Genomic DNA, 243793 nt, shown 5'->3' on the forward strand with positions numbered 1-243793 from the left:
ATCAATTGTCTCTTCCTGCAACACAGACAAAGTAGAAACAACAGAAAGGGCCTAAACCAAACCATTTGCATGAATGGAAAACCATTTGACAAAAAGAACTTTGAAAAACAAAACTATCTGCCCTGTTAATGTGTAGGTTGTGAAGAGACAACCAGGGATATCTCAATTAAACAGACAGAACACCAGATCCTCTCGGTGATTGCCAAAGGGCGATCAAACTCACTGGGCCAGAAACGTGAGTGATGGTAGTCTTCAAGTGTTCTGCGCTCATCAACTCGGAGTGGAAAACTTGTTTTATTGATGAGGGTCTTTAGAGGGGTCTTCCCATTCATCTCCTCTCTCCTCCTCTTTCTGTTTATTCTCTTGACGAGCACCGGTTAATGACAGAATTCCCCATTCAACTGGTGAGCTCTTGATTTTACTGGACATGATACAGCAAGATGTCCTTGACCACCACAATACATAACATTTAGACAATCGTCATTGACATAAATCTCATCCTTAACATCCTCCACAAGACCATCCAAGAAGCATGTTTTCAGGGTGTGGAATTCAATGGCATAGTCCATTACAGTTCTTTTGCCTTGCTGGAGAGCCTCAAGAAGTCTGAAAGCCTCTTTGCCAAAAACAGACCGGTCAAAACCTTGATCATTTCAGTTTTAAAAAGGTGAACATCAGCAACACAGAGATTGAGCATCTCCAGTTGGCGGACCCCCAGTTGCAAGTTCTTCCGGTCAGTAAGGAGATGACAAATGCCACTTTAGATCTTTCCAATGCATAGGTCTGCGCATTGACTTAGACAACAAATGACACTGAGTGGGATCACCAGCAAAAACTGGAGGATTATCCACTTGTGCCTCAAGAAGACTGAGAGGATGGTCATCAGTCTGATACAGTGAAGACACCAGTTCATGGTCAGAAAGCTAGAGATGCCTGAGTTGGCCGGAAAGTTCGGTGACCCGTTACACCAAGGCATCCACAGACGAGCATAGCCTAGTTCCTCTTCTTGTCGGCCAAGCAAAACTCCTTGACGTTGACGTTCCACAGAACTGCACAAAGATGACTCTTCCTGTGGGTCCATGTTTGGCCAGAGTGTTCTGTCATGATAATAATAATAAAATTGATCACAAAAGAAAAGGCCCAAAAGCAGAAGAATACTTAACAGTTTTATTTACAAATGCTGGAATAGTCTCTTGAACAAAAACCAGCTGGCTCCAGACCAACACAAGTCGTCGATCAGGTCTCAGATATGCTTACAGATGTAGGAATGGAGGATTCAATGACTGAGATGATCAAGAAGGTCAAGACCAGACAGGCCATAAAACTGGAATTACTAATCAAAGTGGGAAAAGATATCGAACAAAATCCGAATGAACTGACCAAGCAGCTCATGTGAGCAAACAAAAACACTGGCAAAAAAAGAGAGAAAAGACAAGAGAATAAATAGCAAAGAAAACAAGGAAAGAATGAGAAAGAAGCGCAATCAGCTAAGCACAGTGGCCACGAAAAAGAAAGAAAATAAGGAAGGGGAGAGAACGATCAAACCCGAATGACAAAAACTGTCATTGTGAAATACTGTGATCTCATGATGAAACATTCAAACTACTAAACTTTTTTTTCAATTTTAATCAATCTTAAAATGTACACTTTGATTGTTTTTATATTTTGTGCCCATAGCAAACACCATTAGTCTGATAAAAACATGATCTCACATATATCACTTGTTATTGATTGAAGGAATCAGATATTAATACTTACAGAAAATTATATAGAAGAGTTCGAACAGAAGCGCCACTACAAAGTAGAGTATAATCATGACACCTTCAAATCCCACGTAATTCATACTTTTGTTCAAGGCAGATTTAAACAGAACTGGAAGAAATCAAGAAATGAAAAAACAAATATTACTAATTTAAAGCCAACCAAAACATATCACAAGAATTAAAGACACCCTTTTCATCTCACATATGTTGTTTATGTACAGTATTACAGTACATTAGCTGAACTGACAGTCTGATTCTGAGCCTATGACCTTTTTTTCTGCTTATATGACCTCTGACATCATCACAAAACATACTGAGAACATTGTAAAAAATGTGCATGCGCCAGAAAACACCACTACTTCACCCATGTTTGAAACTCCACCATTTTGAGTATTTCAGTATTTGCGATGAGAGACAACTTTACTGTTTTTTTACTGAATTTGCTTACTTGTTTTAATTTACTCTGTCAAGAACAAGTTATCTTATAATTTACAGAGATTTTTTTTAATTATGTTTAATTATGAAAATAATTATGTTTCTTCCTAATTTTTGTTATAAGTTATGTACATTTGGGTTTTATGTTACATTTTATGTTGTTTAATTAATGCTTATTGCATTATTTTAATCATGTATGTCACCATGATTGTGTTTTGTATTTGTGTGTATGACATGGTGCGCCTTATTCATATTTATACTGTATACCTCTGCTTGTGGAAAACTAATTGCGGTGAACTTTTAATTATCATGTGGTTTTCTGTTTTACCACCTGTATTATTATGGTGGATATCAACATATTATAAAGGTACACAGCATATTTTAGCACTTTAATGGGATGGAAAATTAACATTATCAGTTAATGAACTTTATCCGTTTTTTTTTATTACCGTAAATTTGAGTCCTATAAAACCTAAAATATACTGGTGACCACAGCCGCCATTTTTTTTTACCGTAAATTTCACCGTTTTTTTTTTTTTTTTTAGTGTACAAATATTGAATGCCTAGTAATTGATATTGGAATTTCGCCCAATTTACTGCAAGTTATTATAGCAACTTGTACTGTAAGTTGAATTTACTTCACACTAAACTGCTAAACGTAACTGGGTTAATGCAACAAATTGAATAGACTTGTCAAGTTGGGTCAACAATTTATTTTTACAGTGAAGGAATTTAGAGGCACTTCAAGCATGTTATAGTGTCTAAGTGACTATAAATGACATTTGTAGTGTAATAACTGTAACACATGTAATATATATATTTTTTCATGATCAGCTGGTGTAGTTAAGAGTGATCATAAATTGTCTTAAGTTCCTTAAACACGGAGATTCAGCACTGAACATATGCAGAACCTGTTATACTAAAACTGTCACACACTGTTAATTTACTTTTGGATTTGTTTACCTGAATAAAAAACAGCTGAGAAAACTATATATTCTGTTTCACAACTGTAATTTTGAATAAATGTTTTGATTTTGCCTGTAAAACAGAAAAAGATTAAATAATTAAACACAAATTTCAATAAAACACTGAACACTTTTTAATGGATTTTTTTTTTTAATATAAATTACATTTATCTGGGATAAATCTGGGACTCCAGGATGAGCTTTGAAGAACCTAACAATCCTGGATCATGTCAAATCGTCAACAATGAAATCCAGCTGACTGAGTAATCCACGTACTAGGAACGGACAGGTGGTTATTAAATGTGTTTGTATCGGTCATCTGCGTCAAGCCTCTTGAGTTTATCTAGTCAAGCCAGCGTATGACAGATGCATGCCAGTTAGAAGTTTTCTTTACAGTACATTTTACATTACTATTTTTAGATTTTACATTGGACTCCAGGTGGTTACAAATACAGTAAAATTGTTCATTGTATCTGCTAAATTGCGAATTATAGCAGATAAGAACACTGCCATGGCATTCACATAGACCTACCTTTACTTTGTGATCTGCAGTAGATTATAAAGCAGAGCAGAAGTGCAGACACGGATGCAGAAATACAGAGAATCAACACCATTATGTGTGAAACAGAGAAACCTGTGAAACACAGACATCAGTTACTGAAAAGAGTTACATTATTGTGAAGGATAGCCTGTATATTGACCTACAAATGTCATTACTGTGATCTTGTAAGCATGAATGTGAATCATGAATAATGGCTCTTTTTTCAAATTTAATACAAGTATGAAAATGAAGTACAACAAAAGGAAATGACAGGAAAACACTCCAGACACGTAGATGCGGCCGCCATCTTGCAACGGTCAGCGTGTCGTCACTCACAGTAAGAATCAATAATGCCACAACATGCACAGCTTCTGGTTGTGAAACCGCCAATATTTAAATTCCAGAAGAATTTATAATTAATATTACATGTTTTTACCATGGTACTTTTAATGTTTTTACTTTTACTATGGTAACTTTTTAATGTCATGTCAGCTGACGCCTTCGTATTGTGTTAGTTTAGCAAAATCATCTGCAGAAATCTATTTCATAGATATTCATACATGCGTCTAACTGCGGAAGCTTAGTCAACTTGTTCTCGAATGTTCACAGACCGCTCCAATATGGCGGACAGCTTACGTATCGATCGCTGCCCATTAAAACGGCCGCTAATGAGGCATCTATGTAAGGAATAATTGACGACAGGCCATTGAATTAATAAAAAAATTTGGCACACCGGAGGGGGATATCGTAGCCACGACGCAAAGCAGTTATTTTTCTAATAATTCAACGGCCTTGAGTCAATTCTTCCACTTATACTATGGTTACCACCACACCTCAAAACATAGTTCAGATTATGTATTTCAAGACATTTGTCAGGCTTTTGTCCATCAGTGGCCAAAATCACCATCAGTGGCCAATTTTTCACAAATCGACAAGCACATCTTAACAGCTAACACATACATTCCCCTCCTCTCCACTCTCGGAGACAGAATCCTCCAAAATTCATCCTTTCCAATCACCCTACTCAACAGACACTCAACTCTCAGTTATTGAAACTCTGAGGCTGACAAAAGCAGTTTCCAAATCCTCAGTACTCATCTTGCTAAATTTGTCTGCTGCTTTTGACACAGTTAACCCCCAGATCCTTCTGTCAACCCTCAAGACGAAGGGCATCTCAGGAACTGCACTCCAATGGTTCAAGTCTTACCTCTAAGGTAGGTCCTTCAAACTAAAAACTAAAAACACATCTCTTTGACCTAGTTTACACATAACACATTATAGACTTTTATAATTCAATGTTAGGCTGCATAGATTAAGTAAGTCGGAACCGGGAACACTTCCCATAAATCCTGATGTACTCGTTACATCATAAGAAGAATGGCGCTAATATTAGTCTCTCTGTTTATCCCGAGGTTTACCACAGTCCGCAGGATCCAGGCTGTATCCAGATCTGATGAGGGACCTGCGCCTGGACACGACGACACCACAGACCTGAAGTGACCACTAGGCTCTTCCCTGTGAAGGCCTCCCTCCCCTTCCCTCCCCTTCCCTCCCCTTCCCCTTCCCCTTCCCCTTCCTCCTGACTCATGGACGGGTGAGGTGTCTACGTCACGTCGTCTCGCTACTGGGGTGCCTCAGGGCTCAGTGCTTGGACCACTTCTCTTCTCCATCTACATGTCATCACTAGGATCTGTCATTCAGAAACATGTTTTTCCCTATCACTGCTATGCTGATGACACACAACTGTAGATGCTCGCATCTTGGCTTACCTGAAAGACATTTCCTACTGGATGAAGGACCACCACCACCTTCAACTCAACTTTACAAAGACTTGTGGTCTCGACCAACCAAGCACTTCATCACAACTTCTATATTCAGCTAGGTTCGTCAACCATAACTCCATCCAGGACAGCCAGGAACCTTTGAGTTGTGATTGACGATCTGTTAAACTTCACAGACCACATTGCTAGAACTGCCTGGTCCTGCAGATTTACCTTATACAACATTAGGCCCATCCTATCGGAGCATGCTACACAACTCCTTGTCCAAGCTCTTGTTCTATCCAGACTCGGGCTATTGCTCTCTTGCCTTCCAGCATCAACTGTCAAAACTCTGCAACTGATCCAGAATGCTATTGCAAGAGTGATCTTTAACGAGCAGAATAGTTTAATTTTTACATTTTAATATTTGTCCTTCGTACCTGATGCACTTTTGTCTCTGTTCACAAGAATGAGAGGTACTGTACACTCTTAAATAATAAGCTTCCCAAGAGAGGGGTTTCAGAGCGATGCCATAGAAATAACCATTTTTGGTTCACCAAAGAAGATTATAGTGAACAGTTCTTAAAAGAACAATTTGTTTGTCTTAGCGTGAAGAACATGTTAAAAATTCAAAGAACCCTTTTCCACTACAACACTTTGTGCAATGGAAAGATTCCATGGATGTTAAAAATTATTTATGGAACCATAGATACCTTTTTTGTGTGACATTTTTTGAGTGTAGATTACACATAAATAATATCATTAAAATTCTGAATGACAATAAAGTACTTTACTTCTGTCATACAGAAGTGTAGTCTTTGGTGATGTGGACAAGCGGTCAGTCTGTGGAAACGGCGAGAGCGTGCAAGTGTTTTTTTCTTAATATCCAGTTCTCCTGTTGTTCAGTTTACTATTTGAGTCAAGGTAAGGCTATTTTCGATTCTCTGCTTATTTTAAATTTTTACCTTCACATAAATCTGTATTCTATTTATACGCGTTCCTACTTTAAATAACAGCCGCGTCTGAAAAGAATTGCAGTTTGAATTTTATTACACTTAAGTCCAACAGCTAGTTTCGATTCCTCCCATTTTCGGATTATTTGCGTTTGCTGTGCTAATTGCTGGGCCGAGACAGCTGTCCTCACTCAGCGGTGAAAGCATTATATCTATGTAGTTTGCGCGATGTCGCGGAAGCGTCAGCAGAAGCGTTCAGCTCTCGTGTTCAGCCTGACTCGGGTAAAGCCTGACTCGGGTAAAGACCAACTCGGGTAAAGACCATCGACTCTACCTGTGCGACTCCACTGAGCAAGGACACCAGGAAGGCACTTAAGTATCTTCTTCTCCCTTTCCTTTCATACTTTTATCTTATTTACCCTTACTCAACATGTGCTTTCAATACATTCCTGTTGTCTCTCGACAACGCTCTTTCATCACGTGCAGGAGGCAGCGCAATACTGCTAATCTGCATCCCATTCTCTCATCCTCACACACACCTCTCTCTCTTTCTGTGGGTCTATGGAATTGTCAGTCAGCAGTTAATAAAGCTGACTTTATCCCAGCCTTTGCATCTCAATCTACTCTTAATATCTTGGGCTTGACTGAGACCTGGATTCGTCCAGGAGACCTGGATTCGTCCAGAAGACTCAGCAACACCTGCTGCTCTTTCTAACAACTTCTCTTTCTCTCACACCGCTCGCCAGTCTGGGAGTCTGACTCGCCAGTCTGGGGGTACAGGGCTTCTCATTTCTAACAATTGGATATACTCAGCGCTCTCTTCTCTAAGCAATAACAACTCATTTGAATATCATGCTATTACACTTACAACTCCCAAAAAGATCTGTATTGTAGTAATAAATCGCTCCCCAGGTCAACTGGGAAGCTTTGTAGAGGAGCTGGATGTGCTGCTGTCCTCTTTCCCTGAGGACGGCATCCCACTTGTAGTCTTTGGTGATTTCAACATTCATCTCGAGAAGCCGCATGCAACAGACTTCAACTCTCTACTAGCCTCTTTCGATCTCAAATGACTCATCACCACAGGTACTCACAAATCAGGCAACCAACTGGACCTGGTTTACACAAGAAACTGCATCACAGACAACATTCTGGCGAGACCTCTCCATGTTTCAGAACTTCCTACCCGTGCACCACCAACCCCCCTACCAGTCACTTTCAGACAAAACCTGCGCTCACTTTCTCCCTCCCATCTCTCCTCTGCTGTGTCATCTTCTCTTCCCTCACCCTCACAATTCTCATCTCTGGATGTGAATACTGCAACGGATACCTTATGCTCCATTCTAACTTCTTCTCTAGACAATATCTGCCCTCTCTCCTCCAGGCCTGCACGCGCTACTCACTCTAACCCCTGGTTTTCTGAGGTTCTTCGTGAACACCGGACCGAACTCAGGGTAGCGGAGAGGAAATGGCGCAAATCAAAAGACACATCTGACCTGAGTATGTATCAGTCTCTCCTCTCTTCCTTTTCTGTTGATGTTCATGCTGCAAAATCTTCATATTTCCACAACAAGATCAACAGCTCCTCCAACACACGATCACTCTTCAAGACATTCAACTCTCTCCTCTGTCCACCTCCACCACCACCCGCCTCCTCTTTAACGGCTGATGATTTTGCTAACTTCTTCACCAACAAAACAACAACTATCAGCAGTCAGTCCTCAGCGCCACACACACAAGTTCAAGTTCAAGGCATTGACACTTACATATCTATCACAGGCTCAGCTCCCTCCTACTTTCACTCACTCTTACGAGCCTACATACCTACCAGAAGCCTACGATCGGTCAACGAGCGACGTCTCGTGGTTCCATCACAGAGAGCCACAAAATCACTTTCCAGAACATTCTCATTCACAGTTCCATGCTGGTGGAATGCTCTCCCCACCCTCATCCGGAATGCAGAATCCCTGACAACATTCAAAAGACAACTGAAAACTCATCTCTTCCGTGAGCACCTAACCTAAAAAAAAAAAAAAAAAAAAAAAAAAAAAAAATTCCTTTTCCTTTTATCCTCCCTTATCGGGCTTATGCTACTCTGAACAATGCCTGAAGTTCGTATTTTGAGCACTTCTTGCGTTGTTTTTGCCTCTTCGCAATGACTCGCTTAATTTAGTCCTAATTTGTAAGTCGCAAGCGTCTGCTAAATGACTAAATGTAAATACAAAACCGTTCCTTAATTCCCAGTTATGTTCAGGTAGCCCAGTGGAAAATAACACTATATGGAAATAATATTTGTAACTTAATGAAACTCACTCTAAATCTGGATATGGATATTTATTATTTAACAAAATTGGTCTAGAATATATCTCTTAGTTACCCAGTCTCTCCAATATCACCGTTGCATTGGCTGAATGTCTCCCAGCAAACACTTGACACATGTAAACTCCTTTGTCCTCAGTTCTGACACTCTTCAGTCTGAGAGAGAAGTTTCCTTTGGGGATTTCATCAGTGAAGAACTCAAGTCTCCTGAAGAAATCACTTTATGACATATTTAATTAAGGCTTTTATTATAAACATTGCTCAATTGCCATTGGAAATCTCACCTTAATGTTTGCTCACTCAGTGTATTTGTGTTTTTTATTGGGATACTTTTTATAATTGCACAAGATAGCTTGTTTTTTATATATTTTATAATGTAATAATCAGTTAATCTCCAAATTAAAGTAGAAACAACATACAGACAGTATATTATAAATAATTGTTTAATGGCGGCCAGTATCATTGATACCAATACTGCTACTGATGTTGTCATGGGCTGCATTCCAGTCCAAAATTGTCATGCCCCTCATTCACTCGGGTGTACGTCATTGCTTACGTTGCATGAGTGCCCACTACTGGCGGAAACTGCAATGGGCTGAACTGGAATGTCCTAAGCCCTTGATCACTTGGAATCTGCTATGGAGTTGATTTAATATTTACATTATTTTTTCCCTTTAATAATTTGTTTAATGCAGCATCCAAATGTATATGTGTGTTTGGGTTGTTTTAAATAAATAAAAAATATATAAAATATATATAATTAATATATCATAGAGTTGTTTGTTGTGCCGGATGATTTGACAAGATATGTGGTGACGTCACAATCGTACTGCATTGTGGGACATATAGGTGCCTGAAGTGTAGGCTACATATGAAGTAGACTCGCTCCCTCTGTCAAAATCGAGGGAACGAGGGTCTGTCCATATAAACTTCCCTCGTCCACTTCACGAAGTGGAATGCACTTCAAAATGGCGGCAGGGATTCCCTCGAGGGGAAGTGCTTAGGGAAGTTCGCAAGGGCGTGTCTAAAAGTGGACTGGAACGCAGCCCTGATTCCTGTCTTGTGTTCCCCTTATCTTGTGTGGACTTATGTTATTTCCTGTTCTGTGCCATATTTTGTAGTTCTTTGTAGTTTTACTTGATTAGGCTAGTTCATGATTGATCCCAGGTGTGTCATGATTGTTCCCAGGTGTGTCTCTCAAGACAAGGGGAACACAAGACAGGAATCATGACAGATGTCTTTTTTTTATTTAAAACATTAACTATCGGCATTCAACACTAATTGAAAGCTACCAATTCTAACATTTATTAGACTCCAAAAAATATAACAACTTTTAATTTAAGTGAACTTGAACAATCTTCATATAAGCCCATAATAAATGTCATATTTACCTGTGCCCTTCCTATCTGTCTAACATGGGAAATACACAGAAATCGAATAAAGTTATTAAACACTTTACAGTCTTCACTGCATAAATTATAAATTAAATAGCCTAGATTAATCCTTATTAAAGCTACATGCGTTCTGTAGTCAAGAGCAGTGAGTCGTTTTCTGTTACGTTCTTTGATTCTGCTGTCATTCCTCTTACCCAGTGTGCATTCCTGTTACTGTTTATTCCTGTTAGTAAATTGTATTTTTCCTCAAATACCATAATAACGTAGTAAACACATGCACACACATATTGACACACATTCATGTTACCCAGTGTTCATTCCTGTTATTAAATTGTATTTTTCTTTTAAAAAATAAAAGTTAAACCACTGTTTTTATCAGTTTTGTTTGGTCCATCATTTATGCTAGATCACATTAATATATAGACATTCACAATTCAATACAGTAATTCTACAGCAGCCTAAATTACTGTAATGCGATAGACACTAACTGTAATTTCACAGTTAAATACAGTAATTCTACAGCAGCTTAAAGGTGCCATGTGTAAGAATTGAGGTAAAAATATCCAAAAAATGAGCTACACGCATCAAAAGAATGAGAAGAAATAAGGGCGATGATGTCATTAAAACAAGTAATAAAAACTTAGTGAGTGTTTTAGCGCAATTTTCTCACATCATGGGATCACAACACTAAGAGATAGTAAATCTTTTCCTGGATTTTTTTTGTGCGTTCCCGAGATTAGACCTTCCTTAACATAATGCCGAAAACCCGAAGTCTCTAGGTGGTCTGGTTGAGGAGTAGATAGAAGTGCAAGATTGGTGCGCACAGACGCACAGAACAGAAATCATGAGTTAACAATCGCAATTTTGTCCGGTGGAAAATTGCGCTAAAAATGACAAGTTATAGTGCTGCAGAGATATCAACCTGAATTAGCATTAGCATTACTAGCCACGGCCCGACAGGTGTCGTAATACCAGTTTCGGCCATGTGAGGCGGTATGCGGGCAACATAACCACCAGTCAAACATGCAATACACGAATAACTCGCACGGCTTGTGGGCGTACTTGAACCTGATGTCAATCGTGTGGAAAGTACTGCCCACTACTACATTCAAATAAAATCTGATAAAAAAAGGAACAGAACCAGAGTAAACATTGGCACTGCTTTCCATCGCTGGAGACAACTAATGGACATGAAAGAAATGAGGTTCGACTCCGAACTTGCAACATTTCTTTTTGATTAGTAAGATGCTGTTAGTATTTCGTTAGAAGTTTGTTTTATATGTTTGTGTAGTTTTTTATTTATGTATGATTTATGTATGAGGAATACTTTTTGGTAAGTTGTAGCCTACTGTATCTTTCAACAGTGTTCGTGTTTTTTTACTATTAGTAGAGATGATCGGTTCACGTGCGCTAGGGATCTGTCGTGTAACATTTACAAGCGCCAAAACGGTATTTATTGTTTGAATTGCGTAATAAAATTGGCAGAATCTGAGAGCTGAGATTTTTTTATATCATAAGTAACCTGCTCTGTCTAGTCTGTCGGTATCCGTGTCCTCTTTGCTTCGCGATTTTTCTGTACGTGACAAAATGTGTGGCGTGAGAGCGTGTGAAAAGTGTCAATTGCGTGTCTCACGGTGAATGCGTGAGAGTTGGCAGCTCTGGTTACGTTGGCGCTAGCTTGGTCAACATCAGCGAATGCTGTCTGCCAAATTAATGTAATTCAAACTAACAATAAAAATGTAATATGAACAAAACGAATATGAACATATTTACTGGTAAAGGTGAAGGAGAGTAGCTTGAAGATGTCATATTCATACTCTAGAGTAGACCAACTCACTTTCTGGAGGTATACTGCCCCCATCTGGTATGGAATGTGGAGTATGAATGTTTTTTTTTTTTACACAAGGCACCTTTAATGCTAAATCACAGTAATATGACGGCATAACTACTGTGAAGTCACAGTATACAGCTGTCATTTCACAATTATTTACTGTAAAAATTATACAGTAACTTACTGTGAAAGTCATGCAACTGGTAGCCAGTAATTTACTGTAAATTTAGTCAAATAATTAATAGTTCTAATAGAGAAATATTTAGTAATAATGTGCAATAAAGAACATTCATTCTGTTTTCTGTTATACACTTTATAATGAGTATATGCTGTAAATACTGTGTAAAGAAAATAAATAGTTTGCACAAAAAGTAAAAACATTCATTTGCAAGATAGCTCCTGCCTTATTTATTTGCCATGTTTTGTTGACTCACCCAGTTGCTCCAGTACTACAGTTGCATTGGCTGAAAGTACTCCAGCAAACACTTGACACATGTAAACTCCTGAGTTCACTCTTCAGTCTGAGAGAGAAGTTTCCTTTGGGGATTTCATCAGTGAAGAACTCAACTCTGTCTCTGTATTGTTCATCTGATGAATCTGGTAAAGCCTCATTGTTTTGATAGAGCAGAACCAGAATCTCTACATCTTCATCTGTTTTCTTCCATGAAACCTCTTCAATGTGTTCAGGTTTGATGTGAGAGTCTACAGAGCAGTTCAGAGTGATGTCCTCACCATCATATGGAATTCTGATACTAGCAAACACTCTGAAAGAACAGTAAAATATTACAGTATAAATCTCTGTGTATTATTTAGATTTTTTTTTTTTTAATTGAGTTAACACTCACCAACATCTTTTATTTGAACCTCAGTCTCTCCAGAATCCTGCTGACTGTAAATTTTACATGTGAAATTTCCTTCATCTTCTGCTGTCAGCTTGTCCAGACGGAGGGAGAAGTTTCCATGTTGAATCTGATCAGTAAAGAAATGAGCTCTATCATGATAATCCTGCTGCTGTTCCTCTGCTCGACTCTCACCATCTAGATACAGAAAGAGAGAGAGAGAGATTAAAAACCAGACACTGCCGACATCACACATGTATATGTGACGAGTAAAACAGGAGAGATTCATCTAAAGTTGCTTGTATTTACTGATGATAATACATGATCACACATGTATTGATTTATTTTATTTATTTTCACATGTATCACATGTATTGATTTTATTGAAGGAGGAACATGTGGCTGGACACATGATACTTTTCCTTCACTATCATTCAAATACATTTAAAACAAAACATAAATTAAAAGTCCATAAAGACAAACTCATGTCAAGCATTTAAGCAGAAACTTTTAGAGAAAGATTTTAAGGTCATGAAGATCAACATTCAGTCAATTGTGTCCAAACCTTTGACTGATATTGTACATTTAAAATGGACATAAATGATTTTGTGCTTTTTCTTTCAGCTTAAAGAGAGAAAAACAATGTACATACCGTCAGATAAAACTGCAATAACAGCCACAAAAAATGAACATAAGCAGGTCCATATTCATATGAAATTATGATCAAATCTCGGGATGGTCAGAGTGCTGGTCGAGCATATGATCAGATGTGTGAAGACAAGCTGCTGAAACATGTTTCAATTTCTTCCATATTTGTGGAACTGCATCTAATCCAGATAAACCAGAGGGTTGTTCCATAAAAGACGCTTAGAAAAGCGGGGATTAAACTCCAAAACCGGACTTGAATGAGCCTAACAAATGAGTTGGGGCTAAAGTGGTTCCATAAAAGGTAATTGAAGCTCACGCAATCTCACTAATTTGATCCAGGTTTATCTAGTCTAGATAATTGCGTGTGCACGCGTTTCTTAAGCAGCCCTAGAGGTCGATCGTGGATCAAATCGATCCACCATCAAACAGCGTACATATTTTGTGCTGTTTTATGCGTTTGTGACATGTTTTTTCCCCCCCTCAGTTCAAAACTTACATTTTACAGTTATATTCTCCATCTGTAAATGTTCGAAAGCCATGCAAATGTATCCATTTTGCTGCTAATTTTCATATTGAACGAGCGCTGCTGCGCGCATGCGCGCCAAATAGGAGCGCAATAATTCTTAAAATCGGAAAATTCGGAAAATTAATATGCGATATTTTATAACACTAGAAATATCTTCTAATTATAATAATTTATCTTTAGGATGTTGGATAAGTTGCACTGAACTTCAAGCAAACAGAAGTACTTCAGTGAAGTAGCCTATAATTCAGGGAAGTTTATTTTAAGAAACTAAATGCCTATATAAATATACAAAATATAGTTTTGGGTATAGGACCTATGCTACTTAATAAAGATGATGTATACTTATTTAGAATGCTGAGAATTACAGCTTTTAATGCAATATTTTTTTGGAAAGCAAGAATCCCCAGTTTTAAATGAGTAGATTTAGTTTCTAAAGTACATTATGGAGAGGATAACATTAAATTAAGAGCAAATGTATACATTTTGAAAAGATATGTGCAACTCTAAAATCAAAGAATATTCCATAAAATAAAGGAATATATATTATTAACTACATTTTTATATAACACTCCCTCCCTTTTATTTCTAGTAATTTGTTCTTTTATTTATTTTACTTATTTAATATTGCATATTTTATATTCAAATAATATTACTTGAATAACTATTAGGAATTATGTGTCATTATAAGAGTTTGATATAAATATGTTAATGTTAAATTTTTATTACTATTTATTTATTGTTTTTTGTCTTATCCCCCTTAAATCATATGTAAAAGTGTCTATGAACTTTTTGGTTATTTTTCTATTCATGTGTGTTTTTAGGCTATGTGTTGGTGGGTATTATCACAAAAGAAAAAAAGTAGAATTAAAAATAAGGAATATTTATTGGGGGAAAATATGATGTCTTTAAAGGAACTGTAAATTTGTATAATTGTGTTAAATGTGTTTGAATTGAAAGACATAATAAAGTACATATATATATATATATATATATATATATATATATATATATATATACACTAAAATATTTGTTATTTGGACATTAGATGTGCCTTATTTAGAATTTTAAACCTGTGTGTATATTTTTATGATAGCAATAACTGTAAAGGGACTATTGTAATGGGGTAAATCAAATGTAGGCTAATATACTGTCAATTACTAAGCTCAGATTCATCTTACCAGTTAAAATTTAAAATTTAAAATTTGCTTTTGTAATTATTTATTTTTAATTTTGTGATTTTAACTTATGCTTTACAAAGCTTTTTTCAGATTGTGTTCTAATGTTCTTCTAATCATAAACATGTACTACAGCTGCCAAACAAAACCAGAGAGAAATGTATTCATAAATCTTTAAAACAATCTAATTAAATCTTGGGCACAAAACATTCAGCCAGTAAAAAAAGAAAACCTGTAGTATATATATATACAGTGCTATGCATAAGTTTAGGCACCCATGCTAAAGTTGACTAAAAAGAGGAATAAAAAATCATCTTTTGGAAATTGAACTTAATGCCTTAATTTAAAAAAATAGGAAAAATCCAACCTTTAAGAACACCAATTTTCTTTGTGAATGAATAATGTATCGTAAATAAATAAATGTTCTTCCTTAAAATACAGGGTGCATAAGTTTGGACACCCCTATGTTAAATTCCCATAGAGGCAGGCAGATTTTTATTTTTAAGTATTTAAAAAAAATTTTTTTTTAGGATACTATGCATCCTGATAAAGTTCCCTTGGCCTTTGGAATTAAAATAGCCCCACATCATCACATAGCCTTCACCATACCTTGAGATTGGCATGGTTTTATTTCAGTTAGCCTAATAGCTAGTTTGATTTGCATTGCTTTATCAGGATGCATAATATCCTAAAAAAAATTTTTTTTAAATACTTAAAAATAAAAATCTGCCTGCCTCTATGGGAATTTAACATAGGGGTGTCCAAACTTATGCACCCTGTATTTTAAGGAAGAACATTTATTTATTTACGATACATTATTCATTCACAAAGAAAATTGGTGTTCTTAAAGGTTGGATTTTTCCTCATTTTTTAAATTAAGGCATTAAGTTCAATTTCCAAAAGATGATTTTTTATTCCTCTTTTTAGTCAACTTTAGCATGGGTGCCTAAACTTATGCATAGCACTGTATATATATATATATATATATATATATATATATATATATATATATATATATATATATATATATATTGTATTTAGGCCTATCTATCTATCTATATATATATATATAGGTCTATATTGACTAATTTATCATTGTAGCCTTATTTAAGTTGATTTTCTGTATACTGTGTATTTATTTTTGGACTAATAGTGGTTAATAAAGTCCAATAATGGTATGAGAGAGTGTCAGTGGTAATATTATTGTGTTCTTGTTGGTCAGTGTTAGAGGATCTGTGTAACAACTGAGGCTTAGCCTGACAGTTAGCCTGCCCTGGACCAGGCTAGTTTCCCAGCATAAGTTGCCGGGGTAACTGAGTTTGAACTTTTTTAAGTTTGATTTATGAAACCGAATCTACCAAAAATAAGCCTGACTAACCGAAATAAGCCTGGCTTATACTCTAATCTTGGTTTATGGAACAGCCCCCAGTTCTTAATAAACGGGAAAACATCACTATATAAATTTAACAATTGAAAAGCATCTGTAAAGGGAGTGATCCGAAAACTACACCCCATTATTAACAGATCAAGACATTAACTTCTGCCTTAATGTTAGATGGATTATAATGACACAATGTCACATCATTGATTTGTATACTTTATGTTTTAATAAGTTTATCTTCAACACAGTAAATATTTTGAAGTTCAGATCTCTTTTTTTTTTACATTTATCATTCATAATCAACTCAAAGTCAGCTTTGTTGATTATTGTGCTCAAGAAACAATTTTGTTTTAAACAGCAATTGCACTAAATCATTAAGGAGAAGAAATATCTCAATGATAGAATAAATACTTAAATGTGTATTTTTAATATCCATGTAACATTTTGCGTGATGGTCTTTATTTTTAGATTAATTTTGCTTATAGTACAGAGAGCAAAGAGCAATCGGAAAAGTAATGTAAAGAACAGAGAATATATACAAATTAAATGAATGAAATATACTTTATTGTCCCCAAAGGGGAAATTTGTGTTGGACTCAAGGTGTTTACATTGACAAAATCATTGGAAACATAAACAAAAAATTCTACACAACAAAGAAATAAATAAAAAATAAATGCTCAATCGTTATACCTACACATCGGAAATCTGTATCGTCTTCCAGAAGGTAACAATTCATATTCTGTGTACAGAACATGCAATGGGTCAGCCACAATTTTATGTGCTTCTCTCAGAACCGATTGTTCATACAATGACTCAAGTGAAAAAAGCTATTTTCTCCCAATGGTCTTCATCGCTATTTTAACCAAGCGTGCAAGCTTCGACTTTACCTGAATTGTAAGGTTACCAAACCAAAACGGAATGCCATATCTGATTATGCTCTCTATAACTGCCTGATAAAACAACCACATAATTTTATGATCCACACCATAAAATCTAAGTCTACGTAAAAAATACAGTCTTTGCTCCACACGAGAACAAATTGTATCCACATGAATCCCCCAACTAAGTGTATTATCCATATGGATACCAAGGTACTTGTAGGAACGTACTTGCTTAATTGATTTATCATGCAAGAGCACTGTGATCACCTATTGATCTAAGGTCAAAAATCATCTCCTCAGTCTTTTCTGTATTAAAAATAAGATGATTTAGATCACAACACTCTACAAACCTTGATACCGCTGAGAAATAAACTGATAAATCAGTATTCTCATACAACAGACTAAGTATCGCTGTGTCATCCGAGAATTTCACTATAAAATTGTTATAATCACAACTTGAACACTGGTTGGTATACAATGTAAAAAGGATAGGGGAACTGACACATCCCTGTGGAACACCTGTGCTGGTATTTTTCAGCTCCGATAAAGTGTGATACTACGGCCCGGCCTGTATGCGAATTGTAATGGGTCAAGTACAGAGTTAACTTCAGTCTTTAAAATGGACACCATATACTTCTCAAAACTTTTCATTACACAGGATGTCAAGGCTACTGGCCTAAAATCCTTGTTTTCACTTGAACCTGTTTTTTTTGGTAATGGAATAATTCTAGATTTTTTCCATAGATCAGGTATAATATGAGAATCCACAGATTGCTGAAAAATTGGACACCATGCCACAGTAAGTTCTTCAGCACAAGATTTTAACAATAATGCAGAGATACCATCAGGACCTGTGGACTTGGTACACAGTCGACTGAAGATTAAACAAACTTTCTGCTGGTCCACAATGACCCTATCAGATGTGTTCTCAATTACAAGTGACTCCAAAGCTTCTCTACATTCCAGTGCACAGTCCTGTGTGTCAAACCTGAGGTAAAAGTCATTTAATTCATTTGCTTTCCTTAGGTCATCATTAGTAATAAGACGGTTACCCTTTGTGTTCATATTAGTCATAATTTTAATGGTGTCCCATAATTTCAATATATATACTGTATGTATATACATAAGAAAAACGATAAAATAAGAATGGAAACAACATAAAGCAAGAGCAACACATATGTAGCTATGTTTGCTCTCTTGCAGTTATACATTCTGCCTGCTATTATACACTCAAATTAGATCCAGTATATCATATACATTCCGCTTGTCACATGATTGATTTGTTCCAAATCTAATGTGACTGTCAATGGCTTGTTCAGGTCCCGTAGAGTCGTGCTGGCGAAGGCCAGGCTGTTAAGGATCCTGAGTGCTCATGGCCGGCTTTGACAGTTTGTCCTTCTCTTCTCCTCCAGCTCCTTCTGGATCTTGTAGATCTTCTCAGCAAGGAAGTGGTAATACTCATCCTGAACACAAGACATTATGTTCCAAGACTGTTCAAGATGGCAGTTATTAAGCCTCTCATAAAGAAATCACAATTAGATCCAAATGATTTGGCAAACTACAGACCCATTTCAAATCTTCCATTTATGTTTAAAATACTAGAAAAGTCGTGTCCAGTCAATTGTATTCTTTTTTGAAAATAATGATATGTATGAAAAATTTCAGTCTGGATTCAGCCTCCATCATAGCACAGAAACTGCACTCGTTAAAATTACTAATGACTTACTTCTAGCTTCTGACCAAGGCTGTATCTCAATATTAGTTTTACTTGATCTAAGTGCTGTGTTCGACACTATAGATACAGATAAAATACTCTTAGATCGACTACAATAATCACACTGGTATTCAGGGACAGGCATTAAGATGGTTTAGATCGTACCAATCAGATGACTACCCCTATCATTTAAATGGGGGGGGGGGGGTTAAGATAATATCAGTAAATTATGGAGTGCCAGAAGGATCTATGTTAGGCCCTTTGCTATTTTCAATAAATATGCTACCACGTGGTAATATTATAAGACATGTTGATGATCCTCAGTTATATATTACATCACAAACTGATGAATTCTCTAAAATATCTAAGGTGACAGGGTGTGTTAAAGATACAAAATATTGGATGACCTGTGATTTTCTTCTATTAAATTCAGCTAAGACTGAGGTATTACTTATTAGACCAAAAACCTGTACACAGAATCTCTTAGAATTTAATTTGCATTTGGAAGGATGTACTGTAATTTCATCCTCTACAGTAAAAGACCTGGGTGTTATATTAGACAATGTGTCTTTTGAAAATCATATTTTTATATGTTCCAAAAACAGCCTTCTTGCACCTTAGCAACATTGCTAAGCTCCGGAACATGCTAACTTATCTGTTTCTGATGCAGAAAAGTTAATTCATGCATTCATGACCTCTAGACTAGATTACTGTAATGTATTACTAGCCGGTTGTCCTGCATTCTCAATAAACAAACTACAATTAGTCCAAAATGCAGCTGGTCAATCTAAACTTACTAGGTCAATCATAGAACACCAATCTTATCATCTCCACACTGGTTACCTATTAAGTTCCATATAAGTTACTAAGTATTGTTACTGACCTATTAGGCCCTAAATAGTTTTTAGTTCATAATTTATGTCAATTTTAGGGTTTTATAGATGTCACCAACCAGGGAGGAATGTCGTGTAGTCCCTACCAGCCGTTTGTTGTAGTCCTTAAAAAGCAATTTCTTTAAAAGCAAATATCTCCCTTTGCTTTGAACTTTGAGCGTTGTAACTTTGCAGATGTTGTTTATGCTCAAACAGCAACATTACACACTAACTAAAGTTAGAAAAGTGAAATCATAATCAACCACCCCTTTAATACATTTTTAGCTAGCAGTGATTTGTATATGTACATTTCTGAAATACATGACTCAGATCACTCTAAAATGTAATGTGCATTTTCTGTAAAGCTGCTTTTAACGATGTGTATTGTGAAAAGCGCTATACAAATACATGTGAATTGAATTTAAAGTTTATATCCTTACCCTGCTGTTGGTAGACTCATAGAAGTTCCCTTCCACTTCACATGCGTAAATGACCAAGTTCACCAAGCGTCTGTCCAGCAGCACTGCTGGGTCTGGGGCCGGGATTATGGCTTGAACACTGCAGGAGAAGCATTCATTACAGGGGCTAAAAATAGCTCAAAAACAACCAAAGACACCCATTATGATGACAGCATGATGAGAGATGGTTCCTTTTGGACTCACAGTTTGTGCACTAGGTGATTCCTCAGGTCCAGAGTGATGTGCTCATGCCAGGGTTTCTTCATGCTGGGCATTAACAGCGGCACAGATGCAGAGAGATTCCCTGTGATGGTTCAACATTTTGAAGGATTAAAAGCTGTATCATCTCCAAGTCAATATTAATCTTTCTTATGCTCACTGAAATGATCAGACAATTGAAAACCCTGATGTGCTTGTGTGCAGTGAAATGCAAGATGAGGTTAGTAATTGATAAGATTAATGATGAATATTGTACATGCCGTTGCTGATGGCGGCCACAGCTGGTTGAGGAGCCTGAATGTCAGTGTCAGGAGAGTTCAGTGTCACTGTTAACAGCAGGAGAAAAAAAAATACATTAAAATAAATAATTAAAGTCGGCCAATTGATTCACAAGCGACTATAAAAATGAATTCCAAGGTTTCCAATTTTTTCTGTCAAGCAGATTTTAATGTTGTCCATGTGCAGTGCGGTTCTAGTGATCTGTTAAGTATTTTCAGATGTTTTTAAAAATTGTCTTAAGTTACTAGAAAATGATTTCTGTGGGGTTTAAAAAGACTGCTAATGTTACTACAAGCCTGAACCTAATGGGTATTTAAAACAAGAAATGCAAAGAGTCCAGTAAAAACTGTTGTATCCTGGTGCTCTTAGGCATATTTCAAATAACAGTGGCGGATGTCATGAATTTCTTTTTACTTCTAAAGCCTACTTTCCTATCACATTAAACTCGAAACTTCGCCATATTAAGGAAGTAAACATGGAATCGACATTTCATCTCTCCTAACAAAACCATGTAAAATAACGGCATAAACTCTTTCAAATCCTTTTCAGTGTGTACTTGCAGTTTTTCAACAATTCTTCGTCAAATGGAATATCCATTTCGCTGAGAGTGACCGTCGTGAGCAGCAGGAGAACCGAGAGAGCTTCTGTTCTATGGTGGGAGTTGTCCAGTAGTATGTTCCTGCACAACCGGAGGAGGCTGCAGTTTCAGGACCCCAGTTCCAGGACCCTAGTTTTTTGTGATAGCGCCACTCTACCGAACTGGATGATATGGCGGCTGCAGTTTCAGGACCGCAGTTCCCAGGTGGTTATGTTATCAAGATATTTAATCTCAGGAGTATTTTTTTTTTATAAATGTTTGAATTTTTTATTCAAAATGCATCAGAGGTTAAAGGGATAGTTCACCCAAAAATGAAAATTCTGTCATCTTTTACTCTCCCTCAAGGTGTTCCAAACCTGTATGATTTCCTTTCTTCTGCTAAACACAAAAGAAGATATTTTAAAGAAGGTTGGTAATTAAACAGTTGCTGGTCCCCATTGACATCCATAGTAATTTTTTTTCCTACTATGGAAGTCAATGGGGTCCATCAGTCGTTTGGTTACCGACTTTCTTCAAAATATCTTCTTTTGTGTTCAGCAGAAGAAAGAAAGTCGTACAGGTTTGGAACGACTTGAGGGAGAGTAAATGATGACAGAATTTTCATTTTTTGGGTGAACTATCCCTTTAATTACAAAGTGTGTACACAAAGTGAGTCACACTTTTAAATTTAAACAAATGAATTTACACAAAATAGAAATGAAAAATGTATATCAATCTTTAAACAACTGAAAAAGTGGAGTAAGTCTTAGTTTCTTGAATTATACTATATATTGATTAACCTCCTTAAGTTTATCTAGCTCATTATCAAGTAAAATAAAGATGGAATCAGCATATGCAGTCACTAAATTACAGCCAGATTTTTAAAGGTTGTAGAGAGGCAAGACAAGACTCAAGAATGATTCAATAATGTATATTATATATATATATATATATATATATATATATATATATATATATATGTCATTTTTGCAACAACAACAGCACCAAAAATACCTCCTTTTTCATCCGTTGTAATATATATAAAAACTTGACTTTGGCCATTTTTTCACACATTTAATAATAAAAAAAAAAAGATATATATATATATAAATACACCAAACCATTGATTCGAAACAAAATATCCATAAAGGTTTTTTTTTTTTTGTTGTTGTTTACAGTATATGATTCATGTATTCACAGATTGTCGCCTCCCATTTCAGTGATGATTCAGTGATTCGAACAGTGTTTCATTTTTACAAATTACTACACCTATAATTGAAACAAAAACTAAAATGTTTGATCTGTTTTTAAAGTCCCTGTAAAGTCAAAATTAAGTATGTTTTCTGAGTATGTCACACCACAGAAAAATGTGTTATTAGCCCCCCAGCCAAATTTAAATGATAAAAAAGCCACCAAGTATATAAAATAAGCTATCAAAATCTTGAAAAAATGAGCAGTATTCTCTGCTCTCAAACGTTGGGGGCGTGTCCGCTGGCTGTGCTGAAACCACGCCCACTCACGGGAAAGTTGACTCGCGGGCACGCACTGCCGATCATGGCACCAGTTGTCGGCGAGACGGGAGGATGAAGACCGAGGCGGGAGATAGTCGGCTCGGTCCCATTCACCAGTAACAGTGGATTATCAGTGAATCCCAGGTCCGTGCACTTTTTGATAGTTTGTTTTTCAATTTGAAATGAAATAAGCAAAAACGAGAAAATTTGCCTTTATTTGTTTTTTTTCGTTTTTTCAAAAGAGGTTTTGAAGAGTTCTCACGAGAACACAAGTTGAATTTGCTCAGCGAGTTTACTCTGGCGTCGAGTAATGATGCTCATTAAATATGCCCTTGTATCCGAGCTGTACCAATCACATTGGGTTATCTGATATATGCGGGCCAGAGGCGAGCTAAACAGAAGACGACAGCGCTGTGACGTCCAAGTCATTAGTAAACATTGCAAGATGGCTATGGATGAACACCAGTTGTTTGAAACGGCTTTGGCCGCTACAATGAACGAGTTAGACTTGGCTTATTATCTAAAAGAGGAACAGAAGACGGCGCTCAAATCGTTCCTTTGCAAGAAGGGCGTTTTTGCCGTTTTGCCGACCGGGTACGGCAAGAGTCAAATCTACCAGTTAGCTCCGCTGGTAGCTACTAGCTAAGCATATAGAGCTTGTTGTGATTGGTCGTAGTGTTATCCAATTGCGTGCAGTGAGATTTTCAAATGCATGCTTGGTGCCTTGAGCTGGACGATTTCCATTAGTCGATGCCAGGCCATTAATCTTTCAGATTTAGGTCTGGATTTCCAGGCTACAAAAACGGATAATGACTTCAAAATCCGTTTTGCAAATATGGGCTGTCATGAGGCGCCCCTCTCAGCCGATTGGTCAAGCTAATCTGAGCCTGTGACGTCATCAGTAGTTCCCCAGGTCTGTTCAACAAAATAGTAGTCCTATGGCTCTGCGTACCACTTCTTAAACTGTACAGGGCAGGTCCTAGATTGGGCTTTCTTCTGTGCAACTTGACGAATGTATTACGCAAAATGTACAACAGTCTAAAAGAGGATGTTGGCAAGCGTATAGCCCAGGGAAAATGGTATGTATGCAGCAACTACTGACCTATGGACCAGCAGTGGAGGAAGTGGTCATCCATACATCAGCTTCACCATCCACTACCTCACAGATTGGAAACTTGCAAACTTGCCAGGAAACGCAGTTCTCAGAAGACCACACTGCTGACAATATCAGGGAATTTTTTTGATAACATGTTGCAGGAGTGGGGCATCAACAAAGAGTGTCTTGTCAGTGTTACAACTGATAATGCTACAAACATGAAAAAGGCATTCAAGAGTGACACCACCTTTCCCGGCCAGTGCTTTGGATGTTTTGGCCACAACTTGAATCTGGCCATTTCTGAAGCCCTGAAAAATCAGAGGGTGGACACAGCTGTCCGAAGCTGTCGTCATTTGGTGCAGGGATTTTCAAGAAGCTGGAAGAGAAGAAGAGAGCTCAGAAATAAACTAGAGGCCTTAAATATCCCTCAGAGGTCGCTCATCCATGATGTAGTCACTAGATTGGGATCAACACAGAAAATGCTGCAGAGGTTTATTGAACAACAGCAGGTAGTCTTTGCTGTACTGGCAACTGAGAGAGGGGCATGGCATTTGATGCCAAAGGATCCAGATATTGCAGTCATTGAGCAACCCACATAGCAACATTGTTTCGGCCCAGATTCGGCCCACATCTGGCACATGTGGAAAGATGATCTGGCCCACATGCAGTGTGGAATTACGGCACTTGGGCGGACCGCTCCTGTTTGCCAGATCTGGGCCACAAGCAGGCCATAGCAATGCCACATGTCAGCCAAGAGCAAAGAAATAAACCACAACTGGACCTTATCTGAGCCACAAAATCTGTGTATATTAAATGTGGAGTCATATCAGCCTTAATAAGCCTGTTAATAAGCAGAATCACTGAAAGAAAGAAGAGAACAGAAAAAGAGACGCGCAGAAACACAAGAACTACAACTGACTTCAGCCACAGCCTCAGATGAAATCAACTGAAGAGAAAAGAAGACATTAACCCTTTAAAGCCTGACATATTAAAAAAATGGCAGAAAATTATATATTTTTGGAAATTAGATGTTTATTAAGCCTTGAATCAAAATATAAAATTTTTTTTTTTGCCAACTCATTTTTTTTATGATATATTTTTTGTATCACATTTGATACATCAGGCTTTTGTGGAACGTTTTGCTTACAACAGTGTAGATTTTAGAAACAAAAAATCTATTATGCCTTTAACAGTTTGAAAACATAGCAGTTTCTGTCTTTGTTCAGGCAAAGATGCACCTTACACTTCTCACAGTACACATGTGAGAAGTGATTGTTGGTGCAATGCTTGCATCTTTGCACCAACAAATTGCAAAGATGCACTTTGGCGGCCTATAGCTTTAGGCGGCCTATAGCTTTTTTATTTATTTATTTGATTTATTCCCATTTGGAAAGATTTTTTTAAATTACTAAGCAACCACTGAATGGAACAACACAAATTATATATCATTTTAAAGCTTAGGATCTCAGCTTTTAATGCATCTAATTACATTTATTAATTCCAAACGAGTGCTGAGTAATCCCTCTAAAACCAAGTGTACCGCCAGCAGGCGCCACCTAGCTGCGAAAATATTCATTACCATATTTTTCAAAAATCTTGCCTTGATTAACACAAAGTTGATGTCATTTGAAAGCTTAGAGTCTGAACTTTACAGCGAATGTATCCACTTTGAAAAACTCTTAAGTATTGCTGAGTTATTTGCTGATAAATAGAATTTCTTTTTTTTTTCATAATCTATAAAATAATGTACTGCAATGTGTCAAAACCATCATACAGCTCATGAAACATTCTCAGATAATTGAAAATGGCACTTCATTTTTTACAGCATATTATTACAATTAAAATGAGCCCAAAATTAACATAATCTATTGCTTTTATAAGATAAGATAAGATAAGATAAGATAAGATAAGATAAGATAAGATAAGATAAGATAATCCTTTATTCGTCCCACAGTGGGGAAATTTCAGTGTTACAGCAGCAAAAATTTAGAAATAAAAATAAATAAATACAAATAAATAAAAAGAGAATATACACATACTATAATAATAACAGTATATACAGTATATACACAGTATAATGTATAAATACAAAAAGGGGGTGGGTCTACTGGGAACAGCTTTGGTTGTAGAATCTAACAGCAGCAGGGAGAAAAGACTTTCTGTACCGCTCCTTCAGACACTTAGGATGTATCAGTCTGTGACTGAAGGAGCTGCTCAGTGATGTAACGGTTACATACAGGGGGTGAGAGGCATTCTGCAGCAATGACGATAGTTTTGCTACCATCCTCCTTTCTCCCACCTCCTGTACAGTATCCAGGGGAATCCCCAGGACTGAGCTGGCCTTCCTGATCAACTTGTCTAGTCTCTTCCTGTCTGCAGTAGAGATGCTGCTGCCCCAGCAGACCACTCCATAGAATATGGCTGAGGCCACTACAGAGTCAAAAAAAGTCTTCAGTAGCTCTCCTTGCACTCCAAAAGACCTTAATCTCCTCAACAGAAAGAGTCTGCTCTGCCCTTTTTTATAAATTGCCTCAGTGTTGTTTGTCCAGTCCAATTTGTTGTTTAGGTGAACACCCATGTATTTATAAGAGTCCACTCTCCCAATGTCCTTTCCCTGAATGTTCACTGGTGATAAAGTTTGTTTGTGCCTACGGAAATCCACTACCAGTTCTTTCGTTTTCCCCGCATTTATCTGGAGGCAGCTCCGTTGGCACCAGTCCACAAAGCTCTGAACAAGTCCTCTGTACTCCCTGTCATCATCATCCGTAATCAGACCGACGATGGCAGAGTCATCAGAGAACTTCTGTAGATGACAGGTTGCTGAGCTGAACATGAAGTCTGCCGTGTAGATGGTGAAGAGAAACGGGGCAAGAACCGTACCCTGCGGGGCTCCAGTGTTACAGACAATCATGTCAGACTCACAGCCACGAGTCCTCACATACTGTGGTCGGTCTGTGAGGTAGTCCAGAATCCAGGCAGACAGATGATGGTCCACTCCCATGCACACCATCTTATCCCTCAGGAGCGCAGGTTGGATAGTGTTAAAAGCACTAGAGAAGTCAAAGAACATGACTCTCACAGTGCTCCCAGCCTTTTCCAGGTGTGAAATAGCCCGATTTAGGAGGAAGATAATTGCATCTTCCACTCCAATGCCAGGCTGATAGGCAAACTGAAGTGGATCCATTGATGGACTCACCAGAGGTCGGAGATGAGTAAGCACCAGCCTCTCCAATGTTTTCATCAGATGCGAGGTCAGTGCTACTGGTCGATAGTCTCCGAAGTCTTTTGGGCGCGACGTCTTCGGAACAGGCACCACACAGGATGTTTTCCATATCTGTGGCACTTTTCCCAGCTTCAGGCTAAGGTCAAATATGTACAGCAATATGCCGCACAGCTGGTCTGCACAGGTCTTAAGGAGCCTGGAGCTGATACCGTCTGGGCCTGCAGCCTTCCTCGCCTTAATCTTCCTGAGCTCCATTCTCACCTGAGCTTCTGTAAGGGGCAGTGTGTATTGGATGGAGTGTTGACTGGAGGGAATCGACAGGGGGGAGAAGTTAGGTGTATTGTGTATTGTCTGCGAGCTGATGGCTGTGCAGAGAGAAGTGGGGCTGGAGCTGCCTGCTGTGTAGGCAGAGAGTGGTGATTGCAGCAGGGGGGACTGGATGGGGGCAGGGGAGGGTAGCTGATCGAATCTGTTAAAAAATAGATTGAGATCATTCACCCACTTCTGGTCACCCTCAGCCTGGAAACTGGACTCCTTATGACCCGTGATGGTTTTGAGCCCCTTCCACACACCGATGACATTGTTCTGCTGTAGCTGATCCTCCATCCTCCTCTTGTAGCATGCTTTTCCCTCCCTTATCTTCTTTCTCAGTTCTCTCTGGACAGTTTTCAGCTCTTCTTTGTTTCCTGATCCAAACACCCTCTTCTTCTCTTTAAGTAGAGTCTTTATATCACGGTTAATCCACGGTTTATTGTTGGGAAAACACCGTACAATCCTGGTGGGTACAGTATTCTCCACACAGAAGTTAATGTAGTCCGTAATACAGTCTGTTAGACTATCAATATCCTCCCCATGTGGACTACACAATTCCTCCCACACAGTTGTTTCAAAACAGTCTTTCAGAGCCTCACTGGTCTCATCCGACCATGTCGTCACTGTGCGGATGGAAGCTGGTTGCCTGCATACAAGGGGTTTGTACACAGGTAGGAGATGAACCAGGTTGTGATCCGATCTTCCCAAGGGGGGAAGGGGTGCTGATGTATAAGCCTCCTTTGAGTTGGCATAAAATAAATCCAGTATTTTATTGTCTCTGGTATGGCATGAAACATACTGAGTAAATGTGGGCAAAGTGGAGGATGTAGGGGCATGATTAAAATCTCCAGAGATAATGAGAAGTGCATTTGAGCTCTGTGTTAACAGTCTGTTAACAACAGAATGCAGGACATCACACGCCGATTCACCATCAGCAGAGGGGGGAATATACGCAGCTATGGCTATAACATGCGAAAATTCCCTGGGCAGATAGTACGGCCTCATGCTAGCAGCTAACAGCTCAATGTCCTTACAACAAATCTGTTCTTTAATAGTGATGTGTCCAGTTTTACACCATTTATTATTCACAAACACTGCCAGTCCTCCTCCCTTTCTCTTACCGCTCTCCATCGTTCTGTCCGCGCGCAGTAAATCAAATCCATCCAGAGCCACGGCCGTATCCGGTGTTAGCTTGGTTAGCCATGACTCCGTGAACAGCATGATGCTACATTCCCGGAATTCCCTCTGATGTCGTGTAAGAGCCGTTAGCTCGTCCATCTTGTTGGGTAAAGATCTTACATTTCCCATAACGATGGACGGAAAAGTTGGTCTGTAACGTCTCCTTTTATTCCGACACAAAGCTCCAGCACGGTTCCCCCGTCTTCTCCTTCTTAGCTTGCGGGGAATATCCTTTTTTCCTTCTAGTAGCATCGGCATGTTGCGGAATGCTAACAGCTGATCCCTGGTGTAAACAATAGGACCGCAGCTGTGAACAGAATTTCCATACGCGACTGTAAACAAAGTCCAAAGGAGTAGAAAAAGCAGAGCAAACTCTGTGACTTTGTTGGTATCCATTTTGCAGTTTAAACACTATAACACTATTAAAATAAATACATTAAAAACACAAATTTAACGGGAGCTGCTGCAACAGGCTGCCACTCGGGCGGCGCCACAGAAATATGTCAAGACATATTTATATATGTCTTGTCTAATATGTCTTTTATGACAAGATATTCTTCATGGAGAAAAAATTGCCCATGAGGGGGTGTCAAAGACTGTACAAAAAGGCTATCTCTTTTCAAAATGCTGTAATTTTTGATTGCTTTATCTAAAAAAAAAAATTTTTTTATCCAGATGCAGCTAACATAGGGGGACTTCACTAAAAAAGAATTTTCCTCCTACCTTATTTCCTTCCTGAGTTATTACATGACAAATAAGAAATATATGCAAAATCATAATAAAAATTATATATATATATTGTCTTTTATCCGCCGTTTCTTGGCAGGACAATGTCCAAATGTAATGTAATTTATATTTTCAAAAAATGTAAAAAGAGTTCTTTCAAACGATACCTACCTTTTGACTCTCCTTGCTATAGTTTTGGAGTTATTACACTTTTTTTCAGCACAGTGGCTGATCTGTAGCTTGTACCACCAAAAGTTTCTCTGAGTTTTCCTATTTTTTCATATTTCCCATTCGTCGCCCGTTTTCGGGCGGGAGGAAGCTAAGTGTGACTTTTTTTTACGACCCTTTACCATATCAGAATCATCTCCTTGATTTTTTTTGTGTGTTCATATAGGTAATAAAACAAAAGTCACCAAATTTCACCCCCATCCAATGAAGCAAAAAAAATTTAACAATTCGAAACGTTCAAGTATTCGCCCGTTTTCGGGCGAAGAATCCCAGAGGGTTATGTCATTTCAGTCATTAATTGCCATTAATTGAATCATCCCAATATTGTGTGTTTGCATTGTGGTAGTCATAAAATAACATTACTACATTTGACATTACTGTTTAGACTGCTTTATGTTCCATTAATACCTGTTGTATCAAATTTGATACACAATTTCCAACACGATTTACTAGTAATTTAACGATTAAATTATTAAGTAATTATGCATTATTTCAATTCAGAAAGTGTTAAATTAATTATATCAGGCGAAATCCAATATTATTTTTTACCTTAACAACTTGAAATTAGCCTTTATTTTCCTGCCGAAAGCGTCTAGCTTGATTCAACTCGCAGCCGCCAATTTGAAAAGCTAAAAAATCACCCCTCTACTGCCTGCAGTACAGTGAAATTCCACAAGATGGCAGAATACACGTATCAAAATAGATACAACAGGTTTTCAAAGAAAGTATTGCTCTCACTGATTCAGTATATGTCTTAGAAACTCGTGTATCAAATATGATACATGCGGCTTTAAAGGGTTAAATCTGTGAAGATCTCAGCAGAGGATTAAACAACTCCACAAACAGCATTACCAGCTTCACTTATTACTAACCAGACTGACTTTATTTCTGTCAGACGTCTACAAAAGTTTTATTGAGAATTAACAGAGGTTTAACTCTAATGTGTTTCATTTGAAGTCACCATAATAGTGAATAGTGTTTCCATTAGTTGGGCTCTTAACTCTTATTAAATATTTTTGTCTTCTTTGGCTGCCCTGACAGAGTGTTTGTTAAACACATTTGCAGCAGCAAAGAAAGCTAAATTGAAATGAGATCAGGTGATGATGGTTACCTAAACCACAGATGTGGGCGGGATCTGGGCCGAAACAATGTTGCTATGTGGGAAGTCTTGCAAATCCTTCAACCACTCAGTGCTTTTACTGATAGTCTGTCAGCACTGAGGTCGGTGCTAAGTCACATCATCTCAGACATTCTTGAGGTAAAAAATTAAGACAGTGCCCTCCCAAACCATAGACCTGAAGAGGGTAATGAAGTCAGATCTTGAGTCCAGGCACACTGCTGATGCAAAGAAGGTGATGGACTTGACAAGCTTTGTTGATCCTCAGTTTAAGGGAAGCTTTTCTGATGACCTTGATGCCACAGTCAACTGCTGTATTGAGGAAAACTCAAAACTGGCAGAGATGACAACACTGAGTGAGGGAGCTGACAGAGACAGAGCAAAGCAGCACAACCAGAGGCAGATCCATTTTGCATGCTGAAGAACTAGCTCATCTTGCTACCGTGGCTGAGAAGTTTCTCTGCATTCCTTCAACAAGTGTTCCTCCAGAGAGGGTATTTAGTAGGGCTGGGCGATTTAAATCGCGATATTGTTATGCGCATCTCATCAGTAAAGCCGGTTCCTTGATTAGTAGTAAATCACCATCACCTGCTTTCAGATGGAGCGGCATTTACTACAAAGAGCCGTAGTTAACTGACAAGCTGAGCCAAATCACATGAATATCGCGGACGTATCGCCAGCGATATTTAATGCGATATGGCTCAGCTTGTCAGTTAACTACGGCTCTTTGTACACAGCAAAACCTCCAGTAAATTAGCGGTGTTAAATTAACACTCCTGGGAGTGTATGAGTCCACACTCAAGAGTGTTTAAGTTAATGAGATAACTAAGTGATTAATTTAGTGATGATTGAACATTATTGAAGACACCTGATGTTAACAAGTAGAATCGCTGAAGGAGAAAATCGCAAATTGTAAGTTACCATTATTGTGATGGGTAGTTGCTTTAGTTGGGCTCTGACCCTTTTTTTATGTACTTTAGATTTTGATTGGTGGTTGTATCTGAGTTAAAACTACCCGTTGAACAAAGAATAAAAAGTGATCTGATGGTGTTGGTTATATTATGACAATCATCATTTGAACTTGATCACTGAACTCATTAAAATCCTTCTTTCTGACTTCGATTTATGTTGTTGGTTACTGCATAACTGTGAATCTGAATAAATGGCCAGAATTTTTGTTATAATATAAAGGATTTCTTAAAAGTTTAAAAAAAAAATCATTCCTTTAGGCACACACAGATGTCAAGATTCAGTCTATGCATCTCAACAATGGTGAGGAGCAGAATATTCAATGAGGAAAAGTAAATTACATAGACAATTCAGATCATAATGTATTCATACCGCAATGCATGATGGGAGCCATTAATGAGTTGTGATTGGTGGCAGCCACTGCAACATGCTTTATTATTGTCACCATAGTTGAGATTCACAGGCTGACTATTGATATCTGTGTTTTAAATGAATATGTCTGAATGTCTTTTTGATCAGAACAATGTTTATTAAATATTTTGAATTATAAGTAAAGTACTGATAATCATAGGCTGAAGAATCACTTAACTGCAGCTAATAAGTTAAACCAAACTATTTTAATATGTTTCATTTTTCAGATCACAGCATGATTATGTCAAAACATAACCAACAGTATATGATAACACTTTACTTTGTTCAGTTAATTGTTATAAAACATTAACAGCAGACAAACAACAGTAAGTATTTAAGTAATCATATAATGGTCTAGAGCCCAACTAAAGCAAACACCCATCACCACAATGGTAACTTACAATTTGTGATTTTCTTCTTCAGTGATTCTGCTTGTTAACATCAGGTGTCTTCAATAATGCTCAATCATCACTAAATTAATCACTTAATTATCTCCTCAGCCCTAAATGCCGCTTCATCTGAAAGCAGGTGATGGTGATTTACTACTAATCAAGGAACCGGCTTTACTGACGAGATGCGCATAACAATATCGCGATTTAAATCGCCCAGCCCTAGTATTTAGTGCCAGTGGACACATTCTCTCACCTCAGCGTTCAAAGCTCAAGCCAGAAAAAGCTGAGCTGAACATGCTCACATTTTTGCACTTTAATCTTGACTAAAACATGCCAGCCCAGAAAAGATACCAGGAATTGGTTGAAAATGTTTATTGCTGATTCTTTATAGTTGTGTTTTTTTGCTCTTAAATCTATTTAAAAACATATATAACAAATGTTGTTCTTTTGCAGTTTGCACATTATTCACTTTGATATAATTGCTCAGTTTACTTTTATATTGTGTAGTTTTATTTATATTTATTTGTATTTAAATGTTTGAGGTACAACACTTTTTGTTATTTAAAAAGTTATTAAAGTTATATAATTATTGTTGATTCTTTACAGTTGTTCTTTTGCTCTTAAATCTATTTAAAATCAAAAGTAATTATTTTGCAGTTTGTACTTTCTGTTTGATACAATTACTCACTTTATACATTTGTATTGTGTACACAGCAAAATCCCCAGTGTTAAATTAACACTGCTCCATGTTTATATAATCTACACTCAGAGTGTTATAAGTAACACTGAATCAGTGTTGAAGTTAATGAGATAATTAAGTGATTAATTGAGTGATGATTGAGCATTATTGAAGACACCTGATGTTAACAAGCAGAATCACTGTAGGTGCATGCACTAGATTTATTTCACTCGTCTTACTTGTCCACTATCTAGCAGGGATAATTTAGATGCAGCCTTGGCTTTTCACCAGGCGAGGTCGCTGTTACTACAGCTTCATGTAATGAACCCATTTTCAAAACAATTCTTCTAAGTGGTTTAGTGCTTCACCAAAGCTTAGTTTGCCCATCACTACTTTATTGATTACAGCAGAACTGTCCTTGAACAACATAATTTAACATTTCCTATGTCACCCAAATGATTTTTAAAATTTGTTCTTATACAATAAAACAAGTTTTATTTTATAGACAGACATCAAGAATCAGCTTGTGAATCTCAACAATGGTGACAATTATAAAGCATGTTGCAGTGCATTATGGGTGCCACCAATCAAAACTCATTCATGGCTCCCGTCATGCATTGCTGCATGAATAAATGATGAGCTTATGTTTAGAGTTGATCTCTTTATCTGAATATACGGTTTGTCACCATTGCTGAGATTATTATGCTAATTATTGATGTCTGTGTGTGCCTACATGAAATGTTTTTTAAAAGTTTTTTTTTTTTTTAGTATCAGAACAACTATTAAGAAGAAATCATTTGGATTTCTTTGAAAAGGCTAAAATTGTACACGGACAGTGCTGCTATAATCAAAACAGTAAACCTAACTCAGAAATTAGGCTCTAAAGGAGTTCAGTGTTTCAGGTCAAATAATGATTATGTTAAAACCCAACCAACATCATCAGATCACACTTTCTCTTTGTTCATCTGGCTGTTATAACTCAGATACAGCAGCCAAACAAAATCTAAAATAAAAAAAAATTTAAGGGTCAAGAGCTCAACTAAAGCAAACACTGATCACCACATTGGTTACTTACAAATTAAAATTTTCTCCTTTAGTGATTCTGCTTGTTAACATCAGGCGTCTTCAATAATGCTCAATCATCACTAAATTATCTCATTAACTTTAACACTGCTTCAGTGTTACTTATAACACTCTATGAGTGTGGATTATATAAACACTGAGCAGTGTTAATTTAACACTGTGGATTTTGCTTTGTATTGTTTTATTTATATGTATTTGTATTTAAATGTTTGAGGTCCTTTTTGTTATTTAAAAAGTTATTAAAGTTACTAAGTGGACAACACTGTTTCTCTTTCCTTCAGTGATTCTGCTTGTTACCAGCTGGTGTTCATCACTAATGCTCAATCATCACTTAATTATCTCATTAACTTCAACACTTTTAACAATATAGATTGGGACAATATGTACTCTGAGCAGTGTTGATTTAACACTGAGGTGGGATTTTGTTGTGTACCTGTAACGTTGCAGTAATCATGAAGACCTTGGTTATTCTCATTTGTTAAAGGGGCAGTAAGTAGGAATTACTCCCATCTAGTGGTGAATTTGTATTTTGCAATCAAACTAATTTTGCTCTCCAGCGCCTCGCGTTTTCAAATGCGCGTTGCATCTACGGTAAGCGATATGTACCAAAAAGCTTTGACAGGATGTCTTCTAATAGCGCCTCGTCGAGTTTTCCTTCTGGTGAACTGGTTTGTTATTTCAAACAAACTACAACTTGACACAACAAACAAACGAATGTTACAGTTTTGAACAAACAAAACTTACAACCTTGTTTATAGGACCTTCTCTACTTTACTCAATAGCTGCTATTCATCAAAGAGCCTGTTTAACTTTAACTATGTTCTACTGTCTATATCAGTGTTTCCCAACCTTTTTTCAGTCAAGGCACCCTTTGAAATTTAAAAAAAAAAATGTGTGGCACCCTACACTAGTGTTTTCACGATACTACTTTGATACTATACTTTGAAATGTGCTAGGTTTTTTATATTTTTATTTTTGATGTGCACAAATAAATGACAGGTAGGCTACCAGTACCATAAGATTTTCTTCTTCCTGTTCCTTTTTTTTTCTTCGTTCATGCATGTTACAAATGAATGAATGAATTAAACATTTTTAGTTTTATATAATATATAATTTTGTTATAATTGCACAAGATAGCTTGTTTTTACTATATTTTATGTAGCCTAATAATTTCACAGTAAATCTCCAAATTAATGTAGAAACATCATAAAGACAGTATATTTCAAATAATTGTTTAATGGCATCTTTTTATGAATGAAGTGTTATTTGATTCTGATGTCACTGCTGCACTGTCACATGTGGATCCCACACGCGTCCCATTTTCTCACAACTCTTAACGTTCATTTAAGACTTTATTTAACTAATTTAAGACTGCTCTCATGAGGATACTCAAAGCGAAAGCGCGAAAGAGAAGTCGAGTCTGGCGCGCGTCTTGTCAGCATCACAGGACAGCGCAACCGGATTCTCTTTTGTATTTTCTCGCTTGCATGGTTAGAAGCATTTGCATGAAGAAGAACGTGATTATATAATGTAACGCTAGCCAAAGGATGACAGAAAAAAAATGCTGCTTTAATTGCGTTAAATATTTTTAACGTGTTAAACTGAAAAATAGTTGACAGCAGCACGGACATAACCAATGTGTTTATGTGAATACGCAGCAAGACGGACGTTGTGACAATGTTTTCGTGTGTATTTGACTGTAAGCGCATCAATCAAAAATAGGCAGCTTTATGTGGACGCACTGGGAATAAGGCACGGGAATATATCACATGCAAGCGCAACCTCCGCAATTCAACGCCGGGAACTTATGATTTGCATTTGTATAATAAATTTGTGCACATTATTTGTTGTTATTAGAGACTTCCGACGATCCGAGATTGATGGTAAAAATTTGTTTTTTTTTACACAGCACCCCTGCTCTCGCCAGAAGCACCCCAGGGTGTCGCGTCACCCCGCTGGGAAACGCTGGTCTATATAGGCTAATAAAAAAATAAAAATAAAAAGCCTGTAATTAAGACCTTAACATTGACTTACCTGTCGAGAAGAAAGCAGGCAACTTCAGCGTCTCTTTTGAAAGCTTTCTCCTGCATTACACTGTTAACCCTTGCTGTAAAAAAAGGCCAAATTCTGACAATATTATACCATTTTCCATTAAAACAGTAATATACCGTAGAAAATAAAACTAGCCTACAGGAATATCCTGTGAATTAACAATGCTCAAAGTCGACACTCAGAGGCTGTTTTCACAATCACACCCTATACCCTCATTCACTATTCCCTACATTAGTTCATTAATATAGTCCACTTGAATGAAAAGAAGTGAGTGAATTGAGAAACTGATGAACACCTGATTAGCAGAATCACTGAACGACAGAGAATCAGAAAAAAGAGAAACACAGAAACTACAACTGACTTCCAGCTACACTGAGTGTGAAACCAGTTTACAAACCAGTTTACGATTATTTCTTTCATACATGTACAAACGTTGTTGTTGCGAATTAACTGAGATTGAGTTAATAATAAAGTTTGTTGTCACCATGATGGAGATCAGTATTTGCTTTAGTTGGTCTCTTGTCCCTTGACTTCTAACCATTCATCTCTCTCTGACTGCTTTAACTGAGTGTTAATAAAGCACATCTGTAATGGCTAGAAAAAGTCAAGAGGAATATGATCAGTTGTTTTTGGCTTTTGTGATGATTTAACATTCATCCTGGACATGTCTGATTTTCAGATCTTTCCTCTATATATTCTTTGAAATAATGGGTACTTCATATTTAGCATATTTATCTGTGAATCTACAACATAAAATCAACATTTCTGTAATCTGGTCTTCTGAAGAATATTGTAATTATAGAGTGCATTAATACATTTTTAACTTCTGCTTGATACAGACACACACATACATCAACAATCGGCACATGAATCTCAACAATGGTGACAATCAAAAGTTTCATGTCGCAATGCATGCTGGGTTCCAGGATAATATAAAACTCCCAGCATGCACTGCTGCATGAATAATAAAAAAATATTGCCACCATTATTGAGATTCATGTGCTAAATTGTGATATCTCTGTGTTTCTAAAAGGCAGCATAGCTTTGTTTTGTTTTTTTGGTTTATGATGTGTTAAAAAAATAAGTCATAATGTAATTTATTGCTGTGGTTTCACAGTGGTGCTAATGTAACACTTTTGATTGAGGATTAAACTCTGAATGAGTGATAATAATTTCCTTAGTGAATGAACAGGCTATATGATGATTTTTATCATCACACTTTAAACTGTGTGTTTGCACAAGTGCAACTTGCAAAAGCACAGCTCAAGCAGCAAAAGAAAAACTAATGATTTAGCATCAGCAACCCAACTAAAGCAAGCACTGATCTCTATAATGGTAACTTCAATAACCAAACATTTTCAATTAAACATCTTAATAACATCTTCTATAGATGTATGACAGAAATAAAGTCATACTGGTTAATTTTAAGTGTAATAATGTGTAATGGCTGGAAGTCAGTTGTAGTTTCTATTTTCTGTTCTAACAGCAGGTGTTCATCACTAATGCTCAACAATCACTTACATATTCCCTTAATTATCTCTCACTGTAACACTGCGTCAATGTTACTTTTTACTCTTTGTAGTGTGGATTTCCCTGTGGGGTTGAAAGGGTTAACAGTGTAAGATAAAAAGACACACCCACAAAATGTATTTTAACAGTAATAAACTGTAAGTTATAAAACAGGTATATACTGGCAACACTGTTGCCAGTATTTTACTGTAAAATCTTGTTTTTTGGGTCACCATTGTGCTGAAGAGTAGAGCCTGTGCTTCAGTCCAGGAGAAGATCTACAAACATTGATGATACGCTGCATGTTGCTTTATTTCAAAGGCGGTGATTGTGTAGTTGCTGATCCAGTGGAAATCTCTTTATTTACTAACATTTTTTTGTGGATTCAAATGAAAAAAGTTCACAGTAATACTTTGCTCACTTTATTAATGCATTATACATTTTAGTTAATACATTTAAATGACAGTTGGTTCATTTAAGACAGTAAATGAACTTCTGCAAGGGAAAATAGTTAACTCGAGTTTTAGTGCATTTTTACAGTAACATACTGTAGATTGCAGTAAAGAACTGGCAACAGTGTTGCCAGTATTTTACTGTAAAAAAACCCGGTAAGGTCTAACAGTGTAGCTATCCCGACATTATAGCTAATAACCCTTGTTTTTGTAATCTCCGATCACGTTTCCCTTTATGGTCTTATTGTGGAGTTTTTCGACTAAGAGGACTCGTTATCCTGTGACTTAACCGTGCAGTGCAGCCTTTTAAACTTGCCGGGGCAGTGACAAAAGCGCCTCTCACTGCTCTGCTCCGTTTCTGCTGGTTTCAGTCACTTGACGCGGGCTCTGAACGAAAACGCGTTGTGGAAACGCGTTGGCCTAGTACTTTTTGTCCCTCTCTGCTATTATAGTTTTTCAAGATGGCGGAACTACATGGAAGCCTCCGTGGACCTACCCGTCCCATGTATAAAAGATAATAAATTCTTCGTTTACGAGGATAAGTCAGATCATTGGCAGAGGTATTTGGACACCATTGAGGACATATTTATGAATAAAAATATTGATTTTAGATAATAAAATACCTAAAAAGTTACTTATTGTCCCTTTAACAAACAAGTATTCATTACTTCAATGAGCTCATTGTGTCTGCATTAAATTATTACATTGTTTATTTATTTATTTATTTTTTTTAGCTAACTGTGACTTTGTATATGTACATTTCTGAAGTACCTAACTTAGACAGTTACCTCTGATAACATAACACTCTAAATTGTAATATGGACTCATGCACTTTCTATAAAGTTGCTTTGAAACGATGTGTATTGTGAAAAGCGATATACAAATAAACGTGAATTGAATTGAATTGATTAGCTTGTTCAGGTGTGTTTGATTAGGGTTGGAGCTAAACTCTGTAGGAAAGTTGATCTCGCGGTCCAAAGATGTGGACCGCGGCTGTCCTAGTCTGAGAGTCTCACCAATTCACTACTGTATTTTAGGTGAGTCAGGAGGTGGCAGCAACTGATATCCTTGAGTCAATGTCCTTTAGGTGTTGACCGCTAGATGATCTTTCCGTGTTTGGCTACATGTTTAGAATGTTATGGTCTACCAGACCAGTTCTCTTGTGGTGAGGCAACAGGTTTTAATGATACGTTTTTACATCATATTCAAAGGAAAGAGGTGTGTATCCATCATCAGTCCTGTCAACACTCAAACACATAAAATGATTGATTTACTTGTAGTGTCAAGTAGTTCCCACAGCTAGTGCACATTCAATGCTGACCCACAAAACAGACAATACAGAAACCCTTTAAAACCCAACAAACTTTAAACATTTAAAATGACCAGAATTAAAATTTAAACTTCACTTATTACAAACCAGATTGACTTTATTTCAGTTATACATCTACAGAAGTTATTTTATGTATAACTCTCTTGAGTTTCCTTATTAAAAGTCAAACAAAGCTTAGATCAGAAGATTCATTTCAGTCATGTTCTTTACATTCAATACATTCCCAGTTACCTCACAAATCTAACATGATTTCCTTGAATGACTCTTCAGCTAATGAAAATATTTGATGAAAACATCCTTCTAAGTAAGTTTGGATCATTTCCATTTGGCTTAAAGGGAAAACAGATCTATGAGGAATGCTGTGTCTTTTGGCTTTCACTTCATGTGCCTTCATTCCCTGCTTCATGTGTTACTAAAAAAAAAAAAAAAAAAAAAAAAAAAAACCCTTTCCTAAGTCAAAAAGTTATTTATAAATAAATGTATTTATTTAGAAAATGAGAAAGATCTAAAACCCTATAAAACTGTGTATTTGAGCTCAGTATTGGAATTTAACAGAGAAAAAAAAAAAAAGAATACAATTTATCTTCTCTACTTAACACACATTGGCATGCACAACTTTTGTTTCAGTCGGACTGAATTCATTCCGATTGATGAATCTGAATGTGGCGTTTACATGGACACTAAACATGTGATCGGGTTGATCTGCACTTTTATATGTCACAAGCTTCATATCGGAATATACAGAAAGGGGAAATGAAACTAGACAGTCTGTTAGAATCTTGTGATTAACAAATGAAGTAATCACAAACTCAGAGTTTGCTTGTGCCAGTGACAGAGGAAAAAGGTTGGGGCTTTTGAACCAATTGAACCAATCATATTGAAGGTGACATGTTGGTCTTATTTGTTTTCTTGATTCTATAAAAACTGTTGTATCTGTGTTTTACGGTGGGATTCTCAATGGAATTTGTCTGAGATCCTCCGGCCTTGCTTCTTGGGAGAGATTCCCTGAGAACTGCTCGGGAAGATCTCCTGGCCGTGATTAAAGCATTTAAAGGACATTTGTAGGTATTTTTGTCGATTTATTCCCGCGCAGGAATCTTAGGGAAGCAAGTTAGAAACTTGGCCAGTTGTCCTCTGAAGACGCAAGAGCTACACTGTTAGACCTTACCGGGTTTTTTTACAGTAAAATACTGGCAACACTGTTGCCAGTAATTTACTGTTAATTGTGCAGTTCTTTACTGTAATCTACAGTATGTTACTGTAAAATGCACTAAAACTCGAGTTAACTAATTTCACTTGCAGAAACCTTAAATTGACCAACTGTCATTTAAATATATTAAACTAAAATGTATAATGCATTAATAATGTGAGCAAAGTATTACTGTGAACTTCTTGCATTTGAAACCACAACAAAACTTTTGTAAATAAAGAGATTTCCACTGGACCAGCAACTACACAATCACCGCCTGTTAAATAAAGGAACATGCAGCAAATCATCAATGTATGCAGATCTTCTCCTGGACTGAAGCACAGGCTCTACTCTTCAGCACAATGGTGACCCAAAAAACGAAATTTTACAGTAAACTACTGGCAACAGTGTTGCCAGTATAAACCTGTTTTATAACTTACAGTTTATTACTGTTAAAATACATTTTGTGGGTGTGTCTTTTTATCTTACACTGTTAACCCTTTCAACCCCACAGGGAAATCCACTCTACAAAAAGTAAAAAGTAACATTGAGAGACAGTGTTGCAGTGAGATAATTAAGTGAATATAAGTGATTGTTGAGCATTAGCGATGAACACCTGCTGTTAACAAGCAGAATCACTGAAGAAAAGAGAAACACAAGAACAGAAAATAGAGAAACAAAATACCTACGACTGACTTCCAGCCATTACACATTATTACACTTATTATTAACCAATATGACTTTATTTCTGTCATACAGAAATTGTTATTGAAAATGTTTATTTGAAGTTACCATTATAGAGATTAGTGCTTGCTTTAGTTGGGATGCTGATGCTAAAACATTTGGCTTTCTTTTGCTGCTTCAACTGTGTTTTTGCAAGTCACACTTGTGCGCACACACAGTTTATGAATGATTGCGGTTGTAATGCATATGATGCCAAAATCATCATATTGCCTGTTCATTCACTAAGGAATTAATTCTTATTCTTTCAGAGTTTAATCCTTGATCAAAAGTGTTACATTAGCACCACTGTGAAACTACAGCAATAAATTACTACAACTCATTTTTTTTAACACTTCATGCATAAACCAAAAAAAAAAAAAACAGAGCTACACTATGTTTTAGAAACATAGAGATATCACAATTTAGCACATTAATCGCAACAATGGTGGCAATATTTCTTTTTTTATTATTATTCATGCAGCAGTGCATGCTGGGAGTTTTATATTATCCTGGAACCCAGCATGCATTGCGACATGAATAATAATAAAAAAAAAAATATTGCCACCATTGTTGAGATTCATATGCTGATTGTTGATATCTGTGTGTGTCTGAACCAAGCAGGAGTAAAATAAAATTGAATGCGCTATATGATTGTTATTTTTCAGAAGACCTGATTACAGAAATATTGATTTCATTTTGTAGATACACAGATTTATGCTAAATATGACATACCCATAATTTCAATTAATATATACAGGAAAAATCAGAAAATCAGATAGTCCAAGACAACTGTGACATCCTCACAAAAGAACATAAACACCTGATCATCTTCCTCTTGACTTTTTCTTGCCATATCAAATGTGTTTTATAAACTCACTGTTACAGCAGTCAGAGAGAGATAAAAGGTAAGAAGTCAAGGGACAAGAGACCAACTAAAGCAAATACTGATCTCAATCATGGTGACAACAAATTTTATTATTAAGTAAATCTCTGTTAATTCTCAACAAGAACTTTTGTACATGTATGAAATAAATAATCGTAAACTGGTTTGTAAACTGGTTTCACACTCAGTGTTACTGGAAGTCAGTTGTAGTTCTTGTGTTTCTCTTTTTTCTGTTCTTGTTTCCAGAGTTGTATAGTCCAGGGGTCAGAAAGTAGAAGTCCTGCCATATGTTTATTCCACCCATGAACTCAGTCAGCTGATTTCTATCTTCTGGCTGAAAAACTGATAATTAGCAAATTCAGGTGATTGGAACAAAATTCTGAGCAGGACTTTTACTTTCTGAACCTGGACTTTACACCTCTAAAGAGAACAAAAGAAGAGCCGAGCAGAAACACAAGAACTACAACTGACTTCAGACACAGCCTTAGATTGACATCAACTGAAGAGAAAAGAAGACATTAAATCTGTGAAGATCTCAGCAGAGGAGGATTAAACAACTCCACAAACAGCATTACCAGCTTCACTTATTACTAACCAGACTGACTTTATTTCTGTTAGAAATCCTTATTCAGATGTTTAATTTGAAGTTACCATAACAGTGATTAGCGTTTCCATTAGTTGGAAACTTAACTCTTATTACATTTGTTGTCTTTTTTAGCTTGCTGTTACAGTGTGTTTGTCAAATACATTTGCCGCAGCAAAGAAAGTTAAATTTAATCATGGCAGGTGATGATGGTTACTTGTTGATGGCTTTGTAGTCATGATGCTATTGCATGAATCACTGATGTAAATTGTGTAATAAAATTGTTTTGTTCAATTAATACCATAAAACTTGTGTTACTGCAGCATGAGATGAAGCAGTATTATAGCTATCGGGTAAAATATTTTAACAAACATGAGAACAAAAGCTTTATCTGTAGAGTGACACACACACTTATCAACAATCAGCGTATGTGTCTCAACAATGGTGACAATCAAAAATATTCAGATAAACTGATCAATTCTGAACATTACAAAAAAGCTACTAAATGTCACTACAAAAACAACAGCAAAAAATAAAAGCAAATATTTAAAATTAAACAAAATAATAGGACAATTCAGCTGCATAATTTATTCATGTTGCAATGTATGCTGGGAGTTTTGTACTATGCTGGTACCCAGCATGCATTGCAGCAAGGTACTTTTGATTGTCACCATTGTTGAGATTCATATGCTGATTATTGATGTTTGTCTTAGAATATTAACATTTAGTGCTCAAGTTTATAAAATTCTTCTAACTGATTCTTATAGTACTGCTGTATCTCATACTGCAATAACTCAGAGTTTGTGATGTGAAAATATTAACGTAACACAATTGTTAGATTTGAAAAGCATCAGTGGAGCAGGATACTTCATGATGATTATAAAACCATTAACAGATAACCATCATCACCTGATCTCGTTTCACTTTAACTTTCTTTGCTGCTGCAAATGTGTTTAACAAACACACTGTCACAACTGCCAGAAAAGACAAAAGATATAATCAGAGTTAAGAGCCCAACTAATGGAAGCACTAATCACTGTTATGGTGACTTCAAATGAAACACATTAGAGTTAAACCTCTGTTAATTCTCAATAAAAACTTGTGTAGACGTCTGACAGAAATAAAGTCAGTCTGGTTAGTAATAAGTGAAGCTGGTAATGCTGTTTGTGGAGTTGCTTAATCCTCCTCTGCTGAGATCTTCACAGATTTAATGTCTTCTTTTCTCTTCAGTTGATTTCATCTTCGACTGTGGCTGAAGTCAGTTGTAGTTCTTGTGTTTCTGCTCTTCTCTTTTTCTGTTCTCTTCTTCCCTTCAGTGATTCTGCTTGTTTACTTATTAAGGCTGAGATGACTCCATATTTAATATACACAGGTTTTGTGGCTCAGATAAGGTCCAGTTCTGGTTTATTTCTTTACTCTTGGCTGACATGTGGCATTGCTATGCAGAGGTGTAAAGTCCAGGTTCAGAAAGTAAAAGTCCTCCTCAGTATTTTGTTCCAATCACCTGGATTTGCTCATTCAGACAGGAGAGAGAACTAATTAGTGAAATCAGCTGACTGAGTTCATGGGTGGAATAAACATATGGCAGGACTTCTACTTTCTGACCCCTGGACTATACAACTCTGCTTGTTTCTCTCTCCTTCAGTGATTCTGCTTATCAGGTGTTCATCAGTGTCTCAATTCACTCACTTCTTTTCATTCACTCTGTCTGATCCAAGATGGCGCACTGATCCAAGATGGCGCCGTGCATGTGGCAGCCTGTTGCAGCAGCTCTGAATATTTTTGACCTATTTTATCTTTTTTATCTTTTTAAAATTTTTTTTATCTTTTTAAAAAAAATTTTATCGATGTCTGAGGAATGTGTTTAAGTGTGGACCCAAGCTTGAGAGTATCAAGAAGCATTGGATTGTGATTATTTATATCTTGGCATTCTTAATTGGAACTCTGGGGACAGTTTCTGGAGCACCAAACTTTAGCTCCATCATCTATTCAAAAGAACAACTATTGGCACTTCAACATACAACGATGTCATCTGTACCTAGAATGGAGATTCCTACGGAACTAAGAAGAAGGAGAAGAGGGTGTAGAGCTGGAGTAAAGCACCGAATGAAGAAAAGGAGACATAAACCATCTTTACCTGTGATTATTATGGGAAATGTCCGGTCGCTCGGGAACAAAATGGAGGAGCTTACGGCACTAACAAAGATGCAACGGGAGTATCGTGAGTGCAGTTTTATGTGTTTCACGGAGACTTGGTTGAACGAGAGAACGCCGGATTCTGTTGCAAAACTGGATTGTTTTCATCTTGTGCGAGCGGACAGGTGTGCTTCGGAGACGGGTAAGAGGAAAGGAGGAGGGCTGGCACTGTTTGTTAATGAACGCTGGTGCAATCCGGGTCATATCACGGTCAAAGAAAAACTGTGCAATAAGGATATTGAACTACTTGTGGTGGGTCTGAGGCCGTATTACTTGCCAAGAGAATTTTCTTACGTGATAGCGATAACAGTGTACATCCCTCCTTCGGCCAATGTGACTAATGCTTGTGAACATATTAATACTGTTACAGCCAGGATGCAGCTAAAATATCCTCAATCACTGATTATTATCTCTGGTGATTTTAACCAAGCATCTCTACAAAATACTCTTCCCACATTTACTCAGTATGTGGACTGTGATACTAGAGACAATAAAATATTGGACTTGTTTTATGCAAATGTGAAAGAAGCCTATAGATCCTCACCGCTTCCTCCATTGGGACGATCGGATCATAACCTTGTTTACATTAGGTCTGTTTATGTGCCGGTTGTGAGGAAGCAACCGCCAGTAATGAGAACAATTCAGATATGGTCCGATTCAGCCTATGAAGCATTAATGGACTGTTTTGAAACAACCGATTGGGAGGTTCTGTGCAAATCACATGAAGAGGACATTGATAGTTTAACTGAATGTATTACAGATTATATTAACTTCTGTGTTGAAAACACGGTACCTACCAAAAAGATCAAATGTTATTCAAACAACAAGCCTTGGGTCACCTCTGAGTTAAAAGTATTATTAAACGAGAAAAAGAGGGCCTTTCTAGTGGGTGATAAGGATGAGCAAAAGAGAGTACAGAGGTTACTAAAAGTTAAAGTTAGAGAGGGGAAAGAGAGTTATAAGTTAAAAACGGAACAGAAACTACAACAAAAGAATGTGAGAGGGGTTTGGAAAGATCTAAACATGATGTCTGGACATGAAAATAAAGTAAGGAGGTATATTGCCCCTGGTGGTCAGACATGGATAGATGGATTAAATTTATTTTTTAATAGATTTGATGCTGGGTCTAATGATGATCTTAAACATCTCCCGCTAAGTAGTTTACCACAGAGCTCTCCACTATATCTACCCCCAGCTATTAGCTCATCCTTTTCTCACATTTCTCCCATTTGTGAGTATATTCCTGGTTTTTCTATGTCAGTTGAACAAGTAAGAAATGGGTTAAGGAGAATTAATTAAGATAAATAAATCTCAAGGTCCGGATGGCATTAATCCTAGAGTCCTTAAGGCCTGTGCTGATCAGATTTGTAGGGTGGTTCACTATATTTTTAATTTGAGTCTGCGCTTGGAGAAATTACCTGTTTTATGGAAGACATCATGCATAGTACCCGTACCCAAGTTAACAAATCCCAAGGAGTTCTCACATTATAGACCAATAGCTTTAACGTCACAACTAATGAAGGTGTTTGAGAGACTTGTACTAGATTATTTAAAGTCAGTATTGCTTAGTGCTGTGGATAAACTTCAGTTTGCTTATAAAACCGGTGTTGGGGTTGACGATGCACTTATATACCTCTTGCATAAATCTTTAAGTCATTTAGAGACCTCGGGCAGTACTGTCAGAATCACTTTCTTTGACTTCTCTAGTGCGTTTAATACTATTCAGCCCTCACTACTGCAAAGTAAGATGGAAAATGCTGGAGTACACCATGGTATGGTAAATTGGATAATTGACTATCTTTCAAATAGACCACAGTATGTGAGGATGCAGGACTGTGTCTCTCAAGTAGTGAAGTGCAGCACTGGAGTCCCTCAAGGAACGGTTTTAGCTCCATTTTTGTTTACTTTTTATACTCAGATTTCCAGTATAATTCTAAATCCTGTCACCTTCAGAAATTTTCTGACGACTCTGCAATTGTTGGCTGTATAAAGGACCATGATGAGAGTGAATATAGGGAGTTATTAAAGAGTTTTGTGGATTGGTGTGAGAAAAATGGTCTCAGGCTAAATGCTAGTAAGACAAAGGAAGTTGTAGTTGATTTTAGTAGATTTCCCAGGGCCGGCCCTGACCAATTTGCTGCCCTAGGCAAGATTTTACCTGGTGCCCCATGCATCACAGCCCACTTCACCCCGTCATTGTGTTCATGATTATTTAGCCTATATATATATATATATATATATATATATATATATATATATATATATATATATATATATATATATATATATATATATATATATATATACATACACACACACACACACACACACACACACACACATTACACCCTAAACACTAATAGCAAGAGCATTACATCTAGCAAGTAAGTCAAGTCTCCTTTATAGCGCTTTTTATAATACAGATTATTTCAAGGCAGCTTTACAGTGATAACAGGAAAATAACGCAAAAAAGTTTGCTTCTCCTGTACAGCAGATCTAGAAGAAAATAGTGTCATAGTCCAGCTTAAGTAAGTTCAGTGATGGTTTAATTTTGTTGTAAATAAGTTATTAATTTAGTTCATTTATACCACTCTGGATAAAACAGTGATGTCATCGTCCAAATGACATTCATGTACAAACTATTCATGGAGCACCAGCAAAAGTGTTTGTTTTCCAGTTGATTGTAGCAATCTTCCACTAAACTATGGCACGTTTCATGTTTTCACCATGAATGAAACTGAGAAATGTCTTCTTTAATGTGAATTTTGCATAAAACATTGCTATTTTAATAAACCTGAAAATAAATATCATTACTAATTTTGGCAAAAAAAAAAACAACAACAACAAAAAAGCCATATATCCCCCCAAAACTGCACAAGATTAAAACATTAATTAAAAAGTGATAGTAGGCCTAAATGCGTCTAAAAAACATGATTTGATTGTTACAAAATCACACTGTCTGCGGCCTCTGGAGAACCCAGAACAACTGCTAGCATAAAGTTTAAGGTAAAAATAACTGCCATTAAATTATAATAATAATAATAATAATAATAATAACTTTATTGCAGACTCACAGGTCCAAATAAAAAACAAGACAGTACACACAATACAATAAAAACTTCAGAGGAGACAACTATACCAATGCTTCCATAACTTAGACTTATACCGTGTAGTGCTAAACTTGATGCTGGTCAATGCCATAATTATGTAATTCTCGGAGTTATTTAGCCGACATATAAATTTGTACATAACATTTCTCAATGTGGCTTGCAGTGTATTAACACCTGCAGCCACAAACATCTCACTGGCACTACACCAGCGTGGTCTTCTCAGCAGAATTCTCAGTGCATCATTGTAAGCTACCTGGAGTTTATGCAAGCTAGCTTTGCTGAAACTAGACCACAAGTGTGCAGTGTAGAGAGGAGTGCAGTATGCTCTGAACAAAGCAACTTTCACTCTATCTGTGCACCCACCAAACTTGCGAGACAAACTATTCGCCTGAGCATATAAAAAACGGCATTGCCTGTAAACGTCAAGGTCATCCTTCAACTGGTCTGTAATGAGATGCCCAAGATACTTGTATTTGCTCAAAACTCTCAAGATATTACCTGCCAATTTAAAAGGAGGAAACATTAGACATTTATCTTCCTTTGTTCTGCAAATCATCACCGCACTCTTGTCTGTATTAAATTTCATATCATGAACAGTTCCATAGTCAGAGCAAACATTAAGAAGCTGTTGAAGACCAGCACTGCTAGGACTGAAGACCACAAGGTCATCTGCATACATAATATGATTCACTATAGTGTTGCCTATCATACACCCAGTGTTACACAAATTCAGGCAGACAGAGAGCTCATCAACATACATGTTAAAAAGAATAGGGGAGAGGATTCCACCTTGTCTGACCCCGTTCCTGACCCCAAAAGGGGCAGAAACACAGTGGCCCCATTTTATAAACATAGACTGGTTGGCATACCAGTAGGACAGAATTCTCACAATACATTTAGATACACCTCTCTTACTCATTTTGTCAAATAACTTGTAGTGATTGACACGGTCAAAAGCTTTTGAGGCATCAATAAAACTCATTAAAACTGAGGAGTTCTTATCTCTATACGTATTAACAATTTCCTTTAAGGAATATATGGCCATATCTGTGCCATGTTTAGGTTTAAAACCAAATTGGTTGTCAGTAGAGGGGATAATGTCCACAATTCTGCTCAACAGGATGCTTTCAAAAACTTTAGACAATACACTGGCAAGGGCTATTGGTCTGTAGTTATCAGAGCAACCAACCTTACCAGACTTATCCTTGATCACCGGCACAAGCAAGACAGATATCATTGTATCCGGCAGAAAACCATGAATTAAAAAGGAATTAAAACAGATACCAAGAAGGGGGGCTAACCTCATGCTGGCATATTTAATGTGCTCAGCAGTGATGTGATCCAACCCGCTTGCTTTATTATTTGCTAACTTATTTATAGTGCCTGATACCTCATTTGAAAAAATTGCCTTAAAATCAACACACTTAACATTGTCAGACATATAAATATCACTTTTAACACAATTAAACAAGGTCCTGTAGTGCTGTCTCCACATCTCAGCAATATTCTCAACACCTGAGATACCATCTACAGTGCACGGGGGTGGTATACTACATTTGTTAAGACCCTTTACCTCCTTCCAAAATTCAGTAGTGTTGTTATCCATTACCTTCTCGGCCATAGATTCTGCCCTCATAGCTTGCTCATTTTTACAGATAAATCTGACAGCATATTTATACGCTGCATTAGCATTTTTCTTTTGTTCAAACAGCGGCCCTTGCCTTGGTCTACCAGCCAACACCCAGGATTTAAACGCTAACTTAGCTTCCTCATGATATCCGGCCACATACTTATTCCAGCCAGGCCTCATTTTACCCCTTTTGTTTTTCCGTTTAAAATAGGGTCTACTGCTTTCATAAAGGGTTCTCACAACATGATCATATAGAGAGGAGATTTCCTCCCTGTGCTTCCAGTCATTACAGGTAGGATCACTACACCTGATTGCATCACTAGGAAGACTGATTTTACTCAATAGTCTATCTGTATTAGCATAGTAACCAGCAATATCCTCCCTTGAAAGGGTAGACCAGTCCAAAAATTCAGTATTACAATCATAACTATCACAAGAGAGCATTGGAATATCCTCAACATTTATCAAAGTACAGGCATGTGATCAGAGTATAGTATCTTAATACTATGCAATTAGATAAACTGTTCATTCATTCCATCACTTTACCTCTGTCTTTATCCCCTTTTATCCTCTTCTCTTCTTTTTGACACTGTATCTATTGCAGACTATAATGCTCATTTATAATGTGTCATGTAAATTCGGCCATCCGTCACAATCAGGAAACTTTCACCGTGTCTAGAGCTGGCAGGCCCGTTTTTACAGGGGTGCTCGAGTGTGTTAAGCCCCCTTAAACAAAAGCAATGCTGTCTACATTGGATGCGGCGAGAGGCGACGCTACACAACAAATTACCAACAACTGATCGTGCGCGCTCTGTTTCTGACGCACTTCAAGCGCTCGCGGGGTGGGGGGAGATTGATGCGCCAGAGCGGAGTCGGAGGACTTAGTTAAGTTTTTGAGTTTTTTTTGCTTTATTTGGTAGTATTTCGAATTAATGGTTTTAAAATAGTATTAGTAAAAAAAAAAAAAAAAAAAAAAAATCACTCGTTCACGCATTTTGGCGCCCCTATGGATGAGTGGCGCCCCTAGCATTTGCCTATTCCGCCTATGCCTAGGGCCGGCCCTGAGATTTCCTCAGCAAGTGGTACCAGTAAAAATAAGAGAGTCAGAAGTAGAGATTGTAAAATTTTTTTTTTTTTGTTTCGGGTTGTATTTAATCTTCTAAAACCCGTCAGATCGTCGGTTTAAGCCAGTTCTATGGTGCAGATTTGCGCATGCAAGAGAGCCCTGCGCATCTGGGCGGGAGCTGTAAGCGCAAGCAAGGCAGGCAGAGAGAGTTAGCGCCGCGTCGCGTCGCGTCTATGACAACTCGAGGTATCACACACCGGACTAGAAGCGCCGCGTCGCGTCCATGACTATTCGAGGTATCGTACACCGGACGAGAAGCGCGCGTCGCGTCCATGACAACTCGTAGAAGCAATATTAATTAATTAGAAGGAATATTAATTTATTTTTTATCAATCAGTAAATTCCACTAGAAACAAACTTTGTTGTATTATTTTAATTTAATACCGTGAAGCTGCTTTAATACAATTTGTATTGTGAAAAGCGCTATACAAATATACTTGACTTGACTTAAACTGACTGGTAAAACACCATCTTTAAAATGTTCCCAAAGTCCAACCATTATAAAGGATATTGAATAAATATCAACCTTGTAGACATATTGATGCATTTGCTGTCATCTCTTTGAAACCCCTATGGCTAACGCAGGCTCGTGGTCATTTTCGGCAGGTCGTGTGGTTGCGAATTGCTCACAGTACTGAAATGTGCGCTCAGAAAAAAAAAAATTTGCTCAGTGCTGAAAAAAATTAGAGGGAACATTGCTCATCGGTGATCTTGTACTCTGTCACAAGTTGCGGAGGCGGACTGCTAGAAAAGGAGAAGAATAAGTTAAATAAACTGATAAAGAAGGCAGGTTCTGTTGTAGGGAGTGTGTTACCCAACTAAGAGGTGATAATACAGGATAGAATGATCGGGAAACTCTCTTCTATGATGAAGTATAATTGTCATCCCCTAAATGAAATAGTTCGGGATTTTATGAGTACTCACAGTTTAAGATTAATCCATCCACGCTGTTACAGGGAGCGTTATAGGAAGTCTTTTTTTCCGACTGCAATTAAGTTGTATAATCAGTGTTATTCAAGATGACTTACTTTTTATGATTTATGTTTTGGTATATGATCACAATGCTTTGCGACTCGATACTGGAGAATGAGTCTTGTATTGTTTGTGAATGTTGTTTTAAAGTTGTTTTAATTTATTCATTGTTGTGCTGCTGCGACACCTAAATTTCCCTCTGGGGATTAATAAAGTTAATCATCATCGTCAAGGGGACTATATTAGTGAACTAATGTAGGGAATAGTGAATAAGGGTATAGGGTGTGATTGGGAAAACAGCCTCTGAGTGTCGATTGTGAGCACTGTTCATTTACAGTATATTCCTGTAGGCTATTTTTGTTTTCTACGGTATATTACTGTTTTAATGGAAAATGGCATGATACTGTCTGAATTACGCCTTTTTTTACAGCAAGGGTTAACAGTGTAGAGTATAAAGGTATTGGGTGTCGATTAGTAGACGCCCCAGTTTAAGGAATTGGGTGTCGATTTGTAGAGACGCCACAGATATTAAGATCAGTTGGGTGTCAATTTGGAGATGCCCCAGATAGTTAGGTTTAGGAGAAAATCTACCACACATGTAAATGTAGCTATTGTGTTCCATTTAACAGTGGACAAATCCGCACCTAAAACAGATGAGGGGCATCTTTTGACACACTGTCCTATAGCTCTATAGTCCTATAGAGGTTTTACTATGGCTCAGGCTTCATTTTTAACTAGATTCTGTTAAAATGGCATTATAATGACTGTTTATTAAATATAATAATCCACATGCAAACTTTTTTTTTTAATGTTCCCAATAAAAAAAAGGACCAGACACAGACAGCGTGTAGTCTGAGGTTCTCAGCAATTCACTATTGTATTTTAGGTGAGTCAGGAGGTGGCAGAAGCTGATTCCCACGTGTCAATGTGCTTTAGGTGTGTTGACTGCCAGATGATGTTTCCGTGTTTGGCTACATTTTTAGGATGTTATAGTCTACCACACCAGGTCTCTTGTGGTGAGGCAGCAGGTTTTAATGATACTTTGCATCTTATTCAAAGGAAAGAGGTGTGTATCCATCATCAGTCCTTTCAAGACTCAAGCACATAGAATGTTTGGTTTACTTGTCGTGTCAAGTGGCTCCACACAATAGTGATGGGACATTCATGTTCATTGCATCTGTCACGTAACAAATGAACGAAAGACTCGGAAGGTTAAGTAATTATGCTTGTTCACATTATTTTTGACTGTATTATAATGATTTCTTAATTCAGAATGTGATCAACATCAGCGGATGGATGTGTTTGGGGAATTTGAATTTGGACTTTAATGAACGAAATGACTAAAATAAAGATTTGTATATTTTGATGAACAAGATCGAACAAGAGAGTCAGTAAAATGATCCGAACTTCCCTTCACTACCACACAACTGAATTAAACGGTTCCTACAGTCCACATTTAATTAAAATTAAATAAAACAACAAACAGTTATTGCTACTTCAAAGACATACAAAAGAGTGCTGGGACAGCAATAGACCCTTAGGGTTTACATTAATTGGGCTTTCTTAAACATTAACTCTTTGCCTACCAAATGGGTTGTCCTTTAGACACACAGACATCAAGAATCAGTATATGAAACTCAATAATGGTGACATGCTTCATGCCGCTATGCATGCTGGGAGCTGCCATAGTACAAAACTCATAGCTTCCGGCATGCATTGCGGCATGAAGCATGTCACCATTGTTGAGATTCATATGCTGATTCTAATTTAAAAAAAAAAGTTTTATTGGGGTTGTTAAGACAACTTCTTGTCAAGACAACTAAAAACAACAAGGCAACACCTCAACCTTTTAAGTTATTTCAACTTAAAAACTTTTGTTCATTAAATGAGTTGCAGGTAGGGCTGGGCGATTTAAATCGCGATATTGTTATGCGCATCTCGTCAGTAAAGCCGGTTCCTTGATTAGTAGTAAATCACCATCACCTGCTTTCAGATGAAGCGGCATTTAGGGCTGAGGAGATAATTAAGTGATTAATTTAGTGATGATTGAGCATTATTGAAGACACCTGATGTTAACAAGCAGAATCACTGAAGAAGAAAATCACAAATTGTAAGTTACCATTGTGGTGATGGGTGTTTGCTTTAGTTGGGCTCTAGACCATTATATGATTACTTAAATACTTACTGTTGTTTGTCTGCTGTTAATGTTTTATAACAATTAACTGAACAAAGTAAAGTGTTATCATATACTGTTGGTTATGTTTTGACATAATCATGCTGTGATCTGAAAAATGAAACATATTAAAATAGTTTGGTTTAACTTATTAGCTGCAGTTAAGTGATTCTTCAGCCTATGATTATCAGTACTTTACTTATAATTCAAAATATTTAATAAACATTGTTCTGATCAAAAAGACATTCAGACATATTCATTTAAAACACAGATATCAATAGTCAGCCTGTGAATCTCAACTATGGTGACAATAATAAAGCATGTTGCAGTGGCTGCCACCAATCACAACTCATTAATGGCTCCCATCATGCATTGCGGTATGAATACATTATGATCTGAATTGTCTATGTAATTTACTTTTCCTCATTGAATATTCTGCTCCTCACCATTGTTGAGATGCATAGACTGAATCTTGACATCTGTGTGTGCCTAAAGGAATGATTTTTTTTTTAAACTTTTAAGAAATCCTTTATATTATAACAAAAATTCTGGCCATTTATTCAGATTCACAGTTATGCAGTAACCAACAACATAAATCGAAGTCAGAAAGAAGGATTTTAATGAGTTCAGTGATCAAGTTCAAATGATGATTGTCATAATATAACCAACACCATCAGATCACTTTTTATTCTTTGTTCAACGGGTAGTTTTAACTCAGATACAACCACCAATCAAAATCTAAAGTACATAAAAAAAGGGTCAGAGCCCAACTAAAGCAACTACCCATCACAATAATGGTAACTTACAATTTGCGATTTTCTCCTTCAGCGATTCTACTTGTTAACATCAGGTGTCTTCAATAATGTTCAATCATCACTAAATTAATCACTTAGTTATCTCATTAACTTAAACACTCTTGAGTGTGGACTCATACACTCCCAGGAGTGTTAATTTAACACCGCTAATTTACTGGAGGTTTTGCTGTGTACAAAGAGCCGTAGTTAACTGACAAGCTGAGCCATATCGCATTAAATATCGCTGGCGATACGTCCGCGATATTCATGTGATTTGGCTCAGCTTGTCAGTTAACTACGGCTCTTTGTAGTAAATGCCGCTCCATCTGAAAGCAGGTGATGGTGATTTACTACTAATCAAGGAACCGGCTTTACTGATGAGATGCGCATAACAATATCGCGATTTAAATCGCCCAGCCCTAGTTGCAGGTAATCTTTTGAACTTAAAACTTCTTGTCAAGACAAGACATACTGATAAACATTCTCCCTTTCAGGTATACATAATGCACATTTGCACACAAATGTATAATATGCTTTCTAAACTCATTCAGCTTATTATTGTGTGTTTTATAAACGTGCAATGTGGGTTGCATACAGCATAAAGCTACCAGCTAAAAAACCATGCGGTTGGTGCGCAAACCGTACATCAAATGAGTGTGAGATCATTAAATATTAATGTTATTCTGTTATTATGTGAGTCATTCTATTTAGTTCAAAGGTAAATGTGGGATTATATTGCTATGTGTGTTTTAAATGAGATCCAAACTTGTGAATAGTACATACTCAGGTTTATTCACTCTGTGAAGCTTGAAGTGCATTGATTTGAGAAAACGTGTTTAAATAAGACAGCTGATGCATTTTTTTGTGTGTAATAAATGTTGATTTATTGCCACAGTGTCAGTCTCAGTAAAGCTATGATTGTGAATCATCACATTTGTACTGATAGACATACTCCCTTTCAGGGGTACTACACACACAGTTCACCCTTTTCACCCGGGCAAATAAGTTGCAAAACAACTGGTATCTGTTGGGTATTTAGCAGAGGCAGTCAAGCAACAGAAATGGACAGCATCCTGTAAGTGTATTTTTTTCTTTTTTCATTTGATATTAGGGCATTTGTCGTTGCTAGAAAACATTTCGTTTATTGTGTTTACCGTGGTGAAGTGGCATTGGTTCTCATGCCATGTCGCGTGTTTTTTTTGGTTATTTAAATTAGGATATCTTAGTTTTTTTTTTTTTTGGCAGCAAGTCATTTAACTTTTTTTTTTTTTTTTTTTTTTTTTTTACACATTGAAGGTGTTTGATTGTAATAATTCAGGAAATACCTATAGAATAACTGGTTTTGAAATTTTAATCACTGTAATGTGTCATTAATGTCATAATACTTAATATAACCAGCTTAGTTGTTAACTTACAGATAGTTTTGAGTACAATTTAAAAGAAAAGACTGTACAATTAGGATTTTCTTTTTTTTTACAAAGTATTTTGGGCTTGGAAAATATATTCTGGTGGTATTTTTATGCATAGTCAGAATGTTACAAGAGACATGATTTTACATTACATCAGATATTTTTTTTATTATTATTATTATCATAGAACACATACACATTGTATGATTGAGTTTCCTCTCTGCTTTTAGCTTATATTTTCACTGCATGTGGGCACTTTTAAAAGGTACTGATAAGAAATATTACACTATAAAGGATGAGAAGATGTTTATCTTGAAAAATATAATAATTCAGTTAAAAAAAAGAGAAAGTCACTGTGCACTTCTTTCAATAATAAAGTCAGATCGGTGTAATGGACTTTTTGTTAGGCACACCAGATTTGGCCCATTCAAAGATCTCCGCTGGAATATCACTGTGCCTGATGAAAGAGAGAGATGAACATTAGCTGCTATTAGATGTTAAATTAATACTTAATTTTTACAACTTAACAAAGAAAGCTGTATGACATCTAATAGAGACTGCCACTGATATTACTGCTAGTTGCTGATGCATATTTAGCAATCAGTCAGAATGTCACTTTTAACTCTGTTGTATCTATACCCAGGAAACTTATTACGTTGTTTTAATTTAAGTAACAAATTACGTTGGCTAATGCTTTGGCAAGGTTTTCTCAAAGTTATGAACAAACATTCTTCCAGTTATGTTAATGAAACGTTTGTTCAATGTTATCTGGTATTCAATGTCCTCAAAAGGTTAGCACAAAAACATTATTTATACATTGCTTGCAGAAGGTTTTTTTTTATTATTATTATTTTTTAAATGTCCTCAATGTTGGGAGGAAACGTTCTTAGGACAACATCCTTTAAACATTCAGAATGACAACTAACTTCAAATGAATAAGGTTGTGTGTGCCGTTTTAAAATAACATCCTTGGAACTTGGGACCGTTTTGTCGCCTGTCCTATATAGATATTGTTCCTAACATTTCTCTTAAATATATGTAAAGGTTATGCAAGTGTTTTGTTTTAAAAGTGTTTAATTCTGTTCATGAAATCACTATATATTGTCATTAGTATTTGGTGAATGTTGGCAGAAAAAACAACAACAACATACAGTAACCTTAACATACAGTATCCCCCACACAGGAACTTCTCTCTCTCCCACTCATATCATTTGTGGAAAGCAGGAATGAGGACTTCCGTATTCCATTGATCATAGACTGATCCAATCACCACTTGCCCTTTTTGCTCATCAAAGTCCTTCATTCTTAAGTGTGAACAACCACTGACTCACCCAGACTCACCAAACCAGTTCTGCCATGTGGTTTGAAGCCACAAACAAGGGGTGGATTGTCACACAAAATGTACACACAGTGGATAAAAGCTTCTCCATATCAATTTAAAGAACTGTATGAGTGCTGTTTGTGAGACTACAATGTAGGCAACCTTACCTATTAGGGTATAAACTGTATACACAGCAAAAACCCTGGTGACAAATGAACTGTCTTCAGAGTTTATTTGAGTCCACACTCAAGAGTGGTAAAATTAACACTGAAGCTTTGTTAAAGTTAATAAGATACACTGAAAAAAATGTTATGTTGAATTTACTTAATTTTATTACGTCAAGGGGTTGCACGAAATAAATTTATCTAAATCCAGATATATTTTTTAAGTTGAGTGTACTTATATTTTGTAAATTGGTTGTACTTATATTTTATAAGTAATTTCAGATTAATAATATTCATAATTTTAGCTAAACTATTTTAAGTTGAATTTACTCAATTTTTTCAAGAACCAGCCTGTGAATCTCAACAATGGTGACAACTATAGGCATGTTGCCATGCATTATGGCTCCCACTTTGCATTGCTTATGTTCGAAGGTGATCTGTTTCAGGTCAGATAATTGTGAATTAATGATTATGTTAAACACAACCAATATCATCAGATCTCCTTACACATTAGTTCAACTGACTGTTACAATTCAAGAGCAGTCGCCAAACAAAGTGTTAAGTTAAAGGGTTCAGGGTAAAGAGCCCAACTTAAACACCCACTGATCCCCATGATGGTAACTTAAAATTATGGTTGTAACTTAAAGCTGCCGTCGGCAACATTTTTTTTATCATATTCAGTGTAATCAACACTATAATCCGACAGAACAACATTAATAAGGTGGTTTTAGAAAAAAACCCGAGCTTCTAACTCCACCTGGAGCGTGTTATTTGTTTTGCAAAAATCCACCGCTCCCGCTTCATCAGGTCCAATCAGCGCAGGGGGGTGTGAGATCTGACTGTCAATCACAGGTCGTGCACACGCCACAGATCCCGTTACCCCCTCGCGCACGTTACAATCACATGCACACGCCTGAAGTTCGCGCAGTAAGGAAGAGTGATGGCGGAAAAGATTCCAATTCCTCGGTTAACCTCAAGAGCTAGGAGGTCAGAGCTTGCAACATTTCTTTACGACAGGTAATTGTGCTTTATCAACCATTTACTTTATAAGTACTCCATGGTGTTGATCGATGCTGAACAGAAGGGCGCGTTCACCGAAAATCTGGTGCACGCACTGACCAGCACAAACTCGATGGGAGGGTATTAGTTGATAGTGGGGGAGGGGCATGAGAGTTGTAAACATTAAAAATTTGGCTAAGTCCACTCAATCTTCCAGGGTTGCCGACGGCAGCTTTAAAATTACGGTTGTAACATTACAGTTTTCTCCTTCAGTGATTCTGCTTGTTACCATCAGGTTTCTCAAATGTTGGCAATAAAAAATAAAGAGTTCTTAATTCATCTTTGACGTCTGTCTGTTATTCAGATATTTTTGTTTAAAAATTGTAAAATGGTTAACTTTTAAGGAATTAATTTGATTAATTATTACTCAATTCTAATGTGTTAAATTTAATTAATAATATTGCTTGTAATCTGCACAATTTTATTGAGTAGATATAGCGTATTCATTTTACAGTGAATATGGAAATTAAATTAAACTTATTTTTTTCTAATTACTTTTAATTGAATGAAATTAACTTGTTTTAAACAAGAGCAGTGAATTTGAAAATTAATAATAAAAAATAAGTAGGATTAAATAACACATTATATTCAGTGAAATTAACCAGATAAAAACATGTAACATTTACAAGGGGTCAGAATCATTTTTTTCAGTGTAATGAAGTGATTATTTGAGTGATGATTGACCATTAGTGATAAACACCTGATGTCAACAAGAAGAATCACTGAAGGAAATAGTCACCATTTAGGTCCCCGTTATGGTGATCTGTGTTTGTGTGAGTTGGGATCTTGATCCTTGACTTTTTAACATTAGTTTTCCTCTGTCTGTTGTAACTGTGTGTTTAAAAAACACATTTGCTATGACAAAAAAGGGGGAAAACAGAGAAAATGTCTTTAGATATTAATTGCTTAGTAATCATTCTGAGCTCATCCTCTGATTATATGGTAGATGTGTTAATTTTACATTATTGATTACAACAGCCTGGTGATATCACAGCATCAAATTATGCGTAACAAACTTTTTATCTCTTCTATTTATAGACACACACATCAATAATCAGCTTATGAATCTCAACAATGGTGACAAACAGCATATTCAGATAAATCAAATCTGAACATAACAAAACAAGTTACTAAAAAGTCACATAAAAACAGCAAAAATTAGAAAATAGTAAGAATTAAAAGAAAAAGTACTTTTTTTCTGTAAAATAAATAACTCATAATTTATTTATGCCACAATGCAGGCTGGGAGCCATTGTTGTGTTTTGATTGGTGGCACCCAGAATGCACTGCAAAAAAAGCATTTTGATGGACACAGTTGTTGAGATTCATATGCTGATTCTTGATTTGTCTAAATGATAGTTTAAATGTTTTTGATCAGACCAACTTTTAAAACTCAGGAGAATTTAGGTTCTAAATGGGATCTGTAATTCAAGTCACATCATGATTATTGTGTCAACATATACCCAACAACACCTGATCACATTTTCCGTTGGCTTGTCTGGCTGCCATAACTTTATAACAGTTGCTAGACAAAATCTAATATTAAAAATCAAGGGTTAATACAGCACATGACCATTAACTTGGTGAAAGTGTCATTAACTAAAACTGAAAACCAGATATCCAGTCAATACTCACAGAAAGTGAATATTTCCACAGTCATGCCAATAAAGATAAAGAGACATTCAGAAAGGAAGATGACCATCATCAGATCATTCACTGTATGTTCACCGTTCACTGAGAATGGAAATATAAATAATACAGTGAAAACCATCATATTTCCATCAGTTTAATTGTTATGGTGGAAAACATTCAAATTTCAAACAGCTTTCTGATTTTCACATTTCATTAGGTCTTCAATAAAATAATCTGTACTACATTTACAACTAAGAAATGCTTGTATGAGCATATAATTCTGTGAAATACTAACTGAATTTGTTTGGGAGTAATGTATTAGATTTAAATCACAGCAGATGAATAGAGCGCACTGAATTTGGGTCACAGCTATGGTGTTGATGGCTGACACTATGGGTTGTATTTGCGAGCCCCAAACACCTCTGATACTTTGAGGCCAATGAAAACTGGCGAGTGGAATTTGCATGCGCCACTCCCCCGGAAATACTTCCTCAACTAATTTCACAGCTAGCATTTTATGTATCCTAAATAATTTAACAAAATTAGAAACAACAGATCATGTGTCACATCACGTGTCATCTCAAGCTCTTCACTGGCACTTGTCTCCTTGATAAACAAGCACAATAACTTTTGATAAAACTTCACTAGGGGTCAAATTATTGGTTGTGGTAAAAATGACACCACCAACCATGTCACTCTTTGTTTAGAGGATCACAGGTTTAAATGTAAATCTGTTGAAATCTCAATAAAAATCAACCCCCGACATGAAAGTGCCTGTTGTTGAAGAACGTCTCGGTTACGGATGTAACCCTCGTTCCCTGAGTAGGGAACGGAGACGTTACGTCGGATGACGACGATTGGGGTTTCGCTTAGAAAGCCTCTCACCTTCGAGTATATAAAACGAGCCAATGGCAATGAAATGCCATGGGTCTGCGGAATTTGCATAGCGTATCTCTGCCCACCGCAGGGGGTATATAAGGAAGTACGCTGCAATATGGAGATATGTCTTCACTGAGGAGCCGAGACTGAACTCAGGCGTTTTTCAGCGATACAGCGGAAGTGGCAGGAAGACGTAACGTCTCCGTTCCCTACTCAGGGAACGAGGGTTACATCCGTAACCGAGACGTTCCCTTTCGTGGTCACTCCGAGTTACGTCAGATGACGACGATTGGGGTTCCAGTCTAATCACGCCACCTCGGCTGTCATCCAGTGCCCTGCGTAAGTCTGAGCTCCCTGTTGTGAGAATAGCACGAACGAAGGAGTCCTACTTAACACAGGAATACCAAGGTACACTGGGAAGCATATCTCAGGAGAAATATGCAATTATGCCGAACCATTAAGGGGGGGACTTGAGAGACACATATGACCCAGAGGGATGCATATGGGGTATCACTGAGGTGTCCAGCCGCAGGTGGAATATTTAAACCCCAGGGGTGGCAAGGTGGCTTGCCAAGGGAAAGACACACGCTCAAAAGAGACTTACAGTGGAATACACATGTGGGGGTCGCCCAAAGGGGGGACCATGCACATGGAGGCACCTAGTCAAGCGTGGCGACCGAGTCGATCTCCATACCGAGAAAAGAGATCCTCTGCACGGGGCAGAGTTTGCTCTTCTCCCAGTTGACCCGAAGGCCCAGACGAGCTAGGTGCCGGAGCACTAGGTCCCTGTGTTCGCAAACCTGGCCTCGGGAGTGAGCTAGGATTAGCCAGTCGTCGAGATAGTTCAGGATGCGAACCCCGTGTTCCCGGAGGGGAACAAGGGCTGCCTCGACGACCTTCGTAAAGACGCGAGGAGACAGGGCTAGCCCGAAAGGGAGAACCGCGTACTGGTATGCCTGCCCCTCGAAAGCAAACCGTAGAAACGGTCTGTGTCGAGGTAAAATGGAGACATGGAAGTAGGCGTCCTTCAGGTCGATCGCTGCAAACCAATCCTGCGGCCGTACACAATGGAGGATGTGTTTGGCCGTTAGCATCTTGAACGGCAGCCTGTGAAGGGAGCGGTTCAAGACGCGCAGGTCGAGGATTGGCCGTAACCCACCGGACTTCTTGGGTACAATGAAGTAAGGGCTGTAGAAGCCGGACTTCATCTCGGCTGGAGGGACAATCTCAATCGCACCCTTCGCCAGTAGGGTGGCGACCTCGGCTCTCATGACAGGGGCATTGCCCCCGACCATAGTGAAGCGGACTCCCCTGAAGTGGGGAGGAGATATCGCGAACTGAATCGCGTAGCCGAATCTAATGGTTCTCGCGACCCAGCGGGACAGTCTGGGAAGCTCTAGCCAGGCCTCCAGAAAGTGCACCAGCGGGGTCATACGAACCACAGACGTACCGTCGGTGGGGCAGCGAGGCGGAATGACCGGCACTGGCGAGGGTGGCATAGCGGCCCTGTGCGGGGGCACGGTCAGAAACCGCATCCTGCCAGAGGAGGCCAGGGGAGGGCGCGCGTCCCACGGGGGCGTGCTCTGGCAGGGGTCTGGCGACAGAGGGGGGATGAGAGGAGCGTGGCCCGTGGGCGGCGCGTGCTGTCATCCACTGCCTCTTAAAGCTCAGAGAAAGAGCATCAGTTCTTTTAGAACAAGATTCTCCCCCAGCCCTCCACTGGGGGAAGGAGTGGTCCTGCTCCCAACTCCCCGAAGAACTGAGCCCTAACTCCAAGCTGCCCATCTCAGGAGTGCTGCTTAGCCAGGTGTTAGCCGGCTAAGGGGCAGAGACAGGCGGTGCCAGCCTCCAGCGACCTCCTCGTGCTCGGACCGGTGAAGGCTCGAGGGAAGGAGCCGCATGGAGGTGGCGTCGGCGGGAAGCGGACTAAGCAGACCACACCAACGGATGACCGTCAGTGCAGAGCCTCAGTCCGCTTCTGGAGTGATCGAAGACTGTTGGGCGCAGTCCTCAACCACACCGCCGACCAGGCTGCCCGCCTCAAGGGTGCTGCTTAGGCTGACGTGGCAGTCTAAGGGGCGGAGACGGGCAGCGCCACCCTCCTGCGACTTCCTCCTATTCAGAGCTGGTGAAGGCCAGAGGGGAGCAGCCGCATGGAGGGGGCCTTGGCGGGAAGGAGACTAAGGAGACCGCACGGATGGATGACCATCGGTACAGAACCTGAGTCTGCTTCAGATGGCCGAAGCCACACCGCCAAAGAGCTCAGCCTGGGACATGGGGGAGCTGAGAAAATTAATTCTCAGACCCTCCCACATCAACCTGGCTAAGCTCATGTCTGGACCACATAGTGGACATCACCTGACCCAGGATCACGCAGGTACCGATGTCGCCCGAGAGCGAGGTCAGTAGTGTGCGCGGCGGAACAACCAGGCCGGGCATGGGAGGCATAGCGTCCCAGCATAGGGGCGTGGTTAAACTTTTCCGCGTTCTGCCAGGGTTGGCCAGGGAAGGACTAGCGTTCCACTGCGGCCGGTTCGACAGAACTCCCGGGACAGCACTGCATCGAAGGCGCAGGTGACACACAGTACTGCATGACCGTGCCACGATAGTGACAGGGAACATACAGACCATGATCACCGTGCGATCGAAAGCAGGGAAGGCGGAGGACACCCGCGAGCCGCGAAAGTCACGTGGAGTCTCGCGCAGCGCAGGCGTCCTGATGCACGTCCGGGAGAAGCTTACAGCGCTCGAAGGGAGGGCGGGGCCACTCCAGCCGATGCTTTCAGCTGCCCGGGAAAGCATGGCTGACAGCTCTGGATCGGTCCCGGCAACGATGGCACTCCCGTGGGAGGCAACGCAGTCGAAACTTCATTTCCAGAGGAATCAAGCCCGCCTTGTGATGCTGTGAGTGCATGGTCTGCGATGTGGAGGGGGGTGTGTCCCGAGGAATTGACTCGTCGGTTGTTGTGCCACACCAAACCCTCAGATCACCCTGGCCACCAGCCAAAGTATCCCTTCTCGAGGAAGAGATAAATTGGGGTGTGGCAGAGGGGACTCTACTCACATGGAGATCATTGAGTCTTGATCTATAAACATCGCGATGGTCATGTTCCCGCAATGAAAACATGACTCATCAACGAGCGCTGCCAAGCGTGATTAAGCCCAACACGCAAAACAGCGCTCGCGACCGTTAGGCAGATGACCGCACAGTGCGCACACACATCCAGAAAATACACGGGCGAACCGTCTTGAAAAAGACGTGCCGCGTGCAGCTCTTTTAGAGAGTGGAAAAGCTCAGCAGAGTGCAGAAGCGCCCAGGGAGAAACACACTCACTGTCGGCAGATTACTGCACAAATCAGCAGCAGGAAATGCGATCTCGCTGGAAAGCGCCGTCACACAAACACACTGAAGAGCCGCTCGTCTCGAAGAGATTTGAGATGACACTCAAAAGGCTTGTGGAGTGAAGTACTGAACTTGCCTCCGAAGCGAAAACATATCTGCATATTGCAGCGTACTTCCTTATAAACCCCCTGCGGTGGGCGGAGATACGCTATGCAAATTCCACAGACCCATGGCATTTCATTGCCATTGGCTCGTTTTATATACTCGAAGGTGAGAGGCTTTCTAAGCGAAACCCCAATCGTCGTCATCCGACGTAACTCGGAGTGACCAGGAAAGGGAACATATTTAATGTGATGTCATGTGACACTTCATGCTCTCTATATGTAAATTGTTTCCTCACCTGTTTGCAGGATCAGCTCTGTCATCAGTGCAATAGAGTCCACTAGAACAAGACCAACTGCTCCAAATATGTACAAGATGTTGGTACATGGAAAATCTGTAATGCAAGATAAACATTTTAGTTACATAGGGATAAATTGATTAATTTGTTAATTATAAGTTGTTAATAAAGTTCTAAGAATCTATAAGATTTATCTCTTTAATGTGACAGGGAACGGAGAACTTATAAAAAGTAACTTATCACATTACTGTTACCACTGATAAAAATGAACCATTGCATCATATCATTACTTGTGAGGGAAAGCAAAACTTTAGATACTTTTGGAGCCAAGGCTTATTGCTTCTTGCATGTATTGCGACAGTTTCAAAGTGAAATGTCCAGTGAGTGGCGCTAAAAACGTGTTTAGTTTTTTCCAGAACAGATTAAAGTAAATGTGGCAACGTTTTATTACACTGGAGTTTGTTCGTATCACCGCAGTTCTGACTTGAAAGTCCGGTGAGTGGTGCTAAAAGCGTAATGCTCTGTTTTAAAATAACATACACCTACACTAAACCCTTAACCTACCCCGATAGAGTTAAAAACATTTTTTAAATGTGACATAAAAACGCAATCATAGCATTTTAGCTTCTTTATCGTGTTTTGTTTTGACGGGATCAAAGCGAGCTCCTCACATCACAAGTACAATTATGTACTTAATGATGCAAACTCCAAAATATATTTTACAAATCATGCACTAAGTGTTTTGAGGTCATAACAAAATTATGCAAGGAGCCGAGTGAAATACAAGTCTTTGTTAACAAACCTCCAATCATAATTGTGTGTGATTAAACATGTTTGCTGTTTTACTGCCTCTAGTGTTCATTTCTGTTACTGTCACTCCAGTGATATGTACGTCTTGGCCTCTTTCCCTTCCGTTCACCTCTGTACAGCTAAAACGTTGTCTAGAAAATTCCGGTTCACGTGGCTACGCAGAAGTGATAAAAAATTCTGTATTATAAATTTTTAAGGCCAGACAAGTAGTTTGTTGAGGGTTGGTTTGTAAAGAAGAACTACACGCCTGCGGACATATATATATTCAAACGCGCATACCTATAGACTAAACATGTAATACGCATGTGCACGCCATCAGCATTCTCACAGGTTCGCGTTTTTGAAGTTTGCTCAGAGATAAAAGTTTATTTTTTTATTTATTTTTCAAGGCTTGTACCTTGGAACCTATTTCATGGTTTGCGTTCTCGAGCCACCAGGCTCTGTTTTGTGCAAATGAGCGGACGGATCGCATTAAGGGTTTCTGTTAGAACGGCCCCTATTATGGATTTTTGAAAATGACCTTTCATGTAGTGTGTAACATTCCTCTAAGTGAATGAAAACATCCTGCAAAGTTTTAAATCTGAAAGTGCACCATATATAAAGTTTTTGTCTTTCAAAAGTAAGAGTCGACTCTTGAGTCAATGAAATTAATTTGTTTTTCAAACGAGTCATAAGCCATTTCGTTGTGACGTCAAGACGAAACATTAGTATATTGCCTGCCCACTTATTGCGAGCGCAGACACCAGGGAAAACTTGAACCTCAAACCAACAGCTGATTCCTGTGAACACTGGATAGCATCATGTCGAGAAGACGCTGTGCTCTACAATGTGAAGGTTAAGCCAGTTTGTTTTTCACTGCCCAAGGACGAGCATGTGAAGAATCAGTGGTTAAAGTTAATCTTAACCATGATATCACAGCAGTATAATCCTAAACTTTTGCTGTGTTCCCTTTATTTCACTGACGACTGCTTCTCAAATTGGCTCGGCTAATGTATACATTGCATACATGCACTGTTATTGATACAGTTTCTACGTGTTCACCACAATATATTGCAAAAATACTCAGGAAATAAATTAGTACAAGTAAAATAATCCGTTTGTTGATGGACATACACTTGTTAATGCTGATGGTGAGGAATTACAGTTACAACATCTCATAATGTACCTCAAACTGAGTAGTGTAACACTGAGAAACATCCTGCTCGAGTCGTCCTTGCAATGGAGGTTCGGGTTGAATAACAGTTCTTCCAGTGTTTCATCATCGGACTCGCGCTCGCATTGATATGGTAAAATCGACGTCATTGTTCGTTACTGTCTTTAGTTTACGGTGTAGGAAGCCTCAGGACAGCTGACGTTGTTATGGCAATGGGCGTTTTTGTTTTCGATGTGCCAATAAGAGCAGAGTAGCTCTCTCAGAATAGTATTTTGCGTTTTGCAAAAATGTTGCCAAAGGTAAGTTTTTCCAATGAGCCTGTGTTGCACTTTTGCATTAAAAACTATTTATCTTTAGACCATTTCAATGTCTTTTGTTTAATAATGATCATAATAATGAAAATAAAAAGATTTTTATGATCAATTAATTATTAAATAATCTAATTGTAAGAGAATTTAACTGGATGTCTTTTCTCACACCTTAAAATAAACTTATGAACCCTTACAAATTAAAGAAGCATTTGAGAGATTTTAGATAATGATGACAAGCATCAGGAAACAAACAGCCACAGATCATGAGTCTCAATGAGTTGAAATCAGTGAGTTTCCACAAACTGAAGTAAAGCTTTTAGATTTCAGACAAGACCAAATAAACAAAGAGATCCTCAAGCTATCTTAAAGTCAATAACATGAGATCATCAAAAATTCATACAGAGATGATGAAGAAACACTGGTACTCTAGCCAGCAGATAATCAAATGAAAACCGTATCATCCACAGCAATTGGATAAATCCTGCCATGCAGACCAATGCAAAGTGATCTGTAAATAAAAAAAAGGGAAAAATCTTTATTATAAACATTTAGAAAATCATAAAGTTTATTTACAAAAGATTTTTTTATTATTTTAGATTTAATTATTATTATTTATTATTATTATTATTATTATTATTATAAATAAATATTATTATTATTAATAATAATAAAGTATCACTCTAAAAAAAAAACAGTTCTGTAAATTAACAGTTAAATACTGGCAAAAAAGTTACCAGTAATTCACTGTTAATTTTACAGTTCTTTACTGTACAGTACTACTGAAAGACAGTATTTTACTGTCAAAATAAATACACTAAATTAAAACTTGAATTAACTAATTTCATTTGCAGAAACCGGCTGCCTTAAATTAGCTAACTGTGATGTTTAATTTAACTGCCATTATTACTGCAGACCTATTTAAGTCCACTAAAAAAAAAAAAAAAAAAATAACTAAATTAAACAAAAATCATCAAACCTAGAAACATTAAGTTAACTTAAATCTCTTGCATATAACTGCTAGCTAAAAACAGCACGTTTAATTGGAATAGCTATGTGATTTTTTTGCTGCATCAGCAAATACATAGTTACTTCCTTTTGAATAAATCAACATGTAGCATAATGATGTATATCCAAATGATCAATGTTTATTACAATGTCTTTATTCATATTATTTCTTTACATCATGCATTATTTATTTGATTATTTATCATCACATGATTTATTACTTATCAATATTATCAATATTTATATTCCTCTTTTATGTATTCCTACTACATATAATTTTATATTCAGGTTTATAGTCATTATTGTTACTCACTTATACTTCTTCTGTCACATCTTATCAATGTAATAGTGTTTGAGGATATGACTGTTATATTCAAATGTTCTGCACATGTTCTTGTGTTGTTAGATTTTGGACGTCTGCCAAGTACTGCATGAGTAATGATATTCTCAGTTGTGATTTAAGGTAGTAGCTGTACTTTTCCTGCAATAATATTTTGCATGATGCATGATATGATATTTGAAAATGTGCAAGATTGCTCTATTTGTTCCAAAAGTCAAAACCACACATTTTTCTTTCCTATTTCCATCCCTCATGTTGCTGCAAGTCACAACAACCTTTTATGACTTACTCATGCAGCTACAAAGGTCACAACCTTTGGGCGTGCCTTCTTTGTAATTTTTCAGCCAAAGATTATTATACTCAGAATTTCAGAATTGATTGTTTGACCTCTGTACTTTTATTTTCAGTATTGTATTCAGTTTTATTAAATGTTGATTATCATTTATTTGTTATTGATTATTAATTGTTCTTCAATAAAATAAATAATTTTCATTAAACTCCTCAACTGCCTGGATTTTTACTTTATCACATAACATCAGTGTTTCTCTGCATATCCTCGACTGAAGTACAGGCTCTACTCTCCAGCACAATGCTGATCCACAAAACTCAACAGAAACCCTTTAAATCCCAACAGAAAATTAAACACTTACATATCTCCAACAGTTTGAGCAGATTTCACTTAAAGGGATACTTCAGGATTTAGCATTAAGCTTTGTATTAGTAGAAAACCTGTAGTATTTTCGAATTACCATGCTTTCCACCCTCATATCCCCCTGAGACAAGATATTTATGTATTCTTTGTCTGGAAAAAATCCTCCGATGACGCAAAAATCGTCATTTTGCGTCATCGGAGGATTTTTTGGCCAGAGATTAAAGACTACAGCCAGTAGATGGCGTTGTTCCGCATGTTTTCAGCCCGCCCATAGAGGGTGGGATCTCACTCACAGAATGTACTCATAGTTTCAGCCGTCTTTCTTTGGAAGCTAAGCTAGCAGGCTCTTGTTCTGTGGAGAAAGCTGAGTAAGTAACCATCCTCCTTTTCCCCGACTTGTCCGGCGGGCGAGATCGTTCAAAATGTCCGGGATTCAGCTTTTGCTTTATGCAGTCGCCATTCATTGTTTACATGCACACCTTTTGTTTCAATCTAACTGAATTCATTCCGATTGGTGAATCTGAATGTAGTGTTTACATGAACGCTAAACAAGTGATCGGTTGATGTGCGTTTTACCCTTGCTAAGAAAATTCCCGCTCCTCCGTGAGAGATGGGAGACCCGGCGCGTCTCAGTAATGACACCACCGGCCTCGCGCTGTTCTCCCGCGCCCAACAGCCTCGTCCTGCTCGCCACAGTAAACATGATGAATGAATGGCGACTGTAGAACGCAAAAGCCAAATCCCGGACATTTTGGGCGATCTCTAGAGATCCCTGGCAAACTCATCACGTAGGCTAAGTTAGCCTTGTTGTTTCCAACTGCGCACTCTTACCGGTAGGCGTGGCCTCCTAAGGCAGCGAAGCAAGTGCATTCTGGGAGTTGTCTTTCATCCACATAAGCCAAAAATACATTTTCTGGCTTTTCTCAGTCTAGAAAGCTCCAAATTCAAAAATTTCTTCACATTTCTTCTACTTAAATGACCTATTTTAAATACACATTCATCTTCCCAGAGGTGAAGTATCCCTTTAATCTCCACCAACATGCACTGTTTTCATTTGATTTGTTTGTAAACATGAATTTACCATTTATATATTTTACTTCTCATAAATTAAACCATAGAGCTGACAGAATGTTTTTTTTACCTCTTTTACCAGCTCCAAAACTGTAGAATAGAAAAGTAAACTGCAGTAAAGGCAGTACATGAGAGCTTACACGCTCCCAACTTCGTAATACACAATTTATCTGTTCACGGTTCTTCACACAGCTTGACTTTTTCTCCACAACAATGTTATTTAATCCTATAACACAAAATAAAACAAAATTCATCATAAAAACACATACAAATGCTTATGTGTATAGAATAATAAGAAACAAAGAATAAAGAATAATAAGAAAAGTGACTAAACTATACACAGCAAATCCCCAGTGTTAAATTAACACCCCTCAGGGCACATAATGTTTTTTTTACCATACATTTTCACAGATTTATTTATTTTTTACAGTGCAGATACTGTATGGTTCCTTCCTCAGTGTTCCTTACCAATCAGTGTGAAAAATCTTCTTGTCATTACAAATACTAATTGATGATCTATAGGACAAAAGTGTCTCTCCATAGATAATCAAACATTCCTACCTTTAATGACTTTAATGAGACACATCAGAAGCATTAACACAAAGATGACTGTTATCGTTGCTTTATCAGCTTCTGTATACTGTGCAGTAGTTGTCCAGATGTGTCTGAAAAGATCTGTGATGCATATAAATTACTAATCATCACACGTCAAATATACTCCACTGCTCAAAAGCAAGATACTTAGAAATATTTTAAATGTACATTATAATACAGTGAATCAGAAAATCTTATAACACAGAACATCATATGTATTATACATGGGACCAGCAGTTCATATTATGGTGCATTAATGTCACAATGGATTTTTTTATTTTTTATTATTGTGGTAGGATATTTAGATTTACTTACTTGAATTAAACAATACTGTTAACACAGCAAGTTGTACATCAATACTTGAAGACTCAATCCATCCTCTAATAATGCCTGGGAACATAAATCAGCTGTAATAAAATGCTAAATCAATTTAAAATTCCCATATAGTGTATGTGTATGTGTATCTCATTAGACTAATCACTGACACAGATTTTGGGATATCTGCATATTATAATTCAGTTTTATGGTAAACAAAAAATCCTCACAAACAGAATAAACCTGGAAAGTCCTTTAAATACGGTGCAGCCCAAAACAGCATCAGAGGCCTCGTAATATATAGCGTACAGCAGGAGACAGCCTCATACAGAGATCCTGAAATACAGTCAGATTCTAATGAGAAACAGCTGACCAATTATATAAATACATAAGTGGAAGAAATAAAAATGATTTTTAACTTCCATGATTCTATTCATGTTATAAAATCAACACATTTAACACTGAAACACACTTTCTTTATCAGAGCAATGTGAATATGACCTGCGCAGTTAAAATTTCATGCAGAATATTAGAAAATAAGAATTTTTGTATATTATTGGCATTGTGATCTTGATCCATTAAAAGATTTGCTTCACTGAAACACTCACCTTCAGCAGTACCCCAGACGAAGAAAGCAAATACCAAAATAACGTTTGGACAAAACACTAGAAAAATCTGAAGATGCAAAACTAGAGTGGTGATACAAAAAACACTGAGCATCAGTAAGGAATGAAACAAATCAAACTGGATGAATAAAACTGTTTTGAACATATATGGATTTTGATTAAGAGAAATGACAACATCTTCAATCCAAACATACCTGTATTTCGTGATCTGCAGTAGATCAGACAGCAGAGCAGAAGTGCAGATCCAGATGCAATAATACAGAAAATTAACACCATTATGTGTGCAACAGAGAAACCTGTGAGACACAGACATCAGTTGCTGTACACTGGAGTTATTTACTCAACTTTGGCTGAGTGGGTCTCAGTCCTGGTAGACCCCCAACACTGTATTCCTGAACTATATGTCTCTTATCAACTTGAATTGCCTGCATTTACTACAGTCTTCTTTTATCTAAGGTGAAAAAAAAAAACCTGAAAACACTGGAAATTTCTCTTCATTTTATCATGGACAACTCTCCCTTGCCAACGGATCTATTCAAATGTAAGATTTAATTTTGCTGGAGCCATTATACTGATTTGTAATTTTCGTTCCAGACACCAAAGTGCATAAGTATAATGAACAACATTATAAATGCAACACTTTTGTTTTTGCCCCCATTTTCATGAGCTGAACTCAAAGATCTAAGACTTTTTCTATGTACAAAAAATGCCTATTTCTCTCAAATATTGTTCACAAATGTGTCTAAATCTGTGTTAGTGAGCACTTCTCCTTTGCCGAGATAATCCATCCACCTCACAAGTGTGGCATATCAAGATGCTGATTAGACAGCATGATTATTGCACATGTGTGCCTTAGGCTGGATCAGAGTTGGATCAGGTTGTTGATTGTGGCCTGTGGAATGTTGGTCCACTCCTCTTCAATGGCTGAGCAAAGTTGCTGGATATTGTCAGGACCTGGCATATATCGTATATACATGATCGTATATGCCGATCCAGAGCATCCCAAACATGCTCAGTGGTGACATGTCCAGTGAGTATGCTGGCCATGCAAGAATTGGAATGTCTTCAGCTTCCAGGAATTGTCCTGACACTGGATATTGTCAGGACCTGGCATATATCGTATATACATGATGGTATATGCCGATCCAGAGCATCCCAAACATGCTCAATGGGTGACATGTCCAGCGAGTATGCTGGCCATGCAAGAACTGGAATGTCTTCAGCTTCCAGGAATTGTGTACAGATCCTTGGAACATGGGGCTGTGCATTATCATGCTGTAACATGAGGTGATGGTCGTCAATGAATGGCACAACAATGGGCCTCAGGATCTCGTCACGGTATCTCTGTACATTCAAAATGCCATCAATAAAATGCACCTGTGTTCATTGTCCAGAACTTACGCCTGCCCATACCATAACCCGACCACCACCATGGGCCACTCGATCCACAACGTTGACATCAGCAAACTGCTCACCCACACAACGCCACACACGCTGTCTGCCATCTGCCCTGTACAGTGAAAACTGGGATTCATCCGTGAAGAGAACACCTCTCCAAAGTGCCAGACACCATCGAATGTGAGCATTTACCCACTTAAGTCGGTTACAACGATGAACAGCAGTCAGTTCAAGACCCCAATCAGGATGACGAGCATGCAGATGAGCTTCCCTGAGATGGTTTCTGACAGTTTGTGCAGAAATGATTTGGTATTGCAAACTGATTGTTGCAGCAGCTGTCCGGGTGGCTGGTCTCAGGCGATCTTGGAAGTGAAGATGCTGGATATGGAGGTCCTGGGCTGGTGTGGTTACACGTGGTCTGCGGTTGTGAGGCTGGTTGGATGTACTGCCAAATTCTCTGAAACGCCTTTGGAGACGGCTTATGGTAGAGAAATGAACATTCAATTCACGGGCGACAGCTCTGGTGGACATTCCTTCAGTCAGCATGCCAATTGCACGCTCCCTCAAAACTTGCGACATCTTTGCAATAATCATCCTGTCTAATCAGCATCTTGATATGCCACACTTGTGAGGTGGATGGATTATCTCAGAAAAGGAGAAGTGCTCACTAACACAGATTTAGACACATTTGTGAACAATATTTGAGAGAAATAGGCCTTTTGTGTACATAGAAAAGGTCTTAGATCTTTGAGTTCAGCTCATGAAAAATGGGGGCAAAAACAAAAGTGTTGTGTTTATAATTTTGTTCAGTGTATTTGATGATCTGGTAAAGCCTCATTGTTTTGATAGAGCAGAACCAGAATATCTTCATCTTTATCCTTTTTCTTCCATGAAACCTCCTCAATGTGTTCAGGTTTGATGTGAGAGTCTACAGAGCAGTTCAGAGTGACGAGCAGTTCAGAGTGACGTTTCAATTTCATAACAGAAAATATATAAAATGTAATTTGATTTCAATTTTCACCACAATTCAAATGGTTCTCCCTCACTAACAAATTTCAACCACAGTTTCACCAGAATCTTCTCATCTTCAGCTCTCAGGTTGTCCAGATGGGAGAATTTTCCATGTTGAATCTGATCAGTATAGAAATTAGCTCTATCATAATTATCCTGCTGCTTGGCCTCTGGTCGACTCTCACCATCTTGATACAGTTTGGTTTTCCTCAAATGTTCTTTCAACTTCATTTTGATTAACAATTCAACATTCTACATTCAACTGAAGATAAAAGACATTAGCTCTCTCAAGATCTGATTAAACAACTCCACAAACAGCAGTACCAGTTTCACGTATAACTAACCAGAAAGACTTTGTGTCAGATGTCTACAGAAGTTCTTATTGAGAATAACAGAGGTTTAGATGTTGATGTTTGGTGGAAATGTTTTGTTTAAAGTCACAATTATGGTGATCAGCATCAACTGGTCCTAACCAGCTCAGAGTCCTCTTCGCCGCTGGTCCTACCCAGCTCAAAGCCCTCGCCGCCGCTGGTCCCGTCAAGCTCAGAGACGCTTCACTTCCTGCCTGCCATCCAGAGACTGTTCACGTCAGTCCTGCCGAGCCAGAGCTTCACGTCACTTCTGCCGATCCAGAGACTGAGCTTCACGTCACGTCAGCCGTTCCAGAGACTGAGCTTCACGTCACGTCTGCCCGTCAAGAGTCTCGTCCCTCCGAGACTGAATCTGTTCCTGAGCCTGAATCTGATCCTGATACTGAGCCTGAATCTGTTCCTCTTCCTCGTCCCGTGCCTGTGTCTTAGGACAAGATGGACGACTCCACGCCTGTGTCTCCGGACAAGATGGCCGCCGCCGATCCAGAGTCTCCGGACAAGATGGCCGCCACCGTGCCAGTGTCTCCGGACAAGATGACCGCCGCCGAGCCAGTGTCTCCGGACAAGATGGCCGATCTAGAGTCTCCGGACAAGATGACCGCCGCCGAGCCAGTGTCTCCGGACAAGATGGCCGCCGCCAAGCCAGTGTCTCCGGACAAGATGGCCGCCGCCAAGCCAGTGTCTCCAGACAAGATGGCCGCCACCGAGCCAGTGTCTCTGGACAAAATGGCCGTTGCCACGTCGACTGAGCCCTCAACAGAGATAGCCACCGACACGCCTGAACCTGAGCCCTCAACAGAGATTGCCGCTGTCACGCTGTCTGTTCCTGTCCCTGAGCCGGTGTCTGTTCCTGTTCCTGAGCCGGTGTCTGTTCCTGTGCCATGGTCGCCTCCCTGGCCGCCTGGAGGGTCGTCTCCTCCCTGGTCGCCTGCACTGCCTGCTCCACCCTGGTCGCCTGCACAGCCTGATCCGCCCTGGTCGCCTGCACAGCCTGCTCCGCCCTGGCCGCCTGCACAGCCTGCTCCGCCCTGGCCGCCTGCACAGCCTGCTCCGCCCTGGTCGCCTGCACAGCCTGCTCCGCCCTGGCCGCCTGCACAGCCTGCTCTGCCCCTGGCCGCCTGCACAGCCTGCTCCGCCCTGGTCGCCTGCACAGCCTGCTCCGCCCTGGTCGCCTGCACAGCCTGCTCTGCCCTGGCCGCCTGCACAGCCTGCTCCGCCCTGGTCGCCTGCACAGCCTGCTCCGCCCTGGTCGCCTGCACAGCCTGATACGGCCTGGTCGCCTGCACATCCTGCTCCGCCCTGGCCTTCCACCCTGCCGGAGTCTTCAGGTCCTCTGCCGCTGCACGGGCCTGGCCCTCCATCCCGCCCCGGGTCTGCCTCCGCTCCACTTCCCTCCTGGACAGTTTTAGGAGCATTTGGAATCCGCTCCTTAAAGGGGGGGCTATGTAACGGTCACCAGCTGGAGTGCCCTTGAGAGCCACCAGAGGGCACTCCACATAAGACTATTATCATTTACAAACTACATTTCCCATAACTCACTGCCCGGACTCATCATCACTTATCACTGATCACATTCACCTGTACCTCATTCACTGATTGCATTCACCTGTGTCTCATCATCCTGTTAGTCTCAGTCTATTTATACCATGTTCATTCATTCACTCACCGCGAAGTCTTGTTTAAGTGTTACACTGCAATTCCGAGCGTTTTCCCTGGTTTTTTGTCTTTTGGTTTATTTGGATTTCTTGCCCTGTTCCCTGGATTACTCTTTTGCCTCTGGTCCCTGCCTGTTTTGTTTGTTTCTTTGTTGGTTTGTTTGGACTGCCTACCTGTGTTTTGACCTTTTGCCTGTACACTGGATTACGCCTCTGGATTACCCACAATAAAGCTGCGTTTAGATCTAAACCTTTGTGTCTCGGAGCAGTTCGTGACATTTACGTTCCCAGAACCAACACTGAATATTTGGAGAACGTTCTTATGACAAAAATCTGTTAGGTGGGCTGCTACTGTCATTAGGTATGATGAAACTAAAGACAATCTTTAAAATAAGAAAACAAATTACAGCCTAAGAAACTGCATTGCGGTCTCTCATGAAATCGACCAGTAAAACTACTGAAACCTAGACTCATCAACAGAAATATATATATTTTTTCGTATCTGATGACATGTAGCAGCAGAGCTTGGAGACTTACGTAGAAAGCACTCTCAAAATAGTATTATCTGTACACACATAAACTAGCAAATGAGACATTTCGCAAACATTTCACTGCCAGACCTATTTAATAGCAAGTTTGTTTTAACCATTACATATAGTTGCAACAATTAAAATTTGCCACAGCCAATTTTGAGTTACTTAACCACTATTAGTTAAAATGAAAAAATAAAAATAAAAAATGAATACATACCTTGAGTCATTATCAGAATAAAAGACTCCAATACGAAAATAAGGAGGTCCATTTTCTGTTGAAATCTCTCTGGATTTTGTCAATACAAAGCCAAAAGTGAAGACCTTCGTATATGACCTTCTGGTGAATGTGGCCTGTTTAATTTCACTTTCTTATTTGTTAGTTTGTTCTGTTTGAAAAAAATTAAACCTAGATAAACCAGTTCTAGATGTGGCTTTGGACTGATATTTCCTGGCCAAGAAAACATCATTGTATAAAACATCTCTTTAGTAGTTTAATATTTTTGACTGTGCTTTTGACTAGTTTGACTAGTTAATTTGTGTGTAAAATAAACATTTAATTTAGAACAGGGGTCACCAAACTCAGTCCTGGAGGGCCACTGTCCTGCAGAGTTTAACTCCAACCCTGATAAACTCTCCTGCTTGTAGCTTTCTAGTGTTAAATCAATGTTAATGTTAAATCAATGTTAATGTGTCAATGTTAACTGCATTGAATCAACATCACTTTTGCACCCACAATTATTGTTGAATTTTTTGTAAAAATTTAATCCAAAAATCAATGGTAATGGCATTGAATCAATGTTACAATGTGATGTTGGTTCAACATCATGCTTGCACTCTCAGAAAATAAAAACTATAACAGCCTGAAATCAACTGGAAATAAAATAAGACTATACATCTCTCAATATCTCAGCAGAAGTTCTTTTTGACAAATAACAGAGGTTTAAATGTTGATGTTTCTTCGAAAACAGTTGATTACCATTATGATGATCAGTGTTTGCTTTAGTTTGGGCAGTTTGACTCTTGGCTTTTTTTTTAGTTGGTGGTCTTTGTAACATTTTTTTGCAAAGTAAACCACAAACAAAGATGATCAGGTGATGTAGTTACTAACTTTACCCCTGACAAAAAGTGATTATTTGTTAATAATAGATTTTATTCACTGACAATACATTTTTACAACAGATCAGATATTCCAAAATTTTTTATTATTATTTTTTTACACACAGAGAAATCAAGAATCAGCATATGAATCTCAACAATGGTGGCATGTTTCATGCACGCTGTATTTTATTCTATGGTGACTCTCTGCATGCATTGCGGTATGAAAGCATGTCACGATAATGTATTTTAAAATCAAAATTCAGAATGTCTGATCTGTGGCAAGAAAGTATTGTTGGTGAATATAATATGTTTATAACAAAAAAACAAAAGAGTCAAACTGCCCAACTAAAGGAAACACAAGCACCATAATGGTGACCAAACATTTTCTGTAAAACATCAGCATATAAACATCTGTTAATTCTCAAAAAAAAACTTCTGCTGAGATCTTATTTTATTTTGATTTCAGGCAGTGTGGCTTGAAGTCAGTTTATTGTAGTTATTGTGTATTTGAGAGTGCAAGCATGATGTTGAACCAACAACACATTGTAACTTTGATACAATGCCATTACCACTGATTTTTGGATTATATTTAAAAGAAAAAAATCAACATTAAAGCTCCAATATGTAAAAAAAAATTACCACAAGAGAGCGCAGTTTCCAACAATAACAAAGGCGAAGCTTGATGACGCTATGAAGGAGGTGACGATGGGAGATGTCGTTTTTAATGCATTTTCACCATCTAGCGATGTATCTAAATGGAATTAATGAATCATGATCACGGATGAGGTAATTTATTCGTTTTTGTATTACCTGTATGTCTGATCGTATTATTTTATGTCATCATAATTAATGAACTGCAAGGAACGGGAATTGTTATGCTATATTATCCCGTTACAACTTACAACTATTTGTCATTAATTCATATCTATTAAAATCATCTTTACTGTAACTATTACGTTACTTGTACAATAAAAAAAATAAAATTATTTGCTTAACTTACCTGTCTATCAATACACTCGCGAGAGCAGAGTCTCTGTCAAGTCCAAGATTGTCGCGCAGCTCTCTCCATCTCGAAAACGCCTGGCCAATATTTATCCGGGTTTTATTCCTCCGTTTGTCACACAGTCTGCGTGTATCCGAATATGGACGCTTTCGTTTTGTTGGCACTTCAATACTTGCCAAAGAGTGATCGTGATCCATAACAGCTATAACCATACAGTCTATGGCTATAACGCTATAACCACCACTTCTGCATTTGACCATGTGATGTTCCGGTGTGGTAGCAGGGTTCTCAAGTTTTATCAAAAGCTTGGAGTGAGATCACATGCGGTTAGGTGAGGGCCCTAATGGAGCCCCGCCCCCGCCCCGCCCCGCCCCCCAATTTTACCCATTGTTCATAATTAACCAGCACAAATTGAAATTATAACAATTGGTAAATCTGATAAATGACAGAGCAATTCAACATCACATCAAATATTCTCTTTAATGTTATATATTTCAAAATTACAAATATACAAAAATGACAAAAATATAACAAATTGCTCCAAACAGTTTGGAAAAACAAATCTTTTTTGCATTTTGAATGTGTCTAGTCGAAATGGTATAATGATTTATTGTGTGGTGGGACATTGTGAACAAATAACATATTAGAGTATTAAGGTGTGTGTGTGTGTGTGTGTGTGTGTGTGTACACAAGAGTACACACTCCAGCTTATGAAATGTGTTTTGTGTTGTGTTGTAAGTGTTTGTTGCACATTCTTGATAACAGGGGTAGGGGGACATCTTTAAAAAATACAAATGCAATGGCAATGATTAACTTAATGTATGTTTTGACAGGATACAAAATATTACCCAGAGCACTCTGCTTTAATACATGTAGCCTTAATGTAACTAGAAAGACTATACAGTATAATATATAATTTAAAATAAAATGAAGAAATACATCTTAATTCCTTCCCATACCCACTAACATTTCCCTTAGTTTCAGACAGTAAGCTAGCCAAACTGAGCCAAAGCTTCTGGCCTGGTTCAAGTGGTTGCAAAGTAGTTGTAGAGTTTTTGACTGCATCAATAATAATGTACGATGGGCTATATAAATGTTCTAGCCTAAAAATGTTAGACGAGCTTTCTTCCAACCTACCTTCTCCATCACAACGTGTGTTCGCGCGATGTTGTTGGTTACCTAGTAACGAACGTACGGTGGCCGAGAATGTTCCGTCAACTTCCGTGTATTCGCGCATCCATGTTGCCTAGTAACGAACGCAATCTGGCCGAGATACATGCTGGCGGCAGGAAACTTCACTTTGTGTGCTTGCGCCTGGTATATAACGTTATATATAAAACTTGCAGGACAACTTGGTTGGCATTGCCTTTTCAGCGTGAGAAATACACGGTGTGGCGTGTGAGCGTGTGAACTGGTTGAATTACGTGTGTCTCACGGCCAATGCATGAGACTTGAGAACCCTGGGTGGAATATCACATGGTCCACACCGGAAAAAAAGGATAGTGCGGACATTGCGTCACTGAGAGGCGACATTTCTTTTCCGGGACGGACAGTCATTTAAAATCGGAATTTCTCTGAAATACAATATCTCAAAAGTCTCCAAAGATTTTTTAAGTACACAACTGGAGGAAATATATCACACTGTGCAAGTTATTTTCGGAAATTTTATTACAAAATTGTTACATATTGGAGCTTTAATTGCGGGTGCAAAAGTGATTGTTGATTCAATGCAGATAACATTGACACATTAACATTAATTTAACATTGTTTCAATAGTTGCTTGCTTTTCTGTTTAACATTGTAGTGTGGACACATATGAACACTGAGCAGTAACATCCAACCTATGCCAATTTTTTTATTTTTTTTTGCCAAAAAGTTAGTAGTCCTTATTATATAAAGGACATTCAAAGAATGTTGTTTAAAGAATATTTTCTGTTAATATTATGAGAACATTCATCAAATACTAATGACAATATATAGTGATTTCATGAATATTGTTTTGAAAGTGAAACAGCAAACACAACCATATTTGTTTTAAGTATGTCATTCTAAATGTTTAAAGCTGTATTATGCAGCTTTGCCGACTTCTTCGCTGTTTTCTCGCTTTTTGCTTGCGGGTATCTCTATAGAGCTCCCCCTACAGCTTCAGAATAGATATTTGACAACACCAGGGAATGTCTAATAAGGCGAGAAGTTTAACTCTCAGTACACTTCCGGCTTCTGAACTGGTTGCAGTTCCACTCTGATTCCATATGAGGGCGCTCACAGGACGAGTGCAGAATGAATGGAGGTCTATGGCGCTATACACATCAAAATCCACTTTTCGCAGGATATAATTTTTTGTCTAGTAATTTGAATGTTGTATTCGAAAGGAGATGCAAAGAAATTACACATTGCTGGGTGTTCGATTTTTTTGAGTCACTTATTTGCTTTAAAAAGTCTTTTAAAGTGTCAATGACGTCATACACATCGTACGACCAGAGATACTACTTTACGGTAATCCTTCAGTCACTCTGGTGCTTTCGCGCTCTGCACTTTCTTTCCTCTCGAGGCATCGACAACACAGCTGACACAGGTAAATACACGTGCAAGAAGAGTTTGTGTTTTGTTTGTTTCTGGTCCCGCTTCGGATGACACGATGCCATCAAGCTGTATCTCTGGTCGTAATCAGTCCTTCACTGACCAATCAGCATTCATTAGCAGAATGCTAGTGTGTTATGGGCAACAACAACTCAACCTGTAAGAAATCAGAAGGACTTAAGTACTCGTTCATTCAACTTTCGACCTATAACCCATGTTGAACTTGCAAAACCTACAATCAAATCTGAGATTTCTCAACGGCAATCGGGTGAAAGAGATACATTTAGCCGTCTAGCCCCATAGACTCCCATTCATTCTGCACTCATGGACGATCGCCCCCAGTGGAACTCTGGTGGAACTACAACCAAAACTCGGTACAATAGGACTTAATAGGGAGTGGGTAGGCTCTCCGTAGACGGGCTCTGACAACACTGTCGTCAAAACTCGTTGGCTCGTCCCATCTTCTCCCGCTGGTCATGTGCATTTGTTTTCAAAGAACCCGGCGAACGCACGGAGCCATGTCCACTGAGGTATGTATACACAGAAGGCTAGCATATAAATGTTTAGATAGTATGGCTGTTTCTCAATTCCAAGAACGCAGAGAACGGACTTGTGTTCTCGTGGAGACCGGTCTTGCCAAGCTTCCTTGGAAGAACGAACTCGGAACCGGCCGCAATGACTTCTGGGACACCAGGCGAGTACTAGCTCAAGTCTGCATTCGATGCATCCCAAAGAGTATAGAAGCCCAAGAGGCGAAACTCTGTTGTGTTATGGGTAACAGTCTGTAGATGGCGCTGCGGAGGCGCGTCCGCCATTATGGACTGAAAGCTGCTGAAATCGTTAGCGCCAGTCAATGGCAAAATCCATTTTAATAGGTGTTTATAGTTCATGTGTGCACTTGCTAGATTGCACATCTTTTTTGTACCTTTCCGCCTGTAATAGGACATTCATAGATTGTTTTTTTTCTTGCCATTGAAACGTTCACTGTGTGCACTTTCACTGAAGATGGTGAAAAAACAAGTTGTAAATATTTTGTGATATTCTATGTAAAAGAAATGTCTTTAGAAATGTTCATTTATAATGTTATTTATTTATTTATTTATTTTTCCAAATCATATATATGGTGATGATGTTCACTAATTTCAAAATCAACATTTGAATAAATATCTTATTACTGTGTGTCTGCCTATATATTATTTCATGAATTTCTGTTATTCATATAACAAGGAAAATGCATAATAGAACTTAAATATTGATAGATTAAAGGTTTGCAGTAATTTTATAATTGTATCTTTGCAAACCGTAAGTGGTAGGCTAATGAAGCCGATTCGGTGGGGGACATACCCTTACGAAAAAGTACTATAGGAATCTTATAGGAATACTATAGTATTCCTATAAGATTACTATAATATTTTGTTCCAAAATATTACAGAACATAAGGTATTACAGAACATAACATACTTCTGTGATGTTCTGTAATACCTCTATAATATTTTAAGCTGCTATAGTATTTATATAGTAGTCTTATCGTACTTCTGTAGTATGTCCCAAATTACTATATAGTAATTATACAATTGTGCCCGCCCCTCCGCTTCCGGCTTATGGGACCTTATTTTGGAAAAAATATGTATGGGAGTCAATGGCGAGAGACAACTTATCTTTTTATTCCGTCTGAACTGTGCCCTGAATTACACATATGATGTTTGTCAATTTGAAAGATAATTATGAAAGTCAAGAAAGTCGCAGTTTTTCATAAAACAGAAGAGTAACATTTAGTTTTATGTGAAAATCGCTCAATGAACTACATCTCTCGTCTCCCATTATGTACGTCACAAGATCCGTTGCTCGTATGTGTGTATTCTGGCTCAAAACACTCAGGCATGACGGCGTTACGTTACGATTATAATGTAAGACTATAGAAAAAATGTCAGACATTAGCTTCAGTAAAGTTAGCTTCATTCATTGAGAGAAAAGGTATGACGTCCCATGTGCGCCTTCTGGGTTTGTAGTCTTTGTAATTACGTATTTTCACAGTCTTATACCTCAGCAGTTTTACATCAAGCTGCGACTTTTTTTACTTTAAAATGTATCTTTTAAATTGACAAACATCATATGTGTAATTCAGGGCACAATTCAAACGAGATCAAAATATTTGTTGTCTCTCGCCATTGACTACCATACAATATTTTTCCAAACTAAGGTCCCATGGTGGTCGACCGGAAGGGGAGGGACTTAGGCTCTCTATACTCTTTGTGCATCCTTGGTATCAAGAACACATCCGGGTTCTTTCATGCGTCCTCTATACTTGCGTTCTTGAGAATTGGGTCTGAACTTCGGGTAGGGTTAGGGTTAGACCGCTAAGAGGCGCTTTCTGGCCCATTTCTATCTGCGTCTCATATTGACGCTAAAGGGTGCGCCATGTGCGTTCGATGTAGACGAAATGTCAAAAGCGTCAGTATATGACGCCTTGGGATGAGAACGGGCTGGTAAAGCAGTTTGTTACATCGTGAGACCTGATATCATGCGATACTTCCTGATGCTGCGGCCCGCCGGCCCAAAGTTGCAAGGGTGGTTTTACGTCTCACAGGCGCTCGAGGGGTGCGAAAAGACCACCATTCAACCCGAAAACAGTCATATAACCATTCCAATGACTCCGAAGCTGTTCGGTTAAGGTAAAAAAGTTACTTAGTTCACCTTTAAAGGATGTTGTTCTAAGAACCCAACATTATGAGGACATTTTATAAAACCTTCTACAAACAATGTATGGATAAAGTTTTTTTTTTTTTTGTGCTAACCTTTTGAGAACATTATTGAAAAATATAACATTTAACAAATATTCTATTTATTTTATCTATTAATTAATCTCTTTTTAATTTTATTTTATATAATGTGCACAAACATTTGGAACTACAGCCATATTTAGTCACACACGGACATCAAGAATCAGCATATGAACCTCAACAAAGGTGATATGCTTCATGCTTGTGCACAATTACAGCAGCCAGAGAAAAACTAATGTTAAAAGTTCAAGAATCACAAGCCCAACTAAAGCAAACACTGATCACCACAATAGTGACTGTAAAATTATATTATTTTCAATAAACCATCAACATCTAAACCTCTGTTTATCTCAATAAGAACGTCTGACAGAGATAAAGTCAAGTAATAAGTGAAGCTGGTAATGCTGTTTAACCCTCCTCTGCTGAGATCTTGAGAGATGTTAGTGTATAATGTTCCTGTTGGGATTTAAAGGGTTTCTGTTGTCTGAGTTATGTGTTACACCATTGGGCTGAAGAGTAGAGTTTGTGCTTCAGTCCAGGAGAAGACCAAGAAATATTGATTATATGCTGCATGGTGCTTTATTCTAAAAAAAGCATATAACTATATTGCAATGATTTTTTTTATGTGTTTATTATTAACTGTATTAACAGTTACGTTTCAGACATGCACAAAGTATTTGCAGTTTAATAAATAGAAATAAATGTACAGTCTATCATTGTTCCAACAACTTTGTGCAAAACATCCTTGAGAAATTTAAGGCAATAGTTTTCCACGTTTTCTATGTACATCAACTTATTACATTTTACAGTGTAAATATATTGTAAATAAATATATTGTAAATATATTATTAAGCAGTGAGTGTGTGCTGAATGGATTAAAGACAAATAGATTCACATTTTCATAACACACCAAATTTACATAAGAGCTAACAAAATCTAAGTAATTGGTAATCCAAACCCTTGGTTTACTAATGTAAAATGATTCTTCACACTCAGCTTGTCTGCTTCTACTTCTGAGGAAATCATCTTTTGTAGACAGAGTGAACATTCAGCGTGTAGGATATATGTGGAATCATTTCTCTGATTCTGTCTGTGAAACAGCAGAATCAGTTGAAGACATTGTCACCATTTCATGATTCTCTGGTGTGTTCTGTGTACAAAACATGAAATTGTTTTATGGCATCTACACAACTGAACTACACGTAAAGATGTCAAACCTTATTGTAGACCAGCTGATACATCTTGCATAATTATTTCATTACCTTGAGATGACATCTATGACGTAAATTTCTTCCAAAGTGTATAGACCTTTATTAGAAAACAGAATTTAAAAAAATATGTAGAATTAATACACAGATTTCACCGAGTTGTATTACAAAAAAAGCTGATGAAGAATAAAAATATGATCTTACTCAGGCTTAATCTTCCCTGTTTGATAGAGGAGGCATTAGATAGAGAAAAAGTATTAACATGATGTTACATTTATACAAATTCAAATTCAAATGTTTAATGTTATTGTGTTAAAAAACAGAATCATAGTATATTAGGCTTGAGATGCATCCAATTTTTGGAACTCTTGTTTACATTCACATAAAACACAGTATTTGATTCCTGAGTTTATATTAATCTCCACCATTTTTAGTCATTATCTTCTGCATGAGCATCACCATTGACTCTCAGGTTATAGAATTATAAGAGCTGTCAATTGATTATAAATTTTCCATTTTGGTGATTTATCTAATTTATCCTTTTAAAAGAAAGAAAACAAAATACTATTGATAAGTGTGAACAGTGACAGAGCAATATTGCACATAACAAAATAAATGAACAAATACCTGTAAATTAACAATTATCTTTGACGGCCCTACAGCAGCCTTTCAATGAACACATGGCCCTCCAGCACTGTTGTAACACTGGTGAAGACTTTCAGTACTTCAGTGTGTAAAACTCTTGTTCACTGTATTTGTTACTAATTTTCTGGCCAAAACGTTTTTTTAATATACCACATGCACAGTGAGGTTAGGGTTATGAGGTTAACTGATGCGAGCACATTTGTAGATCACAATGATTTTATTAGTTGAGTCTGACTCCTTTAAATAAGATTTTAAAAGATACTTACAGAAAGTATGTACTTGGAAAACCAGCCAATATAAGACATAAACACATTCAGAGGAGAAGACAATGACTCTCATATCCTTCAGGACACGCTCACCATGTCCTAAGAATTAAAATTGAAGAATTACACAAAGGAAATTGAAAGAAAGGGACAATTTAAATAAAAATGCTAAAGCTATTTGTAGTATTCTGCAATTATGTGATCAATTAAAAATATAAGATAAAATGGTATGATGTTCAAAGGTATGCATATAAACAACACTGCTCAGAGCACATATGGTCCAACTCTACAGAGTGTTAAAGTAACACCGAAGCAGTGTTGAGGGTGGAGAGATGAGAGATAGAGAATGCACAACTGGTATCGCAAATCTGTTCTGCGGGAAATTAGTATTGGAAGCATTTCAGAAAAAAAATCAATATCGAAATGTATCAAAAAATCTATATTTTTGATATTTGACAAAAATGCATATATTATATATAAATTTCAACCCGCTACGGTGGCTAGTAGGACTGACTGCGTTGCACACCATTGCTGAAATCCGTTAATAGTGTTAATGTCAAGCCCTGCATACAAACATACACGGACATATGGACACATTATATGTTAATATTAACTTACGTGCTTTCAGGATCAGTTCTGCTGTCAGTGTAACAGAGTTCAACAAAACAAGACCAACTGCTCCGAACATGTACATGATTTCATTAAAGAGAGGCACTATAGCAAACACACAGAACTTTAATTCACTTCACAAATATCAAAACAATGTCAATTTGAATATTTAGTTATTATTATACTTAAAGAGGCTATATGCAAGAAATTTCATGTATTAATTTTTTTTTTTTTCGAAACTTATAAATGAGACATTCCCTGTCTTCCTATACAAACCACTTTGAAATTGAAATTGAAATTGAAATATTTCATACGTCTACAGGAGTTCTAATTCAGAATTAACAAAGGTTTAAATATCTATGATTTATTGGGGGAATTTTTTTTGGTTAGAATTATGATGATGAGTGTTTGCTTTAGTTTGGCTCTTGACCCTTGACTCTTTAACAATTAATTGCTGCTGCTGTAACTGTGGATAAAACACATTTGTTTTGGCAAGATAAAATATGATCAGGTGGTGATGAATTTGTACTGATCTAAGTTGGGGAAAAGTTACTTTTAAAAGTGTTACAATTTTGTGGGACTTACTAAAATTCCTAATTGCGTGACTTAGTTTTTTTTATGGAAAGTAATGTGGTACATTCCTTTTGTGTTACTTGTTCACATCTGGGCTGGGCTTGCTTGTTTGTTTTTTAATAAAAACAGAAACATTTCTATTTTTGGCAAATGTAAAGGCCCTTTATCAGAGGCTGATTCATATTCTGGGGCAACCCATTCACTTGTGCTTGCAGAAGTGTTACTTTTGACAGATCAAACCTTGTGTGGGGTGAGTGTTTTTGTGCAAGATAATGAGATGGGATTTGTGCCAATACCTTTGCACACTGTATAAAGTCAGACTTAGTCACTGGTTTCTTGAGCATAAAGTTACTGTGATCACTGCCTTTCCTGCTACTACAAAATGGTCAGGTATTATAGAGGTTTCTGCAAGTACTTATCCACTGTTGCCACCCAACTTACCAATCTACTGAGCCTTTCTAAAAACTTTGAGTGAAATCCTGAGTGTCAGCAGGCATTTGTTTACGTGAAAGCTTTACTGTGTACTGCCCCTGTTCGTGCTGCTCCTAATTTTGAGGTACCATTCAAGATTGAGGTAAATGCAAGTGACTTTTGGTGCAGGCACGGTGATTGCTTATACAGTGTTCATGAGAATTCCGAAAGAGCTATTCTAGGTTTTTTTTTTTTTTTGCTTTCTTAACTGTTGCTTTGTCATAGCTGTCATTGTTGAGTTTATTTTGTTCACACAGCACATTACATAATCTAAACTTCGCTCTCAGCAGCTTGGATGGCGCACGTCTAGATGTGCATTAATAGTATATCGCTTGTGCACAAGTGCGAGCATGAGCAATATGTTGCTGGCTGCATTTCAATTAACGACCATCGGTGTCACTAATAACAATGGTTTCTGAATTCTACATATAGCCCCTTAAAAGTAAATATACACAGCAAAAACTCCAGTGTTAAATTAACACTCCTGGGAGTGTATATGAGTCCACACTCAAAAGTGTAAAGTGTTAAAATATGAGTGTTAAATTAACACTCAAGGGTGTTAAAGTTAATGAGATAATTAAGTGATTAATTTAGTGATGATTGAGCATTATTGAAGACACCTGATGTTAACAAGCAGAATCACTGAAGGAGGAAATCACTAATTGTAAGTTACCATTAAGGTGATGGGTGTTTGCTTTAGTTGGGCTCTTGACACTTATATGTTTACTTTAAATTTTGCTTGTCTGCTGTTATTGATTTATAACAGTCAGATGAACAAAGAGACAATGTGATCTGATGGTGTTGGTTATGTTTTGACATAATCATGTTGTGATCTGTAAAACAAAACTTATTGAGATGGCTTAACTTGTTAGTTACAGCAGCTCTGTGATTCTACAGCACATGATTTTCAGTATTTTTCATATAATCAAAAAATATTTCATAACCATTGTTCTGATCAAAAGACTTTCAAATGCATTTATTTAGAAACACAGACATCAATAATCAGCCTGTGAATCTCAACAATGGTGACAATAATAAAGCATGTTGCAGTCGCTGCTACCAATCACAACTCATTAATGGCTCCCATCATGCATTGCGGTATGAATAAATTATGATCTGCATTGTCTGTGTAATTTACTTTTCCTAATTGAATATTCTGCTCGTCACCATTGTTGAGATGCATAGACTGAATCTTGACGTCTGTGTGTGCCTAAAAGAAAGATTTTTTTTTTTAAACAACTTTTAAGAAATCCTTTGTATTATATCTAAAATTCTGGATACTTATGCAGATTCACAGTTATGCTGTAATCAACAACATAAATCTAAGTCAGAAATAAGGATCTTAATGAGTTCAGTGATCAAGTTCAAATGATGATTGTCATAATATAACCAACACCAGCAGATCACTTTTTCTCTTTGTTCATCGGGCAGTTATAAGATACAACAGCCAAACAAAATCTAAAGTAAATGTATAAGTGTCAAGAGCCCGACTAAAGCAAACACCCATCACCATAACGGTGGCTTACAATTTGTGATTTTCTCCTTCAGTGATTCTGCTTGTTAACACCAGGTGTCTTCAATAATGATCAATCATTACTAAATTAATCACTTAATTAGCTCATTAACTTTAACACTCTTGAGTGTTAATTTAACACTCATATTTTAACACTTTACACTCTTGAGTGTGGACTCATATACACTCCCAGGAGTGTTAATTTAACACTGGAGTTTTTGCTGTGTACACAATACTGCTTTTGCTCTATTGCAATGGCATTATTTTTTTTTAAACATTGGGTCCTGAACATTTTAGATTTAGAATAGAATAGGTTAAGAATTACTGAAAAGGTTAAGTAAGTAATTACATGCATTTGATTCTTTTTCCCTTGTCTCAATCTGCTGTTGCACTCCTGAGCATTCTGCCTCTGTGTTAAAACAAAATGTTGATCTGATTTAAAAAGTCAAAATAAAAGAGCAGACAATAGTGATTATATCCCAGACTTGGAGCACACATCTGTTCTAGTAATAGCAACTTACAGTAAAAACACATTCATTTAAATTAATTTATGAAGATTTAATGAAAGCAGTAAGTTAGACCATTCTGAACCTATATGTAAAATGTCAATGCTAAATGCTAAAAAAAGTTCATTATTGCAAAGAAACGACTGCTGTATTTACCGTAAAAAGAAAATAATTATTAACTAATTAAATTTCTATATATATATTGGCAAATCACATGCTGAAATTCAGTACAGTAGCACTATTGCTTGTGTGAATAAAGTCTAAAAGTATATCTGCTTTAAATAATCTATTTTTTTAGTTTTTCTTGAAAATTTTAACTTGATTATTTAATTTTTCTTAAAAACAACACTGGATTAATGCAATTTATATAGATAAATTGTAAGATGTATCAGTTATATAATTTGTGCTTTTTACCATGTATACTCTTTTATAATGATATTGTGGGGTAATAGAAGGGATTTAGTCTTATAAGTCAGTGATTAATAATACCATAATCTCGGTCTTCAAATGCCACCATAATCCTTAGAACTTCAAGAAAAACAAAGACACAGATCCATTCCAAGTAATCTGTTGATAAAAAAAAAAAAAACAGAGATAAGAACTTATGTCACAACATATTTTACAAAACGCAATTTTAAATTTATACCAAAAGTATTTCAGATGGTTATAATGTGGGCTAGTTGCATCACAAGCTAATACATGTAAAATACAATGATCACAAAATCACAGATTTACAGGCCGTATGATCAATTGGCTTGGTAGCAGAAGCTAAGCAGAAAATACAACAAATAGACAGTTACAAAATAATCTATTATTTACTGGAATATTAACTTAAACTTCAATAAGACAAATCTGTATACATGTATACTGTAAAATGTAATAAGTTGACTTACTTAGTAAAACTTAGTTAAGTTCCTAGTTCAGTCAAGCAGAATGTATTTATTTGTATTTATTAAACTGCAATTACTTTATGATCTTCAGTTGAATTAATCTAAAGCGATGTTTTAACTAATCTTGTCTATCTTGTCTATCTAATTTCTTTAATCTAATCTAATCTAATCTTGAATTAACACTGTGCGATTTTGGCCGTGGTTTGGCCTTCTGAGACAAATTTAGCAAATCCTAAAAGATTCCTCTGATCCTTGGCTAAAATAATAAGACTTGGCTTAAGTCTTTGATTGTTAGTTTGACATGTTCACCAACAGACGATTAATGACCGTTGTGGTAAAAAAAAAATAACTCAGATGAAATTCTGCACTCCTGCAGTGTGACTTCTCCTACGACCACAGTCAAATTGTCTTCATTTTTCAAGACATTTTTTTTAACACTATAGATTTCATTGTAGCCACTATTTCAATTGTGCGTGCCATGCAGCTCACTGTCACCAAATGTGTCATTGATTGATGATGTAAAACTCCGGACAAGTTTTCTTGCATGCATTTTTAACGCGTTTTGACTGCCGTACAGTCTGACATTAATGACAACTAAGATCTTAAATTGTGACATGGCTTACAGCAATGATCATGTTCAGTTCATGATCATGTACAGTCTGACAAGCAACAATCGTAAAGGACTATTATAAATCGCACAGTGTGTACCCAGCTTAAAATTCTGCTTGTTAACAGCAGGTGTTCATCACTAATGCTCAATCGTCACTTACATATTCGCTTAATTATCTCATTAACTGTAACACTGTGTTACACTGCATTTACTAAAACATTATTAAATTCAAAAATTCAAAAAACATTAATGCACTGTGAAGTAAAATGAACAAACAATGAACAGCTGTATTTTTAATGTTAACAAAGATGAACAAATACAGTAACACATGTCTTGCTCGTGGTTCATGTTCATTTAATTCTTGATATAATGATTCCGTCCTCAATAAATACCCAACAGACTATCCCCAATATTCATTCATTCATTCCATTCATTCGTTCATTATTTTTGCTATAACAACTGTGTTATAACGACCAGAGAAAAACTAAAGTTAAAAAGTAAAGTGCCAAGAGGCAATTTTAAGGCAATGGGTTTACTTAGTTTTTCTAACTCAACTTATTACATTTTACAATGCATTTAATGTTAAGAACATTTACAGTAACACACCTTTCTCCCTTTCCAATATGTGTACATGAACATATATCACTAGAATGATATCCAGGAGCATTAATGTTACCATGAATAATATTATCCATCTCCTGCGGAAGACTGTGAATAAAAAAGATGACATTCATGCATTCTTTTAAATTTCACATAATACAACTGATCTCAGACCTGACACAGTTGAAATTAATACACAGCAAATTCCCAGTTTTTACATATGTGTTCACAATACAGAGTGTTAAAGTAACACTGAAGTAGTGTTGAAGTTAATGAGATAATTATTGAATAAATGAGAACCTCACTTTCTGGAATACGCCCTGCTCATATTTTCTTATTTCCATAACAAATGTGATTTTCTTTAGACAGAGAGAGAAAAAAAAAACTATTATTAAAAAGTCAAGAGCTAAAGTAAAGTCCAACTAAAGCAAACACTGATCACTATATTGGTGACTTCAAACAAAATTTTCTTTAAAACATTAACATCTAAACTTCTGTTAATGCTCAATAAGAACTTTTGTAGATATATTACAGAAATAAAGTAAAATAAAACTGTTTAATAATAAGTTAAATAATGTGTAATGTCAGTAAGTCTCTTTTTTCTGTTCTTTTTGTTTCTCTTTCCTTCAGTGATTCTGCTTATATAGCATCAGGTGTCACCACAAATTGTCAATAGTCACTTAATTAATCACTTAATTATCTCATTAACTTCAACTCTGTGTCAATGTAATTTAAGCACTCTGTAGTGTGGACACATATGTACACTGAGGAGTGTTAATTTACACAGCAAAAACTCCAGTGTTAAATTAACACTCCTGGGAGTGTATATGAGTCCACACTCAAAAGTGTAAAGTGTTAAAATATGAGTGTTAAATTAACACTCAAGAGTGTTAAAGTTAATGAGATAATAAAGTGATTAATTTAGTGATGATTGAGCATTATTGAAGACACCTGATGTTAACAAGCAGAATCACTGAAGGAGGAAATCACTAATTGTAAGTTACCATTAAGGTGATGGGTGTTTGCTTTAGTTGGGCTCTTGACACTTATATGTTTACTTTAAATTTTGCTCGTCTGCTGTTATTGATTTATAACAGTCAGATGAACAAAGAGACAATGTGATCTGATGGTGTTGGTTATGTTTTGACATAATCATGTTGTGATCCGTAAACAAAACTTATTGAGATGGCTTAACTTGTTAATTACAGCAGCTCTGTGATTCTACAGCACATGATTTTCAGTATTTTTCACATAATCCAAAAATATTTCATAACCATTGTTCTGATCAAAAGACTTTCCAAAAGAATTTATTTAGAAACACAGACATCAATAATCAGCCTGTGAATCTCAACAATGGTGACAATAATAAAGCATGTTGCAGTGGCTGCCACCAATCACAACTCATTAATGGCTCCCATCATGCATTGCGGTATGAATAAATTATGATCTGAATTGTCTATGTAATTTACTTTTCCTAATTGAATATTCTGCTCATCACCATTGTTGAGATGCATAGACTGAATCTTGACGTCTGTGTGTGCCTAGAAGAAAGATTTTTTTTTTTCAAAACAACTTTTAAGAAATCCTTTGTATTATATCTAACATTCTGGATATTTATGCAGATTCACAGTTATGCTGTAATCAACAATATACATCTAAGTCAGAAATAAGGATCTTAATGAGTTCAGTGATCCATTTCAAATGATGATTGTCATAATATAACCAATACCATCAGATCACATTGTCTCTTTGTTCATCTGGCAGTTATAAGATACAACAGCCAAACAAAATCTAAAGTAAACATATAAGGGTCAAGAGCCCGACTAAAGCAAACACCCATCACCATAATGGTGGCTTACAATTTGTGATTTTCTCCTTCAGTGATTCGGCTTGTTAACATCAGGTGTCTTCAATAATGATCAATCATTACTAAATTAATCACTTAATTAGCTCATTAACTTTAACACTCTTGAGTGTTAATTTAACACTCATATTTTAACACTTTACACTCTTGAGTGTGGACTCATATACACTCCCAGGAGTGTTAATTTAACACTGGAGTTTTTGCTGTGTAACACTGGGATTTTGCGGTAAATAACTGTTGAGCAAATATCATGACTGTGGATAGATCAAGGCTGGTGATCCTTAATATTGCTCTTAGCAGCATATATTCAACAGCATAAAATACTAAATAATCAAATATACATTGGAAAGTAGTATGAACATGATTTAATCTGATTACACCAGAGCATATTTCAACATGCACTTACTTAAACATGGTATACTCAGAAGCAGTAGTGACTGAACCAATGCCACAGCTAGAAATGCTAAAATAAGAGAATAAGTTCTTAAACATGAATGTTGAAATCACTGAAATAATGAGGCTATTTTCCTATGGAAGAATTATCCAGCTATACTATATTCATGACAATATGTGAAGGAAGTCGTTTTTGTTATTATGGACATTTTTTTGTTATCAGTTTAATGAACTAAATAGGAAGGTATCTGTACTCATCTGTCACTAACCGAGATTGGGCGATCCTAAAGAGAACATCAGTTGGATGAATTGTGCTACAGGCAGAAAACATAAGCGGCCCCACTTTTCTTCTATTCTTGTAAAACCTAAAAAAAAAAGCACAAATGGAGTCAGTTCTGTTACAAAATAGGAATGGGAGCAAAATCTTTTAAAATTGCCAACAAAAAATTATTTAGAACTTTAGCACATTATTAACTATTACACATTAACAAGACTGATAACTGTATTCTGCAGCTTCTACTGTTCGGCAGAGATGTCACAAGTCTGAAGTTTGAGTCAAGTCTTAAAGTCTTTATCACTGGAGTCTGAGTCAAGTCTGGAGTCTTTAAGCTGGAGTCCGAGTCAAGTCTGAAGTCTTTAGGCTTGTTCGACTTCATGCAACTCTGCGCAGACCGATCGGCGGCTGACTTGAAGCAGTGCATGCTGGTTTGAAATTGTGTCTGGCTTGAGACAGCACCGACACCTCATGAATGTGACGTATGCCATAAAAGTACCATGAGAATGATTCGAGAGCAGTCGGAGGACTCAGCCAGTGTATCTTCTCCAGAGCGGCTGCACAAGCTCTGATGACAACACAACTGTTTCACGATTGGCCGGATCAGATGGATGATCACGTGTGTTTTGTGTTTATTCTCACACCTTCAGTTCCACTAATGCTCACAAATCTGTTTTTTATAACAGTAAATGCACTTTTCATGTCGTCACAATGTTATAATTTAGTCTTGTTTATCAAAATAAAACTGATTAAAAAACATAGACCCCACTTCATTGGTATTTAAATAGTATCGGCTTATGTTGAACTTTATTCTTGTACAAACAGATGCTCTATTTAGCAGTACATAAAGTATTAAATGGAAATGTATCTGAAACGTCTGTGTATTTGACAAATATTGCATTTATTTCACTTCAGCTTTGGTAAAGAATGCAAACACCACTTGAGAGGTCACTACGGGAAGCAGAAAGTGTCCGACTTCACATCTCCGTTTTCAGCTCCTCCCCGCCTCCACACGCCAACTCTCGCCGATCGGTTACATCCAGCCGCAGCCGATGTCAACAGCAGGTGTTCATCACTAATGCTCAGCCGTGGCCAATGTCTAACACGCTTTTTATCACTGGAGTCTGAGTCAAATCTGGAGTCTTTTGTCATGAGTCCATTCTCACTAATGCCTTACTAAAAAAAAATAAAAAATCTTATACACAAAAATGCTATTTTAATCCTAGTTGTATATAGACAAAGTATATGATCTTTCTATCATCCGTTTTGTTTCTAGTATCCCAGATAACAAGCAACGTTTGGTTAAATCAATGTTACATGAATGTGACATGCTTCATGCTGCAATGCAAGCTGGGAGCCTATGAGTTCTATGGTGGCTATGGTGGCTCCCAACATGCATTGCCGCACGAAGCATGCCACCATTGTTGAGATTAGTATGCTGATTCTTGATATCTGTGTAAAAAATATATGTGAAAAAAATGACAATTTTATGATAATTCACAAAATAAATAAATGTAATTGTGGTTATAAGTCAGGAGATTAATTAATTTATTTATTGCTTACTGCTCAGCTGCAAGAACTTATGGAAAACAAATCAGACAGAAACTCTTACTGTACCTCTTCTGAAGATGCGGAGACAGAGTAGAAGAATAATTCCAAAGAATATTCCATAAATTATTCCAGGTACAATACTCTTTTTCCAGCCACATTTAAAAAGAACTGCAGAGAAATGAAGAGAGAGAAAATTGCCACAGAGGATAAATTATATACTGTGCACAGAAATTACAGATCTGAAGCTGGGGTGAACTTCATAATGTTTGTCAAACAGTCTGTTTGATAGAAAAATAGTACTACATGATGAAGTAAAAGACACTGTAAATAATAATAATTATTTTTATTTTAGAATGGGGAAAGTTTTTAATATATTCCATTTAATAGCATAATAGCATGCCGACTTGTCTCCATAAACAGCAAGCAAATAAACAAACAAACTGACAAACAAACACAAATAAATACATAATTGTTCTGCAAATTATAAGACTTTAAGGCACTGTCTTCTTATCAGTCATTTTGATCATTTCGGGTTGCTCACTTTTGGTTTGAAGGGCTAGATTTTAGAGAGAGGGAGGGGTGGTCAGATTCAATGTGTGCCAAAGTTTAGTGGAAGTCAATGAAACATATATTGCACACAGTGTTTTTAATGTCAGAATAATGAACATGACCTCTGTCGTTTAAGATTTGGATTTACCCACCTGAATAAACAACAGCTGTAAGAACAGCAAATTCTCTTGTTATACTTGCCAACCTGGTCCATGTTTTAAGGTTGTCTGTGGAAAGAAAGGGTTGAATACCCCAAATTAATTTTCTGTAAATCACTAAAACATTACATTCTTTGTTAGTATTGTCCTGATTGACTAAATTATGCACTTCTCAGATGGCAGACAATGATACAGATAGATAGAAAGATATATACATTTAATAAATATAGATATGAGGTTGTGCATCTCCCTGCAGATTTCATTGGCTTAGGCAAGCATTTAGGCATGCATTTAAAAAAATATGTTAAAAAAAAAGATTTAAAACCATTTAAAACCATTCTGTCTATGTATTTAATACATATAAAATATACTTGTACTTTTATATTTACTACCATAATATTATAGAATAGAATAGGTCATGAGGTAATCTAGCGACAGGTAAGAGTCGCACTACACACTCAGACCATGTCTCGGGCCGCCTTCGGGCCTTTCGAGCTGGGTCTCTGTTTGTTGCCTTAAGTCTCTGGTATCCATAGTTCTGCCGCTTCGCCTAGTTGTAGCACTACACGGTGTTCGTGGCTGATCCAGAGTTTCCCCCGTAACTACATACTCAGCTTCATTAGCTGGCATTGAGTGCGTTCGAGGATCTGTTCACGCCTTCTCACGCATTCTCTGCCGCTACCTAGAGACAGATGTTTACAACACAGACCCTGCTTCGGGCCGCCTACGTGCCTTCCGAGTGGGGTCCCTGTCTCTAACCCGCTGCCTCACTCTGAGTACGTCTTAATACATTGAGCCCCCTGAGTTGGACCGTTGTAGCACCGAAAAGTGCTCCCAACCAACGCAGCTGGATCGTGTGTCTTCAGACTCGGCTAAAACGATTCAGTTCGTCCAGCACCCGCCCGTGTGCAGCACGGTGAGCATCGCTTCCTACTGGTGAGGGTTGCGATAGAGCCGTTCCTCCAGCCAATGTGAAAATAGGCCTGTTTTTCATTGTACTCAAATTATAGTGAGTTAAACCATATCTGTGTGCTTGATTCGGGCCCTTTTTCTAGGCCCCCATTCAGGTTACTACACAGTACGCATTTCCAATGTCATCCCTATGAATGGCTTGCAGCGTGGGATATCAACGATATATAGCTTCAGATATCCACTCCTCCGTAAACATGGGCCATCCTGGGTCTTGCGTCTCAGTACAAGTCCTTCCCCTTTGTGTGCTACATAGCCAGTTGTGTCTTCAGGTCAGCTGGGAAAAGGTAACTCGTCTACGGACTGAGGAGCTTTTTCCAGTATGGAGGTGAACTTGGTTTACACGTTTATCAACTGAAATTTTTCCGGTTGGTGCTAGAGGTGAGAAAGGGTTCCACTGAATAAACTTCAAAGGCTCCTGAGGCATGTATGAGACGCAACCGCATATAAACGGCTTCCTCCATATGATGACCACTTCAGCTCTGACTTTATGACCAAGTTCCTATATGGCCATGGTAGAGCAGCACGCTCCATGTGTAACAACACTCGGTGTGCTGCCAAACTCTCAGCAGTGTGCAGACTTTTTGCTTCTCCGGGCTAATCACCCCTAGAACAAAGGTATATTAACACTAGCTCAGGGGCCACGTAGAATGGGCATGCAGTCAGGAAGGCTTGGGCATACCACACACTACATTGGCATTCAATTGCATCGAGTTGTTAGCAGTTTCCTGGCTTGATGTCGCTGCTCAGCAAGATGCTCACAACGCTTCCCTCGCATGTCACAACTCGCCACCCCATCTTCTCCTGTGGGGTCAGAAGCTTCTGAGGTCGCTTCTTCCACTTTAAAAATTCCGGCCTGCTCAATCGTGCCGCCCAGGTGGCCTCACAACAGCCTGCTGCTGAGGAAAGTGGAGACTCCATCCCCCAGGCGTTCCAGCTGTCCGGATATCTTCGGGGTCGCACAGTTTCATCTGTTGCAGCTCTGAATTGTTCCCTTGCTAGTTGTGTTACTCCCCTAATCTCGGAGTCACTGGGCCACAGCTGATGCCACGATCTACGCAAGTGCGTTATATCCCTAGTGAGCCCCCCTGCACATCACTGTGCTAAGTCAGATAGAGGAGCAGGTTCTTTAGTTGCCCCTTAATGGCCCAACTAGGACCTAGTTCCCTAGAAAGCCTTCCTGACTCATTCCTCTGAGACTTCTCAGGGATGGGGCACCGTTGGCACCCGCATCAAACCAGAGAGATCCAGGTTCCGTGTGGTGGTTCAGCTATCTACCTCTGAAAGAGCTTAGATACTATTACTTCTGCGAGAGCCCCCTCTAAGAAAATGAGGCTTGTTTACGATCTGAAGTAGAACCTGTCCGTTGCTGGTGTTCTTCTAAGAAGGACCCCCGAGAGTGTTCGATCACTTCTGTGCTTCCCTCCTGCAGAAGATGGGTCGGAGTGTGGCTCTCTGCTCCACCCTCTAAAATGATGTTGCCCATTGAAGCACATCAGGATGCAGTTGAGATATAGGAAGTACGACTTGGTCGTCAGGTTCCTGAGCGGTGCAAGGAGATGAAATCTTTGAAAAGGAGATTGCGCCCCCTCTTACCTTCTTGAGACCTTCTCCAGTGCTACAGCACTCTGAGACCTCCCCTGAGTACTCAAGTAGTTGAGTTAAAAATCTGTTTTTAAAGAAACAGTTTTCCTATTCTGATTGCTCTACCAGAAGGTGGGGGACCTGCACACATTTTCGGTCAACGAATCGTGCCTGGTTCAGGCCGGCTAACACTCTCTATGAGCCCCCAGCCTGGATATGTGCCCAAGGTTCCTACCTCTCCCTTAAATGGGACCAGGTGGTGAGCCTGCAAGTGCTGCCCTAGAGGAGGCAGACCCAGCCCTGAATTTTCTCTGCTCCTCTGCACTGCTTTCTCTGCACTGCGGTTGTAGGACAGAATGCAAAGTCTCAGGACCTCTCCAGCTCTTATGTGTTACGGAAACCAGCAGAAAGGAAGGTGATTTCCATGCAGAGGTTGGCCCACAAAGTTTAGTGTGGCCATCATCTTGGTGAAAGTCCAAGGTGTACTGTGTCCACCTGGGTGATGAGCTCCTCCATATAGACAGTGTAGCTCCTTCCTGGTCATTGACATGAGTGTCTCGCTGACAGTCTCGCTAAGAGTTGTGGGCTGGGTGACACCAAACATTCGCTAGAAATTAGCCTATGTGTCTTGGCCAGTTGCTTAGTGGGCTCCCTTCACTCGAAGACAGCTTCACCTTAGCTCACCGGTTCTTAGTGTTGGCTTGCTGCGCCATTTCCCTCCTATGTACTCCCTGCGGTGAGCCCCTGTCTTCCTTGGCAGAGCATGCCCTGCTGTCACTGACCAGTTGTGTCTCCCCCGTTATTGGCTGGAGCCACCTCAGTGACATGCCATATGTTGTACTGCCCGCTAAGTTCGCTCAGTCCATATGTGTTTCTCCACATGTTACCTCCTTCGGGCAGGATGTGGCTTTTGCAGCGTAGACCTTCCAATGAAGGTATGCTTTCCCAGTGGTCCTGCACTCAAAAAAAAAATTGTGTCTAAAAATAAGATTTATGTATTTGAATTGCATAACAAATTCCCATGCATTTGGATTACATAGTTTTAACATAAACCAATCAATAATCTGAATGTGATTCATATTTTTAAAACATATCTAAATGAAACAGATAAGATTTATGTAATTGTATTAATAAACTGAATGTGATTTATATTTGTCAGTCACATGTAAATGAAACAGGTAAGATTTATGTAATAGTACACAGAAAAACACCCATGTTAAATTAACACTGCTCAGTGTTCATATGTGTGCACACTACAGAGGTAAAGGGTGTTGAAGTTAATGAGATAATTAAGTGATGATTGAGCATTAATTATGAACACCTGCTGTTAACAAGCAGAATCACTGAAGGAAAGAGAAACACAAGAACTACAACTGACTTCAGACACAGCCTTAGATGAAATCAACTGAAGAGAAAAGAAGACATTAAATCTGTGAAGATCTCAGCAGAGGAGGATTAAACAACTCCACAAACAGCATTACCAGCTTATTACTAACCAGACTGACTTTATTTCATTTCCGTTTGAATGAAATCAATATTTGTATTTTAAAGTCACCATGATGGTGGTTAGCGTTTGCTTTAGTTGGGCTCTTGACCATTGACTCTTTAATATAAGATTTTTCCTGGTTGCTGTAATTATGTGTTTATAAAACACATTTATTGCAGCGAAAAAGCCAAGAGAAAAAGAGATCAGGTGATGTTGGCTGTTTATTGATGAAGGTGTAATCATCATATTGTGGCCTGAATCACTTATCTTTTTCAGTGTCTAATGCTTTGATTATTGGGGTTATGTGATTTTGTTATAATTGTTATAGTAGCTGTGTGACCTGACAGCATTAGATCCAACAGTTAATCAAATAATAAAGAATTTTAAAAACATTTAATGCATTAAACTTTCTACATTATTACTTGGACATCAATAATCAGTGTAGGACTCTCAACAATGGTGACAATCAATGAAATGCTTCATGCTGCAGTGCATGCTGGGTACCACCAATCAAAACTCACCCATATCTCCCAGCATGCATTGCGGCATTAATTATGCATCAGGATTTTTTGTATCTTTTCTCACCATTGTTGAGATTCATAAGCTGTTTCTTGATATCTAAGTGAGTCGCAGTAATGCCATAGATCAAAGGTTTTTGTGCACTAACTCTTAAAAAAAAGTATATTGTTTGATAAACAACACTGTTAGATTTCATTCTGTAAAATCAAATGGCTTCTGTTATGAATAAAACAATATTAAAAAGCATTAGACACTGAACAAGATCAGCAAATGAGGCAATTACATGATGATGACTTTGTCGTCATTATCATCAATAAACAGCCAATATCACTTGATCTCTTTTTCTCTTGGCTTTTTCGCTGCAACAAATGTGTCTTATAAACACATAATTATAGCAGCCAGAGAAAATGTTATATTAAAGAGTCAATGGTCAAGAGCCCAACTAAAGCAAACGCTAACCACCATCATGGTGACTTTAAAATACAAATATTGATTTCATTCAAATGGAAATGAAATAAAGTCAGTCTGGTTAGTAATAAGTGAAGCTGGTAATGCTGTTTGTGGAGTTGTTTAATCCTCCTCTGCTGAGATCTTCACAGATTTAATGTCTTCTTTTCTCTTCAGTTGATTTCATCTGAGACTGTGTCTGAAGTCAGTTGTAGTTCTTGTGTTTCTCTTTCCTTCAGTGATTCTGCTTGTTAACAGCAGGTGTTCATAATTAATGCTCAATCATCAGTTAATTATCTCATTAACTTCAACACCGCTTTAACTCTGTAGTGTGCACACATATGAACACTGAGCAGTGTTAATTTAACATGGGCGTTTTTCTGTGTACTATTACATAAATCTTACCTGTTTCATTTACATATGACTGACAAATATAAATCACATTCAGTTTATTAATACAATTACATAAATCTTATCTGTTTCATTTAGATATGACTTAAACATATGAATCACATTCAGGAGTATTGATTGGTTTATGTTAAAACTATGTAAACCAAATGCATGGGAATTTGTTATGCAATTCAAATACATAAATCTTATTTTTAGACACAATTATTATTTTTTTGAGTGTGTGGAACAGCAGTGACTTCCTAGACTAAGCCCTATCTTCCGCAGTGCAGAGACTTTGAGGCTTTTGTCTAGGCACTGGAAGGTGGCAGTAGTAGTGGCGTCTTATTAGGATCCCATTCAGTCGACATGTTGACTACGTCGAACATGACTGACTGAAAGAGAACGTCTCGATTACCTGAGGAAAGGATCGAAGACGTAGTCCCCTTGCCACTTCTACTGGACCACCGCTGACCAGGTTTGGCTCGGCTCCTCAGCGAAAAACAACTGATGCGTGCATCCACTTCCTCATTTATACCCACGCTGCAGGGCGTGTGATGTCCATTGGCTCGTTTGTATACTACTCGAAGATAACTGGCTCCCTGGCGTGATCCCATTCAGTCGACATGTCGACTAAGTCTCTGTTCCCTCCTTCAGGGAACGAGGGTTACACTAGTAACCAAGACGTTTATTATACAACCTGAATTCCGGAAAAGTCGGGACGTTTTTTAAATCAAAATAAAATGAAAACTAAAAGACTTTCAAATCACATGAGCCAGTATTATATTCACAACAGAACATAGATAACATAACAAATGTTTAAACGGAGAAATGTAAAAACGTTATGCACAAAATGAGCTCATTTCAAATTTGATGCCTGCTCAAAAAAGTTGGGATGGGGGTATGTTTACCATGGTGTAGCATCTCCTCTCCCTTTCAAAACAGTTTGAAGACGTCTGGGCATCGAGGTTATGAGTGTCTGGTTTTGGAATTCGGTCCCATTCTTGCCTTATTTAAGTTTCCAGCTGCTGAAGAGTTTGTGGTCATCTTTGACATATTTTTCATTCAATCATGCACCAAATGTCTTCAACAGGTGAAAGATCAGGCCAATACAGCACCCGGACTCTTCTACGACGAAGTCATGCTGTTGTAATAGCTGCAGTTTGTGGTTTTGCATTGTCCTGCTAAAATAGACAAGGCCTTCCCTGAAATAGACGTCGTCTGGAGTGGAGCATATGTTGCTCTAAAACATTTATACATCTTTCAGCATTCATAGAGCCTTCCAAAACATGAAGCTGCCCATACCGTATGACCTTATGCACCCCCATACCATCAGAGATGCTGGCTTTTGAACTGAATGCTGATAACACGCTGGAAGGTCTCAACAAGAATGTCAAATTTGGACTCTTCTGACCATAGAACACTTTTCCACTTTGAAATAGTCTATTTTAAAAGAGCCTTGGCCCACAGGACACAACTGCCCTTCTGGACCATGTTCACATATGGCTTCCTTTTTGCATGATAGAGCTTCATTTGGCATCTGCAGATGGCACGACAGATTGCGTTTAACAACAGGGGTTTCTGGAAGTATTCCTGGGCCCATTTAGTAATGTCATTGACACAATCATGCCGATGAGAGATGCAGTGTCGTCTGAGGGCCCGAAGACCACAGGCATCCAATAAAGGTCTTCAGCCTTGTCCCTTACGCACAGAGATTTCTAAAGTTTCTCTGAATCTTTTGATGATGTTATGCACTGTAGATGGTGAGATCTGCAAAGCCTTTGCAATTTGACGTTGAGGAACATTGTTTTTAAAGTATTCAGTACACAGTCTTTCACAGATTGGAGAGCCTCTGCCCATCTTTACTTCTGAGAGACTCAGCCTCTCTAAGACATCCCTTTTATAGCTAATAATGTTATAGACCTGATATCAATTAACTTAATTAGTTGCTAGATGTTCTCCCAGCTGAATCTTTTCAAAAGTTCTTGCTTTTTTAGCCATTTATTGCCCCCGTGCCAACTTTTTTTAGACCTGTAGCAGGCATCAAATTTTTAGTGAGCTCTTTTTTTTTTTTACATCAGTTTTACAGTGTATAGGTATACACACTACATGAAAGGTAATATGTGAAAAAGCATAATAGGGGCACTTTAATATTTACTATTTTCTAGTGGACTCAAATGAAATATAATCACAGCAATAATATGCTCACATTATAAATATTAGTTTCTAAACTTAAATGGCAGATGACCAATTTAAGGCTGTTTGGTTTCTGCAAATGAAATTAGTTAACTCGAGTTTTAATTTAATGCGTGTTTTTTTACAATAACATAATGTAAAGTAGATTACGGTTAAGAACTGTAAAATTAACAGTAAATTACTGACAACTTTTTTTTTTTTTTTTGCACTGCAGTACTTAGATTAAGCCAGGATTAGACCTTATTTTCAATTAGGACATTTAAGTAGTTTTTATAAACATGCATTACTTGTGTGTGTTGTTTTATTTTATTTTAAAACAGCTCAAAAATGCCTTTTAGTTCGGGACTAGGCTTAAGACTTGTCTGTGAAACCAGCCCAGATAGCAACATTGTTTCGGCCCAGATCCGGCCCACATCTGGCACATGTGGAATGATGATCTGCACAGCAAAATCCCTAGAGTTAAATTAACTCTGTTCAGAGAACATTTGGGGCCCTATTTTAACGATCTGAAACGCAAGTGTCAAAGCGCAAAGCGCAAGTAACTTTGTGGGCGGGACTTAACAGTTGTTGTTGAAAACTAGATCACCTGAACATCTTTGCATCTGGCATTCTTTGCAACAAATTACATGTTTTGGTAAAAGCTGTTACATAAACCACAAACACTCAAAAAATTAAGCTAGAGTCAAACTGCCCAACTGAAGAAAACACTCATCACTATAATGGTGATCATACGTTTTCTATAAATCATCAACATCTAAACCTCTGTTAATTCTCAATAAGACCTTCTGTAGACGTCTGACAGAAATAAAGTCAGTCTGGGGTGCGTTTGCCGAAAGCATCGTTGGCCAACTATGGTCGCAAGTTCCGTCGTTACCAATAGAGTTCAATGGACATTGCGATGAACTTGCGACCATAGTTGGCCAACGATGCTTTCGGGAAACGCACCCCTGGTTAGTAATAAGTGAAGCTGGTAATGCTGTTTATGGAGTTGTTTAATCCTCCTCTGCTGAGAACTTGTTAACAGCAGGTGTTCATCATTAATGCCCAATCATCACTTAATTAATCACTTAAGTATCTCATTAACTTTAACTCTGTTTAGAGTTATTTTAACTCTCTGTAGAGAGGGACCAAATGTTCTCTGAACAGAGTTCATTTAACTCTGGGGATTTTGCTGTGTGGCAAACAGGAGCAGTCAGCCCAAGTGCCATCATTTCACGCAGTATGTGGGTCAGAACATCATTCCAGCTGTGTCAGATGTGGACCGGATCTGGGCAGAAACAATGTTGCTATCTGGGAGGGGTGAGAATGCAAATCTTTAAAAGCTAAAACATATCTACCTTGCAGATAATGTAAATAGGGCAAAGCCCAAATAAACATAACAGGTCTCAGAATATAAAGAGCACAGCAAGTGATGGTCTCATTAAGGTTTCCTGAAACAAAATATTAAATGATGGGCATTAGATCATATGACATAAAACTGTGTTAAAGTGTTAAAGATTTCCATCATGAGAGAATACACAAACACTTTACTCACCTTCAGTGAGACCCAAGAAAATGAAGGCAAAGAACATACAGATGTTTGGATAAAATACAAGAGAAACCTGAACATTCCAGATGGTGCTGCTGGTGACTGGAGGGAAGATGCAGAATAATCACCAGTAAATGAGTAAGACACTTACAGCAATAAATACACAGTTATTTACAAGAAATAAGATTATTTTCCTTCCATACACACCTGTGTTTTTTGATCTGCAATAGACTAGGCAGCTGAAAAGAAGAACAGCTCCAGATCCAGCAGCAATACAGAGAATCAATACAATTATGTGCAAAATAGAGAAACCTGAGAAATACAAACATCTACATTACATGCTGGACTGAATCAACTTATTATACATCCATTGTTTCTCACAGAAAAATAATTAGAAAGAATTTGTAATTAAGGCCATTTATTCGTTAAAGGAATTACTGGTCTTACACATTATTCACTGTAAAACACAACAAGTCAAGCTAACTCATTTTATTTGAGGAAAATGATTACCTCAATTCTATCAAGTAAAAATCAAATAAAAAATGTTATAAGTACTCTGAGTAAAACCAATTAAAATTAAAAACTTTAGATGAACCCAGAGCTTGCAGTTACTGCTAGCTACCAATAGCACACACACAAAGTCAAACCCAATAAGATAAGCTAGCTCTGTCAGGGTTCTACCCTCACAGCCTTGTCTGTTTTGTCTTTGTTTCATGTTTCTATGTTTGTCTTGTGTTTGAGCACATGGCTCTGTCTTTGTTTGTGTTTGCCATGTGCTCTTCTTGTTCTGCCTCCTTGTTTCCTGTTACATGCCCCCTTGTTTAGTCCATATCTTGTCCTCCTTTCACTAATTGTGCTCACCTGATCCTCATGTGCTCTGGTCCTTTTATATTGTGTCTCTTTCCCTCATGTCTTTGCTGGTTTATTTTGTGCATTGTCTGCGTTCAACGTGTGTATGCGGTTATCACAGAAATTGTCAGTCAGTCAGTGCTACTGTATATTTAGTTTTTCTTGTTTGATTATCTATGTTTTGGTAAATCCTAGTCTCTTTGTCCCTGTGTTTTTAGTCTAATTCCAATCTTTATTTACTCCCAGTTCTCTCAAGCCTTGTTTTTACTTCTCTTTATTTTTTGTGAAGTAATCTTTTATTTATTTTTCTCTAGTTCTCTGCAAGGTTGCAGTCTTGTTTAATTTATTTTTGTTTGTAAGTACCAGTTACTTATTTTGAGAAATTATTTATTTTATTTAACTTATTTTCTCCCTTGCTACCTCCAGTTATTATTTAGTCTATTTTGTTTTTCTAGTCATAGTTGTCAGAATTTCTTTCTTCTTTTTTTGTTCTTTCTGTTATCTCTTGTTGTGTGTTCGTCTTGGTTCCGTCGAGACTCCTGTTCTGGCAAGCCACTCTAGTGCTTAGTATGCCAAGCCTCTGGTTCTTTGAGATGCTGTCAAGTTTCCACTGTTGCCAAAGAGTGTGGAGTTGTCTTATTCCTGACAAGCCTGTTCTCCAGTTGTGCCCTTGACCTACCTGTTCTCCAATGTGTGTGCCCTGCCCTATTGTTTGGACTGTTCCTGCCTGTGTTTTGTCTTCGTCAATAAATAGCACTCCCCGTTCATTCTGCGCCTGGGTTGACAAGCTCTTTAGATTTGAAGAAACCAATTACTTTAGTTCATTTGAGGTGCTGTTTACACAACACCGTTTTCAACTAAAAACTGAGGACTTTTTATGCGTTTTGGAAATTCATTTACACGACGACAGCATTTTGGGTGCCTGAGAACTAAAACTTTTGAAAATTGGTTTCAAAGTTCAAGTTTTTAAAAACTGTGAAAATGACGACGTAATGCACATGTGTATAAAGTGTTCAGTTTAGAGTTTTTCATTGCCATCTAATGTCCTGTCAGCATAATACAGTGTTTTTAGTTGTTTTAGAGAATCCGTGTGAATGGGGATTATGCGGAAAACTTAAAGGAAAAATGTCTCCGTTTTAAGCATGTTGTTGTGTAAACGTACCCTAATACTCTGGCTGGAAATCTGTCGTAGTTGTGTTTGTCTTTCCTTCAGTGATTCTGCTTCTTAACAGCAGGTTTTCATCACTAACGCTCAATCATCACTTAATTAATCATTTAATTATGCAATTATAATAGTATATATTATATAAATTTGTTATAACTCATTTAGTTTGAATTCTGTTTCAGCTATTGTGTTCACATGACGCTCAGTAATATTTGAGTGCAATGAACTAATTTTAATTTAGTACATAACTGTTATGTTTGTCAACCTACCTAGTTGCTTCAGTTCTGCAGTTGCATTGGCTAAAACTCTTCCAGCAAACACTTGACACATGTAAACTCCTTTGTCCTCAGTTCTGACACTCTTCAGTCTGAGAGAGAAGTTTCCTTTGGGGAATTCATCAGTGAAGAACTCAACTCTGTCTCTGTATTGTTCATCTGATGAATCTAGTAAAGTCTTGTTGTTTTGGTAGAGCAGAACCAGAATATCTTCATCTTCATCTGTTTTCCTCCACGAAACCTCCTCAATGTCTTCAGTTGGGATGTGAGAGTCTACAGAGCAGTTCAGAATGACGTCCTCACCCACATATGCAGATATCGACTGATTTGATCCTGATACTATCAAACGCTCTGAAAAAATAATTAAATAAATAATGGTTAATTCAAATTCAAGCATGTCGTTTTCCTGTTTTGGGCTCTAAAGGAGGGTGCGTTTCAAGGGGTTAAATCAGGGCTCTGAACCGGTTCAAGGAACGAAAACAAAAACTGGAAAAGAATGAAAATTTAACAGGAACATAAACAAAAATGAAATCAAGTTTAAGTGTTCTGAACAGAAATAATAATAAAGGTATTTTAATATTTTGTTTAATATTATAATTTGGAAGTCAACCAATCATAAATTCAAATGGTACAGCCTATGTGATCTTCTTCCATACTCCCTACTTCCATAGTACATATTTTTTATATGGAAATCAATGGAGCCCATGAACTGTTTGGTTAACCATGTTCTTCAAAACATCTTCTTTTGTGTTCAGCAGAAGATAGAAATTCATACTGGATTCGGAACAAATTGAGGGTGAGTAAATGATGAGAGGATTTTCATTTTTGGGTGAACTATCCCTTTAATTCGCAATGGCATTGTGCTAGTATAGCATGTGTTTTGAACCACGAAAATTGCAGGATAGTGTCCCAGATAGCAAGCAACAATTGAAACAATATTAAATCAATGTTAATGTGTCAACATTAACCGCATTGAACCAACATCACTTTTGCACCCGCAATTAATGTTGCAAAAACAAAGGTTGAAAATTCATTCAAATTAATGGCATTGAATCAATGTTACAATGTAATATTGGTTCAACATCATGCTTGCACTCTCAGAAAGTAAAACAGAAACTACAACTGATTAAAGTCACACAGCCTGAAATCAACTGAAGATAAAAGAAGACATAAAATCTGTGAAGATCTCAGCAGAGGAGGATTTAACAACTCCACAAACAGCATTACCAGCTTCACTTATTACTAACCAGACTGACTTTATTTCTGCCATTCATCTACAGAAGTTCCTTTTGAGAATTAACTGAAGTTTAGATCTGGGTTCTTGGAAAAAAAGGAACTTTCTGAACCTGGACTTTGTGGAGTTTGGAGTTTGGTGAACAAAGATAATCAGTTGACAAAGTTTTCAATAGAACAATTCACTAATCTTATCTCTGACAAAAAGTTTGCAGTTGTTTTTTATAGACTATATTCACCAACAATAATTTCATGCTATGAGTCAAATATTCTGAACTTAGATTTTTTTACATATACTATGGGAAAAACAACTCACTCACTCACTTAGAATCATCATCAAAGACAAAAAAAATCAGCATATGAATCTCAACAATGGTGACATGCTTCATGCTGCAATGCATGGTGGGAGCAACCATAGCTTCAACATAATAATGCATGGTGGGAGCAACCATAGCTTCAACATAATAATGCATGGTGGGAGCAACCATAGCATAATGATGAACTTGGTCTTGGGGTGTACAATTATTTTCTACTTTACTATAAATATATTTCCATATATTTATGATCAATATATTAAATGGTTTAAATATTTGTTTCTTAAAAACTGCATTGCAGTCTCATGAAATCAACCAATAAAACTAGTGACACCTGGACACATCTCAACAGAAATCCTTTTGTTCATATATGATGACACATGGAGCAGCAGAGCATTAACTTGAAATCACTCTCAACATATTATCTGCACACACATAAACTAGCAATTCTGAAACTTCTAAAAACATTTCACTGACAGAACTATTTAATGGACCATTTGTATTACAGTAAACATTGCATAAATATAGTTGCAACAATTTAAATTAGCTATTAGCTAAAATGAAATGAAAAATAAAATAAAAATAAAAATAAAAATACATACCATGAGACATCAGCAGAATAAAACACACCAACATGAACATAAGGAGGTCCATTTTCAGTTGAAATCTCTCTGGGTCATCAAAGCCAAAAGTGTAGACCTTCGTATATGACCTTCTAGTGAATGTGGCCTGTTTAATTTCACTTTCTTTGATCTGTGGAACAAAAATGAATCCAGATAAACCAGTCCTGAAGACTTGACGTTGGACGGGCATTTCCTGACCAAGAAAATGTCATTGTATAAAACCTCTCTTTAGCAGTTTAATATTTCCTGACTGTGCTTTTGACTGTGCTTATATATATATATATATATATATATATATATATATATATATATATATATATATATACACACAGGGTGGGCCATTTATATGAATACACCGTAATAACATGGGAATGGTTGGTGATATTAAAGTCCTGTTTGTGGCACATTAGTATATGTGAGGGGGCAAACTCCTCAAGATGGGTGGTGACCATGACATATACTAATGTGCCACAAACAGGACTTTAATGTCACCAACCATTCCCATGTTATTTCGGTGTATCCATATAAATGGCCAATAGTTCAATATGAATTGTTCATTCATAATACATAAACTAATGTGAATTTATACAATTTGACATTTTGAAAATGCATTAGTATATATAGAATTAACAGCCTAATAAATGCTTTAAAAGTATTGTTAAATTTTAGTTCATGATATTTACAGTAATGCATTAACTGATGGCCAGAACGTGAGAGGAATTTTGCTTCATATTTGTAATGATCACTGATGCAACAGCCACATTAAAATTTTCAAAACACAATTTCAGCTCATATATACTAATATATACTGAATGTATTAAAGACAGATAGATTCACACTTTCATAACAAACATTTACCGGAACATAAAGTGAAATATAAGGCAGCTGAAGAAAGTTGTAGTTTGTGTTCTTATTTCTCTTTCTTTCAGTGCTTGTTCACAGCAGTGTTTGAATGTTTTAAATAAGTTTCAGGAACATCATACTAACCTTTAAATAACATTCTTAACATTGAGGAAAATGAACATTTTTATGTTTGCATCTCATTTCAAAAGCTGTGTTTGTGTTTGTCGGCCACATATGTCAATGAGGCAGCCTCATTTAAGAAAAGTAACCATTAGATTTCAAAGTAAGAAAGAAACTACAGTATTTTACACCTTGCGAAGAATAACAGTGATTTTTTTATGGTTACTTTTCTTGAATAAGACATCATTGATGATGTATGGAGCCTACAAATACAACCTCCAGAGGCGTAGCTATTGTCAGTGGAGATATAGAGTGTTATATATATTAGAGCGTTTTCACTGTTCTATATGATTTGACCAAATATGAATTATATTCTTGTTGATTTTATGATGCAATGAGCAGTATAACACAGAGTGAGTTAAAATTGAGTAGGTTATAGAATTCTAATCTGTTTTAATGCACTTGCACTTCAACAGCAGAATGTTAGGCTACTATAGTTACAAGAAAACTAATTCCTAGCAGGACCTGGGGAAGACCACCAGCACTGCCCATTTTGTATATCTTATTTATCTTATTTATCACACCAAATTCAGGTCTTGCAGTCTCTATTAATAAACTGTTACATGAGGGAGACATATACATACAAAATGTGCACTGCTGGTTTAAAAAAAAACAACAACAAAAAAACCTGCCCTACACATTACACATTACAGAGACTAGCGACATGCAGCGACAAAGTCACTGTGAATGTAGCAGCTAAAAGCTGATTATTTTGCTGTTGTTTTTTCCCCTTTCATTAGAGGGCAGACTAGCCTAAAAAATGTTTTGTCTCTGTATGAGCAATATTTGGTGTAAGGAGGTTTATATAACATTGCATCAGATAAATATATCAAAAGAAAGGTAAATAAATAAAGCTTATTTTATTTAAAAATTCAGTCTTTTAAAATAAATTATAGGCAATTGCTTTTATTAATACATAATTACTGACATAGGCTACTTCTTTACAGATTGTTCATGTACAATCAAATGTAATATTATAAACTTGACTTCAAGACAATTTCATAAGGTTTTGCTCTTAGATAAAGAAGCTTGTAGAGACAGAAAGTGATTGAGGAGGACCTGAAAACTTATGACAAACCAGTCATGTGACATAGCCAAACTTTGCTTTCTACTTTCTTTCCTCTGAGTCTATTATCTGCAAAAAAATGTTTTACAGGTGTGCCTCAGTTTAATCATAGTCACTTTGCTTTTGATCTGGTGACTGATCAGAAGTAATGGAGTAAGTCCCTACAGGCATCTCCTCTCTTTACTTCTCTCCAGGTAAGCTTTATAGAAAGTCTTACAACTTTTGTGAACTTTTTTTTATTTTTTTATTGGCAGTGATATAACTGGAGGCACTGACATTTGCTTCATGTTAAAGAGGCATGTATCAGATGTCAACTCACTTCTGTAACTTGAAAACTTTAATTTCAGCAGTTAACTTTACAACCCAAACCCTACCAGCAAGTATGATTTATTTTAAATAAATACATCACATACACTGCTTTCAAGCAAGTGAAACAAGTAAAATATTGGCAGGTGTGGTAGTGTATTGTTAATTTACAGCTCTCGTTTTTTCAGGATATCACCATAATAATACCATGGAAGTTAACTCATTTCATTTGGGGAAACCAGTTGCTTTGAACCTTTATGGGGTGCTGTGGCGCAGTGGATAAGACACATGCCTTTGGTGTGAGAGACCCGGGTTCGAATCCACTGTAAGACACCAATGTGTCCCTGAGCAAGACACTTAACCCCTAGTTGCTCCAGAGGCGTGCGACCTCTGACATATATAGCAATTGTAAGTTGCTTTGGATAAAAGCGTCAGCTAAATGAATAAATGTAAATGAACCATTCAAGTTTAAAACAAATATTTATATGGTGTTAGTAGTGTGAACTTATTTCATTTGAGTCCACTAAAAATGAATATTTCCAAATATAAAATTAAACTGCAAACACTACACTGTCAGAAATAGGGGTACAGCAGGAGTCAATTTCTGTCCCCCAAGGTACATATGAAGAGTTCAGATGCAAAAGCCTCTAAGTGCCATCTGAAATTGTCTTCTAGAATGATAATTATTATAAAGCTTGTATATTTAAGTTCAATAATTTCACTTAAATGGCAATGCAAATTACCTGTTAATTGTCATTTAAGTGAAATTACTGAACTTAAATATACAAGCTTTATAATAATTATCATTCTAGAAGAAAATTTCAGATGGCACTTAGAGGCTTTTGCATCTGAACTCTTCATATATGTCCCCAAGCATTAAAAGGTACAAATATATACCGTTTCTTTTAAAGGTTAAGGTACAATATCAACAGCCTCTGCTAAGCATTTTTTTTTTTAAGGTTTTAATGATACCTTAATCATTTAAGGTATATTTTAACTTATCACTATATTTGATTAGCCTTGAAATAAAGGAAATACAAATTTTGTAAGTCAATTTACTGATATTAAATACTGATAAATATTAAACAGCAAAATCTCCAGTGTTAAATGAATTCTCCTGGGAGTTTATTTGGCTCCAGACACAAGAGTGTTAAAGTGTTAAAATATGAATGTTAAATTAACAATCAAGATTGTTAAAGTTAATGATCTAATTAAGTGATTAATTGAGCGATGATTGACCATTTTTGAAGACACCTGATGATAACAAGCAGAATCACTGAAGGAGAAAATATAATTTTTAAGACAACGTTATAGTGATCAGTGTTTGCTTGAGTTGGGCTCTTGACCCTTAAATTGTTAACATTAGATTTTGCTTGGTTGTTGTATATGAGTTATAACTCTCAGATGAACAAAGAGAAAAATTGATCAGGTGGTGTTGGTTATGTTTTGACATAATCATAAATTGCTTGAATCACTGAACTCATTTAAAGTCTAATCTCAGACTTAAATGTTTATTGTTTATCACAACATCACTGTGATACTATAGCATTAGATCTAGTGATGGCCGGTTCGTGAACGAATCGTTCTTTTGAACCGGTTCTTTTTAGTGAACTGGTCGAACCAGTACACTAAATCGGACTGAATCGTTCGAAACAGTTCGCGTCTTGCGTCTGCGCTGATCCACAAGTTAAGTTACTCACTTTCGGACATGCCTGAGTCCTGACAGTCCCTTCGACTCAAAATAAACCAATATCCCGAAAAAGGCATATATGTTACTCCAGTAAATCCAACAGTTCACTGAACTGAGACATGTTGTGCTGAGAGAAGTGATGAGCACGAGCAGTTGATACTGAGCATGCGCGCACTACCGAACATACAGGTACAGCGGTTCTCGGATCACCAGTACAGAACCGAGAACTGTTTCTTTCGGACACGTTCGATACGGAGAACCGACGAGCTGATGAGCTGAGCATGCGTGGAATTTTTTCAGAGGGACGAAATGCATGTTTCTTAAGTATTTTATTGAACATCAATAAGTGTAACAAAATAAAACATGTTAGAAACATGTTTATCACATAGGCTACTGCCTTTTCACTGTATTATTTTAAAGATTGGAAACAATGAATGGATTATAAAACTAAACATTTATTATTATACTAAAACATTATTTTCAGGAACAGATAATTTAATTTCTAAGTAAGGTGATATACATTTTTGACGTAAACTCTTTCCAAGGTTTTAAAGGGTGCAAATTAAATGTGTATAATGTGTTAATCAAAACATAACGTATTAAACATACTGGAGTCAGACATGCATCGAGTTTTTAGTTTTGTCGACTGAATTAGCCTAGTAAGGTTTCAGTAGTTTTCAGCTCACACACAGGCATATGCTACGGTTCGGTTCTCGAGTCAAGAACTGGTTGTTGCGGCAGTTCTCGGATCACCAGTACAGAACCGAGAACTGTTTCTTTCGGACGCGTTCGATACGGAGAACCGATGAGCTGGAGAGTCTGCGCATGCGTGATCGCACCGTCTCTGAACCGAACTTTCTTTTGGCCAACTGATGCTGTGTTTATATACTGCGTGCTGTGCTGTTACATGAGCACGGGTGAACCAAGGACTTGAATGAGGGGCCGAATGTAAGTTTAAGCGGCGAAATGTAAGTTTATTTAATTACAAATAAAATAAAAATGACGAAGACCAGTTTATTCACTTTAAGACATGTAAAACATCCGCGTTTGCGCATTGCCTTAGGCCTACTGGGTTCATTTTCAAAACGTAAATGTAAGAAACCTATCCAAGATGATTATGACGATGAGTACTATTATTTAACTGAAGTTATAATTACAAATGCCTTTATTTGAATGTATATTTATACGCCGGGATGATAGAATTGACGTCATTACGTGATGACGTAAAAGAACTGGTGAACCGGTTTTTTGAACCGGTTCATTGAAACGAACTGTCCGAAAGAACCGGTTCGCGGAAAAGAACCGGACTTCCCATCACTAATTAGATCCAGAAATTTTGAAATAATCTAAAGGATTTCTTAAAAGGTGTTCTGAGAAAACAAATCTTTCTTTTAGTCACACACAGACATCAAGATTCAGTGTATGAATCTCAACAATGGGGACAAAAAGAATATTCAATTAGGAAAAGTAAATTACATAGACAATTCAGATCATAATTTATTCATACCGCAATGCATGATGGGAGCCATGAATAAGTTTTGATTGGTGGCAGCCACTGCAACATGCTTTATTATTGTCACCATTGTTGAGATTCATAGGCTGATTATTGATGTCAGTGTGTCTATATAAATGAATTTGATCAGAACAACTTTTAAGAATATTTAGATTATATTGAAAATGCTGAAAATCTTTTGCTGTAGAATCACAGTGATACCATAATCAACAATAAACATTTAAGTCTGAGATTAGACTTTAAATGAGTTCAGTGATTCAGGTCAAGTCATGATTATGTCAATACATAACGAACACAACCTGATCAACTTTTCTCTTTGTTCATCTGGCAATTATAACTCAGATACAGCAGCCAAACAAAATCTAAAGTTAATGATTTAAGGGTCAAGAGCCCAACTAAAGCAAACACTGATCTCCATAACGGTGTCTTAAAAAATATGTTTTCTCCTTCAGTGATTCTGCTTGTTAACATCAGGTGTCTTCAATAATGCTCAATCATCACTCAATGAATCACTTAATTATATCATTAACTTTAACACTCTTGAGTCTGGAGTCATATAAACTCCCAGGAGAGTTCAATTAACACTGGAGTCTTTGCTGTTGGACCTCAAGGTATATGTAACTTTCTGAGGATCAAAAAGCATTGTACCCCTAAAGGTACTATTATGTACTTTATTTTCTGAGAGTGTATGTAGAGCCAGCCCTGATTGGCTGCTTGAATCTCAATTTAAAAGAACGTCCAGTTCGCGGCCTTTCTTTATTTTGGTCATCGGTGGAGAAGAAGCCATAGCACGGTTACTCATGGTTCTTACAGGGCTTTCAACCGAGGAGGTCCTTCAGAAAATATCAGAAGCAGGCATAGAAGTAACCGGCGTCGAGATGAAAGGACATCAAATGGACTTTCAGGCAAATGACCCTTATTCAGATGATAATTTATATGTCACAGTTAGACTTTGAGTTTAAAATGAAATGAAAATGGAAAGGATTTAATACATTTTTATTTTAATTCTATATATAGAATTATCATTATAGTCAACGATTGTACCCTGTCAAAGCCAATTTTTTACCATTTTTGAAGGGTCCATTTTTTTACTGTTAAATAAAAGTACAAAATTGTCACCACAGGTACAAGACTGGTCTCCTAAGGTACAAATCACAAGGGTACAAATATGTACCCTATGCCAAGGGTACAATATTGTACCCTTGAGGGTACAGCCCCAGTGACAAGCCATTGTACCCCTAAAGGTACAATTATGTACTTTATTTTCTGAGAGTGTACTCAAACACTTAGTGAAATAATTAAAAACATGTATTTAACTGAAATATTATGCAGTTTGTCGATACCTAGAAAATTGCACACATGCATGTGTTTAACAAAAAGCTTATCACATCAGCGACTACACAGTTAATGCCTTTAAATAAACCAACACACAGCATAACACCAACGTTTCTTTGCTCATACTTTGTTCAGGCTCTACTCTTCAGCACAATAGTGACCCAAATAACTCAGAAAATACAGAAACCCTTTAAACAGAACATTAAACACTAGATATCATCTATATCATCTATATCTTGTGCAAAAACATAAAATAACACTTCAGTTCAACATTTACTCTCCTTATTAGTAAATGATTTTTTTTTTTTTTTTTTTTTTTTTACTTTCACTAATATTTCTGTGAAATTAACTTATTTAGTTTAGTACATTTTCCCGTTAGGTTTTATAGTACACAGTTCAGTGATTAATCGAGTGATGATTGAACAGAAGTGATGGACACCTGCTGTCAACAAGCAGAATAACTGAAGGAACAAGAAACAACAAGAAAAGAAAAAAGAGAAGAGACAAGCAGAAACACAAGAACTACAACCGACTTCTAGCCACAGCCTTAGATGAAATCAACTGAAGAGAAAAGAAGACTAAAAAACTCCAAAAGAGGATTAATCAACTCCACAGACAGCATTATTAGTTTAATTTAACCATTTTGATTTTATTTCTGCCATACGTCTACAGAAGTACTTATTTAGAATTACAGAGGTTAAGATGTTGATGGTTTATTGAAAATAATAGTTTAATTTGAAGTCACATTTATAGTGATTAGTGTTTGATTTAGTTGGGCTTTTGACCCTTGATTTTTTAATGATAGTTTTACTCCGGCTGCTGCAACTTTGTGTTTATTTGTGCATTTGAGCATTGGCGCTTGCAATGCCAAGGTCTTGGGTTTGATTCCCAGGGAAAGCAAGAACTGGTAAGAATGTAAATGTGTTCCTTGAAATGCAATGTAAGTCGCTTTAGATAAATGCCAAATGCATAAATGTTCATCTTTATAAAACACAGTCGTAATGGTAAGAAAAACAGAAAAAAAAAGATCAGGTGTTGATGGTTATGTATTAATCTGATTCACTTATCTCATTCAGAGTCTAAAGCTCTGATCATGTGGGTAATGTGTGGTTTAATGGTATTGATTATTGTAGTGATTCTACAGCTTGAGAAGTGCTGTGACAATCAAAAAATCTGGACACTTTCAAAAACACATTGTACTCAGAAAGTTAAAGATTGATCAAGTAAACCGTAGTGGTTTAAAGATGAGATTTTCTTTTCATATTTTAAAAGGCTGGCAATCCAAAGGAGTCATGCAGCTACACCGCAGAATAATAGCTATGTCAGTTAATTTGACTAACCTTTGTGGTTTCATTGTCTAATACAGTTTGATGTTATAAACACACCTATAATTATAGGCGTGTAGTAGTGATTCAGGATAAAACAAAAATATGGTTTGGAAAATGCATTCATCATGTACTCACTCGTTATATAAATTTAGTAAATTTTGAACAAAAAAGTTGCGGACTGCAGTTTTAAAAAAGGCAAGGGTCAAGAGCTCAACTAAAGCATAACCACATTGGTGAATTTAAACCAAAATTTTCAATAAAACATCAACATCATCTAGATCTAAACCACTGTTATTATAAATAAAAACTTTTGTAGACGTTTGACAGAAATAAAGTCAAATAAGTGAAGTTGGTAACCCTGTTTGTGGAGTTGTTTAATCCTTCTCTGCTAGGATCTTGAGAGAATCCAGGTCTTCTTTTATCTTCAGTTGATTTAATCTAAAACCAGGTGCACACGGTATAATTTTGGACATGATTTGGCTGTCTGAGACAAATTTTGCAAATCCTAAACAATTCTTCTGATCATAGGCTAAAATCTGAAGTCTTTGATGGGTAGTTTGACATGTTCACTGACAGAAAATTCTGTCAGTGTCAGAAAATTTGACTCAGAGGCCTGCAGTGTGACGACCGTCAAATTGTCTCTGTTTTTAAGACAATCCATGACCAAAAGGTGTTGTTTTTTTGTAGCCACCATTTCAGTTCCACATGTATTGATGAAGTTAAACTCCGGATGAGTTTTCTTGTGTGCATCCATTTTTAACGCGTCTTGACTGTTTTATAGTCTGACATTAATGTCACCTGAGATCTTACAGTGTGACATGGCTTACAGCAAGGATCATGTTCACACAGTCTGACAAGGGACAATCGTAAAGGACTATTATAAATTGTACATAGTCCAGTGCACGACTACACATTTCCATGGGGTAAAATTGAAATAAGACAACATCTCAACTGAAAAACCCTCTATGTTGTAGTTGTTGTTTTAGTCGTGTGCCGAAAGAGCTGAATGGACACACAAATCAGATCTGAACAGTTGGGATACACAGTGCGGACATCAGTCATTTTAGATCAGATTCCAATTGGATACAAAAATAATCGGATTTGGACTGACAGTGTTAACGTAGCCTTAATGTCAACTTTGCGCTAGAATTTCACTGGATTAGCAACTACACAGTCTCCACCTGTTAAATAAAGCAACATGCAGCATATTCTCATACTGAAACACAGTACTGAAATACTCTACTCTTCAGCACAATGGTGAGCCACAAAACTATTTTATGGTAAACTGTATATAACTATTTTTGGTCCCACTTTATATTAAGTGGCTTTAAGTACTATGTACTTACATGTACTTACATTGAAATTAATAATTTGATACAATGTACTTATTGTGTAACTACATGTTTTTACATTGTACTTACATTTTAAAAATTCCTGCATGTAATTACAGCTGTAATTAATTTATGTAATTACATTTGTAATTACACAGTTGACCCTTCCCTTACACCTTAAACCTACCCAATCCACCTCACCTGTCCCTAACCTTACCCGTATCACACCTCAATTGCAGCAAAAGTGTTTTACAATACAACATGAACACAATAAGTACATTGTACTTATTTTTTGATGTAAGTACATTGTACTTAACGCCACTTAATAAAAAGTGGGACCCTATTTTTAACTTAAAGTTTATTACTGGTAAAATACATTTTGTGGGTGTGTCTTGGTGTCTCACACCTTTAACCCTTTCAACCCCAGAGGAAAAATATCGTATGCACTTTATTATTTCAATATTCCTCAAAATACCTGATTACTTCAACTTTGCAGGATCTCATTCTGTAGCATTATTATAATAAATATACAACTAAAATACCCATAAAAAAATAGTGGACAAAGTAATAGATCAGTTAATCAGACAAGTCCATGATAATTATGGCATTACCAACACAGTGAAAAATACCTGATCAACTGTCTCTTCACTTTTTATTGCCATAACAAATGTGTTTTGTAAACTCACTGTCACAACAACCAGAGAAAAACTAATGTAATAAAGTTTAAGGGACAAGAGCCCAACTAAAGCAAATACTGATCAGAATAATGGTAACTACAAACTTTTTAATTTTCACTAAAACATCTAAACCTCTGTTAAATCTCAATAAGAATTTCTGTTCATACTATTGCTAGCCACTCCGACATTGCCCACCCTACCTTTAAGTGTACAATATTATTTAAAAAAAAAATGGTGGGGGGGGGGGTGTTTCATTGTATATTACATCTCAGCTTTCTATTTTTACCTAGGACTCCCTCAAGATGGGCGACTGGAGTGCATTGGTAAAACTTCTTGACAATGTGCAGGCCCACTCCACAGCTGGAGGCAAGGCCTGGCTCTCTGTGCTCTTCATCTTCCGGATCCTACTTCTGGGAACAGCAGTGGAGTCTGCTTGGAGTGATGAGCAGACGGCTTTTAAGTGCAATACCCTGCAGCCTGGTTGTCAGAATGTCTGCTATGACAAATCTTTCCCCATTTCACACGTGCGATTATGGGTGCTTCAGATCATCTTCGTGTCCACCCCTACCCTTCTGTTCCTGGCGCATGTGTTCTACACGACGCGCAGAAAGGAGAAGACAGGAGAGGCTAAGACCGTAAAGGCTGACTCTGAGAACACAAAACAAGGCCCAGAGACCCACAAAGTGAAGGTGGAGGGGGCTCTCTTGTACACCTACATCATTAGCATCTTTTGCAAGTCTCTCTTTGAGGTGGTATTCCTTGTCATCCAGTGGTACATTTATGGCTTTAGCCTGTCTGCTGATTACACCTGCCAGCGCTGGCCTTGCCCCCATCAGGTGGACTGTTTCCTCTCTCGACCCACAGAGAAGACTGTCTTTATTATCTTCATGCTGGTGGTTTCTCTGGTCTCACTTTTGCTCAACATCATAGAGTTCTTCTATATTCTACACAAATGGATCTCAGGCCGAAAGAATGGCCTAAAAAACCCATCCCCCACTGAGCAGCAGTCTTCACTACTGATAAAAAATCAGGAGGATGAGCAGTATAGGTGCAAGAGCAGTCGACAGGGTAGGGGAGCACATGTAAAGGCATTAAGTATTTAAAATACCAAATATGAGTGACTGTATTCAGCTACAGTTACAGCTAAAATAAATTGGTTATCAGATTCACATTAAAATATATATATATATTACTGAATTTATTAATATACTTAAAATATTTCTGTCTAAATGTAAGATTTATGCATTTGGATATCCTTTAAACATTCATTTGGATTACACAGTTTTAACATAAACTAATAAAGTGAATGGCCGTTTACACCAGGGGTTTTGTGTTCTAAAAATGAGAACATTACCATGCAGTTCTAATAATGTTGTCAGCAGGTAGTTTTATTTTGGTTCCCAGAATGTTCTCCTAAAAGGTACACAGCAAAAACTCCAGTGTTAAATTAACTCTCCTGGGAGTTTATTTGACTCCACACTCAAGAGTGTTAAATTAACACTGAAGCAGTGTTAAACTTAATGAGATAATTAAGTGATTAAATGAGTGATGAGTGACCATTATTGAAGACACCTGATGTTATCAAGCTGAATCACTGAAGGAGAAAATCACTATTTTCAGTGTTTCAGTGTTTGTTTTAGTTGGGCTCTTGACCCTTACATTTTTAACTTTAGATTTTGTTTGACTGCTGTAACTGAGTTATAACTGCCAGATGAACAAAGAGAAAAGGTGATCAGATGGTGTTGATTATGTTTTGACCATTAAAGTACCATATACCATTAATCCTTTAGAACCTGAAGCTAAAATAGGTGTTTTTCACATATTTAGATTTTTTTTTGACTGTAAAAATCTTCATCTTCATGTGCAAGATGTCATCTTTTTCAGAAAAAAAGATTAGCTTTCAACAGATTACAGTTATTGATCATTACTGTGTGTAGTGAGTTTGTAAATAGAATTTAAATAGACCAAAAAAAAAATACTGATTTTTATTTAGAAAAAAAAAAAAAAATCACGAACGAAAGAAACTAACACTTTAACGTTGAAAAATGAATACATATATACAAGTATTCACAGGTTTCATTTAGGACAATTTTTTTTTTCATACACGCACACACATACAGAACAAATGCATGCATACATAGGCACGCACACATACACATGCACACACTATATGCGTGAAAGAGTAACGGCCAATCACCTGCCAAGTTTCATTAAAAATCATTCCAATCCCCTCTTCTACTGTCTACCATTTCTTTCACCATGTATTTGTTTGTTTCTTTTATTATTTTATGCAATCCAAAACACTCTGCCGCGCTTCGTATCTCTACAGAATATATTTTTGAGAATTAACAGAGGTTTAGATGTTGATGTTTTATTTAGAATATGTTTTTTTAAGTCACCATAAGGGTGATTAGTGTTTGCTTTACTTTGTAAGATACATTTGTTCAGAAAAAGAAAACCAAAAGCCAAAAAGCCATGCCTTTACTTTATCACAAATTGATTATTGTAATACTCTTTACTCAGGAATTATCCAGGAAGCGTTGGCGCGGATGTAGCCTAGGCAGTCCTAAATGCGGCTGCTTGGCTATTGACAGGTACACAAAAGCGTGAGCACATTACACCGATTTTGTCTTCACTCCAATGGTTGGCGATTTGTTTCCGTATAGAATATAAACTTTTATTGTATGTTTTTAAATCACCAACACCAACATATCTTTATTTCTTAGTGAAACGTCATACATCTGATAAATCCCTGAGACCTTCCAATCAGGCACTTCTAACGATTCCAAGATCAACGATTCCAAGATCTAGATTAAAACCTAGGGGTGACTGTGCCTTCTCGATCGCTGTGCTGAAGCTGTGGAATTTTTACCCGTTCACATCAGATTGGCTCAGACTATTTCGAGTTTTAAAACATCATTAAAAACTCAACAATTAACTCAGGCTTTTAATTCTACACTCTTAGAAAATAAAGTACATAATTGTACCTTTAGGGGTACAATGGCTTGTCACTGGGGCTGTACCCTCAAGGGTACAATATTGTACCTTAACCTTTAAAGGAAACGGTACATATATGTAACTTTTAATGCTTTTTGATCCTCAAAAAGTTACATATGATCAAGGAGATACATACCTTGAGGTCCAACAGCAAACACTCCAGTGTTAATTGAACTCTCCTGGGAGTTTATATGAATCCAGACTCAAGAGTGTTAAAGTTAATGATATAATTAAGTGATTCATTGAGTGATGATTGAGCATTATTGAAGACACCTGATGTTAACAAGCAGAATCACTGAAGAAGAAAATATATATTTTTAAGACACCGTTATGGTGATCATTGTTTGCTTTAGTTGGGCTCTTGGCCCTTAAATCATTAACTTTAGATTTTGTTTGGCTGTTGTATCTGAGTTATAAACACCAGATGATCAAAGAGAGAAGTTGATCAGGTGGTGCTGGTTATGTTTTGACATCATCATAATTTGACCTAAATCACTGAAATTGAGATTAAAGTCTAATGTCAGACTTAAATGTTTATTGTTGATTACGCCATCACTGTGATTCTACAGCAAAAGATTTTCATCATTTTCAATATAATCTAAATATTCGTAAAAGTTGTTCTGATCAAAAGACTTTTAAAAGTATTTTATGTAGACACACCGACATCAATAATCATCCTGTGAATCTCAACAATGGTGACAATAATAAAGCATGTTGCAGTGGCTGCCACCAATCAAAACTCATTCATGGCTCCCATCATGCATTGCGGTATGAATAAATTATGATCTGAATTGTCTATGTTATTTCCTTTCCCTAATTGAATATTCTTTTTGTCACCATTGTTGAGATTCATACATTGATTATTGATGACTGTGTGTGCCTAAAAGAAAGATTTGTTTTATCAGAACAACTTTTAAGAAATCCTTTAGATTATTTCTAAACTTATGGATCTTATGCTATAGTATCACAGTGATGCTGTAATCAACAATAAACATTTAAGTCTAAGATTAAACTTTAAATGAGTTCAGTGATTCAGGCAATTTATGATTATGTCAAAACATAACCAACACTACCTGATCAACTTCTCTCTTTGTTCATCTGAGAGTTATAACTCAGATACAACAACCAAGCAAAATCTAATGTTAACAGTTTACGGGTCAAGAGCCCAACTCAAGCAAACACTGATCACTATAACGGTGTCTTAAAAAATTAACATCAGGTGTCTTCAATAATGGTCAATCATCACTCAATTAATCACTTAATTAGATCATTAACTTTAACAATCTTGATTTTTAATTTAACATTCATATTTTAACACTTTAACACTCTTGTGTCTGGAGCCAAATAAACTCCATTTAAACTCAAGTTCATTTAACACTGGAGTTTTTGCTGTGTTTAATATTTATCAGTATTTAATATCAGTAAATTGACTTACAAAATTTTTATTTCCTTTATTTCAAGGCTACTCAAATATAGTGATAAGTTAAAATATACCTTAAATGATTAAGGTATCATTAAAACCTTAAAAAAAAAAAAAAAAAAAATTACTTAGCAGAGGCTGTCTTTTGATATTGTACCGTAACCTTTAAAAGAAACGGTATATATTTGTACCTTTTAATGCTTGGGAACATATATGTACCTTTTTGACCCTCAAAAAGGTACATATATGTACCTTGGGGGACAGAAATGGACTCCTGCTGTACCCCTATTTCTGACAGTGTGGGTACCAGAATACTATGAGATTCACCTATGGCTCCCAGCATGATTCTGATTGTCACAACATTGCTGGACCTCAATGTATTGTTTTAGGTGGTGTATTTATACACAGATGCTGTTTTGATGGATGTAGCAGTAGCCTATTGCTTTAAATTAGATGAGAGGTTTTAATGCAGTGTTTAAAAACTGTGTCTCTGTGGGGAAGAACCAGCCCAAAAATATTAAAATCTCTTGTTGACTACACAGCAAAAACTCCAGTGTTAAATTAACTCTCCTGGGAGTTTATATGGCTCCAGACTCAAGAGTGTAAAGTGTTAAAATATGAGTGTTAAATTAACACTCAAGAGTGTTAAAGTTAATGATCTAATTAAGTGATTAATTTAGTGATGATTGACCATTATTGAAGACACCTGATGTTAACAAGCAGAATCACTGAAGGAGAAAATCACAAATTGTAAGCCACCGTTATGGTGATCAGTGTTTGCTTTAGTTGGGCTCTTTTGACCCTTATATGTTTACTTTAGATTTTGCTTGTCTGCTGTTATTGATTTATAACAGTCAGATGAACAAAGAAAAAATGTGATCTGATGGTGTTGGTTATGTTTTGACATAATCATGTTGTGATCTGAAAAATGAAACTTATTGAGATAGATTGGTTAAACTTTTTAATAACAGCATCTTTGTAATTCTACAGCATATGATTTTCAGTATTTTTAATATAATCCAAAATATTTAATAAACATTGTTCTGATCAAAAGACTTTCAAATATAATATATTTAGAAACAGACATCAATATTCAGCCTGTGAATCTCAACAATGGTGACAATAATAAAGCATGTTGCAGTGGCTGCCACCAATCACAACTCATTAATGGCTCCCATCATGCATTGCTGTATGAATAAATTATGATCTGAATTGTCTATGTAATTTACTTTTCCTAATTGAATATTCTTCTCGTCACCATTGTTGAGATGCATAGACTGAATCTTGACGTCTGTGTGTGCCTAAAAGAAATATATATTTTTTTTTTTAAAACAACTTTTAAGACATCTTTTGCATTATATCTAAAATTCTGGATATTTCTGCAGAATCACAGTTATTCTGTAATCACCAACATAAATCTAAATCAGAAATAAGGATCTTAATGAGTTCAGTGATCAAGTTCAAATGATGATTGTCATAATATAACCAACACCATCAGATCACTTTTCTTCTTTGTTCATCTGGCTGTTATATCTCACTAACAGCAGACAAGCAACATCTAAAGTTAATAATATAAGGGTCAAGAGCCCAACTAAAGCAAACACCCATCACCATAACGATGGCTTACAATTTGAGATTTTCTCCTTCAGTGATTCTGCTTGTTAACATCAGGTGTCTTCAATAATGCTCAATCATCACTAAATTAATCACTTAATTGTCTCATTAACTTTAACACTCTTGAGTGTTAATTTAACACTCATATTTTAACACTTTACACTCTTGAGTGTGGAGCCATATAAACTCCCAGGAGAGTTAATTTAACACTAGAGTTTTTGCTGTGTATATAGTCAATGCTGCACATCCCTTTACTATTTCTACTTATATACCGTAAAACTTCAAATAATAGCCCAGGCTTTTATTTTCCCAAATCGCCGAACTGCACCGGCTTGTATTTGAGACAAGCGTCTATATGAGACAGGCCTTTAATTTAGTGTTGAGATGAGCATGACAGTAGGAGGTTACCAAATCTGTGTTTGTGTTTAACAGATCAGTTAATGTAAGAGTTAGCCTACTATATTTCCGTATGTCTAAAGGGGATCGCACACCAGACGAGAAGCGCAGTGCCACGTCTTTAAAATTCGAACACATTATTCTCTATGAGTATACATTGTCGTCATTAATGTATACTGACTTCACCCTGTGCTGCAATATACATTCAGTTTTATATTCATTAACAGAAATCAGCTGCTTGAATGAAAATTGCTGATGTTATCGGATTTTCAGGTGATAGGCTATTCTCAATTCATTCAGTTAACGGACGCTCTGAGGTAAAGTGAATTCAGACTGCAGACTAAGCAACGATTGTATTTAATTGTACAGTACAATCATAACATAGTACAGACATGATCTTAATTCCATAATATCCTTAAACATAACTATATTGCTGGCCATAAACTGACAAATTGAGCATCCGGTGTGCGATACCTCGAGTTGTCATAGACGTGGCACGGCGCTGCGCTTCTCGTATGATGTGACAGCCATGGGCTGAACAATACAATTACTGGTAATGTCCATCGAGCCTATGAACTAGTTGCCAGAAACACATCAACAAGGAAGAATGAAGGCTAATCTATAAAACAGCTGCAATCATGTGATACAAAATTACCCTATTCATCACTATCATCATCACCGCGATCCTCAATCAAATCAATCAAAACTAACTTTAGCTGGAAAATAACTTTATTAAAGAACCGCTATAAAGCCAAAACAATCTCTGTTACCTTAAATTATACGCTTATCTCTGTAAAGCTGCTTTGAAACAATCTACATTGTTAAAAGCGCTATATAAATGAAGATGACTTGACTTGACTTGACTTGACTCAACTACAAGTTCATTGGTGAATTCCTCGTCGCTCTCCTCCACTTCTCAAAATACTTTAAAACCCCACTGAATGTATAATGTATTGTGTGTGAATTTATTTCATTAAAGGTGCTGTATGTAGGATTCAGTGACCTCTAGCGGTGATGTTTCAGATTGCAACCAATAAGTTTACAAGCGCGTGCTCTTGCCATTGTGCGTGCTGACCGTGCTCGAATTTATGGGCGAGCACTGTGCATAGACAGTATATAAACGGCACTGTGGGTATCTTCCAGACTGAGACGCAACACACCGGAGAAAGCATCCCACAACATGCTGGAAACTCAGGTAAACTCCCACTGCAACGTTACAATAATAGGCTACTTTTATCAGCTTGACGTTGAACTAATGCTCCATGCTCGTACCATGATAAGTATGGAACCCTAGCAACCGTGCCGAATTGTGCCACTGCAAGCACCACTTCACATTTTCTTCAGGAAATGTACATTATAGGTTTGTAGATAAGGTTTCTCCATGATTCAAATGCCCTGCCGATGTTGATCCGTGTTTTCATCCGAAGTTTGTCCGATTCACGTCTGGCCTTACGAGCTTCAGCAGAAAATTTTTTTTTTGTTTGTTTTTTATCAATATGTGGAGTTTGTGTTGGAGTCTGTGTTGTGCTGGGAGCAGGTCGTTTCTTAGTGTTATCAGACATGTCATAAGTTGCACAAGTCATAAATCCATGTCATAAGTTACAGTGTTGTCGCTGTTGAGTGCAAAGTCAGATGAGGCGAGAGGCTTGGGAGCGCGCATGCAGGTCACGTCACTGTATTTTGCGGTAAATCCGACCCGGCACCTTCACATAAAAATAAGAATACTTGCTTTCCGAGGTAATAGCAAAACCTGCAAAGTGGATCATTTTAATGTGAGATTACAACCCCTTCACACACATGCAATAAAAAAAGGATTCATTTTAGTAGAAAAGTTACATACAGCACCTTTAAATGAGGAAGAAAAAATATGCAGCCTATATGTTTCAACAATAATAAACGCTAAAGCATTTCTCAATGTAGGATAGACTTTAGTATGCTAAATAAACTGCATTTATAAGATTTTGAAGCTGATATGTTTATTTAAAAAAAAAAAAAAGTTAGATACAAGATAATTCCTACTGTGAAATTACTGTGAAAGTAATACAATTATTAACCTGGAATATACTGTAATTTCACACTAAAATTTCTAACAGTGAATAAGTGTAAATAAATGTTTGTACTGTCAATACAGACAAAGGTTTGTACTGCCAGTAATGTCAATTATTAAATATTGCCAAAGAAATAAATATAAGAAATATGGAAATTTAAAGTCAAAGGCACATGAAGTGAACGCCTAAGGGCACAGCATTCCTCATAGATCTGCTTGCCCTTTAGGTCAAATGGAAATTATCCAAACTTACTTAGAAGGATGTTTTCATCAAATATTTTGATTACTATAGAGCTGATGAGTCATTCAGGGAAATCATGAGAGATTTCTGTGGTAACTGGGAATGTATTGAATGCAAAGAATATGATGTTTGGGCCTGGGCATGATGTTTACTTTTTGCCTAAGGAGCAAATATGTAATCGTAAGTTGAAAAAGTTAGCAGCACATAAGAAAACTTCAGGGGTAGAGGATTTAAAAAACTGTAAAATGCCATGGAAGTTTCTGGTTAACGACTTTTCATGGCAGCACAGAAAATTGTCAGGATTTGTGTTTACAGCTGTTGTGTACTGAGTGTATTGGCTGAGGACATGGTGGACTTCTGGAGGGGCATCACCAATTACATGATTTCTGACGAAGAAGACTGTACCGTTAATGTAGAGTGATCTGAAGCCACATGTGATGCCCCATCACCCCTTTGTTGCATTAAATCCAAGACCGTAGTCTCTTGCTAACTTGTATTGCTTTTGTTTGTATATTTTTTCTATGCTGTATCAATAAAGCTCTTACATTTCATCAACAAGTCCCTCCCAAATGTCTATTTTCTTTCCCTAATATGTTTATTCATGTCCTTTGTTAGGCTATACTGTAGTCTATGAAATAAGTTACATGAATATCCTATACAATATTAGCATATATGTCACATATATTGTTATCTTAAAGGGTAACTCAACCCCTGGTCAGAGCCTGACTCCACCCACTGGCAATATTTGAAATGTGTTCTGTAGGCAAGGGCATAGATATCATATAAAGGCTAGATGTCTCGTCCGCGCTGCTGGCCAATGGAGCTCGACATCCGCACACGGCGGCCATCTTACGACAGGGTGCTCGCTCACTCATAACATGGTGCATGTACTTTTAAATAACCATAACTTGCTCAATTTTCTACCGATTTTCAAACGGTTTGGTTTGTTATAAACATCAGAGATGTAGCTATTATACTGCATACATATGAATAATTATGTTCAAAATGTTTAAGCATTCAGAATTATAGCCACGTTAATAACGTTTGTAAGAAACCAAACCGTTTGTAAATCCGTCCAGATTTCAGCGAGATAAGAGGATTTGTGTGCGTGCTGCTCACTCACCTTAAAGGGTTAGTTCACCCAAAAATGAAAATTCTGTCAGTAATTACTCACCCTCATGTTGTTCCAACCATGTAAGTCTTTCGTTCATCTTCGGAACACAAATTAAGATATTTTTGATGAAATCTGACAGAATTTTGACTCCTCCATAGGCTTCCAGTGTGACCGAAACTCACCGGCATCACCGGCGGCCATCTTAGGACAGGGCTCTGTGAATTAAAGGGTTAGTTCACCCAAAAATGAAAATTCTGTCAGTAATTACTCACCCTCATGTTGTTCCAACCATGTAAGTCTTTCGTTCATCTTCGGAACACAAATTAAGATATTTTTGATGAAATCTGACAGAATTTTGACTCCTCCATAGGCTTCCAGTGTGACCGAAACTCACCGGCCCAGAATAGTTATTAAAACATCGTTAAAATAGTCCAAGTAACTACAGTGGCACTACATTAAGTTTATCATGCGACGACAATACTTTTTGTGCGGAAAAACAACAAAAATAACGACTTTATCCAACTATTAGTGTTCCTCAATGTGGGCCTCTGACGAGAGTTCACGGGAGCGCCAGGACGCATGCGCGAGAACTGAGCTTAAATACTCCCAAGGAGCGAGCAGTCAGTAACAAGTAGTAGTAGAAGAAGAACGCCGTAAGCTCAGTTCTCGCGCATGCGTCCTGGCGCTCCCGTGAACTCTCGTCAGAGGCCCACATTGAGGAACACTAATAGTTGGATAAAGTCGTTATTTTTGTTGTTTTTCCGCACAAAAAGTATTGTCGTCGCATGATAAACTTAATGTAGTGTCACTGTAGTTACTTGGACTATTTTAACGATGTTTTAATAACTATTCTGGGCCGGTGAGTTTCGGTCACACTGGAAGCCTATGGAGGAGTCAAAATTCTGTCAGATTTCATCAAAAATATCTTAATTTGTGTTCCGAAGATGAATGGATATTCAGCGCATGACAGAAACCTTCCGCTGCGGCGCTATAGTCCCGCTCAGAAAGTTTCAAAGGATGCTGGGTCTCATGGCTTCAGCATCATCAGTACTCCAGTTGGGTCTGCTTCGCATGTGCCCACTGCAGTTCTGGCTAAAAGCACGAGTACCACGCTGAGCGTGGACCTCCGGTCTTTCTCGTCTCAAGGTCGATCAGAAATGCATCTCAGCTCTGAAACCTTGGAGAGCGATCGACTGGTACCAGTCAGGCGTAAGCCTGGGGACTTCCTCGAGTGTGAAGGTGGTGTCTACGGACGCCTCCACCTCGGGATGGGGAGCGCTGCTCGAGGGCAGACCGTTCTTCGGCCAGTGGTCAGAACGGGAAAAAGCTTCTACACATAAACTGCTTGGAAATTATGGCAGCCGACAACGCGTTGAGGCGCTTTTGTCCCCAGATAAAAGGACACCACGTCCTGGTCCGTTCGGACAACATGTCAGTGGTGGCCTATATAAATCGCCAAGGAGGCATCAGGTCCCGAAACCTTTACAGGCTGACGGAGCACCTCTTGGTCTGGGCTCAGCACAATCTGCACTCGCTCAGAGCAGCACACGTGCCTGGCCACCTGAATGTGGGACCAGACAGACTGTCCAGGAACAATGTTCCAGCAGGAGAATGGTCTCTACACCCGCAGACAGTCCAGCTGCTGTGGGAGACATTCGGCAGAGCGGAGGTAGACCTGTTTGCGTCTCAGGAAAAAGCTCACTGTCCGGAGTTTTTCTCCAAGAGCAGGGATGTGCTGGCCCATGTCTGGCCCCGCTGCCCGCTCTATGCTTTTCCCCCCATCACGCTCCTACCTCTGGTATTAGAGCGGATCAGGAAAAACAGATGCTCAGCGCTACTAGTGGCTCCGTTCTGGAAGAACCAGGCTTGGTTCCCGGTTCTGATCCAGCTGACAAGCACTGCCCCATGGCCGATACCACTGAGGAGGGACCTCCTCTCTCAGGCCAAGGGCTCAACCTGGCATCCTCGCCTGGAGCTTTGGTCCCTACATGTGTGGGCCATCAACGGGTACCCACTAACCTCCTGGTGGGAGTGTTAAGCACGATCATGCAGGCTAGGGGCCCCTCTAGGAGACGGGTCTATTCCTCGAAATGGTCTGTTCTCTAGCTGGTGCACAGCCCGTGGCATATCACCCCCAAATTGTGGGGTGACGGAGGTTCTATTCCTCCTGCAATACTACTGGATAAGGGCAGAACCCCATCCACGCTCAAGCTTTACGTGGTGGCCATAGCAGCGTTTACTAAACCGACGCTTGGCCAGTCACTTGGAAGGAACGATCTGGTCATTCGCTTCCTAAGAGGAGCTAAGAGGTTAAATCCTCCCAGACCTCCCTCAGTTCCCATGTGGGACCTTTCTACGGTCTTGGAAGCCATGAAAGGTGCCCCATTCGAGCCAATCCAGTCAATAGATATCAAACACTTGTCTTTCAAAACAGTGTTTCTTCTGGCTCTCGCTTCAGTAAAGCGTATAGGGGACTTGCAAGCGCTCTCTGTGAGTGTGACGTGTATGGAGTTTGGGCCGAATGACTCGAAAGTCATACTCAAACCAAGGCACGGGTATGTTTCTAAATCCCTCAACACCGTTTAGGGGTCAGGTGATTTCCCTGTCGGCCCTGCCGGTCTCTAATGAGGAGAAGGACGCAAGCATCCTTTGCCCGGTCAGGGCATTAAGGGCTTATGTGTCTCGCTCGACTGCCTTCAGACAGACAGAGCAGCTCTTTGTCTTGTTCAACGGACGTTCTAAGGGACTAGCCGTGTCGAAACAGAGCTTATCCAGATGGATAGTTGATGCTATAGTGCTGGCTTACGCTTCTAAGGGCCTGCAGTGCCCGTTAGGTGTCAGAGCGCACTCCACAAGAGGCATGGCCTCGTCGTGGGCTTGGTCTAGTGGGATTGCCTTGCAAGATATCTGATATCCCTGATGATCATGTACTATATCAGCCCCGGGCACTTGCCCTTGGAACTTTGATATTGGATCTCAGCATGCACGGCGTTTTGCACTGTGTTCCCCATAGCGTAAGACAGTGGTTCCCAAACCTGTCCTGGAGTACCCCCAACACTGCACGTTTTCTTTTTCTCCCTAATCAAACACACCTGATTCAACTCATCAGCTCATTAACACATGGTTTAATAAGCTGATGAGTTGAATCAGGTGTGTTTGATTACACTGTAAAATGTAATTAGTTGACCTTACTTAAAAAAAGTATGCAAACTCGTTGCCTCAAAAAAATTAAGCAAAGTAAGCTTAAGATTAGTGAGTTAGAAAAGCTTGTTTATTTTAAGTGTGCAGTACTAAATCAAGTAGTACCACTAGCACGTTTTTTTTATGTTCATGTAACTTAATAGTCATGATTAGTGTTAACTTAGTTTTTTCATTTTGTGTGGATTGCTTGATATAAATTTTACCCCACTTAGAATTACTAAATTCCTACAACTTAACACTTTTAGTTCTGCTCACTCATTTTTCAAGTTCACTTAAATTAAAGAAACCAATTTCTGAGTTAGGTTTACTTTATTAATTATAGCACTGTTCTTGTACAGCATAATATTTAGAGTTTCTTAAAAGTTTCCATTATAAAAAAATATATATATTTTTTTGTTTAATTTAGTTTTTAGACACATTGACATCAAGAATCAGCCTGTGAATCTCAACAATGGTGACAATTATAAAGCATGTTGCAGTGCATTCTGGGTGCAACCAATCAAAACTCATTCATGGCTCCCATCATGCATTGCTGCATGAATAAATAATGAGCTTATGATCAGGGGGTGATCTGTTTGTCACCATTGTTGAGATTCATACGCTAATTCTTGATGTCTGAGTGTGCCTACATTAAAAAAAAAAAAAAAAAAATTGACGTTTTTTTATTATTTATTTGATTATTTGGATTTCATTGAAATGGCTAAAAATATTATCCTGTACCAGGACAGTGCTGTTATAATTAATAAAGTAAATCTAACTCAGAAATTAACTCTGAACTATATGAGTTCAGTGAATCAGGTCAAATGATTGTGAAATAACGATTATGTTAAAACACAACCATCACCATCAGATCACCTTTTCTGTTTGTTCATCTGGCTGTTATAACTCAGGTACAGCAGCCAAAAAAAAGGTTAAATTAATGATATAACGGTCAAGAGCCCAACTAAAACAAACACTAATCGCCACAATGGTGGCTTAAAATTACGGTTTTCACCTTCAGCCAATAGTGGCTATTGAAGGGCGAGTCTTGGCGTGGCCATATATTGCTGTCTAGCGTAGAGAGGACTGATCTGCGCATGCCCACAGGTCATAAACTTACTTTTTCTAAATGAATCCAGCTCAAGTAGACTGAGCTGGTACGATTTTTCAACCTCAAAGTACAAGTAACTTACTAAAAGTGAGTGTTAATAGCAGGTTGAAAAAAATGATTAAGGTCAATTTACTATTTTTAATTAAATACAATGTTTGCATTTACAGTGTAGGGAGACAAAGAAAACGTGCAGTGTTGGGGGTACTCCATGACAGGTTTGGGAACAACTGGCGTAAGATATTACGCAGTACGAGAGAACCTCTCGTAAGAGAACGTACTCGGTTACTAACGTAACCTCGGTTCTCTCTAGAAGAGGGAACGAGTACTGCATATCTTTGCCGTGCCTGCAACACGCTCTGGTTCGCTTCGGCGATGAAAAACCAGATTACCAGCCTGTCGAAGCTATATTTATAGGCCCAGGCCACGCCCGTTTTGGTGGGACGTGACGCAGTGGGCGCGAAGCGCCCCCATTGGATCTGGCGTCACAATGGGGCCTCTCGATAGGCTGCTGCAGTTGCCGCAGGGCAGCCAATAGGCACGCGAGCCATCTTGCCTATGTCTGCATCCTGCCGCAACGCGTTTTACATTATTCCAAAATTAAGGATAATTTTTGTCTTCAGTATCTCGCTGAAAAGAGATTTCCCCATAGCGTAAGATATTACGCAGTACTCGTTCCCTCTTCTAGAGAGAACCGAGGATACGTTAGTAACCGAGTATGTTTGTTGGAGAGGAAAGGATAATGCTAGGCTCTATTCTACTTTGTTAGCAATATACACCCCTGGGTGATGCAGAAAGAATGAGGAGACTGGTGCTTCTTTCCAAAGTGTATTGAATATTAGTCTAAAATAACAATAACAAAAAACATATTACATTAGTAGAAGTATAAATGTGTACATTCACAGATGAATCAGTCACTTCTTAATTCAGAATACTAACATATTCAGTATCACCTCTAAATCACAGTTAAATCTCAAAATATGCATAGGATGGGCAATAGAATACAATTCAACTATTGGTCTGGTCACAAAATGGCTTTGGCATTAATAGATTATTAATGAATCCAGATGCATCAACAAACAATCTAATTTCCCAAATTAGTATAATCAAAAGGAAATAATACTGGATAATTCTTCTGCAGAATAATTAGTTAACATATTACAGACATACAAGGTAAACTGTCACATTTTACTATATTTAGTAGAAATCACGTTACACGGCTTGGTTATCTGTCAAATGATCGCACATGAATCGGAACATGTCCAGGCATGCACATTTAAGAGCACAAAGCTCAATAATACACTTAAAACACAGTTAAAACATTGAGGAATCAGAGAAAACGTACTTTATGGTCATGTACTAATACTTTTAACACCAAAACGTCAACGAACATCCAAATAACTGGCAGGAAGAAACTTCTAGGTGCGCAGCTGCCATTCTCTCAGTAATCTTTGACGCAGCAGGCAGCAAACAATAACAATAATAATTTCCTCCTACTGGAAACATCGGGTATCGCACTCTAAAATAACAATCAAAATAAAAGTCCCATAATAGAAGTTTTCTTTATCCGGGAGCCTTTTATACACTAAGGCTATGTGATTTGACAACTCCTAAACTAAGAGTGAGTCTTCGTTGCTATGGATGACGTCAATTCTCAGGCACGAGCTTCCTCGCAATGATCACGGTGATTGGTTGTTAGATGACAGGGCCATCATGCGGAACATAACACAGACGCACCAAATCATGGAATAACGACATATAAATATGTCTGTGTCCTACATTACACAAAATAATAATAGTAATGTCATCGAATTGCATACTGTATAATGACATGTTTGTGCAGGCCCCAGTGAAGTGTAATTCTAAAAAGGCAGAGAGAGAGAGAAAAGTCGTGAATTAAATTAAAATAAATCAAGGTAGCCTATTACCCTAATGAAAACCGCCACTTGCCTAATAATGAAAAACGACAGTTGCATTAACACTTGCTTGGTTAATTGACATCCTATTAGCCTAAATAGACTACTTAAAGCAATGAAATGTTGCTCCTATTGAAGTAATGTAATAGTTGAATGACGGTGGATTATGAACTCGCCAAAACGGAAAAGAAAGCCCAACTGGACGCAGGATCAGTTACTGCTGCTGGCCCAGTTGGTGCTGGAAAAAAAAAACATAATAAAAGGGAAATTCGGCACTGGGATATCAAGCAAAACTAAGCGTGAGACATGGGAGAGGATTTGTTTGCAGATCAATGCAGCATTCCCGCTTGTGTCGCGGACCACGGACGACTGCGAGAGGCGGTGGTATGCGCTACAATCACAGTCGAGGGTTGAGATTGCAGCCTTTAAACGGGCAAGCATGGCAACAGGTCGGCCTAAAGTATTAAATAAATAATATCATTATTGTTTCATGTAATTCTAAAAACTTCCTGCTTGTCATGAATGTAATGAATTATGAAACAAATGTCATAAACAATATGCTTACATTAAAGTGTGCTTTTAAGCGTTATGTAGGCAATGCTTTTGAGTTGGTGAAACTTTCCATGTATGTGTTAAGGAGGAGGGTCAGCACCTAAGCCACTGAGCCACATTGCATCGGTGGTGTATAGTGTCATTGGGTCAGACACCAGCATAATGGGCCTTGAGGGTGCAACTGATCCGTCAATGCAGCTGCTAATGGAAATAGAGGGGTAGGCTATGTTTATGAAATGATTGCAATACTTGTACATTTTTGGTGATATTTAATGAAGAACATACAATATCATTATGTGCAAACCACCCACACACACACAAAAAACTGTTCACAAATTATAAGATGTTTTAACAGGCTATAATTTATGGTACAGGCCAAATGGAAACCCAGATGCAAGTCATTTTCCTCTTCCTGCGCGTCTTGCACCTCTTCCTCTTCCAGCACCTCTTCCTCTTCCAGCACCTCTTCCTCTTCCAGCACCTCTTCCTCTTACTGCACCTCTTCCTCTTCCAGCACCTCTTCCTCTTACTGCACCTCTTCCTCTTCCAGCACCTCTTCCTCTTACTGCACCTCTTCCAGCTTCCTCTTCCACAATCCCATCACCTGCCTCTCCCCTCAGTCCTGCTGCTGGTGCAAGGTCATCACCCCTGGAAGAAAAGAAGATGAAAATGGAAATGCGTGTGTTAAAAAGGCAGAAAAGGGTCCTTGATGCAAAAGAGAGGCTAATACAATTAAAGTCTGAATATTACACTCTAAAGATTGCAAAAATGCAACGGGAATAAACACACTTAAATTGAGCAAAAATGTGTCTTTACTCATTTGTGCATATGTGATTATTTACCTAAAGTGTGTATAGACAAAGTGATCCCTGAATGCCAGTCCACATTGTTCCACTTCATCAACAAATTGTCTGTGTTCATCGTCATCATCATCATCATCATCATCATCATCATCATCATCATCATCATCGTCACACTCATCACCATCTTCTGTCTGTGGTATGTTCCTTTGCCGGCACAGGTTGTGAAGAAGCGCACACACAGTGATCACTTTACTCGTCTTCTCTGGACTAAGGCGGATTTCACTATGTAAAACGTGGAAACGTCGCTTTAGCTGTCCAATCCCCCTTTCCACCACGCTGCGTGTCTTCTTGTGTGCTCTGAAACATACACCAAGGAACAGTAAACATTATTGATTTAACCAACAACACCAAGAGCCACCATTATAATTTTTAATAAGCTTTGACATTGTGGTCATGCTATTGAATTATGGCATCTAAATAATATAGCCAACATGTGCACTTACCTATTGTAATTTAACTGTGGTCCCACTTGTGGACGGAGGTAAGGTGTAAGGAGCCACGACTTACAGGGATAGCCACTGTCCCCCACCAAGTGACATCCAGCTGGCACATGATGTCTCTCAAACAGTTGCCTCAGACCACTCTCCATCAATATCCTCGAGTCATGAGTGGATCCGGGCCACTTTGCAACAACATCGAGAATTGTGAAGTTTGCATCGAACACAATCTGGGTATTGATGGAGTGGGTTTTCTTTCTATTCACAAACACGTCCTCATCCTGACGTGGTGCAATTAGTTTAATATGTGTCCCGTCTATAGCACCGACCACTCCGGGCACACCGGCAATATCCATAAAGCTGGCTTTGTTTCTTTGGAGTTGGCGAATGTCCAAAGGAAAACTTATGAACTGTCGAATAATATGGGGTCTACAGAGTGCATTGATGGTTTGGTGGATGGATCTGCTTACCGATGGCTGGGATATCGCTAGATCGTCGGCATTACACAATTGCATTTTCCCCGTTGCCAGGTAGCGAAGTGTTGTCAAACATTTCAATTCGGCACTGATTGGGTTGTTGCGATTAGTTGGCGCTGTTATTGCATCCCTCACAAGATCCACAACAATCAGTATTCCCTCACGGTTAAGGCGGTATCTTTGTATTAACTCATTGTCATTGAGTGTCTCCAATACACTGCGTCGCGCGGCCATTTTAAGATCCTTTGTGAATAGGTCTTAGTGAGTTAGGAGTCCTCTCGACTTCTTTTAAGCTGTCCCAGACTTAGGTGCTACTTTTAGGGCTAAAATGCTTCGTGAATTACTCTTAGTGAAAAAAATTAGGAGTCCTAAAGTTAGGAGTGACACGCCCATTATTTTTAGGAGTTGCTCCTAAATTCGCCAGTTAGGAGCTACTTTTAGCCTTAAAATTCTTTGTGAATACGGCCCCAGGTTACTTTTGATATGAAACAATGTCAAATTTTCAAATTTGGTCATTTTTTTAAAGAAATTAAACAATAAATACAGTTTTGTGGCTCTATAATGTGTCTGACAGATCGCTGTAGAGCCTCAGTTAAAGCTGCACGTGAACCGATCATCTCTTCCTTCTAGTTAATTTATAGCATCAAATAAACATGAATAAACATAAGAAGGAATGTTGTTTTAACCGCGGAAAGACGTCAGTACAGAGTGCGTAAAGATGTCACCCACATTTTAACTACTGTTAAAAGCATGATGCTAAAAGAGGAGATGTAACACTATTATGCTGGGCTGTTGTTCTTACAGGTGAACTTTAAGCATGAGTTGGCAACAGATATTGCACACAAATAGCATCACAACAATAGTGACAAATCAACAACTTCAGAATGATAAAAAAAAAAAAACTTTTTTGTAAGGAGTGTACAAAAACAAGTAACAAGTAATAAGTGACTTAAAAAAAATAAAACTGAAAAATAAACTGGCAAATATTAAAACAAAATGAAAGTGCATAATGTATTTAGTGCATGCTGGGAACCAAATGTCAGGACGTGCCAGTGAGTGCTGAAAGGAGTGATGACTCATACCGATCTTGAGTATTTATAGACTTTTTAGTTTCTCTTCCTTTTGAACAAGATGCAAAGCATTATTAAAACCTGCTGCCTCACCACAAGATTACAGGTCTGGTAGACCATAACATTCTAAACATGTAGCAAAACAGAAAGATCATCTAGCAGTCAACACACCTAAAGCACATTGACTCGTGGCAATCAGCTTCTGCCACCTCCTGACTCACCAATACAATAGTGAATTGCTGAGATTGTTTTTTCATTGGGAACATAAATCAAGCAATCGGGTTGATGTGCGTGTTTATGTCACAAGTTTCAAATCGGATCTGATGTTTTGACATGCGCACACTGCACAAATATACAGAGTTTCCCGCTTTTTGCGCATAAATATTCTCCTTGCCAGACGTAATATTAATTCGTCTCTGGTCACCGTTTTGCCGTGCTGCTTATTGATCACGCAGTAAAAATGCCCCTGCCCGCGGCCAAAACCAGACGTCTGTGGATGAGAATCCAAAACAAGCACTCGTGGGACGTTGTCCTGCTTCACTTCACAGACGCGCGTGTGAAATGAGAATTTTAGAATGACGGGAAACTTATTAAAGGGATACTTCACCTCTGGGAAGATGAATGTGTATTTAAAATAGGTCATTTAAGTAGAAGAAATGTGAAGAAATTTTTGAATTTGGAGCTTTCTAGACTGAGAAAAGCCAGAAAATGTATTTTTGGCTTATGTGGATGAAAGACAACAACTCCCAGAATGCACTTGCTTCGCTGCCTTAGGAGGCCACGCCTACCGGTAAGAGTGCGCAGTTGTAAACAACAAAGCTAGCCTACCTGATGAGTTTGCGAGGGAATAATTTCAAGAATGCGCATTGGCCATTGTCTACTAAATCAAAGTATGGTCAGGATTGGGAAACACCAGACTGGGTATTGTGACAAATGTAGTTCCGAAAATATGGAAACAGTAGAACATGTATTATTAAAATGTGAGGCTTATGCAAGAGAAAGATTTTAATTATTTCAGGCATTAAGAGAAATGGAAATGGAAGTTTTTTCTATCAAAGCATTATTAGGTAATGGCCCAAAGCAATTTAAAATATATGAAGAAATATTTGATTTTTTAAAAGACACTCATTTAAGTAACAGGATTTAGGTCACTACTACCATAACGTTATCCACACTCCAATCCAGTAGGTGGCGGGAATGCACCATTTAAGTTTGGTTTGCCAACCGCCATTAAACTTGAGAAGAAGAAGAAGAAGAAGTTTGCGAGGGATTTAGAGATCGTCCAAAATGTCCGGGATTCGGCTTTTGCGTTCTACAGTCGACATTCATCATGTTTACTGTGGCGAGCAGGACGAGGCTGACGGCCGCGGGAGAACGGCGCGAGGCCGGTGGTGTCATTACTGAGACGCGCCGGGTCTCGCATCTCTCACGGAGGAGCGGGAATTTTTCTTAGCAATGGTAAAACGCACATCAACCGATCACTTATTTAGCGTTCATGTAAACACTACATTCAGATTCACCAATCGGAATGAATTCAGTTAGATTGAAAGGTGTGCATGTAAACAATGAATGGCGACCGCAGAAAGCAAAAGCTGAATCCCGGACATTTTGAACGATCTCGCCCACCGGACAAGTCCGGGAAAAAGAGGATGGTTACTTACTCAGCTTTCTCCTACTATTCAGCTTTCTCCATAGAACAAGAGCCTGCTAGCTTAGCTTCCAAAGAAAGAGGCTGACAGTGACACTGTACATTCTGTGAGTGAGATCCCACCCTCTATAGGCGGGCTGAAAACATGCGGAACAACGCCATCTACTGGCTGTAGTCTTTAGCCTCTGTCCAGAAAATCCTCCGATGACGCAAAATGACGATTTTTGCGTCATCGGAGGATTTTTTCCAGACAAAAAATACATAAATCTCTTGTCTCAGGGGGATATGAGGGTGGAAAGCATGGTAATTCGAAAATTCTACAGGTTTTCTACTAATACAAAGCTTAATGCTAAATCCTGAAGTAACCCTTTAATATGACACTTTATTCAACAGGAAGAACAGCTCGTTCCGCGCGTCATACGTCATTACCAGTGTTGCCAGATTGGAAATGTCCCAGTATCGTACCAGAAGCTCAAAATTATCGTATTTGGAAGAAAATGATCATACACGAGTCAAACCTGTATAGAATACACCATGATTTCGGTTCTTACAATTGATTGGTTGGGTCCTTACATGCGCTTCGCGAGGCACACTAGCACACACACGCAAGGTCTCTCGCACCCTCTCTCTACACGTTCTTCCCCGGTAGACGTAGAATCCACAGCTAGATCAATGAGCAGTGGTGGACGAAGTACACATACCATGTACTTGAGTAAAAGTAAAGATACTCAAGGTAAAATATTACAAGTAAAAGTAGAAGTGCTGCCTTTAAACATTCACTTGAGTAAAAGTACAAAAGTATTTGCCTTCAAATGTACTTAAGTATCCAAGTACTATGATTTTTTTATGGCTATAATGTCCTATTATAATTTTTGTCACAAGACTCTTGCTTAACAGTCTACGTGAAGACTCCAATGTCACTCTTGGCACATCAATCTATTAATAAAATGACATTAATTAGTCTCTATATATATTTATATGATATATATTTTTGAATTGAATACATTTTTTGTGTGTTTAATTTTGGACGGAAGGGGACTGTTCCCATAAGGTATAATACATTTACAGTATTTACTGTATATATTTTTCACGAGCATCTATGGTTATAATAGGCCTATTATAAACATCCTAATGTTATGATACATTCACATAAACCTACGCACGCACGCACACGCACACGCACACACACACACACACTGCAACAAATGTGTTTTATAAACACATAATTACAGCAGCCAAAGAAAATGTTATATTAAAGAGTCAATGGTCAAGAGCCCAACTAAAGCAAACGCTAACCACCATCATGGTGACTTTAAAATACAACTATTGATTTCATTCAAACGGAAATGAAATAAAGTCAGTCTGGTTAGTAATAAGTGAAGCTGGTAATGCTGTTTGTGGAGTTGTTTAATCCTCCTCTGCTGAGATCTTCACAGATTTAATGTCTTCTTTTCTCTTCAGTTGATTTCATCTGAGACTGTGTCTGAAGTCAGTTGTAGTTCTTGTGTTTCTCTTTCCTTCAGTGATTCTGCTTGTTAACAATGCGCATGCGTCGCGTCTGAGCGCGTTGTTGTCTTTGGAGCTCCATCGATTGATTTATAATTCTTGATTTCTCTTTAAACTCACTTACAACGAACATTTTCTATTTTTCTCACCTCATAGTTACAACGCAGATTGTTGAGCAGACGCGTCTCAAGCCTAGTGATCCAACGCTGGATACTCTTATAGGTTACGTCCGTGGATCACGGCTGAACACGTCTTCTCCGCACTCATTTACAAACAAACATTTTTTTTTCTCGCCTATCGTGCGTCTACTCTACACCCGTACCCGTAAAAAGACGGATTATATCCAAGACTTAAGCCATAAATTAGTATTAATATTGATAGCATCACTGGTAGCGTCGTTGCTAACTTAACTTACTGTCCATCTGTTAAAATGGCGAATATATCAAATGTAAGTAGTTTACCTTTTGGTGCAGGTGAGGACACATTTGAGCTGCACGCGGTGCAGTCTGAGCTGGAAGCTGTTGAGAAACAGATCCACGACCTTTTAGTGAGAAAAGCCGAGCTGATAGACCGGCGGTTAGCTCTTGAAACATCGCGCGCCGAGGCACACAAATCAGAGACTAACGTTACTAACCCGATGACTCCGACCTCGTCTACTCCGTGCGTTCCTCAACATCGGTCCCAAACGTCGAGGTCGCAATCAGCCATGGTCTCCTTCACCCCGGCTCCAACATGCCATCACGAAGCCTGGATTTTTCCGCAGCGGAAGACGCGAGCCAGGTCTAGACCAAGAAAACTCTCTCCGACCCTCCCGGTTTTCGAGATATCCACACAAAACCGTTTCTCCCCTCTTCGCGAAACAGAACGCGATGCTGTGATCATCGGAGATTCCATCGTTCGACACGTACACACTACGTTAAATAAAAGTAAGGTGCATAATCACTGCTTTCCTGGTGCTCGCGTTTCTGAAATCGCTGCTCACGTTCCCGAGATTCTGAACGAGCGCGTCGGAACTGTGGTCCTGCACGCGGGAGGGGCAGACATCAGACTGCGCCAGACGGAAGTTCTGAAGAAAGACTTCAGGAATCTGATCGATACGGTACGCAGCACATCGCCTGATATAACGATTATTGTGTCAGGACCGCTTCCCACGTACCGACTAGGTTATGAAAAGTTTAGTAGATTATTCGCGCTAAATTAATGGTTAATGTCATGGTGCAATGAGCAGAAACTGCTCTTTGTAAATAATTGGAATCTGTTTTGGGAGCGTAGGCTTTACCGTGCTGATGGCTTACACCCAAGCAGATTCGGATCGGATCTTCTGTCAGATAACATCTCCAAAATGTTAAATACCTTTTGACTAGTAACCAAAAGTCCAAATCATAGTCTCTGCTGCACCAATTTAACTGATATAAATAGTGTAGAACATTGCATAGAAACTGTGTCTATTCCTCGTTTAGTGAGATCAAATAATAAATCTACTGCAGGATCTAGAAAAAATCTAATTGTTATTAAACCAGAAAATGTTGCTATTGGTAATCAAAAACAATTTCTAAAGCTAGGTCTTTTAAACATTAGATCACTCACACCTAAGGCAGTTATTGTAAATGAAATAGTCACAGATAATAGCTTCGATGTACTTTGCCTTACTGAAACCTGGCTTAAACCAAATGATTATTTCGGTCTAAATGAGTCTACTCCATCAGGATACTCCTATAAGCACGAGCCCCGTCTGAATGGTCGTGGCGGCGGTGTTGCAACAATCTATAGAGATTTTCTCAATGTTACTCAGAAAACGGGTTATAAGTTTATTTCATTTGAAGTACTTGTACTAAATGTTACGCTCTTAGATGTTCGAAAAACATCCCTATTATCTCTAGCCTTGGCTACCGTATATAGACCGCCTGGGCCTTACGCTGATTTCCTAAAAGAGTTTGCAGATCTTCTCTCAGACCTATTAGTTAACTTCGATAAAGCATTAATTGTTGGAGACTTTAATATCCATGTAGATAATCAAAATGATGCGTTAGGGGCTGCGTTTACAGATTTATTAAACTCCTTTGGGGTCAAGCAAAACGTTACCGGACCAACTCATCGATTTAATCATACACTCGATTGAATTATATCACATGGAACCGATCCAACCGATATAGATATCATTCCACAAAGTGACGATGTCACTGACCATTACATGGTAACTTGCATATTACGTACTCCTGTAATATATCATGCTGCGCCGCGTTATCGATTAGGCAGAACAATCCTTCCATCCACCATAGATCATTTTTCAAATAGCTTATTGGATCTGTCTCAGCTGCTCAGTGAACCCAAACAAACAGATGAACTTGAGGAATTAACTAGCACTATGAGCACCATTCTCTCTGGATCATTGGATATTGTTGCGCCCATTAGATTAAAAAAGGTCAGAGAGAAAAGTAAAGCACCATGGTACAACAATACTACGCGTGTTCTAAAGAGAGAAACCCGTAATTTAGAGCGTAAATGGAAACAAACTAACTTAGAGGTCTTTAGAATCGCATGGAAAGACAGTATGTCACGTTATAAAAAGGCCCTAAAAGCGGCCAAGGCTGAGCATCTCCGCAAACTAATAGAAAACAACCATAACAATCCTAAGTTCTTATTTAACACCGTGGCGAGACTAACAAATAAACAGATGACTCCTGAACAAAATATTCCATTACAGTTTAGTAGTAATGATTTCATGAAGTTCTTCACTGAAAAAATAGAAAACATCAGAACCACAATTGTAAACGTTCAATCCTCAATCGCGCCTTATAATTCAGCCTCAATTATCACCCCGCAAGAACAATTACAGTGCTTTACAACTATAGAACAAAAAGAGTTAAATAAACTTTTTACTTCATCTAAAACAACAACATGTTTACTAGATCCTATACCAACTAAACTATTGAAAGAAGTGTTACCTGTAGTGGAAGAGCCTCTCCTCAATATTATTAACTCGTCTTTATCTTTAGGTTATGTTCCAAAAACATTTAAACTGGCAGTTATAAAACCTCTCATTAAGAAACCACAATTAGATCCTAATAATCTAGTAAATTATAGACCCATTTCAAATCTACCTTTTATGTCTAAAATACTAGAAAAAGTTGTGTCCGCTCAACTGGGCTCTTTCTTACAAGAAAATGACGTCTATGAAAAGTTTCAGTCTGGGTTCAGGCCGCATCATAGCACTGAAACTGCGCTCGTTAAAATCACAAATGATTTACTTTTAGCTTCTGACCAAGGCTGTATCTCAATATTAGTTTTACTTGATCTTAGTGCTGCGTTCGATACTATAGATCATACAATACTCTTAGATCGATTACAAAATTATACTGGTGTTCAAGGACAAGCATTAAGCTGGTTTAGATCGTATTTATCTGACCGCTACCATTTTGTTTATTTAAATGGAGAAAAATCTATCATAACTCCAGTAAACTATGGAGTGCCGCAGGGATCTGTGTTAGGCCCTTTATTATTCTCAATATATATGCTGCCACTTGGAAATATTATAAGGAAACATGGAATTAGTTTCCATTGTTATGCTGATGACACTCAAATCTATATTTCATCACGGCCGGATGAAAACGCTAAATTATCCAAATTGACAGAGTGTGTTAAAGATATAAAAGATTGGATGACGCGTAATTTTCTTTTATTAAATCCAGACAAGACAGAGGTACTACTTATCGGTTCAAAAAACCACCCACAAAACCTCTCACAATACAACTTTAACATAGTAGGATGTCCTGTTACTTCATCCTCTACAGTAAAAGACCTGGGTGTTATATTAGACTGCAACCTGTCTTTTGAAAATCATATTTCATATGTAACAAGAACAGCCTTTTTCCACCTTAGAAACATTGCTAAGCTACGTAATATGCTATCTGTTTCTGATGCAGAAAAGTTAGTTCATGCATTCATGACTTCGAGACTTGATTACTGTAATGCGTTATTAGCCGGTTGTCCTGCATCCTCAATAAACAAGCTACAGTTAGTCCAAAATGCCGCCGCTAGAGTTCTAACTAGATCAAGAAAATATGATCATATAACACCGATTTTATCATCACTACATTGGTTACCTATAAAGTCCCGTATTAATTACAAGGTATTGCTACTGACTTATAAAGCCCTAAACGGCTTAGCTCCAGTCTATTTAACGGATCTTCTATCGCCCTATAATCCATCGCGCTCTTTAAGGTCACTAAATTCGAGGCTTTTGGTCATACCTAGGATATCCAGATCCACCAAAGGAGGGAGAGCATTTTCACATTTAGCACCAAAACTCTGGAATAGCCTTCCTGATACTGTTCGTTGCTCAGACTCGCTCTCCCAGTTTAAAACTAGATTAAAGACGCATCTCTTCAGCCAGGCATTCATATAATACTTTTAATCTTACAGTTAAATCCGACCTCTAGCTTATAAACGCCAGAGGAGAACTGGCCCCCGACTGAGCCCGGGTTCTCCCAAGGTTTTTTTTTTTCTCCATTAGGTCACCTGATGGAGTTTTTCGGTTCCTTGCCACTGTTGCCTTTGGCTTGCTCAGTTGGGGATATTTAATTTAATTAATCAATCAACGATACTATTGATCAGCATTACCAAACGTAGACGTTCCACTAGAAACAAACATTGATGTATTGTTCTAATTTATTGCTGTGAAGCTGCTTTGATACAGCCTGTGTTGTGAAAAGCACTATATAAATAAACTTGACTTGACTTGACTTGACTTAACAGCAGGTGTTCATAATTAATGCTCAATCATCACTTAATTATCTCATTAACTTCAACACCGCTTTAACTCTGTAGTGTGCACACATATGAACACTGAGCAGTGTTAATATAACATGGGCGTTTTTCTGTGTACTATTACATAAATCTTACCCGTTTCATTTACATACGACTGACAAATATAAATCACATTCAGTTTATTAATACAATTACATAAATCTTATCTGTTTCATTTAGATATGACTTAAAAATATGAATCACATTCAGATTATTGATTGGTTTATGTTAAAACTATGTAATCCAAATGCATGGGAATTTGTTATGCAATTCAAATACATAAATCTTATTTTTAGACACAATTTTTTTTTTGAGTGTACAATTATTAACCTGGAATATACTGTAATTTCACACAAAAAATTCTAACAGTGAATAAGTGTAAATAAATGTTTGTCTTCAAAAAAAAAAAAAAAAAAAAAACCTGTCAATTATTAAATATTGCCAAATAAATAAATATAAGAAATATGGAAATTTAAAGTCAAAGGCACATGAAGTGAAAGCCTAAGGGCACAGCATTCCTCATAGATCTGCTTAGGTCAAATGGAAATTATCCAAACTTACTTAGAAGGATGTTTTCATTAAAATATTTTGATTACTATAGAGCTGATGAGTCATTCAGGGAAATCATGAGAGATTTCTGTGGTAACTGGGAATGTATTGAATGCAAAGAATATGACCCCTGGGCCTGATGTTTAATTTTTGCCTAAGGAGCAAATATGTAATCGTAAGTTGAAAAAGTTAGCAGCACATGAGAAAACTTCTGGGGTAGAGAATTTAAAAAACTGTAAAATGCCATGGAAGTTTCTGGTTAACGACTGTTCATGGCAGCACAGAAAATTGTCAGGAATTGTGTTTACAGCTGTTGTGTACTGAGTGTATTGGCTGAGGACATGGTGGACTTTGCGGACTTTCTATTAGAATTAATATTGCCTGCTGATAAAGTACTAATTGTTGGTGATTTTAATATACACATCGATAATGAAAAAGATGCATTGGGATTGGCATTTAAAGACATTGTAAATTCAATTGGAGTTAGACAACATGTGTCAGGACCTACTCATCGTCGTAATCATACTCTAGATCTAATATTATCACACGGAATAGATGTGGATGCCATTGAAATTCTGCAGCAGAGCGATGACATCTCAGATCATTACCTAGTCTCGTGTAATTTGCATTTAGCCAAGGCTGCAAAGCCGACTCCGTGTTACAAATATGTGAGACCTATCACTTCTGCTACTAAAGATTGCTGCATTAATAATCTTCCTAATCAGTTTCATCATCTCAGCATCTCAGATAGCTTAGAAGAACTAGATATTACAACAGAAACGTTTAACTCTCTCTTTTCCAGCACTTTAGACACAGTTGCTCCGTTGCGCTTAAAGAAGATTAAAGAAAATAGTCCAACGCCGTGGTACAACGAGCACACTCGGGCCCTTAAGAGAGCAGCCAGAAAAATGGAGCCCAACTGGAAGAAAACAAAACTAGAGGTATTTCACATTTCATGGAAAGAGAGCTCGATTGCTTACAGAGAGGCTTTAAAAGCTGCTAGATCTGCTCATTTTTCAACCCTATTAGAAGAAAATAAACATAATCATAGGTATTTATTTGCAACGGTGGCTAAACTAACGAAAAATAAAGCTTCAAGCACCGAAGTTTCCAAGCAACACAGCAGTAATGACTTTATGAACTTCTTCACTTATAAGATTGATAATATCAGGGACAAAATTATAACTATGCAACCGTCTACTACAGTATCACATCAGGCAGTGCATTGTAGTCTCCCTGAGGAAAAAATTGATTCATTCGTTGCTATAGGAGAGGAAGAATTTACTAAACTCATTAAATCATCTAAATCTACAACATGTATGTTAGACCCTATACCGACTAAGCTACTGAAAGAAATACTTCCAGAGGTCATAGATCCTCTTCTTAATATCATTAATTCGTCTTTGTCTCTAGGATACGTACCAAAAAACTTTAAGCTGGCTATGATTAAACCGCTTGTTAAAAAAACGCAACTTGATCCTACAGAATTAGTCAATTACAGGCCGATCTCGAATCTACCTTTTCTGTCAAAGATATTAGAAAAGGCAGTATCCTCACAACTGTGTTCCTTTCTTGAAAGAAATGATATCTGCGAGGATTTCCAGTCCGGATTTAGACCGTACCATAGTACCGAAACAGCTCTCGTTAGAGTCACAAATGATTTGCTCTTATCATCCGATCGTGGTTGTATCTCTCTATTAGTGTTACTCGATCTTAGTGCTGCATTTGACACCATCGACCACAACGTTCTTTTAAATAGATTAGAACATTATGTTGGCATTACGGGAAATGCATTAGCATGGTTTAAATCATACTTATCTGACCGTTATCAGTTTGTAGCAGTAAATGAAGAGATGTCTAATCTATCACAAGTTCAGTATGGCGTACCACAAGGCTCAGTACTAGGACCGCTGCTGTTCACTCTGTACATGCTACCATTAGGAGATATCATTAGGAAACATGGCATTAGCTTTCACTGTTATGCCGATGATACTCAGCTCTATATTTCGTCAAAACCTAACGAAACTTATCAATTCACAAAATTAACGGAATGCATAGCGGATATAAAAAATTGGATGACTTGTAATTTCCTACTTCTAAATTCTGAAAAAACAGAGTTTCTAATTATTGGACAAAAAACTTCCTCACGTAATAATCTAGAATACTGTCTAACACTTGATGGCTGCTCTGTTAAGTCTTCGTCGTCGGTTATGAACCTGGGTGTGCTCTTTGATACCAATCTTTCATTTGAAAGTCACGTGTCTAGTATCTGTAAAACTGCATTTTTCCATCTTAAAAATATATCTAAATTACGCCATATGCTCTCATTGACAAATGCGGAACAATTAGTTCATGCGTTCATGGCCTCAAGGCTAGATTATTGTAATGCTCCACTGGGTGGTTGCCCTGCACGCTTAATAAACAAACTACAGCTGGTCCAAAACGCAGCAGCTCGAGTTCTTACCAGAACCAGGAAGTATGACCATATTAGCCCAGTTCTGTCAAAACTGCACTGGCTCCCTGTTAAACATCGCATCAATTTTAAAATATTGCTGATTACTTACAAAGCACTGAATGGTTTAGCTCCGCAGTACTTGAGCGAGCTCTTAACGCATTATAGTCCGTCACGTCTATTACGATCTCAAAATTCCGGCCAGTTGATAATACCTAGAATATCAAAATCGACTGCTGGCGGTAGATCCTTTTCCTATTTAGCACCAAAACTCTGGAACAGTCTTCCTACCATTGTCCGGGAAGCAGACACACTCTGTCAGTTCAAAGCCAGATTAAAGACACATCTCTTTGACCTAGCTTTCACATAATACATTATAGACTTCTATAATTTAATGTTAGGATGCATAGATTAGGTCAGCCGGAACCGGGAACACTTCCCAAAAATCCTGATGTACTCGTTACATCATGAGAAGAATGGCATCTACGCTAATTTTAGTGTCTGTGTTTATCCCAAGGTTTTTCCTGCAGCCTGCCGGATCCAGGCCGTATCCAGATCTGATGAAGGACCTTCGCCTGGACCAATGACAACGCAGTGCTGAAGTGCCAACTAGTCTCTCCCTATGGAGGATCCCACTACCACTCTACAGATAAGGCGTTGTCGGGAAAATTCGTCTCGCGGTCCTACCCCAAAGCAACAAATAAAATAAAATTCCTTATCAAATTCCTTATCAAAATTTATAAGGAAAGACAAGTATTTTGTTTAGGCTTGGCTTGTAGGGAATTCCAAACCTGCGTATATTCAAACGCACATAACTATAGAACCCCTTCTAAATGCGCATGTGAACGCCATCAGTGTTTCTCACAGTTTCGCGTTTAAAGTCTGTGTAGAGGGAATGGTGTCGTCTTAGCGGCCCGTAATTTAATAACAAATGATCATTGCGACAGAAGCAAATCAATTAAAACTAACTTTAGATGGAAATAACTTAACTCTGCTTAAAGCCGAAACAATCTGAGTTACCTTAAATTATACGCTTATCTCTGTAAAGCTGCTTTGAGACAATCTACATTGTTAAAAGCGCTATATAAATGAAGATGACTTGACTTGACTTGACTTCTGGAGGGGCATCACCAATTACATGATTTCTGACGAAGAAGACTGTACCATTAATGTAGAGTGATCTGAAGCCACATGTGATGCCCCATCACCCCTTTGTTGCATTAAATCCAAGACCGTAGTCTCTTGCTAACTTGTATTGCTTTTGTTTGTATATTTGTTTCTACACAAGAAAATTCCCCAGTGTTAAATTAACACTGCTCAGAGCACATATGGTCCCACTCTACATGGTGTTAAAGTAACACTGAAGCAGTGTTAAAGTTAATGAGACAATTAAGTGATCAATTGAGTGATGATTGAGCATTATTGAAGACACCTGATGATAACAAGCAGAATCACTGAAGGAGAAAATCTCAAATTGTAAGCCACCGTAATGGTGATGGGTGTTTGCTTTAGTTTTAGTTTTTGTGTTACCATTATAGAGATCAGTGCTTGCTTTAGTTGGGATGCTGATGCTAAAACATTGGTTTTTCTTTTGCGGCTTGAGCTGTGTTTTTGCAAGTCACACTTGTGCAAACACAGTTTATGAATGATTGCGGTTGTAATGCTTATGATGACAAAATCATCATATTGCCTGTTCATTCACTAAGGACTTAATTCTTACTCATTCAGAGTTTTCATTATCTGAAAACGTGTTACATTAGCACTCCTGTGAAACTACAGCAATAAATGACTATGACTTTTTTTTTAACACATCATGCATAAACCAAAAAAACAGAGCTACGGTGTGTTTTAGAAACACAGAGATATCACAATTTAGCACATTAATCTCAACAATGGTGGCAATATTTTTTTTTTTATTAATGCAGCAGTGCATGCTGGGAGTTTTAAATTATCCTGGAACCCAGCATGCATTGCGACATGAAACTTTTCACCATTGTTGAGATTCATATGCTGATTGTTAATAGCTGTGTGTCTGAGCCAAGCAGGAGTAAAATAAAATTGAATGCACTATATGATTATGATATTTTTCAGAAGACTTGATTACAGAAATATTGATTTCATTTTGTAGATTTACAGATATATGTTAGATATGGAATACCTATAATTTCAATGAATATATACAGGAAAAATCTGAAAATCTGGGATGATTGTGACTTCATCACAAAAGAAAAAAAAACTCCTGATCATCTTCCTCTTGACTTTTTCTTGCCATAATAAATGTGTTTTATAAACTCACTGTTACAGCAGTCAGAGAGAGATGAATGGTAAAAAGTCCAAGGACAAGAGACCAACTAAAGCAAATACTGATCTCCATCATGGTGACAACAAATTTTATTATTATGACCGCCGCTAGCGTAGCTAGCGAAAGCGGTCATATAGGGATTGTCAAAGTTTTTTTTTTTTTTTTTTGTCACCTTACTGAATTTTTCGTCAACGATACCAAGGACACCGAAGCACCGGGGAACATGAAATTTGGTGGGAATGTAGCCCCACTAGACTTCTACGGAAAAATTTCGTTTGGTCCCCGGGGGCCACTCCACCCCCCCCCCCCCCCCCCCGCGCTGGGCCCCCCGTAAATTTTTCGTCAACGATACCAGGGACACCGAAGCACCGGGGAACATGAAATTTGGTGGGCATGTAGCCCCACTAGACTTCTAAGGAAAAATTTCGTTTGGTCCCCGGGGGCCACTCCCCCCCCGCGCTGGGCCCCCCCAAACCCAAAAAAATGCAGTTTTTCCTAAATAACTACCTGAACCGTGGCACCGAGGATGAAGAAATTTTTATGGTATGTTGGTCTACTAGACTTTTACGGAAAAATTTCATTTGGTCCCCGGGGGCCACTTCCCCCCCCCCCCCCCGCGCTTGGGCCCCCGTAAATTTTTCGTCAACCATACCAGGGACACCGAAACACCGGGGAACATGAAATTTGGTGGGCATGTAGCCCCACTAGACTTCTAAGGAAAAATTTCGTTTGGTCCCCGGGGGCCACTCCCCCCCCGCGCTGGGCCCCCCCAAACCCAAAAAAATGCAGTTTTTCCTAAATAACTACCTGAACCGTGGCACCGAGGATGAAGAAATTTTTTAGGTATGTTGGTCTACTAGACTTTTACGGAAAAATTTTGTTTGGTCCCCGGGGGCCACTTCCCCCCCCCCCCCCCGCGCTGGGCCCCCCGTAAATTTTTCGTCAACGATACAAGGGACACCGAAGCACCGGGGAACATGAAATTTGGTGGGCATGTAGCCCCACTAGACTTCTACGGAAAAATTTCGTTTGGTCCCCGGGGGCCACTCCCCCCCCGCCCTGGGCCCCCCCAAAACCAAAAAAATGCAGTTTTTCCTAAATAACTACCTGAACCGTGGCACCGAGGATGAAGACATTTTTATGGTATGTTGGTCTACTAGACTTTTACGGAAAAATTTCGTTTGATCCCCGGGGGCCACTTCCCCCCCCTGCGCTGGGGCCCCCGTAAATTTTTCGTCAACGATACCAGGGACACCGAAACACCGGGGAACATGAAATTTGGTGGGCATGTAGCCCCACTAGACTTCTACAGAAAAATCCCCCCCCCCGCGCGCTGGGCCCCCCAAACCCCAAAAAATGCAGTTTTTCCTAAATAACTACCTGAACCGTGGCACCGAGGATGAAGAATTTTTTATGGTATGTTGCTCTTAAGGGCCCACATCAACCTAGCCCATAATCACTCATTTGTGATTTGCGCCCCTCCCATAAAAAATGAAAATGCAATATTATTCTGCTTTAATCGCCCCTATCTTCAGTGGAGATGTTCAGAACTGCACCATATTTCATGTGTATGATTAACTTGACATCCTCTGGGGGTATCCTCTGCTAAGTTTTGTAGAATTTCATCCATGGGGGGGTATAAAATAAATTCATTTATGTGCACATTTAGTGACTGTACACTCATCGGCCTGTAGATGGTGCTGTTGAGCGAAGGGTTGCTGGTTTAGGATGATACTGTCACACACACACATGCAGGAATACAAACAAACGCAAGCATGCACACACACTGACATCCACACGCACAGACACACACCCATACACACACATACAAATCCACATGCACAGACACACACACACAAACACACACGCACACACATGTACGCACACATACATACACGCACAGACACACAGACACACACACACAGACAGACATGCACATACTATTACTTTTTTTAGGTATATACATAAACACGCAATACAGCCAAATTACTCCACGTCATTTATTTTTGTGGAAAGCCAGTGCAGGCCTGAGCGGCGGTCATATTTTGTACCGCGATGCGGTACATCTAGTTAACTAAATCTCTGTTAATTCTCAACAAGAGCTTTTGTACATGTATGAAAGAAATAATCGTAAACTGGTTTGTAAACTGGTTTCACACTCAGTGTTGCTGGAAGTCAGTTGTAGTTTTTGTGTTTCTCTTTTTTCTGTTCTTGTTTGTCTCTCTCCTTCAGTGATTCTGCTTTTCAGATGTTCATCAGTGTCTCAATTCACTCACTTCTTTTCATTCAAGTGGACTTTATTAGTGAACTTGGGAATAGTGTATGAGGATATATGGTACGATTGGGAAAACATCCTCTGAGTGTCGACTTTGAGCATTGTTAATTCACAGTATATTCCTGTAGGCTAGTTTTGTTTTCTACGGTATATTACTGTTTTAATGGAAAATGGTATAATATTGTCAGAATTTGGCCTTTTTTTACAGCAAGGGTTAACTGTGTACTTCTTTCATTATTAATCATTACAAAGAAACATGACAAATAAAAACAAACTGAAAGTCCATGAAAACTAAACTAAACTGTTCTGTTCAGATGTGTGACACATTTGCATTCATTATTCATGTTAGGGCTGGGCGACTTAAATCGCGATATTGTTATGCGCATCTCATCAGCAAAGCCGGTTCCTTGATTAGTAATAAATCACCATCACCTGCTTTCAGATGGAGCGGCATTTACTACAAAGAGCCGTAGTTAACTGACAAGCTGAGCCAAATCACATCAATATCGCGGATGTATCGCCAGCGATATTTAATGCGATATGGCTCAGCTTGTCAGTTAACTACGGCTCTTTGTACACAGCAAAACCTCCAGTGTTAAATTAACACTCCTGGGAGTGTATGAGTCCACACTCAAGAGTGTTTAAGTTAATGAGATAACTAAGTGATTAATTTAGTGATGATTGAACATTATTGAAGACACCTGATGTTAACAAGTAGAATCGCTGAAGGAGAAAATTGCAAATTGTAAGTTACCATTATTGTGATGGGTAGTTGCTTTAGTTGGGCTCTGACCCTTTTATTTGTAGATTAGATTTTGTTTGGTGGTTGTATCTGAGTTAAAACTGCCAGTTGAACAAAGAATAAAAAGTGATCTGATGGTGTTGGTTGTATTATGACAATCATCATTTGATCTTGATCATTGAACTCATTAAAATCCTTCTTACTGACTTTAATTTATGGTGTTGGTTACAGCATAATTGTGAATCTGCATAAATGCCCAGAATTTTTGATATAATATAAAAGGATTTCTTTAAAGTTGTTTAAAAAAAAACGTTTCTATTAGGCACACACAGATGTCAAGATTCAGTCTATGCATCTCAACAATGGTGAGGAGCAAAATATTCAATGAGGAAAAGTACATTACATAGACAATTCAGATCATAATTTATTCATACCGCAATGCATGATGGGAGCCATTAATGAGTTGTGATTGGTGGCAGCCACTGCAACATGCTTTATTATTGTCACCATTTTTGAGATTCACAGGCTGATTATTGATGTCTGTGTTTTAATTGAATATGTCTGAATGTCTTTTATATCAGAACAATGTTTATTAAATATTTTAAATTATAAGGAAGTACTAATAATCATAGGCTGAAGAATCACAAAACTGCAGCTAACAAACTAAACCAAACTATCTCAATATGTTTCATTTTTCAGATCACAGCATGATTATGTCAAAACATAACCAACACTATAAGATAACATTTTACTTTGTTCAGTTAACTGTTATAAATCAATAACAGCAGACAAACAACAGTAAATATTAAAGTAAACATATAATGGTCTAGAGCCCAACTAAAGCAAACACCCATCACCTTAATGGTAACTTACAATTTGTGATTTGCTCCTTCAGTGATTCTGCTTGTTATCATCAGGTGTCTTCAATAATGCTCAATCATCACTAAATTAATCACTTAATTATCTCCTCAGCCCTAAATGCCGCTCCATCTGAAAGCAGGTGATGGTGATTTACTACTTTATTAAGGAACCGGCTTTACTGACGAGATGCGCAACAATATCGCGATTTAAATCGCCCAGCCCTAATTCATGTCAATAACATGTTTTACTTAATCTAAACTACAAGTACACACAGGCAAATGTTACAATCATAACACCTACTATAGGTTGTATCATTTTAATGAAATTCAGCAGTGGTTTAAAATCTACTCATTTACAATTTCTTATGAGCAGCAGAACATACGCTGGGCTAAATAGTTCCCTTACGAGAACGTTCTCTCGTACTGCGTTGAAAACGCTGTGGGAAAACTCCTTTTCTCGAGAATATTGAAGCCTTTATTTTAAAACGCATTGCTGCAGCACATGCGAGAGCTAGAAGCTCGCGTGAGCGTGCTGATTGGCTTGTGCAAAGCAACTGCACGAACCAATGGCGGATCAGCAGAGGAGCGCGGACCAATCGGGGCGCTTGGCACTCTGCCAGAGTCAAGAAGCGGCGCGATCATGAGGCGTCCTGAACGCGGTGAGTTTAGCGGATGCACGCTGGGCTTTCTCCACGTGCTTCCCCCACGCAGTTCTGTTCTCTCAGAGCGACCAACGCCCCTTGTCTGAAGCGGCGGGATTCGTCTCTTTTGACGGATCTGCTGATGTTAATGCATGACGCAGTTCCGTGGCGGCATCTGAGAGGGAGGATTGGTCGGGCTCCGCGGACCCCTCCCCCCGTCTCAGTTAGACCCTTCTGACACTCGAGCGAACATCGACGCCGAACTCTTCCGCGTCATGTCTCGCGCTGTCAACGAGCTGGGACTCTACTGGTTTTTCTCCAGCTGAGCCTGCCAGAAGCCGCCTCGACGAGTGGTACCTGCCGGGGCGCCAACGGCCCCTCGTCAGCGCGCCGCTCCATTTCTGCCTGAGGTCCACGAAGAGCTCACTAAAAGCTGGTGCGCGCCCTTTTCAGCGCGAACGCGCTCATCTGCTTCTTCAACGCCCTCCACTGTTGACGGCGCTGAAGAAAAAGGTTATGTGTGTCTCCTCCCACTGGAGGAAGCGGTCGCTGCACACTTATGCCCTCCCACTGCAGGAAGTTGGAGGTCTAAGACTGAGTCAGGCCCTGACCCAGACACTTTTAAGGACCTCAGAAGTGCGACAGATCTAGCGCTACGGGCCACTAAGACCACCGCTCAAGCACTGGGCCGCAACATGGCAGCCTAGTAGTTTTAGAGCGCCACCTATGGCTGACATTGACCGTAATCAGGGACGCAGACACAACCGCCTTCCTCGATTCTCCGGTCACAGCATCTGGTCTCTTCGGCCCATCTGTCAGCGGCTTCGCAGAACGCTTCACTGAGGCTCAGAAAGCCTCCAGCGCCATGAAGCATTTCCTCCCTACACGCTCCAGTTCGGTCCAACGGCGCCCCAAGATCACGCCGCGACCTGAGAGGGTAGCTTCACAAGTCCTCCATCCCCGCCCAGTGGCTGAGACTAGCCAGTGCATGAAGCCTGAAAAACGGTTCCTCCCTAAGCGCCAGGGCCCGCGGCCGAAGCTCACGCTCGATCACGAGCCCAAGAAGCCGTCCTAACCGGCTTAAAGAGGGGTCATTGTCCCGCCGCGGCCGGACCAGCCCCGAAGATCGCTCGAGTGCTACTCTCAGCCCCCTCTTCAGTTCAGGCGGTTGGAGCAGTATTAAATGCAGAACATGGGCCCGTCACCTGTCACGCACCCCTGCACACAAACGCTGTTTTAACAGCGACCCACAAAAAGCACAAAGCGAGCAAAATTTCTCCCCCACATACATGTCAGTTCGAACCCCCAACTCTGGGCGTTCCAGATATGATAATGTCTCTGTCTCTGCGGGCTCTAGCTTGGCAAGCTATTCCCGGAGTTTCAGAATGGGTAATGAACATCATAAAGCGCGGTTACTCGCTTCAGTTCGCCCGCAGACCACCGCGTTTCTGTGCAGTTATACGAACCACGGTAAGGAGCACACTGAGTCATGTCCTCCGCACCGAAGTGTTAAGTCTGCTGGCCAAAGGGGCCATCGAAAAGATCCCCCTTTCTCAAAGCGAGTCAGGTTTTTACAGCCGTTACTTTCTTGTTCCAAAGAAAGACGGCGGCCTGAGACCCATTTTAGATCTGAGACATCTGAACAAGGCTCTCATGTCACGGCCGTTCAGAATGCTCACGACCAGACACATCCTGGCGCAAATTCACCCAGGCGACTGGTTTTTCTCAATAGATCTAAAAGACGCTTACTTTCACATTCAAGTGAACCCCCACCACAGGCCATTCTTGAGATTCGCCTTCGAGGGGCAGACATACCAGTACACAGTCCTACCATTTGGACTGGCACTGGCACCTCGTACATTCACGAAGTGCATGGATGCAGCTCTCTCCCCCCTGAGACAGCGGGGAATGCGCATCCTGAACTACCTCGGCGATTGGCTCATATTGACCCAGTCAGAGGCGGAGTCACATACTCACAGAGCCTGGCTCCTCAGACATCTAGAATGTCTAGGGCTCAAGGTCAAATTTGCCAAGAGTATTCTGTTGCCCAGCCAACGTATCACGTTCCTGGGAACAGTTCTCGACTCCGTACTTATGAGAGCATGGCCCACACCGGCCCGTGCTCTAACGATTCAGCAGCTCGCAGCATCGCTCACAGAGGGCTCTTATGTACCCCTCAGAACGTTCCAGAGGATCCTTGGCCTCATGGCCTCCGCATCATCAGTACTCCAACTCGGCCTACTGCGTATGCGTCCTCTTCAGCTGTGGCTAGCACCTCTGGTGCCACCCCACGCCTGGCATTCAGGCCACTTGGTTATCAAGGTAAACCAGCGCTGTGTTCAAGCCCTGGCCCCTTGGAAAGACGCCAGCTGGTACCAGCAGGGCGTAAGTATGGGGGTGGTCTCAGAGAGGAGGGTGATTTCAACAGACACTTCCAACTCAGGTTGGGGAGCGCTGTACGAGGGCAGGCCTGCCTCCGGCCTCTGGTCGAGCTCGGAGAAACGCCTACACATCAACTGCCTCGAAATGAGAGCAGTTTTTCTAGCCCTAAAAACCTTCCTCCCTCACCTGGCTGGACACCACGTTCTGGTCCGGACGGACAATATGTCAGTGGTCTCCTACATAAATCGCCAGGGCGGCCTCAGGTCCCACAACCTGCTTGCATAGCCACGCAGCTCCTGCTATGGGCTCACACCAACCTGCGCTCGCTCAGGGCAGCTCACGTGCCAGGCACGTTGAACACAGGAGCAGACATGCTCTCTCGGGGCAGAGTTCCCCCAGAGGAATGGTCTCTCCACCCTCAGACGGTTCTCCTGCTTTGGGAGGTCTTCGGGAAGGCAGAAGTAGATCTTTTCGCCTCAGAAGACAACTGTCACTGCCCAATATTCTTTTCAAAGAACAGGGATGCGTTGGCCCACGACTGACCCAACCTCCCTCCCTATGCGTTTCCTCCGGTCTCGATGCTCCCTCAGGTCATCGAACGGATCAGGAACACCAAAAGCGCGGTCCTCTTGGTGGCTCCTCTCTGGCGGACCCAGATTTGGTTCCCAGAGTTGATGCAACTGTCTGTAACAGACCCTTGGCCAATTCCACTGAGGTGCGACCTTCTGGCTCAGGCCAACAGGACAATCTGGCATCCTCGTCCCGACTTGTGGGCCCTACATGTATGGCCACTCAACGGGTACCCCAGGATCTCCCAGAAGGTGTCCTAAACACTATTATGGAGGCTAGAGCTCTGTCTACTAGACGCCTCTATCTCCTAAAATGGTCAGTGTTTTCCAGCTGGTGTTTAGCTCGAAACCTCGACCCACACACTTGTGAAGTACCAAGAGTGCTATCCTTTCTCCAAGAGATGCTGGATGCGGGTCGTTCCCCCTCCACTCTCAAGGTGTATGTAGCAGCCATTGCTGCACATCACGTATTGGAAGCCGGAGCCTCCTTAGGAAAATGCGACCTTATAGTTTGCTTCCTTAAGGGCGCCAGAAGGCTTAACCCGCCTCGGCCGCCATCTGTCCCAGCCTGGGACCTTTCTTTGGTTCTACGGGCTCTTAAGGGACCTCCCTTTGAACCACTTCAATCAGCCGACCTAAAACCTCTCTCCCTGAAAACCGCCCTGCTTTTGGCACTGGCGTCAGTCAAAAGAGTAGGTGACTTACAAGCGCTCTCTACTAGCGCTTCCTGTCTGGAGTTCGGCCCCAATGACTCTAAGGTCATCCTTAGGCCAAGACATGGATATATTCCTAAGGTGCTCTCAACTCCGTTCAGAGCCCAGGTTATTTCTCTGTCAGCTCTTCCCACTTCAGAAGAGTTCAGTGATGTTCTCACACTCTGCCCTGTCAGAGCTTTGAGAATTTATTTAGAGCGTTCAGCCTCTTTCAGACAGTCTGAACAGCTTTTTGTTTGTTTCGGGGGCCGAACCAAAGGTCTTCCCGTCACGAAGCTCACGCTGTCCAGATGGATAGTGGATACCATTGCTCTGGCCTACACCTCACTGGGCCTTACATGTCCCATAGGTGTTAGAGCTCACTCCACGAGAGGCGTCGCCTCCTCGTGGGCCTGGTCGAGTGGTGTTCCTATCGAGGACATTTGTGCGGCGGCCGGATGGTCCGTCCCGTCCACATTTGTGAGATTTTACAACCTGGAAGTTCCTGCTCTGCAGGCACGAGTTCTCTCTATCTAAGCTCTGGCTCTGCGGACCCAGGCTAGTTTTGACATTCCTTCTGGCACATTTGTGCGATGACCGGCTAGTCTGTTTCGTCCACATCTGTGAAACGTTACAACCCAAAAGTCCCTGCTCCGCAGGTACGAATTCTCTCTAGCTAGGCCCTGGCTCTATGGATCCAGACTAGTTACGAAAATGCCTATGTAGGATGTTATGCGGCGGCCGGCTGGTCCGTTCCGTCCGCATCTTAAACCTCTATGGTACCTGCCTTATAGGCATGAGTAGTCTCTATCTAACGCTGGCTCTGTGGACCCAGACTAGTTTTTGACTCAGACACTGGTTGTCATCTTGAGTTGTGGGATTCTTAAGACTGGCCCTTGGCCCAGCTTTATCTGTTTGGATATCTAAGGGCCCGAAGATTCGGTCTCTTTATCCTAGGCTATTCTGTACTTCCTGGAGCTCTCGGTGAGTCAGATTGGCCAAAGACGACAAGCACGGCGTTTTAAATAGTGTTCCCACAGCGTTTTCAACGCAGTACGAGAGAACGTTCTCGTAAGGGAACGTACTTGGTTACTTACGTAACCTCGGTTCCCTTAGAGATAAGGGAACGAGTACTGCGTTGCCTTGCCGTGCTATTGTCTCTTATGGCAGGTGTCTTTTCGCTTCAGTCGATTTAAACTGTCAAATGGCGGATTCTCTGTGTATTTATACTCTTCTGTCACGTGCGGTTTCGCGCGCTTGACTCTGGCAGAGTGCCAAGCGCCCCGATTGGTCCGCGCTCCTCTCCTGATCCGCCATTGGTTCGTGCAGTTGCTTTGCACAAGCCAATCAGCACGCTCACGCGAGCTTCTAGCTCTCGCATGTGCTGCAGCAATGCGTTTTAAAATAAAGGCTTCAATATTCTCGAGAAAAGGAGTTTTCCCACAGCGTTTTCAACGCAGTACTCGTTCCCTTATCTCTAAGGGAACCGAGGTTACGTAAGTAACCAAGTACGTTATTTCCATTGTTTTGTCGCAAGATGCACAACAGTGATGTTTTTTCTATGGCGCCGTTTATAAAAGCTACTTAAGTCCTAATTAAACTAAGGCCTAATCCTAATGTAAGCCCTGTCTGTAAAACCTGATAAAATACGTAGCAATAACTGTTTAATAATGTATTGTTTTACCTCAGTTCAATTAAATGTGGATTATAGTCCATTTAATGCACTTGTGTGGAACAACTTGACAAACATTCTATGTTTTTGAGTGTTGAAAGGACTGATGGCCAATACCGATCTTGTGCGTTTTTAAAATTGTTTGCTCTTTTTGTTTGCTTCCTCACCACAAGAGAACTGGTCTGGTAGACCATAGCATTCTAAAAATGTAGCCAAACATGGAAAGATCATCTAGCAATCAACACACCTAAAGCACATTAACTCGTGGAAATAAGCTGCTGCCACCTCCTGGCTCTTCTAAAATACAGTAGTGAATAAGTGAGACTACAAGTGTTATCTATGTCTGCTCTTTTTTTATTTATTTATTTATTTATTTATTTTTATTAGGAACATTTAAAAAAATTTACACTTGGATGTAATAAACAGTCATTCTATTGTTATTTCAACAGAATCATACAAGGTTCCCAAAATTTGTTGGTGAAAATGGGAAGATGATTTAATGTTAATACATTTCTCAGTTAATCATTTATTTTCTCAGAAAGTGTATTTATTGTTTGTAATCTCACTTCTGTTAGTGTAATACCCCTCTCTTCCCTGAATGTGCGCAAGTCTGGGGGAAAAAAGACGAGGAGGGGGAGGTAACTGGAGACTTGTTTCCTCTCATCATACTGATCACACTCAACATCCTTACATTAAGACTCTGCCCATTACAGTAGTGGCCACTTTGAAGAGTACAGTATTAAGTTTTTCTGCTACTACTTCAAATATTGTCCAATTCTTACTAAAATTGGCTCAGATGATCTTTGCACTGAGCCACTCAGAAATTCAATTCAATTCAATTCACGTTTATTTGTATAGTGCTTTTCACAATACTCATAATTTTAAAGCAGCTTTGCAGAAAGCGCATGAGGCCATATTACAATTTAGGGTAACACTTTATAATAACGTTCAGTTGTAAGTAATTTATAAGTGATTAGTTAATGATGAACTAATCATTTACAAAACATTCATAAATGAGTAGCAAGTGACATACTAACATTTTATGTATGTTTTGTAAATTGTGTTACAAGTCATTTACAATTGATTAGTTAATGATTAACTAATCATTTAAAAAACATGACTAATCATTCATAAATGATTAATTAGTGATATGTTCATTATATGTTTTGTAGATTCAGTTATAAGTCATTTACAATTGATTAGTTAATGATTAACTAATAATTTACTAAACATGTGTTTCATAAATGTTTAATAAATGATGTTACATTTTTTTGTATGTTTTTCTCACATCAGGTGCACAGTGGTTAAAGACTCCATGTGTTTCAGAGAAGCTGTCTATACCCTCACCAGTCAGCACTTACACTGCAGTACACACTACAGTGTTCAACACCTGTTATAGATGTGTAAATGCATGAATAAATCATTTACAACACTTTCTGCATCCCCTAATCTAAAGTGTAAACTATTCATCACTTGTAAATGTGTTACATATACCTACAAATGATCTGTATGTGTATTCAAGACATTTACAACACTTTTTGCACCCTCTAATTGCTACATACGAAAAAAAAACATTAAACATTTATGAAACGCATATTCATGTTTTGTATATGACTAGTTAATCACTAACTAATCAATTGTAAATTACTTATAACTGAATCTACAAAACATACAATAATTATCACTTATATCACTTATTAATCATTTATGAACGCTTAGTCATGTTTCGTAAATAATTAGTTAATCATTAACTATAATCACATGTAAATGACTTGTAACGGAATTTACAAAACATACATAAAATGTTAGTATATCACTTGCTACTCATTTATGAATGTTCTGTAAATGACTAGTTCATCATTACCTAACCACTTATAAATGACTTACAACTGAACGTTATTATAAAGTGTTACCCAATTTAGAGTGTTCTGTTATCAGAGGTAACTGTCTAAGTTAAGTATTTCAAAAATGTAAATATATAAAGTCATATATACCCAGCTTACAGCCTTTGTTATAAGAACGTTCTCCAAAATATTCAGTGTTGGTTCTTGGAACGTAAAAAGTTTTCTTGACGTTAGAGGAACGTTTTTTAAAAGGTATAATGTTCCTCAAACGTTCTTTCAACTTAATTTTGATTTAAAATTCAACATTCTAGGAACATTGATTTGTAACATTCCAAGAACATAAAAATGTTTCCTGAATGTTACTAGAATGTTATTGAAATTTTAGTATAATGTTCCTGAAACATTATTTCAATCATTCAAACACCTGAACAAGCACTGAAAGAGAGAGTAATAAGAACACAAACTACAACTTTATTCAGATACAGCCTTTGATGAACTGAAGATAAAATACATTAACTCTCTCAAGATCTGATTAAACAACCCCACAAACAGCATTACCAGCTTCACTTATTACTAACCAGTCTTTATTTCTGCCACATCTACAGAAGTTCTTATTGAGAGTTAACAGAGGTTTAGATGTTGATGTCTTATTGGTGTAAATGTTTCGTTTGAGGTCACCATGATGGCGATCGTTTGAGGTCACCATGATGGCGATCAGTGTTTGCTTTGACAATAGCACTTGACAATTGAATTTCATCAAGTTGGTGCTTTATCAGCAATTGCAGGCGTTTATGGAGAACATTTCTGCATTGATAAAGCAGATCAACATGTCTGTTTAAATATCAGAAAAACAACAAAAGTCTGTTAGCTGCAGAGGTGGAAAGTCCAGGGGTCAGAAAGTAAAAGTCCTGCCATATATTTATTCCACCCATGAACTCACACAGCAAAAACTCCCGTGTTAAATGAACTCTCCTGGGAGTTTATTTGGCTCCAGACTCAAGAGTGTTAAAGTTAAAGGGGGGGGGGGGGGGTGAAATGCTATTTCATGCATACTGAGTTTTTTACACTGGTAAAGAGTTGGATTCCCATGCTAAACATGGACAAAGTTTCAAAAACTAAGTTGTACGTTTGAAGGAGTATTTTTGTTCCAAAAATACTCCTTCCGGTTTGTCACAAGTTTTGGAAAGTTTTTTTTTCAAGTATGGCTCTGTCTTACGTAAGATAGAGCGGAATTTCCTTATATGGGTCCTAAGGGCACTTGTCCGGTAAGATCGCGGGCGCGCGCGCACTCGTAAAACAGAGCAAGAGAGCGAAAGCAGTTCGCCATCAAAGCGCCCTGCCCGGCTTTTGGGAAGTCAATGTCACCAAAGAAGTGTGTTTTTGGTTTCCAGGGCAAGACAACCCTGCACAGATTCCCAAAGAACCCAGCGTTAAGGAACCCGTGGATGGAGTTTGTTTTCCTGAGCATAAACGGAGTTGTGTAAGACTGTTGTTCCCTGCATTTCGACGATGATTGTTTTATAAACAAAGCCCAGATCTACGGATTTGCAGATCGTCTAATGCTTAAGGATCGAGCAGTCACAATGATAATGGTTCGCGGTCGTGCGTTGGAACGGTGAGTAAAACTGTTGAACAAATGTCTCTGTGTGTTGTTAGCTCGGCGCGTTAGCACAGCTTTAGCTTCGCCCACACGGCCCACCCCCAGCCGCTCGTTTTTTTCCGGAAAGACTCGGTACAGTCAATCTTTCAATTAAAAATATAATAAAACAAAAGACTTTTTGGAGATATGAAGGATGCAATATTACTCTATAGGTACTCAAGATTAACAGGAGATTGAGTGAAAATGAACATTTCACCCCCCCTTTAATGAGATAATTTAAAGGAATTTTAGAAAATTATTAAAAAGGAAAGGAAAATTATTTTTTCAATCTCAACTTGAAAAAAGAGATTTTTTCCTTTAGCGATTCTGCTTGTTAACATCAGGTGTCTTCAATAATGCTCAATCATCACTCAATCAATCACTAAATTATCTCATTAACTTTAACACTCTTGAGTGTGGAGCCAAATAAACTCCCAGGAGAGTTCATTTAACATGGGAGTTTTTGCTGTGTGAGTTCATGGGTAGAGTAAATATATGGTAGGACTTTTACTTTCTGACCCCTGGACTTTCCACCTCTGGTTAGCTGGGTAGCTGGGTAGCTAAAAATTTATTAATTTAAACTATGTAATAATTTAAACAATGTAATAAATTAATGCAGATAAGATGAGCTCATTGAAGTAATGAATACTTGTTTGTTAGCAAATTATTATGACATTTAGAAAATAGAGCATTGGTGCATGATGATTCAGAGTTTGCGTCATCTGAAGTCGTTGCAGGATTTGGCAATTTTGATGTTAATTTTATTATAATATATAGCTATATAATTATCTTTCTTTCTCTTTTTTTTGCAACAGGACATTTTCTGTGCTATATTCTATAATAAAAGACATATATGATATTAAATGGTATATGATATATCTTACCTTTCAAGCAATGTGAAAGCAAAATGATTCATCGCTCTGTTAAGAATGTCTGGTGTGTTAACCCTGAACATACTCTGAGTTGGATGAACGCGTTTTTGGAACCAGCATACCTCGAGTAAGCAAGGTTTGGTTTACAGTTTTTCTGATTTGCTAAAACACATTTCTTGAAACCATAACTCACTTTCTAAAAACCTTAAACACAAAAACAAATTTTCAAACCACATTCAGAGAACCTCTGACTCTTATGGCAAAATCAAACAATTGCATCTTTTCTTTTCTTTTCTTTTCTTTTCTTTTTTTTGCTCAAAATCAAGTCAATAGTATATACAGATCATTCATTAGACACTACATCAAAAAATGGAGAACACAGCATCCAAAGCATATAGTTACAGGAAAGAATATTATATTGTAATAAAGTAAACAAATTTTGCAATTACGTAAAAAAAAAAAAGTATAGTAATGACAACTTACTACGAGAATGAGAAGGTGAATAAATTGTATTCTGTATGCACTGCAAGTATAGTATTGTACTGAATATTGTATAGTATTGAATGTCTGGATATTCAACACTTGCATACTGTGAAAATGCAGTGACCCAACTGCAAAAGCCAAAAAAAGTCACAGTAAGCAACTCTAAATGAAAAGCATGTTACGGTACACTCAGAAGAGTTGAGCTGCCATCTGAAGGTTTAGATATTCAGTCTCATAAACTGAAAATTTACTATCATTATAATGTCTGACATACTGTGTATCTGAGACTCAAACATCAATCCATCAGGTTACTTGCAAAGTCTTAAGTGAAAGTGATATGTGAAGGCCAAGTATGGTAACCCATACACAGAATTTGTCATCTGCATTTAATCCATCCAGCTAAACATTAGGACCAGACTGCCCCCTTAAAATCCAGTCAACATATATAAGTTATCACACAATTAAACATCTTGCATATAATTACAGATATTTACTAAAACAAAAAACAACAACTTTTAAAAAGAGCTCACAGTAGAAAACCATCCCCACATAGCAAGTGATCTTGTCCCGAATGTGTCCTCAAGCTAGCACTGCTGGCCTCCTGTCAGCAACGGCATGAATCCTGTCAGTCAGAGCTGGGTCATGTGTGGCGATGATGGCACAGCATGATCACAGCAAACAACTAGAGTGCCGATTGTTGGTGTGAGGAGTGTGTCCCAGTTCAATCCAGTGATCATCTACTCAAAATCAGGATTGTGACCTTGGGCCAATTAAGTGAATTCTAATTCAGCTGACTAGACTGATTTACTATATAACTCATTTGAAATAATAATTTCGGCAAAGCGGCAAAAAATTCTGTATTATGAAGTTTTTTGTTGGGGTTAATTTGTAAAGAAAGACTAAATGCCTGCACACATATTCAAATGTGCATACCTATAGACTAAAGTTTAGTCACTAAACATGTAATACCCATGTGCACGCCATCAGCGTTTTCACAGATTCACGTTTTTGAAGCTTAAGCGGAGATTGTAGCGTTTTTTCAAAATGTAATGCTTGCACCTTGGAATCTATTTCAAGGTTTGCGTTCTCAAGCCACCAGGCACTGTTGTCGTGCGAATAAGCAGGTCAGAGTGCATTAAGGGTTTCTGTTAGAATGGTGTCATGTAAGCGGCTCCTAAGTTATAATAACTAATCATCTATGCAACGGAAGTGAATCAATCTAAACTAACTTTAGCTGGACAATAACCTTATTCTAGAGCTGCTGTAAAGCCAAAACAATCTCTGTTACTTTAATTTCCTATTATCACTGTAAAGCTGCTTTGAAACAATCTGTATTGTTAAAAGCTTTATATAAATGAAGTTGACTTGACTTAAGGTGTAGTTCAGTTTTGGGGTTTCTGGTTTACTTAAAGGTGCCCTAGAATGTGAAATTGAATTTATCTTGGCATAGTTAAATAACAAGAGTTCAGTACATGGACATGACATACAGTGAGTCTCAAACACCATAGTTTTCTCTCTCTTATTTAAATCTCGTTTTTGAAAAACACCCCTGAAAAACAGGCGAATCTCCACATAACACCAACTGTGACGCAACAGTTGGGATCATTAACATGTACGCCTCTAAAAATTTGCATAAGCCAGCCCATGCTCAGTGCCAGGCGAAACTGCACAGCCGAATCATCGGAAGTTCTGCAGGTGTAGAAACAAGCGAGGATCATAGAGAAAATGGCAGATCTATCTATAATCTATCTATAATCGGATACCGCTACAGTTTAATTCGAAGTTGTTAGTTGCTCTGCCCATTTCACCGCGGACTGTTTTTCTAACCTGGAACTTAGGTCTAACCGGAATCTCTCGGCGTCTCAAACGGACGAAGGGGGCAATTTCAACTAACGTTATATTCCCGCAAGCGGTAAGTAGTGATTTTATTAACGATAATTTACACTGTGTTATCTAGATCCAGCGCGATATTGTTTTTTCCTCGAGAGACATCGTGGCTTGCAGACGAGCGAACGAAGCATGGCAGTTGTTCAGTGTTTGGATGTAACTACAAATGAACACAAAAATATTTTTTTAGCTCCTTCATCCGAGCCTCTGGAGAACCAGTGGGTTATGTGAATTTCTGATGTGTAATTGTTCAAGTCCAGACAGATAATCTTTCTCTCAAAGTCGTTCAACACTGTTTATGCATCAGTAAATCGCGTTGCAGTGATAAGATCTTCATTCACGCGATCAACTGGCTGTCATCTGCTCAATGCTGGAATAGATCTAAATACTTAAAAAACTTCTCATGATTCGTTAATCCCGATAGCTGTAATAGTAAAAACGTATAATCGCTGTAATAGTAAATGTTTTCCAGATAGCTCTACATGTAATGCCAGATATTTCATATGCAAGCATGTCAGCCAATCACAGCAGTGGGCGTTTACACTGAAGTCTCACAGTAGACACGCCCCTTCAAACAGAGTGTCCAGATCAGGGTATGAAATCAGGCTAGGAAATATGCCTTTTATTTCTAAATTATAACAAATTTTGATCTAATAAACATACTAACATTATAAGGGCACCCCAGGAAACATTATAAAATAATAAAATAATCCATTCTACGGCACCTTTAAGGCTGAGAATCGGTACCAACACTAAAACCTATTCAAGCCAAGTGCAGGGCCTGTTAATTGGCTGAGACTTGGGCCAGTTATGGCCCATGTGTGGCCCTTGTCTTTAATACAGATCTGGGCCACTCCAGGGCCATCCTTTTTTTTTTTTTTTTTTGCCTGATCTGTGCCGTGGGAAAATGGGCTGAGTGGACTGGAGCTGGGCCAGAAAAAAATACTATGTGTATCTGTATTAGATTGAAAAACAACACTGAAGTCTGTTTGATCACTGTCAACTCTCATTAGAGTTTGAGTAAACACTCATAGTGTTAGATAAAGAGTCTTTTTCTCACATTAATGATCAAGTTTGAGTTTCCACTGAATCCGGCTGATTTTCTTCTGTCACGTCACTCCTACTAGCCTCCTGGTGTTTATTCAATAGAGGTTTCATTTCCTGTGATTCTGCTGTGTTCTTGTTTGATTCATTGACTGGAGTTTCATCAGACCCTGCTGCATTCTGGGTTTGGGACAACACATATTTTGAAATGCATTTTAAACAATATCTAAAGCAGTGTTTCAAAGTCCTAGTCCTGATTTGTTAGTTTACATTTATTATTTAGCTCCCGTCTGTAGATGCTGTAACTATGTTCAGAGAAACAGGATGTCTTCCTCTTTCTATATTACTGTTCAATGATCAATGATCTGAATTAGTATGTCAAATAAAGGAGACAAACACAATCCACAGTGCCGAGGTTCTCCAGGAGCAGGACTGATCTAAACAACATCTCCGTGCTTTTATAGAAGTGTTTAATTTCATGAACATGTTTTAATTATTTCAAATCAACAACAATTTTGATACTAACCTGAGAGCCCTGATTGTTTGTTCATGACAAGACATATTAACAAGATGTATGGTGTTTGACAGTTATTGAAAGGCGCAGTCAATAATTGTGTCCACAATTAAAAAAAATAAAAAAACAGTTTTTAAATGCATTTGATAAATCCATTTTCAATGATGGAGAGTCAAATCAGTTGTCAGGAAATATTTTCTCTCCGCTCATGGTGACCATATTGAGATCACATGACCAGTTGAATACTACTCACTTTAGAAATTGTATGAAAAGTTAATGAATAGATACTTTGTCAAAATGTTAGTATCAGGGCCGGTTCCAAATCACTGAGTGTGCTTCTGAAAATAGCCAGGTTGCTCTAGCATTAACGCACATCTATTTTGACAAATATTTTTGTCCCTTCCATTTCTATGGTGCAAAAAGTGCTCCCTTTATAATCACTAAGAAGCTGTCGCTTATATTAGTTCATCACAATCTAACAAAGTTGTTGTAATCAACGAAGCTACAGTACATTGCACAACGAATCTCATATTTACAGTACATCTTGGCTACACTTTTTGTGATTTGTGAGCTTGCAGAACTCAGCACTGGACAAAAACCCTGGCATATGGCATTGAGGGGAATTTTCACGCAAACACAAAAACACACTGTATCATTTGCTAAATCTGTTTTGCCAATATGCTTCAACTAAGTTCTTGCTTTCATTTGAGGGTGCTTATAGCACCACCAACCGGGCCAGTATAAAGTTAAAAGTTGCATGGGCCAGTGAAACTTCAACATAAAATTATTTAATGCACCTTTAATATGAAGCAAAAGCATCCTGATATTGCAGGTCCATTTTTAATTATGATTCACGTTAAATATGATACTAACCTGACATAACTGCTGCACACATGTTTTGATCCCTGTTTGTTCAGAGACAGAGGAGGAAAAGAGATTTACAGGATTATTAAGAAGCTGATAAGATAAAACAAAACACATCAGACTGAAATAGATGATTTAGCTCAAAAATATAAATCAGTAATTATTGAAATAAATGCATTCCTGGGTCAAAATATTTTGTTGATCCTGGAACATTTCGGTCTGTAAATTTAATCCTAACCATTCCTACCTCTAAACCTAATCCCTCTCAAATTAGAGGGGAATGATTGGTAGAGTAAATAACACTGATGTAGAAGCACTAAACCCTGGTTGGAAGCCTAAACTTGACAAAAACTGTAAACTTGTCCCTCAAATCTGATTGGAATGTTGTTCCAGGATTAACAAATATGTTGATCCAGGGACATATTACACTTGGTGAAATCAGGTTCTGCCAAATGTATCTTCAAATATCAGGTCTAGATCTCTGATTGAACTGAATTGTGTGTTCAGTGAATTTTCAGAAGTTTAGTTTAGAATCGCTGAACAATCAGCATCATGGGTAATGAGTAATATCACTAAAACAACAGAAATCTCTCTAAGAAGGAATGATTTCATGGACCACAATGAAATAGTAATAAAATGCTTGTGAATGAGTATAATGAGTGCTGTTCTCTCTGATCTTTTGAATCTTCATTTATATAAAATGAGAAGCTGTCAGTGAATCAAACTGAAGCTTGAGTGTGTTTGAGTCTCAGTTCAATCAAACAGCAGATCACAGTAAATAGAAACACGTCACAGTCCATGTGTGAGATTCATCAATCATCACAAAACAGAACTGATCATATATTTTTAAAGTGACACGTCTTAAAGACAGATAGATGATTGGTCACATGTTCTATTTGGATTTGAAAATACTTTAAACAAACATGAGAGGCACCGACACACATGAAGTGAATATCATTCATCTCTCTTCAATAAAGTTCAGTTTGTACTCACAGGGTTCAAATACCAGTAAAATCATCAGAAATAGAGTGAAGATGAATTCAGAGGAAAAGACGATGACTCTCAGATCTCCAAATGCACCATAACCATTCACTGAGGATGAAAATAACTCACGATGATTAACTTTGAGATGATTTCTGCCTTACAGTGTAATATAACCAATCACTGTATTAGTAAATTATTAGCTTATAATATGTATTTACCATAGACCTAATGTAAATATATTGATATAATAAGACACTGTATGATGTTCAATTGTTGACTCACCTGTTTTCAGTATCAGTTCTGCCATCACTGTTACAGAGTTCAGTAAAACAACAACAACTGATCCAAACAGATACACAGGGACAACACGATGAAGAGCTGTAAAATCAAATAATACATTTTAATTTCATCATTTAGATAAAATGAGACATTAATGGCCATAGCAATACAGTACATGGAAAAAGAAAAATATATTATTTCAGGCTCGTTTTTGATCTCCATGCTGTTCTAAATTTGTTTCTTGGTCTGTTTTACAAATTAATTATGATTTTTTCAATTTTCATAAACAAGCACACCCTCATAACGTTTACCACATTACCCACATTTGTGCTTGAGTTAACATCAGAGTGAAATATCAGCTCATGATCTTAAACATTGTTAAATCATTTTCATTTTAAAAACGCTGTGTTGAACCAAAAATGCACTAGTGTAGACATGGCCTCAATCTCTCTTCAGAAGAGAAAAACAAAAGAGTTAATTGTAGAAAAACATCACAATGAGAAAATGATCAGAGAAGATGATTAATACTGTACCAAAATCAAATGAGCGTGTGAAGTTTATCACTGCCCAGAGTAACTGAAGAAACCCAATCGTAGAGGCCCATCCGATATGATCTGAACATGAACAAAAACATCAGCTTCATCAACAGTTTCTTTACAGTGCCTTTATTGACAAATAAACTTTTAGCTTAACTTAAATGTTATAAAGATTTTTCAGTTCCTTGTTTAATACTATTTAATATTATGGTACCTTTTTCATTTTCCAGAGCAATGATATAGAAATAAACCATTACAGCATTCACCAATAACATGAGAACAAACCACACTGATCTCCTGACCAAAGGTGAACCTGAAAGACATTTAATATTAACAGAAATTGGGTTTGAAACTGATTTGATAAAAAAAAAAAAAACACAATGCAAAATCAAGACGATACACAGAACATCAAACATAATATATAAAACATCTCACAAATGTCCACACAAAGTGATCATAGAATATTGTGTGAAATCACTGAAGAACTAGACATTTTTCCACACATAACTCTATAACTCCAGCTCCCCCTTGATATTAGATCTGCCCCCTCCATTTCTGCCTTTAAATCCAGGCTGAAAACTCACTTTTATTCCATGGCCTTTTTTGTTCCCTAACCCTGTACTGCTGCTCATTCTCTATATTTATGTGCTGTGTGCCCTGACATTGAAGGTTCTCTTTTAATTCAGGTTTTGTATAATTATGACTATTGATCCCATTTGTTTTTTGAATTATTTGTCTTTTTAGTTATTCACTGTACAGCACTTTGATCAGTTTTATGCTGTGTGTAAATGTGCTTTATAAATTAAATACTTACTATTTAAAGTCATCAAATATAAGAAAGTAATGACAAAGTCACATGAGCATTTTTAATTATATATTAATCACAACATGATGTCATGAGTTATTTATGTGTTTATATCAGAGATCAGATCATAATTCAAACACTTACAACCCATCTCTTCCCCACACGTAAGATCCCAATTGTATCTTGTCACTGTGAGAAACACTGGTAAAAATGCAACAATGAAGAATCCTGAAAACATAAGAGTGATTATATTAATACAGATACTGAAAACCATTCTCACTGTATATTTAAAGTGATTTACTAAAATATGTCAATTATAACATTCATTAGTTAGTACATTCATGAGGGTGAATATCTTGTAGACCATTACACTTACGGAGGACCATACAAAAAAAAAAAGTTAATTATCAGCATGGTAAATTTATGTTTATATTTTTAAATGGAAACTTCTAGTGATCCATCTGAGCTAGACGGGGAGTGTTAAAATGACATATTTTTCCATGTCTGAAACTCTCAACCTATCTCAAAACATTGAGTTTAAACTGCTTATCCAAACTGAGATTAATGTCAAGTACAAAGAGTGGGTTTTAACATTAATAGAAAACATGGACATCAGTGGTAATCAAGTTAGCTTGTTGTCCATTTCCAATTAATATTTGAAAGGTAATAATGTTTTCTTTCACTATTATTCAGAAACAAATCTCAATGGTTCATAAAGTTGAAATGACCCCCTCTGGCAGATCCAAAGGCGAAGAACAGGAGGATGAATTGTAGTGAAGGCAGAAAATCAAAGATTATTCTAGCCAGAACTTTGAATAGCGTAATTATCCGTTTGGTCAATTTCCCAATTAATTTAGCCAACACTGTTGAAAAAAAAAAAACAATTAACAAAAGGATCCAAATGTTTGATATCATTTTGAATCAATGTCATGATATACAACAAGTATCATTTCTATAATTGGCGTGGACAGATGAAGCGTTCACACTACTGACACAGTTCACACTGGTATATTGTAATCGTCTGTGGTTCTTTTACGGTCTCTCTGAGGTGAATAGATACAAATTCAGTGATGTGTTGTAAGGTTAATTTGTGATGTGGTGATGAGTGACTCCAACACAAACACACATCATTATAGCATTTCAATGAGCATTTGTTGGACTTTTATTTGAGACAATCAAGTACTAAGTACAAAATGTTGGTTGAATGTGCACTGTTAACCCTTGCTGTAAAATTCTGACAATATTATACCATTTTCCATTAAAACAGTAATATACCGTAGAAAATAAAAGTAGCCTACAGGAATATACTGTGAATTAACAGCGCTCAAAGTCGACACTCAGAGGCTGTTTTCCCAATCACACCCTATACCCTCATTCACTATTCTCTACATTAGTTCACTAATATAGTCCACTTGAATGAAAAGAAGTGAGTGAATTGAGACACTGATGAACACCTGATAAGCAGAATCACTGAAGGACAGAGAATCAAGAACAGAAAAAAGAGAAACACAAAAACTACAACTGACTTCCAGCCACACTGAGTGTGAAACCAGTTTACAAACCAGTTTACGATTATTTCTTTCATACATGTACAAAAGTTCTTGTTGAGAATTAACAGAGATTTAGTTATTAATACAATTTGTTGTCACCATGATGGAGAACAGTATTTGCTTTAGTTGGTCTCTTGTCCCTGGACTTCTTACCATTCATCTCCCTCTGACTGCTGTAACAGTGAGTTTATAAAGCACATTTGTTATGGCAAGAAAAAGTCAAGAGAAAGATGATCAGGTTTTTTTTTTTTTTTTTTTTTTTTTGTGATGATGTCACAATCATCCTGGACATGCCTGATTTTCAGATTTCTCTTGTCATTGAAATGATAGTTATCTCATATTTAGCATATATCTGTGAATCTACAAATGAAATCAATATTTCTGTAATCAGGTCTTCTGAAGAATATTGTAATTATATAGTGCATTCAATTTTATTTTACTCCTGCTTGACTGCGACCCACACAGATATCAACAATCAGCGTATGAATCTCAACAATGGTGAAAAGTTTCATGTCGCAATGCATGCTGGGTTCCAGGATAATATAAAACTCCCAGCATGCACTGCTGCATGAATAATAATAATAATAATAATAAAGAAATATTGCCACCATTGTTGAGATTCATGTGCTAAATTGTGATATCTCGGTGTTTCTAAAACACAGTGTAGCTCTGTTTCTCTGCTTATGCATCATGACTTATAAAAAAGAGTTATTGTATCTTATTGTTGCGTTTTCACAGTGGTGGTAATGTAACACTTTTGATTGAGGATTAAACTCTGAATAAGTGAGAATGAATTCCTTAGTGAATGAACAGACAATATGACGATTTTGTCATCATAATCATTATAACTGCAGTCATTCATAAACTGTGTGTGCACAAGTGTGACTTGCAAAAACACAGCTCAAGCAGCAAAAGAAAAACTAACGTTTTAGCATCAGCATCCCAACTAAAGCAAGCACTGATCTCTATAACGGTAACTTCAAACCAAACATTTTCAATTAAACATCTCAATAACAACTTCTGTATGACAGAAATAAAGTCATACTGGTTAATAATAAGTGTAATGATGTGTAATGGCTGGAAGTCAGTCGTAGTTATTGTGTTCCTCTATTTTCTGTTCTTGTGTTTCTCTTTTCTTCAGTGATTCTGCTTACAATCACTTACATATTCCCTTAATTATCTCACTGCATCGTTACTTTTTACTCGTAGTGTGGATTTCCCTGAGGGGTTGAAAGGGTTAACTGTGTAAGATAAAAAAGACACACCCACAAAATGTATTTTAACAGTAATAAACTGTAAGTTATAAAACAGGTTTATACTGGCAACACTGTTGCCAGTAGTTTACTGTAAAATGAATTTTTTGGGTCACCATTGTGCTGAAGAGTAGAGCCTGTGCTTCAGTCCAGGAGAAGATCGACAAACATTGATGATACGCTGCATGTTGCTTTATTTAACAGGCGGTGACTGTGTAGTTGCTGATCCAGTGAAAATCTTTTTATGTACAATAGTTTTTTAGTGGTCTCAAATGAAAGAAGTTCACAGTAATACTTTGCTCACATTATTAATGCATTATAAATTTTAGTTAATACATTTAAATGACAGTTGGTCAATTTAAGGCAGTCGGTTTCTACAACTGTAATTAGTTAACTATAATTTAGTGCATTTTTACAGAAACAAACTAGATTACAGTAAAGAACTGTACAATTAACAGTATTTTACTGGCAACAGTGTTGCCAGTATTTTACTGTAAAAAAACCCGGTAAGGTCTAACAGTGTGTTCACTGAGGTTTTCTCTATTAGATCACTAAGTTTAGTTTAGGTCACTCTATAAGCTGAGTTTATTTCAGGTGACTCATGACGTTAGATCTGAAGATGTTCACAATGAGAAAAGTGCAACAGCACAGTCACATGAATGTTTTGCAGAAGGTCATGAAACTGTGTGAAAGCAATTATGTTGCTGTAGAAATGAATCATGTTTGTGACACATTCACATGAGCGAATGATGCTTTGCTGTGTTGATTCTATCATTATAGCAGCTTTCAATTACTGATCAACTTAAACGGAATCCACATGAAATCCAGGTCAAACACGTGTACCTGCACTCACTGACAAAAACTCTGAGCTGCACTTAATCTGATGATTCATTGCATATTTTTTTCATTTATGTCCTTTAATGCACAATTTTATTAATTTTAATGCATTTTAAAGTGTAAACTTTAATAATGGCGTATTTCTTTCTTTGCATTTATGATGCCCATGTAAAGCACAATGAGTGTAGTAATCATGATTTCACAGCACAAACTTGTCACTGGTAATTGACTGAAGGAATGAGATAGAAATACTTACAGTACATAATATAGAAGAGGTTTAACAGCAGAACTATTACAAAGAGGACTATTATCATGACACCTTCAAATCCTGTGTAATTCAGACTTTTGTCCCAGGCAGATTTAAACAGAACTGGAAGAAAGAAAGTGATAAAAAACAACAATTACTAAACAGAAGCCTGATCAAAATATAAATAAAAAATACAATCTCCTCATTGAACAGATGCTGTTTATGTACAGCATTACAGTACATTAGCTGAACTGTCAGTCTCTCTGTAGGTCTTTCCTGTCTGATTCTGACCCTGTGACCCCTCATAAAACATGCTGAGAAATCATTTAGAGGTAGTTTATTATTAAACTTAGGGATGTCTTAGTCACTAACATGATGTTTAGCAAAACATTTTATTTAATAAATGGTGTCTCAAACATACAGAGATTTAGCACTTAACGCATGCAGAATCTACTAAAACAGTAACACAAAATACTTCCAAGTATTAATGTAATCATTATTTCAGATTTGCTGCAGAATGTTCAGAATATTAGATAATTTACATTTAAATCATGCTAATGTGCATTTTAATGTGTTTATGACAATAACTGTTGAATGAGATTTGTATTTGTTTACCTGAATAAAAAACAGCTGAAAAAACAATATATTCTGTCTCATAACTGTAATTTTGAATAAATGTTTTAATGTTTCCTGTAAACAGAAAAGATTAAATAATTACAACAACATCACAATTATGAAACAAATGATACTAAAACACTGAACTCTTTAATGTAAAAAAAAAATCCGCTTTTTTTTGATAAATTACAGACAGTTTATGTGAAAACATTATTCGCATTATACTTCACATGCAATATTTATCTATAAATAATCATACATTATAATTCACATACTATATTTATCTATATATTATCATGATTTAATCATACCTGTAAAGTTATTAACATACGGAGCCGCCCAGAGCAACATGAGAGGTCTCAGAAAATAAAGAGCAGAACAAGAGGCCGACTCAAACAGAGATCCTGAAACAAAACCAGATAATAATAACTGCTGTATGAATGATACATGGTGATGCATTGATATACACTTAGTAGTGAAACACTCACCTTCAGAAACACCCCAGAGGACAAAAGCAAGAAACATCAGAATATTTGGACAGACGACTAGAAACATCTGAAGATTGAAGACTGTGTCTATAGAGAAAAGACCAAATAGCTCACATTAAGACGCATGGTAAATTATGTTTTATTGGTCCCACTTAACAGCAGAGCAAACCCTGCTGCATCATAGCTCTTGTTTAGATCTCGGTATTGTGAAAAGACTTGTGACTCTTTTTTTTTCTCTTTTATGTACATCCAAAAGCATATTGTACAACCAGATCAGATGTCTACAATTACATTTATAACTTGATTCAAATTCATGCTAACTGGAAGCACACATGAATATTAAATATAACAACATTTAATTAACTTTTAAGGTTAAGGCTTAAAGAGTAAGTCTCTATACCAGATTGACTTACCTACTAGTTTCAGTTCCAAATTTCTATTGATTGAAAACACTTGTCTCTGATTTCTGTAAACTTTACATGCATATTTTCCCTCATCTTCAGCTCTCAGATTGTCCAGACGGAGAGAAAAGTTTCCATGTTGAATCTGATCAGTAAAGAAATGAGCTCTATCATGATAATCCTGCTGCTGGACCTCTGCTCGACTCTCACCATCTTGATACAGATGAACCAGAGTCTCTGAGTCTGTTCTTCTCCATTCCACCTTCAGACCCTCCATTGATAAAGGTTTATCAGTATAATAGGGTAAAACCACTGAAGATCCCAGAGGAGCAAGAGTGTGACAAGAACGTTCAATGTTTTTTGGTGTGAAAAAAATAGCTATTAGGCACATGAAAAGTGTTTTGTTTATAAAAAAAAGGCACTCTTCTTAATCATGGGCACAGAAGATGTAAGGTTGAGCAAGGCACCTAACAAGGACTGGGCAGTACCAGCGGCAATGATGAATACAGAGGTATGAACATACAATTGTACATGAAGGAACCAGTAGCAGAGAGGGTTTGTGGGTGGGCAGGGTTGGGAGACCAAACTAGATATTTATTAAACAGAATAAACATAAGCTGCATTTCCACCGAAATTACCCGGAACAATTTGTCCCAGGAACTTTTCCCCCCCCAGACCTGTTGCTGTCTGTGTTACCACCGTGATCTAAAGTACCATGAAGATTAGGCTGGTAAGGTGACGAAAGACTGCGCGCTACTTTACAGTTCCTGCTGGATTTCATCCTCTGAATTTAAGCTTAATAAAGCCTGAACCTCATTGTCATATTTTTTAAACTCAATCAAAATGCGACATGAACTCAACCAAGCGTCCAAGTCCCACCCATGAAGTTCCTGAACTTTGAAAAAGTACTACCGCTTTTGGAGGGGGAACAATTTACCTGGAACTTCATTTAGACTCTGCGGTATAAACACATGGAGTACCATCCCAAAGTACCTAGTTCCTGGGGAAAATTCCTGCGGTGGAAACGTGGCTTTAGGTATTACAAAGGTGAGCTATGAAACAGTGTGTGATACATGAACATACTAGACCAACTGAAGTGAGCACAAAGAGAAACTTAAATACACATTGATGATGAGACAGTGGCAAACAGCTGTGATGATTAATGAGTGTCCATTACTTCTAAAGACTAACGGGAAATGGGTAACTGACAGATACAAACTAAAAGTCCAAGAAAGTGAAACTAAACACACAGTTTGTGGCAATCACCGTCTGGCTACACAGAACTTAAAGAAGAGTGTGTTGGAGAGCCAGTGTTGCTTCTCCATTGCTTCTCCAATTAACTAAAGGTGGAAAAATTATGTATTTAAGAGTGTTCAGAAGTGAGGCTGGGGAACAGAGGGTGGGTTGGAGCTTAATGCAAAGGTTTTTAATGCTGCTTGAGCATAATGAAGTTCGGTCTCCAACAGTTAGTGAGAGAAGTTGGTGCTAGTTTTTAGACTGTTTTTGTAACCTTTGTTTTTATTTTTGCTCTTGCCCACTGTTGTATGGACCTTTTGCACTTCCTTGCCTTTAAAGTATTAAACTTCTTTTGGATCAACCTTTAAACGGATGCCTGTTGTGATTCTCCTTGTGACTGATTGGGTCCCTATCACAAAGTGTATTTTAAGGTTGTAAAATTTGGCACAGTGACTGGATATGATCTAAAAGGAAACACCTCTTAAATACTTCACAGGCAACCCGCATCTACATATCTACAGCACCACAAACCAGTCGTAGACCTGAATAATCCACTAATTAACAGGGACATAGAGGGAACATTTTAACTGGCCCTTAAAATGTCTGTGCACATCCAGGATAACTGATATAAGAGAAACCTAGTGGTGCGACAATATCAGGCAAGTGAATTACCCTAATGTTGCTTTAAAATCTGGAAATAATTTTAGGTCCCAATTTATATTAGGTGTCTTTAAAAACTGTGTATTTATGGCAGAAAATTTTAAATAAAAAATTGTTTGGTCCAATGTATACATATTGTGTTCATGTTGAATATAGAAAATAACTTTTGCTGCCATTGAGGAGGAATACGGGTTTATTTAATTTTTTTACTTACGCAGTATCAACTTTGCGTTGGTTGAATAGACACTATCCTCGCCACTGTAAACTTTACATATGTATTCTCCCTCATCTTCAGCTCTCAGATTGTCCAGACGGAGGGAGAAGTTTCCATGTTGAATCTGATCAGTAAAGAAATGAGCTCTATCATGATAATCCTGCTGCTGGACCTCTGCTCGACTCTTACCATCTTGATACAGATGAACCAGAGTCTCTGAGTCTGCTCTTCTCCATTCCACCTTCAGACCCTCCTTTAATAAGGATGCGTCAACGTGACAGGGCAAAACCACCGAACCTCCCACAGGAACAAACTGATATTTAGAGGAAATTCTTACAGTGAAATCTGTAAAGGAAGAGACAATCAAAGGGTATTTTGTGCAACAATGTTTGGAAAATAAAATGCTGGTGAAGACAATCACTGTCGTGCATAATTGGTGCAATTTTAGACTAGACCCAGATTTACTACCAGCTTGCGCCAGCGCAAACCCTCTTCGGCATTAAAAAACTATACTGTCAGGATTTACTAAAGACATGCAGTGAAAATTAGCGCTAAAAAGGTGTGGACAGTTATTTTTGCAGCTGACCTTATGAGTTTCTCTTCCAGACGCAAAATTTATGGGAGGAGATAATTTAAATGAATATTTAAATGAATAATGCAACATGATTTACTAAGGTTTGTGCTAGGCAATTTACTGGTATTTGCACCGTTATTTACCACCCCCCAAAAAAGCATGTCTTAAACCAGATGCTAATTTGCGCTGCTCTTGGCATATTGCGTTGCCATGTTTAGTAAATTTGCCCCTAAGCACAAAACTCCAAAACTATTAATTGGTTCTTTGAAGAAAAAGAACAAGATTAGAACAAAGAATAGTAACAAAGCTATTACAAACTGCAAACATCTACTATCCCAGCCAGTTTAGACTTTTGAAGTAGTTGCTGTTCTTTTTGACAAAATAAATACAAGCTAGTAAGAGTAAGCTGTAGTAAGAGCACAATCACAAAGGATAACCAAAAGGAGACAGTAGATTCCACTAGGAACACTTTGGAGAATCACAGAGAAGAAGCTCAGGAAATAATAATGCTTAACATTAACAAAAATGAACCAAAGGAAACTTAAATACAAGGAAGAGTAATAAACTGAACAGAAACAGGTGTGTAGAACTAATTAACAAAATAAGGAAACTAACAGAGAACTCAGGGCAAAACTGAAAACTGACTTGTTATAAGAATAGGGTGCAAAACCATATTTATGACTGTTTTCAGACTATTACTTATTATAAAGACATTAAACTCAAATGTAATACTGTCTGCGAACTGAATGTGAGTAATTGAACATTATGTATTGTAGAAGTACAGTAGGTTCAGTTTTTTTTTTTTTTTTTTTTTTTACTTACTCAGTTTCAAATCTGTCTCGGCTGAATGCACACAACCCCGGCAGCTGTAAACTTTACATTTGTAAAGTCCTTTATCTTCAGCTCTCAGATTGTCCAGACGGAGGGAGAAGTTTCCATGTTGAATCTGATCAGTAAAGAAATGAGCTCTATCATGATAATCCTGCTGCTGTTCTTCTGCTCGACTCTCACCATCTTCATACAGATGAACCAGAGCCTTAGTGTCTGTTCTTCTCCATTCCACCTTCAGACCCTCCTTTAATAAGCATTTGTCAACATGACAGGGCAAGACTACGGAATCTCCCAAAGAAATCTGACAACCAGAGGGACCCTGCACAGTGAACCCTGAAAAGGAAAAGACTTTTATTTTCTAATGTAATCTAGACAAACCTCAGTCTTGACATGGCCATGAGGGCAAGATGGAACATGGCAATAGATTTATCAGGGGTAAAAGATTGCTTCTTTTCCAAAACTGGGGTTCCTCAAGGGCCACTGACCATGTTATGACAACGTGTTTGGCCTAGTTCTGTCATAGACTGAATCTTGACCTCTGTGTGTGCATTAAAGAAAGAATTGTTTTTTCAAAACGACTTTTCAGAAATCCTTTGTATTATATATAAAATTCTGGACGTTTATGCAGAATCGCAGTTATGTTGTAAGTGTAATCAACAACATAAATCTAAGTCAGAAATAAGGATCTTAATGAGTTCAGTGATCAAGTTCAAATGATGATTGTCATAATATAACCAACACCATCAGATCACTTTTTTTCTTTGTTCATCTGTCAGTTATAACTCAGATACAGCAGCCAAACAAAATCTAAAGTAAACATAAGGGTCAATAGCCCAACTAAAGCAAACAATGATCACCATAACGGTGGCTTACAATTTGAGATTTTCTCCTTCAGTGATTCTGCTTGTTAACATCAGGTGTCTTCAATAATGCTCAATCATCACTCAATTAATCACTTAATTAGCTCATTAACTTTAACACTCTTGAGTGTTAATTTAACACTCATACTTTAACACTTTACACTCTTGAGTGTGGACTCATATACACTCCCAGGAGTGTTAATTTAACACTGGAGTTTTTGCTGTGTATATATGAACCCATTTCCCAGTTACGCATTATTTCCACATCTGCATAGTTGACGATTAGCGCATTTTACTAGAATTGTAATGAGACGTGTTTGTAAACCATGTTTTCCGCCAAAATAAAAGCTTGATGCAGTTTCCGTCAAAATGAAAGATCAGGTGTTTCTCTTTCAAGTATAGAAGTTAGTACAAAACTAATTATGGAAGTTTCCTTTATTTTTCAGTGCATTTGTTTTACAATATATGGCTGTTACTGTAATGGAATTAATGTTCTAACTATTATTATGTAATAGTATAATGTAGACTGAGACACTATATCACAACTAATAGTTTGAGTTTTTCTTTGTTCAGTTTGCACACTGAATATGGGTTGGAGCTCGATAACTCTCAAAGTGCTCCAGATTGATGAATTTTACATTAAAATGCAAAAAAAAAAAATGATGAATGATGCATTCGGCATGCCCCTGAACCCCTCCAGAAGGCCCCAGGTCCATCCACCACAGTTTTACTAAAAAATCCTGTGGGGAACACTTGAAAAAAAGAAAAAAAAAAAAGAAAAAAAAATATTTTTATAAAGCTGCCCAAAACTACACAACCTTGCCTGTAGCTTAAAAAAAAAAACAAAAAAAAAAAACGAATGAACAAAACAAATCTGGATATCCATGTCCTCCATGCAGAGGTGGTGAGGATGATTCCAAGGGCCCTGGTCCCAACAAATTCACAGTATTCAAAAAACAGTATGCAAAAAGTACCCAGATTACCTACTACTTCCACTGAGATTCTGAAGTGCGCATTCTATGGACACTTTACATGAAGCCATGGAAGAGGATTTAGGAATGAATGTGAAGCAACGCAACTGACGCTGGTAGGTCACATGACAGTAACATCATGGCGGATGTTGTACGTCCGAATTTCATTCATACTATCCATATTCATACTATATAGAACATACTTTTTAACCGTTGTGAAGTAAGTTCAAATGTAGTACATACATACTCACACTGTAAAAATGAATACGCTATCTACTCAATAAAATTGTGGCAACAGATTACAAGCAATATTATTAATTAAATTTAACAAATTTGAATTGAATAATAATTAATCAAATTAATTCCTTAAAAGTTAACCATTTAAAATGAGTAAAATTTACAACAATTTTTTTAAACAGTTTTTTTTATTGCCAACACCTGATGTTATCAAGCAGAATCACTGAAGGAGAAAACCATAACTTTAAGTCACCATTATGGTGATCAATGTTTGCTTTAGTTGGGCTCTTGACCCTTAAATCACTAACTTTAGATTTTGTTTGGCTGCTGTACCTGAGTTATAACAGCCAGATGAACGAAGAGAAAAGGTGATCTGATGGTGCTGATTATGTTTCAACATAATCATTATTTCACAATCATTTGACCTGAATCACTGAACTCATATAGAGCCCAATTTCTGAATTAGGCTTACTTTATTAATTATAGCAGCACTGCAATGGCTATTTTTTTTTTAATTAGAGCAATTCATCAAGTTTTTTTATTTCAAAAACATTTGTCATTATTTTACTTCCATACTCCAAAGTCACAAAAATACACAAAACTACATCTAGTTGCTTTAATATTCTTTAGTATTTGTGTATTGACAGTACTACTCACCACAGTTGAATTGAATCACTTGACACTGAGCATTTGAGAAATTGCAACATCTGCAGTAGATTAAACAGCAGGGCAGGAGTGCAGATACAGACGCAGCAATGCAGAGAATAAACACCATTATGTGTGAAACAGAGAAACCTGCAAAAACAAAAGACATCAGCTTCTGAACAAAGAGGAACAGTATTGTGGAAAACTCCCTGTATATTAATTAACAAACATATTTTTTACTGGTTTTGTGGTTCTAAGTGACAGGTAACACATACAAAAGTGTTCACATTGATAGCAGGTTAAACACCAGGGACCAAAGTTGATTTTATCCTATAAGAATGAGTACAAGGGCGATTTTATGTATGCACAAAAGTTTTTAGATTTATAAAACTGTATACATACCAGAACCTGCGCCAAAAACAACCAAAACAATCACGAAACTCACTTTCACTGATATATGTCAAACTCAATTTTCTTATTTATAACTCACCCAGTCTCTCCAGTACTACAGTTGCGTTGGCTGAAAGTCCTCCAGCAAACACTTGACACATATAAACTCCTTTGTCCTCAGTTCTGACACTCTTCAGTCTGAGAGAGAAGTTTCCTTTGGGGATTTCATCAGTGAAGAACTCAACTCTTGTCTCTGTATCGCTCATTTGATGAATCTGGTAAAGCCTCGTTTTGGTAGAGCAGAACCAGAATATCTTCATCTTCATCTGTTTTCCTCCATGAAACCTCTTCAATGTGTTCAGGTTTGATGTGAGAGTCTACAGAGCAGTTCAGAGTGACGTCCTCTCCCATAGACGCTGATATGGACTCATATGATCCTGATACTAGCAGATGCTCTGAAAGAATAAAACTAAATAAAAACATTATATTTCTTTAACATGGCCCAAACGGCTGTCACATGACAAAAGAACGAACTACTCAGAAGATTGGTGCAGTAGTCAAAGTTTGCATGTTGACATGTTGGCCATTTGGCTATTAAAAATTTAACATTTTAATTTTACCCAACTCAAATGAACAAAATGAGTCATTCATTTTGCGGATTGAAATATGAAAGATCCAAGTCAGTAAAATGATCCGATCTTCCCCTCATTAATAAAAAGCCACATGATGAATCACAGTTCCTGTCCATAAAATATAGCCAGTACTCTAAAATAGATGGCGCACAGGGTCATACAGACAACGACAAAACAAAATAACCAAATACTAAAATAACCAAATAACAGAATATGTAACAAAACAGACAACATAACTGATAACAATAAACAAAATTATTTATACAAAATATAATCATATGTGATGTGCCACACAGGTACTTCTGGGAATGTCCATTTACTGAAAATTATACAGTAATTTATAGTTTTAACTTAAAAAAATAAATAAAAATTGACAGCATTTTTACTGTAAAATGACATATGATACAATTTTCAACCATTTACAGCTTTTCACTGTCTATGGTAAGGTCACTTAGAAATGCTCTGAAAAGAAAACAAAAGTGCTTGAATCATACCTTTTTTTTTACCAATATCCTGTTAAAAATAAATTCACTTTTATTTCAATCACAGTTTCATCAATATCATGTCACTCTTTAAACTACAATATACAAATTACAATAAAAAAATATATATATAACAGTTAAGGTCAAGTGAAGGATATTTCACACTTTCTGCCCTACTGTTGCCTATAAAGATCATACGTACCTTCAGAGATCATCACAAGCACTGAAAATATGAAAATACAGATAAGAAGGTTCATCTTCATGCAAACCAATTTAGGTGAAATTCGCATCATATTTGATGTAAATTATGGAGAAAACGTTCGCTTCGTTATGGACAGACATGCATTGAGAGATTACAGATCTAATTCCACTTTCACTTAATATTTAACTGTGAATGATAAGCATGTTGTTCTGATGATCTGTGATCAGTTTTGATTTGGGCTGAGGTGAATCAGATCAAAAGGAAATATGAGAGGTCATATTTGAGTCATAGTAATAGTTAATAATTAACAGTAACAGGTAAATAAAATGACAGCAGGTTAAACTAGCATTTTTAAATTGGGGATTCAGGGCAAGTCTCATACTTCAAATAAAACTAAACCACTTAAATTATTTGGAGGTAAAAGGGTGTTTTATATCAATTTTAACATTTTAACTAGTGAAAACTGAATTGTTGATATCAAGGATTCATATCCTGGAAATGAATAAAAGTTAAAAAGGCTTGCCATACTAATGTCAAATATCATATCTCACATATAACATCTCACATATCACGTATCAAATGTCACATCTCACGTCTCACATTTGATATGTCTTAACTTTCAAGCAAAGAGGAATCAAAATGACTATACAAAAAATAAACTTATACAGCCATGGTATATTTGCAAGCACAGACTGTTATCTAAAGAAGATAAAAGACATTAAATCTCTCAATAGGTTTGCATTTCATGACACTTTAATCATGACAAGAAAGTTCAGTAACATGTAAAATCTGCAAGTGTTTACCTGCTAAACACTTGGCAAAACAATATTTGCAAAATTAGTAAAACATTAAAGAAAGCAGCATGGTTTCCACTGCTAAACAGTGCACAATTTGGTTCACTTATTTTTCCAGTGCTATTCAACACAAACACAGTCTCACACCAGAGATCAGGCTGAACTGTTCTGTTCATGACAGCAGTGACTTTAAACTTCTCATATGGAGGAATCAGCACCTCTTTCTCATTGGGATATTTTGAATATTTTGTCAAATTAGCGCCTTCACAAGTGTAGATTTCAAAACAAGATTTAGTTCCAAAACCCTGTATTACTTTACGATCAAGAGAGGAGGATGAAAATGAGCTCAAACGAACCTCGTTGCTCTGAACACCAAATTCAACATTTGTACCACGATAAGTTACATAGCATCTATTTTGTGTTTTCTTCAGAATCTGTGTTGCTTTTGTTAACAGAAAGTGAAGTGAATACCATTTGAATGTCCCTGTTTGTATTTTTCTTTGTCAGTACGAGTGGCACTATTGAAATTACTATATACTTTAGAGTCTTTGTTAGTGTACACATGAATGGCAACTGAATGATTCTGTTGCAAGTTATCCTCTGCTTTTTTTGCATTCTCTTCACCTTTTTGCCACGCCTTATTAAATTCAGGTAAGTCCGACATTTCATCCTTTAGATATGTTTTTACCAGGTCTGCCATATACCCTTCACAGCCATCATATTGATCATCAACAGAATCCAGTGCCATATCCAATGGGAAAATATGTCCTGCAGGAGCAGCAGCAGCTCTGTGATCCTGCAGCAACAGGAATCATAATGATCACATCACCAGTATTAATGTCTGTAAAATTCATACTAGAACACAAGCTTACCTGTCCTAGAGCAGCTAAAATGAGAAGAGCTTCAATGATCAACAGCATCTTGGTTTTAATAAAATCCCCCCAGATGATCTAGTGAAGAACAGATGCTGGAAGACAAGCACAAAGGGGGTTAACAAATACAAAACATATCACTGCAATAAGAATATGTGCATAGCTTTGTACATCATGTACTCACCAACACAAAACAGTTTAATGTCAATTTTTACCTTTTACTTTAACTACAAACTTACCTGAGAATACTGTTGTTTCTTGTTGTCAAATTCGGTTTTCTTTTTGTTATTTCCCAGGAGTTCAGCTATAACAACGAGAGAAGATCAAGTCAGTCGCTCACAGCCAGATGACTATTCAGACTAAGAGATTGGGTTTGTATATCGCAAACCTCATCTTGCAAGCGCATTTCAAATGTTTAGCTTATCTGACCCTGGTCGAGATCCAAGAAATCTCTTAAATTCAGAAAGCCTGCCTGCCAAATGGATACTTAGCAAGATTGCAAACCTGGTACAGCGCTCTCTACAAATAAAAACAGACAGAAACGCTTACAGACCCCAATGACCATGACAAAGAGCACATGATCACAAACATTATTTCAGCTCTGTCAGACTCTGCATAATGTACAATATTTCCAAATGTTTGTTTAAATGGCAAGCCGTTTTAACTTTTATTCATTTCCAGGATATGAATTCTTGATATCAACAATTCAATTTTCACTGGTTCAAATTATAGTTATTGATATCAGGAATTAGATTTCTATTAGTAACAATGGCAATTTTTGATATCAGAAATTACATTTCCACTAGTAACAATGCTAATTCTTGATATCAACAATTAAATTTTTACTTATTAAAATGCTCATTATAGATAGGCCTATCAAGAATTTAATTTCAACTAGTAAAAACAAAGATCATCCAGTGCATTTCCTGTTTGGCTGCAACAACATCAAACATCAAATCTCACAGACTGAAAAACTGAACCAGATCCTCAGTCTTTCTAGACATCACTAACAAGAGACATAACAAACAGAGGTGAAGAAACATTGATACGCTACCAAGATAATCAAATGAAAACCGCATCATCAACTGCACCTGCAGGAGTCCAGTCATGCAGAGCAACGCAAACCGATCTGCAATAAATCGAATAAAAAATGTCTAATAAGCCTTAAAAAAAAAAAAAATCATATTATTTTCATATATTGTCTCATACAATATAAAGAATAATTCAACAATAATAACTTAAATATGAAAAAAAGGCATACTTTGATTCAAAACTCAACATGACTCATGATGTATCATGACTCTTTTCATGATGTAACTCTTTTTTTCTATTAATCTCATTTCACTCTGCAGTTTCAATCTTTCAATAAAAGCATGATTCTCACTTTTTTCACAGTTTTTAGCAAAACTTTCTTACTGTCTGCCAAGTGTGCACACTAACTTCCATGCTAACTGGTGGTCTATCTATGGTCCCAGAATTTGGTGTTCATGGAATCGAATTTGGAATCGGGACATTAGGACAGATTCACAGTTGTTTCACATTTCCTCAACTTATTAAAGATGGATTTTTCATGCCCTGGAAAAGAGTCTATATATTTGCCTGACTGGTGTTGTTCAAGAACATTGAACTAAATAGAAACTCTAGTACTGTATGTGGTTCTGAATTAAGCTATTAATTGACATCTGTCGGGAAGATGCCTAAGTTTCTTTATTGTGTGAGATTGTTCAGTGTGGAGTGGAGATGAAAATAGACCATTTTTATCCTGAAATTATGTGATAACCTTCAATTATACACAAACTCTCAAGAGACAGTAACGCTGCAAATGAAAGATGATACTTTGGGGTAATTCATATATATAAAAAGTCAAGTCAAGTTCAGTTATAAAGCGATTTTAACAATACCGATTGTTTCAAAGCAGCTTTACAGTGATAATAGGAAATTAAAATAACAGAGATTGTTTTGGCTTTAGCAGCTCTAGAATAAAGTTATTGTTCAGCTAAAGTACGTTTTTAATTGATTCACTTTCGTTGCAAAGATCATTAGTTATTAACTTAGGAGCCGCGACACCGTTTTAACTGAAAACAGAAAACTTTTAATGTGTTCTGGCCATTCATTTGCACGACAACAGTGTTTGGTGGCTCAAGAACGCAAACTTTGAAATAGGTTCCAAGGTGCAAGTTTGGAGAAAATTTGAAAACGTTATCATCTTTGTGTAAACTTCAAAAACGTGAATATGTGAAAACAGTGATGCATACGCACATGAATATCACGTGTTTAGTCTATAGGTAAGAAAGGTAGAGTCACTTTTCTGGTTTGTTGTTTTAACTAATTTATTCAAATGTCCTGAGGCCTTTTCCTCTGTCCTTATATATAGCTGTCAATGATACAAATTATCCATGTTGCAAAAAAAAAAAAAAAAAACACCTTGGGAGTAAATACTTTAATAGGGGCACTGTATATATATATAAAGTTATTTTGAAGCCTATTAATATCAGGAATATAATCATACATTTTTCATTTTCCAGTGTTTTGAAGTAGTACAAGGAAAAAGAGCTGCATTCACAACTAGCATGATAACTAACTGTAATATCCCCCCCCCCCCAAAAAAAAGCAAAAAGCATAACATAAATCATCAAATACTCACAGAATTGTAGACATGTAAGGTAGTGACAAAAAATGCTAAATATGGGAAAAATAGTTTGGGCTTTACTGCAAGATATATAAAAGGAAACATATCTGAAGATATAACACTACAAAATACACTTTATTGCCAAAGGTTTTAGGACGTCTACCTTTACATGAACATGAACTTTGATGACATCCAATTCTTAATTCTGTAGGGTTTAATATGGAGTTGGCCCACCATTTGCAGCTACAGCATAACAGCTTCAACTCTTCTAGGAAGGCTTTCCACAAGGTTTAGGGGTGTGTTTAAGGGAATTTTTGACCATTCTTCTATAAGTGCATTTGTAAAGTCAGACACTGATGTTGGACGAGAAGGCCTGGTATGCAGCTGCTCGGCCATGGAAACCCATTCCATGAAGCTCTACGCACTGTTCTTGAGCTAATCTGAAGTCCACACGAAGTTTGAAGGTATTGACTCTGCAGAAAGTTGGCGACTTCTGCACACTGTGCACCTCAGCATGCGCTGACCCCGCTCTGTGATTTTATGTGGCCTAAAACATTGTGGCTGAGTTGCTGTTGTTCCCAATTGCTTCCACTTAAAATACCACTAAAAGTTGACCGTGGAATATTTAGTTGCAAGTATTTAGTAATGAAGAAATTTCACAGATGGACTTCTTGCACAGATGGCAACCTATCCCGGTACCACACTTGAATTCACTAAGCTCCTGAGAGCAACACATTCTTTCACAAAGGTTTGTAGAAGCGTCTGCATGCCTAGGTGTTTGATTTTATACAACTGGAGCCATGGAAGTGATTGGAACACCTGAATTCAATGATTTGGAGGGGTGTCCCAATACTTTTGGCAATATAGTGTTTAAGTATTCTCTGTGTTATGAGTGTGAAGGTGATTATTCTGATAATTATAATCACATTATACATACTGTATTACAGTAATGAAGTTAATTAGGTTATATATTTTTATTCAGTATGTTTATCTTTTCTATATCCTCTACTTTTCATTTCCCATCAATTTACCTATTTTAGCAGCTCCAAAACAGTAGAACACAAGAATAAATTGTAGTAAAGGCAAAACACGACAGCTTGCAAGCTCCCAACCCTCTAATACATGTTTTATCCATTTACGAGTCTCGACATTGCTTGACTTTTTCTCCACAAAGATGTTAGTTATTCCTAAACACAAAATTCATGATCAAAACACACATAAATATTTCAGAAACATTTGCATAAATTATCATGTAAAGCTGAATGAACAATAAGGAAACACATCACTATATCAACTAAAAGTGAAGAAGACCGATCATTGAAAGCTGGTTTGCGGAGTTTTTTAATAAAAAATAAAAACCCTGACAATCATGCACTGTTAGACCTTACCGGGTTTTTTTACAGTAAAATACTGGCAACACTGTTGCCAGTAAAATACTGTTAATTGTACAGTTCTTTACTGTAATCTAGTTTGTTTCTGTAAAAATGCACTAAATTATAGTTAACTAATTACACTTGCAGAAACCGACTGCCTTAAATTGACCAACTGTCATTTAAATGTATTAACTAAAATTTATAATGCATTAATAATGTGAGCAAAGTATTACTGTGAACTTCTTTCATTTGAGAAAACTAAAAAACTATTGTACATAAAAAGATTTTCACTGGATCAGCAACTACACAGTCACCGCCTGTTAAATAAAGCAACATGCAGCGTATCATCAATGTTTGTAGATCTTCTCCTGGACTGAAGCACAGGCTCTACTCTTCAGCACAATGGTGACCCAAAAAAATAATTTTACTGTAAACTACTGGCAACAGTGTTGCCAGTATAAACCTGTTTTATAACTTACAGTTTATTACTGTTGAAATACATTTTGTGGGTGTGTCTTTTTTATCTTACACAGTTAACCCTTTCAACCCCTCAGGGAAATCCACACTACGAGTAAAAAGTAGCGATGCAGTGAGATAATTAAGGGAATATGTAAGTGTTTGTAAGCAGAATCACTGAAGAAAAGAGAAACACAAGAACAGAAAATAGAGAAACACAATAACTACGACTGACTTCCAGCCATTACACATTATTACACTTATTATTAACCAGTATGACTTTATTTCTGTCATACAGAAGTTGTTATTGAGATGTTTAATTGAAAATGTTTGGTTTGAAGTTACCGTTATAGAGATCAGTGCTTGCTTTAGTTGGGATGTTGATGCTAAAACATTAGCTTTTCTTTTGCTGCTTGAGCTGTGTTTTTGCAAGTCACACTTGTGCACACAGTTTATGACTGCAGTTATAATGATTATGATGACAAAATCATCATATTGTCTGTTCATTCACTAAGGAATTCATTCTCACTTATTCAGAGTTTAATCCTCAATCAAAAGTGTTACATTACCACCACTGTGAAAACGCAGCAATAAGATACAATGACTCTTTTTTTTTAACACATGATGCATAACCAGAGAAACAGAGCTACACTGTGTTTTAGAAACACCGAGATATCACAATTTAGCACATGAATCTCAACAATGGTGGCAATATTTCTTTATTATTATTATTATTATTATTCATGCAGCAGTGCATGCTGGGAGTTTTATATTATCCTGGAACCCAGCATGCATTGCGACATGAAACTTTTACCATTGTTGAGATTCATACGCTGATTGTTGATATCTGTGTGGGTCTCAGTCAAGCAGGAGTAAAATAAAGTTGAATGCACTATATGATTACAATATTCTTCAGAAGACCTGATTACAGAAATATTGACTTCATTTTGTAGATTCACAGATATAGGCTAAATATGAGATAACTATAATTTCAATGACTATATACAAGAAAAATCTGAAAATCAGGCATGTCCAGGATGATTGTGACATCATCACAAAAAAAAAAACACCTGATCATTTTCCTCTTGACTTTTTCTTGCCATAAAAAATGTGTTTTATAAACTCACTGTTACAGCAGTCAGAGAAGAGATGAATGGTAAAAAGTCCAGGGACAAGAGACCAACTAAAGCAAATACTGATCTCCATCATGGTGACAACAAATTTTATTAATAACTAAATCTCTGTTAATTCTCAACAAGAACTTTTGTACATGTATGAAAGAAATAATCGTAAACTGGTTAGTAAACTGGTTTCACAGTCAGTGTGGCTGGAAGTCAGTTGTATTTTTTCTGTTCTTGATTCTCTGTCCTTCAGTGATTCTGCTTATCAGGTGTTCATCAGTGTCTCAATTCACTCACTTCTTTTCATTCAAGTGGACTATATTAGTGAACTAATGTAGAGAATAGTGAATGAGGGTATAGGGTGTGATTGTGAAAACAGCCTCTGAGTGTCGACTTTGAGCGCTGTAAATTCACAGTATATTCCTGTAGGCTACTTTTATTTTCTACGGTATATTACTGTTTTAATGGAAAATGGTATAATATTGTCAGAATTTTACAGCAAGGGTTAACAGTGTGTCATTTGGGGGGAAAAGTGAAAAAACTGCATTATGGCCTCTGTATAAGACAAAACTGCAGCCATGATTGCATTTAAATTAATATGATATTCATAAAGGACAGATATGGTTCCCTTTCTGTCAGTCACGTTCAATGTTATGTCGAATGATGACATATAGGGTCTAACTTGGGAGCCCCAATCACATCTGAGTAGAAAAACGGCCAATTAAATGGGTTAGTGAGATTTGCATGCCGAGCCACTCCCCCGGACATACGGGTTTATAAGCAGGCTGGCAGCTCACTCATTCAGATTTTTGCTTTGGAGCCAAGTGGCCATTTTATGAACTATCGTTCTTCCAATTCACCTCTAAAAGACGTAAGCCCTCTTGCTTGTGATAGTCTGGCACATTCAGAGGTGTTTCACTGACGTATTTGCACAGATAAGTGCAGTGATTCCTCCCTGAGCGCTTCAACAACAACAACAACAACAACAACAACAACAAAAAAAACAGACAATGAGCATCTTTTCAAAGAAAAGGAGGACAGCAGAAGGGAAATGCTGTCTCCAAAAAGAGGTTGGTTTACTGGATAGTGGATGCCATCGTCTTGGCGTACCAGTCCCAAGGCAAGCCATACCCCCTCTGAGTGTGGGCTCACTCCACTGTGTTGCCTCCTCCTGGGTGTTTGTGCGCAGCACCTCTCTGATGGACATCTGCAGACCAACAGGCTGGGCAAGAAATAACACCTTTGCGAGCTTCTACAATCTCCAGGTTGAGATGGTTTCTTTCCATGTTTTGTGTATAAATAGGTAAAGAGTGGGAAGACTTGCTTGGTGTCTTGCTTGCAGCGCCATTCCCCTTTAAGTGGGACACAAGCGCTTTCTAAGCTCTCAAGATAAGTTCCCCAGCTGGTGAAACCTGGATTGAAATGTCTCCCAGCATCCTTCAGCAGTTAGACATGGCGGAGGCGTCCAACACCAGGCCCAGTACTCGAGATGCATGCCCAGTCGGTCAGTCCTCTGGTAATCACAGGTGTTTTCTTCGACAGTACGGTCTCCCTGTCAGTAAACCAGTGTCTTTCCCTTGGCAGATTCTGTTCTGCTCTGTCTCTGCAGCTGTAGTAGTTCCATCCTTTACTAGGCAGGACCTACCCGAGAGAACTTTCCATGTAGCACTGCCCCACATGTCAGTCAATTCGTATATCCACATGTTTCCCCCTACGTGTAGGAAGTAGCCTCAGTACAATCACTTTCTATTTGAATGAGGTACGCTTCCCCAGAAGAGAACCGAAGCACACTTCCCTTGAGGTAACATACAAAAGGAACAGCAGCTACGACTGTCTCCATGGTAAGCCCTGTCTCTTCCACCCCCGTAGGGACTAAAATTTTGGGCTTACATGGGGAGCTGGGTAGATTATGATTTAGAGACAGCAGTTGCCAAAAGGGCATGCTACACTGTTAGACCTTACCAGGGTTTTTTACAGTAAAATACTGGCAACACTGTTGCCAGTAATTTACTGTTAATTGTGCAGTTCTTTACTGTAATCTACAGTATGTTACTGTAAAAATGCACTAAAACTCGAGTTAACTAATTTCACTTGCAGAAACCGACTGTCTTAAATCAGCTTAATTAACCAACTATCATTTAAATTTATTAACTAAAATTTATAATGCATTAATAAAGTGAACAAAGTATTACTGTGAACTTATTTCTTTTGAAACCACAAAAAAAAATTTGGTAAATAAAGAGATTTCCACTGGACCAGCAACTACACAGTCACCGCCTGTTAAATAAAGCAACATGCAGCATATCATCAATGTCTCTAGATCTTCTCCTGGACTGAAGCACAGGCTCTACTCTTCTGCACAACGGTGACCCAAAAAACAAGATTATACAGTAAAATACTGGCAACAGTGTTGCCAGTATAAACCTGTTTCATAACTTACAGTTTATTACTGTTAAAATACATTTTGTGGGTGTGTCTTTTTATCTTACACTGTTAACCCTTTCAACCCCACAGGGAAATCCACTCTACAAAGATTAAAAAGTAACACTGACGCAGTGTTGCAGTGAGATAATTAAGGGAATATGTAAGTGATTGTTGAGCATTAGCGATGAACACCTGCAGTTACAACAGAAAATAGAGAAACACAAGACCTAAGACTGACTTCCAGCCATTACACATTATTACACTTATTATTAACCAGTATGACTTTATTTCTGTCATTTACAGAAGTTGTTGTTGAGATGTTTAATTAAAAATGTTTGTTTGGAAGTTACCATTATAGAGATCAGTGCTTGCTTTAGTTGGGATGCTGATGCTAAAAACATTAATGTTCCTTTTGCCGCTTGAGCTGTTTTTGTGCAAGTCACACTTGTGCACACACACAGTTTCTGAATGATGGTGGTTATGTTGATTATGGTGATAAAATCATCATATTGCCTGTTCGTTCACTAAGGAATTCATTCCTATTCATTCAGAGTTTAATCCTCAATCAAAAGTGTTACATTATCACCACTGTGAAACCACAGCAAAACATTACAATGACTTATTTTTTTAACACATCATGCATAAACCAAAAAGAAACAGAGCTACACCTTATTCTAGAAACACAGAGATATCACAATTTAGCACATGAATCTCAACAATGGTGGCAATATGTTTTTTTATTATTCATGCAGCTGTGCATGCTGGGAGTTTTATATTATCCTGGAACCCAGCATGCATTGCGACATGAAACTTTTGATTGTCACCATTGTTGAGATTCATGTGCTGATTGTTGATATCTGTGAGTGTCTGAGTCAAGCTGGAGTTAAACATGTTTTAAAGCACTATATGATTATGATATTCTTCAGAAGACCTGGTTACAGAAATGTTAATTTCATGTTGTAAATTCACAGATAAATATGAAATACCCATAAATTCAAAAGAATATATACAGGAAAGATCTGAAAGTCAGACATGTCCAGGATGAATGTTAAATTATCCCAAAAGCCAAAAACAACTAATCATCTTCCTCTTGACTTTTTTTTGCCATAACAAATGTGTTTCATAAACTCACTGTTACAGCAGCCAGAGAGATGAATGGTAAGAAGTCAAGGGACAAGAGACCAACTAAAGCAAATACTGATCTCCATCATGGTGACAACAAATTTTATTATTAACTCAATCTCTGTTAATTCTCAACAAGAACTTTTGTACATGTATGAAAGAAATAATCATAAACTGGTTTGTAAACTGGTTTCACACTCAGTGTAGCTGGAAGTCAGATGTAGTTTCTGTGTTTCTCTTTTTTCTGTTCTTGTTTCTCTGTTCTTCGGTGATTCTGCTTTTCAGGTGTTCATTAGTGTCTCAATTCACTCACTTCTTTTCATTCACTCTGTCAAGGGGACTATATTAGTGAACTAATGTAGGGAATAGTGAATAAGGGTATAGGGTGTGATTGGGAAAACAGCCTCTGAGTGTCGATTTTGAGCGCTGTTAATTCACAGTATATTCCTGTAGGCTAGTTTTGTTTTCTATGGTATATTACTGTTTTAATGGAAAATGGTATGATATTGTCCTTTTTTTACAGCAAGGGTTAACAGTGTACAGCTTCTCAGCATCTGCATCTCCAACACTCATAACACAGTTCAGTGGTTGTGGCGCATTCAATAGGGACCCCATATGTCGTCATTCAACATAACATCTCGGTTACTGATGCAACCCTCATTCGCTGATGGAAGGAATGGAGACATTGTGTCCCACCTGCCACAACCTTGAACCAGCCCGCTGAATGGCCAGAACCATATCTCTGCTCCTCAGCATAAACTGAATGACTGAGTGGTGTTTTTTCTACTACACAGAGGTGACCCCGTATGTCAACATTCAATATAACAAGGGTTTTGTCAGTAACCTGAACGTTCCTTCATCGTTGGTCAGTGTGGGAAAATGGCCTTTAAAATATTGATTGATCATATATCAAATGTTCCTACCTTTAATTACTTTAATTAGACACAGCAGAAGCATTAACACAAAGAGGGATGTTATCATTGCTTTATTAGCTCCTGTATATTGTACAATTGTTGTCCAGCTTCATCTGAGAAGAACTATAGACACACATACAGTACCAGCCAAAAGTTTGGAAACATTACTATTTTTAATGTTTTTGAAAGAAGTCTCTTATGCTCATCAAGCCTGCAGTTAAAAAAAATAAAATAAACAGTAATATTATGAAATATTATTACAATTTAAAATAATGGTTCTCTTTTTTAATATACTTTAAAATGTAATTTATTTTTGTGATGCAAAGCTGAATTTTCATCAGCAAGTACTCCAGTCTTTGGTGTCTTGTGATCCTTCAGAAATCATTCTAATATGCTGATTTATGATCAATGTTGGAAACAGTTGTGCTGCTTAATATTTTTTTTATAACCTGAGATACTTTTTTCAGGATTATTTGATGAATAAAAAGTTAAAAAGAACTGTATTTATTTAGAATAGAAATCTTTTGTAACAATATACACTACCGTTCAAAAGTTTGGGAACAATAACTTTTTTTTTTAAAGAAATTAGTACTTTAATTCAACAAGGATGCGTTAAATTGATAAAAGGTGATGGTAATGATTTATATTGTTAGAAATGTTTTTATTTTGAATAAATGCTGTTTTTATGAATAAATGCTGTTAACGTTTTACTCATCAATGAATCCTGAAAAAAGTATTCCAAAAAAATATATTAAACAGCACAACTGTTTCCATCATTGATAATAACTGAGTATCAAATCATCATATTAGAATGATTTCTGAAGGATCATAAGACACCAAAGACTGGAGTACTTGATGATGAAAATTCAGCTTTGCATCACAAAAATAAATTACATTTTAAAATATATTAAAAAAGAGAACCATTATTTTAAATTGTAATTATATTTCATAATATTGTTATATTAATACTGTTTTTTTTTTTTTTTTTTTTTTTTTTTTAACTGCAGGCTTGATGAACATAAGAGACTTCTTTCAAAAACATTAAAAATAGTAATGTTTTCCAAACTTTTGACTGGTACTGTATAAACCAATTTTTATCTCAATATTCAATTTTTACCTTTTTATCTGCGTTTACCTAATGCTCAAAAGCAGGGCAATTAGAGAAAATGTTTAATATGTACATTAAAACAGACAGAATCACAGCTCATCTTATAACACAGAACAATATATCTTTTATGGACCAACAACAGTAAATATTATTGTGAATTATTGATCATAAAAGTACAAATAAAATACTTTTGGTGGACTATTTTAATTTACTGACCTGAAAAAAACAATACCGTACAAACAGAAATCTGTATATCAATACTTGAAGAGTCAATCCATCTTCTAATCATGTCTGTGAACATAAAAAAAATATATATATCACATACTGTACATAACTCTAAAGTCGTAATAACATATTAAAACTATTTCAAATGTCCATATAATGCGCAATTTGTGAACCTGGACCATAAAACCAGTCACATGGGTCAATTTTTTTAATTGAATTGCTGAATAAATAAGCTTTCCATTGATGTGTGGTTTGTTAGGATGGGACAATATTTGGTCGAGATAAAACTATTTGAAAATCTGGAATAAAAAAAAAATAAATAAAAAAACGCCTTTAAAGTTGCCAATTTATGTTTGCGATAGTGCTGCATTTACTCACAAAAATAAATGTTTTCTATACAGTAGGAAATTTACAAAATATCTTACTGGAACATGATCTTTACTTAATATCCTCATGATTTTTGGCATAAAAGAAAAATTGATAATTTTAACCCATACAATGTATTGTTGGCTATTGCCACAAATTTACCTGTGCTACTTGTGAATGGTTTTGTGATCCAGGGTCACATTTATGTTCACCACATTTGAATAATTACTGATTGATTTTAAAGCTGCAGTCTGTAGTTTTTCCTCTGTGTCGCCATCTCTGTTCACCGCGCCGTTGTGGACACTGGCAATCACAATCACAGATTCTACTTTTTGGAAGTATGACCAACATAAGAATTTTCACCGGAAAATGTCTTCAGGACAAGTAAGTAACATCCATGCGTTTTACAATGGGTGAATCTCCAGTTGTCACTGGTGATTGTCGTTTGAACCTTTCTGGATCCACCATCAAATTGATGTTTAATTATATCAAGTGCTGTGAGAAAAGGCTATAAATCTCCACCTCCAACATCCTCACACGCAATATAGCCTACTAGCCGAGACACCTTTATGTGTACAGATGTGACGTAATGATGCAAAGACATTTCCCGCAGAAATCCACCAGTACCACTGGAATTAAACACATTATTACAAGCTTACCGTTTTAAATCGAGCTTAGGCACGCATATAGTTTTGGACAATTTATTTTGGATAATTTTTAACCCAAAAAAGCAGCTTTAACAAAAGTTACAAAAGTTATTATAACAAAATAACCACAGAATAAACCTGGAAAATCCTTTAAATACGGTGCAGCCCAAAACAGCATCAGAGGCCTCGTAAAGTAAAGAGTACAACAGGAGACCGTCTCATGTAGAGATCCTGAAACACAATCAAAGTTTAATGAATTTACAAATATCTGAAGGAAAGAAAAACGATTTTTAACTCTCTGATCTTGAGTCACTGCTACATTATTAAAACATAACACTGAAAAACATTTTCAGTTATCTGGGCAATAAAGCTGATGTTAAAATCAAACATTGTGCTTTTCTCATATTGGTGTCATCTGCTCTACTGAAATACTCACCTTCAGCAAAACCCCAGAGGATGAAAGCAAAAAAACTAAATCATATTTGGACAAAACATCAGCAAAACCTGAAGACGCAAAACTAGGGTAAAAAAAAAAAATCACCATCAGCAAGGAATGAAACAAATCAAATTGGAAACATAAAAATGTTTTGAACATCTATAGACATGAAAGACCTTCATTATGTGACCTGCAGTAGATATGAAGCAGAGTAGAAGTGCAGATCCAAATGCAAAAATACAGAGAATCAACACCATTATGTGTGAGAAAGAAAAACCTTTGAAAAAAAAAAAAAGAATTTTTATTTTTATTTTCTCATGAAATGAATGGTTATGATTCCATGGGATGTTTAGGGCTGGTCCTGTACTTGCCAATGTGTTTATATTCAAATGTGCCAGATTTGATTGTATTTCTGTTACTCACCCAGTCTCTCCAGTACTACAGTTGCATTGGCTGAAACTCTTCCAGCAAACACTTGACACATGTAAACTCCTTTGTCCTCAGTTCTGACACTCTTCAGTCTGAGAGAGAAGTTTCCTTTGGGGATTTCATCAGTGAAGAACTCAACTCTGTCTGTGTATCGCTCATTTGATGAATCTGGAAAAGCCTTATTGTTTTCATAGAGCAGAACCAGAATATCTTCATCTTCAACGGTTTTCTTCCATGAAACCTCTTCAATGTGTTCAGGTTTGATGTGAGAGTCTACAGAGCAGTTCAGAGTGACGTCCTCACCCACAGACGCTGATATGGAGCGACTCGATCCTGATACGACCAAACGCTCTGAAAGAACAGTGTATCACGTAATGAAGTTTTAAGTTCTGTTCAGTTATAAAATTTCTATACATAAATTTTAGTTCAGACATACCAACATCTTTTATTTGAACCACAGTCTCTCCAGAATCCCGTTGACTGTAAACTTTACATGCATATTTTCCCTCATCTTCAGCTGTCAGATTGTCCAGACGGAGGGAGAAGTTTCCATGTTGAATCTGATCAGTAAAGAAATGAGCTCTATCATGATAATCCTGCTGCTGGACCACTGCTCGACTCTCACCATCTTGATACAGATGAACCAGAGCCTCTGAGTCTGTTCTTCTCCACTCCACCTTCAGATCCTTCACTGGTAAAGGTTCATCAACATAACAGGGCAAAACCAATGAAGATCCCAGATGAGAAACCAGAGGACCAGAGGGACTGTGCACATTAAACCCTGAAAATCCCACATTACTTTGCATATGTAAAACAAAAATCAATGATTCATAAACATATTACATTACACTTATCCTGTAAACAATAATAATGTCAAATCTGATCCAAGTACAAACAAACAAAACTTGTTTGTGAATTAATGAATTTGTTCAATTAAAATCATTAAATAAACTGACACTGTTGTTAGTATATTTACATAAACGGTATTTAATCATTTAATCAACAGAAAAGCAAACCATACCGTCACACATCCTCAGGACTTCAGCTATTAAAATAAACACAAGCAGGTTCATAAGCATATTCACATGAAAATATGACAATCTTCTCTCTGTATTATCAATGCGCAGTTGTAAACAAGTTGAAGTAAACATTTTCACATTTACTTTCTGCTTTTATAAGGAAGCAAATGCTTCTTCAACAGATCCAGATCAACCAGTTCTAATCAAAGCAGTTTTTTCCTCATTCTTTTTCCCTTGTGTGATGCCTAGGCCCTTTTGGCGCCATAGTTGGCTTTGGGAAACGTTTTACTGATAAACTGGGAATAGAGGTGGTGCAACAAAGTCAAATATGTCAAATATGTGTTTTTGGACATTCAAGCATGAAAACCTATTCTGGAAGACCCCTAAAATGAAAATCAAGTCTTCGAAAAGACTTCCCCTTTAACACTCATTTTGTATTTTTTACTGAATGTGATAAAACAGCACATGAGTGACTTATATACCAACAGAGTAATAATGTTTTGGTTTGTTGAGTATATAAAGCATAATTTGTTCACTATGCAGTGGAGCACATGCTAAAAATGACACATGAACCGAAGGCTGAAGATATGAACAGAATAAAGTACGTACCTGAAAACCGTACTTGAATAAAACTAGACCTTACAGCAAAAATAACTCCATTACAAGTTAAGTCACCAATTGTAACAACACAAAAGTAAAAATCTTAGAGAATCTGATTTTAACAGTACTTTAAGTTTTACTCGTACTGAATGAAGGATCAAAGATGTACTATAGTCCTTAACACCTAAGAGACATGCCAGTGAAAAACAAGTAACAGAAGATTTGTGAGGAGAGAAATTAAGTTTATTTTCTAAAATCAAAATAAAATGGAACATATTTAAAAATGCAGTTAAGTAGAGATTAAAAGTAGCTAACATCTTTGATAGTCAAAGTAGCCAAAGTAAGTACATTTCCTCAAATACTTTAGGCAAGGCAAGGCAAGGCAAGGCAAGGCAAAAAAAAGTGAAGGAAAAATAAAGTGAAGAAGAACAAACGACAACTAAGAACAAAAATGTAATATTCAGCTCACAAGAGTATCTACAAGCAAGAGTTTGTTGTTAGTCGCCAGCAACAGCACAGCAGATCCAGACAAACAATGAAACTCAAAACTGTCCTGTTCCTAGAGTTAACATTACAACAAAAGCATATCTTGGTTCTGTGAAAAATAGCTAAACCAATGCTACTCACATGTGGAGTAGGAACAACACAATAACTGCATCCATTTTCAGGCCTTCCCGCTTCGGCCTCTCAGTGCTGGAAAGCTTTTCTAATAATAATGAGGCTCCTAAAGCTCTTGCATGATCATAACCCTTCTTTTTCCAGTGATTTTTCTATGATATTTTCTCTTTTCTAATGTCTCTCAGCCATCTCTATCTTTAAATGTTCTAATCTTTCTTCAAATCTACCTCTTTCTCACTCTCCCTCTCGTCCCCCATCATGAGTGGACACGCCCCCTACAGCTGATTGGCTACAAGTGTGTTGTGCTGCTCGATCTGATCCACTTTCAGCAGCTTTTCTGTTGCTTACTGTACCTTTAAGTAGCCTTACTGCAGAGTGAGAATTGCGAAGATGAGTTTTTAGACTTGTGTTCCATTTAAATCTCTTCTCACACAGATGACACGCGTAAGACATCTCTTCACTGTGATTTCTCATGTGACTATTAAATCCTTGTTTAAAGGTGAAACTCTTTCCACATTGGGAGCAGGTGAAAGGCTTTTTTCCAGCATGAATTCTCATGTGAGTTTCAAGGCTTTCTCTACGTGTGAAAGACTTTCCACACTGAGAGCAGGCGAAAGGCTTTTCTGAAGTGTGAGTTGCCAAATGAACATTAAGGTGTGTTTTATATGTAAAACTCTTTCCACAGTGAGAGCAGACAAAAGGCTTTATTCCAGTATGAATTCTCATGTGATTCTTGAGGTTTTCTTTACGTGTGAAAGTGTTTCCACACTGAGAGCAGGCGAAAGGCTTTATTCCAGTATGAATTTTCATGTGACTCTTGAGGTTTCCTTTACGTGCAAAAGTGTTTCCACATTGAGAACAGGTGAAAGGCTTTTCTGAAGTGTGAGTTACCAAATGATCCTTAAGGTGTGATTTCTTTGTAAAACTCGTTTCACACACATAACAGGTGAAAGGTTTTATTCCCGCATGAATTAACATGTGATTCTTAAGGCTTGTTTTACGTGTGAAAGAGTTTCCACACTGAGAGCAGATGAAAGGCCTTTCGACTTCGGTCATTTGAATGCTGATTTGTGAGCAACTTGTTTCGGGTTTGAAGCAACTCAATGATTTTTCTCCAGCAGTGACATCCTGAGCTTTCTGATGCTGATGTTTCTCCTCCACTTCATTCAGATCTTGTATTTCCTCTTTCACTTTAATCAAGCCTAAAATGAAAATGATGAAAATCAATTGGGACAATTGGAAAATAAAAGAATTAGAATGACAATGTAGGGCCAACTAAAAACTGAAAAAAAAAAGTTTCATTTTTGAAAAGTTTCATGCAAAGAAACACTACACAACTTTAAACTGAACACACAATACGCATGCACATACATAGTACCCGTGGTATTAGTTCTGATCTATCAACCACCACATTTAATCAAACTTCATAGTGGAGTTCTCGGAATTTGTAGGTGACTTGATCACTTAATATGAATGCATCCTGATTTTAGGTGACTTAAATGTGCATATATGTTGCCTAACCTCTGCCTAAGTGGCTAACCTCTGAGTTTTTAAACATCATTGACTCTTTTAACCTTTGGCAGTGGGTTCATTATCCCACACATATTCATGGACACATGGATCAAATTCTGTCATATGGGTTATCTGCAACTGAAGTTGAAGTTGTTGATTCTGCTATCTCTGATCATTTTCCTATTTTATTTAAAATGTCTCTTCCTCAGCTTTCTCAGCTTCCTCGCCTGTTTCAATTCTTCATCTGGGCAGACTTCAAACTCTCTGACAGACGTTACACTGTTTCAAACACCACACAAGCCTGTGCATATTTACCTCATTTTGAAGTAGATTTTATTAAGTTCTATAATGAGGTTAATCCTCTTCTATTTTTAGAATTCCCACTACTTGATTTTGATGTGGAGCATTATTGTTCCCTTTTAAATACTGTTTGGGAAGATATTTTAAGTCTTACTGCTCCCTACAAGTCCTTTAAGTCAAAATCTATATACAAATCGGAGCCAATGGGTCGATCATAGTATACACTCCTAGAGACAGTTGTGCAGGAAAGCAGAAATAAAGTGGAAAAAAGACAATTACATTTCTCGTACGAGATCTTAAAGGACTGCCTATTGTTATATCAGAATGTGGTTAAGAAAGCTAAGGCTTCCTATTTTTCTAAACTGATTGAGAAACATCACCACACCCCAAAAGCACTTTTTTTCTGTCATTAGCCGCATTTTCATTACCCTTCAAATTGCGCAAATTGAAATTGCGAATTCAAAATACACCCAATGGAAACACGTCAATTTCGCAAAAACTTCCATTTATCGCAAAAAAGTTTTTACGCTCGCATGAGGTGGTTTTTCAGACAATTCGAAAAAGGAATATTTCGCAAAACTGCAATGGAAACAGTTTTTGCGCATGTACAGGTCATCTGACTTAGAAGGTGCAGTGTGTTTGGACAGAATACGAGACGGCGTTCTTTATTGAATTCATAAAATACAAAAGAATGACAGAAATACTGGATTCTAAACCTCAAAGAAATGCCACAATCAATCGGAGCAGAAATTAGTAAGAAAAACCCAGAAACACTCCATATGTGCCACTCACAGTATAGCCTATGGGTCTTTCCTTGCCATTAATGCTTGGATAACACGCCTACGTTCCCTTTCATTAATAATAATAATGTCTAGTGCGGTACGTGGCTGTGATGTATATATAAACTTACCAATGTCCTTTGCCATGATTTTTGGAATGACTTATTGCGAGAGGAAAAAAATACGTTTTAGTCGCATAACATCGGTTAATGGAAACGGCGTCATTTCGCAATAGTGTTTTATCGATATTTAGAAAAAATTGCAAAGTCCCAAAGTTTTGCGCGAATCTTTAAATGGAAACGCGCCTATTAACTCCGTTTTAAATCCCCCATAAACTCTCTTTGCTGCCCGTCTTTGGCACTCTGTGAGGATTTTGCTAGCTACTTTGGCAATACATTTGCTAATGAGAGTCCAATTTTAAGTCTCCGATCAGGAAATACTGACAGAGATAAGTTCTCCTACCCTATGGACCTCTTTCAATCCTGTCTCTCTATATTCTGTAAAGGAAGACATGTTTAAACTTAAACCTTCCTTTTGTAGTTTTGTTAAAGTACCGTTACTTCGGTACCAAGTCGATACTGAAATTTTGAAAATGCGACGATACCAGCATTTCTGTAGTACCGGTAGTACCAAGGTCCAGGTACATTCGGTAGACTAGCCACTAATAGGCGCTCCTTTCAGTCACTTCAGTGTTAACCTAAGCACTGGGCTCCAGACTAACTAACCGAAAAAGACTTTTTAAATATGAATCCTGGATGTTCTGCATGTCTCTGTGTGAATGAATGGTGCAGAGTCAGACTCGTGGTTTCATATAGCCTACCACACACACACATAAAACACACAGTGAAGCACTCGTGACACTCGCTGTGGTTTCAGCCTTACTGTATGAGGACATGAACGCATAAACTTCATCTCTAGAGCCGCTCTGAGAGAGTCACTCCATTAGCATTTTACCATTTCATTTGACAACCCTTCAAAATAAAAGTTTGGTTTAACTTGAAGAAATGAACAGAAAAATATTAGGCTTCTTGTACAGGAGATTTCTCAATGTAATAATACTAACATTAATAATAATAATAATAATTATTATTATTATTAGGTGTGCATAGAGAGTTGCTTATTGTTTCACTTGATCTTTTTTTATAAATGTTTACTTTTTAACAGCATGTAGCCTTCAAATGTTTATATGTATTATTTAGTTATAATGATTACATCATAAATAACAAACTCATTGATTTTTTTTTTTTTTATAGTTAAATAAAATAGTTCAATAGTTCTGCTGTGGTACCGAAACTGGTACTGAGAACCGTAACATTTTAATGGTATTGGTACCGACTACTGGAATTTTGGTATCGTGACATCCCTGAACGTATGACACTTTAGGTCCTCGTTATCTAAGATAATTATTTGATATTGTCAGCCCCGGGTTGGTGTCGTTAATAATCCTTGCTTGAGGGAGCTTTACCCTCGAGTTTGAAAATTGCCTCAATTACGCCCATACTAAAGAAACCGTCACTTGATGCCTTTATTTTATAAAATTTTCATCTCATATCTATTGTGCCGTTTATTTCCAAGGTATTGTAAAAAAAATAAATTTTTACAGCTTCAGACCTTCTTAAAATGACAATTATATTTTTGAAACGTTTCAGTCAGGGTTTAAATCTCTGCACAGCACATAAACCACTCTTATTAGAGTTCTCAATATTTACATGGGTACAGATTCGGAAGATTACGTCATTTTAGTAATGTTAGATTTGTCTTCTGCTTTTGATACTGTTGACCATATGATTCTCGTTTCTCGGCTGGAGGCTTGTGTTGGCCTATAGGGGTGAGGTTTTAAGTTGGATCAAATCTTTTTTAACAAATAGAAGTTTATCTGTAAAAATGGGATGTTTCTCCTCTTCTCTACGAAATTTATCCTGCGGTGTGTCTCAGGGTTCTGTCTTAGCTCCTGTCCAATTCTCCCTCTATCTTCTTCGTTCTATTTTTAGGAAACACAATATCTCATTTCACTGTTATGCTGATGACATGCAGATTTATATGCCTTAGTCAAGGAAAAATAAAAGTGCTCTAGACAGTTTGACAGCATGTCTTAAGGAGGGGTAAAAGCTTGGCTTGCCAAGAATTTCCTATTTTTGAACTCAGACAAAACAGAAGTTATTGTTTTTGATTGTCAAGACATGATTTTGACCTTGGATCTCTAGATCTATTTATCTCTTCCCAAGTTCAGAACTTTGATGTTAGATAGTTCCCTAAAATTTGATAAGCAAATTAGTGCTGTCATTGGATCTAGCTTTTTTTATCTATGTTATCTAGTGAAAATCAAATCTTATCTTCCCAAGTGCTTGTTGGAGACTGCAATCCATGCTCTTATTACCTCACGCCTGGACTATTGCAACTCCCTTTATTTTGGTGTACCAAAGTCCCAAACGGCATGCTTACATGTTGTTCAAAACACTGCGGCGAGATTACTGAAAGAAAAGAGGAAATTTGACCATACCACCTCTCTTCTGAGATCCTTTCATTGGCTACCGATAAATTCCAGAATTTAATATTTGAATACTTGAATACAAAACTTCTGCTTCAGATACCTAGAACCTGGCTAAAATCAAGGGGAAACCAAGCTTCTGAAGTGGCTAGCCCCACACTGTGGAACAAGCTCCCAATTTATATTAGATCGACTTACTCTCTGTCTGAGTTCAAGTCTAAAAACGTATTTATTTTCCTTATGCCCTTTTGAGCATTTAACTGAGGCTTGAATGTTTGTAGACATTTAAGAGGTTGTTGTTGTTTCGACCTTGATGTATTGCAATACTGAGTTTTTCCATTTTATTTTGATTTTAGAAAATAAACGTGAATGCTCTCTTCACAAATCTTCTGTTACTTGTTTTTCACTGGCATGTCTCTTTAGGTGTTGAGGACTATAGTACATCTTTGATCCTTCATTCAGTACGAGTAAAACACTTAAAGTCCAACTGAAATAAAAATTTTACCCTATTTACTTTGTTAGCACATATTACTAGTCTTGTGGTGAAAAATTAATCTGTGCAAGTTAATACACAGAAAAAAATTGTTTGCCGTCGTAATCTTTAATCAAAGTCTGAAAAGTTACTTCCGGTCTGGAATGGCGTTCCTTCTCTGATGACGTAGGTTTGACGGCTTGGGTTGGGAAACGCTTAACCACTCCCCTCAAACCGTTAGTCTGCTATGAGCAGAGATGGAGAGGAGGAGCGCTAGAGTAAAACCCGGGCAGGGTTCCTCCTCCTCTCCATCTCTGTTCAATATTTATTTTCACTGGGAAACACGTCACAACACTGGAGAAAAGTCGTTTGCAACTTCCGGACCAAAACATGGTCTATAAGTCACTCATGCTGTGTTTTATCAAAATCAGGAAAAAAATACAAAATGAGTGTTAAAATCAAGTCAAGTTAAGTAAAATTTTATTTCTATAGCACATTTAAAAAACAACAGAGTTGTGCCAAAGTGCTGTACAGAACTACAGTGTGCAAATAAAAAGCATCGAAATAGACAAGGCAAAATACAATTATAGACACGTTCCCCCCGATACAATCCATTTAATAGATCATATAAAATCAATCAAAAGCGACTTAATTAAAAGCCAGAGAGAATAAATAAGTTTTAAGAACCGATTTAAAACTGGATAATGATGGAGCAAACCTCACAGCGAAGGGCAAACTGTTCCAGAGTTTAGGTGCCGCAGCAGAGAAGGCCCGACAACCCTTGGTTTTACAGCGAAAGCGTGGGACAGTTAAAAGAAGCTGATTACAAGACCTAAGAGTTCTTTGGGGAGTGTACAAAGTCAGAAGGTCACATATGTATTTTGGTGCAACACCGGATAGCGCCTTGTACACAAAAACTGCCATTTTAAAATCGATTCTGAACTTAACCGGAAGCCAATGTAAAAATTCTAGGATAGGAGAAATTATCTCTCTTTTTTGTACTGGTCAGAAGTCTCGCTACAGCATTTTGAACAACTTGCAGGCGAGAGATTGTAGTTTGAGGCAGACCACAGTACAGGGAATTACAGTAGTCCAGCCGTGATGTAATGAAGGCGTGGATTACAGTCTCTAAATCTTTTGGAGACAAGAACTGATTTACCTTTGCAATGTAAATCCGAGATTCCTTACATGAGGTCGAAGACTGATAGGGAAGGAACCGAAATTAAAAGTAGATAAGGAAAAAAAAATTTCGCTCTTAATTTCATTTAATTGTAAGAAATTATTTGCCATCCAACATTTGATCTCCTGAAAACAGCCACACAGTGCTTTCAGGGGATTAGACATTTCAGTTTTTGCCGGTAGATAAAACTGTGTATCGTCAGCGTAACAGTGGTAGGATATCCTATGTTTCTCAAATATAGCACCCAGTGGCAACATATAGATTGAAAAGAGGAGCGGGCTTAAAATGGAACCTTGGGGCACACCACAAAGTAGGGGAAAAGATGCAGAAGTAAATTTCCCCATATTTACGGAGAAGGTTCTGTCTTTGAGATACGAGGCCAACCACTGCAAGGCAACACCCTGAATGCCCACCACTTTTTCCAACCGATGCAGCAAGATACTATGGTCGATTGTATCAAAAGCAGCGCTTAAATCTAGTAAGACAAGCACTGCGTGCAATCCGGTGTCAAGGATTTGCAAAAGGTCATTGTTGACCTTCAACAAAGCAGTTTCTGTATAGATCTAAAGCCAGTTTAAAGTCTAAAAGTCTAAAAGTTTAGAAGTAAAAGGCAACTTGGATATAGGTCTAAAATTGAGATGGATCCAAATGGGGTTTCTTAAGCAAAGGGTGAACTACAACATGTTTAAAACTAGCAGGGACAATTCCGGTGGCTAGAGAACTGTTAATAATATCTGTTACAGCTGGGCACAAAGTTTCAAACACTTCCTTAAAGAGGAGAGTAAGGACGACATCAGACTCACAACTGGCACATTTTGCCTTAGAAACAATATCAACCAGCTAAGAAGAGGAAATAGGATGAAAAAAAGTTAGTAAATCGATTGGTGAACAGGTCAAAGGTGGATTATATATTGCTGGCTTAATGGAACCCTTGATCGTCAAAACTTTTTTTATTAAATAACTGTGAAAAGTTCTCACGTTTCTCGAGATGGAACAAGAGTAGGGGCTGGTAAGGGTTTTAGCACAGAATCAATTGTCTTAAACAGCCTTTTCGGCCAATTTGCATTTTCTGTGATGAGTTTGGAGAGGAATTTGGATTTTGCCTCTTTCACTGATTTTTGGTAACTGATTATGCAAGCAGTTAAACATTCATATGAAATTTGAAGTTTATCTCTTTTCCACTTTGGTGCCTTATGACACTTGTCTAAGAGAGCGAGTAAAGTCATTTAACCAAAGGGGGAAGTGTTTTCAAAGACTTGATTTCATTTTGAGGGGCCTACCAGAATAGGTTCCCTTTTGAGAACGGTTCACTTGTATTGGGTAGCTATAAGCTATGGGAAAACTCCTTTTCTCGAGAATATTGAAGCCTTTATTTTAAAACGCAGTGTATCTGCACAACAAGCCCAGTGCAGGCTGTCTAAGCGCGGTGATTGGCTGGGCTGCGGCAGCTGCACGAACCTATGGCTAAGCAGCGAGGACGCGCAAACCTATCAGGGCACTTCCCGCCTTGGGCGTGCCATAGGAATCAGATTTAATCTCCTTCAGCGAAGGACGCATCTCTTCGCTGACTTCTCCGGACAAGAAGCCTCTCTCGCTGTTGAACAGCCCAGCAGCGGAACACAGTGATCTGCAGTAGCAGTTCAGCGACCTGCGGCCTCCTGCTCAGCTTCCTGAACTCGACGCCGTCAACGCTGTTCGCTATATCCCTGCGACCATCCAGCAGACTATCCTTTCAAAATAAAAGCCTTTTTCACAAAGTGCCTGTGTTTCATGCAGGGTCTCCCTGCATGTCACTGACTGGCACAGTGAGTGTGCTTCCTGCCTCGGCGCTGAACCCGCTGAAGCTGCACTCACTCAGGGCGGCTGTTCTCATTGCGAGAGCATACCGCTCTCCACTCTGTGTTCGCGGCCAGTGTGAAAATAATAAAATTACTTATTTCACGTCTCCTTGCGCTATTAAACGGACAAGTTCACACAAATTTATCTCAAAATGACCGCCTTTGTGAGTATCTAATTAAACAGTCAGTTATGGCTAAAGTAAACGGTAGAGAAAGAACGCATGTGCTAATATTCCTGCCATTGTTTGTGTTCTTAATGTTAATCTAATGTTAAGGCTACAGTTAATTTGTACAGTAAAGATTATATGCAGTGTTCATTTGCATTTGATTACAATTTCTGTACCTAAGAACAACTGTTAAACCTACCAGAAAAACCTTATAAGCACAGATTATTTCATTTTTTTCATCTTTGTTGTATTGTATTTAGCCTATTAATTTATGTTATTGCTAATAATATTGCGGCTCCTAAAGCTCTTGCACGATCATAACCCTTGTTTTTCCAGTGACTTTTCTATGACATTTTCTCTTTTGTAATGTCTCTCAGCCATCTCTAGCTTTAAATGTTCTGATCTTTCTTCAAATCTCCCTCTTTCTCACTCACCCTCTCGTCCCCCATCATGAGTGGACACGCCCCCTACAGCTGATTGGCTACAAGTGTGTTGTGCTGCTCGATCTGATCCACTTTCAGCAGCTTTTCTGTTGCTTACTGTACCTTTAAGTAGCCTTACTGCAGAGTGAGAATTGCGAAGATGAGTTTTTAGACTTGTGTTCCATTTAAATCTCTTCTCACACAGATGACATGCGTAAGACATCTCTTCACTGTGATTTCTCACGTGACCATTAAATCCTTGTTTACTGGTGAAACTCTTTCCACACTGAGAGCAGGTGAAAGGCTTTTTTCCGCCATGAATTCTCATGTGAGTTTCAAGGCTTTCTCTACGTCTGAAAGTCTTTCCACACTGAGAGCAGGCGAAAGGCTTTTCTGAAGTGTGAGTTGCCAAATGATCCCTAAGTTGTCCTTTCTGTGTAAAACTCTTTCCACACTGAGAGCAGATAAAAGGCTTTATTCCAGCATGAATTAACATGTGATTTTTCAGTCCTCCTTTACGTGTGAAAGAGTTTCCACACTGAGAGCAGGTGAAAGGCTTTTCTGAAGTGTGAATTACCAAATGATCCTTAAGTTGTCCTTTCTGTGTAAAACTCCTTCCACACTGGGAGCAGGTGAAAGGCTTTTCTCCAGCATGAATTAACATGTGATTCTTAAGGCTTGCTTTACGTGTGAAAGTGTTTCCACACTGAGAACAGGTGAAAGGTTTGTCTTCATTGTGAATTACCAAATGATCCTTAAGTTGTCTCTTCTGTGTAAAACTCTTTCCACAGTGAGAGCAGGTGAAAGGCTTTATGCCTGCATGAATTAAAATGTGACTCTCAAGGTATCTTTTACGAGTGAAATACTTTCCACACTGAGGGCAGATGAAAGTTTTTTCTGAAGTGTGAATTAACACATGCTCATCCAGTTGTCTTTTCTGCGTAAAACTCGTTGCACAGTGAGAACAGGTGAAAGGCCCTTTTCCAGCATGACTTAAAATGTGATTAATGAGGCTTCTTTTCTGAATGAAAGTCTTTCCACACTGAGAGCAGGTGAAAGGCCTTTTGACTTCTGTCATTTGAATGCTGCTTTGTGAGCAACTGTTTTCAGTTTTGAAGCAACTCGATGATTTTTCTCCAGCGGTGACATCATGAGCATTCTGATGCTGATGTTTCTCTTCCACTTCATTCAGATCTTGAATTTCCTCTTTCACTTTCATCAAGCCTAAAATGAAAATGATGAAAATCAATTGGGGGCCTACTAAAAACTGAAGAAAAAAATGTCCTTTGTGTTTTTGAAAAGTTTCATGCAAAGAAACACTACACAACTTTAGACTGAACACGTAATACGCATGCACATTTACGCAAAACTTAATATGCATGCATCACAGTTTTCACAAATTCACGTTTTTGTTGTTTACACAGAGACGCTTAAAATGCCGTTGTTAAACTTTAAAATGACGTTGTCATGTAAATAAAAAGTATCTGCATTTGTGGCAGGCAGAAGAGAAAAAAAATCTATAAAAAGTACTGTATTGTCTCCTATACCCACAAGAGGGCGCACGTGACTTAACAGATTTATTTTTGGACTAATTATCAAAATAAAGTATAGTCATACAAAGCTATTATTACCAGATTTTACCATTGGTAAAATTCTTCAAAATATCTTCTTTTGTGTATGATAAGTTTTTTTGTATTTTTGCACTTTTGACAGAATTTTCATTTAAAAGTGAACTTACAGAAATTAACTGTTGGCATATTTGTTTCACATTAATAATGTCCAGTTTGTCCTGTTGGACATGACACACAGCAATACCATTAAGTGTCACTTGTGCCATTGTTCTGAGCCATGTTTTCAGTGTCCTAAGAACACTGACACTTCTTTCAGCCTCAGCTGATGAGACTGGGATGACAAGGGTTTCAACTTCATCAAACAGTCCTCTCATTTCAACAAGACCAAGCAATGTTGTGTTTTTATGTTTTATGGGGACTTTTACAGACATAATGATTTTATACTGTACAAACGGTATATTATATCCCCCTCTAACCCTGCCTATCACAGAAAACTTTCTGCATTTTTACATTTTCAACTGTTTTCCAAAAATAAATAAATCCCCACAAGGACAAGTATTTCGGATATTGCCATCTTTGTGGTGACATTTTGTCCCTATAATGTAGTGTTACACACACACACTTAAGCATACACAATCTCTCTCTCTCTCTCTAACGATTGTCAAACTAACGATTGTTCGCCACTTATCCCGCGAATCCGCGATTGTAATACAGTAGTAAAAACTGATTTGTCCCGCATTTTTGTGCACAGAACTGTTGATTTCTCCCTAGCTTCTCCTAGGTTTCCTTCGGAGGAGCATTGCCGCTTTACACAAGAGCCTCTCACAAGTTAGATAGAAAAAACAAAGCCAATCAGTTTACCGATGCGTGTTAAGCAGGCGGGACTCAGATATATTAACCGTTTGTGTCCCATGAATTGCGCATTTTTCTCAGAACGCTCTTGTAAGAGATTTTAATCTAAATAAGATGTTTCCTGATTAAATAAAATAAGGCTAATACATAAAAAACACAAGACACAACCGGACAGCAGTGGTTATATATTTATATTTTAAGTTTTGATCGAAATTATTGATAGGGACATATCAGTGTCACTGGATATTGGTAGGGACACATCCCTACTAAATTCTACGCCCCTGTCATATTCAAACACTGAGACAGGGGCTCCAAGAGCCATTAAAGACACAGGGTGAGAGTGTCAGTAATCTGACTCGTTTGATTTACAATAAAGAGAACATAAATGGCAGGGATTTCTTGCTGGAAAATATAAGATAATTATTCATCAGATTTCATCATCATAACCTTAAATACAAAATTCAAGTTACTCTACCTTAGTTTTTCATGTTTCATGTTATATTAGTTCATGTTAATTTTTTCATGTTATGTAAGGACATAAGATCAGCAGATGTTAAACAGATTCAAGTGCAAGCTACTTTTTTATTGTAACTGAAACTAAGCAAAATAATGCGTTGCGAAAAACAAAGTGAAGAAGAACAAACGACAACCAAGAACAAGTTTAATATTCAGCTCACAAGAGTATCTACAAGCAAGAGTTTGTTGTTAGTCGCCAGCAACAGCACAGCAGATCCAGACAAACAATGAAACTCAAAACTGTCCTGTTCCTAGAGTTAACATTACAACAAAAGCATATCTTGGTTCTGTGAAAAATAGCAAAACCAATGCTATACTCACATGTGGAGTAGAAACAACACAATAACAGCGTCCATTTTCAGGCCTTCCCGCTTTGGTCTCTCAGTGCTGGAAAGCTTTTCTAAAAATAAAGAGGCTCCTAAAGCTCTTGCACGATCATAACCCTTCTTTTTCCAGTGATTTTTCTATGATATTTTCTCCTTTGTAATGTCTCTCAGCCATCTCTAGCTTTAAATTTTCTCATCTTTCTTCAAATCTCCCTCTTTCTCACTCTCCCTCTCGTCCCCCATCATGAGTGGACACGCCCCCTACAGCTGATTGGCTACAAGTGTGTTGTGCTGCTCGATCCGAAACACTTTCAGCAGCTTTTCTGTTGCTTACTGTATCTTTTAATTGCCTTATTGCAGAGTGAGAATTGCGAAGATGAGTTTTTAGACTCGTATTTCGTTTAAATCTCTTCTCACACAGATGACACGCGCAAGACATCTCTTCAGTGTGATTTCTCACGTGACTATTAAATCCGTTTACTGGTGAAACTCTTGCCACACAGAGCAGGTGAAAGGCTTTTCTGATGTATGAGTTGCCAAATGATCCTTAAAGGTGTGATTTCTGTGTACAACTCTTTCCACATTGAGAGCAGGTGAAAGGCTTTATTCCAGTATGAATTAACATGTGATCCTTGAGGTTGTCTTTAAGTGTGAAAGTGTTTCCACACTGAGAGCAAGTGAAAGGCTTTCCGGAAGTGTGAATTAACAAGTGGTTCTTGAGGTGCCCTTTACATCTAAAACTCTTTCTACATTGAGAGCTTTAGGAAAGGCTTTAATTCAGAATGAATTTTCATGTGATTCTTAAGGATTCCTTTACGTGTAAAAGTTTTTCCACACTGAGAGCAGGCGAAAGGCTTTTCTGAAGCGTGAGTTACCAAATGGTCCTTAAGGTGTGATTTATATGTAAAACTCTTTCCACAGTGAGAGCAGACGAAAGGCTTTATTCCAGCATGAATTAACATGTGACTCTTAAGGCTTTCTTTACGTGTGAAAGAGTTTCCACACTGAGAACAGGTGAAAGGCTTTATGCCAGCATGAATTAACATGTGATTCTCAAGGTTTTTTTTACGTGTGAAAGAGTTTCCACACTGAGGGCAGACGAAAGGCTTTCCTGACGTGTGAGTTACCAAATGATCATTAAGGTGTGCTTGATATTTAAAACTCTTGCCACAGTGAGAACAGGTGAAACGCTTTATTCCAGTGTGAATACTCATGTGATTCTTGAGGTTATGTTTACGTGTGAAAGTGTTTCCACACTGAGAGCAGGTGAAAGGCTTTCCTGAAGTGTGAATTAACAAGTGGTTCTTGAGGTGTCCTTTACATCTAAAACTCTTTCCACATTGAGAGCAGGTGTAAGGCTTTATTTCAGAATGAATTTTCATATGACTCTTAAGGATTCCTTTACGTGTAAAAGTTTTTCCACAGTGAGAGCAGGCGAAAGGCTTTTCTGAAGCGTGAGTTACCAAATGATCCTTTAAATGTGATTTATATGTAAAACTCTTTCCACAATGGGAGCAGGTGAAAGGCTTTATTCCAGCATGAATTAACATGTGATTATTAAGGCTATCTTTACGTGTGAAAGAGTTTCCACACTGGGAGCAGGAGAAAGGCTTTATGCCAGCATGAATTAACATGTGATTCTCAAGGTTTCTTTTACGAGTGAAAGAGTTTCCACACTGAGGACACGTGAAAGGCTTTTCTGAAGTGTGAATTAGCACATGCTTATTCAGTTGTCTTTTCTGCGTAAAAGTTGTTCCACAGTGAGAACAGGTGAAAGGCCCTTTTCCAGCATGAATTTTTTCAGGTTTGAAGCAACTCAATGATTTTTCTCCAGCGGTCACATGAGTTTTCTGATGGTGATGTTTCTCCTCCACTTTATTCAGATCTTGTATTTCCTCTTTCACTTTCATCAAGCCTAAAATGAAAATTATGAAAATCAATTTGGACAAATGGAAAATAAAATAATTTACATGAAAATATAGGGCCTAATAAAAACTGAAAAAAAAGTGCTTTCTGTTTTTGAAATGTTTCATGCAAAGAAACACTACACACCTTTAGACTGAAAATGTAATACGCATGCACATTTACGCGATTCACAAATACTTAATATGCATGCGTCACGGTTTTCACAAATTCCCGTTTTTGTTGTTTACAGAGAGATGCTTAAAATGCCATTGTCAAACTTTCAAATGACATTGTGTAAATAAATTGTAAAATCACAAAAAAAATCTGCATTTGTGGCAGGCAGCAAAAAAAAAAAACTATATAGTATTGTATTGTCCCCTATGCTCACAAGAGTGTGCAAGCGAGCGCAATAATCAAATATAACCAACTAAATCAAACATTGCATCTTTCATCGAAATTAAATGACATTATTTTTTTTTAAAGTGCATTCACTTTTGAAACAATTGTTATTAGATCAAAATATAATTCATTTAAACTTAATAAATAGGGGGGAGGATAAGGGTCAAAGGACTGCATTTTGAACATGGGCAGGGATGGGGCAGAGCAGAAGTGGAGGGGTAGACTGTTCCAGTGTGGTGAGTGTGGGAGCATTGGCAGAGAAAGCCCTATCCCCAAAAGTCTGCAACCTGGTGAGGGGGGTGTCCAGCAGGTCCTTGTCAAAGGACTGCAGGGAACTTGACTGAGTGTAGGGGTTGAGGAGATTGGTGAGGTATTTTGGTGAGAGTCCATGGAGAGATTTGTAAGTGAGCAGAAGGATCTTGTAGGTGAAGCGTGACTTGACTAGCAACCAGTGGAGCTATTGGAGGATGGGAGTGATATGCTGCCAGGGCTTTGTGTGGGTTAGAACCCAGGCAGCAGAGTCTTGGACACACTGGAGTCTGCTAAGTGCCTTGGTGGGCAGTCCAGACAGGGCACTATTGCATTAATCCAGATGGGAGGTGATGAAGGCATGGATAAGTGTCTAAGCTGCTGAATGTGTGAGTGAAGGCCGGAGTCGTGAGATGTTTCTGAGGTGGTAGAAGTCAGACTTGGTGATGTTGGTGATGTGGGACCAGAAGGAGAGTGTGGAGTCCAGGATGACGCCCAGGTAGCGCACCTCTGGAGATGAGAAAGTGGAACAGCCATCCACAACCAGGGCCAGGTCTCCAACTTTCCTGAGCAGTTGCATTTATGCATTCCTGCATTTATGATGTTTTCGATTGGATGGCAGAGGATGGGAAGACAGGCCTTGACCAGGCTGGTGGGCAATGGGTCAAGACTGCTGGTTGAAGTGTTGGCTGAGATGACCAGTTTGTTTAATTACTTGGTTGGCATCCAGTGGAGTAAAGGCGGATAGGCAGCACTGAGGTCAGCGGGCAGCTGAGTGGTGAGAATCCTGTTGGGGCAGGGGGAGAGCCCAGGAGACTGGATCTGCCGGTGGATAGTGTCCACTTTCTGCTGGAAAAAAATCCAGGAACCTGGAGCAGAGGTCAGCTGCATCTGAGGGTTTAGCGGCATCTGGAGGGTGAAGACAACGGTTAATGGCGGGGAAGGTGGTTACTGATAAGTGTGGCGTAATACCAGAGCCCGTCTACGGAGAGCCTGCCCACTCCCTATTAAGCTCTATTGTACCGAATTTTGGTTGTAGTACCACCAGAGTTCCACTGGGGGCGATCGCCATGAGTGCAAAATGAATGCGAGTCAATGGGGCTAGACAGCTAAATGTGTCTCTTTCACCCGATTGCCGTTGATAAATCTCAAATCTGATTGTAGATTTTGCAAGTTCAACATGGGTTTTAGGTCGAAAGTTGAATGAACGAGTACTTATGTCCTTTCAATTTCTTACAGGTTGAGTTGTTGATTGATTGATTGATTGATTGATGCCTTTATTCATCCCCACTGGGGAAATTCGGATGTCCAGCAGCATATAGTGTGTGTTATCTATTCACAGTATAGCAATAATCCCTAAAAAACACAGATGGTGATATTATATAAAAATTTAAATAACGGTCACTGAACAAGCTACTATCAATAGTATGAATGTCCACATTCAAACATGTCCATTATACAGTCTTATGGCATTTGGAACGAATGACCTCCTGAACCTCTCAGTCCTACAGCTCATGGAAAGGAGTCGGCTACTGCGGCTGCTTTGCTGAGCAACCACAGTGTCATGCAGCGGGTGGTTCTTGTTCCTAATGATGGATTTAATCATGGCCATCATTCTATCCGTTAACAAGTCACCTACTGATTCGACCCTCCTTCCCAGCACAGACACACACTTCTTGACCAGTTTGTCAAGTCTGTCCCCCTCCCTGGCCGTCATACATCCGCCCCAACACACCGCTGCAAAGAAAACAGCACTGGCCACAACCGACTGATAAAACAAGTACAGCATCTCATTGCAGACTTGGAATGATTTTAGCTTCCTGAGAAAATAAAGTCTGCTCTGACCTTTCCTGTATGCTGCATTTACGTGTATTGACCAGTCCAGTTTTTGGTCCAGGTGTACTCCCAGATATTTATACGTCTGGACCACCTCAATGTCTTCCCCCTTAATTACCACAGGTAAATGAAGATGCACCTTACGCCTTCCAAAGTCCACTATCATCTCCTTGGTTTTGGTGGTGTTTAAAATGAGACCGTTGTGTCTGCTCCACATCACAAACTCTGAGATGACCCTCCTATACTCCTCCTAATCTCCTCCCCTCACACAAGCTGCCACCACAGTATCATCAGAGTATTTTTGTATATGGCACGATGGTGTTCTGTATGAGAAATCTGACAATTGTTGTTGCCCTTAACACGCTAGCATTCTGCTAATGAACGCTGATTGGTCAGTGAAGGACTGATTACGACCAGAGATACCGCTTGATGGCATCGTGTCATCCGCAGCGGGACCAGAAACAAACAAAACAAAAACTCTTCTAGCACGTGTATTTACCTTTGTCAGCTGTGTTGTCGATGCCTCGAGAGAAAAGAAAGTGCAGAGCGCGAACGCACCAAAGTGACTGAAGGATTGCCGTGAAGCAGTATCTCTGGTCGTACATGTATATGACATCATTGACACTTTAAAAGACTTTTTAAAGCAAATAAGTGCTTTCGAACACAACATTCAAATTACTAGACAAAAAATTATACCCTGAGAAAAGTGGATTTTTATTGGTATAGCACCATAGACCTCCATTCATTCTGCACTCGTCCTGTGAGCGCCCTCATATGGAATCAGAGAGGAACTGCAACCAGTTCAGAAGCCGGAAGTGTACTGAGAGTGAAACTTCTCGCCATATTAGACATTCTCTGGTAATACCTAGTTTTTGCCTGAGAAAGGGCTTCTTTGTAGTTTATGACGTGTTCTTTAAATGCTTCACGCTGGACAGCGAGTCCGGATCTTCTGCATCGTCTCTCGAGCCTACATCCTATGGTCTTCATCCTGCGGAGCTAAGGGGTGAATCAAGGGGCAGGACGAGAGAAAGATATGTAACGCATGGTGAGAGGGGCTACAAAGTCGAGGCTGAGAGAGAGGTCACAGTTGTAGTGTTCCATCGTGCCATCAACTCTTTGGTAGGGGTGGTGGGTCGCTAGGGAGTAAGATAGCATGGAAGTACACACCCGTTTCATGTTCCTGAACGTGAATTGGCCGTTTGGTGCACTGCTTTGGGAGAGGCACAGAGACCAAGAATAGGATGGCATAGTGGTCAGAGACAGCCAGGTCAGTGCACTGCAGGTGGAAGGGGGTTATGCCAGCACAGCACACCAGGTCCAGGGTATGCCCTGTGTCATGTGTGGGGTAAAATTGAAGCAGTCCAGCAGTGATAGAAAATGAACAGCATGCGAACAACTACTGGAATCCACATGAATGTTAAAATCATCAGCGAAGGCTGCAAGGCTTCTGGATATAGCCATAACCTCGGGCAGTGGCATGTTTCAGAGTTATGAGCTCTTGCTGGTTCTGCCATGTAAAAAATCCAGTGATTTTTCCAAAATTATGTCATGGATAAGGAGGGCGTTGATATTTAATGAATGAATGTTAAGAAACATGAATGATGTCCTGGTTAGTGCATTGTCAGGGGTGACAGTGTTGTCCACACAGACCAAGGATCGCAGATTTGAATGTGATGGGTGTTGTTTGCATGGGGGCATGGCACCATGGTACCATTCAATTTCATGGAAATCATTCAATTTTTACCCTTAGATGGGTTTGGAAGTTTTTTGTATGTCCTAATTCGGGGAACAGACACAGTCTCTATAAGATGATATCTAGGTGAAAGAGGCTCTATGTGTTCCCAGTAAGGCTTTCACTTTTGAGAAAAATCAAATTCGAATGGATATCGAATATCAAGAAATGTATTCGAATATATTCGAATATCTACGAATAAAATGAAGTTAACGAACAACCTCGATCCATCAGGAAACGCCACATGGTCGCTGAATTTCACTGTGCTTCATGAAGAGTTTTTCTTTTGCGTGAAAAAGCCGTTCGCCGGAGATGTGTTAAAAGATAGCGGAGTGCATTCATGATTAGGCTACCGGTATAATAATCCTCCTGGCGCCGGGTCTGAGTGAGTAATGTACTCTCTTACCTTTGTTATTAACATTAATGACACTTTAAGACCAGCCGCTGCGGACAGAGACGCGATCTGACATGCGTCGCATTTTCTCACAAATCTCTACGTTCATTTAAGACTTTATTTAAATAATTTAAGACTGCTCTTATGAGGACACTCGACAAAACAGACATTTGGCTTCTTTTCTGTGGGTCGTGAGTGTGTGTGTGTGTGTGTGTGTGTGTGTGTGTGTGTGTGTAATAGGCAGGAATTACAGCGCGGACTCATTTGTCTTGTCGTTATCTTCCATTTTCAAAACAAGCTGGCTATTGGCACTTTAAAAACCGGATAGTTTATTTATAGTTCGGTTTCGGATATTTCACGTCATGTTCGAATGCATATTCGAATATCGAATAAAAAGTGACAGCCCTAGTTCCCAGAATTAGGACATACAAAAAACTTCCAAACCCATCAAAGGGTAAAAATTGAATTGATGTTCAACAAACAGATATAGGCCTAATACAAATGAGAAAATGATTAAGCTTGGGTTGCTGAATATTAGATCCCTTACTTAAAGCACTTATTGTTAATGATATGATTACAGACTAAAACCAAACGATTACATTACTTTAAATGAGACCACCCCGCAAGATTACTGTTATAAACATGAGCCTCGTCTGAAAGGCAAAGGGGGAGTTGTTGTTGTAATTTACAGTAATATTTTTTGAATTACTATGAAGTCTAGTTTCAAATATAATTCTTTTGAAGTGTTGGTGCTTAATATAGCAATATATAGTGTAAATAATAAATCACGTTTGAGATTTGTGCTGGCTACTGTATACAGGCCAACATACTGACTTTATCAAAATAATTTGCTGACTTTCTATCAGAGTTAGTACTGGTTGCAGATAAAGTCATAATTGTTGGTGATTTTAATATACATGTTGATAACAAAAAAGATGCATTGGGATTGGCATTTAAAGACATTCTTAACTTTATTGGAGTTAGACAACGTGTCAGGACCTACTCATTGTCATAATCATACCCTAGATCTAATATTATCACACGGTATCAATGTGGATGCCGTTCAAATTCTGCAGCAGAGCGATGACATCTCAGATCATTATCTGGTCTCGTGTAAACTTCATTTAGCCAAGGCTGCAAAGCCGACTCTGTGTTACAAATATCAAATATGTTAGACCTATCACTTCTGCCACTAAAGATTGCTTTATCAATAATCTTCCTGATCAGTTTCATCATCTCAGCACCCCAGATAGCTTAGAACTCAATATTGAGACAAACTTTTAACTCTCTGTTTTCCAGCACTTTAGACACAGTTGCTCCGTTGTGCTTAAAGAGGATCAAAGAAAAGTCCAACACCGTAGTACAAGCACAAACCCTTAAGAGAGCAGTCAGAAAAATGGAGCGAAACTGGAAGAAAACAAAACTAGAGGTATTTCGCATTTCATGGAAAGAGAGCCTGATTGCATACAGAGAGGCCTTAAAGTAACAACATGAAACTTTTCAACCTTCATAATATATTTCCAAGACCCTTGTGATAGTACATCGACTTACAATAGGTTGAATGAGACGTCTGCCAGAGCCTGACGGGGTCTGTATCGCTTTTACTGGCACTATGTAACTTCGGGGTGCGGGTAGTAACCAGAGCTCAAAAAGAACTACAAAATTCGACTGCTTTACGGCATACGTCACTTTGCCCACCACTTCCTCAAATGTGGCCAACCAGCGCGTTTGTTTTCGTACGTCTGTTTTCGTCATGGCTGAAGCAGCAGCGAAACGTAAGAAGTCCAAGGTTTTGTCGGAGTAGAGTCGGAAGAGGAAAAGGGAGAGTAATAAACTGAAAGTCAGGACGAGGATCAATATTGGTCGAACGCTTGCTCGCTGGCGTTAGCTAATGGAGGAGGAGAGTTACCAGACCGATGCTGACTTGGCCGTCATGCTGTTGAACTAGTAAGTAACTGTAAATTGCTTGCATACTATCTTTAGTTTTTCTAATCTGTTGTCTGCCTGGCTACGTTACGGAAACTATCTGGTCCTCCATTTATCTTCATGAATCAGCTAGTAGATGAGCGAATTATCAATCTGGTAGCTAGTAAACACTAACATGGTAGTTTTAGATGGTTAGGATGCTATCGCTATCATTCTCGTTCAGATTTGAGCATTGCAATCGACATGCAAATCGCAAATGTTTGAGTTAAAATGTTTAGTCTACTAAACATGTATAAATTATGAAAGGGGGAAGATTAATAATATTGTCATTGCCCATATGAAAAAAACCTGCATGCTTCATATACAGTAACCGTAAATCATTTTACGACAGCGGTAATGGACAATTCCGCTTCCAACCTGTAGGGCGACCGCAGAGGAAAAGTTCCATGTTGTTGCTTTAAAAGCTGCTAGATCTGCTTATTTTTCAAACCTATTAGAAGAAAGTAAACAAAACCCTAGGTATGTATTTGAAACAGAGGCTAAACTACCGAAAAATAAAGCTTCAAGCCCAGAAGTTTCCAAGCAGCACAGCAGTAATGACTTTATGATCTTCTTTACTAACAAGATTGATAATATCAGGGAGAAAATTACAACTATGCAACCGTCTACTACAGTATCGCATCAGGCAGTGCATTGTAGTGTCCCTAAGGAAAAATTTGATTCATTCATTGCTATAGAAGAGGAAGAATTCGTTAAACTCGTTAATCATCAAAATTGACATGTATGTTAGACCCAATACTGACAAAAAAACTGAAAGAGATGCTTCCAGAGGTCATAGATCCTCTTCTTAATATCATTAATTCATCTTTGTCATTAGGATACGTACCATTAATTAAACCGCTTGTTAAAAAAACGCAACTTTATCGTACAGAATTAGTCAATTACAGGCTGATCTCGAATCTACCTTTTCCGTCAAAGATAGCCTACTAGAAAAGGTGGTATCCTCACAACTATGTTCCTTTTTAGAAAAATTATATCTGTGAGGATTTTCAGTCAGGATTTAGTACCATAGAACTGAAACTGCTCTCATTATAGTTGAGAGCAAATGATTTGCTCTTATCATCTGATCGTGGTTGTATTTCTCTATTAGGGCTGTCATTTTTGAGAAAAATCAAATTCGAACGGATATCGAATATCAAGCAATGTATTCGAATAAATTCAAATATCTACGAGTAAAATGTAAAATGAAGTTAACGAACAACCTCGATCCATCAGGAAACGCCACATGGTTGCTGAATTTCACTGCGCTTCATGAAGAGTTTTTCTTTTGCATGAAAAAGCCGTTCGCTGGAGATATGCTAAAAGATAGCGGAGTGCATTCATGATTATTAGGCTACCGGTATAATATAATAATCATCCTGGCGCCGGGTCTGAGTGAGTAATTTACTCTCTTACCTTTGTTCTTTGATTAACATTAATGACACTTTAAGACCAGCAGCTGCTGGCAGAGACGCGATCTGACACGCGTCCCATTTTCTCACAAATCTCTACGTTCATTTAAGACTTTATTTAAATAATTTAACCCTCTGGGGTCTGAGCTGTTTTCTGGGCCCTGGAGGTGTTCTGACATGCTCTGACATTTGTGGTTATTTCTGTTACTTGTGACATTTTCATGGCTAAAGTCTAATTACACTGTATTCAGCACAAACTCTGCTACAATAATATATCAGCAGCATGTATATAAAAGTTTGTAGTTTTGAGATAATAACATTTATGCGTGGTTTGTGAAAATACAAAAATAAATTCTCACTGAAATAAGGTCATGAAACCCATACTGATTATTTCTTCACAAGACTTTTGAAAATTGTATGACGTAGCCTAGAATATTTGCTCTAAAACTATGTGAGAATCACCCTGACTGCTCATTCAGAGAAGACAATATATTGATTTAAAAATTTTACGACGGGTTTTGTGTGATAAAGCAATATGCGAAGGGGTGGATCATCTCATTAATATGAAAGCTTTCCACACCTGAGAAAGACAAAGAAACCTCCCTAATGGCCCTATTAGGAGCTTATCAGGGCCCATCATTCTGACCAACCTTGCACAAAGAATGAGGAGATTTAAAAAAGAATGGCTTTTAAAATTGTTTGGATTTATTTACAACACAACATAATCCAAAGATACACAACAAAAAAGCACTTATTGATAACAATGATCCAAAGAAAGAGACCTTTGTGCCATTCCTAAAAACATTGTACATACCTTTAATTTCCAAGGTGATTCATTTTCACTTTACCATGTTCATGTACAGAGACATGTACTGTGAATGTTGAAGTCAGCAGGACTCAGTGGCATCTGGGCCCTGAAAAAAAAAAAAAAAAAAAAGTGAACATACTGATATCAAGAGAAAGACCTGCACGATTTTGGGAATACATTTTAGATTTTTCTTGTTAAAATTGCTTTTTAAAATTCACAGAATACACACACACACAAATGTTTCCAACAATATATTATATAATGAACACCCAGGGACGTCACTAGGATTGGAAGAAAGGGGGGGCTTAGCCCCCAGGGTACACTTTACAGGGTTTTTCCTGGTTCAAAACGAGGCGGACGTGGTAAAATCCTAATAATGTATTTTAATAATAAGGTAATTAAATTTGTATTTTTTGTATATCATCATATAGCCTGGTGTGTTTCTCACACTATTTTGTTGGTGTAGTTTGGTACCTCTAGGGGGGTCCGGGGGCATGCCCCCCCGGAAGAAAATTTTGTACATTTTAAAGATAAATTCATTAATCTGGTGCACTTTGAGTCACCCGAATCCACTATTAAAAATAAATAATCCACCCGCAAACCGCCCATATTCTTTGATTTAGATATCTGCATCTGATCATCACATTACAATTATTCAAATTCTCAGTGTTAAGCATGATAATATGGTAACATATCACACTGAAGTAGGCTGATTTAAAATGAACATTTATTTAAAATAAAAGTTCTTCTTTTGGCAAAATTACATTTCCTTAATAGCCTAAACAGAAGCTTTAAGGCTTTAACTCCCTTCAAACTTAAATTGTCAATGTTTCATTACATCACTGTTTGAAAACACTCCTTTATAAAGGGCATTTTTCCCTAATTTTATTAAATGTTTGCTCCATCTTTCATTTCAAATTCTTAAATTTGATCAATATATTCAATTAAAATAATAAGACACTAGGCTGTTAGTTATACCAATCAAATTAAATCATTTACATTGAAAAATTATAACTTTATTAAATGAGATTATTTTAAATATTTTTGAATATACACATAAGGAATGTTGAAAAGAATGATACTTTATGAAACTAAACCGCCAGTAGGAGGCGGCAGGCGACAGTCTTAATGAGCGAGTCATTGAGTCATTCATTCAAACGATTCGTTCAAAAGGCTGATTTATTCAGAATGAGGCAGTTTATGAATGGATAATTGAATCTTTGACTCAATAGATTCGTTCAAAACGCTGAATCATTCATTAATGAAACACGGCTGAGTGTTGCTATGGTTCTGTTGTTTGGAACTATTTTCGCTGATGCTGAAACAGAACAAAAACAGTCATTGCATGTACTGTAAGTGACTTAATTTTAATTATTTGTTTATTGAACTGTTATGAAATCCGTCTCGGTTTCAATCTTGATGACATTCAGGAAAACAGCTCTCTGGTCGTGTGTAGCCTAGGCTATATATTGTTTCTTAACTATAATAGCCTATGTTAAATAACAGCACGAGCCTCAACAGCGCAACTTTGTTACCGTGGGCATAGATAGGCTATCTATGACCGTCAGTAGCCTACGGGCTATCAATCGCCACTTACATTAAATGAAATAAAACAGAATCTTCCTCACGTTTTCGGTGATTCCCTAGTTTTTGTTTTTTTTTATATTAAAAATTGTTTTAATCAGGGCATTTGTCCGGATGGGCTACAATTCTCTCTCACTTTTCCCTTCAAAAAAGCAAAAAAAAAAAAAGCGCGGTATTGTCGAGTCCTTGTTTTCGATATGTTCGATGTTTGCCTTGATTGGTTTTCCCTGAAGAGAATTACGTTATTGAAAACGAAAGTAGAGTGATGCACGTTTCATTGTGTTTTACCGTGATGAGGGGGGGAGGGGTGCATAGCAAGTTCAACTTCAGACTAGAGTAACGACGAGACGAGATGAATCCTCCAGTTTCTTGCAGCGCTCCGGTCTGCAACGCTCTGAAAGCTGCCACAGTTCACACCAATGCAACGAGACGTTGCGGTGCATCATCTTGATAGCACAACGACTCTTTGTACTTCAGTCCAACTTCCGACTTTTCGGCTATTTTTTGTAGCTGTATATATCATTTGTTGCGTCTAAATATGAATGAGGATACGGTTATTGATAAATCGAATTGTTATTGTTGTTCTTATTTTCATTTAGGGGGGCTTAGGAACATTTTGGGGTAGCTTCAGCCCCCCTAAAATAGGCCTAACGACGTCCCACCAGGTTTGTTGTGGCTTGTAGGTATAGACTATGCGCAGTGCTGGGTAAAATAATAACAATATAGCAGCCTATATATATTTTCAAAAAGATTTCAGTAACAACTAAGCTAGAGAAAAATATATTGATTATCATGTTACTTCAAATGTTTCCATTCGTTACGATGATATGAAATGAGATAATAGTAAAAACATGAAGCCGTTTGGAGCGTTTTGCTTTTCCAAAATATGATACATTCAAACGCGATCGCGATTAAAAATATGATACATTCAAACGCGATCGCGATTAAAAATATGATACATTCAAACGCGATCGCGCTCAAACATAAAACATTATGGTTAGGCCTACCATATACATATCTACGTTTGAGCAGATATCCACAAACACAGTAACAGTAAGCACGGGTCTAAATATTATAATATTCACGATATATCTAGCAACAGTTCAACTGCAATGTGACATTTATGCAACAATAGCAAACTAATATGTAAGAATTTCTTACCTTATCTTTCTTGTCTTCAAATATCGTTCTTCTTCTTTTGATGTAAATCCAATGTAAGCTCAGGCACGTCTTTCAAACTCGACGAAAAGTGAAGTGAAGTGTTTTGTTGTTGAGGTAACGAGCGCGTTCGCGTTCCATGTGGAGATTTGCATGTGAATATCTTTTGCGCGAGTGGGCGTGGCCAAATTAACTGTAATGAGGAAGCGTTTGAGAAGCTGGACATCTTGTTGGTTTTATACAAATTACTTAAACAGAGAATATTTGTTTTCGTTTTGAATCCGATCATTTAAAAGTACACACTTAAATGTTTATAAAGGTGTATGGCTCATAAATGTGTGACAAGTATTCGCTGAGTTTTGTTTCAGTTTATAGACGTGCTCAAGAAAAAAAAGTTCACCGCGACGGAGAGGCAGAACGCACACCCTGTTTATTTTCTTTATTTTACAAAAGCACAATGTTTTGATTTGATTGGAAGTGGACACATACAAAAGTAGAAATACCACAGATTCTTTTTTTATAATTCTTTTTTCTGTATGACCATAAATGACGGAGAAATTTAAGTTTATAGTGCTACAATGTGGAGAAAATGCAGCAAAACGCGCCGGCGCGTTTGTCGACCTCAGAGGGTTAAAGGAGACATATCATGCTTTTAAATTGTTCCTTTTTACATATAAATCATACATTTGTAGTCTATATAAATCGGAACTGCAATGCTTGGGTCTGAATTCCTCATTATTATAGCTCCACGGGCCCCTTTTTTACCCCTTTTCTTAGGTGCTTCTGAAATCAACTCGTTTTGGTGCGGTCTCTTTAAATACAATTGAGACACTTCATAACCCGCCCCCTCTCCAGGTTGCAGAGGTTCAACTCCACCCCGTTCGGCCATTTTTGTAGTTTGATAGCAGAGATAGGATTATCTAGCGGCACAGAAACTTTTTATTCACACGTTATTAACAAAATATCAACAACGGAAGACTTGTCCAGCCAGCCTTAGATGTTCGAGCCAGAGTTGGAGCCGGAGCGAAATGAAAATGAAGACGACGAACCTGCAGAACAACGTCTTCATATGGATGTATCGCAATGGTGTGTTACTGTATTTACACATGAAACTTTGGTCTTCCGACCTTTTACCACCGTGTCGATTTATTTTGATTAATATGTGCGAGGGAGAGAGAGCAAGACAGCGTCTAGTTTGGAGAGGGTGATGTTTTGTTTACACTTTCGCCGGGCTCTGAGAGAGAGTGCGAGCGCGCGCGAGACCGGGTCTCTCTCTCTCTCTGCTCGTTCTTTCAGTTAAACATGCGCCACAAGCGCGGCAGTTCATCTACATTAGACGGTGTAATGAAGCGTGTGGGTTACTACATCCAACAACCGATCATTTTAACTTACCCTCTCCGAGTCTCGTAACTTCTGCATCCTTTAGCTTGGACTACAAAATTGCAGCGAGAAATAATAATGGCGGATCGCTCGAAGTGTTGGGCCGGAAGTCAATGTCCTTATTTGGCAGTTCCGCTGCAAATACTGTGACGTGATAGTTCAAAAAACGTCATAGAAAACAGAAAAATCTGAACAGGTTGAAAAATATGACCAAAACAGAATATAAAGATATCAACGAAGCACCTGAAGAGAATAATTTAATCTTTTCTGTACTTCTAAACACTCCAAATATACAACAAAATGCATTTAAGGGCTAAAAAAGTGCATTTAGCATGATATGTCCCCTTTAAGACTGCTCTTATGAGGACACTCGACTAAGCGGCTGGTCTTAAAGTGTCATTAATGTGGCATAATGTGTGTGTTGTGGTTTGTTCAAGCCCGAAAGAGAACTCGATACTGACACGGGTCTTTTCTGTGGGTCGTGTGTGTGTGTGTGTGTGTGTGTGTGTGTGTGTGTGTAATAGGCAGGAATTACAGCGCGGTCTCTTTAGTCTTGTCATTATCTTCCATTTTCAAAACAAGCTGGCTATTGGCTATTATTTGCTTGAATTGGTCATGGGCCTACTCTACAATACGTTTAGAGTGGCCGCTACTGGATGAGATGGCAAACAATAAAATAAAAAGCAAACGGTCTAATCATAGACTGTAAAAAATGATAATGATGCTGGTAATGATACTTTAAATAATAATAATAATAATAATTCGTTACATTTATATAGCGCTTTTCTAGGAACTCGATTTAAAAACCGGATAGTTTATTATAGTTCGATTTCGGATATTTCACGTCATGTTCGAATGCATATTCGAATATCGAATAAAAAGTGACAGGCCTAATCTCTATTAGTGTTACTCGATCTTAGTGCTGCATTTGATACTATTGACCACAACATTCTTTTAAAGACTCGAAAATTATGTTGGCATTAGTGGAATTGCATTGACATGGTTTAAATCATACTTATCTGACCGTTATCAGTTTGTAGCAGTAAATGAAGAGATGTCTCATCGATCACAAGTTCAGTATGGCGTACCACAAGGCCCAGTACTAGGACCTTTGCTTTTCACTCTGTACATGCTACCCTTGCCGTTCAACAGAGGCCACAAGATATCAATTCGAATAGATTCTCGATTTTCTATTCGAATCAATTATATACTGATTTCAATGATTCTATTTTCATTGGCCCCACCACAAAGAAAGTAATAAGTGAATAAAATAGTTTTTTTTTTTTTACCCATGTATCCTTGTATTGTAATAAATAAGGTTATGACACCCCTAATGCAATTTCACACCAAAGAAATGCAATGGATCAAGCAGTGTGGGAGGCCCCATTCACAACTAAATGTCGACAGGATTAACAAAAACCAAAAATAATCAAGGAACTTTGCTGCCGTACCATGGGTGCAGCAGGCGCAATGATATTACGCAGTGCCTGAAAATAGGCTAACTTCCGTCAACATAACCAACGTGACAACCTGCTTGCACAGGGAGCGTGCCTTGTAACCATGGAGATATTTGTGAGAGACGATTCAGAAGAAATTTACTTGTGCAGATTAGTGTTGCTTTCGTCGACGAAAATTATGACGAAATATTGTCGTCAACGAACCTTTATCACCTGACGAAAACGAGACGAGACGAGACGCAATGTAAATGCTGGTCATGTGACGATGACTAAAATAAATGTATAATGTTAAATTTCCGGTTCTTTGTGACAGCTGTTATGTGCGTTATTGGTAGCGTCACCCTCCGATTACATAAACGCGTTACCACCGCATCAGCACCAGAACATGGAGATTTTATTTTAGAGAATAATCGCACAACCTATTCGATAGGCTATTCTATAATTAAATAAACTAATCGAATATTCAAAAATCGTGACTCATCCCTGCATGGAATCTCTTGTTTCTTTTCCCAAATCTTCACTCACGTCTCACCCATTTTCTAAGGGGATTATAAATGTTTCTTCATTGGTTCGCTTTTAATTAGGCCTATATTTGTATTCTTTACTGTGGTGAAGTAGAAAAACACTGTAGGACAGATAGCCTACATTTGTACTTGCATGTCAAATTCTTTTTCACACAGTTTGTGCTTGTTATTATTAGACATGGTAAGGCGCGTCAAGTTTAGATGTAAAGCACGTTTCAAACGTGCGGGTGATTTTTAGTTTCACTTTCTCTGGCAGCGCAATCTCAAACATAGCCTAAACATCTCGCCCTTGTGGAGGATAAAATTCGCTCTTCAGACCAATTTACATCAAGTAGAAAACAAAGTAGAAGATATCAGAAAAGAGATCGATGGTCGATTCCCTGCTCGTGTCCCACATCCCTCTCAGAGCGCAGAGTGGTAACGCGTCTTTGTGTGGAAATATAAAACGAGTTTTCATTATTTATTTTTTTTAACAACTCCCCAACCACCACCGGTAGTTGGTCCATTACAACCGTGGTAGTAAAAAAAACTGCCAATCACAGCCTAAATATACTAAATATAATAATATAAGCTTGTTTGAAATACTATATTGACTGGGTTAAATAGAATTGCATTACTAAAAAGAGACTAAAATACAATTTTCATTGACTAAAACTAGACTAAAATGTCATCAGTTTTCATCGACTAAAACGACTAAAATGTCATCAGTTTTCGTCGACTAAAACTTGACTATAGACTAAAAAGAGTATGAACGTGACAAACTTAATAAAAACTAAAACGACAGCTTGACACAAAGACTAGACTAAAACTAAAATTAAAACAGGCTGCCAAAAACAACACTAGTGCAGATCCTGAACCGTATCTACACAAACTTAGTGCTGGTCATGTTGGAAGTTACCTAGCTGGGGACTATTTTCAGGCGCTGCGTGTTATCATTGCGCCTGCTGCACCCTTTGTACGGCAGCAAAGTTCCTTGATTATTACACAGGAATGCCATATCGGCCTAGAAAATCACAACTTTGAATTTTTTGTCGGTCTTAGTACACAATGTAACTTACATTGTGTACTAAGACCGACAAAAAATTCAAAGTTGTGATTTTCTAGGTAACTAAAACAACTAAAGTCCAGTTTTAAATAGGAAAAATATCTAAACTCTTTGGTCATTGTTTTGAGAGAGATGCTAACCGTCTAATCAGATTCAATGATCTATGCTAAACTATGATAAAAGTGCTACCGCCAGACCCGGAGATCGGCTGAATGGATTTGAAAACGGTTAAACTCAACTGTTTAACCCTAGGTGATTTGGAAAATGAGCCTATATCCAAAAAAGTGGAGTGTTCCTTTACTAATAGCTGTAGGTTTGGAGTGACCTGGATGGGTGTGAGACTGCCAGCCTGAAATTGTGTCCCAGAGTGGCATTCAATTATTTGTGAATATTTGTAAATATTTCTGGCTTGAAACAGCAGTAAAATTGACAGTGTGCAGTTCAATAAAGCTGAAATAAAATAGTTTTAAAAAATGTAAATAAAGAACAATTAGAAATGTTGCCTTGGCAATAAATAAGGATGCTCTTTTCTGGGGGTTTTCCTGACTGAACCAACGCGATCACTAACTGTTAATCGACAAGATTATGTTAAATTAGAATTAAATTAGAATTAAATTGGAATAGATAGGCTAAGTGTCTGTGATCCATTAAAAAAAAATACCAAAATTAGTTTTACAGGGGTTAGTTTTACATGCACAAATATAGCACAATTATTTTCTTTCGTTTGTTAATTAGTTAGCCTAATTATTTAATACTCTGCAGAGTACTATTTATTCATTTAATTTTCCAGGAAAACGGATCAAAACAGGGCAATAATTAAGAAGAATTAGCAAATCTGACTAAAATGTCCAGGTGGACACTGTCAAAATGGCAATCAAGAAATTAACTGATGACTTTAACCCTCGGAAGTACACATTGCAGAATTTAGCAGTCAAAACTGATTCATCGTTGATTCAAACCTTTTTCAACAAGAAAAGGGACAAGTACGGTGCATGCAGTCTGGACGGTGTAAAAGTTGCAGATGTCTGGTTAGGCTAGTGTGCACATGACCATGGACAGGAGTCATCCATATTCGATTTCAATTCAAGTCATTCAACTGTGCTCTCCTCTCAGAGTTATATTCACCATCGAGTCTTCTCCCACCACATGTGTATGTTTTTAGAGTTGCTCACTATCTCACTCTTTACTGTATTTTTGTTTTACATGGGGTTAGTTTTACATGCACAAATATAGCAAAAAAAATTCTTTCGTTTTGTTAATTAGTTAGCCTAATTATTTAATATTCTGCATAGGACTATTTATTACCTATATGACCAGTGCCCTACTGTGTTATGTCAAGCACATTTTTGAGCATGTGAAAGATGACGTTTTAAGTGAATATTGGAAGACAAGTGAAGTGCACAGCTCAGTTTAGGGCTGGGCGATAAAACGATAACGATAATTATCGCGATATAATTTTTCTCGATAAAATGATATCAAGAGTTCGATAAATGTTCGATAATGTTTATGCGTCAAAGGAGGAATGAAACTCATTTGAACCGCTCGCCACACGGACCATTTATCCGCTCGGCTCAAAGTCCAAACGGCAGCGCAGCACGAGCTCACTAGAGCAGATGCGTTTACTCTGATCGGTCTCGGTCACGAGATCCAGTGAGAAGCGCTTGAATTCAGCGAAGAACACAATGTCTCCGTGATTTAAACCAGTTTAAAGGCAGATGAAACAGCGCTGACAAACAGGAGAAACACTGTGCGCAGCGATACAGTCAGAAGGCTTTTCCGTCTACAAATTTCCATCATTTACCATGGATTTACTGTAACGTTTGCCTTGTAATTTTAACTGCACCATGAAATGTGGGATATACATATTGAATTGTATTATATTATTAATGTAGACAATGTATTAAAGGACTAATTGAATATAATTGAAGTATTTAATAATGTAACTAATAATAATGGCAACTGTTTTTCATACAAATACCACAGAAACCATAAAGTTATATTTTGCCATGATAGTGAGCTGCTACAGGCTATTTCTGGTTTTATCTGTAGTTATCATAATCTAAATGCATGATACTGGATGACCAATGGTTAATTTTAATAAAACTCAAACAGTCAGAATATTACATTTTACCAAAAAAAATAAGCACATGCAGAAACTAAGAAATTAATTTTTCTATTAAGATATTTATTTTGTTATGGAAGAATGACAAATGTTTGAATGTTCTACCTCAGATTTGTGAAATGTTCAACTGTTTGGCAAGTGTTTGTCATGATATGTTCTGACAATAAAGAGTAGTTTAAAACCACAATTAACGCTCTGGTTTCTACAACCTTCACTTAGGAGCAAAAATTTGCCTTTAAACTTGAAAGAAATAATGATTTGACATTTATCGTGATAATTATCAATATCGCATCGACGGATATAAAAAAAATTATTGTGGTATTCTTTTTTTTTTGGCCATATCGCCCAGCCCTAGTTCAGTTAACATAATAAATAACAGTTTTGCTTCCAAATACATCGGGACTATAGACATTTTTGGATTTGTGCTGAATGAGAGGCAGGGTACGTGAGCCCAATGCTGGTTTCTGTTTCAGTTTAGCTTGAATGATTCTGTGCGCACAGTGCGATCTGTAAGACTGTCTCAATGTCTGTGAGTGAGCTACTGTGAAGAAAGTAGATTACTTTAGCTTCTAACTTTTTAATACATTTTCTTTCAATAGAGTGTGTGTTAATTTGTGCAATGATAACAGCAATGCAAATATGATTATTAATATAGTAGACATTAGTACATTGCAACAAATGAATTAGAATGAGTGCATTAATGTTTATGTTCTAAAAGAACAATAAGAAAACCTGGTCTTGGTGCAGGTTTTAGTGCATTTAGTGCAGATCCGTATCATGATACATCTTATTGTGGCCTCTGTATCAGGATAGGTACCGTGACTTTGTTGTTGATACACAGCCCTATGTATACTACGTTTTCATTTGAGGGTAAAAATAGAAATAATAATATAATAATAATTTACTTTTATTTGTTGGGTTTTTATTTAAGTGGAAAACCGCAGTAAAACTTCTGTACCCACAATGGGTCTTTTTATGCTTTAATCACTTTTTCAAATTTAGTCAGTCTGTAATGTTGCTGTTTGAGCATAAAACAGATAGCTGCAATGTTAAAAGTCCACTTCAAATGGAGATATTTTATTTAACAATTTAACAACCTTTTCAATAACTAAATACGAACGGCTCGTTTGGACTACAATGCGATTTTTCTGGGCTTTATGAAGCCATAATTATAAATCAATTAATTATGAAGTCAATATTATAATATTCCTCATTTAAATAATCGCGACAGGAATAAGCAAAAAATGTGCCGATTACTGTTTGGATTAACATAGTTTATATAATCACGATTAAATGATGTAAAAATATCGTATCTAAAGTGTGTAATAAAAAAATGAATAAATTAAATTAAATCTGCTAGATGAATAAATGTAAAAAAAAAAACTGAAATGTCCTGTGAAAGACGTGCTTGCATTGTCCGTGAATCAAGGCTTGAAAACATATTCGTACACCCCATAAACAAAACAAAAACTTTGTAAAAGGGTAACGTTATATGGGACCCCTTTAAAGATGAATGAAGAATAGACACCAACCTCCTTGTTCCTCGTGTTTTATTCTCCAGGGTTCTGGTTCACTCATGTCCTCCTCACTCTCCTCTTTAACAAACACCATCTTCACAGCAGCAGATCTCAGTTCAGTTGATATACTCCTCCAGATATTCCTGCTTGCTTCAAAATGTAGTCACGTCTATTAGGATGGAGATATTACAGGCATTTATTGACCTGTTTAAAAAATGTATATCTTTGTAACAGTTTGTATTATAGCAAGTAACGTCACCACAACACAAAGCCGTACTCTGCCACGACACATAACACCAGAGATCATGCTGAAAACAAATCTTCTTCCTCTGATGTTTAATGGTGGTTTTAAATAAATGTATGTGCTTTACCGCCACCCAATGGACTGGAGTGTGAAGCGTCGAGAGGAAGTCAGAAGGAAAAAAAAATGCTACATAAACATAAAATTAACATGACGATATGTTTTAAATTTTCTGTACACATTTTGTAGCATCGGTGTTCTTTGGGGTCAATTTGACCCTAGGCTCATTTTGCTGTATAAACCATATAAGAAATATCACATTTTTTGCTGTTCACACATTGGTGATTTGACACAAATCACACATTTGTTTTGGATGATATTTATAACTTGAGATTTTATGAACTTCCCTCTGCTTAACATTACCATAACATACTAACCTAACCTAACATTAACATAGGCCTACCTGAAGTATTGCGAGAACCACTGATAGTTCACACTAGGGATGGGCGATATATCGCACGATATTGTTATGCGCATCTCATCAGTAAAGCCGGTTCCTTGATTAGTAGTAAATCGCCTTCACCTGCTTTCAGATGGAGCGCCATTTACTACAAAGAGCCGTAGTTAACTGACAAGCTGAGCCAAATCACATCAATATCGCGGATGTATCGGCAGCAATAATTAATGCGATATGGCTCAGCTTGTCAGTTAACTACGGCTCTTTGTACACAGCAAAAACTCCAGTAAATTAACACTGCTGGGAGTGTATGAGTCCACACTCAAGAGTGTTAAAGTTAATGAGATAATTAAGTGATTAATTTAGTGATGATTGAACATTATTGAAGACACCTGATGTTAACAAGCAGAATCACTGAAGGAGAAAATCACTAATTGCAAGTTACCATTGTGGTGATGGGTGTTTGCTTTAGTTGGGCTCTAGACCATTATATGTTTACTTTAAATTTTGTTTGGTTGTTGTATCTGAATTGTAACTGCCAGTTGAACAAAGAAAAAAGTGATCTGATGGTGTTGATTATGTTATGACAATCATCATTTGAAATTGATCGCTGAACTCATTAAGATCCTTCATTCTGACTTCGATTTATGTTGTTGGTTAGTGAATCTGCATAAATGCCCAGAATTTTTGATATAATATAAAGGATTTCTTAAAAGTTGTTTTTTTAAAAAAATCTTTCTTTTAGGCACACACAGATGTCAAGATTCAGTCTATGCATCTCAACAATGGTGATGAGCAGAATATTCAATTAGGAAAAGTAAATTACATAGACAATTCAGATCATAATTTATTCATACCGCAATGCATGATGGGAGCCATTAATGAGTTGTGATTGGTGGCAGCCACTGCAACATGCTTTATTATTGTCACCATTGTTGAGATTCACAGGCTGATTATTGATGTCTGTGTTTTAAAAGAATTTGTCTGAATGTCTTTTGATCAGAACAATGTTTATTAAATATTTTGAATTATAAGTAAAGTACTGATAATCATAGGCTGAAGAATCACTAAACTGCAGCTAACAAGTTAAACCAAACTATCTCAATAAGTTTCCTTTTTCAGATCACAGCATGATTATGTCAACACATAACCAATACTATCAGATCACACTATACTTTGTTCATTTAACTGTTTTAAATCAATTATAGCAGACAAACAACAGTAAATATTAAAGTAAACATAAAATGGTCTAGAGCCCAACTAAAGCAAACACCCATCACCTTAATGGTAACTTACAATTTGTGATTTTCTCCTTCAGTGATTCTGCTTGTTAACATCAGGTGTCTTCAATAATGCTCAATCATCACTAAATTAATCACTTAGTTATCTCATTAACTTTAACACTCTTGAGTGTGGACTCATATACACTCCCAGCCCCAGGAGTGTTAATTTAACACCGCTCCATCTGAAAGCAGGTGAAGGTGATTTACTACTAATCAAGGGAACCGGCTTTACTGATGAGATGCGCATAACAATATCGTGCGATATATCGCCCATCCCTAGTTCACACGATATAGTGGAGGGGGGGATCATAATTCTCACAAGAAATTAGATATTTCCAGTGCCAATTATATATTTCCAAGGAAGGGAAAACATAATTCTTGCATGAATTTTGATATTTAGTGCCATGGGGGAGGGGAAAACATAATATAGGGAAGGAGCAAATATATGAAAGCTTCCACAGATAAAACATTTCTCGTTGTGCTTTGTGAGCTCTCTCTTCATGCTCTCTCTCAATTGAAAATGACCGCTACACAAAGGTTTTCTGTGTTTAGATTTTGGCATAGTTCTTTGAAAGTGAGAGTGGCAGAGGAGAATGTGTCTGAGATAGACGATAATGTTGAGGAGGACCCTGATTATGAGGCATCCTCCTCAGATGAGCATGAGACTCCTAGTGTCGACCCTCATGTTGTCTAGCAGATAAATTACCTTCAAAAAATGGAACGTTATCATGGTCCCACCTCCCACATGACAGTGTCCAAAATTTGGACAAATTTGAAAAATGTGCTGCTTCAGTTTTTATGATGTTGATTCACATTTTTCTAGATTATTGTGCAGAGTGATCAGAGGCATTTTACATATTTGCAAAAAACTTTATTACAAAACCCCAAATTTCACTGTTTTTGTCCTGGGCACCAAATGACCAGCTAACATCATTTTACTAATCATATCATCAGCACATGATTGCTATAAAAGGAAGGAAGAAGTGCTTCCAATCACTGTGTTCTTCTGTTAGCAATGGTTTCCTCCAAAAAAACAAAAGTGAAGCCATCATCTTTGCATGAAAATTCATCATATTTTAATGTGAGGGCAGCAAAGAAGCCACTTCTCTCTAAAAGCATCAAAGAATGACTGAAATTCAGCAGGAAGTATAAGGATTAGACAGCAGAAGACTGGTGCAAAGTTATTGTATCTGATGAAGCATCCTTCTGACGGTTTGGAACATCTGGAGAATCGATTGTCCAGAGAAGAAAAGGTGAACGCTATACCATGAGTCCTGTGTCGTGCCAACAATGAGGCATCCTGAGACTATCAATGGGAGTGTCAAATTGACCCCAAACCTATCCTTGATACAAATCACATTATGGGGGTTTAAATTGCAAATTGGTAAAAAAAATGTTGGTAGATTTGAGGGTAATGGAGGATTAAGTTTTAAACAAATGCTCAAGGTCTGTTGAATCTCCAACTATAGTTTTTGAAGGAATGAGAATTTTTTCTGTGGTGGGACGTGATAGCTTTAAACTCACAAAAAAAAAAAAGTATGACAAAGCCCTAAAACAGAAAATTAATCGGCATAATCATCAAACCCCTAAAACTGACAATTAATCACAATCAGCCAAATTTCATAATGTGCAATAAAGCTAGGCCTGTCAGGATTATAACATTTAGCTGACAATTAATTGTCTAAAAAAAATGCGTTTATGACGATTAATTGTCCGTTTTAGGGCTTTGTCATACATTTTTTGTGTACTTCATTCATTAAATAATTGTGATGAATTTAATCCTTTGTAAGTTATCATTTTGCAGTGCAAGATTATAGTTAACACCTTTCCCAGATAGCAACATTGTTTCGTCTCAAATCCGGCCCACATCTGGCACTTGTGGAATACTGATCTGGCCCACATGCAGCGTGGAATGATGGCACTTGGGTGGACCGCTC

At 37.7% G+C, this 243793-nt stretch overlaps 3 protein-coding genes and 2 pseudogenes across 7 annotated transcripts; all 5 read right to left on the reverse strand.

Moving 5' to 3' along the window:
• Nucleotide 1: 1 nt before the first annotated feature.
• LOC308695698 (junctional adhesion molecule-like) lies at nt 2-13053 on the reverse strand (annotated as a pseudogene). The gene is made up of 5 exons: nt 12804-13053; nt 12522-12722; nt 8792-8940; nt 3696-3797; nt 2-15 (listed from the first exon to the last, which is right to left on the reverse strand). The product of its transcript is annotated as a junctional adhesion molecule-like (transcript).
• Nucleotides 13054-17071: 4018 nt separating this feature from the next.
• LOC308704484 (histone lysine acetyltransferase CREBBP-like) lies at nt 17072-21640 on the reverse strand. Its single transcript, XM_081388840.1, has 5 exons — nt 21511-21640; nt 20932-20997; nt 20657-20756; nt 20435-20552; nt 17072-18871 (listed from the first exon to the last, which is right to left on the reverse strand). Exons 1-5 carry the CDS (start codon nt 21545-21547, stop codon nt 18779-18781), a joined length of 414 nt encoding a protein of 137 aa, XP_081244966.1. The 5' UTR covers nt 21548-21640; the 3' UTR covers nt 17072-18778.
• An 84541-nt stretch (nt 21641-106181) lies between these two features.
• Nucleotides 106182-204534, reverse strand: LOC308695708 (junctional adhesion molecule-like; the record flags this gene model as incomplete). Its single annotated transcript, XM_081373887.1, has 6 exons — nt 106182-106243; nt 106291-106383; nt 106488-106583; nt 106689-106793; nt 203723-204079; nt 204165-204534. The coding sequence occupies 6 exons, from the start codon at nt 204532-204534 to the stop codon at nt 106182-106184; spliced, it is 1083 nt and encodes a 360-aa protein (XP_081230013.1).
• On the reverse strand, nt 187737-197264 carry LOC308687165 (ecto-ADP-ribosyltransferase 5-like; annotated as a pseudogene). Its single transcript has 6 exons — nt 197168-197264; nt 190718-190782; nt 190479-190556; nt 189713-190402; nt 188813-188833; nt 187737-187951 (listed from the first exon to the last, which is right to left on the reverse strand). The product of its transcript is annotated as an ecto-ADP-ribosyltransferase 5-like (transcript).
• Nucleotides 204535-204610: 76 nt separating the features above from the next.
• LOC308698664 (uncharacterized protein) lies at nt 204611-240195 on the reverse strand. Of its 3 annotated transcripts, none has more exons than XM_081378907.1 (4): nt 240135-240195; nt 239891-240044; nt 215136-216347; nt 204611-207167 (listed from the first exon to the last, which is right to left on the reverse strand). In XM_081378907.1, the coding sequence occupies exons 2-4, from the start codon at nt 239967-239969 to the stop codon at nt 206200-206202; spliced, it is 2259 nt and encodes a 752-aa protein (XP_081235033.1). In that variant the 5' UTR covers nt 239970-240044; nt 240135-240195; the 3' UTR covers nt 204611-206199. The 3 variants fall into 3 exon arrangements, with proteins under 3 accessions (XP_081235033.1, XP_081235034.1, XP_081235035.1); XM_081378908.1 differs by having other exon boundaries at nt 240153-240177; XM_081378909.1 differs by lacking the exons at nt 239891-240044; nt 240135-240195 and adding an exon at nt 218384-218616.
• Nucleotides 240196-243793: the final 3598 nt, after the last annotated feature.

Source organism: Scardinius erythrophthalmus (assembly GCF_964197995.2).
Source record: "Scardinius erythrophthalmus genome assembly, chromosome: 1".
Taxonomy (NCBI): domain Eukaryota; kingdom Metazoa; phylum Chordata; class Actinopteri; order Cypriniformes; family Leuciscidae; genus Scardinius; species Scardinius erythrophthalmus.

Bases quoted from the DNA above. Each gene is read 5' to 3' on its own strand.
- LOC308704484 (XM_081388840.1), bottom strand. From the start codon at position 21,547: ATGGATATTCCATTTGACGAAGAATTGTTGAAAAACT. The intron at 20,998-21,510 runs GCAAGTACACAC...TGCTGTTAACAG, and splicing joins CGAAGAATTGTTGAAAAACT to TGACACTGAACTCTCCTGAC. The intron at 20,553-20,656 runs GTGAGTCCAAAA...CTTCTCCTGCAG, and splicing joins AATCACCTAGTGCACAAACT to TGTTCAAGCCATAATCCCGG.
- LOC308698664 (XM_081378907.1), bottom strand. From the start codon at position 239,969: ATGGTGTTTGTTAAAGAGGAGAGTGAGGAGGACATGAGTGAACCAGAA. The intron at 216,348-239,890 runs GTTGGTGTCTAT...TTTTCATTTTAG, and splicing joins AAAACACGAGGAACAAGGAG to GCTTGATGAAAGTGAAAGAG. The intron at 207,168-215,135 runs GTGAGTGAGAAA...TTTTCATTTTAG, and splicing joins TCATGATGGGGGACGAGAGG to GCTTGATTAAAGTGAAAGAG.